Below are 275,125 nucleotides of genomic sequence, written 5' to 3' on the forward strand. Positions count from 1 at the left end.
CATTCATGGATGAATACACTAGAGATGTGGATTATTCCGATGGTCCGACCCTTGGAGCGGGTCAACGGGCGTGAAAACAAACTACCGAGACTACAGACCTACATTTAGATATTTATTGTCGCCTGTTTGTTTGATTATGGGCTTGTATTTGACGTCAGATGCACCGATAAATTGATTTTTTTTTTTATTTATGACGGATTCGTTATTTTTTTTTTTTTTTTTCACTATCAATTTTTCGCATTTTTTTAATGATGGAAATAAATGAGTTTTTATTTTTTTTATAATTTATATTTTTTGCTTCATTAGATTTTTTTTTTTTTTATATTCGCACTTTAATTAATGGGAGATTTTTTTTTAATTCGGGAGAATTTGAAAGAAGTAAATAAATTTTTTTTAATTAGAAAAAAAAATGAAATTACTGTGAAAAATTTGAATTGGAGTTAAAAAAAAAATTATGCTTAATTATTTCTTATTTTTTTAATGTTATTGTGTGTAATTAAGGGGTTGTAATGTTGAAATTTGTGGCGGGTAAATTTGAATATTAGGCGCTGCGGTAAACTTTTTGAAATTGAAATGTTAAGATGGATAATTTTTTTTGGAAAGTTAGAATTAAATTTGAGTATTGCAGGAAAAGTACATGAGAATTTTGAGATATTTTTAGAAAAGTTTAAATTGAAATAAAGAGTAAAGATTTTGAAAATAATTGAATATTTATATAAAATATAAGGGTATTAATAAAAAATGCCGTAGAAATTTATAATTGATTATCAGAAAGGTGGAATATATTATTCAGTATACGGGGAAATTTCGAGGATTATTGTCATGAAAATTTAATATAATTAATTAATTTTAAATGACTATCGATTAGTTCATAATTAAAAAAATTAAAGCATAATTTTAAATGAAAATACAATGTGAGTATTTAAAAATATATGATCTATGTGATTAATCAAGATGTTGAGTTGGATTTAAATTCAAAAAATTTTACAAATGCAGTACTAACTTTTTTTTAAAAAACCTTAATTAGTTTTTGATAATTGCGAGTTTATTAAAGTCTTGCTATAAAATTTCGCGAATTTAAAAACTAATTACACAGGAAAAAAAATAATTTTAAATTAAAATTCAGGTTTTTAAAATAACTATCAGCTTTAAAATTAATATTATTTAAAATTAATTGACTTATGGACAATAAAAAAAAATTAATTTAAATGAAATAAAATAAAATTCATTGTGATTTTAATTTTCATGACTTTTATCACTTGGAAATTTAAAGTTATGTAAAAATAAAGTATATAAATAAGTTAATTCATAATGATATTTATATTTTATATTTATGACTGATTGAACTTGTCAATAACTTCAAGTAATTTCCTTTAAATTTCAAGGAAAATCTTTGACAGTCTATATATTTTTATTATTAACGAGTCCAGAAGACCCTAGAATATTTTAAACTCCAAATATCTCAATAACTATCGAGTTTAAAAAAAAACTACAAGACACCTTTTTTGTAGATAATTCAAAGCCCTACAAAAAAGGTCTCTTGCAATTTTTCCGATAACTCAATATTTACAAAGATATTCCTGATTCAAAAATTCAAAATCCCATAAAAATAAAGTATATAAATATTTTAATTTATAATGATATTCATATTTTATATTTATGACTGATTTTAACTCATTAATAATTTCCTCTAAATTTCTCGTAAAATTTTCCAGTCCATGTAACTATAATTTGAATTACACATAAATACAAACATCAAAAATTGAATTAAATAAGTAACTAAATATTAATATTTTACCTTAAAAAATTCCCATACTGAATTTAGCTGACGTCTAATAATCTTCGGATTTTTATTCACAACAATAAATTTCAAAAAAAAAAATATTTGAAAAAATTGCACCTATAGCTTTTTGAATTCCCTACGTGTGCATAGCATTTTAGTTTGTTTTTTGTTTTTCTGTAATTGATTTGTTAAAAAAAAAAAATCCGAAAATTGTTGATAGTCTGTCAATTTACGATCCTAAAGTTAGCAGACAGTCACAAATTTTCGGATTTTTTCTAACAAATAAATTACAAAAAAAAAAACTAAAAATATACACATGTAGAAAATTTAATAAACTGCAGGTGCAATTTTTCAAAATGTTTTTTTTTATTGTTAATCATTTTTTAAAAAATTCAAAAACTGTCAGACGTCTGCTAACTCTTCAGTGTCATGTCAATTTCAAATTAATTATTTAGTATTTAAAATTATTTTTAAAAACTCAGAATTGATTTAATGATTTCCCTACTTGTCAATTATTTATCAACGATAACTGTAGACATTGAAGTTAATTGAAGTAAAGTTTTACTATCAACAAAATCGACAATTTTAAACTACACTTCTATTCACGCATGCGCACATTTTCTTTCCTAAAATATTAAGGCGCATACTCGTAATGACTCGACAATTACCTTCGGTTTTCTTTTCAACCAACGAAAATTTTCCATCTCCAACCCCAACTCGTCGAAGTTCGAACTTCGAACTCCGAATCCGAAGTCGATCATTACCTCAGTTGTCTCTTGTCCATCAATACAAACATTCATATTATTGCCTATTTATTAAAATTACAGACAGTGTCTTATATATTTATTGTTATAAATCAAAATTCATAATTCAAAATGCCATCACGGGCAGAGGACATTTTGAAAGGATTTCAAGTGTAAGTTTTTTAAAATTATCATTTTTTTCAAATTTTTTCTCATTCATTTTGAGGTTAAATTATTTTTAAATAATTTTAAGTATCATCAAAAATACATAAATATATGTATATATATATATATATATATATATATATATATATATATATATATATATATATATATATATATATATATATATTGTATATTATAAATAAATAATAAAAACATATTTATATTTATATATATTAAAAATAATTTAATTAATAAAATTAATTAATGCAGAAATTGGATGAATTTACGAGACGAGGATACGGGAAAAATTCTATGGCAAGGAAATGAGGATTTGTAAGTAAAAATTTATGATCATATGATTTTCTGATATATATTTAACTGATTAATTATGTATTTATGTTGTGTTGATTTTTTAGATCGGTTCCTGATGTGGAACACGAGGCGCGCGTACCTAAAAGAATATTAAAATGTCGCGCGGTTTCAAGGGAAATAAATTTCAGTTCGATTGAGCCGCTGGAGAGGTTCAGGTTGGAACAGAAAGTTTTATTTAAAGGACGTTGTCTGGAGGAATGGCTCTTCGAATTCGGTTTTGTTATACCGCAGAGTACCAACACGTGGCAGAGTTTAATTCAAGCGGCTCCTGAAAGTCAGATGATGCCGGCAAATGTTCTTAAGTATGAATTTTTTTATTTTTATTTTTATTTGAAATTTTGAGATCTGTAGAATTTTATGATAACTGTGAGATGCTTGACCCGGAATGGTCACTCTGCCGGAAGTGATCTGGAGATTTTTTAAAAATAGTTGAAAAAAAAAAGGGATGGTATAAAAATATGACGTAGTTTTGAAATTTTTTGTTGGGTCTTGTGGAAAGATGTTGGGAATTGAATGTACTTTGATACAGAGTGGATGAAGAAAGTTGTAAATTGCCGGAAGTATATTTAGTTTAGAAAATCAAGTGATAAATTTTACCGCGGAAATTTAAAAGTTATTGGGAAGGAAGTGGGAGTATACTGTAAATATCGGAGTAAATATTGAGTTATAGGAAAAATTGCAAGAGACCTTTTTTGTAGAGCTTTGAATTATCTACAAAAAAGGTGCCTAGTAGTTTTTTTTTTAAACTTGATAGTTATTGAGATATTTGGAGTTTAAAATATTCTAGGGTCTTCTGGACTCGTTAATAATAAAAATATATGGACTGCCAAAGATTTTCCTTGAAATTTAAAGGAAAATTACATGAAGTTATTGATGAGTTTAAATCATTCAGGGTAAAATATAAATGTAATTGGAAATTAAATGATTTATATGCTTTAGCAGGACTTTAATAAACTCGCAATTATCAAAAACTAATTAAGGTTTTTTAAAAAAAAGTTAGTACCGTATTTAAAAAATTTTTTGAATTTAAATCCAACTCAATATCTTGATTAATTACATAGATCATATATTTTTAAATACTCACATTGTATTTTCATTTAAAATTACGCTTTAATTTTTTTAATTATCAACAAATCGACATTCATTTAAAATTCATGAATTTTATTAAATTTCCACGACAATTATCTCCGAAAATCGTTAAAATTTTTAACAGCAACTTTCATATATCAAACAAATTAAATTCATTGACATATAGTTCGTGTCTCCAGACAACCTAATTTTCCTCTTCGTACTTATTCTTCATTTAAATAAATTAGCAATAAAAATTATTGATTTTCTATTTAAAAATATTAATCAACACGAAGTGTAGAAAAAATCTGAATGATATGAACTCTTATCATAAAAGAAATTAAAATCTCAATCCTGTTTCATGCCAACAATTCGTGATTTCCCTCAATAGACAACCGAGGATCAGATTTTCTTCATCTAAATTTTAAACCAGCGTTTTTTTTTACAGTGGGAACATCGTAATCGAGACGAAATTCTTCGATGACAATTTGCTGGTATCGACAAGCCGAGTGCGCCTTTTTTACGTTTAAAGTACAAAGAAAAAAAAAATTAATATATTAAATTATTCCATTAATTTCTTAATAAAATTTAATAATCGATATTAAAAATAATTTCTAAGTAGTTAATCGAGGTGAGTTAATTAATTATTCTTTTTTGTGTATGTGCGATACAATTACGTACTGCACACTCATTAAAAAAGTATGATATCTATTCACGTATCTCAATTATGTGATTGCATTTACGTATAATTTTTTTCTATTTATTTATTAACTGATAATTAATCTTACATTTAATTAATAAGTAAACAAACAAACAGAATAATGGTATTATAATTATATATAATAATTACTTTGAACCGAGGACCAGTTTATAATATTATATATATATTTACGAGTGATGTAATATTAGTTTTGTACATATCAACATTATTTTTACGTTTGTTCTATTTTAAACAATTATAATTATAATTATAATGCAGATGTTAAATAAATAAATTTTCAATTATTTATTCCTGTATATTATTGTTCTCATATATTTTTATGATTTTTTTAAACCTAAATCGATGCTCTATAAAAAAATTTGGTTCATATATTTTCCTAAGTCCCGTGTGCTGTATTAATTTTTAGTTATGATGTCAATCGTTGGTAATTTGGAGCAACAAATTGCAAGTTTGCAAATTGATAATGGAAATAATTCAAATGATATTAGTACGAGTAATAGTGGAAATATTGTCAAACAAGTCAAAAAAATAGGCCCTGCTGTGCCGCCGAAACCGAAAAAATCACAACCGCAGGTCAGTAAAGTCTTGTACTAACTCTGGCTAAATGGTTATTGGAAATGGTCTAGAAGTGGGACTGCACACATTTTTAAAAGCTCCGTGTGCTTACATTTGAAATGTCTATAAATAAACTTTTTCTACGTGTTCAGTTACACGGCGGATTTAATTTTCTGGCCTTAGTTTTGTCTATAACACATGATATCTATCCAAGCCTTGCACCTAAAGGCCAAGAAGTTGATTAATATATCATGGAATCTTAAAAATTTTCAAAAATAAATTTTTAAATATATAATAATAATTTTTATATAAAGCCGTAAGATGGACGGTGGAGTTTTAGAGGCTGATCTAAGAGCTACAATAATTTCGAGCTCTTGAGTACTTGAAAATTGACGTATTTCTGTTATTTCATTAATTTTTCGGGGTGCAAAAGCTCATCTGGCACTAAGACGCAAGTAATTTGGCCGGTATCAGCTTCCCTTTACTAGTATAGTGCACAGCGAAGTCCGCTACAGGGTTTTGGCTCAGTTCGTACCAGTATAAGTTGCAGTCCAAGGCAAGAGTACGTCAGCTCAGCCTCGCTGACGAGTCCGTTAACGCACTCGGGACGAAACTACTGCCTATTATGGCACATAAACATATTACTTAAATTTTTGGTGGCTGATTCAAGAGTCAATACAGAGAAAAATAAGAAAATTATGTCAAAATCTACACGCGGAAAAAAATAATTTCTTGGTGCAAAAAATATTTTGCATTCTGAAATGAAAACAAAAATTTTCTTAGGACTAGAAAAACTCAAGAAAATTTTTGTTTTCAACTTATAATGCGAAAAATTTCCTGAGACCAGTAAAAATTTTTTTGGGTCGAGTAAAATTTTTTGCATCAAGAAATCATTTTTTTTCTGTGTACGGTTGCACGGGACTTGAAATTTTCAAAGATAATATTGAAGTTAAAGAAATTTTTACTTTATTACTTTACATTAATTTTAATTTTTGTAGGACAGACAGATAATAATTCAACAATCATTGAAATATTTACTGATAAAATTTATTATCAAATTATAAATACAAAGCCATACATAAAGATAATAATAATCAACAAATCTCAATAAAGATTCATTGCATAAAAACAAATCTTATAGTCATATATATATATTTTTTTTTATCGATTACAAATATCCATTAACTATTTATTATTTATCACAATAGATATTTTAATAACAATCCTAATTTACTGGAATAATTATACGGATGTATGTGTGCGTTTTAACAGCCAAGTAATTTAATATAAATGTCAATGTAAATGTATTCAATTATTACTACGTAATAAAATGTTCATAAGTAAGCAATAGCCCACTTTTGATAATCGTCTTAGTCTTGATTTTTATCAGTCACTATTATTGTAGCCAAATAATTGTATTCAAAATTTATCTAAATCTCTTACATATTATAGTAACAAATGTTATCATTATGATTAATTTTGTAAATGTTTGGAATAAGTAGGGCTTGTTGGTACTCTTTCTAGAGGAAATTCAATTTCCAACAATTTTCAACTGATTAAATTTTTTCGTAGGAGTGATAGTTTACGAGATAAATGTACTGGGTACTTACAAAGGTTAATAATATAATTAATTTGGTAAATTTTAAGAATAAGTAGGGCTTGTTGGTACTCTTTCCAGAGGAAATTTAATTTCCAACAATTTTTAACTGATTAAATTTTTTCGAAGGAGTGATAGTTTGAGAGATAAATGTACTGGGTACTCATAAATGTTATTAATATGATTAATTTGGTAAAAATTAGGAATAAGTAGGGCTTGTTGGTACTCGTTCCAGAGGAAATTTAATTTTAAACAATTTTCAACTGATTAAATTTTTTCGTAGGAGTGTTAGTTTAAGAGATAAATATACTGGGTACTTACAAATGTTGTCAATATGATTAATTTTGTAAATGTTGGGAATAAGTAGGGCTTGTTGGTACTCTTTCCAGAGGAAATTTAATTTCCAACAATTTTTAACTGATTAAATTTTTCCGTAGGAGTAATAGTTTGGCAGATAAATATGACAAGTAATTTTTGATACTTAAATTTTGTTTTGATTATAATTAAATCTAATACTTTATTTAATTTAAAATAATAATAATAAAATATATCATAAAAAATACAAATACTAAAAAAAAATATTCAGCACTTTCTCTCAAAAATACTGAAAAAATAAACTATTGGAATGTTTATAAACTTATAAACTAATAATATAAACGAATAAAAATATGGCACCTTGATTTAATTTTATAATTCAGTAGTCATATGAGAAGTGAGTGCCTGTACACGTTTTGCGTTGCAGCTCTTGCAGAGAACATGATCATCAAGCGGATAGCAGCCACTGCCTTCGGCGTCTGATGACAAACGCAGCCCGCAGTCCTCGCACTTGTAACACTGAATATGAAAGCTGCGGTCGAGAGCCACGACTCTGACGGTCTCATCCTGTCCAGGCTCCGGCATAATCGGAAGCTTGCAGACGCAGCAACGGGGAGCAAATTTTTTGTGGAAGCACTGGATGCAGTGGATCTGATTGGTCGCGTCGACAGTGAAGGGAATCCCGTCCAAACTTTGCCCGCAGACGACGCAAGTAAAACAAGATGGATGATAGGGTTTGCCAGTCGCGCGCAAAATGCGATCGAGAATTGGCCGGGTGCAGACGCAACATTTTTCTAAAGTATTCAAATAGTCTTCCTCACAGTAGGGCTTGCCCTCGAGTGAATAAAAAGGCTTCCCCTGTAAATTAACGCGGCAGACAAAGCAGCAGAAACAGTCGATATGAAAAACTTTGTCCATTGCCGAGCATCCGGTGCCTTCACCTTCGACTTTTTTCCCGCAGTGAGCGCAAATCCCGTAAATGTCACTGTCGTCTTGGTTGTCTTCCATTCCCTGGACTAGTAAATCTGTAAGAGTGTCAACTTCTTTTACGGGAGAGACTTTACCTGGAGGCTGAGTACTCGCTGACCCGTACCCGGAGTACATGGAGTAGTTGCAGGACAGCTGGGAAGGCGGCCGCGGGTTTATTGGCTCGTAGATCGACTCGTAAGTTGAGCTGGACTGGGAACTGGGTCCGTAGATGTCATTTGGGTAGTCGTGGTGGTGGTGGTGATGGTGGTCTGGGGGGTAATCTGTCTGATGATGGGGGTCGTAGGTAGCGCGGCGAAGTTCGCTGTAGCTCGATGACACGGGACTTGGTGGCGGTGGTAATTCTTCCGGGGGCGGTGGAAATGACCCGGGAACGCAGGAAATGTATTCTGTGGGCTCTGGTGGTGGTGGCAGATCATCTAGAAGTTTTATTGTGAGTAATTAGACAGAGGCAATGTCTGGGTTTTTTTTTTTTTTTTTAATTACTGTGTAAATTAGGGCGCGAATGATTTGAACTTACGATCATTTTGAAATTTTGAATTATTCGCGGGCTTTTGAACTGGTTGAGAAATTAGAAATGTTTTTTTGGAAGTGGGAGTTAAATTTTGAGTTTCTTGAAAAATTCGGAATTAATAACAAATTTTTGAAATAATTTTTTTTAATTAACGCAAGTTTGATAAAAATTACAGGTTGGAAGTTCGAATAAAATATGTGGGATTTAATCGAATAATGTGGAAATTTAAGAATAATTTTAAAATTTACGAATAATGGAATAATTCGAATAATTCTATCAGTTAAAATAGTTCGAAAATTGACGTATAATTTGAATTTTTCTAATAATTCGAAAACTACCGGATGCTTTGAATTCGAATAATTTTTAAATAATTTTAAAATTGATGAATAATTCTATCAGTTCGAATACTTAATAAATGTACGAATAATTTTAAAACTGGCGGCAATTTCGAATAATCCGAAAATTTAAAAATAATTCGAAAATCGACGAATACTTTGAATTCGAATAATTCCGTCAGTTCAAATAATTCGAAAATTTACGAATGATTGGAACTTTTCGAATCATTTGAAAGCTAATGGATACTTCGAATTCGAATAATTCTGCCAATTCGAATACTTCGAAAATTTACAAAGAATTCAAAAACTGATGAATACTTCGATCTCAAATAATTCCATCAATTCGAAAACTGACAAATACTTCGAATTCGAATAATTCCGTGAGCTCAAGATTCGAAAAATTACGAATAATTGGAATTTTTCGAATAATTCGAAAGCTGATGATACTTCGAATTCGAATAATTTTTAAATAATTCAAAAATTAATGAATTCTTCGAATACTATCTAATTCGAAAATTGACAAATACTTCGAATAATTCAAAAACTAACGGATAATTCTATAAATTTCAAAACCTACAAATACTTCGAACTGAATAATTTGAAAAATTTACAAATAATTCGAATAAATTTTAACTATTCTCCCACTCTCAGTACAAATGAATTTGTCAGAAGTTATTTTATTTGTTTCTAAACTTACCTCGAGCATTTGTTATATTCGAATAAGTATTTTCCGGTTTATTCCACTGGATGTTACTGTAAATAATATCTTTCTCCTTTATCGAATTTATCGGCGTTGGTACGGGTATCGGTACAGCTGGTTCAACATTACTGTAAACAACATTGCGTGTTGCACGTGTTGATCTATCGTCAACTAAAACTGGCGCCTGAGGTGCCGGAATGTTGCCACCGATATTCAAATAATAATTTTTGTCTTCGTATCGAGGATTTACTGTTATATTGCTGTTGATTTTGTTTACCTCAGCGCGTTTGCCATTGAAATTTTCCAGTTCGTTGCTGTACAAATGGTCGTTTTGATAGAAGTTTTCATTATTGTAATAATTCCGAGCATCCGGTCTTGTTGAATTCGTTGTTATCAATGACTGCGACGAAGACGGAGGCTGCGATCCCGGTAATCCGGAAGTGTATGAATTCTTTTCAGTATTAGGCGGCACGAATGGCAACGGCGTGTTGGCGTAATAATTATTTATTTTTTCATTCAATTGCGTATTGTTTAAGACGGTACTGTATGACGGCGTTGACGGCGATTTTATTGTGTAACTTTGCGGTACCTGGAAATGTAAAATTAATTTTTTTTTACTCAACAGTCATCATTTTTTTTTATAATTGAAACCTGCTCCGGTAGAAAATAATCAGGCAATTAAATATAAGTGGGACTGCCTGTACTTTTAATAAGCAAAAATCAAATTTTGTTTTTAAATTTTCCCGCATTTTTTAGAGGACGCGTACTGGTCTCCGCGTAGAAGTTTTTGGTCGTGGTGTAGAAAAATTCAATTATATATATATTGCTTTGAACTAAAATTTTTTAGAGTATGTGTCGGCGAATTGAAAATATTTTTGCTTAATGAGTTCTTTCTTAAGCATCAATTATTTATAAAGTATGAAAGTATTATACATAAAGTAAAAATTTCTTTAACTTCAATATTATCTTCGAAATTTTCAAGTCCCGTGCAACCGTACACAGAAAAAAAATAATTTCTTGATACAAAAAATTTTACTCGCCCCAAGAAAATTTTTACTTGTCCCAGGAAATTTTTTGCATTATAAGTTGAAAGCAAAAATTTTCTTGAGTTTTTCTAGTCCTAAGAAAATTTTTGTTGTCATTTCAGAATGCAAAATATTTCTTGCACCAAGAAATTATTTTTTTCCGCGTGTACATTTTGACATAATTTTCTTATTTTTCTCTGTATTGACTCTGGAATCAGCCACCAAAAATTTAAGTAATATGTATATGTGCCATAATAGGTAGTAGTTTCGTCCCGAGTGCGTTAACGGACGCGTCAGCGAGGCTGCGCTGACGTACTCTTGCCTTGAACTGCACCTTATACTGGTACGAACTGAGCCAAAACCCTGTAGCGGACTTCGCTGTGCACTATACTAGTAAAGGGAAGCGGATACCGTCCAAATTATTTGCGTCTTAGTGCCAGATGAGCTTTTGCACCCCGAAAAATTAATGAAATAACAGAAATACGTCAATTTTCAAGTACTCAAAAGCTCCAAATTATTGTAGCTGTTAGATCAGCCTCTAAAACTCCACCGTCCATCTTACGGCTTTGTATAAAAATTATTATTATATATTTAAAATTTTATTTTTGAAAATTTTTAAGATTCCATGATATTTTAATCAACTTCTTGGCCTTTAGGTGCAAGGCTTGGATAGATATCATGTGTTATAGACAAAACTAAGGCCAGAAAATTAAATCCGCCGTGTAACTGAACACGTGGAAAAAGTTTATTTATAGACATTTCAAATGTAAGCACACGGAGCTTTTAAAAATGTGTGCAGTCCCACTTCTAGACCATTCCCAATAACCATTTAGCCAGAGTTAATACAAGACTTTACTGACCTGCGGTTGTGATTTTTTCGGTTTCGGCGGCACAGCAGGGCCTATTTTTTTGACTTGTTTGACAATATTTCCACTATTACTCGTACTAATATCATTTGAATTATTTCCATTATCAATTTGCAAACTTGCAATTTGTTGCTCCAAATTACCAACGTTTGACATCATAACTAAAAATTAATAAACTAAATATAAAAATATATCGACAATTTTTATTCTAAAATAAAAAATACTCACCAATGAAATGTAAAACAATAAACAAAATATATAATTATTTAAATAAACAATGGGGCAATTCGCGCGTAATGAGAGCGATAAAACAAATGAGTCATTAAATAGACTTAACACTCATATATAAACTTTTTTATAAATTTATTAACGTCACAAGTAAATTCCTGAGTGATGATTCCTTCGATTTGTCATTACACGATTTACGTAAAAGAAATAAATAATTATAATAATTATCATATAAAAAAACCCCGCCCTTTTATTATTAATTTTCTAAAATACTTATTATTGATTAGTGTAAAATATTATTTGAAATTTGTATTAATTATCAACTATGAGATCACTGATTAAGAAATTGTACATTAATATTTATAATCACTAAATTATTGACCATGAATCACTGGAACTGTCTGTGGATGGATGAATTTTTTTACCAATAAAATTCAACCGCTGCCATATTGATGAATTTTTACCGCGCATGCGTATGTGAATTTTGATTATTGGCGCCAATATTTAAAAAAGTTATAAAAGTTTCAGAAATTTATTATTCAAAGTACGTGGCCTAGTTTCTAACAAATATAATAAATTTTAAACATCTATATGCTGATATATACAAATATTTTTTATTGGCATACAAACTCAAGTAAAGTTGTGCAAACAAACACATTGTTTTTTAATAATCATTTATACACGGAGAAAATTTTATGGTAACAATTGCAATATATTATGGGAATGATTCCCATAAAGTTTGGTCTGGTTTTTTTAAATATCGGGTGTAGAAATGGCACTTATAATACAAATTATGGTAACAATTGCTATCTATATACAGTAACCGTTCCTTATTCAAAAATTCCCATAAAATCCACTCAACTGCGACAAAAACCGCATAGAATCCTATAGACTGTACTGGTTTCTATGCGGTATTTGTCGCATTTGATTGGATTCTATGATAATTTTTGAATAGGGTTGCCATACTACTATCCCTGATTAAAAAAGAGAATCAAAAAACATTAAAAAGAATTAATTTTTCAATATTTTTAATTCTTTTTAATACTGCCAATCCTATTCTAAAAGGCCCCGTTACATGGCTCAATCCTTTTTAATTCTCTTTTTTAACCACGGATGGTTATCGTCCCCATACTATTATAGTAACTGTTACCATGTAATATGGTAAACATCACCATAATAGTATATAGCAACCATTACCCTGGTGGATCCGATTTACGGTAAATTACAGCAATTACCGGTAATTTACGCCAGTTGGAAAAATTACGGTAAAATGCGTAAGTTTATGATAAACTTACGGTACTTTACGGTAAGCGTACGGCATTTCACGGCAAAAGTGCAGTATTTTTACCGTAAATTTGACGTAAAAGTACGGTAATTTACCGTCAAATTGCGTCAAGCCTACGGTATTTTACTGTAAAGTAAAAGATTGCACTATAAAAACCCTAAAGTTAAACAAGCATACGGTGCTTACGGTTAAAATGCCGCAAATTACAGTATATTGCCGTTATTTATCGCGATTGCTGTAAAAAGACCGAAAATTACGGTACATTCCTGGAAAATGGCCGTAAATTACCATAAATCGCGGCAAATTTTCCGCAGAATGCCGCATTCACGGTAAATTACAGCAGAATGCGGTAAATTGCCGTAAATTTGCCGTAATTCGGATTTGTCAGGGTATACTATCTATTATGGTAATGATCACCATAATATCATAGTAATTATTCTAACGAGTACGGTAATCATTACCATAACTCCAGTGGATCCGAATTACGGTAAATTTACGGCAATTTACCGCCATATGGTATTTTGTCGTAATTTGCGGTAATTTAAGGCATTTGCCGTAAATAACAGCAATTCTGCTGGATACCGTAATTCAGATCCGCTAGGGAATTCAGTTACCATACGATATAGAATCTGTTACCATAACTATAGAAATTGTTTCTATAGCTATGGAAACTTTTCCCAGGAATAATGGCCCTGGTGGAAATTTTTCGGAATTTTCTCTGAATAACTCAGTTCTAAAATTCTAACGAATTTTTCTGAGCTTTTGAGAAAAAAGTCCGAAAAATTTCCACCAGGGAGGCGTATATCCCATAATTCCTAGTAATTGTTACCATACACTGTGAAAAATTCCCAACAAATTTTACTATGGGTGCATAGTAACACCGGACGATAAGAAAACCGATTCAAAATTTAGAATTGTCCCATAGTAAACGTATGCGCATAGGCCACAATCGTGTAGTCTACGCATACGTTTACTATTGGACACTTGTAAATTTTGTACCAGTTTTCTTATAGTCCGGTGTTACTATGCACCCATAGTAAAATTTGTTGGGAATTTTTCACAGTGTAACGTTATGGGTTTATATTTTACAAACAGGGTAGAAAAGGTTACCATAATTTTTTCTCCGTGTAATAATACATAGAAAGTGATAAGTAATAAACAATGAACTATTGACCACTGAGTAATCTTGAAATTTTCAGATTATTTCTCAAAATATTAGCCTTAGTCTGATAAATTTTATCCATTTGTAATTTAATATTATTCTCAACATCACTCAATGAATCTTCAAGCGGCTTCAATAAATTCGATGTTTTACTTTTTTCAACAATTAATTGCTCTCTTATCCCATTGAACTGATTCCGCCAATCGCGTAATTCGCGCTGCATTATTTCGACATCTTCTTGCAGAAAATCAAACAATTTACCCAACGGATTGGTAGTTCGCGTCAATGTCTGTATTGTCCCTCGTAATTTATCTATTTCTTTGATAACAAAATCGCGATCTTTCTTGACACCCGACTCCCACTCGATTTCCACTTTATTTGGTATCAATTCGACGTTATCTTCATTGACTAACTCACGCTGTGTTTCAAGTATTTGTGCTACTAAATAACCGTGTTCTTGCGTCACTTGTTTATCATTCAAATCATTACTTATGTTATTATTATTAATATTATTGAGTAATGAATTATTATCATCATTGATACTCGACTCAACAACTACCATATCTTCGGCATCGTCTTCTTTCATATCGAAGTTCTGTACAATGACATTTATATCCGCAATCTGATTGACCGCATTGTTGTTGATTATAAAATCTGTTTTACCACGCAATCGTGGCGCTGCTGGACGTGCACTAGGCGGCCTTGCGGTCGGAGGTCTAAGAAATCCTGAAGAAGTCTTGACTATTCCCGAATTTTTTATTCCATCAGCTCTACTGTCTACTATTTCAACAGATTTGCTTTGTTTTTTCAAACCATCCGGCTTTACTTCTTTTTCTTCCTCTGTTTTATCGGCCGTTTTACTCGAAACTGTTTTATCATTAACCGGTTCACTAGATTCCAGATGAGAATCATCGATTACTTCTTTTTGCTCACTTTTAACTGTCGCTGCTTCTTCTACGCCTTCAGAATCTTGTACTTCATTGACTTCTTCTTTGTTATCGACCTTCGGCAAATCTGTTTTATCTTCCAAGTCAGCAGACTTCTCAACCTTTGCCGGCAAAACAGTTTCTTTATGCGAACTCGAACTTTCTTTACTTCTGACCCGTTTTTCCGACGGTTTTTTATCATCTTTTTTTTTCCCGCTCGTATCTTTTCTTTTTAAATTATCTTTTGTCAATTTAGAATTATCGCTAACTTTTCTATCGATGCTGCTATCGCGTTTTTTTAACTCTCCCGATTGTTTTGTTGAACTTCTCTTCTTATCACTTTCTTTTCCCACTTTATCTAATTTATCAGTAGACTTTCTCACTGTCTTTTTAACTCCACTCTTTTCATTGCTCGCCAAATTGACTTCAGGTGATCTACTTTTCTTCTTCAAACTTTTTTCTTTGCTTTTCTTGTTGATATTATTCTTAAAATACTCGATAGCTTCATCGCTCGATACTTTTTTGTCCAAAGCGCGTCCTATCGCGTGAAATAATTCATTCGTTTTGATCGGCTCTTGGCCGGAAATTATTTTTGACGGTCTTACATTCAAATCGTTATTGCCGGTTATCAATTTAACCGCGTCAATTAATTTTGTTAAATATTCAATCTTAGCTTCTTTATCACTGATATTTGTACTTATTAATTCGTCGTCAGTAAATAAATTTTTTAAAAATCCTGTTTCTTTTATTATTGACGTTATTATGTCATGTATAAAACGAAATGGTGGTTTTTTTAATAATTTATCAGTCAGTGGAGGTTTTTTTATATATTTACCAAGCAAATCTTGTGTTTTCTTCACAGCTTCTTGTAGTTTTATATCTTCTGACATTTTTGAATAATCACTTATATTTTTTTTTTTTTTTTATATATAAATATTTAACTTTGAAGGTTAATATAAATTGTAAAAATATATCTTTGTGACAACATGCTTTTATATATTTTATATATTGGGTTTGTTGTTGTTTTTGTTTACATGGCAACCGAACTGTAGTATCGACTGTATATAAATCGATATAAAAATTTAATACTTTTTTTTTAAAGTTCATTTTTCTTGGGATTGGATTTTTATTTAAAAAATTAAGGATATATGGGGTAATATGGTTACGAGGTAAGACGGTCAGTTGTGAATTTTTTTTTTTTCAAATTTAGTTAATTACAGAAATTTAATGTTTTTGTATCAATAGAAATTTTTTTATAATTTTGTGGAGTAAAATGGGCAATTGAAAATGTTCGGTAAGAAGAGGGGGAAATAGCGAAGGATAAAAAAATATTTTTTTTTATAATTTAGATCGTTTAGAAAAATTTTTAATTTTGATTTTTAAGTAAACAAATTTTGAAATTTTAGAAAATAAGAAAATTATTTTTTGAACGCGAGTGTATTAAAATTTGGACGAATTTACTTCATTAATTTTTATAATAAAAATATATTATATTTAATTTTCACTCGGAAAAAGAAAATTAGCAAAAATTTTACTTGACTGAATTTATTTAATTTTAGTTCATTAGTCGAAAAAGTTTTTTGTAAAATTTTTTCGTACAATTCTCTGCATTAAATTCCATTAATTAAATTTTATAAAAACACTAGCCCGCGAAAATTTTTTGAAATCTCATTGGTCCTAACATGAAAAGTTTATAAATTCCATAAAATTTCAAAAATTTCATAAAATTATTTTTTCCCCCCTAATTTCATTTTTCTTTTTCTTTCAATCCAAACAAGACCCAAAAATTACACTGTCCATTTTACCCCACTAAATTATAAAAATACTCTCGATAAAAAAAAATTCAAACTAAAAATAAATAAAATAATCAACTTAAACAAAATGAGGCCGTTTTGCCTCATATGCAAAAAAATATCATCCTGAAGTTTGCAGACAGTTTACAATTTTCGAATTTATTTTTCAACAGTATAATTAAAAAAAAATAAAAAAATGCATATGTAGAAAATTTTGAAAACCATAAGTGCAATTTTTCAAAATATTTTTCTATTCAAATTTATCGTTTTTTAAAATGAACAAAAATTATTAGACGTCAGCTAACTTCAGTATCATAAAAAAATTCAATGCGTATTTTCATTACTGAAAATAAAACCAGGAAAATTCTTCAACGATTACGTAATTTTAACGTTAAATAAAGGAAATAAATATCATATATCTATTTATGAAAACTGATACATAAATCACGACAGAATTCATTAAAAAAAAATCAAATAAAATCCAAATAATTTTTTTCAATAATCAAATATTTAAATTTGAAAATTTTCCATCATTAATTAGTATAAATATTAATAATAATTTTTTTATTATTATTGCGTTATTTATTTAACAACAATAAAGATACAATGTACTAGTTAAATAGAGTTACTATCAATATTGATATTATATATATATCCATATATATTTATTTAATCAGTAAATGTCAAAATGTAGTAGATATAATCAAAAAATGATTAGATATCAACAAAAATACGTGACTATTTTTGTTTTCTTCTTATATTTATTTTGTCTCCATAAAAATTTTATTAAAAATATCAAATTTTAAAAATAATCTGACAAAAAGTTACTTGAGAAAAAAATTTACAATCGAAAAAAAAATGATTACTATAATTGGTTTTTATAGTCATTAGTATAAATAATTGTAAAAATACTTTGACGTGAGAAGTCACACGTAAAAAAAAATTAATTGTAAAAATTTTTATAATTGTAATTAAGTTTAATGAGATAATCTGTAAAGATAAGTCATTTACACGGCAATGAAACAAAGAAAACATAAAAGATAATGATTAAACTTTACTACCACGAATTACGATTTTAAAATAATTTATTATCGTAAAAAATATTTTTTTCAATTACTTTTGAGACGATAAAATTATATATGTTGTATATAAAATTTACATACATTTACATACTAGAAAAATTTTTAATATTTATTTGAATTTTAATATTTTAAACTTTGCAGGCTTGTAACTTCTTAAAAATTAATTTTATAATAATTTTTGTAAGAAATAAAGTCGTAGAGAATTTAATGGAGAACAAAAAAGTACTGAGGGTAATTAGTGATATTTTTGATATTTAACGAGATATTTAAAATTTAAAAATATAAAATTTCAGTAACTGAATTATATGATTTTTTTTTAAATTTTAAATGCCGGTTTCTCGCTAAGGATTGAAGCGAGAGTAATTTTTACTAGGGGCAACTTTGTAGATTATTTTATGAGGAATAAAAAAGTATTCTTAGTAATTAGTGATATTTTTTATATTTAACGAGATATTTTAAATTTAAAAATATAAAATATCAATAACTGAATTATATGATTTTCTTTTAATTTTAAATGCCGGTAATTCGCTAAGGATTGAAGCGAGAGTAATTTTTATAAGGGGCAAATTTGTAGATTATTTTATGAGGAATAAAAAAGTATTCTTAGTAATTAGTGATATTTTTAATATTTAAAGAGATAATTTGATATTTTCTTGAGAATAATTTAAATGTTTTTTTTGCTGACCTTGAGCATCCGTAACTTTGTAATAATTAATAGTAATTAATAATTAAATAATTAAAATTTTTAATCATAATAATTATTAATTAGAGTTTTAATTATGTGATAAAAATTAAGAATTTATTGAATAATTGATCCTTCATTATTTTTATTTAAGCAGTCAAATATTGACAGTTGATTATTTTGATGATTTAGAAAAATATATCATTAAATTATATATAGTTGTTTATAAATTTCATTTGATAATGTATATGTAAGATGTTAACTTTATATATTTATTATTAGCGCGATAATTCTTGAATCAAGAAGGATTAAACCGGCTTACGTTTAGTTTTCACTCTTAATTAATTAATTCTAATTAATCAGAGATTTATCTTATAGTCTAAATATTAATCTGTCTACGTGCTCAAATTTTAACCTCTGCCTTTTATTAAAGTTAAATAATTTTACTAATACCCTGGTTGTGTAACCACAGGAATTTGAACGCTGATATTATTAAGTACCAAATCGAGCTCTTTCAAATTATTAATAAAATTAACAATTTTATTAATTTATTTTTGAAAACGACTACAATTTTTTAAAGGACAATAATTGCATGTCATTGAATTAATGAATGCCTTGTTTAAATAATCCAATAAATTCGTTTTGGAATCAATTGTAAAATTGAATCAGAAATTTGTCACATCCTAGAAGAATTCCTAGAACTTTTCAAGTTGAATCTCATCGGAGCTTATAAGAATTAATTTTAAAAAATGCAATTCAAATTTTAATCTAATTCTGATACCTTTCGATATATGAATATTAATTGTGATAACAAAATAAAAATATTGTTTTATTATTTATATATGAGTTCTGATGAATTATTTTATAGATGGTTTTAAATAAGCGTAATTTTAGACAGTCCACTGTTCCTTACAAGAAAATCTGTAGAAAATTAGGGCTCGTCACCCGACGAGATCTACAGAAAATCAGGAATCGTGACCTTACAAAAAAATCCATTGGAAATCGAAACTCGTCATCTTACAAGAAAATCTATGATGGAAAATCAGGACTTGACAAAAAGATCTATAAAAAAAATCAAGATTTGTTACTTTAAAAGAAAATGTATTGAAAATCGAGACTCGTCATCTTACAAGAAAATCTATTATAGAAAATCTGTAGAAAATTGTGACTTTACAAGTAAATCTATAGAAAGTCAGGACTTGTGACTACAAGAAGATCCATAAAAAAAAAACAGGATTTGTTACCTTACAAAAAAATCTATCGAAAATCGGGACTCGTCATCTTACAAGAAAATCGATTACAGAAAATCTGTAGAAAATTGTGACTTTAAAAGAAGATCTATAGAAAATCAGGACCTGTGACTACAAGAAAATCCATAAAAAAAAAATCAGGACTTTACCTTACAAGAAAATCTGTAGAAAATCAGAACTTGTGATTTTACAAGATCTATAAAAAAAAAATCAAGACTTGTCACCTTACAAGAAAATCTGTAGAAAATCTATTGAAAATCGTCACTACAAAAAAATTTATAAAAAATCAGGACTTGTGATCTTACATGAAAATCCCCCACTTTTTAAAACAGACCAATGGCCTCTAATTGTCATTACCATATTTAAATTTTATCAATCAATTAAAAAAAAATTAAAGGCTTAATATAAAAAAAGACATTGTTCTTATAATTTCCTCAGGACATGGATTAAAAAAAATTACCTACAGTGATTTTAAATCATCTCTTTAACAAAATTCGCTAAATAAAATTTAAAATCCAAAATTTTAAACTCCTAATAGTCATCTCGATATGAAAATTTCATTTATAAAATTTCGTAAAACAAATAATTTAAAACTAAGTAATTTTTTAAAAATCTACATCCTGAGGAAATTGTAATCACGTCGATTTTTTTTTTTCATTAATGTTTTCATTCTTTTAAAATTAAATAATAAAATTTTCATACGGTTGTTACAGTTCAAGGTCATTGGATAAATTAAAAAAGTGGGGGTCTCAGAATACTCGATAAATAAATTAATAATTTTTTAAACCGCGAACTTAAATTTCAAACTGAATTTTTTTTCCTTTTCAAATAAAAAAAATATCAACAAATAAATTAAAAAAAAATATTTTTCCTAAATCTCTGTACATATTTTTATTATTTTATAATTTGTTTATAAAAACAAAAAAATGTGTTATTTTCGGTATCATAAAAAAAATTACAGTATTAATATTTATAGTCGTCTAATCTTTTTAAAAAAAAAATTTTAAATGTTTGATATTAAATTACACATAAGTACACGTGTTTGTAATCAAACTGCTGTATATCGTGTATATAGTAGCAATAAAATATATAAAATTTTATCACAACACGAAATCACAGATATGTATATATATTATGTTTAATAATATCGTCATAGTTGGTCAGTAGTAGCCAGTAGGAGCGCAGTCGCCTACCAACCTTCCGACTAGTAGCATCCGTCACTATTTTTATACTGTTCTATGTAATTATTTTACTTTATTTTTATGTACATATGTATATCTATATACACGTATATATATTTACAAATACATTGTTAAAGTATGTGAACAATAAGATTCAATAAACAATAACAAATAAAATTTATTTTCGCGCCAAAAATAATTTAAAAGTTTAAACAATTGAGTGTTGAAAAAAAGTCTGGTTCAATTTTTAAAAGTTGAGGTTATGAAAAAAAAAATAATTTATTGTTAATTTATTACGAATTGTAAATTTTTTTGTTGTGTTATTGTTTAAATTACGTCATATTTGTAATTACTGAGGTACGTTTTCTTTGTTAATTAATAAATTAATTTTATTTTTTTACTAAGTAAATTTTTTTACGATTCTGAAGTTAGCAGACAATTCAAAATTTTTGGATTTTTTTTTGAACAATTAAATTTGAAGAAAAAAATAACTAAAAATATGCACATGTTGAAAATTTAAAAGACTACGAGTGCAATTTTTTTTTTTTCATAATTTATCGTTTTTTAAAAAATCCAAAAATTATTAACGATCTTGAGGTTAGCAGACAGTTACAAATTTTCGGATTTTTCTTTTCAACAAATAAATTACAAAAAAAAAAAAAATTAAACTAAAAATATACTTAATACTGAAGTCAGCTGATGCCTAATAATTTTTGAATTTTTTTTTTAGAATAAATTATGAAAAAAAAAATATTTGTAAAAAATGCACTTGTAGTTTTTTAAACTTTCTACAAGTGAATAATTTCATTTTTCATTTTCTTGTAATCGATTTGTTGAAATTAAAATTAAAAATTTTTTAATTATCTGATAACTTCAAGATCATAAATGTACACATGTAGAAAATTTAATAAACTATAGGTACAATTTTTCAAAATATTTTTTTTTTATAGTTAATCGTTTTTAAAAAATTCAAAAACTGACAGACGTCTGCTAATTTCAGTATCATAAATTATTAGACGTCGCCTAATTTCAGTATCATATTTTTTTTTATTTTTTTTTCATGATACCGAAGTTAGCTGACGTCCAAAAACTCTTTGATTATTTTTCAAAACCATAAATTATTAAAAAAAAATATTTGAAAAAAATGCACCTGTAGTTTTTTTAATTTTCTAAAGGTGCATACTTTTTTTTTGTAATTTATGTTGAAAAAAAAATCCGAAAGTTGCTGATTGTTTGTCAATTTATGATCCTGAAGTTATCAAACAAAAGTTTTTGAAATTTTTTTTTCAACAATTCAATTTAAAAAAAAACTAAAAATTTGCACACGTGGGAAATAAAAAAAACTATGAGTGCAATTTTTTCAAATATTTTTTTTTTAACTTTTAAAATTTTTTAAAATAATTCAAAAATTATTGGCTGATGATTTTTTTTTTTTCAGAAATAAAATTTTTTTAAAGTTGAATTTAAAAATACAAGTAGTAAAATGACTGATGATTACGATGTCGGAAATGGTGGCGGATCTAATGAAGATTCAAAGTCGCAGTCAACAAAAGCTGATAAAAAATTACAGGAATTTGAAAGAAATAAAAATTATAGTGAAAATTCAATTTTAACACCAGCCGCTGATCAGACGTATTTTGCTGATACTAAAATTCATATACCGGAAATTGAAAATGTGAGAATTAATATTAATATATCCTTTGTTTTTTTCATTGTTTTTGATATTTTATTGATTGTTTGATTGATTATTTATAATAATTTTTAAATATTTCAGACCATATTTAGCTTCAGAAAATTATGGGCTTTTACGGGACCGGGATTTTTGATGTCAATCGCATATTTAGATCCTGGAAATATTGAGTCCGATTTACAATCTGGTGTTAAAGCCAAATATAAGGTAAACTAATTGGTAATATATGTAGATAAATATGAATAATAGTAAAGTAGTATAATAAAAATCCTAGAGAATTTTATTCCTGGATTACTTTAGTGACCTTACGAATTTTTCCTGAGTTGTTCACTGGTATGAACTTTTTTGGAACGATCTTTTTTTACATAGGGTATTTTGAAGACTAGAACAGTATTAAATTCTTTACCCACTTTACTGTCAAAAAAATCCATGTAAGATTATATGGAGTCTGTTGAAATCCATATAGGAAACTATGGATTTACATAACGATCTATGGGAACCAACATAGGAAAGTACGGATTTATATGGAAAACTATGGATACCTGGATTCCTACGTAGGGATTTGGGTACCTGAGTTCCCATAGAAAAAATCCATACAGGAACCTGGATATCTGGATTTCCATGTTAGGAATTTATACAGGAAAAGTATCCTGCCAAAAAATATTAATCTGTTCTATCATTCATGTGCGCGTATAGAAATCCAAATACCCCAGATTCTATAGAATTTTCTCATTGTCACAAAGACAATGATACTGAAGTCAGCCGACGTCTAATAATTTTTAGATTTTTTTTCAAAACGATGAATTATAAAAAAAAAATATTTGAAAAAATTGCACTTATATTTTTTTAAATTCTCTACATGTGCATATTTTTGATTTTTTTTTTCTTGTAAGCGATTTGTTGAAAAAAAATTCGAAAATTTTTAATTGTCTGCTAACTTCAGGATCATAGTTTCCTATGTGGATTTCCCATATGGAAATCCAGATACCCATGGGTTCTTATATAAATCCATACACTCCTGTATTAATTCCTATGGATTTTTATATAAATCCATACTTTCCTACATGGATTCCTATGAATTCCCATGCAATCCCACATGGATTGTTTTATAGGAAATAAATAACGTAAACTTTAAACCGAGGGTGCCGCGACTATTAAACCGAAGACAGTTCAACCGAACGACAGTTCAACCTAGTGACATTTCAACTGACAAAAAATCCCTGATAAGAAGGCACCTAAATAAGAGGGTCCAGCTTATTTTCAGTTGAAATGTCGCTAGGTTGAACAGTAGACTGTGTCAAAATAAGTTTTTATTTTTTTTTTCGATTAAACGTATCTTAAAAGTTTCTTCAATATAGAAAAAAAAATTCTCCTAAAGTTTGAGCTCAATACCTCAAAAATTGAGCTGGCGCAAAGGGGGGTCTCCTTTCCCATTTAAATAACATTGTGAAATTTTTTTTTTTTAATTTTTAAAATAACTACAAAAAGAAAATTTTTTTTTCAATTTTGCTTCCAACTATCTTATAGAAAATTTAATTCTCTACAAAATTTTCTATGTCCATTTTTTTTTAAACTCAACAGAAACAAAGTTACAGAGGGCCGAATAGGAGGAAAAAAATAATTAATGAATTAATAACAGAAAAAAAATTATTAGTTCAACTTATCAATTAATTAACTCAATATACTTCATTATTCATCAAAAATTTTTGAATTCAACATTATTTCGAATTAATAACAAAACAAAATTTACAATATAACAGAAATTAATTATAATTAGAATTAATTTCTGTTTTATTTATAATTAATTTTTGTTTTATTGTAAATTTTGTTTTGTTATTAATTCCAAATAATGTTAAATTCAAAAATTTTTGATGAATAATGAAGTATATTGAGTTAATTAATTGATAAGTTAAACTAATAATTTTTTTCCGTTATTAATTCATTAATTATTTTTTTCCTCCTACTCGGCCCTCTGTAACTTTGTTTCTGTTGAGTTTAAAAAAAAAATGGACATGGAAAATTTTGTAGAGAATTAAATTTTCTATAAGATAGTCGGAAGCAAAATTGAAAAAAAAAATTTCATTTTGTAGTTATTTTAAAAATAAAAAAAAAAAATTTTTACAATGTTATTTAAATGGGAAAGGAGACCCCCCTTTGCGCCAGCTCAATTTTTGAGATATTGAGCTCAAACTTTAGGAAAATTTTTTTTTCTGTACTGAAGAAACTTTTAAGATACATTTAATCGAAAAAAATAAAAACTTATTTTGACACAGTCTATTGAACAGTCGTTCGGTTGAAGTGTCGTCGGTTTAATTGTTACAGAATAGAACCAAACTGAGATACTTATTGATGATAAATAAATAATATTTCATATTTATTAAATAGCTACTATGGGTATTGTTAAGTGCAACAATACTCGGATTAATAATGCAGCGTCTAAGTGCACGTCTAGGTGTTGTAACAGGATTACATTTAGCTGAGATGTGCTATCGGCAGTACAAAAAATTACCGCGTATTTTGCTATGGATCATGACTGAAATAGCAATTATTGGCAGTGATATGCAAGAGGTCATTGGTACTGCCACTGCACTGTATCTACTATCCAATAAAGGGTAAATTAATTTTTAAAAAATATAATACTAATTTATAACTGAAATAAATAATAAATAATTTTTGTTTAGTCTTCCATTGTGGTCAGGAGTATTGATAACAGTAATAGACACATTTACATTTTTATTACTTGATAAATATGGCCTCAGAAAGCTGGAATTATTTTTCGGATTATTGATAAGTGTTATGGCTGTTACATTTGGATACGAATATGTCGTATCAGGACCCCCGCAACTGGAAGTTATCAAGGGTATGTTTACTCCGATGTGTGTAAACTGTGATAGTACTGTATTATTACAGGCTGTGGGTATTGTCGGCGCTGTTATTATGCCCCATAATTTATATTTGCACAGCGCGTTAGTTAAAGTGAGTACTGTCTTACTTATTTTTTAAAAATTAAACTGAAAGGTTGATGTATAAAATAATTTTTAAAATTATTCATTGTTGATTAACAGTCGAGAGATATTGACAGACGACAGCCGACGAAAGTAAAGGAAGCGAATAAATATTTTTTTATTGAATCGTGTATTGCTTTGTTGGTATCATTTATTATAAATGTATTCGTTGTGGCTGTATTTGCTCATGGGTTATTTGGAAAAACGAACGCGGATGTGGTAAGTTGTTACCTGTTTAAAATTTTGAAGAAATTTTTTGATTATTGAGGAGTTAAAATTAGTCATAAATTAAATTATTTATATACTTTATTTTTATGGGATTTTGAATTTTTGAATCAGGAATATCTTTGTAAATATTGAGTTATCGGAAAAATTGCAAGAGACATTTTTTGTAGAGCTTTGAATTATCTACAAAAAAGGTATCTTGTAGTTTTTTTTTAAACTTGATAGTCATTGAGATATTTGGAGTTTGAAATATTCTAGGGTCTTCTGGACTCGTTAATAATAAAAATATATGGACTGTCAAAGATTTTCCTTGAAATTTAAAGGAAATTACTTGAAGTTATTGACAAGTTCAATCAGTCATAAATATAAAATATAAATATCATTATAAATTAACTTATTTATATACTTTATTTTTACATAACTTTAAATTTCCAAGTGATAAAAGTCATGAAAATTAAAATCACAATGTATTTTATTTTATTTCATTTAAATTATTTTTTTTTTATTGTCCATAAGTCAATTAATTTCAAATAATATTAATTTTAAAGCTGATAGTTATTTTAAAAACCTGAATTTTAATTTAAAATTATTTTTTTTCCCGTGTAATTAGTTTTTAAATTCGCGAAATTTCATAGCAAGACTTTAATAAACTCGCAATTATCAAAAACTAATTAAGGTTTTTTAAAAAAAAGTTAGTACTGTATTTTTAAAATTTTTTGAATTTAAATCCAACTCAATATCTTGATTAATTACATAGATCATATATTTTTAAATACTCACATTGTATTTTCATTTAAAATTATGCTCTAATTTTTTTAATTATCAACAAATCGATATTCATTTAAAATACATCAATTTTATTAAATTTCCATGACAATTATCCTCGAAACAGAGGACTTACTATCACCATTGTTTAGTTAATAATTATACTATTAATTCGTTAATTTTTTTTTTTAGCATGCAGTGTGTGTCAGTGCGAATAATACTTTAGGAACAGATACTTTTCCGGTAAGTAGTTTAATTATTTAACTACAGTAATTGTATTAAATTAGAGTACTTATGAATAAATCTCATAGACTAAAAAAATATGATACTGAAGTTAGCCGACCACTAATAATTTTTGGATTCTCCTCGAAACGATAAATTATAAAAAAAATAGTATTTTAAAAAATTGCATCCATAGTTTTTAAATTTTCTACATGTGCATTTTTTTAGTTTTATTTAATTTTTTTTTTTTTGTTATTTTGTTGAAAAAAAATCCGAAAATTATTGATTGTCTACTAACTAGGATCATAAAATTCTCCTGTAAAATTCTAGTTGATTACATACGCGTACATGTAATTCAATATCAACCATTAATTAGTTGAAGTTCTCATATTTCATAATATTTATTACCAGTAGTGAGTAGTAATGTGGGACAAAATTGACTTACAAGATTATAAAGAAGGCTAAAAGAAGGATAAATAAAAAATTTTTATAGATACAACTACCGAACTTTGTAATCTTATACTATCAGTTTAGTCTAAAAATATTTAGTAGTTTGTAAAAGAAGTAGATGTAAAGATTTTAAAAAACTTATCATTTATTAGTACAGATAGCAGATAACTGTTCAGTTATTACATCTTCAAATGCGTGCTCTTGCGATTGGGACACGGTGTTAAAATATACTAATCGTTGAATTTAATCTTCCGTCTATTATCGCGACTCAAACAGATAAAGAAAATCCAATAAAAATATTTTATTCTTCTCAAATAATTCGTGTAGCTCTCATTACTTTAAAGATTTATTTTAAATAAATTTGCAAACATATTTATTTTAAATTTTATGTGCTCTATTTTAATGATTATTTTTTTTTGTCATTGGCATCTAAATAATTTTTTTTTTTTAGTTATTTTGTATAGATAAATAAATTTCGTATAAAAAATCAAATTATACTCGATTATTTAAAAAAAGAGCAAAACAAATGGTATCTTTTTTTTTTATCGTAAATAAATATCTAAAAGGAAATTTAAAAAAAAAATAACAACCAAAAAATTTCCTCCCAAAGCTGGAAAAAATTTTCACTATCTTTTTTTCTATAAGAACTGTTTAAAAAGTAGCGCGGTTGAATGCGATTTCAATACCGTCTTGAAAAAAAATTAGTAAAAAGTGATTCCTATAACGAAAAAACGAAGCAGTCAGAATTAAAAAGGTTGTAAAAATTAAAAAGTCAGTAGAAAGCAATCGTCAGGATCTTCAAGCTATTAATATCCATATTGACAAGTTAAAAAACCAAAAACATTAAAAGTACACATAAGTATTGAACTAATAAGTTTCACTATATTTATTAATTCGCGTACTTGATTAATATTCTGACAAATAATAAAATAAAGTTTCATTTAACGACAATGATTGATTATTTATCGAATTCACTTATACCATTTTATTTTGAATTGAATGAATACTTCCAATGATTTAATATTTCAACATATGCACGGAAAAAAGAGCAGTAGAAAAATTACAGTTTCGTATAGTAGTAAAGCGCTCCGAGTCTGAAACTGTAAAAATTACATTTTTTATCAGTAAATGTTACAGAAATAACAAATATTACAGTTTCAAACTCGATATTGTCGATTTAAACTGTAAAATTTGCTGCTTAAAATTGTATTAATTTTATTACTATAACAAATTTCTAAAATTACAGTTTAAGCTTTAATGTTTAAAGATTTTTGCCCCGAAAGCCTTTTTTACTGTAGAAACTGTAATTTTTCAACTGCTCTTTTTTCCGTGTGGTCAGGGAATTTTTTAATTATTTTATTGGAATACCTGGAAAAGTCAGGATATTTAAGTTTCAAAAATATGTGGTCACCGTGACTATGGATTTACATAAAGATCCATGGGAATCAACATGGGAAAGTATAGATTTATATAGGAATCCATGTAGGAAAATATGGATAACTAAATTATTATACAGGGATTCCACATAGAAAACTGTAGGTACCAGGATTTCCTTACAATAAATATTTATTTATTTATTTACTTCTTTAACGCCAATCGGCAATATACAATAACAATTTACATATAATATGAAAAGGGAATAACAGGCGAAATAATGCTTTAAGCGATGGATTGTAATATAGCTACACTAAGATAATAAAGACAAAAAGATAAAAAAGATTGCACGTGGAGGGGTTTGTGGTTAGTCGTTGTATTCCAGTACCAGCTTTTTGACAGACGTCCTGAAGGATGGGTAGGGACAACCAAAGAAGTTCACATCCGAGCAGATAGCATTGACCGAGTTAGATATTCTGTTGATAGGCCCAAAACGTACATAGTTTTTGGAGGATTTTGTAGTATTTAGTAGCCGGCTATGTCGTAGGCCCGTTTTGGGGCAGATAAATTTAAACTGTTCAAGTATTTCTGGGGAGTCAATGTACCCGTTGATTACCTTGTAAAAGAACGAAATGTCGTTAATTTGCCTTAAATTTGCTAGGTAATTGATGTGAAGGTACTCATATACTGCGTCGGTGTCCAATTAATGGCCTGTCTGTCGCAAGAAATACGATAAGAACTTGCAGAATCTGCGTTGAATTTTTTCAAGCCTAGAAACCAGAATTTCGGTGTGGGGTGCCCAGATAACTAAGTTGTACTCTATAATATGTCTCACCAATGAGGAGTAAAGACTGAGCAATGTAGTTGCATTTCTGAACTCTTTGCCTTCTCTAATGATAAAACCGAGAGTACGATAGGCCTGATTAGTGATGTTGTCTACATGTTGTGTAAATGATAACTTGCTGTCGATGGTAATCCCGAGGTCTTTGATAGCTATAATATGTACAGGAACTTTGATATCTGAATTTCTATGTTATAAATCCATACAGGAACTTGGGTATCTGGATTTCTATGTAAAAATTTAATATACATGGAAGATCATTGTAAAAATCCATATACAAATTCATACTAGACTCCCATAGAGTTCTTCGCATGGCTTAGATTCCTATGGGAAATCATTATGAAAATCCACATAAGAATCTATACGAGATTTCCATATAGATTTAGGATGATGTAGATTCTCATAGGAAACCACCTACGAATTTTCGTAGGAATCTAAGCTTGATTCCTATGTAAATTTTCTGATAGGGACACAAACGTGCTTGAGTAAAATCTAATGTTGCCTAAACCTTCTCTGTGAAATTCATCGAATAGTAAAAATTTCATGTCAAAACCCTATAATTTTTAAGTGAATAGCGATTCAAAACAACTTAATTTTATTAGTAACCATAAAAAATAAAACTTATTTTTATTTAAAGGATGATACAAACTACGTAGATGCTGATTTATATAAAGGAGGAATATTTCTCGGATGTACATTCGGAGTAGCTGCGATGTACATTTGGGCAGTTGGTATCCTCGCGGCTGGACAGTCGTCAACGATGACCGGGACATATGCCGGTCAATTTGCCATGGAAGGATTTTTGAATTTGCAATGGTCTAGGTGGAAACGTGTACTACTTACTCGTACAATTGCCATCGTTCCGACATTTTTTGTAGCCTTCTACGCTAACATCGAGGATCTTACAGGAATGAATGATGTCCTTAATGCCGTTATGAGTCTCCAACTGCCTTTCGCAACTCTCCCGACCATCGCTTTCACCAGCAGTGTTCATGTCATGGGTCAATTTAGAAATGGAAAGTAAGTTATCACTTCTCAGTCCTTCATTCATTCACTCATTTACTATTTTTTATTTTTACTATTAAAAAAAAAAGTTACTAGAGTTACTGCGACGGGTGGGCTGCCGCCCAATTTTACAAGAAGGCCTGAAATCGACGAGCAAATGACTTTTCGTAGTCAGCAGTTTTGAACTGTGGGAACAAAAATTTTTAGATTTTATATTTATTTAAAAAAACTTAAATAATTTAATTATTGTTTTAGGTTTAATAAAATTGTCGCAACAGCATTGTCAGCAGTTGTAATAGGAATTAATATTTATTTCGTTAAAGACACCGTTGAAACAGTATTACCGGATCACTGGGCAGTATATTTAGGAATAACTATCTATGCAATATTTTATCTTGGATTCTGTTTATATTTAGTTATTCATATGGCTATTGCAATGGGCGCTGACTTTTTAACAAATTACAGAGTAAGTTATTTAAATACAGTCGAATTTCATTAAGTCGAATTCCATTAACTCGGAACTTCTCAATCTTGACCCCCACTATGAGCTACGTCGTTTCCCACTCGATGCTATACATTTTTATGTGTCTATTATTAGGGTGATCCAAAAAATAACAAATTTTTTTTTTCTCGGAAACAGGTTTAAAAGTTTCATTTGGATAAAAAAAAGACGCCTGTGAAAATTAGAGCTCTTAATATTAACATTAAGAGGTTCCTCATCGCACTTTTCTATTTTCCATAAGAATAACATGGAAAAAATTTTTTTTACGTCTTCTGATTTTTAGAAGTAGCTAACGATGCGTCATAGGAATAATTGGCAGGCATATTTTTGTAGGGAATTGAATGCTCTACAAAAAAAGATTCTTATCATTTTTTGCGGAATCTATTTGTTCAAAAGTTATTTGAGGTTGAAGTCGAATTTATGTTAAATTTTGAGATTTTCTTACTTTTCCGGCGGAACTATCAGACCTATTACAAAACATCATTGGACCTTTCTTGTAGACAATTTTATTCCCTAGAAGTTATTTCTCGTAAAGTTTTTTCGAATTCCGCCTGGTTTTCTAGTTACTTTTATTTTAATGTCAAGCTCTTAAAATCGATCAGAAGACTATTTTTTTTATGAGCATGACATTAAAATAAAAATAACTAGAAAACAATGCGGAATTCGAAAAAACTTTACTGAGAATAACTTCTAAGGAATAAAATTGTCTACAAAAAAGGTCCTATGGTATTTTGTTATAGGTCTGATAGTTTCGCCGGAAAAGTAAAAAGATCTCAAAATTTAATATTAATTCAACTTCAACCTTAGATAACTTTTGAACAATTAGATTTATCAAAAAATGATAAGAAACTTTTTTTGTAGAGCATTCAATTACCTACAAAAATATGCCTGCCAATTATTCCTATGACGCATCGTTAGCTACTTATAAAAATCAGAAGACGTAAAAAAAATTTTTTCCATGTTATTCTTATGGAAAATAGAAAAGTGCAATGCGGAACCTCTTGATGTTAATATTAAGAGCTCTAATTTTCACAGGCGTCTTCTTTTATTTTAATGAAACTTTTAAACCTGTTTCCGAGAAAAAAAAAAATTTGTTATTTTTTGGATCACCCTAGTGTATATTTATTAGAGGTATGCGAATAATTGGAACTTTCAAATAATTTGAATTTTTGAAACGAATAATTTGAACTTTCGAATAATTCGAAGCTTTCCGAATTATTCGAAAATTTGCGTATAAGTAAAAAATTTTCTTTTGCTCACATGAAATTTTCATATTTTTTCCAATAATTCAAAATTTGGTCAGAGGTAAAATAGAGCTCAGATACGAATCTACAAAATAATTATTTTTGGTTACTGTAAAAACTGAACTCTTCATTAAGGAGGGTCTATAATAATTTTCGTCCAAGCTTTTCTCTCAAACTAAACCTCAAAACGCAAAACTAAGAACGAGGCTCGATGCATTACTCTATAAACGAGCAGTCTACGTTTTGATTTTTGAAAAATATTCATTTGTTTAAGAGAAAAACGTGGACAAAGTTTCCATTTAATGCTTAAGTGCAACAAGGATATTTTCGTTTGTTGACTTGAGTGTGATAAAGAAAAAAGTTCAGACCCCTCTTAAATAAAAACTTAATTTTTGAAACTTATCAAAATTTTATCGATTTGAATCGAGTAATTTTAAAAGTTACTAATCAGTCGAAAACTTTTCGATAGTTCGACAAGTTACGAATTATTCGAATACGATTCGCATATTCCTAATATTTTTATGCATCATTCATGTAGAAGTAGGAGCGCATGCGTGTAGTTTACTCTTTAAAAGAGAAGGGGCATTCGATAAGTCGTAATTTCCGGGAAGTTTTTGCTCCTCCGCAGACTAACTCCGAGTTAATGGAATTTGAATTTACTATCAATTAATTACTTGCAGCTATTAATAATAAACATCTTTTTTTATTTTTAATGTTAAAGATCATTGCTAAATTTATCGGTGGGCCGACAGAAATGAATTTTTCACTGACTAGTCCTTCCGATTATTCCAGGTAAGGATTACAGCAGAGTTAAAATTAAATAAATATTATTGATTAACATGTAATTTATCCTTTTGATTAATTAATCATGACTGGTATGTAATTGATGAATAATTAATGACTAATTATAATAATAGACTTACAAAAAATTATAGTTAAGTATGCTTTGCTTTACCTGGTGATTGTTTTACCCCTCATTTGTCCGTTTATTTACTTCAAAATGGTATCAGTTACCCGGCGCTTTATTACCGATAGATCACTTTCTTATATTTTTGTTGCAAACATTTTTTAATGTCTACTGTAAAATTTATTACCGTTTATTACAAAAACAAATGCCTACTAAGTGGTAGAGAAATAAAATTTTGAATTGTTTAGTTATAAAGAATTTTTTTTCTCATAAATAAAAATTTTTTAAAAAATATTTTTTTTAAATAAAATAAATTTGGTTTTCGTAAAGTAGATGAAATTCCCTTAAAAATGAATACCAACAACAATATATTTAGATACAGTCATTTATTTATTAACTGGGCGCGAGTCATCTGCGAATTAACCGCGAGATGATCGTTTGCGATCAATTTATTAAAACATATTGATGTGGGTACTCAAATAACAGGAAATTTCATCACAGATTCAACTGTACTAATCATTTTTTTTTTTTAATCCAAAAAAAAAAACTTGTAATTTTTTAGTAAGGGAAATTTAAAATTATCTAGTAGATCACAATTAAATTTTGACTGACATGAATTTCTTTAATTAATATTAAGATAATTAATTTCACTCGATTACTGAACAGTAATAAATTTTACAGTAAAAATTAAAAAATAATTTACGCAATTAATTAATCGGTAATAAAACGCATCACCTGATACCTTCTCTTCGTTTCTATAAATTATTTATTCGTTATTTCTGTTTTTATTTATCATCAAATTTATCATCGTCGTTTTGTAATAAAAATAATTTTAATTTACACTAGTTTTTTTTCTGTAATAATTTACATTTTATAGAAAAACTTATTTTTATATTTATTATTTAATAAAATTTATCTTTGTTCTTTTATAACTTTTTTTGCCTTCTACTCCTCGGATCCTTTCGTAATATTTAATTTTTTTTTTATTTATCATTGAAAGTCTTAGATTTTTAATCTTAAATTTATATTTTCATTCTATAGATAAGTTCCGAGTCAATATCTTACGAAAATACTCCGTATCGAGATAAATAAATTGAGTCATTTTATTGTAAATAAAATATTTTCATCAGTATGTAGGCGTTTAATGTAAACAATCGATAGAAACGAGGAAAACGGAATATAATTTATCGGTGATATTTAACCCGGAAAAAATATAACCAGAAGTTTTAGATTAATTTTTACCGGGAAATAATAACAACATTTTTATGCAATTACATTTTTTTTTAAATTTCAAAGGGAAAAAATTACAATACATGCATTTTTAAATCGTGTTTAATTGAAACTTTGAAAGTTAACGACGTTCGTTACTTGTTTTGTAAACGTGTGTTAAAGCGAATTCATTTTTTAGTCATGCGTAAAAGTAATTGATATTTGTAAAACTGTGCGCAAAGTAAATTCTATAGTATAGTCAACTCTACAATGAAGTAATATCGTATGCGCGCCACATGACGTTCGGAAATTGAACTTTGGATGCATGATAAAAAAAGTAACGTTTTAAATAACAAGAGCATAAAAAAAATTAATATGAGAACATATATATATATATAACCCACGTACACATAAAAAAACTCGTTTAAAAAAAATTCAAAATAGTGAACTTCCAAATCCAGCGCAACTCTGTACTTGGAACTGATTATTTTTGAAAATTCAAAGAAAAAAAAAAAAAAATTATTAACTGAAGATTCTTTTCAACAAATTTTTCAAAATTTTCAATGTAAAAATAATAAAATTTGAAAATTTTCGACCGACTATGAACAGTCATGACTTATAGGAATTTTTAAAAAACGAGAGCGGGAAGTTCAAAATTTTTTTAATCGAATTTTTTTTTAAGTTCCAAAATCATCTCAAAATTTAGAATTGATCCGAATTTGGAAGTTTACTATTAGTGACTTCTTAGGAACGAATTTTTTTTACATATGGAGTATATGTCTATATTTATTTTTGTTTAATAATAAACTCCCAAATAAAAAATTTTGAAACACTAAAATTTAAAAAAAAAAACATTTTTCCGTAGAATTTTATTGTTGTGTTATTTTAGTCCAGCATTTTCCTGTCTGCGATATTTTAACAGGAAACAATTTATCATATATTTGATAACATACTTATATTAATCTACACTCCTACTTTATCTTGAAAAATAAAATTGATTTATATTCCTCATATATTTAATTTCTCCATTTTTCTTGAATTTTTCCTACTAAGTACCGAAAATTTATAAAAATATTAATTAAATACTTAACTATTGAAAATATTTTATACACTAGATATTTTTATAGGAGTATTGACTCTGCTAAAAATAACAGTAATTCATTCAAATAAAAATAATCAATATAAGTGAAATTATTAATTAATTAAAAGGAAAAAACTTTTTATTTCAAATATTTATTAATGAATATAGAATTAATTAAAATTACTTATAAGCCATTAATAAGAGAAAAATTTAATTCTTCATCATTAATTACCGATCTCGTAAATAATATATAAAAGAATAACAATTATTTATAATTAGTAGCTCTGATACATCAGTGGTGTCTCGAGAGTCTACAGAAAGATTACTTCCACATGAGACGTAATAATTAACTAATTAATTATAGTAAAAAAATAAAAAAAAAAATTTCATTTGATATCGTATCGAAGTAAATGAAAACAGTATATTTAAATTTAAATAAAATCATTCATACTGCATATGATGTCAGCATGCAACTCATGGTACGTAATCATTTATAAACCTCACAAGTTTTTCATTTGAATTTTTTTTTTTAAATTTTTTTATTATTTGAAAAACTATTCATTCATTTTAATAGAAAAAAAATTTTTTGCTTCTAACAACCCGTGAAAATGAATCATATATGAATATATGTTACATACAGGGTGATTCAGAATTACCTTCACAGCGGGAAAATTTGAATAGAGGAGACGATTCTGAGCATAAAGTTCCTTAGCCATTTTTCAAAATTCTCAATAGTTTTTGAGTTATTTAAAATCTAAATTGACCAATCAAAGACATGCTTTGAGATTTAAAAAAAATTAAAAAGAATAATAAAAAAGTTTGGCAACGCCGCAACAGTAAACTTCAAGTTATACACTATTTATTTAATTTAAAAAGTTCGATTTGTCACAAAAGAGAAACAAAACACACAATTACAACATAGAATATATTCGTATATTTTGTTTTATCTTTTCTCTTTTTATAGAAAGAATTATTAATGGAAAATAATGCTTTTATTAAAAATAAAGCTTTTGGAAATTCGACAAAACAAAAATTACAGATTTTTAATTATATGATGAGCAACCCAGATTAAAAAAAGAAATTTGAAAACTAATTGAATTATGTTTTACCAGAATAGAAGCAATTTCAAATAGACAAATATATAGATACACATTATTTTAGAATCTTTTATTCCGCTTGCTCTGTCTCGCTCAAGACTTTGCTAAGCGCTCATTGTACGTCATACAAAACATATTTGTAAAGATCTCGCGGATTGTCTTGTTAAACATCATCCAAGTGATCTTTCTCGGCGATTAGCTATCTGACTATCTCGCTAACGATCTTGCTGGTGATCTTTCTTAGAATTTTGCTGGTGATCTTGCTGATGGTCTTGCTGAGGGTCTTGGTGGTGGTCTTGCTGATGGTCTTGCTGGTGGTCTTGCTGATGGTCTCGCTGGTGGTGTGGTCTTGCTGGTGGTCTTGCTGGTGGTCTTGCTGGTGGTCTTGCTGGTGGTCTTGGTGGTGGTCTTGCTGGTGGTCTTGCTGATGGTCTTGCTGGTGATCTTGCTGACCATCTGGCTGATCACCAGCAGGACCACCAGAAAGATCACTAGCAGGACCTTCAGCAAGACCATCAGAAAGATCACCAGCGAGACCATCAGCAAGATCTTCAGCAAGACCACCAGCAAGGCCTCCAGCAAGACCTCCAGCAAGACCGCCAGCAAGACCACCAGCAAGACCACCAGCAAGACCACCAGCAAGACCACCAGCAAGACCACCAGCAAGACCACCAGCAAGACCACCAGCAAGACCACCAGCAAGACCACCAGCAAGACCACACCACCAGCGAGACCATCAGCAAGACCACCACCTAGACCCTCAGCAAGACCATCAGCAAGATCACCAGCAAAATTCTAAGAAAGATCACCAGCAAGATCGTTAGCGAGATAGTCAGATAGCTAATCGCCGAGAAAGATCACTTGGATGATGTTTAACAAGACAATCCGCGAGATCTTTACAAATATGTTTTGTATGACGTACAATGAGCGCTTAGCAAAGTCTTGAGCGAGACAGAGCAAGCGGAATAAAAGATTTTAAAATAATGTGTATCTATATATTTGTCTATTTGAAATTGCTTCTATTCTGGTAAAACATAATTCAATTAGTTTTCAAATTTCTTTTTTTAATCTGGGTTGCTCATCATATAATTAAAAATCTGTAATTTTTGTTTTGTCGAATTTCCAAAAGCTTTATTTTTAATAAAAGCATTATTTTCCATTAATAATTCTTTCTATAAAAAGAGAAAAGATAAAACAAAATATACGAATATATTTTATGTTGTAATTGTGTGTTTTGTTTCTCTTTTGTGACAAATCGAACTTTTTAAATTAAATAAATAGTGTATAACTTGAAGTTTACTGTTGCGGCGTTGCCAAACTTTTTTATTATTCTTTTTATTTTTTTTTAAATCTCAAAGCATGTCTTTGATTGGTCAATTTAGATTTTAAATAACTCAAAAACTATTGAGAATTTTGAAAAATGGCTAAGGAACTTTATGCTCAGAATCGTCTCCTCTATTCAAATTTTTCCGCTGTGAAGGTAATTCTGAATCACCCTGTATATAATCCATTTTTATACGTCATATATGCATATATAGAAAATATATGATTCGGGAATGTCCACATATGAATCATATATGTTCCATAAATGGAGCAATCATATACGACTCATATATGGAGCATATATGTTCATATGAGAAATATTTAAGGATCATATATGATAATACATGATTTATAAGTTGAGCATATATGAACCCCATATGACGCCTATATGATTTATATATATTTCTTATACGAATCATATATGATCCGCATATAAAGCCTATATGGTTCATATATATATTTTTTATATGAATCACATACGATCCATATGTCTCGTCCATATATGGAGCATATGAGTCATATATGTCATATCTGCAGCATATAAGACATATATTTTCATATGAGAAATATTTAAGAATCATATATGATAATACATAATCCATAAATGGAGCATATATGATCCTCATATGACGCCTATATGATTCATAGTTATTTCTTATACGTATTATATATGATCCATATATCTCGTCCATATATGAAGTATATGAGTCATATATCAATCATATGTAAGTCATAAATGAAGTACATATAATCCGCATATAACGCCTATATGGTTCATATATATTTCTTATATGAATCATATACGATCGGAATGTCTCATCCATATATGGAGCATATGAGTCATATATGTCATATCTGCAGCATATAAGACATATATTTTCATATGAGCAATATTTAAGAATCATATATGAAGCATATATGATAATATATAATCCATAAATGGAGCATATATGATCTTCATATGACGCCTATATGATTCATATTTATTTCTTATACGTATCATATATGAATCATATGTAAGTCATATCTGCAGCATATAAGTTAATATGAGAAATATTTAAGAATCACATATGAAGCATATATGATAATACATGATCCATAAATGGGACATATATGACCCCCATATGAAATCTACATGATTCATATATTTTTCTTACATGAACATGAATGAATCATGTATGATCCATATATCTCATCCATATATGGATCATATATGTCATATATGGATCATATATGTCATATATGGAGCATATATGATCTATTTATGAAGCCCATATGATTCATATATATTTCTGACATGTGAGCATATATGAGTCATACATGTTTATATAAGAAATATATGTGAATCAAATATGTTCATATAGGAACATATATGTTCATATAGGAACATATATGTTCATATAGGAAGATTTATGAATCATATATGGTGCATATATTACGAATTATTATATGTCTTTCATATAAGGGCATATATGGTTAATTTTGCACAGAAAAAAGACGCTTACTGTTGCTTAAAAATGCTTTTTTTGTTTTAATATTTAATTAATTGATTTTTAATTTTATGTGTTTTATTAATATACTAATTAATCGTATTCTAACATGCTTTTTTTTTAATTTACTAATTATAGTATGTCACTAAGAAGAATTTCTATGACTAAAAATAATAAATAACACTTAACGATATCAATTTAATGCAATAACACAAGGTAATTAATCACTAATTAATTGTATCTAATAGAATTAATTAAAGACGTGCAAATTATTTGAACTTAACGAATTACTTAATCCAAATCTGATATTTATATTCGATTCGAATGACTAAAATTTCAAATTATTTTAAAAATTCAAATTATGCGAATAGTTCCGATACTTTTTAAGCTTACGAAAAATTCGAAAACTTACTTAGTACTTTGAATTTTTCAAATAATTTTGAAATTTACGATTAATTTGATAGTTCGAATTATTCTATTCGAATTTCAAAATCTTTATTAATAATTTCGACTGATTCCGATTGAAAGTTGAGTGGACCGATCGAAGCACTTATCCCTGATTAAAAATAATCATTGAAAAGTATTGAAAATTATTTCAATTCTTTTCAATCCATATGGAAATTTTGAAAAATATTAAATGAAATTTAAATTTCGATCATTTGAATACTTTCTAATTCTTATAATGGAATTTAAAAGTATTGAAAAGAATTCAATTTTTTATCATTTTAGAAAAAGATTCAGAAAGATTCGAAAATGTCAATTCATTTTAATTTATTTTAAAGGGAAAGGGAAAGGGATCGAATATCAATATTCGATTTGAATAAAAAATCAATGCTAGCTTTGAAAATACTAATTAATGGGTATTTTGAATAATTTTTTTAGTAGAACCAAGATTTCGAACGTAAAAATGCAACAAAAACTGCATGCTAACATAAAAATTTATATTTTTAGAACAAATTATGGATTCGCAATTCAAGAAAATATAAATGGGAGTTTCTCATCACTTGGCGTAATGTAAAATAAATTAAAGTTAATTAATTATTAATTGTAAAAAAAAAAAATATAATCAAAATTTTTTTGTTATGCTTAAAATCTTTATTTTAAAACTCCTTTTGCATATTAAATTTTACATAATAAAATAAAGTACATGTATATTTTAATAATTAATTAGCCCACCAATAATGTAAATATAAATTGAGGTAGATATATATTTCAGGTTATCTTATACAATTGTTATATATTTTAATAATTATTATAGTTCATATATATGTATATAACTATATATTTATATCAAATAATCACAAAATACATGATTACTTTTATTACGATAAATAAATAAATAAACAAAAAAAATATTTGTTTTTTCTCTTTTTTAATATTAATTTTAAATATATTTAAATTCGTTAATTACAAATATTTCGTAACATGCCTTTGAATAAGATTTAAAAACATTTTTTTTCTGATGATCATAAAATACTATTCAAATATTTTAAACTGACGCAGTAATTACTGGTCAGGTACCCGTCGATTGGGTGATAAGTTTTACAATAGTCAAGTGTCCGAATGGTCAACACATCCAGAGATATAGAAATTTGTTTCTTTAGAAACCCGACCAATCAGGTGTCTACCCTGGCGGACCCGATATTACGGTAATTTACCGCATGTTCCGGTACTGGGACAATATACCATAACCGTCCGTAATCTTACCGTAGTACTACAGTAGCATGACTGATAGAATACGGTAAATTTATAGTAAAAAACTACCGTAATCCTACAGTAGTATGACTGTATAGATACGGTAAATTTACTGTAATCCTACCGTAACATGACTGTAATACTATGGTAAAGTTATAGCCAAAACTACCGTAATCCTACAGTAGCATGACTATTAATACGGCAACTTTACAGTAGAATTCACTGTAATCCTACCGTAACATGACTGTAAGACTACGATAAATTTATAGCAAAAACTACCGTAGTCCTACAGTAGCATGACTATTAATACGGTAAATTTACAGTGTCAATTACTGTAATTCTACCGTAACATTACTGTACGAAAACGGTAAATTTACGGCAAAAAATTACTTTAATCCTGCCGTAGCATGACTGTAAGACTACCTAATCCTACACTAGCATGACTACTAAGCAAAAAATTACCGTAGCATGACTGTAAGAATACGGTAAATTTACAGTAAAAATACAGTAACTATTTGTGCGATCATAAGTAACCGTAAGTTACTGTAAAAACCACTGCAATATTAGAACCCCAGGAGAAAGTTAACGTAACCTTACGGTATATCTACTTTGAAATACACTACAACTATTAATTACCCTTAGGATGTCGGAATTTACAGTCTAACAAAATGTTTACAGTTTATCGTAAATGCCCAGTGCAGCTGTACCTGATTTTTTTACGGCAAATTTACCGTAGAATTACGGCATATTGACACTGTTGCCGTAAGTATACCGCCGCATTACGATACATTACCGTAATATGAAATCCGCCAGGGGACACTCGGCTTAATACCTGCCAGCCATATCGTAGTTTCCTCCGGCCGGGCATCTAGGGGTCATATAACCAGGGTATGTTATTACCCTGACCAGGTATTGTTTTGTAATCGGACACGCCCGGAAAAATTTCTACCAGGGAATTCAATAATTTAGTTAACAATTTTTTGTGATGTATCGTAGATAATTTAATAACTTTCTATGCATCTTAAAGGAGATAATATTAAAAATATATTTAATTTTAATACATAGGCATCGAACCGGAATCGAACCGTCGACCTTCCGGTAGCGCAGTGTTTCAGAAAAATATTCTGTATTATAATTACAATATTATGCACAAATTAAAATTAAAACAAACATATCATACTATAAAAATTAATTGATAATAAATATTGAGCTTTTGCAATTGAAAAATAAAAGTCTTCTAAAGTGGTTCTGTTGAAAGACGCAAGTAATACTGATGGTAATTACGCTTGTAATGCCAATAAAAAAATAGTATCAGTGCGATCATTATAGTAATCATTATTATTGTCGATATCAATATTCCTGAAAAAATAAAATAATTAAGAACACAACATATTAGTAAAAAAATAGACATTTCGTATTTAACTTACCAACTACCATAGGAATATTAACCCGATTGTCAAAATTGTGGTAACCATTTTGATTAGAGCTTAAAATATTTTGATTATCTAATGAACCAATCAGACATTCTCTCTCAAGATCAGTCGGCACGACGTCTTTAGTTAATCTTACAAAGTCATCAAGTGGACAAGATGGCGTACAACCTGGTAAGGTTAGCAGACTTGGCTCTCCGCTAGTGTTTTTATAAGAAATCGTTACGAAAAATTCATTAACTGAATTAGTTCGTAATTCAATGAGAATTGTCGCCGTGTAAGGTGGGAAGTGGGGATAAAATAAATTCAATCCCATCAATAAATTAGCAACAGTATCATCATGAGCGCTATACATCCATATTTTTCTATCAGGTGATAATTTGCCGCGGGATTTTGAGACCATGTGATCAGTCATTTCTCCTATCAGCGAACCTATTTTTAGTCGCTGCATTATTTTATTGTAGGCTGCTATTTTAAAACTAAATTCTGCAAGCGGTTTCATTTTCTCTGGATACACTGATTTTGTCCAGGCGGGTAACGTTTTATTATATAAGGTCTGAAAAAAAGTATTAAACACTAATTTTAGTATTTTTTGTACCAAGTTGTGGACACAAGCCTTTGGCAAGTGGTACCAACACACTAGAGTATTGTCTGTACAATAGTTCATATAATACATGCTCAAAATAAACGCCGTTAAATGCCTAACATCGGGCTCATAACCTTTTCTATTAAACACTGATCATTTCTGATTGGTCGGGTGCAGTGTCTAATATATTTTATGCACGGGTGCACGATAAAACGTCATTTTATACCAACAAGCAGTATCGTGTTCGAGTGTACTGCGCATGCTCAATCGATCTGCGCATGCGTAGACTAAAGTGGTTGCTTTCTTTGGAAAAATTTTTTCTTTCCACAAGTCAGTGAGTCCTGATTTTCTATGGATTTTCTTAGCCGGTGTAAAAATCTTGAGAAATTCTATAGAAATTCTTGAATTCAACATTTTCTTTTTGTATCTTGCTTAAAATAAATGTGCGCAAAAGCAGTGCGCATTGCCATCTGCGCACGCGCGAAAAAACATTTTTTCCGAAGGAAGCGACCAGTAATTTAGCAATCAGCTTTGAATTTGTATCAGGTGGGGATAAGACTCCGCCCATTTATAAATTTCATATCTTTTATTCATATTTAGTGGTTTTAAATATTTAAAATCATCATCGCGACCAATCAGAGACGATTAGCCTTTAAAATAAAAATACATAAAACCGAGTAGGCATTTAACGTCATATTTTTCGTGCATGAACCACATGAACTATTGTGAATAACAACTTAAGCTTTGTGAATTAATAATTTATGAAAATCACCTCAATATATAATGTGTTGTAAAGATACTCAAGTTCTCTCAGCGAATCAATTTTGTTTCCCGCATGAATTGTTAAATAATCATACAGCTTTGAATTCTGGCGGTTTATTTTTTTGAATGTCTCTGATTCCATAAGTAATTTTTTTTCGTAATCGTAACGTGGACATCTTTTTTTACCAGCTAGCACACTGTCCAGTTCCTCAGGTACCGTATGCACTGGTATCGGCATCCATTTCATGTTATCAAATCTCTGATTGCCTTTAGGTGGATACAATCCAGCTAAATTTGATTCCGCTGACATTAACGTACGATCAACATCTGTACTACGTACGTAAATATCATTAACCGAATAGTGATCTGGTATCAGGTTACGGTACCGTGATCTTAGCCATTGACCTAATAATAAATGTTGATGCATTCCCGTCTAAAAAATATTATTATATAAAATTGTACATTGAACTTTGCCGTTTATTTAATCTATGATTCATTTCTTTTTAAATGTGTAATATTGTTATCATTTATACACTCATTTTTTAATGATAAATCATTTTTTTTTCAAATTAATTTTATTTTGGCGCCTTGAATAAATTGCTTCTGATATTTAAATAAAATTAATAATTATTCTGAATGTTCTTTTAATAGGAAATTTATTTTAATTAAGGGGGAAAAGGGTCTGAGATACAAAAAAAAGAGGACATTTTTTTTTTCAGAATACGTTCTTTAGAAAATTCTTAAAATTTGTGACATTATCAAGCATCATTTCAAGAATATTCTGCTGAATTTTCATTAAAAAATATTGAAAAATAAGCCAGTGGTAGTGGGGAGAGACGAGTCACTTAAAAAAAAAAATCTCCATGCCGTAGGCAGGATAACTCATGACTGCTTTATTTGAAATCAAAAAACCAAAAAAATTTCTTTAGTACATAAGTTTATTTTAGTTTTGAACGAAGGATTTATTTTTTTCAATAACCACTTATTTTTTAATTAAACAAAAGGAGCAATTTTTGGTAAAAATCAGAGTTTTTTATTGCACCTTTACTAAAAATTCAAAAATAAATATTTTGTTTATTCCTTCGCTCAAATCCAAGATAAACTTATGTACTAAAGACATTTTTTTGGTTTTTTCATTTCAGATGAGGCAGTCATGAGTTATCCTGCCTACGGCATGGAGACTTTTTTTAAGTGACTCGTCTCTCCCCACTACCACAGGCTTGTTTTTCAATATTTTTTTATGAAAATTTAACAGAATATTCTTGAAATGATGCTTAATAATGACACAAATTTTAAGAATTTTAATAACAAAGGTACTCTGAAAAAAAAATTCACAAAAATATCCTCTTTTTTTGTATCTCAAACACCCTGGTTAAGAATTACGATTGAAGTCCGATTGGGATCCGATTGAGTATAATCGGAATGAATCGTTTTCAATCGAAAAAAGTGCATAAAAATAAAAATATTATTTTCCGATTGAATCGGTTCCAATCGGAAAATAATATATTTTTCAGAAATTTCCGATCAAATCTTATTGAAGTGAATCGGATGTCTCAACCAGGCAGAAAAATTTTTTATTTTTCATAGTTCAATTCTCATATGTCAAGTTCGTTATTCTCTATATATTTATAAATAAAAAAAAAATGATAACCGCTTATATTTTTATCGTATGTATTTTTTATAGTAGATAACAATACACTATAAGTCATAGATTATTGTTACTTATTTATTTATTTTTTAAGTTCTAAATGTATGTGTGTATTATCAGTTTTTTTTTGTATAAATTATCATAAAATAGGGTAAGAGCATCAGTACCCAGCCCCTAACCAGTACCCAGCCGGTCATATACTTTAACATTGGCTCAAAATATATATAGATATAGTTTAACATGAGGTGGCTGACTACTGGTTTGGGGCTGGGTACTGGTGCTCTTACCCTATGTGCAAAAAGTTTTCCTCCATATAATTAATGATAAAATAATAACTAATTGTAGTTACGTTTTATGAAATGTTAAGAATTAAGTAATAATTTTTAAGTCTTGATAAATTGTCAATTTAATTCTTATAAAAAATTTATATAGAAACTTAGAATAAATCTTTGTATGAATTGAAAAAAATTTCCCGTGGCACAAAAAAAAAAATTGCTGACTTTTTGTTGAATTCGTCGACAATTTGCTATCACTAATCAGTTGGTAATTTTTATCAGCAAAAAGTCAGCAATTTTTTTTGCTGCATGGACGTATGGTAGAAAAGCGACTCTGTGAAAATATCAACTTTTATGACGCACAGTTAAAACATTTTAATTAGTCATATAACAGTCAACAATAAAACAATATTTGAAATTAATTTCCCAAAAAAGCGCGAATTTTAAATAAAAAAAAAAAATTGATTTCTGTAAAACTAAAACTGCATATGATTATTGGAGTCATTGACTTATGGGGTTTCTCAATTAAATGAAATAGCTGTCAACCCGTTAATTTTTTTTTAAACGCTGATTTGATGCATATTTTGATTGGTTTCTATGAAGGGACATCCAAAGAACCCAAAAATCCAAAAAACCCAATTTCGTAAAAAACATGACTTATGGGGTTTCTCAAATAAACGATTCATCTGTTGTTTATTGTAGTTTCTTTTTGTTTATTCGCACTGGATAATGCAAATGTAATGAAAATTTGAAAAATTTCTGAAAGCGTAAATAAATAAACATTTTAAAAATCTAGTCATCCAATAGATTTTTTACTTGCCATTTTTTTTTTCTTTCGCGAAAAACGTTCTGATCTTCCGGTAAATAAATTTTCAAAAATTTATTCTACAAATATTTTATTTCTTTATTTAAAAAATACTTTTTTAAATACCCGCCTTCAGTATCATATTTAAATAATTCATTTAAAAATTTGAATTTAAATAAAGATCCTGAAGTTAGCAGACAAAAATTTTCGGATTTTATTTTGAACAGTTAAATTTGAAGAAAAAAATAAACTGAAAAAATGCACATGTAGAAAATTAAAAAGACTATGAGTGAAATTTTTTTAAATATTTTTTTTTTTTATAATTTATCGTTTTTTAAAAAATCAAATTGTTAGACTCCGCTAACTTCAGTGTCATATTTAAATATCGGTTTTAATAATAAATATAAATATGTGTATAAATAAATTAATAAATATGTAATAAGGTATCAAGATATATAATTAAAATATATCAAATGGTAGCTTACAGTTGTCAATTGACCAAATGGTACAGGCCATTCTGATTCATTACGATGAGGATCATTCGGATAAGGTTCCACAGGTGTTCTGTCCCCATGTCTAAACAGCTGTAATAATATTTATATGTATACATATATATAAACAAGGTATATAATTAACAACATATATATTTCATACATATATAATAATGATAATAAATTATTTAAATTACACACTTGTAATAAATTTGTATTTCACTAAATAAAAATAAAAAACAAAACTTTCAATTTCAAATTTGAAAGTAAAAGTTCTATATATAAAATGTAGGTTAGTAATTATTTTTAGAGGCCAACTGATAAAAGTCAATGAATAATAATATATAAGTAAATATATTTCCATTAAAAAAAATATAATAATCAATTAAGCTTGTAATTTTTTAAATTTAAAAAAGAAAATTACTTACTATGTTTGTAAATACAATAGTTCCCAAGTCAGATGAATTATCATGAGTAGAAAATACCGAAACAATAAAACAACAGTTTAAAATAATATTTATAATTAATTTCATATTTATTTATGTATATAGTAACACTTATTTTAATATTTTAGATTCAAATTTTTATCCAATGAAAACTTTCACCATTTTTTTTTGTTCACTTTTATTTAAATTTAGTATCGATTTTATTTGAATGTAAATAGAAAAAAAAAGTCGATTTCTTTTTCTTAAGTTTATTATTAATTATAGAAGAATTTAATTTAATTGTTGTTTAGATTTAAAAATTTTAATTGTATTTTTTTGATGTCATTGTAAAAAATTTACTTGAATAGAATACGCGCTTGTGTCAAGATGCCATATTTTAATTGGCTGACAATACGTCAATATATATATATATATATATATATATATACATGTATGTATATTATATGCAAAACCGAACATTAACGAAGTTTTATCATAATTTATTTGAAATAAATAAATAATAATAATAATAATTTTGCTTACCCGAGAAATTAACACTGCGATAAAAAAATAATTGACAGTTACAAGTATATATTAATTGATACAAGTAAATATGTTTTTTTTTTAATGGCAAAATAACATATTTTTTGAGTGTCAATGTAGCAGACATGAGACAGTTTATAAATTTTAAATAAATAAATTAATTCAAATAATGAAATTTAAAAAATGCGCGCACTGATTATTTAAAATCCTGAAGTTAACAGACACTTAACAATCTTTGGAATTTTTTAAAAATGATAAATTATTAAAAAAAAAATAAACTAAAAATATGCACATATAGAGAATTAAAAAAACTATAAGTGCAATTTTTTTAAATAATTTTTTTTTATAATTTATCCTTTAAAAAAAAATCAAAAAATTATTAGACGTCGGCTGACTTCAGTATCATAACAAAAATTATTGGACGTTGGCTAACTACAGTATCAAGATTTTTAAATTATCTAAGTACGCAGTTTTAAATTTTTATTTGGTTTTTCAAAAATTTAAAAAATTGACAGCTGTCAGTTACATTCACTCTCATTATTTTTTTGAATCAAGTAAATAATTATTCCGGCTTAAATAAATTTACTTGAATTCAATGAGAGTAAAGTTGCCAGACATCAGACAATTTTTAAAATTTTTAAATAATAAAATAAAATTTTTTAAACAAGAAAATTAAAAAATGGGCTTGTAGAAAATTATAAAATCAGTACATGCATTTTTTTTTATCATATCAATTTAATTGTTTAATTTTTTTACATGTAATTCGAAAATCGTCTTATGTCTGCTACATTTACACTCATTGAATTAAATAAATATTTTTGGCGCAAAAAAATTTTTACCCGCCCCAAGAAAATTTTGTGCATTATAAATTAAAAACGAAAATTTACTCAAGAAAATAAATCATTTTTTTAAATCAAATCAATTATTCATTTAATTTCTTGAAATTTTTTTCTTTCCTAAAATTTTTCATAAATTAAAATTACAAGGGTTAAATTGGATTGCTTACAATCATAATCAAACACTACACACATGATTAAAAACTCCGATTGATTCCAATTGAAAATTATTGATCAGAATAAATCAGAAAAATTTTATTTTCAAATTAAAACCGATAGAATTCAATTGAATCTCAATCGTAAACTTGAGTCACCTCAAAAACTTTCTACTTAAATTCCAATCGACTTTATTGGAGTTTTTAATCCTGAACTTATTGATCATTTCCCATAGGAGTTATAAACTTTTTTTTTGTTTATTAAATAAAATTTACAAAAGAACAAGTCGATTACTATTTAAAAATTTATTATCAATATACATAAAATATTTATTATAAACGAAATAATTAATAAAATTATAACCAACAGAATCAAAATAAATCCCATAGAACAAAAATTGACAAAAAAAAAAAATTAAACAATAATAAAAATTTTTCTTTACATTACATAATTAAACTTATACTTGAAAAAAAAATAAGAGCGTGAGATAATATTTATTTATATATATAATTAAAGAACTAATAATGAAAAATATATATGTGAATGTAATAGTATTTTTTTTGTACAATTTATCAAATTATTAGTAAACATTTAACGTCTTATAGACAATTTATTATTAAACATTAATTTTCTTTTAAAATTTATATTAATATATAATTTATAATTAAATATATTGGCTACCGTGTAAATTTACATTCCTCATTAGAGCTTTATCGGTAACAATTTGAGCAATTTGAGGAACAATAATAATATTTATTTGTTTTATAATTTATCTTTCATTATATACAAATAATTATTGTTATATATAAATTTAACTTATAAAAGAAAAAAATTTTTTTACATAATTATTGATTTATATTTTTCATTTGTGTAAACAATTAATAACTTTATTATTTAAATGTCTTTTATTTTAAAATTTATAATAAACTATTTTTATCTATTTTTAATTTTATCGAGAAATAGTTTTATATAGTAGACATAAAAATATTTATCGATTATAAATTTGATCAAATTCTTTGTTGGCGATAACGTCGGATTATGTTTGTTAAAAATTGAGCTGCAAACGGCCACAATATTATTATTGCTAAAATTCTTGGTGAGCAATCGGATAGGGGCCACCATCTTGGGTAAATATTTGATCGTTCCTTAATAAATAAAATGAAATATTAATTAAAAATTTTGTAAAATTGAGTCATTTATATTTAAAATCGGACATTAAAAAGAAGTAAATAATTACTTTATGTTGAGTACTCTATGGATGAAATTTTTTACGATTTTCGAGGATAATTGTCGTGGAAATTAAATAAAATTTATAAATTTTAAATGAATATCGATTTGTTGATAATTAAAAAAATGAAAGCGTAATTTTAAATGAAAATACAATGTGAGTATTTAAAAATATATGATCTATGTAATCAATCAAGATATTGAGTTGGATTTAAATTCAAAAAATTTAAAAAATACAGTACTAACTTTTTTTTAAAAAACCTTAATTAGTTTTTGATAATTGCGAGTTTGTTAAAGTCTTGCTATGAAATTTCGCGAATTTAAAAACTAATTACACAGAAAAAAAATAATTTTAAATTAAAATTGAGGTTTTTAAAATAACTATCAGCTTTAAAATTAATATTATTTAAAATTAATTGACTTATGGACAATAAAAAAAAAAATAACTTAAATGAAATAAAATAAAATACATTGTGATTTTAATTTTCATGACTTTTATCATTTGGAAATTTAAAGTTATGTAAAAATAAAGTATATAAATAAGTTAATTTATAATGATATTTATATTTTATATTTATGACTGATTGAACTTGTCAATAATTTCAAGTAATTTCCTTTAAATTTCAAGGAAAATCTTTGACAGTCCATATATTTTTATTATTAACGAGTCCAGAAGACCCTAGAATATTTTAAACTCAAAATATCTCAATAACTATCAAGTTTAAAAAAAAACTACAAGATACCTTTTTTGTAGATAATTCAAATCCCTACAAAAAAGGTCTCTTGCAATTTTTCCGATAACTCAATATTTACAAAGATATTCCTGACTCGAAAACATAAAATCCCGTTGAAATAAAGTATATGAATAAGTTAATTTATATTTCATATTTATGACTGATTTAAACTTCACAAAGACTTCATTATTTATTCCAAAAATAATAATTTTTTTTTGTCCGATTCTAAAAACTTAATATCCCAAGTATATAAATAAATATATTTACCGATTGTGGAGCGAGTAATTGTAAATTTTGTCCTTCTAGACTCCTAACACGGCCATTTATCCTGTCTAAATCATTCTGTAAAGTTTGCAGTGTCTCGGCCATTTGATTTATAAGTTCATTTTTAATATCATCACTTAGATCTCTATCGGTTTTCTTTTCTCTTGCTCTGCTGCGATCTTGATTATTGTGTTTTTCATTACTCATTAAATTATGTTTATCTTCTTTTTTATTATGAACGTGGCCGTTTGTTAAATTTGATGGTAATGTTGCTGACTTAACTTGGTCCTGTGTAATTTTTTTTGATTGTACATGTCCTGTGGAAGACTTTGATTCTTTGATTGATTTTTCTACTGGTGCTGACTGTAAACAATTTTATTCAATTAACTATTTATTAAAAATTTTAATTTCATTTTGAATTTGTCACCGCAGTGGTTTCGGGTGACGTAAAATTTAAATCAAATTTCAAAAATAATTTTTTCGTAAAAAATTAAATTTTCTGCACAAAAAAAAAATCCCGGGTTAGTCAGCGAAATTATTAGAAAACTTCGTATCATAAATTGAAAGTTGAATAAATATTGAAGTAGACGAAGTAAGTTATTCTAAAAAGACTTCAATTTCTCTTTTAACTTTCAAGTTAAGTGTTTTCCATTAATTTTGCTGACATAACGCACGAGATGTTATTCGTAAATAATTGGATTCTTTATAAAAATATTTTCTTTTAATTTTTTAGATTTTATTTTATTAAAAAAAAATTCTTGTTCTTTACTAAATTTTTTGCTTTGTCATTTTTTTTTATAGACTTAAGAACTAAAAAAAAAAGAAATGAAAAATTTTTCACATGCTTTTTAAATAGGAACGGGCATCTCTTTAGGAGTTCGCTCAATTTTTGAGTTATCAGGCTGATATTTTAGAATCTTTTTCAAGCCCAAAAGAACTTCATAAATATTGATCTCTAGACAAAATATTTCCGAAGATTGCTACCAGGTTTTATTTTTAGTTTTGTCATGAGAAGTTTCCATAGCAACCGTCACCATTAACAACAGTCCCCATAGCAGCCGTCGCCATTGACACCAGTCCCCATAGCAACCGTTACCATGACAACAATTTCCATAGCAACCGTTGCCACGACAGCAATCTTCATAACAACCGTTACTACGACAATAGCTTCCATGACAGCAGTTTCCATAGCAACTGTTGCCATTTACACCACTCTCCACAGCAACCGTTGTCACGACAACAGTTTTCATAGCAACTGTTACTATGACAATTTCCATAGTAACCGTTGCCATGACAACAGTTTCCATAGCAACCGTTGCTATGACGACTATAAGCTGCATCATAACACCAACTTTTTTAGGATAGACACATATAACTAAAAATAATAATTAAAAATTAACCTCTAAAGTATCTTTAAATTCTTCTTCTTCATCACCATCACTATCAGGTGGTAACGGACTAGCACTATGACTACTAGCTGGGCTTGTTTCCAAGCTACTAGTAATATGACGTGATGAATTGCGTACTCTTTGTGGTGATGTTTCTCTAGATCCTTAATTTTATAAAACAAAATAAAATAAAACAATGAATTGATAATTAAATTAAATTTACTACTCAATACTTGAAGCAGATTTACCTAATGGCGATCCAGATAATGGTGAACCGGGTTGTGAACGTATACGTTCAATAACTGGGCCGACGAGCAATTCTAAATCTTCAGCGGGTACACTTTCATAAAATGAATCTAAGCTTCCTAAAAAATTGGCCACATTATCAGTGTAAGACATCGTTTCAACAATTTTTTTCAGTTCATCGACGTAATTATTCATGGCCTCCTGGCGACTCATGTTTCCTAGTTTCATCCAAGCATCCCATTTAGCTTTTTTTACGACTTCCCAAAATGCTGGTTTTGGCTGCTGGCATGCGCCTTTTGTTGCTTGTTTGTAGTAAGCATAAAAACGTAATTGTAATTCATGACTCGGCTGGTAAGCACCTAAAAATATATTATATATTTTTATTTATTTTAATATTTCAATAAATTAAATTATTTTTACTTTTACAATTTATTCAAGGTTACATTTTTTTTAATAATTTATGCAAATTATTTATGTATTTAATTGATAGGTTTACCTAAAAAAAAAAAAACTAGACAACGATCGTGATAAATAATTGCATAAATTAAATATTTTAATTATCACTATGACGTAAATAGTTCAATAGTTAATTATAGTTTACTTATTACTAAAAACTAATTAATATTTTAACTAAATAAAGTGTAAAATAATTAATTAATTGTAAGTATATCTGGTGATCGAGGACATTAACTTTTAAAATTTGAATTTTTTGTATTTTAAACTGTAAAATTTTATTTTTGAAATTAACACCTTTTCAAATTTTTTTATTTTTCTTTGTATAGAATTTCGGGCAGTGTTTGATTGTCTGATGTAAAGTATAAAAATATTCTTAGACACCCCCCCCCCTCCTATTTTTTAAAATTAATTCAACGACCTCGAGCTGTAATAATCTCATTAAAATTTTATTAATTAATTGAAAAAAAATTTGAAGTATTGGTTAAAAAAGGGACAATGTAGACATAAATTATTCCTATACAAAAATCCCGCTTAGATTCCCATGAAGATTCCATGGCGTTTTCGGATGGATGCCCATATGGTTTCCTGTAGGAATCCAGCATAGATTTTCACATGGATTTCCATAGGAATCCACACCATCCCGAATCTATATGGGAATCCAAACCATGCAAAATTCCTTATGAGAATTTAGTATGGATTTCTATGTGAATTTTAATATTGATTTCCCATAGGAATCCGAGCCATGCAAGAGTCCATATGGGAATCCTAGATGAAATTTTATGTGGATTTTTATAATAATTTTCCATAGGAATCCAAACCATACAAAAATTCATATGGAAATCTAGTATGGATTCCTATGAGGATTTCTATAATGATTTCCCATAGAAATCTAAGCTAGGTAAAAGTCCGCATGAGAATCTAGTATGGATTCCTATGAGGATTTCTGTTATAATTTCCCTTAGAAATACCAGCCAGGCAAAAGTCTATGAGAATCTAGTATGGATTTCTATGAGGATTTTCACAATGATTTCCCATAGGAATCCGAACCATGCAATAATCCACAAGGGAAACTACTATGGATTAATATGTGGATTTTCACAAAGGGAAACTAGTTAAGATTTCTATGTCGACTTATACATGATTTACTATGTGTATAAAATTTTTGTACAGAAATCCAGATATCCAATTTTCTATTTGTATTTTTTGTATGGGAATCCCGGTACCCACAGGAAACTGTGTAGAATCCCTGTATAGGAATTAGGGTATCTATATTTTCCTATATGGATTTTCTCTATGGGAATCCAGTTACCCATACTACCCGACATGGGTTCCTATATAAATTCGTACTTTCTAATGTTGATCCCCATGGATCCTTATGTACAACTATAGTTTCCCACATGAATTTTTATGGATTTCCATTGAATCCTACATGGATTATTTTGATTGGGATATTTATGAATTTCTTTTTTTTATAAAATTGATTTAGTTTCAGTTTTAAAATCAAATGAAAATTATTGATAATTATAATAACAATAAAAATTGACTTAATGTTTATGTTATAAATCTCGGAAATCCTAGACAAATTACACTCTAGGCCTTGAATAATTTATTTATAAATTACAAAATATTATAATTTAAAATTTGTATGACGTACAAATTAGGAACGATCCAATCTACTGTTTTTTTGCTTTCTTGGGAGTAAAATTACCTAGAGTTATTACGCGGATAATAATTCTTACTCATGTTCGATTATAAAAAATAAAAAAATGTAAATATTTGTTTATAAATAAAAATATACATAAATTTATCTTTACTTTTTATTAAAATTATCATTAATTTTTTTTTTGCGACTATCAAAATATTTATCACAAATGAAGATATTTATTTTAAAAAACCTTGCATACTTTATATTGCATAAAATCTTTTATTTATAAGTTTGAAAAAATAATTTTATGATATGACACACAATTTTTTTTTAGAGGATAAAGTTTTATTTTTTTATTTAAAAATTAGAGAATTAATGTTTTTTTAATTAGCTCTTGTTTTATTCATAAATAAAATCAAAGAACAAAAAAATAAATAAATACCAAAATAAAAAATATTAAAAATTTTAAATATATAAAAAATTAAAATTTAATATTCATATTTTTAAACATCAATAATATGTTATGTAAATAGACATATTTTTGCGTTATCATAAACAGATAAAATAAATAAATACATATTTTTTTTTTATCTGCTGAAATAAAATTTGTGAAAAAATTTAATTGATATCTCAAAATTTTTTAATTTTTTGTTTTTCAAACCATAAATTAATGAGACTAAAATAATCAAATTAACTAATTATTTTAAATAATAAAATTTGATCGACATTTAACTAAATGAAAGAAAAGAAAAAAACAAAACCATGGAATTAAAGTTTCCTAAAATAAATAGTAATAATATTCCTATCAAAAAAATCCATGTGGGATTGCGAGGGAACCCATACACAGAAAAAAAAAATTCTTGACTGAAGGTAAATATTCTTGATTCAAGAAAATTTTTTTGGAGACTTAAATTTTCTCAGATAAAGTAAAAATCTTCTCCGACCAAGACGAATTTTTTTTAACCCAGACAAATTCTCTTGGCTCAAGAAAATCTTGACTTGGTTCCCGAAAACGTTTGTCTTCAAAAATATTTTCTTGACTCAAGATAACTTTTTTTTCTGTGTAGGAATCTACAAAAGAAAGTATGGATTTATGTAAGAATCCATGGGAATTAATTTACACGGAGAAAAATGTTGGCCCGAAACCTATACCAATTTTTTTTATGCTATCAACTAAACTTGAAACAGGAAGGGAAGCATCCAAAAAATTATTGTGCCTATACAAAAAATGATTACACTCATACGAAAAATTATTATGCTGTATCACAACACTTACTACATGCGAGAAACTTATCGATAAGCTTTAATAACAATTACTTTCATACATTATAATAATTGTGAAGCGGCATAATAATTTTTTATAAGAGTATAATAAATTTTTGGATGCTTCACTTCCTGTTTCAAGTTTGGTCAACAGCATAATAAAAATTGTTACGTTTTGAGCCGACGTTTTTCTCCGTGTAGGATTGTATGGATTCATATAAAAATCCATGGGTATCTGGATTTCCATATGGGAAATCCACATAGAAAACTGTGAGTATCTAGATTCCCGTCTAGGAACTTGGATATATGGATTTTTTGTGGGAAATTTATGTAGGAATCTGAGTTTCTATATAAGTAATTTCTATAGAATCCGGGGTATCTGGATTTTTTATGTCTACTGTCTTGATAACGCGTATATGAAAAAAGAACAGATTTATTTTCTTTGGCAGGAAAATTTTTAACAAAAAATTTATTCATTAATGATTTTTATATCAGTATTTGTAATAAATTATTAATTAATTAATTAATTTAAGAAGTATTACATCTTTATAGAAATTACAAATAATTTTAATAAAACACTAAATTAGGAATCGTACAAAGGTATTGTACTTCAAAAAAGTTTATAAAAAACATACACTTCTTATGGCATTTGTATCAATAACGTGACGCTTTTTGTTAATTTTCCTAATCCATACATTCCCATATGGATTTTGAAATGGTGCAGATTCCTATGGAAAATCATCGTAAAAATCCACATAGGAATCTATATTAGATTCTCACATGGATTCGGCAGTGTGGATTCCCATAGGAACCCATGTGAGAATCTATATCGGGATCTATGCTAGATTCCTACAGGAAACCATATGGGAATTCATCCGAAAACCCCACGATGGAACTCACATAAAAATCTAGGCTAGATTCCCATATGGATTTTTTTTTACAGGAAGTTCTCCATCTTATCGCATCCAGAATGTAAATATATATTTTTATTTCACGGGTATTATGGACAGTTTGATCAATTAATGAAACAATTTTTCAAAGGTCATTTCGTCTCTTTATTCTCGTGACTTTTTCTAGTTCTCAATTTTTGTTGATCATTAGTCAAATTAAAGTAAAAATTTACGGACCTCTTACAAGAAATTTGTTGCAGCATTCCGATTTTTTTTACCAGTAGTCAATTATTCAAATTAATTTACAAAATTAAGCAATTAACTGAGTTTAGAAAATTAAGTCTATAAAATTATACGTAAATAATAATAATAATAATGAAATATCGATACCTAAAAAAGATTTTTTTTGAAAGATGTGAAAGTGATAATTTATAAATAAGAAAGTTTAAGAGCGCGTTATTTTCCCTTTCAAATTCTCAATAAATTTTGTTTAATGTATTGGAACTTTTTATACAGTTTTTAATGAATGCACTATACATACATACATTCATATATATACATACACATTCATATATTCTTACATTGACACATATAGACCGTAATAAAATATTAAATAGAATATTCTAGTTTTTCTAAATAAATAAATTAATCAATTAATGATTAATATTTTTTAAAATTTAAATAAAAAAAATCCAATTGAAAATAAATACAAAAATTAAATAAAATATTTAAAAAATAATTAATGATGTCATTAAAATAAAATGGACTTTGGATCATTAAAATTTTAATAAAAAAAAAAAATGAATAATAATAAAAATAATTTACCATTTTTCGGTAGATTTCTAATAACATTGACAGCCGCATCGAATTTTTCCTCAGTAGTCATTATTAATTAATTATTAACAAATATATCAACGTATATATATATACACAATGACTTAACAGAAATAAAATATATGTGGATAACAATAGACAATTAAAACATGAGAAACTAAAAAACAATTAAGTCCTTTCACCACTCCTATATTTCTAACATTAAAACTGGGATAAAATAATAATGAATAAACAAAGTAAAAAAATATATATATATGTATATATATATATATTAATAAGTGAGAGTAAGCACTAAACCAAATAAAACACACATTTAACTTTCAGACTTATACTTAGTATGTTGATAGCAATAATGACACGATAACTCGACGTACGTTTAAAGTTTAAAGATAAAAAAAAACTTCTTTATTATTTATTTTAATTTTTTTTTATTTTCTTGCAATTTCAATGCATCGATGCTATGATTGCTGATGTCTGTGTAGAATTCTCATATTTAACCAATCATATATATATAAAATATATCAACCAATCGCATGAAATTTCCCCTCAACTTGCGCTGGCCATTGGTTCAAATTTTCTGTCACTGCGCAGACTGCGTTCTAGTTTCTGCGTTTTTAAATTGTTTATATATTTTTCATATAAAAATATGAATTGATATTTATATATTTATATATATCAATGATGTCTATATATAAATATTAGTATTTTATTACTAATTATGTATTTAAAATATACGATTTATATTTTATTGTAAATGTCAGGTAGTTTTTGAAGTTTGAATTTCCCGCGGTTTCTAAAATCAGAAATGGCGGATTGTAATCCAGTTTTTTGAGGTTATGAAGCATAGATATGCAATGAAATAAATTTACTGAGGTTCTAACGTGGGTTTGTTGTAAAAAATTTGAAAGAAAAATATTATTATTAAAAATAAACAAAAATAAGTGAGTTACAATTTTGAATTTTTAAATATTTATCATACGTTTTATTTATAAATAAGTGTTTTGACGTTTAAAAAACATTGTTTTGAATAATTGCAATATTGGTACTGTGATGATTGAGTTGAATAATTAGATATGATGAATAAAAAATTATTATTTTTGTTTTTATTTTCAGTTTGACAAAAATGACGTCAATTGGAAGAGGTAGAGGTTGGGGTAAAAACCCGCAGGACAATGGACGACGACCTGGTAAACAGTTGGATCCAGTACAGAACGTAAATGACAATGACAATGAGAATGATGAGAATGATGACTGGATAGAGCGAATCAATACACTTGACATCAATGATGTTGCCGGTATCAAGAGTCCCCAGAGTCCGGTTGCTAATTTAATAACAGTCAATACATCACCAGATGATATGCAGTAAGATTCTGATTATTTTACTTCATTCCAAAAATAATATCTATGAACTATCCTATAAAAAAAATCCATATGGAAATCCAGCCTAGATTCCTATGATCCCCCATGGGGTTTTTGTATTAATCCCCATGTGTTTTCCTATAAGAACATTAATCTGTTCTTTTATTCATGTACGTGTATCAATAGACGATAGACATAGAAATTTAGATACCCCGGATTCTATAGAAATTACTTATATACAAACCCAGATTCCTGTATAAATTTCCGACAAAGAAATTCATATGTCAAGTTCTTATATAGGAATCCAGGTACTCACAGTTTCCTATGTGGATTTCCTGTATGGGAAAGATACCCATGGATTCTTATATAAATCCATACACTCCTATATTAATTCCTATAGATTCTTAAATAAATCCATACTTCTATTTATGGATTCCTATGAATTCCCATGCAATCCTACATGGATTTTTTTCGATAGGGATCGAAAAGATATGCCGGATTCCTATATGAATTTCCGACAAAGAAATCCATAAGTCCAACTTCCTATATGGGAATCCAAGTACCCACAGTTTCATATGTGAAGCTCCTACATGGGAATCCGAGTACTCAAAGTTTCCTATGTGGATTTTTATCTAAATCTATACACTCCCATATTAATTCCTATGGATCCCCATGCAATCCTACATGAATTCTTTTGGTAGAGTACACGCTAAAAATTTTATGGTAATGATTATCGTCAGATCGTGGTGAAATTCGTATTTTTTATGCTACGCACATAAATCATACAATTACTGTAATTTTAAATGTATATGTTAATATGGAAAACACACGATGGTAAAAGTTGTCATTCCGAATGCTAGATCAATATATTAATAATTGCTACAAAAACACTAGCTATTAATATATCGTATGATAATAATTGCAAGTATCGATAATATCTTTCACTATACATCAGTAGTAATAATTATTATCTTGCAGTCGTTATCATTTAAATTTTTCTGAGTGTAACTCAGAACGAAATACAATTTCAGACTGCGGGTGATGTCAGCCCTCACCAACGGTTCTAGCAGCCAACTTCACCCTGGTCTGAAATCGTTTTGTTTCATCCCCTGTCACAAGATACTATATAATCATTTATTATTTAACTAGATTGTAATAATAAATAATTTTTTTCAGGCATTTAGAAAAGGCGTGTAAGAAAGCCATCAAAGATCGAGTTTTCGCAATGAAATTGGTATTAGCGTTTTCGAATTCATCAAATGTTACCGCGCCGTTTTTGGGATGTCTTCAACCTTATTATGAAGGTAAATAGAAATATTCATTAATTTTGGAAAAATAATTGAATCGTTTATTTGAGAAACCCCTAAGTCATGTTTTTTACGAAATTGGGTTTTTTGCATTTTTGGGTTCTTTGGATGTCCCTCCATAGAAATCAATCAAAATATGCATCAAATCAGCGTTTAAAAAGAAATTAACGGGGTGATAGCAATTTTATTTAATTGAGAAACTCCATAAGTCAATGACTCAAATAAACATGCAGTTTTAGTTTTACAGAAATAATTTTTTTTTTTTTTATTTAAAATTCGCGCTTTTTTGGGAAATTAATTTCAAATGTTGTTTTATTGTTGACTGTTATATGAATAATTAAAATGTTTAAATTAATTATAATTTTTTGTAATTTCTGAGTTTCAGAGTTCAAATACATATTTAATACTTTATTTTATCCGTGTAATAGATGATTTAAGTGGAAACATTTGAAAAAACAATGATTTTATAATTTTTTTTTCCGTTTGGTTGAGAAACCCCATAAGTCAATCAACTTTAAATAATTTTTTCAAGTAGTTTCAGTTAAAAAATTAAATTTTTCTTGTTGGAATCTTTTTCAGAGGCGCCAACATTATTGTATTCAATTATTTATTTATTATTTTAATGTCAAGTTTTTCCAAAAAAATGTTTTTTGTGTTTCCTGAAAAATTTTTTTTTCTTGACTTATGGGGTTTCTCAAATAAACGATTCAATTTTACTATTTATTTTTTTACTTTAGAGTTAAAAGCGACTGGAGTCTGAAACTTTCAGAATCTTTATTTCTTGACAATATTAAAATTGTAATTTTTTTTTAGATCGTATGGAAATGTTGAAAAAAAATCGCCAGCATTTTTTAAATCTTGTATTTATTCTCGGCGAAGCATATCATCGGATAAGATACGGCAATGCAGTACCACCAAAAGTATTAGAATTACCTCTAATAGTCTGTTTAAAAATGTTATTAGAAATAGCCGGTGAAGAGGAAATCGAATTAGCAGCGACCGAGGTAATAAATCTAAATCTTAAACAATACCCTCCATATTTTTAAAAATATTCAATGACCTTTAGCTGTAATAAACTCATTGAAATTTTATTAAATAATTGAAAAAAAAAATTAAAGCTTTAATTGAAAAAAAAAACCAAGTAGTTAAAATTCCACTGAGATATAAATTTGATACAAAATTACTTACAGTTGTTATCAATTAGAAGCTTAACGAAATTTGATAAATAAATTTCAGTAAAATCTTAATGTCAAAATTATAATTCGAACTTTCAAATTTTGGTGACTAAAATTCATTCAAAAAATTTCGTTCAAATCCTAATTGACAACGACTGTAATTTTTTATGATACTGAAATTAACTGACGTCTAATAATTTTTGGATTTTTTTAAAAACGATAAATTAAAAAAAAAAAATTATATTTCAAAAAATTGCACCCATAGTTTTTTAAATTTTCTACATGTGAATATTTTTAGTTTTTCTTTTTGTTAAATTCAAATTAAATTAAATTATTTATTTATTTATTTATTTATTTATTTAAGATATCAATGAACGGACGAATGTTACAACTGAGAGCAGTGAGCGGTCTGTCAGAATTATTTATTTACGCACGAGAAGTTCTGGTAACCCGTAACATAAGCTCACGATCACGAGCGTTATTGTTATTAATAACAGACTTGACAAATCAAAATTTTATGCCGCTGTCTGGCGACTTGCAGAAGTTTTACGCTCAACAATTGGGACAGCAACTGCTTCTTGAAATGCAAGAAAATTTAAAAGGTCTTCGGATAATAACTGATTTTCGTAATAAAATTGGTAAAATATATAATTTATATCTGATTGATTATTTAATTTCAAATATATCTTTTTTAATATTTTAGACAATGATAACGATAACAAACAAAAAAATGATGATTTACATGGAATATTGATACAAGTACCGGGTAATCAACTCCAACAACCTCAACAATTACAGCCGCTACCATCACAAAATCAACGGCAAGAAATAAACTCACGTAATTATAAACCGCGTGATAATAATAGCGGAGGACCTGGAGCTGGACTGTTATTAAATTCGGTACCGCGAGCTATTCGTGGGTCTGGTGCTGCGACTGACTCAAGATTATCGTAATTTATAATTATAATAATTATTACTTACTTATAATTATTATTAATATTATAAGAAAATTTATTTCTGTCTGTGGTTAATTTAATTGAATTAATCGTTATTATCATTGTTCATTAATCATCACTATTTAAATTTTATTTAATAGCTTAAGTAATTGTACATTATTTACATCTTTTATAATTTTTACAAAATGTAATTGACGATTTTAATTACTGACTTTTTTTTTTATGTTTTACTTTTGTTTTCAAAATAATGGTGAATTATTTTTATGTACGATGACAATTGTCAATTTTTACACTTTAAATAAATAATTATTAAAAATAATTAAATAAATTATTGTCTATATTATCAAGAGAACAAGAAAATTTTTTTTTAAACTGTTAAATTTTGAGAATTTATAATTTTGATTAAACTGATTCCGATTTCTCCAGCTCTTTAGTCTTCAACGATGAGGATGATCCTCTTTTAGTCTCCAAGGTCAGTGCCCAGGAGTGAAAAAATTATTAGACAGCCGGTATCAGGGCCCAAAATAACCTGAAGGTTGTTTAGTATTAAGGTGCCTGTTTTTAAATAAATTTTAGAATTTATGGATAATTGATGAATTACAAAAGAACCAGGCGACTCTGATTAAAAATACTCATTGAAACGTATTGATAATTATTTAAATTCTGTTCAATCCATACTGAGATTTTGAAAAATATTAAATGGAATTGAAATTTCGACCATTTGAATACTTTCTAATTCTTATAATGGAATATAAAAGTATTGAAAAGAATTCGATCTTTCAGCATTTCAGAAAAAGATTCAGAAAATTCGAAAATGTGAATTCATTTTAATTTATTTAAATTTAAGTCATTACTCGAAATATGGAACTATTTTAGTATTGAGAAAGATTCAGAAAAATTAAAAATTCTCAATTTCTTTCAATTCTTTTCAATCCTACACTCGATCCAAAATATGGAACTATTTTGGTATTGAGAAGGATTCAGAAAGATTGGAAAATGTCAATTCATTTTAATTTATTTCAATTCAATTCATAATTGGAAATATGGAACTATTTTGGTATTGAGGGAAATTCAGAAAGATTAAAAACTGTCAATTCATTTGAATTTTTTTCAATCCCACACGTGACCTCAGATGACCTCGAGCTCCAACGTTCAATAACTAATGCTACCAGATCCATTTTTAACCTGAGAAAGACGACCATATTCCTCCGTATCGCCGCAATCTTGGATGGTTATCAGTCAAACTCTGAAGAGTTTACTACCTAGCTTGTTATTTTTATAAGCTCCTTAAAGTAGGGAAGCCTCATTATTTGCGTGAACTGTTTATTGAAGATGTAGACGGTCGGAGATCCGAAAGATTAGCCGCAAAGAAAAACCAGATTTCGTTTAAGATCCTAAATTTTGCCACAGTATGTTATGAAAACTCATAATATGTTGTTGTCTCAGCTATTCGTCTTTGGCAAGAACTACCACTAGAAATAATTCAATCCAGTATTATTGAGGTGTTCAGAAATAGAATATATGATTATTTATTAAATCTACACGGAAAAAAAAATAGGTGCTGCAACAAACAAAATCCTGTGGTAGTAACAGGACAAAATCCTGTTGTAGCAACAGGATTTTTTCTGTGGAAGCAGAATGTGTCCTGTTGCTGCAACAGAATTTTGTCCTGTTGCTACCACAGGATGTTTCCTGTCGCTACAACATGAAAATCCTGTTGCTGCAACAGGATTGTGTCCTGTTACTACCACAGGATTTTGTTTGTTGTAGCACCTATTTTTTTTTTCCGTGTAGATATAAGGAAAATTTCATTTGAGTAAACTTCTAAAAGCGCTCTTCTCTCGTTAGTTTAAGTTGAATCTTGGCATGATTAATAAAGAATAATCATAATAATTATATATCGAATTTGAATACAATGTTGTATCTCAGAATTCGAAATATGGAGTTTGGAATGTCATTTGAAATTTTAAATCGTCATAAATCGTCTTTAATCGTAAAATAATATTGCAATTTCTGGTCCTACATGAACATCCCTAATTAAAAAAAACGATTTGAAACAATTTGCAATGTTAAATGCCCACAAGAAGACCGATTCAAAAGTATTCAAAAGCATTAAAAAGTATTTAAAAATTCTCTTTCTTAATTGTTTTAGGAGAGGAGAGGGCAAACTAGGCCCCTTAAAAATTTCTATACGCCAATATATTCGGACGGATAATAAGCTTACCGAAATTTCTTATATAATGAGGGCTAAAATAGACCACTAGAACTGTTCATTAAATATAATTTATTAAGAAATTTAAAGACAATAAAATTACGTTTTAAAGTTATATCGCAGCAGACTATTAAAATGACTTTTATATTATTAAAATACAATTGTTTTATAGTTATTTGCAAATATGACACGTGTAAAGAATAAAAAATATCAAATCCGAAATTTTTTGAAGGGCCCACTTTGCCCCTAATTTTAATGGACGCAGCATAATGAAGTGAAATAAGTATCAAGGGTCTAAAAACAAGTAAACGCGTAAAAAAATTAATGATATTGTAGTGGTTGGTATTTTAAATTAATATCACTTATACACTACAATGATAACACACTTATATTAGAAATAATAACACCACAATTAACAGCAGTAAAAGAAAGCAAGAGCAATATATAGTTTATTGAGATACAATGTTTGCTGTTAAACTGTCAAAATAAGACTGACTTTAATCGCGCATCTATAAAACAAGAGAAGAAGGCATTTGTTTTCTAGCTATTCAAATATTTAAAAGATCAGTTTCACATTCGTTACACTACCCCCTTCTCAATAAAATTATCGTCCCGATAAAATTTGTGTTGGAAGAATCGAACTTAATTGAAATTAAAACTATTTACAATCTTCGTTCGATTCCGCTATGGTCCCAACACACCCTATCTATCACCCTACAGGGAAAAAAACACCATAACCCAAAAACAACCCTGTAGGCTAACGCAAAGATAATAAAAAAATAAAAAAATAGTCTATAGTTTAATTGAGCTAAGAATTATTAATAATAAAAAAAATAAAATATTCTGCTAAGAAGTTAATCAGTGCACGTGACTCTATTTTCCTATTCAACGAATCAAAATAAATAAAATCAAAAATGTAACCCTCCTCTTGATCGAATTGACCTTCAATGGGAATGGGATCAGGTATGGGATGGGAACAGGAACTCCTTCCTCTCCTCCTTGAAGGACTAGGAATGGACTCCTTCTCTCCTTCCCCAATGAAATTGGAAATATTATCTGCACATAATAGAAAAAAAAAAAAAACAAAACGAGTATCTCCAACATTTTATTAAATTTCATATTTAAACATATTTCATCATTACATTCTATTATTTATCAGTTGTTCATTATAAACTTTTAGTGTGATCAATTTGTTACTTTTTCGATCTTAAATGCTCAATGTTCTACCGCTCGGTCCATTCAGCTCATATGCCGATATGTTATCTCGAGCTAACACATCAATGATTACTGAATAATACACGTTGCAACGAATTTCAATTTTCCCCCTAAAAGTTCCTCGGAAACTCTCCAGGGTATCCACCTATCTCCCAGAAGTCGTGCACTACTTAAGAGAAATGTTGACTATGCCAACTCCGGATGGATCCCAAAGCTCCAGTCAGGATACTGTTGACCAGTGATAAGTCCTAAGAATTCAAACTTTTGATTTGAGCTGAGCTCACTTAAACCAAAAGAAATATCCAGTCTCTCATCAAAGGCCCAAGAATCCCGAGAACCCCTTACAACGACTAATCGTTCAGGGTCCTCAGACGGACTTCCCTCAAGCTAATAACCGAACTTAGAACATTCCAGTCCTTATAGAATCCCGGGAATCCCTCGAACAACGTTACCACCGAGATCGTTCGGAGCCCTCAGCCAGACTTCTTTCAGAATCTCGGGAACTCTTCAACAACGTCTACAGTGTGGTTATTCAGGGTCCACTGTCAGACTTCTCCTAAGGACTATACCAGTCTTTAGTAGTCGTTCAGACATCTCCAATTCTATCAGTTTGCAAGATATCCTAGACTTACTAATTGACTACAGAATCCCGGGAACCCTTTACAACGTCTACACTGAGATCGTTCAGGGTCTCAGCCGGACTTCTCTTTTATTTTTTCTTATTGATCACAAAATACGGCGCAAGACGATTTACATGCACGATTTTATATTTCCCGTTGGGAATTTTCCCGATTCTATAAACTACATTATTTAGCCTATTTTCAATTTCATAAGGACCCTCCCAATCGCATTGAAGTAAATAAATAAAATTATTTCCGTTAATATCGACTTTTCTTTTTTTTTTTTTTAATTTAACTCATGATAATAATCTCAGCAGTTTCACAAAATTTTCCTATTTATCCCTATAAAACTTATTTATTGACTTGATAAAATACTTGAGGTATTATATAGTCCAGATAAAAATTTAATTTTAATTTAATTCATCACTAAATTTATTTAAATTCACACGCGCACTTTATCACAAATTTAAAAAAAATATGTTTTCACTAAACTCATTTAATTAATCACTGAATTCACGTCTTTTTTTTTTAATATCAAAAACACGGTCGTTTTAAATCTTTGCCATTCCCGTCACGTCGCAATACAGCTATTTTTATTTTATATTTGTAAATACACACGAAGGTTACGCGCACTTCTGACACCAAATTGTAATGGTTGGTATCTTAAATTAATATCACTTATACACTACAATGATAACACACTTATATTAGAAATAATAACACCACAATTAACAGCAGTAAAAGAAAGCAAGAGCAATATATAGTTTATTGAGATACAATGTTTGCTGTTAAACTGTCAAAATAAGACTGACTTTAATCGCGCATCTATAAAACAAGAGAAGAAGGCATTTGTTTTTTAGCTATTCAAATATTTAAAAGATCAGTTTCACATTCGTTACAATATTATAATTATTTTCCTTAAGGGGCCCACTCTACCCCCTCTCCCCTAAATCATTTCTTTTAATAAGGGATTAAAAACAATTCATGACGATTTGAAATTTTCAATCCTAGACTTTTATCGTCAAATTATACTGCAATTTCTGGTCCCACATGAAAATTAAAAATGATTCATGACGATTTGAACGATTAAAAATTTCAATCCTCTTTATTCATCAATTTATGATTTAAAACGATTAAAACATTTGTAATCGTCATTAATCATACAATTAGGAAGTATTAAAATCCCATAAGTAGGGTGATTCAAAAGTATTCAAAGTATTTGAAAGCATTAGAAAGTAATTAAAATTTTTTTTTTCTAATCGTTTTAAGTCGTTTCTTTTAATAAGGGACAGAAACCGCATCATCCTGGCTCATCAATAAAAATTAGTTAAGATGTAGTTTAACTTTCATGTCATTAAACAGTTACCTGACATCCCTGAGTAGGTATCATCATACCTAATTACATGTAATCATATCTAATTACCCTGTACCAGAGTCCCTTGGAGCGGCTTAGGCATACTCTGATATTTAGTGAAGGTTAATAATGATCTCTCGTTCAATAATAATAAAAGAGAATCCGATAATTTATGACTAGACACGCCGGGGGTCTGTTGACTCTCCACTGAAGTTAATTTGGGTCATTATTAGGCTTAGTAAGCCTCTTAGTAGTAGACATTTTCAAATTTAATGACTAAAATAACGAATTTTGAAAACTTATTACATACGTTCATAAATTTATTTATTGCCGCCTTTAAAATTTAAAAAAATTTTTAGCTGATGAAAATTTGAATATGCAAACTGAGGGCAATATTAAAATTTCTTAGTTAATTTTACAATACATTGAAGTAATTCATTAAGTACAAGTCTATTCGAATCTAGATATATGAGATCATGAAATGTATGACGCGTACTGGGTCTGAATAGAATTTTTTTCTAAAAAAAAAATTATTCGCGTTAAGTTGTAAAATTATTTAATTTTCATTTAGTCTGAAATAAAATTTTATAGGGATGAAATATCACTCGGATTGTTTAATAGAGACTCTTTGCAATCCGACGTTAAGTTTGCTCGGAACACTCGGGTATAAAAATTAATATTTTATCCATAAAAATTTTAATTAACGGATTTCAAAGTTTCTATGGCTTCAATAAACATTTAAGTATCTTTTTAAAATATTTTTACAATAATTGCACATTTGGATTATTGTTAATTTAGGTAATTAGTGCAACATACATGAGGCTTAGAGGCATATTGCCTGGGTTAAATATCGAATATTTTTATCATCTTGTAAATTTATGAGGAATATGAGTTTTTAAAAACAATTATTAAACATTTTGTTAAAAGGAAAAATGAATTAAAATAATAAATATATATGGCTTTAATTTAAAAAGTTTAAATAAATATGAGGACTGGACACTGTTGCGTAAAAACTTGTGGCACGATTTTGGTGATAAATGCCGCAGTCTTTCTCCATGGTCCGCGCGAAAGTGGGGGATTAATGTGAGTTGGTCGGCAGCGCCACTATCAGTAACGTCAGTTTATTGAAACTCTTTATCCGTTTTCGTAAAAAGTAATACACGATTAATTTTGTCACGATGACTGAAACATCTGTGTCTCCCGCTCCCGTTGAAGAGAAGACCGTTGCCAAGGTCGACGCTCCTAAAAAAGCAGCAGCGAAAGCTAGAAAACCATCGGCTAAGCCAACCCATCCAAGCACTGCTGATATGGTTAAAGCTGCCATCAAAACTCTTGGTGAACGTGGAGGATCATCTCTTCAGGCCATCAAGAAGTACATCGCTGCAACCTACAAGGTCGACGTTGAAAAACAAGCGCCGTTCATCAAGAAATTCTTGAAGGGAGCCGTCACCAAGGGAACCCTGGTCCAAACCAAAGGAAAAGGTGCTTCTGGATCATTCAAACTTGCAGTCGAAAAAGCTGCATCTAAACCAAAGGCAACTAGTGTGAAAAAAGCTGCACCGAAGAAACCTGCAGCGGCCAAGAAACCAGCAGCCAAGAAAACTCCTGGTGAAGCCAAATCTTCAGCCAAAAAAGCTGCTGCTCCTAAAAAAGCTGCAGTTAAGAAACCAGCTGCAGCAAAAAAACCAGTAGCTGCTAAAGCACCAGCTAAACCTAAATCCACTGCACCAAAGGCCAAGAAAGCGGTCAAAGGTCCAACGGCTAAGCCTAAATCACCTAAACCTAAAAAAGTTGCTGCACCAAAAGCACCTAAAGCTGCAGCTAGGAAAGCACCTGCAGTCAGAAAATAAATTTTTAATCCATCTACATAAATATTTAAAAAAAAACGGCCCTTTTCAGGGCCAAACAAATTTTTCAAAACGTAAAATACTCTTCGAGTTTATTTCAACGTAGTTTAAGATATCGATAACCCATAATAGAGGTGGGTAGTTCCGGACCTGTATAGTTCCATGAACTATGTCTTTTGTCGGATACGTATCCGATCGTTCCTAAAAATTCACTTTAGTATACTCACTAGTTCTTTTTTGTCCATCACTGCCGTCATCACCAACAAACAGTAAAGCAGCAGAATAATTTTTGGTTGATGATTTCTTATGAAACTTTGAGTTGAATACCATCATAATTCATTCTCTATTTAGTATAAAATAATGTAGTTCGCCCTGAATGCGCCTTAAACACATGAGTCGCATAGCATAATGTTGTGTATAATAGAATATTTTGTATGTCTACGTTCTAAATACTGAACCTTCATGAGAATTAAAATCGTTAAATAGTTCCACGGATATGATTCCAGGAACTAGTTCCTTTTCGCTCCGGAAACGTTCCAGGTTCAATCCGGAATGTTCCCGGAACTACCCACCTCTAACCCATAATATTCCTTTGTTGAATCCTTAACAATTACAATTAGTACATAAGCTCATTGAACATTACAATGCCCGCTATGTAAAGTTTAACTGAGTTACTAATCTCCTTAGACTCATTACCTGAATTCGGAATTTTGATTTGTCATAATTTTTATTTATATGAGAATTACAATTTTATTCCTGCCATGAAATCCTATTTCACTTCATATTTAAGATATGCCATTGACTCTCTTTTCACTTGCATGAGCAAATGAAAATTTCAAATGAGCCGCTCAGATATAAATTAAAATTTCTGGACGGGAAACAATTTATTAAATGATTGAGGTCTTTATCGATGAAAACGGTTCATTTGAAATTCACTTACATGACTTTCTAACACTAAATATTTTACGACAGATAAATTCATGCCCAGAGAAAAATAAATCTGCTCCAGTAAATTTGAAAGTAGTGAGAAAATAAGACACCAGTAATTGTTATCATCAAAGAATTAGTAGAGTATAGAAGTTGGAGTACTTGCATATGTTAGAATTGATAAGTCAGATAACGTAATTATATTCGGTTATTTTTTAATAGTTGGTAACACCAATATTTATCAGGGCTCTGACGTAGATATTACATATTTACGCTGTAGGGAGTCACAGGTATTAATAACATGCTAAAGGTCAATCAATTTTTCTAACAAAGGACAACGTAATGTTCGATTTATCAATAAGAACTTAAATTGTTGGCTACTAGGGACCATTACTGAAAGTCGAAATGAGAGAAGATATATTTTAATACGGGGCACCAGCTGGTTAATGTATCATAAGCGTTAGGACCGAGTAGTTGGATTGTGATGATGAAATTAAGAGGATGTGCCATCTATTCTTTTCTCACACACATGTGAACGAACGGAACTGTCCTTGTTGCACTTACAGTAGCAACTGGAAATTTCAAATGAGCCGTTCTCAGATATAAACTGCAATTTCCGAACGAGAACTATTTCATTCGATAAATAATAAGTTTACGCATCGAATGACATATTTTGTTTAATAACTTGGGTCTTTACCTGTGAAAACGGTTCATTTGAAAATCACCTGGTACAGTCTCTTAAGGAAATTTAGGAACTGATAAATTTTCATTAAATTAAATTTATAGGAAACTTAGATTGCAACTTGAATTATTTTTTACGTGTGAAAAATTTGGTGGCCCTGAAAAGGGCCGTTTGGTTTGATTGATTTTGCTGAGTCGAATGATGAAATTAACCTCCAAAACCGTAAAGAGTACGGCCTTGACGTTTTAGAGCGTAGACAACGTCCATGGCAGTGACGGTCTTGCGCTTGGCGTGCTCGGTGTAGGTGACTGCGTCACGAATCACATTTTCAAGGAAGACTTTGAGAACTCCACGGGTCTCTTCGTAGATAAGACCGGAGATACGTTTAACTCCACCACGACGAGCCAGACGACGGATCGCTGGTTTAGTGATACCTTGGATGTTATCACGAAGAACCTTACGATGGCGCTTGGCTCCTCCTTTTCCTAATCCTTTTCCTCCTTTACCACGACCAGTCATTTTCGGAAATTTAAGAGTACGGATACGTTCACTCGACGAGAGTCGTTAAAATAATGACTCTGCAACCCAAAATGGCCGTATTTAACCACTTTCTTACGATTTCCCTCTCTGCTCGATTGCAACGAAACGGTGAATTTTTCTCCCACCTTTGAATTTGGACCAATCACAGAAACGTTCGTTAAATTATCCCCCTCTACCAAAAATAAACGAATCAGAACGCGCCACGCGGCGAGAAAGTTGACAAAAAGGCAAAAACGGGCGCCATTTTTTTAATTCGCCTGAATCTCTTGAACGTATCGCTACATTAAGTCTCTCGCTACCTTGCAATGGCTCGTACCAAGCAAACTGCTCGTAAGTCGACTGGTGGAAAGGCTCCACGCAAACAACTGGCTACCAAAGCCGCTCGTAAGAGTGCGCCAGCCACCGGAGGAGTCAAGAAACCTCATCGTTACCGTCCCGGCACAGTAGCTCTCCGTGAAATTCGTCGCTACCAGAAGAGCACGGAACTTCTCATCCGTAAACTTCCATTCCAACGTCTGGTTCGTGAAATCGCCCAAGATTTCAAGACTGACCTCCGATTCCAGAGCTCAGCTGTGATGGCTCTCCAGGAAGCCAGCGAAGCCTACTTAGTTGGTCTCTTCGAAGACACCAACCTCTGCGCCATCCACGCCAAGCGTGTCACCATCATGCCAAAGGACATCCAATTGGCTCGTCGTATTCGAGGAGAACGTGCTTAAGTTATCTCAACATCCAAAACTTACAAACCAAACGGCCCTTTTCAGGGCCATCAAATTTTTCAAATTAAGAAAATTTAACTCGTTTCTGATTTATATTGCTAATTACAATTTAGAATTTAATTACTATATTTAACCTAATTTCCCAAAAATATGATACACGTTTTTTTTCAATTGAACACTCCATAATTGTACCAGTGCAATTGTTTCAAGAGCTCAGGTAACTTAATTGTTATACTCCCCCTTATCCCGTATTCTCAATGACATTGAAAATTACTTGACCAAAGGAATCAGAATCCACGGCTAACTGTTGTAGGAAACATTCCTTATTAATTATTAATAATTATTTTTATAGATTAGTCTACTGAAAAATTTTATTAGTCTCAATACTCTAGTACTTGAACGACATAAACATGAATTTGAATTTCAGAATTGTTATTTATTTATCATTCCAGGTGTAACATGTACATTTGACAGGTTTCGTGTTTCTCAAATTTTATGAGCCTGTTTCATCACTAACTTCACCAAATTCGTTATTATCCGGGTAAAAAATAACTATATATAGAAAATGGCTCATAATCAATTATATGAAATAATGAATAAATACCTATGACGGTTTTTCGTGCATAATTATGTAAATAACATATGTTTGCACGTAATTTAATAAAATCATGAAAAATAGAAATACGGTATACAATAGATGAATTAATAAAGGCAGCGAGCTATGAACCATATAATTATATGCTTAATTATGAACAATGTATTTAATAACAAATTTCGAATATAAAAATTTGTTGTAAAATACCTGTGGGCAAAATAGAACATTACTATGGGATGGTTGGTCTTGAAGTTAAAGGTTCCACTAACTTCTTAATAAAATTGCAATATTTAAAGAACTATAAGGTAAAAGACCTACCCGATCACGTATTTGGACATCTATATTTACTAAATATTTATGTATGGGGCATTCCATGCCAAATCGATCACTTTTGACACCGACCCTTTTCGATTGTTCTGAAATTTATGTATCTTTCTCTGCAGTATTGGAAACAATTTTCAGAATTTTTTCAAATATATGTAGCCAACCAAAAAAAAGTTACGAGTTGTTTAAAAGAAATAGTTTTTTTTTGTTAAACAGCAAATTTCCTGAAATTGTCAGTGGCATTTTTTTCTTTCTATTTTTTTTTAAATGTTTGTTTTTCGTTATACCTTTCTAAAAATTTTTCAACAGATTTAGAAAACTTCAAAATTCGAGTAAGAAAAATAAAAACAATAATTACAAGTGACAATCATTGAAAAGATTTCATTATTTTTCCATAAAGTTAAATCAAAAATTAAAAGAAGCATTGAATAATTTTTTTGTATTTTTTTTTCCAAAACTACATAATTAATAATAATATCAAGGGCTCTCATTCCAACAGGCATCTCATTTTACCTTCCTTTAAGTATCGAAGCTGTTATTGCGGTGAAAAAAAAAAGTTGCTCAAAAATGACACACCCTACTCTATATATTTCTTACCAAGAAATTTGTAGTATTCTTCATGGTCTCCAAGCTGGCGAATCATGTGAATACGGAAATTCTCTGAGATGTTGACCGCATAAGCGGCTTCGTCAAGAAACGAAGTACCCAGGAATGGTAGGCAATTTTTTTTCAAATATCTAACGAACGTTAGTATGCTTTCGCTGTGGTGCTTATCATGCTCAGCGGTATAAGTCATTACAGCTATTGCGCTGTTCCACCGGTTGCTCGGGAGCAATGGAACAGTCCAGCTCCAAAAAATCCTTTCTTTCTGTGTTATTTGAGAGCTTATTCTATCGATGCAGTAAAATTCATCCTATCACTGCAATAGGGGTAGTTTTGAAGGTGTGATTTAATAATTTTAATCTTACTTTCATGAAATGAAACCATGAGCCTCGAATTTCCACCTGCTTTATTGATTTTCGAGTCGCGTTCACCAGAGCTTCGTTGAAATCGCAGACAACAGTTTTCAACGAAGCTCGAATACTGGGCATTTTTTGTATGATACAATCCCGGACTGCAGCATACATTTCTTCGGTGTTTGCACTGCACATAACGAAGAATTCCGGAACTCCCTAAAAGTGAATAATTTTGTGTAAAAAAAATGCAGGGAAAGGTGGGGCAAAACAAAATGGTCCTTTGTCATCTGCACAACAGGAAATTTGAAAAAAAAAAAATATATTATATTAAAATACACTATTCTATTAAAATATACACTGGAAAAAAGGATTTCAATTTAAAGGATCTTGAGTCAATTATCAAAAAAGTTATGGTTATTTAACAAAGAAAAAGCTATTTTTTTTAAATAACTCGTAACTTTTTTTTGGTTGAGTGAAAAAATTCTGAAAATTGTTTCCAATAGTGCAGAGAAAGATACATAAATTTCAGAAAATTCGAAAAGGGTTGATGTCAAGTGTGGTCGATTTGGTTCCATGCGTTTTGAGCACCTGACAAAATATCCCCAGTTTTGTGTCAGTTTTTTTCACTATGTTTGCTTTCTTTTCATGGGGATATTTTGTCAGGTGCTCAAAACGCCTGATACGGTTGATTTGACATGGAATGCCCCATTAATAGTGTATAGTTGGAATAATTTATAAATAAATCAAAAGTTAATGTATTTATAAATAATTCCATGATGTCAATAATATATTAGCGTAGTTAATATTTTTGACCAGATATCGATTCTAAACTGAAGAGGAATATACGTTTTGAGAAATTTGGTGGCCCTGAAAAGGGCCGTTTGGTTTAATGATTTAGATAAGGTAATTTATTTGGAGCTGGTGTATTTGGTGACAGCTTTGGTTCCTTCAGAGACGGCGTGCTTGGCCAATTCACCAGGAAGCAGAAGACGAACAGCAGTTTGAATCTCCCGGGAGGTGATAGTTGACCTCTTGTTGTAGTGCGCAAGTCTTGAAGCTTCGGCAGCGATACGCTCGAAGATGTCGTTGACGAAACTGTTCATGATGCTCATGGCTTTACTGGAGACTCCAGTGTCTGGATGAACTTGTTTCAATACTTTGTAGATGTAGATAGCGTAACTTTCCTTACGCTTCTTCTTGCGTCCTTTCTTGTCACTCTTGGTGATGTTTTTCTGGGCTTTACCAGACTTCTTGACGGCTTTACCACTTGCTTTCGGAGGCATGATGAAGGAGCGATAGATTGACTATTAGAGAGTAGTCGGACTGTGCCAAAAATTTCTTTTTCGAGGTGATAGCATAACTTTTGAATCGGTAACTGCGAAGCCAATGGAATTGCGTAAAAGTAAGTAGAGGGGATGAACGTAATCTTATTGGCGCGCTGGTACCGACGGTTTAAAAATAATAACAATAGTAATAAAATCGGGACCTGCGAGCCAATGAAAGCGCAGAGGTGGTGGAAGGGATAGAAACTCGTTCCGGATTGGGTCGCAGATCCCGATGAAAAGTTGATAACCCTCGTTTTTTCGGCGCCATCTTGTATTACATACCTAGAGTTCGCTCTGCTCACTTGTTTCTCGTTTTTTAACCTAAAAACTTATTATCATGTCTGGTCGCGGTAAAGGAGGCAAAGTAAAGGGAAAGTCAAAGACCCGTTCAAGCCGTGCTGGACTCCAGTTCCCAGTCGGTCGTATCCATCGTATGTTGCGTAAAGGAAATTACGCAGAACGTGTTGGTGCTGGTGCTCCAGTCTACCTCGCAGCTGTCATGGAATACTTGGCCGCTGAAGTTCTCGAGTTGGCAGGCAACGCTGCTCGTGACAACAAGAAGACTCGTATCATCCCACGTCATCTCCAATTGGCCATCCGTAACGACGAGGAGTTAAACAAACTTCTCTCAGGAGTCACCATCGCTCAAGGTGGAGTCTTACCCAACATCCAAGCTGTCTTGTTGCCCAAGAAAACCGAAAAAAGCAGCTCTTAAATTGAACATCAATTCAAATAAAAAAACAAAACGGCCCTTTTCAGGGCCACCAAATTTTTTAAAACGAAAGAATCTTATTTAAGTTTTATTATCAATCAAATTGATCTCTCATTACATTGACCTGTGACATCAATAAAGTTTTTATCAACTAAGTCATGAATTATCTTTGACTTGGGATTCAACATAATCTATTGTAAATGCATTGTAGTGGATCATTAGTGGATTCAAATTAAATTCAAAATCCTGTCTCCAGTCACTTTTACTTTTCCCCAAACTCAACCCATCACTATTATACAATTATTCTTAACAGGGTCATCAGATATTTTCAGCTGATTTTTTTTTGGAAACAAAACCTCTGAATATATATTACAGACTACACATTGATACACTACTGTCTAATCTAGCGAAGTGCGCTCAAATATCCTAATAAAATTCGTTTATTTAAGAAAAAAACTCTGCCTGAACTTCTATCCACTACTGGTAGGGAAAAATGGACAAACCCCTCTTGAATATATAACTTTTCATCGCTCGTAATGTTCAATATTTATGTACAAAAATTATAGTATATCAAATTCATCGGATTTACTACCGTTAGAGATTAATTTGTTTACACTGTCAATAGGAGTTCTCAATCGGGAATGAGTCTGTTGAATATGATTTCATAAATTCATGTAGATGGAATAGAGCGTTATTGAGAGGGGTTCGCCCATTTTTCTCTATTGAACAAATTAACGAACGGTACTATTTTCGTTGCCTTTAGGTAGTGAATGGAAGTTCAGGCCGAGTTTTTCTCGTAAATAAACGAATATTATTAAAATCTTAAAGCGCACTCCGCTAGATTAGACAATAGTGCATCAATGTAAGGTCTGTAGTTTATATTTAGAGGTTTTGTTTCTGAAAAAAAAAATTCAGCCGAAAACATCTGATGACCCCTGTTAAGCCAGCAATTGTTATTTACTGATGTCGGTAAGAGGGGGGAGACTACCAAAGCAACAGAAATCTGCAATACCACCGTTGATATACATGAGCTCCGGTACCTTCCATACCGACCGTCTAGAGGTGGCGCTAGTTGTATTGTCTGTGGCCGGGAACTTTATGAGACAGTGGGGGCATCTTGGTGGGGGTGGGGAGTAGATAATGTAGATTTGGGGCCTGCATCATGGAGTAGGGGATATTAAGTGGGGAATATCGGATTAAGTCTGTAAGTTCAGTTGCCTGTACAATGAGTGGAAGACATGGAATTTCTATTGAAAGTTTAGAAGCCTGTATAATTAGTGGGGGACATGGGATTGATTGAGTAGGTTTCGGAAGGCTGCATTGAAGTATAATGATGAAGGTTTCAGGATAGTAATATAAATATAGGTGAATATGAGGTTTATAATGTAGACATAGAGGTCCTTGCTTAAAGAAAGGATATTTTTTTACATTTCAGGCGACAAGCTGATGCTAGTTCATCTTTTGTCTATAGTATTGCTAAACTTATATTAAGGGTAATAAATAATATAAAACATAATTTTAAATCGCTCATAGGTTATAAGTTCTGATAACCTAAGGTAAAATATTTTGTGTAGTCTACCCTGCTTAATAAATCCGATAGATTCTTATAGCTGTATATACAAGGCCCTATACTTAACTATAGCACTTCTCATAGAACTCATTCATTCTTATAAAATCTCTATAGGAATGGATGAGAACCTATTGGATTCTATGAGATTTTCTAAACAGGGTATACACTTAAGGGCTCTCTCTCAATTACATTAGCTTGGTATGAGAATCGTAAATTTATCAAGTTTGCACCATTAAAAACCTTGTAAAGGTCGGACAAATATCAATAACAAAGGTTTATTTATCATTGTTAGTCTGCAATTGACATTTAATTAATGATTACAGTGTAAATTGTAATGAATAATTCTTTTAATGAAAAAAACATGACCTATTTTTTGTTAGTTCGGTTATCAATTGTAATTTTTTAACTCATTACTAAAGAAAGATAGAGGATAATTTTTTGTAGTTAAAGTTAATTTAAAAAATTTTAGTATAAAAAATTAGTTATTGGGTAATTTTTAATTACAGATCATATGATCGGGGAACGTATAAATTTTAAGCGAATAACATCTTCTGCTGTGTAAAATAACAATAACTCCATGTTAAAAGTACATGGCTCGATGTTTCACACCGAGGTCACCATGTAAAACCCTCGGGAACCAATGTCACAGCAGAAATTTTTTACAGGAAATAAATGCACCAGGACTCCAGAGTTACTAGACAAGCAACGGATAGTCAACGTAAAAGCATGATAATGATTATCAGATTGAGATGGTAATCATTCTCCATTGCGAGATAGACATAGTTACTATTTTTTAACTCGACCTAAAGTTATCAATTTCACTCAATTATAATCCGTAATAATTTTTTTTTGCAATTAGTTCGTACAAAAATTTTTAAACAGTATAACATTTATGGTTTATTAATAAATTTTGTTACGGAAATGAAAATTTAAAGAGTAAAAAATAAGAACCGATTGAACGTGATGTTTGTTCGTAAGACCCGAGTGTATATATTTAAATTATATGTAATAATATATGTTCTGATTGGTATGAAATTTTTTTTAACTTCAATAAACATCGAGGTATCTTGTATAATTATTTATATGATGATTATGTTTATATATTATTATTAATTTAAGTTATTAGAGCGGCATTCATAGTTTCCGAACCCATAGTGTTCTGGCAAAATGCCAATTACACTAGATATATATTAATTTTTCAGTGAAATACATTTTTGGAAATTATTATCAAACATTTTGTTAGCAGAAAAAAAAATTACTTGTCATAAATTCCAAGAGATATATTTTTAAAAATGTAAATAAATGTGAGGCTTGAACACCGCTGAGTAAAATTTATTGACATGATTCTGGTGAGTCACAGAGCAGTCTCTCTCCATGGTCCGCGTGACAGGGTTGGGTCTGCGTTCAGTGGAGGTGGCGCCACAATCTACTAACGTCAGTTTTTAGAAGCTATTCTTGGGTTTATTCAAAGTTTTACTCAAACTATTATTCGTAAAGATGACTGAGACATCTGTATCTCCAGCTCCAGTTGAAGAGAAAGCTCCGGCAAAGGTCGACTCGCCTAAAAAAGCTGCTGCCAAGAAACCAGCAACGAAGGCAACTCATCCAAGTGCTGCAGACATGGTCATTGCTGCCATCAAATCTCTTGGTGAACGTGGGGGATCATCTCTTCAGGCCATCAAGAAGTATATCGCTGCAACCTACAAGGTTGACGTTGAAAGGCAAGCACCGTTCATCAAGAAGTTCCTCAAGGCCGCCGTCATCAAGGGAACTCTGGTTCAAACCAAAGGAAAAGGCGCTTCTGGATCATTCAAACTTCCAGTTGAAAAAGCTGCACCTAAACCTAAAGCTGCCGCGAAGAAACCCGCTGCTGCAAAGAAACCTGCAGCTGCCAAAAAACCAGCAGCCAAGAAAGCAACCGGTGAAGCCAAAGCTGTCAAGAAGCCTGCATCGCCCAAAAAAGCACCAGCTAAAAAATCTGAGCCCAAGAAACCAGCCGCCAAAGCACCAGCCAAAACTAAAGCTGCTGCTTCTCCAAAAGCCAAGAAAGCTGCCAAGGCTCCAACAGCTAAACCTAAGTCACCTAAGCCCAAGAAAGTTGCAGCTCTAAAAGCACCTAAACCTGCAGCTAGGAAAGCACCTGCAGTCAGAAATTAAATACTCAATCCACTTATATAAACATTTAAAAACAAACGGCCCTTTTCAGGGCCAACCAAATTTTTCAAAACGTAAAGAACTCTTTGGGATTTCAAAATAGTTCAAGATATTGATCACCCACGATCTTCCTCTGTTGACCCTTAATAATTACAATTCCTAAATAATCTTCCGACCATTACGTGGGTGTCCATGTAAATTTTGATAATTTTACTCGTCTCCTTAGACAAGTTACCAATTTTTCTAATTACTTCGATTCAGACTTTTAGTTTTTTATTATTTATACTTTTAGGTCTGTTACAATTCAATTCCTTGCCATAAATTTCCACCTCGATCGCTTCATACTTCCACCGAAATTATTTATACTAATTATATTCAAAACGGTAAATAATTGTTAAAGAAAAATGAATCTGCTTCAGTAATTTAAAATTAATAAATTAAAAACCAGTAATTAGTAGAATGTAGATTTGGAATATAAGATAGAAGTTTCATTTGTGGCCACTGCTTCATTATTGGAGATATAATACTTTATTAAAAAAATTTATATATTGTTGCGTATTTTCCAAATTATTTTATTCAAAATTTCTAAGTGGTTAAAACTGCCTCTAAAGTGGCCAGAAACGATACTTTTCCTCACAAGCGGAAAAACCACCGGCTGAGAGCTTCTTCCTAGTAACGTCAGAGAGATTGACCAATGCGAAAATTGGTAGAAGTCGCAGATAATTTTTCAGCCAATGAGAAAATTCCAGTAGCAACTGAAATCTTCAGCCAATGAATGCGTTTCATGTCGCAGCTCTTTTAAGTAATTTTGGAACTAATCAATTTGAATTATGGATTTTATTATTGGCTGAAATTTCGCGCGCAGCGGTCGACATCGGCAAGTGCTGCCGACCTACTGGTGAGGCGCGGCGTTCTCAGGTGGTGGCGAGAGTGAATGCTTTGACTGAACAGAATGTAATTTTCGATTTATTTATAAATCAATGAAATTAATAGATACCAGGAGTTATTAAAAGATCGAGTCAGGATTTTTTTCATTGCCTTGGAACAGATCATAGGTGTTAAGATTAGGTAGTCAGGTCGAGATGCAAGTATTGGAGAAATCGAAAAATTATTGTTTAATTATTGTTAAATTACAATTACAATGGGATTAAAAATCTGATAACTTGATTAATTTTTTACGTGTGAAAAATTTGGTGGCCCTGAAAAGGGCCGTTTGGTTCAATTGATATTTGCTGAGTCGAATGATGAAATTAACCTCCGAAACCGTAAAGAGTACGGCCTTGACGTTTCAGAGCGTAGACAACGTCCATGGCAGTGACGGTCTTGCGCTTGGCGTGCTCGGTGTAGGTGACTGCGTCACGGATCACATTTTCAAGGAAGACTTTGAGAACTCCACGGGTCTCCTCGTAGATAAGACCGCTGATACGTTTGACTCCACCACGACGAGCCAGACGACGGATCGCTGGTTTGGTAATACCTTGGATGTTATCACGAAGAACTTTACGATGACGCTTGGCTCCTCCTTTTCCCAATCCTTTTCCTCCTTTACCACGGCCAGTCATTTTCGGAAATTTAAGAGTACGGATACGTTCACTCGACGAGAGTCGTTAAAATAATGACTTAGCAACCCAAAATGGCCGTATTTAAGCACTTTCTTACGATTTCCCTCTCTGCCCGATTGCAACGAATCGGTGAAATTTTCTCCCACCTTTGAATTTGGACCAATCACAGAAACGTTCGTTAAATTATCCCCCTCTACCAAAAATAAACGAATCAGAACGTGCCACGCGGCGAGAAAGTTGACAAAAAGGCAAAAACGGGCGCCATTTTATGAATTCGCCTGAATCTCTTGAACGTATCGCTACGTTAAGTCTCTCGCTACCTTGCAATGGCTCGTACCAAGCAAACTGCTCGTAAGTCGACTGGTGGAAAGGCTCCACGCAAACAACTGGCTACCAAAGCCGCTCGTAAAAGTGCGCCAGCAACCGGAGGAGTCAAGAAGCCTCATCGTTACCGTCCCGGCACAGTAGCTCTCCGTGAAATTCGTCGCTACCAGAAGAGCACGGAACTTCTCATCCGTAAACTACCATTCCAACGTCTGGTTCGTGAAATCGCCCAAGATTTCAAAACTGATCTCCGATTCCAGAGCTCAGCTGTGATGGCTCTCCAGGAAGCCAGCGAGGCCTACTTAGTTGGTCTCTTCGAAGACACCAACCTCTGCGCCATCCACGCCAAGCGTGTCACCATCATGCCCAAGGACATCCAGTTGGCTCGTCGTATCCGAGGAGAACGTGCCTAAGTTATCCCAACTTCAAAAACTTACAAACCAAACGGCCCTTTTCAGGGCCATCAAATTTTTCAAACTAAGAAAATCAAACTCGTTTCTAATTTATTTTATTAACTTGAATTAAATATATAATTAATTAATTAATTATGAATTAATTCACCATATCCATTGTCATCTACCCAACTATACTAAATACAATTGAATTCAACCGAATGAAAATGACTAATTACGAGGCTCCTTTTTTATGAGAATTTTTTCTTTTTTCACCCTTATTTCTATTTCTATAGATTAAGGTTCAATGTCTTCATATTAAATTGAAAACCCGATTGCCGATCACTACATATAGTCATTTATACGACTTCATAATTACCTCCATTAAAAATCCATGGACTGGTTAACTACCAAATTGTTTTATTTGAACCAATAATTGTGTTATTTGTTCTCGGATTAATTTCAGCATAAAAGCATGCGATCTATTAGCTGACTATCGCAATAATTAAAAATTTTTGAGGATTTAATTAATAATTAAATTTCAGTAATAAATTGATTATTTTCTGAATCCCAAAAATTATAGGATGACAATTAACGGTAACAATAATTATAATTTTTTATTAGCAAAGTGGATCCATTTTGTAACCGAAAAAATTCATTTCCGTTATTTGTAATTGACCCTCATTACGGCCACGCATCTGAAATAATAAGACATAAATAATTATCTAGTGCCAGAATTGACAGGTAGAAAAAGCTGTGCCAAATTTGGTTTATTGATTGAAAATTTTGCAGAGGAACCCCGGTAATCTGAAAAAAATAGACCCGGAGAAAAACGATCCATTAAAAATTGATTTCGGAAAAAATAATATTTTTAGAAGGTGATTTATCTTTTTTTTTGGATTAATCTTCCAATTTATAGAAAATGTGTGAAGTTGACCCAAAATGTTAAATTGATCCAAATGTGTCCAGTTTAAATCCGCAGAAACTGTGTTTCTTCCACAATAGTATAGTGTACAACAAGTGCGAGAAGTTGTCGATTGCGAATTTGAACGCACGAGCGAAAGGAGTAATCGATAACGTTGCACATACTATTTTGTATTATAAATGTGGCGATATACGTGGGCACAAAATCGAGGTCCAGGGGCGGAGCCCCCTCCCTCTCCCAGTCCTTAAAAACAAGTAAAAAGTTAGAAACAAAGAAACAAATTTATATCACACAATAAATGCAGAGTAATTAATATTCATTAAATATAACTTCTATAGATAATGAACTTGAATAAGATTCTTTCGTTTTAAAAAATTTGGTGGCCCTGAAAAGGGCCGTTTTGTTTTTTTATTTCAATTCATGTGCAATTTATGAGCTGCTTTTTTCGGTTTTCTTGGGCAACAAGACAGCTTGGATGTTGGGTAAGACTCCACCTTGAGCGATGGTGACTCCTGAGAGAAGTTTGTTCAACTCTTCGTCGTTACGGATGGCCAATTGGAGATGACGTGGGATGATACGAGTCTTCTTGTTGTCACGAGCAGCGTTGCCTGCCAACTCGAGAACTTCAGCGGCCAAGTATTCCATGACAGCTGCGAGGTAGACTGGAGCACCAGCACCAACACGTTCTGCGTAATTTCCTTTACGCAACATACGATGGATACGACCGACTGGGAACTGGAGTCCAGCACGGCTTGAACGGGTCTTTGACTTTCCCTTTACTTTGCCTCCTTTACCGCGACCAGACATGATGATAAGTTTTGAGGTTAAAAAACGTGACACAAGTGAGCAGAGCGAACTCTAGGTTTGTAATACAAGATGGCGCCGAAAAAACGAGGGTTATCAACTTTTCATCGGGATCTGCGGCCCAATCTGGAACGAGTTTCTATCCCCTCCACCACCTCTGCGCTTTCATTGGCTCGCAGGTCCCGATTTTATTACTATTGTTATTATTTTTAAGCCGTCGGTACCAGCGCACCAATAAGATTACGTCCATCCCCTCCACTTGCTTTTACGCAATTTTATTGGCCTCGCAGTTACCGATTCAAAAGTTATGCTATCACCTCGAAAAAAAATTTTTGGCACAGTCCGACTACTCTCTAATAGTCAATCTATCGCTCCGTCATCATGCCTCCGAAAGCAAGTGGTAAAGCCGTCAAGAAGTCTGGTAAAGCCCAGAAAAACATCACCAAGAGTGACAAGAAAGGACGCAAGAAGAAGCGTAAGGAAAGTTACGCTATCTACATCTACAAAGTATTGAAACAAGTTCATCCAGACACTGGAGTCTCAAGTAAAGCCATGAGCATCATGAACAGTTTCGTCAACGACATCTTCGAGCGTATCGCTGCCGAAGCTTCAAGACTTGCGCACTACAACAAGAGGTCAACCATCACCTCCCGGGAGATCCAAACTGCAGTTCGTCTTCTGCTTCCTGGTGAATTGGCCAAGCACGCAGTCAGTGAAGGAACCAAAGCTGTCACCAAATACACCAGCTCCAAATAAATTTCCTGATCCAAATCATTAAATCATTAACCAAACGGCCCTTTTCAGGGCCACCAAATTTTTTAAAACGTATATTTTTCTCAAGTTTAATTAAAAATATCATTAGTTATTAAAATATCATTAAAAATAACATATATAATTCAAAATCCATACAGTCGAATTCTAATAAGTTCAACGTTTTTTATTAGAAATGTCTGCTAGGAATTTTTTTCGTTTCTGGGAACTCAGGTACCCGCAGTTTCCGATGTGGAATCCCTATATAAAAATCCTGGTATCCATAGTTTGCTATATGGAATTCCTATATAGGAATCCAGGTGTCCATACTTTTCGATATGAATTCTTACGTAAATCCGTACTTTCCTATGTTGATGCCCATGTATCCTTATGCCAATCCATAGTTTCCAAAAAAGAACTGTTACTGCAACAGGACCTTGTCCTGTGGCAGCCACAGGAATACTCCTGTTGCAGTCACAGGAATATTTCTGTTGCAGCCACAGGAGTATTCCTGTTGCAGCCGCGAGTCTACTTCTCTTGTAGCCGCGAGTCTACTTCTCTTGCAGCCATAGGAATATTCCTGTTGCATCCACAGGAATAGTCTTGAATTCATAATGAGTATAATATATAAATTTAACTATATATATTAATAGGGAAAGGGGGGGCGGCAAAATGGGTCCCCCAAAATTTTTAACATTAAAAGTGTTGGGGCGGGGGTAAAATGGGCTGCCTAGACTTCGAAAACCTAAGAATATTTTTTAACCAAACGGGTCCCTAAAATTTTTTTAACAAAAATGATTAAAGAATTATGATAATAGGCAAACTGGGTCACGACTTCAACAGCATTACTAACTAAAATTCAATTTTTTCGAATTAATCGAATAGTAATCCAACAGAAAACTTTGAATCTAGTTATTTTAAGGTCCAAGTCGTCACTATCAACTCTTTTCTCTATTAAATACATAGTAAAAATTTTCAAAACATAAAACAAGCGAGAAAAATACATTGAGTTTTGTTGGGGGCCCGTTTTACCCAACTATTCAGGATTTTTTTATTTTGATAGACACAGTAAGATAACACCAAAATCTCAGCAGAACGAAAAAAAAAGTGAACCAAACTGAAAAACTTACATTATAAAAATTTTAGGGGAACCATTTTGCCTCAGTGGCCCATTTTGCTCTTCCTCCCTTCCCCTATTTATATATCTATTTAAATTTATATATTATACTCATTATGAATTCAAGACTATTCCTGTGGCTGCAACAGGAATAATCTTGTGGCTGCAACAGGACTTTTCTGTTGTAGCAACAGTTCTTTTTTTTCCGTGTACGTATATGAACAATCATATAATCGACATTGTTCTTTTTTTGTAATAATAATTCCTCATAGAATGTCTGGAGATAAGTAAACAAATCAATTAAGCTTAATAGTTGAAAGGTCAATTATTAATCGAAAATATATATGTATATATAAATTTAATATATATGAGTATTAGGGTGATCCAAAAAATAACAAATTTTTTTTTTTTTCTTGCAAACAGGTTCAAAAGTTTCATTTAGATAAAAAATGACGCCTGTGAAAATTAGAGCTCTTAATATTAACATTAAGAGGTTCCTCATCGCACTTTTCTATTTCCCATAAGAATAACATGGGAAAAATTTTTTTTACGTCTTCTAATTTTTATAAGTAGCTAACGATGCGTCATGGGAATAAATGGCAGGCATATTTTTGTAGGGAATTGAATGCTCTACAAAAAAAGATTCTTATCATTTTTTGAGGAATCTATTTGTTCAAAAGTTATTTGAGGTTGAAGTCGAATTCATATTAAATTTTGAGATTTTCTACTTTTCCGGCGAAACTATCAGACTTATTACAAAATGTCATTAGACCTTTTTTGTAGACAATTTTATTCCCTAAAAGTTATTTCAAATAAAGTTTTTTCGAATTCCGCATTGTTTTCTAGTTATTTTTATTTTAATGTCATGCTCATAAAAAAATAGTCTTCTGATCGATTTTAAGAGCTTGACATTAAAATAAAAATAATTAGAAAACAATGCGGAATTCGAAAAAACTTTATTCAAAATAACTTTTAGGAAATAAAATTGTCTACAAAAAAGGTCTGATGATATTTTGTAATAAGTCTGATAGTTTCGCCGGAAAAGTAGAAAATCTTAAAATTTAATATGAATTCGACTTCAACCTCAAATAACTTTTGAACAAATAGATTCCTCAAAAAATGATAAGAATCTTTTTTTGTAGAGCATTCAATTCCCTACAAAAATATGCCTGCCATTTATTCCTATGACGCATCGTTAGCTACTTATAAAAATCAGAAGACGTAAAAAAAATTTTTCCCATGTTATTCTTATGGGAAATAGAAAAGTGCGATGAGGAACCTCTTAATGTTAATATTAAGAGCTCTAATTTTCACAGGCGTCTTTTTTTATCTAAATGAAACGTTTGAACCTGTTTGGAAGAAAAAAAAAAAAATTTGTTATTTTTTGGATCACCCTAATGAGTATATACTATATAGGTAAATAAAGTTTTTTCCCTTCATTTTTTAACGAAGTCGTACATCGACGTTTAACCCTGAAACTGATCGATCGCTTCCATATTGAACTGACGACCACCTAAGTGATAGTAATTAATTTTATTATAGCAGTAAACATTAATAATATTATTGTCTTATATTAATAATCGGACAGTCAATAAAACAAGACAAAAAATGAACGTAATGGCTAAAAATATTATGAATCAATTAGTTGTTGGCTAGAAATTTACGATAAAGTTTCATGCTGACAAAGTAATAAACTCTAATTATTATAATAATTCGTTGTTTTTGACATTTCCCTTTCCAAAAAAACAATTGTCTTTCGAGAATAATATAAATACTCGGGATTTCTTGTCATCAAGTAACTTCTTGACAAACTCTCGTTCTGTACACATCGTCAGTTGTAATATTTATTTAATTATCGATAACCTAAAGATAATCATTGCTAAGCATAATTAAAAATTTTGTTATTCATTGTTATATATTTTAAAAATAAAAATTTATTACTAACGTAATTAACAATAAAAGTTCATCAGGCAAATTTGTTACGACGTATTTCATCAGCTTTTAAGGAAATCCTGGTAAGTTTTAAATTATTTTTTATTATTAACACATACGAATACATATTTAGGAGTGGGAGGGGCCAAATGGGGTACACAGTAAAAAATTTTGTGTATCTGTGTTAAAAACCGTCCGTGTTAAATTTTTTGTGTTGATTATTTTGTGTCAAATCAATACGATTCTCTGTGTTACTCTAAAATTTCTAATCGATCTACTATTCAACACTTTATAAGTGTTACCTAGTTAAAAATAGTAGTTTATCTATCGAGTGCGATCGTGTTTAAGACGCGAGTGTGAAGATTGGTGCCGGAGCCGAAGGCGAGGGTACCAACACACGAGCGTCTTAGACTCGATTGTACTAGATAAATTCATTAGTTTTTGTGACAGATATTTGAAATTTACTATATTTAGTGCCTATAAATGGCAGATTATAAATCCGCGTTTATTTATTTGGTAAGATTGTTTTGAGTATTTGTTGAAAATTAGAGAGAAGTCGGTGAGTGGACGAATTAAAATGATGATAAATTTTGTCACAAGATGGCTCGTTAAGTTACTTCGATATTTTTTGGTCGTTTGCTATCGCCCATGTAACCAAAAAATATTTTTTGATCCGATAATGACGTCACTATTAGAACGATTAGGTATCTTTTTTACCAGCTGTATCTTATCTAATATTTTTAGCTGCCGGCTATAGGCGCTAAATGTCGTAGATTTCAAGTGTCTGTCGCAAAAAAAAAATAATTAAAAAATTGCATCAGTAGCTTTTGTACTTTTCCACATGCGCATAGTTTTTTTTTTTTATTTTTTTTCCGTAATTGATTTGTTTATAAAAAAATTCAAAAATTGTTACACTGAATGTATTCTCACGGTTTTACCTTAGAAATTTTAATAAATTAATTTTTAATTGGGTGCGTAGCGTAGTAGTTAAAGCGTTAGTCTTTTGTGCCAAGGGTCCCGGGTTCTAGTCCCACTTAAAGCGGTCATTGATAAATCTGTCATTTTTCTCGAGGTAAAAATTTCTGATTCGATTAAAAATTTAAAATGATAAAAATTAGTATTTCTATTATTCAACAAATAATTAATTTTATTGCTAAGACTTGAAAACTTGTTCTAACAGTGATTATCAACATGATAAAAATTTTTGCTTTTTATTTACAGGTTCAAAAAAATTAATATCGTCAACAAATAGACAATTTGGCTAATTAATAATTAAAAATAATAAAATTAATCAAAGAAATTATTTAATAAATATCAATAGAAATGATTAATGAATTGCCATCAATAGACAATTCTCTGATTGATGTACACGATAGTATACTAGAACTTCGTGCTGAACTGGAACGTGTTAAATTAGAGACCAAACAGGAAGCTATGAATTTAAGAAAAAAAAATCAATCACGATTTATTCCAAACGTTGATTTTAATACGGAAGTATTAAAACCAACTTGCGATAATTTTATTGATGACAATGATGGAAATAACAATAATCTTGATACTAATAAACTGGATTACAAAATTTTTTTTAGTACAATACCAGATTTTGACGGTTCTATTAATGGCTATCCCATAAATTATTTTATAAAATCATGTGAAGACACTAAAAAATATTTGTCGCCATCAATTGATGAGAAATTTATAATAAGAGTTTTAAAATCTAAACTCAAAGGTAAACCATTGGAACGTATGAGCTGTTTTGATATTGGGACAATTGATGAGTTTATAAAATTAATAAAATTACATTTTCGTCCGAGTAAAAATTTTTCAAAGTGGCTGAGTGAGTTCAATGATTTTGAACAGAAACCAGATGAGCGTGTTGTGGATTACGGTTATCGTATTCGTAAACATTTAGAAGATACATTAGCGGAAGTTGAAGAAAATGGAGGTGACAACAAACGTGAAAAAGAATTATTGGCTAAAGAATTTGCTACTCGATCATTTATTTCAGGGTTACATCCGGCTTTTTTATTATTTTTGAAAGATGATAAATTGACTGATTTTGCAACGGCCCATCAGTTAGCATTGAAAATTGAACGACAGTTGGGACAGTCTAAAAATGCCCAAAAAATATTTAAAGTCTTTGATCATAATAATTATTCTTTTAATACTTACAAAAATAAATGTTTCGATAATACTCAAAACCAAACATCTCAAGATGTTCAAGGTAACAATCCATATCGAATAAATACTATTAATAAGAAGGTAACTTTTGGTGGAAATGATTCCCAGATGACGGCTAATGGTTTAAGATTTGCGAAACATTGCAATTTTTGTAAGAGAAATAATCATAAGGTTGACAATGGTAAGAGTGTGGAAAAAACGCAAGAAGAAGATTTAAAAAAAAAAAGATATATGCATAATAATACAAGCACAATTATATGTAAATATTGTAAAATGAAAGGTCATTTGATTACAAACTGTTTCAAGAAAATTAACGATGAAACTAAACAGGACGGATTAAGCTTGAGTAAATCGAGCAGTTCCAATTCGGAAAACATATTGTTTGAGTAAATATCTGCTGTAATTTGTCAAACTTAATGTTAATGATATTATGATCAGTTAAATTTTTTTATTATTGAATATTACATTACTATTTAAATAATTTTTAATAAAATTTATTAAGATAATCCTCATTTTATTGCAGTTGACATGGCAAAAGTCCCCACTCTATTGCAGTTGCTATGGCAATTAGTTCCCACTCTATCGCAGTTACTATAGCAACCAATGGAGTGGGGAGCGTTGCTATACTTACTGTGATAGAGTAGGGACTGTTGCCGTAGCAACTGCAATAGGGTAGGGAGCGTTGCTATAGCAACTGCGATAGAGTAGGAAATATCCTAACAAATTCTATTCTTTAGATAGTAATGCGATCAATGACAGAAAAATTGAATTTATCATAATTTCGTAGACGTCAGAATCTTAGTGCTCATAGTCTTGACTATTAAAGGCTATTAGCGATATATTTATGGTTTTCCTAAAAATTTATTCAATACATTTAATTATTGTCATATTTATATTGTAAGTTACATATTGTGATATAATATAACAAATTGAGAAGAGGGCAGAAACAGCCGAGCGGTTCTCGTGTGGCTCGGGCGATCACCCAAGTTAAGCAGCATCGCGCATGATCGTTGCTTGGCTGGGTGACCGCTTAGCCACGCGTTGAGCTCGATCGGAAGTCTTTGACCGTTAGGCGCGGAATGAGGATCTAGTGATCGGTAAAATGGGATTTTAATCGATTACTAGAGCCTCACCCAAACCGAACTGTACTGGGAATGGTTTTTTCTGTGGTTTCCCTTGCCTCTATACTCCCACAGCCAAGGTGGGGGGTAGGGTATCACCGTAATGGTACAGTACAGTATAAGCACAAGTCGGGCCACAGCCGCACAATGAACGCAGAAAAAGTAAGCAGTTGCGATATAAAGGCAAAAAGTGCAAAAAGCCGTAATTGCGGCTATACACTAGAACAATTAAAAAAAAATATAATAAATTGAGATATCAAAAACAATATATGTATGAAAATTGTATGCTAATAAAAGCATTTACTATATAATGGAAAATAAAATTAACCGAACAGCAAATTTGTTTAACTTTCATTTTATTTAGTATAATAATTAAAAATTGCATTGATTTTTCAGCATAAAATTTTACGTTGTAAATTTTAATTCTATTTTTTATAGAATTATTTTTAGACAAACTCGTAAATATTTATTTTAAATGGATTATTATTATTGTTTTCTTGTTTAAATTCAAAAATGGGTGAACCGGTAAGGGTTAGTTCAAATGGCGGCAATTTTAAATTTCAAAACCGAAAAAAAAAAATCACTACATCTAAAATAACTTTTGAATGGGAAGACCGGTAGCTATTTTTTTCAAAAATCTTAAATTATATTTATTTTTTTGACTTTTTCTAAACGAAAAAATTTTAATTCTTATTTATACGAATTTGAATTTGAAAATTTTCTAAAATAATTAAATTTTCTACTTTGACGAAATTTTAGCGACCGATTTTTATACGAAATAAATTTTTAATATTTTTGTAATTAAAATTTTATTTTTAAACATTTTTTTTTTCTTATTTATTAACACGATATATAATTATAAAATCTATCTGATTATCATCATTTTGACATGACCGAATATGAATCATCAAATTCGTCATTCATTTTTAATAAACCCGTCACCCAATCAATTAACTTGTCAATTATTAAAATAATTATCTTATTAAAATTTCACATCACATAAAATATTCATATTCTCTTCTATACATAAAAATAAATGAAATCCTCTTAATATCAGTCACCAAAAAAAAGCTTCACAAAAAAAAAACCGCTCAAGTTAATTTAAAAAAAAAAATAAGATGGAAATAAACAAAAAAGTTTCCTCACTCACGATTAATTTATTATGTACAATAATAAAAATATTCAAATTATTTGGTCTCGCGCCATTTTCGACAAATATATTTTTTACTGACAATAATAATAAAATTAAAATAATTATTAAAAAATCATTTATCGGCTCTCTGTACAATTTATTACTATCACTATCTTTTGTAATAATTATCTACACATCGCAAAGTACAAAATCACATAAAATTGGTTATGTAAATTATTTAGTACAATTTTTTCTATCAATTATCGAAGCACTAATTTCGACAATAATAACAATTTATTACTGCGTACAGCAGCGTAAAATAATAAAATTAATAATAAATTTATTGGAGTGGGAAAAAAAATTAATTGACATAAAAAATATAAATGAAATAAAAATAAATAAATATAATAACTATATTATTGTCATATTTATTTATTTAATAATAACATTAACTGTTTTAGTAATGAGTTATATTAAAAGAGGTAAATTTGAATTATCAATTGTCAGTTCACTACCGACGATAATTATCGGCTGTACAGTAATACAATATATGTTGATAGTAATTCATTTACAGAGACGCTTTAAGTACACTAATGATTTATTTAAACAGTTTAAATTAATTAATGACGATTATTGTGATTTTGAAGATGAAAATTATGTTCAAGTTATTTCTTTACTGAGCATTAATCGAAATTTGTATGATTTATTACGTGATTCAATTGAATTTTATTCGCTGCCAATTCTGTTTATCATCGGGCATTTTTGTTTGACTTTGTCATATACTTTTTATTTATGGATAATTTGTGTTTTTAATTATGGACACGAAGATTTTATGATGCAATTTATTCTACAGACAATTTGGATTATCAGAATTATTTATCCGATTATATGTTTTATTTCATGTGTCACTAAAATAAGTACTGAGGTAATTTAACATATATATAAATTTCGTTTTTTTAATTTACCAGCGGTGAATATGAGGTTTTATGCCCATTTACGTATTCGCTTTACGTATTTATTTCCCTTTGTTGTTTTTTATGCACACACACGGAGAATAAAATATAGGAAACATTATTCAAAAATATGAGTCAAAATTAAATTTTTATTAGTTTTTCAACTTTTGATTACTATTAATATTATTATTAGGGGAGTGGTGGGGGGGGGGGCAAAACGGGGTACTTGAGAAAATACTAAGTTTTCAAGGACTAAAATACGCTAAATCTTTTTCTTTTTAATGGCATTCAAGGTAAATAGACAATTTTTTTAGCTGCCGTTGGAAAATTAAATTTTTATTTTTGGCGGGCAAAATGGAGTACCCTCAAAAAAAGTTGAAAAAAAAAATTTCTGAAAGTTGATTAAATTTCATTAAATTAAATTTTTTATATGTTATATACATAAAGAAAAATTACATTTCACATTATTGGTGGATATGAAGACAAAAAAAAATTTATTTGTGGAGCAGAGAGGCTCCCCTTCAAAAAATTATAATTTTTTTTTTTTTTTTTTTATATTGTTTTCATCATTAAGAATGTATTTCTTTCTCTTGACAACTATTTTTGGTTTCATATAACTCAAAAAAAATTTTTTAAGATGTAATAAATCGTTCACCCTCGATTAGCTTAATCATTAATTGTTATTTAATAAAAAAATAACAATTCTATAATTCTTATTTTTCATTATTTTGAACCCAAAAAACGTGATTATTGATTTTTTAGATTACAGATTATTTTGCATTATTTAAAAAATTCTATCAATTAAAAAATAAAATATTATTTTCGAATATTTTTAATGGCTAAATTTGCCCCAGCTGTAAAAAATCAGCCGAAAAATGGATTAATATATTAAATTTTTTTTAATTTGACGATAACAATATGAAAGAATCGTTTTTTCATAATTTTCGGCTGGTCCATTTTGCCCCAGGTGTCATGCGTAGGGCTAAAAATGCGCAAATATATCGGATTCATAGTAATTAGACGGAAAAAAAAAAAATTTTTTACTGCATTGTACATTGTAGTGGTGTCAATTTTTATCGTTAAAAATCACTTTGACTTGGGCCGAGATTCGAACCCTGATCTCCCGCGTGCGAATCCTACCCTCAGTCTGCAAGTCTGATGTCTCCTTTGAACGAGAGTCCCTGAACTTGTCATACATATTTGTATACGTAAATCGATCTGCTATGGAAAAATTAGGCTCGTTTTCTCTGTGTGCTTTCCTGCTTTACAGCGTGGTTTAATATAATTTCTACAGAATATAGTTGAATAGGTCTAGCTATACTAGGGGGCAATTCTATTTATGCATGTCCACTAGTGTCATTGGATTAAGACGTCTTATTCTTCCGTGAAGAGAATCGCTCAGTATCCTTATGAAGTCTTATTAAATTTATTTGAATTATTTTTGTTCCTATGGATCATATAAAATTCTATTCTGATTCACTTAAAATTTCTTGTTTTTTTTTTTTCATTTTTTACTAAATTTAAATTACAGTAAATATATGATTTTTTTAATTTTTTCAGATGAAAAAAACAAGAAATATAATATCTGAATTGTTGATGAATAATTCATTACGTTTTGATATTTCAAAAGCAGTAAATATATAAATATATAAATATAAATTTTCAAACATTCATAACAAAAATACTTTGTTGTATAAAATAATGTTTTTTTTTTAGTTTCAAGATTTCTCCATAGAATTATTGCATCGAGATGATGAAATCACAGTATTTGGATTGTATAAAATCGACAAAACTTTTTTAACATCTGTGAGTTTTTATACTCTTTTTATACTTTTTTATGAAAATAAATATTTTTTCTAACACATACTCAAAATGCACGATATCTAGCGTCTATAGCAGCTAAAAATAGTAGATACGACAGCTGGCTATAAAGATACCTGATCATTCAAATCGTGACGTCATCAACTGTGAAAAAAATATTTTTTAGTTGCATAAATTATAGCTAGCGTGCAAAAATATCGAAGTAACTCATCGAGTCATCTTGTGGCAAAATTTTTCATCATATATTTGTAAGCGCCCTTTATTACCTGCCGTCTATCGGCCCTCATTGACTTTTCGAGTCTTTTTTTAAAAAATGTATATATCTAGTATAATTCCATAATAAAACGCTCATTGTGTCGCCAAATCCTTTACGGATCCGTAGTCAATCGTCGCAACTCTCGTCTTGTACACAATCGCACTTGATATATAATCTGCTATTATAAGTAACTTTCTAATATTATAATTACTGTATAATAGACTGGGCCAAAAAAATTGACAATTTTTTTTTTTTAACGATACTGTGAAAATATTATTTGGGATGACAAAAAAAAATTATTGTGAAAATTTGAGCCCTTAATATTGATATTAACAGGTGTATCATCGCAATTTTTGATTTTTTTTGAATGAGCGGGTTTTTGTCTCATAACTCTCAAACCATCGAGATGGACGAAGTTTACTAAGATACATTTCTTAAAGGAAATTTGATGTTCTACAAAAAAGGTTTGATTGAAATTTTTCGTCAGATGAACCGTTTCCTTAAAATTATCCTTTGAACATTGGTATGATTTTAAAATTTAATTGTTCAACTTTGGAATTGTGTAATTCATCTAATAATCAGTTTCCAAAAAAAAACCCAATAGATATTCTGAACGGAAATTAAATGCTCTACAAAAAAAGTCTCTTAACAATTTTTGCTAAATTCACTCCTTCAAAAGTTATTCAAGATTATTGAAGTCGTTTTACTTAACTTCAACCTTGAATAACTTTTAAAGGAGTGAATTTAGCAAAAATTGTTAAGAGACTTTTTTTATAGAGCATTTAATTTCCTTTCAGAATATCTATTGGCTTTTTCCGGAAATTTATTTTTACATGAATTACAAAATTCCAAAGTTGAACAATTAAATTTTAAAATCATACCAATGTTCAAAGGATAATTATGAGGAAACGGTTCATCTGACGAAAAATTTCAATTGGACCTTTTTTGTAGAACATCAAATTTCCTTTAAGAAATGTATCTTAGTCAATTTCGTTTATCTCGATGGTTTGAGAGTTATGAGACAAAAACCCGCTCATTCAGAAAAAATCAAAAATTGCGATGATACACCTGTTAATATCAATATTAAGGGCTCAAATTTTCACAATAATTTTTTTTTGTCATCCCAAATAATATTTTCACAGTATCGTTAAATAAAAAAAATTGTCGATTTTTTTGGCCCCGTCTACTATATAATATATATTTAATGTTTCAGACAGTAAATATAGTGATAACTTACATGATGATTATCATGCAATTGGAATCGAATGATCGACAAAAAACTTAAATGTGTGTTTTTCATGGCGAAATGAAATATTACGAGGGCTACAAAGGCACCAACGCGTTATTGCAGCCAATTGTACACAATGGCGCGAACCCGGTAAAAATTCAAATTTTTAATTTATGCATAACTCAAAATCGTGATACTGAGGTTGTAATTTAAAGAACGAGATAGAATTCTTTACTGAAATAATTTTAGAATTGAGAAAAAAAAAATTTTTTAATTAAAAATAATTCATATAATTAATAAAAGGTTTACTAATGTTAATTTATGAAGAATTTTGAAATAAATAAATTTAACAATCAATATAGACAAATTTTGAGTTTTTTATTTGTCAAATTAATTTTATTACAGGTAAGATGCCAATTATTAATCTAAGCTAAAATAATTGAATACATCTTCTAAAATTTCAGATATGAATGTAAAACTAAAATCATCATCACTCGGTGGGGGAACAAAAGTGATGCGTGACTCAATCTGATGATTCACTGGACTATTTCTCTTGACATATTCAAACACAGTACTATTCAACAGAGCAGCTAAATAAATTAAATAAATAATATTAAAAAAAATTCATTGAAAAAAAAGGGATCAAAGCAGTGTAACATTACCATGAACCAATTTTGAATCCTTTTTAAACATGGTATATTCGTCCCCACCAGCAGCTAACCAACTGTCAACAAGAACGCCATAAATTTTATTTTCATCAATTTTTTCATAATGAGCATCGTCGCATCTTGCGCAGCGAACAAATAATTTGTCTTCAACAACTTTATGTCCTGGTTCTTTGCTCAAATCAAATTCCACCTAAATAGCCAACAAATTTATTAAATCATTAGTGCTATAATAGATCTACGGTAGAAACCAAAATCACTCCCTGATAGAAATTAACCTAGGTGTGCTCAAATACAAATTAGCATCCGATTTGAGCATAACTGATACTTCAATCACATGATTCTGAAGAGTACCCAATCCAGGTAACATCTGTAGTAGGGTGCTTCGTTTCCAGCGAAAGTATTTTTTTCGTTGCTCATCAAGCAAAATATTGTTTTTTATGCTGAAACAACAATTCCTGCCAAGTTTGAGCTCTTAATTCCAATCTTAAGTACATTCCATTTGATTTCAAAGATTTCCCATTTAAAATACACGTAAATTAAATTTTTTTTTTTTTAACTTTCTAATACTCAGCTGCGTTTCATGATATCGACGCGGTTTTGGTCGCAAATTGTAGGGCATTTGGTGTTCTTCAAAAGTTCCCGTGGTTACTTAGCTGTGATTCCAGCTGTTTTGCTTGTGTCCGTTGCGGAAGTTATTTTTCCTATGGAATTGACCTTAATTGGCTTGCAGAACGTAAACCAATGAAAGTACACTAAAAATGCTGATGGCAATTTTATAGGAAATTTTATTCCCTTCAAAAAAAGTCCTATGAGTCAAGTCGCTAAAGTCCATAGTTTCCGAGTTATAGTAATTTTAATAATTTGAAAAATAAAATATAAAAAAAACCAATTACAATTGATATTTTATTTTTCAAATTATTAAAATTACTATAACTCGGAAACTATGGACTTTAGCGACTTGACTCATAGGACTTTTTTTGAAGGAAATAAAATTTCCTATAAAATTTCCATTAGCATTTTTAGTGTACTTTCATTGGTTTACGTTCTGCAAGCCAATAAAGGTCAATTCCATAGAAAAAATAACTTCCGCAACGGACACAAGTAAAACAGCTGGAGTCATAGCTAAGTAACTATGGGCACTTTTGAAGAACACCAAATGCCCTACAATTTGCGACCAAAACCGCGTCGATATCATAAAACGCAGCTGAGTATTAGAAAGTTAAAAAAAAAAAGTAATTTAATTTACGTGTATTTTAAATGAGAAATTTTTGAAATCAAATGGAATGTACTTAAGATTGGAATTAAGAGCTCAAACTTGGCAGGAATTTTTGTTTCAGCATAAAAAACAATATTTTGCTTGATGAGCAACGAAAAAAATACTTTCGCCGGAAACGAAGCACCCTAATCTGTAGCCTGGTCTCGATACTTAGCCAGGAGCCCAAACGAGCAAATTCTGTCTGATCAGACACCCGACGAGCACGGAACCATTGGAACCCGACTGATTATTGTTCTTCACCTGACTCAATACGGTGCTAGAAGAAAATGCTCGGTTGTGGTGCAGCACCACACTGATTACTGTGTGGAACCTGAGTGATGCACCCACGACTCAATCAAGTCTCGCATAGTAATCAGTGTGGTGCTGCACCACAATGTCCACAACTGAGCATTTTCTTCCAGCACTGTACTGAGTCGGGTGCAGAACAATCACCAGTCGGGTTCCAATCTTTCCGTGAGTATTAAAAATATCTAGCAGAACCAAATCAGCGTTACATTCCAACCAGGTATCAGACTAAGTGTCCGGATTCAATTTCTACCGGGAGTATTATAACATCGTTGAGACCTTGATGCCAGAAACTTGTAAAAAGTGTCCCTTCAAATCACCAATATCATTGTTAACAATACGGTAGACACTGTTTTCTAACGCTTTGATTAATTCTGCCCCAGTTACGTCAACTTTTGTAACATGACTTTCAAATGATAGAACCAAGTCAATTTCACCTTGCACTATCTGTAATTAAAATAATGAAACTAGTTCACTGATACAGTGTCTGTTTTATGGATAAGTAGCAGTTAATATTAATATAAATAGTAACTTTATGACCGATCGGTGTTTCAATAGAACTCCTAATGGTACCAGCTTCAAGAACAGCGATCGCAGCATCAGTCCATCCGTCAGAACCCGTGTATTGTAATTTGTGCTAAATGATCAATCAGAAAGAACGAATAGATCAATAACCATCTAGGGTATTTAAGATGAAATCATTGATAAATTCAGTAGTTTTTTAATAACTCACGTGTTCGACCATTGCGTCAGTGATAAGGTTACCAAGGTTGCATTCAGACTTTCGACAAACGAAATCTCTGCCGTCTAGAAAAACGTTTGTAACGCCAGCTTCTGTGTTGTTAAAATAAGGATATCCATAATTATCGAGTTCCTTGAGCACTTCTGGGTCCTGAGGAACGCTACTGTCTACTAGAATAGGATTGCCTTCAATGTGTGTTATTTCCCCGTCATTATCAAAGATAATTGAAACGTTGCCAAGGTATTTAGTGTAAGCACCCGCTTGAACAACGTAAACTTTTTTAATTTTTCCGTCATTCGTCCTCTGTTCGACGACGGTGGGATAAGAACCGTTTTTCTTTTCAACATCTGGTTCTGTTCCATGGTACAAAAATGTGTTAGTATGACCACCGATAAGTAGATCCAAGCCGTCAACAGCCTCAGCTATTTCTAAATCACGCGCATACCCGGAATGACCAACGGCTATTATTATGTTGACGCCTTCTTGTTTCAGTTCATCAACTTGGCGCTTTATAGACTCAATTTCGTCTAAAAATTCAACTTTACGGGTTTTTTTGGATTTCGTTTCGGTGGTTACGTAACCAATAACACCAACTTTGTGGCCGTCGACATCAAAAACAGTCTTGCCTTTGAGTCCTGATTGAGCCAATTCTGGTTCCCCGGTAAGATCTAAATTGCACGCCAGCACAGGAAATGGTACGCTTTTGACAAAGGGAATAAGACCTTCAGGTTTTTCGTCGAATTCATGATTCCCTAGAGACTAAATAATTATTTATGATATTTACTGATAGATTTGAGTTCTTAATAACATTATTTTTGATTCTCGAATACGTACCATTGCATCAAGAGACAATAGTTTGAGAAAATGAGCAACAACTTTCCATTTGTAATCATCGAACCATTTGGAACCTGAATAACTGTCACCGGCATTAAGAAATATTGTCGGTGTGCTAGATGATTTTGCGCGTTTTACAAGAGTCGCGATTCGTGGAAATCCACCGTAACATTGGTTCATTTCTTCTAAGCTCGCCGAACAATGGGGTGCTGATAATTGAGTTGTTTGCTCAAATCTGTAAGCAATCGGACTTTTATTCTAAATTTGTGTCGAATAAATTCATTTTAGACCTACGAGTGTTTAATCAGAATTAATATTCGAGTTAATGAGTTAATAAAAAGAAGTTGATCCAGTCATCATGGCCGAGAGGTTAGTAGGCTTACTACTCGAATTTGGTAATTGGCCAGATGTGGGTTCGAATCTCAGTGTTAGCCGGAAAAATCGGTTCTCTGAGATTCGCCCTAATGTCGACCTTACAAAAACCCCTAAAGTCTCAAGAGATCACTTACAATAGTTTGTAGTCGCTAATGACCCCGGAAATTTAAAAGCGACTTTAAGATGAGGTAAATTACGGTAATTACCATAATTTGCGGTTTTCGGAAGAATTACGGTATTTTAGGTAAAATACCAAATTTTACGGTAAACGTATGGTATTTCACGGCAATGGTACAGTATTTTCACCGTGAATTTGCAGTACGAAGACGGAAATTTACCGCAATATTACGATAAACTGCCGGATTTTCACCGCAACTTTCCTCAAATACCGAAAATTGCCGTATATTACTGTAAATTACCGTAAATTGCGGCAAATTTGCTGTAAGGATCCCATATTTAACGGTAAAATACCACAAAATGCAGTCGATTACAGTAATTCAGATCCGCTATGGTATATTTAAATAAATTATTAAAATTACCTTGAGTGCATGTCATTGGTATGAATGATATTGAGTTGCCATCCTCCATTGTCATTTCGTGAGGAATCGATTGGTCCTGCATCAATTGAACTAATGATAAAAGAAATAACAACTGAAACTTTTATGACCCCGCGAAATATCATCTTAGATAATTAATATTGCTTTGATTGGAAATAAATTTTGTCTAGTAGTTGATTTTTTGGAGATTAAATCTGGAAAATGATTGACTTTGTAAACTTGGCCGAAAACTTTCCGTTGATTCCGAGCTTGAAAATAAATTTTGCAAGTTAACACAAAAATCTAGTGAGGTTTTTATTATTTATACACTGTAAAAAATTTTTGGTGCGAAAACGGTCCGCTAACTTAGTGTCGAAGTGATCGAGAGTTTTAAATAAAGAACTTTTATACTTGACACCATCGGTGGTGTGAACGTTCTAATTCACGCGGTCCAAAATTTAACACCGTAAGTCGTATTACTTTCACACCGGCAGTATTGAAAATTTTAACACTAAATCGTTCACGCCACACCGCGATCTAAAAATTTTCTACAATGTTGTAAAAAAAAAAGTAAATAAAATTTTTATTGTTACCTCGTGAGTTTAAGCTCCTGAAATGAGTAAATATTATCTTATAATTATAAACAATTTATGAGTATTAAAGATATTTAGTTCTCAAGGATACTCATTAATTGTAAAACAATACAATAATTTATGACTGCGCGAGGATACAAAACGAACAGTTCGCAAGTATTTAAAACGATTTTAATATTTAATTCTCACTAATTATATTTTCTAATCAGGATTGATCAAGTCTGAGGCGAGTCTTGATCAAGCCAAGCGAAACACAACAATATATATATTTATATACTTTTTTCCCAAGATTTTGACGAAGATTGCTACTAGGGTTCGTATCCGTGGAAACAAAACGATCCTAATGTATTAAATACTTAATATTTACGTAATTAGTGGCATTGATATGTTGATAATTATTTATATATATTATAGAAATTTTTATTAGTGATTCATTGATAACATCTAACTTAGCATTGAACTAATAGTTCAGTACAAACTTCATTTCCGAGTAAAAATGTAGTCGTATAAAAGAATCCGGGGCAAAATAAGACACCTTTTTTCAGAGAATCGAGAATTTTTTTTTTTAAATGATTTATTACAGATTGTAGTCAATAATGAGATCCCTAGCAGATCAGAATAATAAGAAAATTGCGGCAATTACCGTAAAATACGGTAATTGGGAAAATTTATAGTATAGTGCAGCATTTTACGGCAAATTTCCGGAAATTCGCCGCAAATTTGCGGTAGCATTGAGACATTTTACCGTAAAACGCCGTACTTTACGCCCAAATATCGTATTTTACCGCAAATTACCGTAAAACGTGGAAAATTTGTAGTAATTCCCGTATGAAAATAACATATATGTAAAAATATATGATAAACATCAGAAAATATATGTGGCGAATATAACTATATTTTCTGATATATATTTTTTTATATTAAAAAGTATAATACTCATCATATACGAGTCCGTATATATTTAGCACATATAAAATATATATGTCAATCATATACATAAAATATATTTTCATCATATATGAAAATATATATTCTTGTCATATACGAAAACTATATTTTTATCATAGATAAAAATATATATTTCTATCATATACGAAAAATATATTCTGATCATATATAAAAACATATATTTATATTGTGTATGTAAAAAAAACTTTCTTATTCGTATGACCAACTCCAATTTAATTAGATCTAAATTTTAATATCCTCTTTAAATTTTCAAAATTAGTTAATTTGATGCGAATATGCATACTCATATATATTAAAAAAACACCGAATAAAATATATGCTTAAATAGAACAAAGAAAATATATGGTGCCATACATAATATAAATTATATGCTACCATATATTTCATTTCATATAAAAATTTTATATTTTTTGAATATAAAATGAAATATATCATAAGATAAATGTAAATGTATATATAGCTTAATATAAAAAACATATAAGTTACATATATGGAATACATATATTTACTACTGTATATAATTTTATATTAAATCAGCCAAAATCTCTATAGGATTTTTTATAATATACAATATAATATATCATATATTGTTTTGTTACAAACATATATGATTTTATATATTTTAACCATATATTGTTTTTTCATACGGGAACCCATACAAAAAAAAAGAATCGGCCCATTACTGGGTCGCAAATGGCTGCCAATTTTGAAGCATCGGCCGAATATCGGCTAAATATCGGATAATAACGGTATGCCAAGCATGGCATTCGCAAGCATTGGCCAATCGTGGCAATCAATCATCGGCCAAAGCTTGGTATCAAGAGCACTCGATCAAACCGTTGGCCAACGAACGGCGGTTAACTGTGCACCGTTTTTATAAGCAAAAAGACGGCTGCCAATGATTCACCATGCACGGGCCAGTATAGTTAGCCATTTATTGGTCAATCATTGCAAACCAGGCATCGGCCGATCTATTGAAAAATTTCGCAGCTCGGCGACTTTGTATGGAAAATTGCGGTATTCTGCGTTAAAATAGATTTGTCTATAACATTTTCTCATTTTGTTCTGAGTTTCCTTATAATATAAAATATTTTTATATAACAATAGTTGAATATACATATAAAGTCAAAGTTTATCAGTTGTTATAAAACAGATTTTATCTGCTAAGCAATAATCATAGATTTTTTTTTTTTAAACGATCTTTATACAATATTATTTATTTTCCTATGAAAACACAGTTTTATTAAAATAAACTTTATTAAATCTTAATAAAATAGACAAAGGTGTTAGTTATTAACGTGTTATCAGTTTCTAATAAATCTATTGTAGTTTTAGAGAAGACGGCAATTAGTTTCTTTAATTTCCTGGTAAGAAAACTTAAAATTTTCAAAAAATTGGAAGTCATTGTTTTCAGTCTAATTTTCAAAAATCGAGTTTTAATTAAATGTATGTATGTACATAGATATGTATATATGTATGTATGTGTGCGAGTGCGTGTGTGTCAATTATTTGCCTTCGAAGCCTCTTTCAATTGCCGTATAAATTATTATAACAAAAAATAGCAGCAAATTTTGGGGGTGATCCGCAGAATCGACTGCTTTTCAATTTAGGGTCTTTTGGACCTCTAAGTTGGTAAATTCATATACATTCATATATAAATTCATATACATATTTCATATTTTATAAAAATTTTATTGCAACAAAAATTGTCATGAATGCACATAAAGTAATACAATATAAAAGTATAAAAACATGGAATACATTATTTGTAAATTAATAATATAAAATAATTAATACTGATAAAGTTATGAGTGTAAAATTATACATGTTCTTAGAAATACTGTTATTATGGTCATTAACGAAAAACATTATTTTATTGTCTATTATTGGATAAATAGGACTTTTATTTATCAAATAATTTGCTAAAATTTGATCCGTTGTTACTCCTAATTAAAAAAAAAATTTATCAATAGTTATTTTAAGTATATAAGGTTACTATGGTAACGGTTGCTAAGGACGCGTTGCTACGGAGGCGTTGCTATAGTAAGCGTAGCAACCAGGGCTGTTGCTATGGTGACGCTAGATAGCAACATCCCCTCCCCGTAGCAACGGCGTAACTCCAGAAACTGTTTTCCCATACCAACTGATAATTATTCTAACAAAATAGACTAAATAATTTCTACCTGTATTCGTCCATGTTAAATTTTTCAACATTTTATAACCATCGCCTCCATTTAGCAAATAATCAGTCGTAAGAATAGTATATGTTTTATTTGGATCAATCACTTCATAAATTGGCGTACGACAATTTGAGCACAGCACAAATACCGAGTCGCGGACAACTCTATGACCGTATGGCTGTGATATATTATAAATTACCTAATGAATAGTGAAACAACGAACATTAATTCACTGGGTAAGGATTGATGTGAATTTATTATGAAAAATAAAATACGTACAGTAAGACCAGAAAACTGTAAAAATCTTCCAGTAATGGGACAAATTTTTTTACAGACTAATGCATTGACGCTGTGTTCCAACATTTCGAAAATATCATTTCCGGTCATTTTTACTTTGACTATGGCATTATAAAATGGTAAGGACTCTAGTACGTCTTTCATTGTGATCTGAAATAAAAGTATTCATATTGTTCATTTATTTTTTTAAAATGAATTTATGGAAACAAGAAATAATTACGGGAGTGTCAAGTGCTTTATTGATGGATTTTCTAATGATTCCGCTGTTTACGATAGCAATTGAAGCGTCAGTCCACCCGAATCCGGTTAAATACTGCTTTGCATTCTGTAATTGATTGAGAATGGTAATTAACTGGCTATTCGAATAGGAATCATAAATAGATTGAGTCACTGAATCTTACGTAATCAACCATGGCTTCAGTAATGAGATTACCGAAGTTACATTCTCGGCTACGGCAACGTTTTTTATCGCCGTCGAGAAAGACTTTGGTGAAGCCTAATGGTGTTTTGGTCAGGAGTTCGTCAGTAGGTCGCCATGCTTCGAGTTCGTGAAGAATGTCGGGAGCTTGTTCGATGTCGCTGGTTACGAGAATAGGATTTCCATTGATGCTGCGAATTTCTCCGGCAGCGTCGAAAGTAACCGAAAGATTCCCGAGATACTTTGTGTAAGCGTAAGCCTGGACAACGTACACCTTGCGCCCGTTTTTTTGAATAACTTCGGTGGGATACAGTCCCTCAGGTACTTCCAAATCGGGCTTGCGTCCGCTGTAGAGGAAAGTGTTTGTATGACCGCCGATAACCAAGTCCACGCCGTCGACCTCAGCGGCTATTTTTTTGTCAGCACCAAAACCCGAGTGACCGAGTGCTATTATTATTGTCACGTTATCAGCTTGGAGTTTATTAACTTCCCGTCTGACGGTCTCAACCTCGTCGAGAAAGACAACTTTCCCAGGGCTCGAGATTACTTTTGTCTCGGGCGTCAAGTATCCTATAATACCGACTCTTCTGCCGTCAACTGTGATTACAGTGCTGTTGCTTAGCTTCGTCGCGGCTGCCAGCTCTGGCTCCCCAGTGAGGTCCAAATTGCTCGTGACAATGGGAAACTCAGCTGCGTTGATAAACGGCACCAATCCCTCGGGTCCGTCATCAAACTCATGGTTTCCTAATGACTGGCAAAATAAATAATTATTACTATCATCGCACACTCGTCTTATATTATTAATTCATCAATCACACGTGCGCAAATAACGTACACTTGTTTATATACATACTTACATTTAATTGAGTTATTAATAAAAAAATTATAAATAACACTATTAAAGAATATTTGTTTGATTACTCACAATCGCATCTGGCTTCAAAAGATTGAGAAATTTTGAAACTATTCTCCATTTATGTACGGTATAATATACCGTCCCCTGGTATGTATCACCGGCGTTCAAAAATAACGTCGGTATCGTTGAATTTTTCGCTTTACGCACTAGTGTCGCAATTCGCGCGAATCCTCCGTAACATTTACCTTGTTTAGAAGTATAATAAGGAAAGCACTTTGATGACGTTGACCTTGTCTGTTCAAATCTAATTCATACAAAAAAGAAGTAACTAAATAAGCAAAAAAATTAATAGTTCATGAATAATTATTATCGCACAATACATTCTATTTCCAATCACCTCGAATGCATGTCACTATTATGCAGTATCTGCAAATTCCATTCATCATTCGTTTTTCCGTGTACATAAGCACAAGTTATGAGGATTACTTGAATAATTACTGAGTTCCTCATTCTGATTTATTGTATTTTTAATTTACAATTAACGAAACAGGCAGTTATTCATATATTCATTTATTCAGTTACTTTATTTGAATATATGAATATAGTTATTTTTATAATTTATTATCTAAGAAAAAAATTTAGTAGGCACAAATCACAAGTGACACGTAAGAAAAATAAGTATTAACTGATATTGTCACCGTCCACTTAGTCTCCAAAACTTTCAAAAATTTTAAATTACATCGACATCAATAAATCACATTAGGCTTATCTATACTCGATGATAGTGCTACAAAATAAATAAATTATTATACATTCAATAGCGTAAAAAAATTGATAACTTTATCAGTTTATGTTAATAATGTATATTACACTGAGAGAAAAAATCGGTCTATCGGTTGGCCCTGCGGGGCAGTCACAAAACTTACCGCTATTTCCGAGCTCCTTGAACTCGAAAATATTGTCGTGAACACTAGACTGGGCCGAAAAAATCGACTATTTTTTTTTTTTTCGATACTGTGAAAATATTATTCCTGATGACCAAAAAAAATTTTTGTGCAAGTTTGAGCCCTTAATATTGATATTAAGAGGTGTATCGTTACGACTTTTAGTTTTTTGACAGAAATTTCATTTTTTACCCAAAACTCGTAAATTATTTATCTAAAAAATTTGAGCAATGTATATTCTTAAAGGAAATTGAATTCCCTACAAAAAATCTCTCTTAGTAAATTGACGTAAAACGAGCCGTTTCCTTGTAACCGTGCCTTAAACATTGATTTGTTTTTTAAATTCTTTGTTTCTATTTCGGATTTTTGTAACTATTAAAAATATTAAAATTTTTTATACTCAAGATACATGTTCTTGAAGGAAATTTAATGCTCTACAAAAAAGGTCTCTTAACATTTTTCGCTAAATTCACTCCTTCGAAAGTTATTCAGGTTATTAAAGTCGTTTCGACTCAACTTCAACCTTGAATAATATTCGAAGGGGTGAATTTAGCAAAAAATGTTAAGAGACCTTTTTTGTAGAGCATTAAATTTCTTTCAAGAATATGTATCTTGACTAAAAACAATTTTAATATTTCCAGTAATTACAAAAATCCGAAATAGAAACAAAGAATTTAAAAAACAAATCAATGTTTAAGGCACGGTTACAAGGAAACGGCTCGTTTTACGTCAATTTACTAAGAGATTTTTTGTAGGGAATTCAATTTCCTTTAAGAATATATATTGCTCAAATTTTTTAGATAAATAATTTACGAGTTTTGGGTAAAAAATGAAATTTCTGTCAAAAAACTAAAAGTCGTAACGATACACCTCTTAATATCAATATTAAGGGCTCAAACTTACACGATAATTTTTTTTGGTCATCAGGAATAATATTTTCACAGTATCGAAAAAAAAAAAAAAAAAAAATAATCGATTTCTTTAGCCCAGCCTAGTGAATACATTTCCGAGCTCTTCGAGCTCGAAAAGACTTTTATATGCCGTTGTTCTCGAAAAAAAATCGGTGCTTATCATTTTTTCTCCAACGATATCTCTCTAACGAATTGACCAATTGAGACGGTTAAGGTGGCAATCGACGCGTTCTATGCAGTTCTACACTAAAAAAAAGATTTATTTGAGCCAAAGATATCGTATATTTGGATATGGCCAAATAAATATTTAATTGCGTGAAATAAGTGATTTATTTGGGTTAAAGAAATGATCCAATTGCTGCGAATAAGGGTTAATTGGGCCATGTGTTTAAATATCGCGAAATTTTCTGTTATTCGTCACTAATTCAATATCTTTACCATAAATGTATCATTTACTTACGACAAATAAATTATATATTTCAATGAAATTATAAAATTATTTGAATCAACTATTATATTTAGTTGTACCAAGTATATTTATTTGTCATTAAGAAATATTTTTAAAAAAGCCACACATACACTGTAAAAAATTCACGGAGTGAATGCGGATTAAATCCGGAGTGAATGCGGAGTGAATGAATTTTTAATTATTCACTCCCCTCGGAGTGAATTTCACTCCGGAGGGGAGTTTTAAAAATATTGTTAATAAAATATAACTCCACTAAGTAAAATCTAAATAAAAATTCGCGTATTACAGTACTGATCAACCGATACGCACACACACCCACAAATTCGCACACACCCGAACACACGCACGTACACACGCGCACACACCCGAACACACACGCACATATTCGCACAAACGCACACACCAGATCAGACACACGCACACACCCGAAAACACACACGAACACATTCGCATAAACGCACACACCCGAACACACACACGCACACATTTGCACACTCGCACGTGCACTCACGCACGCACACACATCCACAGACACTCGCACTTGCACACACACGCTGTTTAACAATTTAATATAAATTAATTTAAATGTTAAAACTCCGGACTGGAGTGAATTCGGAGTGAAATAAAATCCGCATCACTCCGAGATCACTCCGCTAAAAAAAAAACTCCCAATTCACTCTGCATGCGGAGTGATTTTTTTTAAAACTCCGGAACTCCGAGTGGCGGAGTGAATCCGGATTGAAATTAAATCCGAATTCACTCCGGATTTTTTACAGTGTAAATTGATTTATTTTGGATAAATCTTTATTTTTTTCAGTGTAATTCAGAGATATTTCAAAAAAACTAAAAAAAAACATTTTTTTATAATTCTTTCGACAAATTTGACAACAATATTAATTCTACATAAATAAAAAGCCATAAATAAAAATAAAGACAAAATTCTTTTATTTTCTAGAAATTCTTAAGAAAAGTTGAATTCAACATTTAATATAATAACAATTATAATCATAGTAATAATTATTATTATTTATCTTACATATTTATTTGAATATTATACATTATTTTATTTACCGCAAAAATATCAGAATTGATAATAATGGAAGAACGAAAATTTTTTGCAAATAAATATTGTTTGCGCTATTTTTATGGTTGTCATTTGATTCGAGAAAACTTATTCTCCATTCAACTCCTGCATGAAGTGGACTTCGTCTTTTAATATAATCAGTTAATATTTGATCCGTCGTTACTCCTAATTAATAAAAAAATAAAGAATTATTTAATAATCGTAATTTTTAAGATATAAGGTTGCTATGGCAATGGTTACTAAGGACGCGTTGCTATAGAGTCGTTGCTATGTTGAGCATAGCAACCGCAACCGTTGCTATGACAAGCATATCAACCGAAACTGTAACCATGGTAACGCTAAAGAGTCGCGCGAAGTTTCCTAACGTAGCAACGATCGCTTCAGACGTAGCGTAGCAACCGTCAGCATGAAGACGCTCTGCTACCTTGTAACTACAGCAACTGTTACCATAGCAACCGATCATAGCAACCAATAACATTTCTTCTATTTACCCTGATAGCCAAGTTGGCAGCAGACTGGCGACAGCTTTCTACAGTAGTTTGTCGCCAAGTTGGCCGCAAAAAATGGCATTTCCATAAGTTGATGGCAACTTTCTGAGAAAGTTGGTGGCAAAAGTTGGCATTCCATTAGTTGATGGAAAGTTGCCTTCAATTTTCTCAGAAACCTGCCTTCAGCTTGCGGCAGCTCGCTGGCCCCAACTTTCTCAGAAAGCTGGCGGTAACCTGTAGCCAACAGTTACAAAAGCTGAAAGTTGTCGACAACTTGTCATCAAGTTCGTCGCAACTACCCAGGAAACCAGAGTTTCAGCTCAGAAATTGAAATGATTTTTCGACATCTCAATGACCTATCGTATATATCAAAAATTTCAGTTCAACTTTTAGCTCTCTTACATGCAAAATAACATAAATTTGACGTAAAAGTAAAGCTGATATTTTACATCAAGTAATTTTACGTGTGGGAGAGAGCGAAAAATTGAACGAAATTTTTTTTGTGCACTAGACGTCATCGAGATGTCAAATGTTTCATATCAATTTTTGAGTTAAAATGATCTAGAGAGTTCTCATCGGTCAATTTTTGAACGTATACGTGAAATATCTGCTTTAATTTGACTATTGGTTGAACTCAACTGGCTATTCGGGTAACGAACACCGACTTTCTGATCAGAAAGTCTGGCTATCAGGGTAAATTGGTAATATTTTATGAATTAAAAAAAAAAAATTATTACCAAATGGTGCATAGGTCAAATTTTGTAACATATCATAACCATCACCACCTTGAGCAATGAAGTCAGGTACTATCAATGTATATGTACTATTTTCTTCTAATTTATTGTACTGCGGAATACGACATTTCGAACAACGTATTAATACTGAATCATGTACTACTCTGTTACCACTTGGTTTAAATAAATCGTAGACGACCTAAACAATTAAATTGTAAATGAATTGTCAATCGTGATGAATAAGGTGATGAAAAAAAATCAATTTAATTACCTGGAGACCAGAGAAATGTAAAAATCCTCCGTTAAGATTGCTCGTGTCGTTAAATTCTAAAGAATGAACACTGTGTTCAAGCATTGTAATTATTTGTTTCCCTGTCATATTTATTTTTCCAATGGCATTATTGAACGGCAGCACTGCTAATATATCACTCACTGTTATCTATAATGAATAAAATGATTAGGAATAATTATTTTTGTTGTTTGTCAAGAATTGCGATACAGTAAAAAAATAGTATATGTTAATACCGGAGTGTTTGGTGATTTATTTATTGAAGTTCTGACTGAGCCACTGTTGTGAATAGCAACTGCTGCATCTGTCCATCCATCGATACTCGGGAATTCTCTGGTATTCTGTGGAAGGTATGTTTTTTTTAAAATACAGAAGATGCAATATATAAAGTTTTAAATACTATTGGAAAATGTGAACATACATAGTCGATCATGGCGTCGACGATAACATTGCCAAGGTTGCATTCGCGACGTCGGCAATTTTTTTCATTGCCATCGAGTAAGACTTTAGAGTAACCGACTTCGATGCGAGTGAAATTGTCTGTTGCTTTTTTCCAAACTTCGAGTTCTTGGAGAATGTCAGGAGCTTGTTCAATGTCGCTGGTTACGAGAATAGGATTTCCAAGGATGCTGCGAATTTCTCCGGCAGCGTCGAAAGTAATCGAGAGATTCCCGAGATACTTTGTGTAAGCGTAAGCCTGGACAACGTACACCTTGCGCCCGTTTTTTTGAATAACTTCGGTGGGATACAGTCCCTCAGGTACTTCCAAATCGGGCTTGCGTCCGCTGTAGAGGAAAGTGTTTGTATGACCGCCGATAACCAAGTCCACGCCGTCGACCTCAGCGGCTATTTTTTTGTCAGCACCAAAACCCGAGTGACCCAGTGCTATTATTATTGTCACGTTATCGGCTTGGAGTTTATTAACTTCCCGTCTGACGGTCTCAACCTCGTCGAGAAAGACAACTTTCCCAGGGCTCGAGATTACTTTTGTCTCTGGCGTCAAGTATCCTATAATACCGACTCTTCTGCCGTCAACTGTGATTACAGTGCTGTTGCTTAGCTTCGTCGCGGCTGCCAGCTCTGGCTCCCCAGTGAGGTCCAAATTGCTCGTGACAATGGGAAACTCAGCTGCGTTGATAAACGGCACCAATCCCTCGGGTCCGTCATCAAACTCATGGTTTCCTAATGACTGGCAAAATAAATAATTATTACTATCATCGCACACTCGTCTTATATTATTAATTCATCAATCACACGTGCGCAAATAACGTACACTTGTTTATATACATACTTACATTTAATTGAGTTATTAATAAAAAAAATTCTAAATAACACTATTAAAGAATATTTGTTTGATTACTCACAATCGCATCTGGCTTCAAAAGATTGAGAAATTTTGAAACTATTCTCCATTTATGTACGGTATAATATACCGTCCCCTGGTATGTATCACCGGCGTTCAAAAATAACGTCGGTATCGTTGAATTTTTCGCTTTACGCACTAGTGTCGCAATTCGCGCGAATCCTCCATAACATTTACCACTTTCTGCATAACTAGGCAAACATCTCGTCGATAGAGCCGACACCTCTTCGAACCTAAACACAAATTTATCAATAAATCAGTCTATTAACAGAAAAAAAAATAAACAATTAAATAGTTACCTCGAGTGCATGTCATTAGTATGCACGATATGCAATTGCCACTCATCACTAATGGGATTGGCATTAATATATAAAAATATATTTAATAAAATGAACCAAAAAATCATTGTTAAAATTTTTTTTTGCTAAATCACTTTTACAAATAAATAATTTTTGAAAATTATTAATTATATGTTATCTTGACTAAAAATAGGTGGCAATTAAACGTTAACTCAAAATCATATTTGATGATCCATGTAAATTAATAAACTATATAAAATAATTTTATCTGTTAAAGTAAAACAATATGCAATAAATCGTTATCTTGTTCAAACACTAGTTAAATTTTATAATCACGTATCTCTGTTTACTTTTTTCATGTAATTATATTTAATACTAAGATAATAAAATTGTCAAGTATGCACGCTATTCAAGCGACGTGGATCGACTGGCGTTTGGATGAATTTAAACCGACCGAACATACTTTACCCGAGCTACTACTACTACTACTACTACTTACGTATAAATATATATGTATATATATATTTAACACGTGTAGTGTTCCCTCATGAACCGAAGTTGAATAAAATATTTTTCAAAACCTCTTCAATTATTATAAATGATTTTTAATGAGTCTGGAAAGATGATCCTAAATCTTGTATCCCTCTCTTTAAATAAACTGAGATCTTATTATAAGATTACTTGGAAATTTCAATGAATTACGCCCTTTTTTTTTCTATAACAATTATTTCAGGTCGAAAGTCATTATAATCAGGTGGAAAAACATAACAATGAAATTTTGAAATAAATTTTTCTTGGGATGAAGTAATTAAGAAAAATAAAATATTTCAAATTTTTTTTCTTTGAGTATGAGTTCTATTGTCGAAAGTAATTATGAGTAAAATATGAAAAAAATATTTTGACTTTTTTTTGAGGCTTTGAATTATCTGTAGAAAATAAGAATTTTTTTTGGATTAAATTTTAGTTTTTAAAAAAATAGGAATTTTTTTGCGAAAAAATAGAAATTTTCAAAAATAAATTTCTAATAATTTTTAAAAAAGTTCTCAATTTCCAATATACAAAAAACAAATTATTTATTTTTCCTCTCAAAGAATTCGGTCTAAAAATAAAAAAAATAATTTTTCCTTGATCTAAAAATTACTGAAAATTCCATAAACTAGTTTCCTAATAAACTTATTTATATACTTCATATACAAAAATAATCATATTTATGACTTTTATCTAAAACATTATTTCTTATCATTAAATATGTATACAAAAAGTATATCTGATTATTTAATTGGTGATTTAAAAATTCACTATCGTTTAAATACAAATAAATTATCTTCGGAAAGTTATGATTTAATCATATCTACATATAAGTAAATATAAACATAAAAATATATATATACACATACATATATATTTCATAGTGGGAGTTAAGACCTCAAGTTGCATTGAACGATAAATTGAAATGAACTGCAGTAATATAGACTGCAATTTTTATAATTAGTTGATACATTTACGCGATCATATCAGGTATTAATTATTCTTTATATATCATCTTATATATCTATATTATTTTATTTTTTTTTATCACTTTCGAATTTTATTTATAATATAATGCGACGAATTTGTGGAAAAACCATTTTTGAGTCATTTTTATTTTTATTTTTTTTTAACGACATATTTATTAAAAGTTAATAAAAATAATTGGTGTTATTAAATTAATTATATAAATTATTTCGTCGTAAGTATATATCACATCACGTGGTACGATTTATTGTTATTTCCTATTGCATGAAGAGTTTGTTTTTGATAGGTATTTATTTTTATTTTATTTTTTTTTGATCAGTATAAAGATTGGACTCCGGTGACTTAAGTCAGCAAAATTAAAAGACTGATATTTAATAGTTGTATTGTGATAAAAAAAAATTTTTTTTTTAAAGGTAAGTGATAGATTTATATTATTTATAAATGTAATTATTAGAGTATTTTCTAATTACGACGAATTGATTGGTATTATGGAATTTTTGGATTAATTAATATCTATATAAAGTGGAAATGTTTGAATAGACTACTAACAAATGTTGCCATTATCGGAAAATAAAACTAAATAATTGTGTCACTAGTCAATAGAGATTGGTTTCAATTTTTTCTACGGATTAAATGATCGCAATTTTTTAATTAATAAATAAATTAATTAGTGGAATTTAAATCGCGTTAGAATGTGCTCAAAGTAATTGGAGGAATTTTTAGTACCATTTGTAATTTATAATTTGTAATTGATGATAAGTAATTTTTTTAAACTAGTTGATTAGTTAATTAGTTGGTAAAAGAAAATAAATATATTTAATTGTAATTTGAATGTGCAAATTTATGTAAACAAATAAGTAATTAAATGTAAAGTTGAATAAAAATTTTCATCTAGTCAGAGTAAAAAATTATTTATTCATGTAAAATATTATTATTATTATTATTTTGTCGTAGATCATGGAAAGTTTGGAATCAGGGTTATTTATATAGACAGGGAGTGATTATTATAAAAGTGGAGCGGTAAATAAATAAAAAGATGGACGGATATGATCAACGGAATATTGAGTGAAAATTAAATAAACGGAACAGATCGGTTGAATCGAATTAATCCTAGACAATTAACTAAAGTTATTTTCATCATTATTATTTATTTATATTTAAGATTATGGATATGAGCGAGTGATTTATAAATAATCTGAGAAGGTGAAGTGGGTGTGATCCTGTCGAGGTTCTCAAAACCGACAGCTCGGGTCGTTATCCAGAACAACCTTCTGGGTGTTTCGTGTCTCGTTGATTACTACAGCCGTTTACTTAATTAAATAAAGCATCAACCAGCCAAAGTCTCTGTTCGTGTCATTTGTTCGTTACTGAGATCGAGACCAGGGCACTGATTGTTAAAAAGAACTCGGCGGGTCTTTTTAAACCTCCCAATATCTCCAGCCACTAATTTTAATTCCAACAAACTAGACTGACCAGACGCTTTTTTAAAATTTCCGTATCAGTGTATAGTGACATTTGCTACTTTTAGAATCCCTATGTAGGTTTTATATAAAAAAATAAAGGGTCAACCGGGTCACGACTGCCCCCCAAAAAAATTGTGAATTATTTTTTCCAGATTGATATTTTACACGTGAAATAAAAGTCATTCAAAAAAATTTTTAAGGCAACTGATAATTTCCATCAATATTTCATTAATATTTTGAAAAAAAATTCATATCTAATCCTTTTACAATAATCTAATCTATTTAATAAAATATCTAATCTTCTGATATTAAAATGATGAATTTGTTTAATTTATGTTTCAGGTCAGCCCACTAATTATTCGCAGTAATTAAAAAATGCTTAGAAAAATACTGATTTTAATTTTAGTTAATTCTATAAGTGGATTAACAGGTCGAGGATCATCGTATCCAGGAAGGACAGATCTATTTGAACTTTCTATTGTTCATATCAATGATTTTCATGCTAGGTAACTTTTAAAATAATAAATAAACACAAGCTTCTACATAAGTCTGAGTCATTTTCCAGCAAATTTTTTTTCTACTTACCATTAAAAGTCCTTTAGTATCTACTAAAGAAAATCCTCCAAGTGCGGCCTTTACTTATAATTTTAAAACGCCGTTAGAAATTTAACGACAGTTGTAATTCAAAATACAGAGATAAATATTCTTTTTATCGTTTATTGGTATTTTTTATGATCAAATAATTATCCTATGGCTTTATCAACCATACAGGGCTGAAGGGCATTCAATTATCTACAAGAAAAGCATTATGAGTAAAATTATTACATCAGTTTTTTGGTTACGGAAAGTGAAAGTTTATTTTTATAAAAATTTCTTAAAAAATCACTCACGACAGTTCACATTTTCATGTTACAAAAAAAAATAAAACTACAATTTTCTTGATAATTACATGGGCTACAAAAACGCTCTGAAGGAACAAATTGATAAATTATAAATTATTAAAGTTACAGGGAATAAAAAAAAAATTACGATAGTTAAGTAATTTAAATATTTTTGAAAACGTTTTGAATTCAATGATCTATAAAAATATACAGCACAGGGTAGAGATACCGTTTTTGGTCACTCTAGGGCCATTTTTGGCCACTTAAAAAATTTTAATAAAATAATTTGCAGTGTACGCAATGACAATTAATTTCTTTTTCAATTTTTCACGGAGATATTTTAGTTTTTTAAAACTTCCCGCATGAAAAAACTTTATATGTGAAAAAATATACTCTAAAATATATGAATATTATAATGTAATATATTGCACAATATATAAAATAATATTTATATTTTTGCTGTATTAATATATGATAATATATTGAAAAAAAATATATTGCTACAATATATTAATTATATATTTATCAATATAACTTTTTTTATATATGTTTAGCATATATATCTTGGTATATTTTATTATATATTGATATATTGTATTGAAAGTAGTATATTTATTAATATACAGTATGATGTATATTTTGAATATAAGTTTTCCAGTATATTGCAAAATATATGGTACTCCATATATTTTGCAATATATAACGTCCAATATATTGCAAAATATATAGTACTATACATATTTTTCGTACTACGGTATGTTGCATAATAAAAACCATGCATTTTAGTTTGTAATTTTAATTTCTATGCTATCGGGCAGCTTCTCAAAAATATCGGTATATAAAGACTATAATTTTAAATATATCGAGAAAAATATAATTTTTAATATATTGGAAAAATATAACTTCAATATACCGCAAACCATAGATTTAAACATATAAGTTCTTCCATGTATGATCAATTATATAAGACAATATATCACTAATTATATGAGTCAAAATATATATAAATTTTATTATATTATACTTTATAAATTACATATATACCATCCATATATGACAAAAATATATTGATCATTATATGAGATAATATATATAGAGAAATATAAAACATTATATAAAATGAAATACATTACTAAAAATATATAAATCAATATATGTAAAAAACATATATTCATAAGTATATATATTTTTGCCGCCATATATTTATCACATATTCACCATATATATTTTTAACAATATATAGCTTTTCCACGCGAGTTTTACTGGTATTATTTTAACACCGGTTTTTTTTTTTACAGTCTAAAAAAATTTTTTTTGATTGATCCGTTCTTCCCACCCATTTTTACGGACTGTAATTAAGAATTTAAAAAAAAAAATAATTTTTTTTTTACTAAACTTGTTCTATTTTCCTCGTGTTCTTTTATATTGGATTACTTTAAATAATCATAACAAAAAAAACATATGATTAAAAATGATATTTTGATTATCATTGAATGTTATATCAATTATCTGTTACATCATATATTTGCGTGACTAAGACACTTGAGTATATCTATAATTAGTGTCAATGTATGATACTTAAACGATTTATTGTTCTCTGTAGCTACTAATATATTACAATAATCAATTAAAATTTTTTTTTCATCATCAATTTTATTAAAAACATTAAGAAACTTTTATGACAGTCATATCTTAATTATACATTATTTTAGATTGAGACATTTGAATAATAAATTTGTTATCATTCAAAAAGGTTTGACTTTAATTCGTGTCTCTTCATGATTCCAGATGTTTTTTAACGATTGATAACTATATAGTCGACGTTGAGTTTACTTTAGTCTTTAATTTACTTTAGAGCTTCATATCAGTTTGAACTGAGGGTATTCATACAAATTATCCATTATTGTTTTTCTTTTTTATTTACTGATGTTTGCTGTAAATTACAAATTTATTTATTCTTCATATTCCAGATTCACAAAAATTTGAGTTAAAATTTTCGTTTTAGTTTTTTTACAAATAACGGAATTTTTTTTAATTGGAATTTTTTAAAAATAAATCCTAGAATTTTTAATATTTTTTCGCGGGATTCCCGATTACCAATAAAATGAAAAAAAAAATGACAGAAAAAATTATTACAAAAAAAAAAAAAATAATCACTAAAAAAAAAATGAATAGAAAAATAAAAATTATGTAATAAATAATGAGATTTAAAATGTGTATTTTATAAATTGAATATATTTATACTCAAAGTGTTAGATAGTGACAGCAGATTTCTAGTTAACATTATGATTAATAGATTTGAAGAAGTGAGTCCAACTGCAAGTGCATGCCAACGAAAAGAAGGTGCAATTTGTATTGGCGGATTGCCACGAGTCTTTACAGCCGCTAAACAATTACTAAGAGAACGACCGAATGCTATTCTTTTGAATGCCGGTGATCATTATCAAGGCACTCTTTGGTACAATTTACATCGTTGGAATGCCACTGTCACTTTTTTTAACATGATACCATGGGATGTGCTGGTGAATGTTTCCAAATTTTTTAATTAATTTTATTATTTTTTTTTCTTCTCTCCTAAAGTCATACTGTCGCTTTTAGAATTATTGCTCATATCAGAATTCAATGAAATTCTACAGATTAGTAAATGATGATAAGAAAAAGATCCAATGAAATTTTTGAAAAAACAGGAATTAGTAAAATTTGGGTTTTCATATAATCAACAATAAATTGCATGAGAAATCGCAAGTTTTTTAAAATTGATTATTCGTCTGTAGCTCTTAAAAATTTAATTGAATTTTTTTTATCATTATCTACTAATATGTCAAATTTTATGAAATTCTGAACGGTAATTTTAGAACTGACAGCACTACCCCACTAGAAATTTTTAGTTGAGACCTAAAAGGCCCTTATTGGGTTGCCCTATAGGGACCCCGCATAGGGATGTCACGCAAAGACCTATGGGGCCCTTATTGGGCAGCCCCAGCTGGGCCCCAATAAGGAAATCCTCAAGAGATCTCACAACAATTTTTTTTTTATTTCCACGTTAGGATTTCCTACTTAGGGTCCACTTAGGACCCAGTTGGGAAATACTGACCATGAATTATATTATTTTTGTTTGGGATTTCCCGATTGGGTTCTGTTTGGGCCCTCATAAGGATTTCCCTATTGGGAATGCCACATTGGGACTCAATGAGGTCCAGATACATACGTATGTATACTGAGCGATCCCAAAGTAATTTCTAGTCGGGTACCGTAGGTTCAAAAACAATGAATATTATAATCATTGATTCATTTTTCTTTTTTCAAGACAATAGGAAATCATGAATTTGATGACGGTATAGCTGGCTTAGTACCGTTTTTAAAAAATATTAAATCACCGGTTGTTATCACTAATATTGATATGAGTAAAGAGCCAACGATGCAGGTAATAATTTTTGAAAAAAATCTAAGAAAAAAATAGAATTTTTTAAGCCAATAAAAATCCGTTCTGAAATTTTTAATTTCTAGTTTAAATTGAAAATTTAAAAAACAATTTCAGTGAAGACTTGCGCGCGCTAAAAAAATTTTGAAATTTTAAGCTAAAATTAAAATAAAAAAATTTGTAATATTTCTATTGATTTCCTTTGAGTTAATTTCAAAATTTAAAAAATTTGAAGTTTTTCATAAATTAAGTTTTCAAAAAAAAAAATTTTAATTATCAATATAATTATTAGTTAAAATAAATTGTTGATAAAAATTTTTTACGTTTAAATTTGAAATATAAAAATACGAAAATAAATTTTTTAATAAAATTTTTTTTACAGAATTTGACAACAAATAGTACAATTATTTATCGTGATGGTAAAAGAATTGGTGTAATTGGAGCCATTATCAAAACCGCAACCGTAAAAAAACTAATTATTTAATTTAAATGAATAAAAAAAAAAATTTTATGTAATAAATGACTAAATTACAGGAATTATCAAAAACAGAAAAATTAAAATTTTTAGACGAAATCGAAACAATAAATTTAGAAGCTGAAAAATTAAAAAACAACGAAAATGTTGACATAATAATAGTACTGAGTCATTGTGGGCTGCCTGTTGATAGAAAAATCGCAGCTAATTGTCCCCTTGTTGATGTAATTGTCGGTGGACATTCTCATACATTTTTATATTCAGGTTTGTACAAAAAATAAATAAATAAATAAAAATAAAAAATAGTTACTTATATATTTTATCAAGTCATACAAAGTGTGTAGTAAGATTAATAGGTAAATATATATTTAATAATTCAGATTTTGCGGTCATAGAATTAGTACAAGCAAGTCATTGATACTGAGTAAATAAATTTAAACTACATGAATTACTACACTATTTATAACTAAATTCCACTTTAAATAAATGATATATATTTTTTGATAAATATATTTATATACATATTTTGTATATTTATATAAGAGAATCTGGGAAAAAGTAAAATACAAATTTTTAGCAAATAAATTCATATAGAAGGGAGTCTTCAAAAATAATTTCAAAAACTAACTACTCCGGAAAAAAAATTGTGTCAAAAAAAAAATTTTTTTCGAAAAAAAATCTGGGGACACTCAAAATTACGCACGAATAATAAGAGTCATAAATGACATTTAACTTCAATTCTGAAAACAAAAGTTTCTGTCTTAACAATTTTTTGAGGTGGTCCATTTTGCCCACTCGTCCGCTTTATAGAATTTGTTATCAAAATTATTTTAGTGAGAACTGGCGAAATTTGAACCTGAAGGAAAATGAGTCTCTATTTAAAAAAAACTGGTAGTCAAAATTTTTTAAAGATTCTTTATGTATACTTCGTTTAAATAAACATTCTAACGTTTAAAATAAGCGGTCTTACTTCATTATACGATCAATAGAACCTTTCTTTCAAAATTTGAAGGCCGAAATCTAAATTTCCAATCGTGACCAAACAAACCTTCGATTTTTCAATTGGACGATTATGAAAAAAATTTTCATTTGAATTTTCAAATTTTCCGTCAAAATAGGCATCACAATGTTCAAAATAAGCGGTCTAGATTCATCCTACGATCAATAGAACTCGCGAAACGTCTCTTTCAAAATTTGAAGGCCGAAATCAAATTTTTCAATCGCGACTAACCAAATTTCGAATTTTCAATTGGGTTACTATGAAAAAAATTTTCGTTTGAATTTTCAAATTTTCCGTCAAAATAGGCATCACAATGTTCAAAATAAGCAGCCTAGGTTCATCATACGATCAATAGAACCCGAGAAACATGTCTTCCAAGATTAACAATCATAATTTGTGCAATAAAACTTTTTGACAAAATGAATCTAATTATCAATAATATAAATATATGACTAATAATAAGAGTTTATTTCAGGTAAACCACCATTCATAGACAAGCCAGAAGATGAATACCCAGTAGTAGTAAAACAGAAATCAAATCGTACCGTTCTTATCGTTCAAGCAGCAGCATTTACCAAGTGAGTAAGATATTTATCATCGGCCATCAGCTAAAAGCTAGACTACCTTTGTATGAATGATAACAAAACCTTATCGTCATCAGATACTTGGGGAATTTGACCGTCTGGTTCAATGAACAAGGTGAAGTAGAAGCCTGGGAAGGGAACCCCATCTTACTGGACGAAACAATTGAACAGGATCCCGAAATGTTGAGAGCATTGGAACCCTGGAAGAAGCAAGTGGACGCACTGGGTGTTAAAGTAATTGGCAGCACTCGAGTTAAAATGCCCAAAAGCTGTCGTGTAGGTGAATGCAACATGGGCAATATGATAACTGACGCCATGATTGAGTCATTTGTTGATCAAGCTGAAGACGAAAGCTACTGGACCTACGCATCAATTGCCGTAACCAATGGCGGTGGCATTCGTAGTCCCATTGATTCAGCATCTGGAGACATCACATTCGCTGATCTAGTAATGGCCCAACCATTTGAAAACAATTGGGACATAGTTGAGATGCTTGGTAGCGATATTAGGCAGACTCTGGAAGTTTGCGTTGCGAGGAGCAAACCAGGACACTGGGAGGGTTATTCATTTCTAGTTTGGTCAGGGCTACGGGTGTTTTACAACATGTCCAAACCAGCTTACTCGCGGGTCGCTAAGGTGACCGTTCAATGCCGCCAATGCGACATTCCCGTCTACGAAAATCTTGTTGACCATCAGTGGTACCGAATAGTTGTGCCGACATTCCTTCTAAGAGGTGGAGATGGACACGCAATTATCGCGAATCGGCATCGTAATCACGTTGTAGGAGGACGCGATATTGATTATCTTGTCAACTATGTCCAGAAAATGAGCCCTCTGATTCATGGACTCGAAGGAAGGATTATTTTTTTGTGACTGCCGCTATTACTGTTAATTATAATAGAAATTTTACGTTTAAATGTTGATGGCTTTGTTAAATTATTTTTCGATTAATAAATTATATTTTTAGTAGCAAGTTTTTTCATTCATTAGTTGATTATACCTTTGCTCTAGAGAAATGGAGATTATTTTGGCTCTTCTTGACGATTTTTTAATTATTGCAGATGGGATTTTTCAGCTCGGGTGGGCAATTACAATCGCGGGTTGGAATTTCCTATTTTCTTTCTTAGTGTGTAATATACTATTTAATTTTTTTCTCGTATGAGAAGACTACGACTTTCTTTTTTGCTAAACGGGGCAGAAATTTGAACTTTCGGTACAGGTATGGTGAAAAATTTTAGTTCAATGACTGGGTCACGTTAATATAAGAAAATTATTTGGGGACTAAGAAGTAGAAATAGAGGCAAAAAAAAGTAGAACTTTAATTTTTGTAAATTTTTAAAAACTATTGAGAGTACAAGAAAAAAAAAATTGTATGATAAGTTATGACGCATCGGAATGTTTAATATTTTCCTTAATTTAAACACCGACCCTAATAAAGCATATTTTCTACTGTGGACGTAAAATATTTGAAAAAAAAGTAAATTTCGAAATAAAAGGTGTACATTCTTTAATATTAAGCAGGTGCATTAAAAACAGGTGCTTAAGCAGCTGTTACTCGTAAAAAACAAATTTTTTTTTCAAATTTTCCAATTTTCCCGCGTTTTTTTTAATTACCATTCATTGGTTCCTTAAAAATCGAACGCATGCGCAGTAGATCGAAAATCGTAGCGATCTCAACTTATGCGCAACAAAGGTACAGGTATGCGCTGTAAAATTCTACCCATGCGCAGTAGGTCAAAGACATGCGCAGTAGATTGTAAGCATGCGCAGTAGATTAGAGTAAGCAAATATTTCATAAAAACAAGTAAATATATATTTTTCTAGGGTAAATACCTAATTTTGGTGATGGAAATTTAACCATTTTAATTTAGAAGTCGACTAGATTTGAATGGAAATTTATTTAATGACTAAAATTTGGGAATAAGGAGCAAGTGAGAAAAAACAACCGTAAAAAAATGGATTGATGGTAAAGATGTATACTGCGCACTGCAATATCGGTTGCATCTGGCTCTTTACTGTTACTATAGGTATACTTTCTAGGGCTGTATATGTTACTTCATACTTACAGAGAATCCCTTCAGCATTTATACAGAATACAATACTGACTGTTCCGATTCGATCCGAGTCAGTAGTCAGTACATCCAGAGCCACGCGGCTCGATGGGTCTATTTATCAACTAAATTTTGTTTATTTTATTTTTAATTTTGTAAATTTTATTTTATTTTAAGTGTTTAAGTAAATATTATAATTAACAAAAAAAGTATGTTTTAATAATTTTTCTAAAAAAAACATTAAAAAAAAAAGGTGTTTTTTTGTGATGTCAAATTTATCAAGTGTAGTTACATTAATTGTTACTAGTTTACTTAAATGAATTAATTAAATTTTTATAGTAATTAAAAAAAAATAAATAAAAGTGAGAGTAAATATGAAGTGATTAATTTACTTGGAGGACAATTAGGAGCGGAAATTACGAGGATAAAATTTTTATTAAAAGGATAAAAAAAGGATCATGCGAGACACTAGTGACATGATGGAAGACGCCATGTCAGAGGTAAGATTTGATTTATTTAAGAATTTTTTTTTTTATTTTATTATTCAATTTATTTATGAGTAATTACTGAGGAAATAAAATTTAATTAATGAAATTAAATAAATAATTATTTAATTTATGATTATAATTTAATTAAATGTCAGTGAGGTCACTATTAATTTGCGATATTAGATAATTGATTATTTACTACAATTAATTAGTCATTAATTTTTTAATTTATTATTTATTTTCATTTGAATAAAATTAATTAATTAATTTTAATTCAATAATAAAAATGCAGAAACTTGACATATTTGTTGCTGATAAAAAATTTTCTGGAGGTGATTTATCAAATTATTTTTTTTATATTTTATGCACGCGTGGTAATTGATAAAAAAAATTATTAGATAGTGCAGTCGCAATTTTATGATAAAGAGAGGTCTTATGGGCGAAATAAGCTCTTGGGAAAATAGTAAGCAATTTTTAGATAATTTTTTTCAGTTTATTTATTTTATTTTCTTCACGATTGATTTTATGGAGAATAAAAATAAATTAAATAATTTGGATTAATTAACACCGAAATCACCGACTCCGTGATAATTTTTAGCTGGAGAATATAATAAATGTACCGGGACTCAACTGGACGGCTTTCAATGCACATTCCCTTCAATCTCAAATACTGTTCGCGCCAGAAAATCCATCCAGTCTTTTTATTTATTATAATTACCTGACTAACATTATTCAGATTATTGTTCCGAGCAAAGATTCATTAAAGTATTCGATTTAAATTATCACTCGACAGTATCATCATTTTTTATTTTCCTTCCCGTTCCACCTGCTCATTCAACTCCATTTCCCACGGTCATAATATTTATTAAATTATTTAAATAAAAATATAAATAAACAATAAAGTAAAAAAAAATATATTTAATCTCAGTAAGATATTTTATATTTCGTTACTTAAACGCAACTGATTAAATAACCAACTAACATATATTTAATTTTAAAAATATCAATCACACGATTCGTTATTTATTTCAATTTTTAATTACTCCATTTTTACGAATTTAATTAAATAAAATCACACAGAAAAAAGTCGTAACTTTTACTCAAAATATGAAGTATAATCTTTACATTGCTAACGATTAATGTCTTTATTAATTAATACAGTAAAAATTAATTTATTAATAATAATTATTAAATTAAATTTTAAAAATTTATTATTTAAAGTCTGTAAATAAAATGAAATAAAACAACAGTAGATTTAAACCGGGTGGTATTAAAATCAATACTCAGTACTTTTAAAACTGATTAAAGCACCGCGAGAACAAAACATTTAAATTCTAATAATAAATTCATTTGTTTTTATTAAATGAATATCCGCTTAGTAACCATAGTTAAATAAATCAATTCTTGACTATTCTGCAGTTGACGTTGGTTTCATTGGAAAATATTACTATTATTATTATTATTATTATCTTTCTCTCTTTCTCTTTTATTATACGGTATTAATACTCGAATAACTGTCTTATCTCATTTCCCTTCATTCTCAATTTCTTTATACCGTCCATTCTATTTTATCCCATCCCATTTAATTCCATTCTATTACATTCCATTTATTTTTACTAATCAATCTGGCATTACTGTATTTAACATAAATGCCGTCATTATTCCTTATTAACTTTTTTTTATATTTTTTAATTGTAAATTGAAATATTACGCATCTTATATATTATGTCAATTGTCGTAATTTATGACTCATAGCTAATAATTTTATTGACTTTCTTTTGCAGAAGATTAAATTACTTAAAATACTTTCTCTTCATTTAATTAAGAATGACAACGTTCTTTTTTAAATTCAAAATTCGCCCATATAAAGTTCTAAAGTTAAATTGTGCGGTACCAAGTTTACTTGTCATCAATATCAGCTGAATCAGATACAGAAATTTTTAAATATTATGAGTACTGAGCCCGTGTAAAAAAGATTACAAAAAATTTCGACATGTGAAACTTTTAAACTGGAGACAGATTAGAACTTCGACTGGAACTTCTGTAATTTTTATGGTAAAAAAGTTTATCTAAGACTTCATATGAGCGAATTTCGAGTGAAAAAAGAACGATTTTATTACATTGTAGCCTCGTTCCGAAAAAGTTTTCATTAGAAACCATAATAATCACATAAAAATAAAAAAAGGTTCCAAGTGGTTTTTGAACTTTTTCGAAACGTCCTGTTTTGAAGACATCCTTTTCTTAATTCAAAATTCGTTCATATAAAGTTCTAGATAAACTTTTTTTTTACTATCAAAATTATGAAAGTTCAAAAAAAGTTCCACTGGAAGTTCTAATTCGTCTCAAGTTTAGAAGTTCCACATGTCGAACTTTTTTGTAATCTTTTTGGAACGAAATTTTTTTACACAAGCGACTGCACATGTGGACTTTTGTAAAGGATATGTTGGTTTTTTTTTATGAATAATATTGTAAAAATAAATAACAGTTGGGAGGGTAGATAGTGGCGGGTTAAAGGGTTCAAAAATACTTGGGCCGTATAATTAAACGACTGTCCAGTGGTTAAATAGACAACTATATTTATCTGTATACGCGTATTTTATTTATTTATTTACAACAATTATATTTTAGTATAAATGTATATATGTCTGTTACGATGTGAGATATCGTTTATTAATAGCGCGGTAATTAAATAAATAATTATTAAATATTATTAAGAATGTGTGACGTTAAAGAGGTTTAGGACATAACTAAACAGTCAAATGTGTGATAATGTTTGAAGACCAGCTAAAATAATGCCCCCGAGTGTTTAATAACTGGTTAAATTTTAAATTATCGGTACTAGAAAATAAACACTTTGTTTATTATATTTAAATATATTTGTATGACAAAATAAATAGTTTTATTAGTATGGATATTTGATAAATAAATAAATTATTTTATTTTATCGGAATAAATCAACAAAGATTACAAACACGCGGTCAGCAAGTTTGTTGCCTTGTATCTAAACGTTTGTCAACCGATCGGATACGCTCACAATTTGTCCCGTTAATATTTTAATACTTATTATATTATAAACAATTTTAATCCTTAAGCTTAATCTTAAAGATTCAGATTTATAAATTACATTGACAATTTAAAATATTATTTTATTTTCAATCATCGCTGCCTTCTGATCGAATATTTAGGGGGTAGGGACTAGGGGTAAAATAGGCAATCGGGTTAAGATCGGTCGCTTGAAATTTTTTTTTAAATTACGCAGCACAACGAACATGGGGCAAATTGGGTTATCTGCAATTTTTAATGAATTTTGAACTTCAAAATCATCTCGATTGTCATGTAATTATTTAATTATAATTTTTGGTCAAATAAGTGACAGTAATTTTTTATTAATAAATTAAATTTTTTGTAAAAAATTAATTTATGTCTCCTCTACATATATCTAATATATATCGAAAGTAATAAAAAATTTTTTGAGCTTTTCTCAACGGTTTCTTGTATTTTTGCTCAACAAATCAAAATTTTAAGTAAATTTGATTTTTTCTTCCTACGATCCATTTTACCTCTCATAAATTTTTTAATTAATTAATAGTTTATATTAGTATTCAACAGAATATTTACGGCTAAAAACTTGAATAGTGAAAAAAAGGGTAGCTTGGGCCACTTAAAAATTTACCGAACTTAAGAATCTAAAATCGGCAATAAAATTAATGATAAAAAAAAAATAATTTACTGCTTGGTATTGTCGATAAAAATCATAAATATTTAAGACTACCTACTGCTTAAAACTTACTACCAAACAGTAGGCAACTAGAGAACCCGAAAATTTTATTATTGTCCTTGACTGAGTAGGTCAGTAGGAAAAAAAAACTAATAAACCAGTCATAGAAAAATTTTTACTCTTTAAAATTTTCTTTTACTCAACTGTTAAGTGTGTAGACATAAATATATTAAATTGCAAGGTTTAAATTATTGCTACTGCTGCAACTGCTGCCGTTACCGGTCCAAGTCGGCATTATTGTGTATTGTATACTTCTACAGTTGTTCAGTTGAGTATACGCATTTAGACGTTGAGAAATGTGAGTTGTAAATTTAAAAAGAAATTTTATGGACCAAGGACACTAGTTTTAGTTTAAATCTTGAATAACTTTGTTACGGTCTTTTTACTCCTTCGCCGCAGTAATTTTTATGCGACATTTAATTTCAGTAAACGGTTTCCTCGAGATAAATTTCATTTTCTTTTTTTTTAAATTTAATTAAAATGATGTTAATAGTCGGTCATAATAATAATTTATTGTTATCATCAATACAAATTAATTCAAAAAAATTTAATAAACTTTTTTTCTATTTATTGTTGCAGGATACGATGATGGATTGTGGTGGGGATGGAGGTGTCAGTGATCTCAGTGATCTATCGACTGATATTGCCGATACTTCAGCATCGATACGTGGTAATTATACTTTTTTTTTATTAATTAATATTTTAGGGTGGCGCAAAAAAACCAACTATTTAATTTTTTGAGTCTCGTAAGAAATTTTCCGGGGAAAAAAATAACAAATTTGACTTTTTTGACTTAAGTGGATATTGAGTTGGACAGTTTAGCCAAAAGTGGATGGAAAATCCGTTTGATTTTGATTTTTGATTAAATTGACCTGCCCAGTATCCACTCAAATCAAAGATTGATGCTGTCAAATTTTTTATATTACGGTGGAAATATTGGTCGTATAAAAAAATTTTTTCAATAAAAGTCGTAGGAAATTTAATTTTATGAAAAAAATGTCTCTTATAATTTTTTCATAGCACTGATAAGAAAGCCGTAATTTGAAAATTAAGATTTTCATAATTATCAAAAATTTGAACCGTTCATTATGAATCTTAATTTTAGAATTGCGGTGAAAATATTGGTCGTATAAAAAAATTTTTTAAATAAAAGTTGTTCAAAATTTAATTTTGTAAAAAAATGTCTCACATAACTTTTTCTTAGGAGCAATATTTTCACCGTAATTTCCAAATTAAGATTTTCATAATCATCAAAAATTTGAATCATTCATTATGAAACTTAATTTTAGAATTGCGGTGAAAATATTGGTCGTATAAAAAAATCATAAGAGACATTTTTTTTCGAAAATTAAATATTCTACAACTTTTGGTTTGAAACTTTTTTTATAAGACCAATATTTTCGCCGTAATACCAAACATTCTAACCATTCATTCGAAATTAAGGCAAAAATCTTGTCCTTAGTTATTTCTTTGACCCGGGTTGTTAATTTGAAATTTTAGCAAGAACCCTCTTCAAAAATCTGGTCAAAATAATTTCTTGAGAGGTCGTATACGAATTTTTGAATTTCGAAAAATAATCGGAATTCGGATTTTTTTTTCTAAATTTTTTCTTTCTCACAGCAATAATTCTTAACTATGAATGAATACTTTGCTAAAAATTTCAGCTTGAAATGTAAATTTCAAAACGTCGCTCGAGAATTTTGAATGTTTTCGAGTCCAGCCTTTTAATATTAAGACTTCTTGTTTTCTTTTACCGTCAATTTGTCACATAAACAATAAAAATAGAATTTAAGACATAGAAAAATTTTGTGATCTACATACGTTTTATTTTTTGATTCAATTTTTAGGTTTTTTGGATATCGAAATTTTGTCCAATTTTTTTTTTTAATTTATGAAATTTAGTTTAAAATAAAAAAATATCAAATGCAATCGGTTCTCATGAACAGGTATATCAAATATAAAAAAATAGTAATATCAATAATAGAAGTAACGAGAGTAAAAATAAGACAAGTATTTAAAACCCCTGTATTGTATTGTATTCGACTTATATTATTTGAGATTCGTCGAGTTATTTTTATATATTTTACCTGCTAAGGGTGGTCATCTACTTTCTTTCCTCTCTTTCCATACATACACATACATACACATACACACTCACACATATGCTTATGATCAGACACAAAAAAAAGTCGCACCGCTATATATTTAATATAAAAAGACGTGATCTAGACTCGTGCGAAATTAAGGGCTGAGAAATAAAGTTTTAACGGGTAACAGGTAGTTCCCATGAGACATTTCCAGTTCATGATTCCCATGCTATCAAAAAAAAAAAAATAAAGAATATTAAAATTTTTATCCCATTCTTCTAGACTCGCAATCTTTTTATCGAAATTTTGAGAAATAATTTTTTTCAAGTCCGTAAATTTTTTTAATGGAACTAAAAATTTTAATTATTAATTTTTTCTATATATATCTTCTAAAGAGTCGTCATAAAAAAATGGTTCCGACAAAAATAGAACTCACCCAGATGTCAATAAAAAATCCGAGCGCGTTTACTTGACAGCTTCAAGAATTCAAAAACTTTCATTCAAATTTAAAGGAAATTACTTGAAGCTATTAACGATTTAAAATTAGCCGTAGATATGAAATATAAATATCATTATAAATTAACTTATTTATATACTTTACTTCTACGGGATTTTAAATTTTCGAGTCAGGAATATCTTTGTAAATATTAAGTTATCGGAAAAATTGCAAGGGACCTTTTTTGTAGTTCTTTGAATTCTCTACAAAAAAGGTATCTTGTAGTTTTTTTTTAAACTTGATAGCTATTGAGATATTTAGAGTTTAAAATATTCTAGGGTCTTCTGGACTCGTTAATAATAAAAATATATGCGCTGTCAAAGATTTTCCTTGAAATTTAAAGGAAATTACTTGAAGTTATTGACAAGTTCAATCAGTCATAAATATAAAATATAAATATCATTATAAATTAACGTATTTATATACTTTATTTTTACATAACTTTGAATTTCCAAGTGATAAAAGTCATGAAAATTAAAATCACAATGTATTTTATTTTATTTCATTTAAATTATTTTTTTTTTATTGTCCATAAGTCAATTAATTTTAAATAATATTAATTTTAAAGCTGATAGTTATTTTAAAAACCTGAATTTTAATTTAAAATTATTTTTTTTCCTGTGTAATTAGTTTTTAAATTCGCGAAATTTCATAGCAAGACTTTAATAAACTCGCAATTATCAAAAACTAATCAAGGTTTTTTAAAAAAAAGTTAGTACTGTATTTTTAAAATTTTTTGAATTTAAATCCGACTCAATATCTTGATTAATTACATAGATCATATATTTTTCAATAGTCACCTTGTATTTTCATTAAAAATTATGTTTTAATTTTTTCAATTATGAACAAATCGATATTCATTTAAAATTTATAAATTTTATTAAATTTCCATGACAATTATCATTCAAAATCGAAAAAATTTCGAATAATGTACAGGTAAAAAAAAATTTTTCACTTAAATTTAAATTGTCGTCTGATTTTGATTTCCATTAAAATCAAATTAAATTTCGTATACTTTCAAAAGACATATATATATATATTTATTACCTGCCCGCATTACAAGAGTATAATAAAAAATTTCTTAATTCATCAAAAATAAATTTCCAGCTGATACTTTTATAAAAAAAAAAAAATTCCTTTTTTTTTTCTTACAGAAGCAGCTGAACGTCTGCTTACTCTATTAGGAGTCGACGATGCAGACGAAGATTTTTTATCATCCGAAGACGAAGGGGTCGAGGTGGATATTGACGTAGATCTCGATGATGACGTCCTATTTCCTGATGACGAGAACAATAGACTACTTCACCAATTAGCTAATTCCCTTGCCGAAGAATTGAAGCAGACTTCGAACCGCGTGCGCATGGATGTACATGATAATTTTAATAACCAATCATCTTCTTCATCTTCTTCTTCTTCTTCTTCATCTTCACCTTCATCTTCAAACCCCCCACACTCTGGGACTCGTAAATATCAAACTTACCATGCAGATTACAAGTCAGACGTCGACTTGGAGCTAGATTATCGATCTCATAAACGTCTAAAGGTAGACAATGTCCAAGATTCGAGTTATATAAACGTTGGCTCGACATGTTCGTGGAACGCCGGCTGGGACGCCTGTGCTACCGAAGCTGTGAGATATTTAATGGAAGAAGAGGGTCTTGCTGGTCATCATCCAACTGTCTTGGCGTTAAAAAATCACCTGGCGTTACAACGGAATTTTTCTCTGTACAAAACTTAGTAACATTTTTTTTTAATTCAATTTTTTTTTTTAAATAATTATTAATTATTAATTACTTAATACTTGATAATAATTAAAATAATTAATAAGTAATGAGTGAAATTAATGGACTCGTGATGATAGTGATCAATAATGGTGATTGTGGTGTTATGATTATTGGGGTAAAATGGACACTCAAAAAATGGTACTAAATTATTATTATTATTTTTTTTTATTTTTATTTATTGTCAGTTAATTTATTTTTTATTTTTCTAAGACTGAGTTTAGTTTCGGGAGGAGGTAAAATGGGCAGGGCAGATTTTTTTTTTATAAAAAAAAATTTTAGGAGCTGAGTAAAATAGGAAGTTGAGAAAATGTGAGCTTATAAATTGTGATTGGACAAAATGGGTCGGGCATAAATATAAAGCAATATGTAGATAATATATGTAAGATATATATGGCAGTTATGTTAAATATTGCGGATAAATTATTTTTCATTATTAATTTAAATCCGTGAAAAAAAAAATTCAACGGCGGAATGTGGTCAGATTTAGTCAGATAAGATTATATCTGATCAAAAATTTAATTTGAACGTGAACGTATCTGTACATGAATTGTCGGATCAAAAATATGTCGGCTAAATTTTTGTATTGAAAATTGTTCAGATTTTTTCATATATGTTCTGGTTTCCTAAATATGGTCATCTGTTTATAAACAGATCTGAGCATATATGAAAAGATTTGAAAAGAAATTTGGCATATATAATTAGATATGTTCAGATATGATAATATTCAAATCATTATCTGATTAGAAGTAGTTTTATCTGATAAGATCTGACCATATATGACGAGATTTGAAAAAAAATTATGCATACATTTAGATTTGACAAGATATGTTCAGATATGATAATTTTCAAATCATTATCTGATCGGATGTAGTTTTATTTGATGAAATCTGATCATATATGAAGAGGTTTGAAAAAAATTTTGCATGTACAATTAAATATGATCAGGTTAAAATTGAATATCTGATCAGATATTGTTGTATCTGATCAGATCTGAACAAATGTGAAGAGATCGGAAAAAAAATTTAGCATACATATTTAGATCTTATGAGATATGCTCAGATATAATAAGATCCAAGTCACTATCAGATCAGATATAGTTTTATCTGATATCTGATCATTCATGAAAAGATTTGAAAAAGAAAATTAGCACATACCATTAGATTGATCAGGTTCAAATTAAATATCTGATCGGATATTGTTGTATCTGATCAGATCTGAACATATGTGAAGAGATTGGAAAAAAAATTTAGCATACATATTTAGATCTTATGAGATATGCTCAGATATGATAAGATCCAAGTCACTATCAGATCAGATATAGTTTTATCTGATAAGATCTGATCATTTATGAAAAGATTTGAAAAAGAAAATTAGCATATTCCATTAGATTGATCAGGTTCAAATGGAACATCTGATCAGACATTGTTGTATCTGATTAGATCTGAACATATGTGAAGAGATTTGAAAAAAAATTTAGCATATATATTAAGATCTGATGAGATATGTTTAGATATGATCAAATCTTAATCAATATCTGTCCAGATAAAATGATATTTGGTCATATCTGGCCAAATCTCGTCAGATTACATTTATTTCACGAGAATCTAAATTTTTAAAATTAAAATTTTTTCATAAATATGACTAAGACAAAACTATTTGAAAAAATTCAGATCTAAGATCTACAGATCCAAATCTATCATTATAAAATTATATCCGCGTTGATTTGATCAGATTTCTATAGATCTAAATTCTTTTAACCATAGTACTTAATTTTTTTTAGTAAATAAATTTTTAAAAATTAAAATAAATAATTTGATGTCGCCCATTATGTCTTTTGCTCTTTTAAAATATTTTTTACGCACTGCATTTAATAATTTTTTATTCATAACAACTGATCAAAAATTTTTTATACTCATAATTATAATCATAGTCATAACATTATGGTCATCATAACAACTATCATAATGTACTGATTATTATTACGTCTATTATTATATAACGTATTTAATTATTTGAAAATTAAAAATAAATTTCAAAATGTACATTTTTAAGACACGTGTCTTGCACATTAATAATTATAACCTGCTTAAACTTTAACACTACTAGGTATTTAAAAAATTTGTACTTGAATTTCAAGCAGGTCTTGTTAGTCTCACAATTACAATTACACAAAAAAAAAATGGTACAGAAATACATAATAAGCGTTCAACCAAGTGATTAATTTTAAGTGACTACAATAATTTTAATTTAACTTTTTTAGTACTCATAAACTATTTATATGTAATTTGATAAATATTAATCTAGTAATATTAAAATTAATAATTTTTTTAAATTAACGCACTTGTAAATATGTAAAATAATTATTTAATTTATATATACTTATAAATAATAACGTATTATTGTTACTTTTACAACTAATTGTAGATAGTAGTAACACATTTTAAATGCACTATTAAAATTAAATAAAAGCTGTGAAATCATAAAAGAATCATTTTATTCAATTTTCATGATGTCCATAATTGGTACCTCTATCTCGTACATTTGGTATAAATTTTACATCAATATATTTTTATTTAACAAGGCCCAACAGCAGATGCCAATGATAGGGTTATAAGATCTATCTTATGTATATATACAAAGATTCTGAATAACGAAAAAAATATAACATTTATTACCTACGATGTACTTAAACTAAGTTGCCTTAGAGGCGTTAGATATAATACGTGCTAGAATATTGGCAGTTATTGGAGAGCTCGTACATAGAAAGTCAATTGATTCCGTAGCTGCTTTTTAATAGATTTCCGAAGCATAATATGTTAATATATAATCAAAACTCACCTATTTATGGCTTTTACCCGTGAAAAATGAATCATATCTGTACATATATATGGAAATTAGATGAAAATTGGTCGTATATAGATTGATATGATTCATATATGCTTCATGTATGATTCATTTATGAAGCACATATGGATATATATGTATCATATATGGCCAATTTTCAAATATGGTCGTATAGAGTTCATATATGATGCCGATATACTCCTCATGTGCTTCATATATAGATCATATATAAAGCACTATAGGCATATGTAATCAATTATATGATCAATTTTCAGATACATATGGTCATATCTGATTCTCGAATGCTCCATATATGAATTATATATGGAGCACATTCGACCAATTTTCAAATATGGTCATATATAGTTCATATATGATGCCGATATACTCCTTATATGAATATATAGATCATATATAAAGTACGTATTGGCATATATAATCAATTCTATGATCAATTTTCATATACATATGGTCATATCTGATTCTTGTATGCTCCATATATGAATTATATATGAAGCACATTCGACCAATTTTCAAATATGGTCATATTTAGTTCATATATGATGCCGATATCTCCTTATATGCACATATAGTTCATATATGATGCCGATATCTCCTTATATGCATATATAGATCATATAGAAAGTACGTATTGGCATATATAATCAATTATATGATCAATTTTTATATACATATGGTCATATCTAATTCTCGTATGCTCCATATATGAAGCACATTTGACCAATATTCAAATAAGGTCATATATAGTTCATATATGATGACGATATACTCCCTATATGCATATATAGATCATATATAAAGTTCGTATAAGCATATATAATCAACTATTTGATCAATTTTTATATATGGTCATATATGATTCCTATGTGATCCATACATGAATCATATGCTTAATTTATGGATCATATATGAAGCACATATGTCCAATTTTCATATATGTCCATGTGTTATTTATATATGGTCATATAGAAAACATATATAGGCATAAATGAAGCATATTCGACCGATTTTTATGCATATACATATATGATTCTTATATTCTCCATATGTGCTTCATATATGGAAAAAATATGATTCGATTTTACGGGTAAATTTATCTCTCTCGTAACTCTAAACTCTGAACTCTAGAAAAGACAAGCAGTGTCACTATTATGTTAGTTTAAATTAATTTATTTAGTCTACTACATAAGTATGTATAAAAAATTTTTATTTTTCGAAAACTGATAAATTTTTCAGCTATAAGATTAAAATCAAAAAACGACTGTCGATTTTTCTAAATATGCCCTCATAGTTTCCGAGACAGATATAAGAAATTATAGGGGCGTATAAGTTTCTTTCTTTCTATGATTCCGAATGAAAAATACATCAATTATCATAGACAAAAATTTTTTTATGTCCTTATAACTCCTGGCATAGGTACCGGAAACCATAAGAACATATAAAAAATTTCAAATTTGTAATTCTTGGTTTTATACTTCTAGATAAAAAATACACCCATCAACAAAAAAATATTTTTTTTCTATCCGCCTTTGTCTTCTGAGCTGTATCTTTTCCTAGGATACGCATTTCAATGCGATATGTATATGTATAATATATACTTTTAATTTCAATTCATATTTTTATTACGATACTATTTAACGTGTACAGAATTTAAAAAAACATCTTAAAAATGGTGAGCAAAAATGAAAGTTTCCTGGCACGCGACAGACTTTTCGTGTATAATAAAAAGGTGCTGATGTTTTATTATATTTATAAAAGGGAAAACGAGTTATAAGTATAAGGTACGGAATATTAAGGACATGACAGCCGATACGGTCCGTAAACGCCGTGAATGAAAATAAAGAGGAAGATGAAAATATAGATATGGAACATGTGTTTTTTTTTATTTTATTTAAATCGTTTTCGTTTTTACTTAAAAGCTGCACAAAATTCTACGCCAATGGGGCATCTGGTGTCGGTTCGTAGCACATGCCATACATCTGCTCGCTATACTTTACTCTCTTCTTTTCTTACTTCTTTATAAATATATATACATATATACATATATACAAAGTACAGCCGTATAGTAGTAGTACATATATACGTATATAGATATATATGGGGATAAAGAGTGATCTTAGGGATACGTACTTTTGTTGTCTTCAAAAAATTGTCCATCCAAAGGCTGTTGCCATGCGAAACTATCGCCATCTACTGATAATTATTTCAGTACTTACCAAAAATATTTGAATTTAAATAAATTAGTGAAGATTTTTATTAAAAATCTCAAAATTATTCACAACAGATAACAATCGCTATGATACTGAAGTCAGCGGACGTCTAATAATTTTTGCATTTTTCTAAAGACGTTAAATTAAAAAAAAAAAAATATTTGAAAAAATGCACTTGTAGTCTTTAAAATTTTGTACATGTGCATATTTTTAGTTTTTTTTTTTTTAATTAAATTATTTTTAAAAAAATTCAAAAATTTTAAATTCTCTGCTAACTTCAGGATTATCAATCGCTGGTGATAAAAATTATCTCGAGATAAAAAATTGACAATTTCCCTGAGCTTGATAACGGGAAATTTTGGGGTTGGCCTAAAAGATCATGATACTAAAGTAAGCCGACGTCTAATAATTTTTGGATTTATTTTTTAAATGAAAAATTATAAAAAAAAAATGATTTCAAAAATTGCACTTAAAGTTTTTTTAATTTTCTACATGTGCATATTTTAAAATTTTTTTTTTTTTAACTGATCTATTGTAAAAAAATCTGAAAATTGTCAATTGTTCGCAACTTCAGGGTCATAAGAGATCAAACGTCAAAAAATTTTTTTATTCAACATCGACTCATCTCTCAACTAATTAATTAACAATCGATAACGATAATCGGATGGAAAAATTTAATCGTCGATTTTTTTTTTTTAGTATCGATTTATTATTTGTTTGAGACAGCAAATTATATTTTTCTTAAATTCATTAAGTAAAAGTAAAATATGTGGTAAGAAAGAGGATAGAATGAGAATTAAAAGAAAGAGAAAAGGAAATTCGAGAGAGTCTGCTCGACATCCTGCAACACTCTAGTCTAGAATAAAAGATCATTGGCCGCTTTATAATAAGAAACGAGACGTTTTACCATTTTTTATTTTTTCTAAATTTTTTTTAACATACACATATATATGAATATATATATATATATATATATATATATATATATACGTAGAAAAGAGGGTTTTTTTTTATTGAGAATAATCTCCGTTTTTTGGACTTGAAGATGTAAAGAAGATTTTAAAAATAGTGGGGAGAACAGCTGGTTGATTCAACGTCAGATGGTTAATTCTTTTGCGTCAGCTGCGGGGGTGAGAAAGGGTTCATTACTGTTATTATTATTATTATTTATAATTTCAAAGTATGGGCTATTTTCAATATATACGAATTTCATAGACAGTAATTATTAGAAAAAAAAAAAAATAATAGATCGCGAGCAAAAAAATAATTTCTAGACTTTAGTCATTGAGATAAATGGATGAGGATATTATTGAGACGAATCAAATATGTTTTTTATTGATGAAAAAATCCTGGCAACTGCTGGGCTCGAACCTGGATCGTTCCGGTTCTAAGTCTGCGCTCTCTATCGCGCTGACCCATGCACGCAATCGCGTACGTATAAATAGATAATTTATAATTAAATTTCCCCGTATGAAAAAACAATATATGGTTAAAATATATAAAATCATATATGTTTGTAACAAAAAAATATATGATATATTATATTGTATATTATAAAAAATCATATAGAAACTTTTGCCAATTTAATATAAAATTAAACACAGTAGTAAATATATGTAACTTATATGTTTTTTATATTAAGCTATATATACATTTACATTTACCTTATAATATATTGTATTGATATATTTCCTTTTATATTAAAAAAATATAAAATTTTTATATGAAATGAACTATATGGTAGCATATAATTTATATTATATATGGCACCATATATCTTTTTTGTTATATTTAAGAGTATATTTTATTCGGTGTATGTATATGTATATGGGTATACATTCGCATCAAATTAACTAATTTTGAAAATTTTAATTGCAATTTAAAGAATAAATTAAAATTTAGATCTAATCTAATTGGAGTTGGTCATACGAATAAGAAACTTTTTTTTCCATACACAATACAAAATATATGTTTTATATATGATCAGAATATATTTTTCGTATATGATAGAAATACATATTTTTATGTATGATAAAAATATAGTTTTCGTATATGAAAAGAATATATATTTTCATATATGATAAAAATATATTTTTTGTATATGACTGACATATATATATTATATATGCTAAATGTATACGGACTCGTATATGATGAGTATTATATTTTTTAATATAAAAAAAAATATATCAGAAAATATAGTTAAATTCACCACATATATTTTCTGATATTTATCATATATTTTGACCATATATGTTATTTTTATACGGGTTGCGCCGTTTTTTCTAGACCTAGGAAAATTTTCGTCTTCAATACACGATAAAAAAAATAAACAAAAAAAAAAAAGAAAATATTGATTGTTTGAATTTTTCATGAGTAATCTTGCTAACGTAGTGACGTTACATAGTAAAAATTTGACATAAACGTGCGAAAAAAAATTTTTTCATTGTAAAGACATATTTTCTATGGAATAAAAAACGAAGATATGCAATAAGTTTTATCAATTTTTAGCGAATTATTTAAAATATAACAGATGGATTTAAACTTCCGGCAGCTGCTGGACTGAACACCCTGCTTCGACGTGTGCTTTGACGTCTGTTAAGGTGCACGTGTCCTTTGTATGTTTTTCAAAAAATATATTTTGGTTATCTAAGTTACTGAGTAATTAATTTAAAAAAATTATATTTTGGTTTTCATATTTATTTTCACAATGGATGACTATGATGAACAGAATATTTTAAAGCTAAATAAATAAGGTAAGCAAATTAATTATATGAATATAATATTGGAGAATTATTTTTGGAGGGTCGGTTGGCGGTAATTTATTTTAATATTGATGATGACGAAAATAGATATTTATTGATGACGAAAAAAAGAAATATGAAAGAGCTTAAATTTATCTGATCATTGTTGAACGTTATAATCACCGGATATATTTTATTTTAGATAGAAGCTAAACGAGGATTCTAAAAATAGCAAATGTCGGTGAGCACTGATAAATAAATTTTTAAAAAAGCGCCTGGTGAGTCTGGTTTGTTGGAATTAAAATTAGTGGTTAGAGATATTGGGCGGTTTAAAAAGACCCGCTGAGTTGTTTTTAAAAATCAGTGCCCTGGTCTCGAACTCAGTAACGAACAAATGACACAAACAGAGACTTTGGCTGGTTGATGCTTTATTTAATAAAGTAAACGGCTGTAGTTATCAACGAGACACGAAACACCCAAAAGGTTGTTCTGGATAACGATCCGAGCTGTCGGTTTTGAGAACCTCGACAGGATCACACCCACTCCACCTTCCCAGATTATTTATAAATCACTCGCTCATATCCATAATCTTAAATATAAATAAATAATAATGATAAAAATAACTTTATTTAATTGTCTAGGATTAATTCGATTCAATCGATCTGTTCCGTTTATTTAATTATCACTCAATATTCCATTGATCATATCCGTCCATCTTTTTATTTATTTACCGCTCCACTTTTATAATAATCACTCCCTGTCTATATAAATAACCCTGATTCCAAACTTTCCATGATCTACGACAAAATAATAATAATAATAATATTTTCCATGAATAAATAATTTTTTATTCTGACTAGATGAAAATTTTTATTCAACTTTACATTTAATTACTTATTTGTTTACATAAATTTGCACATTCAAATTACAATTAAATATATTTATTTTCTTTTACCAACTAATTAACTAATCAACTAGTTTAAAAAAATTACTTATCATCAATTACAAATTATAAATTACAAATGGTACTAAAAATTCCTCCAATTACTTTGAGCACATTCTAACGCAATTTAAATTCCTCTAATTAATTTATATATTAATTAAAAAATTGCGATCATTTAATCCGTAGAAAAAATTGAAACCAATCTCTATTGACTAGTGACACAATTATTTGGTTTTATTTTCCGACAATGGCAACATTTGTTAGTAGTCTATTTATCCATTAACTCCAGTAGGTAAATATTATACTTGAATAAATCGTCTATCAGTTTTCTACCGATATGCCCGATGGTCATGATAGCGTAAATCATTACCACGGAACATGGCTTCAAGTAAAAGTTTTCTATTCATACATACATTATATCAGACAGGCTATAAAATCTACCATCAAATATAATTACAATATTTTTCTCTTTCAATAGTATTCACTCAATCAATATCTATATAGACAAATTTGTAATTTAAAATACTAATTTATTAATAATAATATTTAATTTATAGACTCGAGCTATTAATTTTAATGAAAATGTATATAAGTTTTATATAAAATTAACAGTGCCCTCAATTGCTTCATAAATATTATGAAACTTGGGCGGCCATCATGAAAATTCAATTTCAACGACCCTGGTTAGATATATATATATATATATATATATATATATATATATATATATATATATATATATATATATATATATATATATAATATATATATATATAATATATATATATTTGAAATTATGAATCCCAACTCAAGTAGTAAAAGTTTTTTCTTGTAATAAAATTAATTAAAAAAATTAATAAAAAAAAAAAACTTCATTTCTTATAATTATTATTTTTTAAACAAATAAATTAATTAATATAAATCATATAAATTATAATTTATACTATAGTACTTCTGTCACGAAACTCGGACGTGGTAATTGAGCCAATTTATTTCATATTTTATTATTTAGTACTCACAATAGATATATACGTGATATATATGTTTGTCGTACATGTATATGTATATGTACATGTATAGATCTATATATATGAAAGCCCTCATATATAACATACATAAAGTAGGTTTTATTCGATCAAATGCTTCGGGGTATAGGATTAAATATACAAAAGACACTTTAATATTATTCCGTCATAAGCTTTTTTTTATGAAAAAAAAAATTTTTTAAATCAATTTTTATTAATATGAAATTTATTTTGTCACTCATAATTTATGAGAATAGATGGAGGAAATAAATTTTTTTTATTTTTAGTTAAATAAAAAAAATTACTGTTCTATTTATTGAATTTTTGTAATTTATTTTTAATCAAAATTTTTTCGTCCCGAACTTTGAAAAAATTTTTAATTTATAGAGAAGACTATAATATTTATTTTTCATATAATACAATATATGTAGTTGGTAAATTACCGGAAAAAAATTTGTGATCTCAGCAAAATTTTGTATGACAAAATTTTTTTTGACAGAAAAAAATTATAAATTTATATATCGAGCACTTAAAATTAAAATTTCAGCTCAAATATCGAAGATACGGTAAAAATATATCAATACTAATTTTTAGATAATAAAATTTCCTATAAAAAAGATTCCCGCATATTTTTACGTAAACTCAATAGTTCAAGAGTTATAATTAAAACCAACTAAAATTTAATTAAAACAAACATTCAGAGACCAAATTTTTAATCCTTTACTCCAAATCATAATATCTTACAAACCGTCAAACTTACGTTAAAAATCATCATGACTTTTTTTGTAGAAAATTAAATTATCTACAAAATATTATCTTATCATTTTTGTCTTATCTACAACCGTTTAGCCGTAATTTAAATTCGAAGATAAAAAATTACTATGGGATTTATTTTAACCAATTTATTACAGCGGATGCTTTAAATAAAAATTAAAGCTGATCTATCAAAGATACAAAAAAAACATATGACTACAAATTTATTGAGAATTAAATTTCCTAAAAAAAATTATTCTTTACATTTTTACCTCAACTTGATAGTTTGCGAGCTATCGGAATACTTGCAGTTAAATTTTTAAAAAATATATACTCATAAAACAAAATTTAGAAAAAGCAAATGTCCGTTAGAAAATAAAATAAAAAAAATTACAAGGGGGTAAAAGGGAACAATATGGGCCCCATATGTAGCAAAGTTTTTTTTATTGTCAAAGAGAGGGGGAGTAACGACCCCCAGATGCCAGAATAATATTACCAACTCCAGCTTAGTCCAGTCCCCTGGTCTGCTCTCCAGCAGTCTGTTATTGTCAGCCACTCAGTTACGTCTACTCCGTTGCTGGTTTATTTTATTATTTAATTGTTTTAGTTGTGTTACAGAATTAAATTTTATATAATCAACGTACGTAACTACCAAACTATCGATCGCTGTAATTTCGTTCAAAATTGTCTATCGCTCCGAATTACATCACTACAGTAATTATCGATACCAAAATTTCACGGATTGATTACCAAGGTAATAAATTTATTTTTAATTAAATTTTCTTTTTGTTTTTTCTTCCCGGCAACGATAAAATAGAAGATTTTATTGAGTAGTAATCAAATATCGTTTGAGGGATTCAAATCACAAGGGAAGTTTTGATTCTTTTCAAGCTTCTACTTATTGATTTAAAAAGGGGTTGGGTAGAATTACATATCTATGATACATCCTACAAACATTAAACAATAATAATGATAATAATATATTATTTTAATATCAAATACTATTTGAGTACAAAAAAATTTCAAAAAATATTCAAAATAAAAATTTATACAAATAGCTTCATATACACGTATATATAAATATATGTGGGCGGGAAAAATGGATCACCCCAAAAGTTTGATAAAAAAAACTTTTTTTGCAACGATTTTTCTTAAGAATTTTTTCTTTAGAAATTTTTCAGTTGACTCAAAGTATTTTTGACCACAAAAAATATATACGGTTTCTTCGCTATATTTAAATTTTATATAAGTTATTATTAATCTTCAATAATTTTTTTTCACCATCTTTATTTACTAACAGAATTATAAAATTTTTTTCTCACTTAGATAAGATGCGAATAATTTTTTGAGTTTTTTAAAATAAAAGAACAAAAAAATTTTTACTTTTTTTTGGGGCTCGTCCATTTTTCCCGCCCGGAAAAAAATTTTTTTTATGGTAACTAGAAATTTGGTTTAATTTCTAGAAGGGGAAGTCAAAAAAAAATTTTACTGTATTCAAGTTCATAAAAATTCATTATTTTTTTAAGCGACCAAAATTTGCGCGCCTGTTTCCTATATAAATGTTAGGGCGCCATATTTTGGACGAACAATTTTTTTTCTCATTTCGAAATTTTATCGGAACAAAAAAATTAGTTGAATTTAATGCGATCTAATAAAATCAGACAGAAATGAGGATCAAATTTTTTTGAATTTTTTTTTCACTACTGATACCATTGAGAATAAAAATGAATAAAAAAAATTTTTTTTGCTATAAGTAGAGAGTCGAAAAAGAATGTAAAGATACATAATTGATACTTTTGAATTGCAGATGATACCGGAGTTGAAAAATGTATGCCAAGCAACGGAGTCGACATTAACTGGTGAGGAAGTTAATGGTAGTAGAGATAAGATGAAAAAATATCAAACGGAAGAGGAAGTTAACAATGTGGAAGTGGACGTGGCTTCTGTTACCGCATGGAAAAGATACCAAAACTTTATTACTCTAGTTAATTCACACGGTGTCCAGTATAACAATAAACTTTTACTTGAAGCCATGTTCCGTGGTAATGATTTACGCTATCATGACCATCGGACAAATCGGTAGGAAACTGATAGACGATTTATTCAAGTATAATATTTACCTACTGGAGTTAATGGATAAATAGACTACTAACAAATGTTGCCATTGTCGGAAAATAAAACCAAATAATTGTGTCACTAGTCAATAGAGATTGGTTTCAATTTTTTCTACGGATTAAATGATCGCAATTTTTTAATTAATAAATAAATTAATTAGTGGAATTTAAATTGCGTTAGAATGTGCTCAAAGTAATTGGAGGAATTTTTAGTACCATTTGTAATTTATAATTTTTAATTGATGATAAGTAATTTTTTTAAACTAGTTGATTAGTTAATTAGTTAGTAAAAGAAAATAAATATATTTAATTGTAATTTGAATGTGCAAATTTATGTAAACAAATAAGTAATTAAATGTAAAGTTGAATAAAAATTTACATCTAGTCAGAATAAAAAATTATTTATTCATGGAAAATATTATTATTATTATTATTTTTTCGTAGATCATGGAAAGTTTGGAATCAGGGTTATTTATAAAGACAGGGAATGATTATTATAAAAGTGGAGCAGTAAATAAATAAAAAGATGGACGGATATCATCAATGGAATATTGAGTGAATATTAAATAAACGGAGCAGATCGATCGAATCGAATTAATCCTAGACAATTAACTAAAGTTATTATTATCATTATTATTTATTTATATTTAAGATTATGGATATGAGCGAGTGATTTATAAAGAATCTGGGAAGGTGGAGTGGGTGTGATCCTGTCGAGGTTCCCAAGACCGACAGCTCGGATCGTTTTCCAGAACAACCTTTTGGGTGTTTCGTGTCTCGTTGATAACTACAGCCGCTTAATTTATTAAATAAAGCATTAATTAGCCAAAGTCCCCGTTCGTATCATTTGTTCGTTACTGAGATTAAGACCAAGGCACTGATTGTTAAAAACAATCCGAAACCATTCAACCACTAATTTTAATTCCAACAAACCATCAGACTCTTCAGACGTTTTTTTTTTTTAATTTATTTATCAGTGCTCACTGACATTTGCTATTTTTAGAATCCTCGTTTAGTTTCTCTCTAAAATAAAATATGTCCGGTGATAATAAAGTTACACATTGAACAGATACATTTTCATATTTATTTCCGTCACTAATTAATACAAATTGACTTCAATTCAATAAAAATTCCGTTATTCCAACTTCAGCCTGTCCCATTAGACTATGAATCTCAATCAATCGCCCATTTTTTTAAACACTTTAAACTAGCGACATCTGCCATGGCACTAATTTTTCTATTTTTTCACTTTCTCATAAATCTCTTATTAATTATCTCATTACTTTAAATTCACAACCAGCATTAAAATAAATTATCATCACTTCACAAGATCTTACACAGATTGAACTGGTACATCAATAACACAGTGAGTTTCGTATGTTTGTTTATTTGTTACTGTAATCGAAACCATGGAATCGATTTTTTATGTTATTCTTGACTATCTAATGATCAAATTCATCGACGTTATTTTCTTATACCAAAGTAACGTCTTGTTCATTTATTTATCACGCCATCTGGCGTCGACGGTTCTTGTGTCAAAGGCGGCCATTTCGTGTTCTTCGACAGGTCACGTTCTATCGCCAAAAACTTACGCCTTGATTTGTCGTTATCGTGCCGGCCACAGCACAATTTGCTCGCAGCCAAGTAATCAACCATATAATATTCAACGAGTAATGAAACAATAAAATGAGCAGCACAATATAAGACCAATCTGATCCTAAATGACATTTCTGGTGGCATTTCTAGTTCCAATCGGTTACGCAGCCACTCAAATGGACTAATAGCCAAGTAAGCAGTGAACAATGTTATGATAATGGTGTAGATTCCCAATCCGCGAATGCTGAAAATACTTTTCCGATACGGGTGACCCTTAGAAAAAGCCAACGCGATTATGATTGACTGCATTGAACTCATGACGAACATGGTATAGTTTTCATAACAACCATAGTCAGTTTTTCCTTCTTTCACTCTGATATTGTACGGTTTGTACCAATCGTATTGTTGTAGGTTGAAGTAACTTAAGCACAGGAAACTGATGACAACAACTACTTGCAAAGAAAGACTCAACAATGACGTTGTCCCGATTAGACTCCTTACAGGCGGCTTCTTTGCCAATGGTCCATCGTAAGCCGGAGTGTATGGCGAAACAAATAAGAAAACTGATATAATAAAGAAGTCGGTGTATAGATATTCGAAGTCAGTAAGACTAGAATCGATTTCTATTAACATCATGGTTACGACTAATTGTCCCAAAGAAAAAGCAGCCATGTACTTGAAGATACTGAAAGAAGTGATCAACGCAGCACGACCTTCCCGGATAACAGATTGCGAGCAAGAGATATTCGTTTCCTGGCTGGTGAACGGTGACGCTACTGATGACTCTGTATCGGAGAGTGAGATTCCAGTGTGAGCAGCCTTCAAGGCCCCACAGTCGTTGGCTCCATCTCCGACCATGGCGACATAATAGCCGAGACACTGTAACTCTTGGACCAACTGCTGCTTCTGATCTGGTAACATTCGTGCGAAAATCACACCACGCGTTGCAATTTTAGGAAGAATCTCTGGGTAATGTTGTTTGATTATTGCCCAGGTTTTTCCGTCAACCGCAAATACATATTTGTTAATATTGGGCTTGTGGAAGTCATCTGTGCGAACAAATGGATCACTTTCGATTTTTTTTAGGGAAACGATACTATTCGAATCGGTCATTTCGCTTGAGGGAATTGGTGATGAATCGAGATGATCACTACGGGTGTAATTTAATTGGGGCTTTTGTTGGCCAGTTTGTACCGCAGTTACAACAATAACTGGCATGTCTGATTGTATCATTTCGCAATCACGTGCTACAGATAACGCCGTAAGTATGTTATCACCAGTAACCATAACTGTTCTTATTGATGCCTGATTAAGTGCTTTTATAGTTGGAGTTGTTTCTTGCTTAAGTCGATTATCTAGGATAATGAAACCCAGAAAGTAGAGATCGGTTTCGGCAGACTCACGGCTAATGCATTGAACTTCAGCATGAGTTAATTTGTTAAGTTGCTTTTGTCCCATCGCAATTACACGGTAGCCTTCGGAGGTGTAATGCTGGAGAACTGAAGCAAAATCTGCAGGGATTGATTCTGGACGTGACAAACTTTGGATCATTTCCGGACTTCCTTTGCAGTAGAGATCATAGTGCGTAGCACCCAACGTTTGGGTGATGACACTCATACGCTGTAAGCTTGATGTGAAAGGAAACTGTCTTACAATTCCAATTCCCGATCTTTGCTCAGCCAATTCTGCATCCGAAGCAGCCAAATTGTCTACGTCCGAATTGGCGATTGAGTTCTGGCGAGCTGGGGACATACCCAGCAGCTGTTTTTGAGTTTGTAACAGTCTTGAATTTTCGGGAGGGCGTACGATTATACAAAACATCATTGAGAGTTTAGTGTTATCCGAATCTTCAGGCGCTTCGAGTGTCCATCCGGTTGAGTCGAACATCTTTAGATCCAGTGGGTCTCCAACCAATGATCCATTAATGATTGATATTTCATGACAAGTCACCATGCCAAATAGTAATTCTGCTGTCGTTAATGAGCTAATCGACTTAACAGGTACGGAAAACTTTCGTTCTGCTGCTGGAACAACTCCCCACATATCTAGATCATCTTCAGTAAGGGTTCCAGTTTTATCAAAGCAAATGCAGTCAATAGAACCTGATACAGTAATGACTCGAGGCTCTGTACAGTAGATTCGATTCTTCTCAAGCCGGTTTTGAGCCACCAATCGCCCTATCGTTATAGCAGCAGGCAGTCCTGGTGGAACTACGACAGTAAAGAGATTTAACGCTTCTTGGACGATTTCACCAGCGCGTATTCCGCGCTGTGCTTTAGTCACTGCTGTATAAATAGCGCTAACGGTTGCAATACACATCATAAGTTTTATAAATTTATATGAGTCTTGCTCGAATTCGATGTCCATAGGCGGCGGGTACAATATTGTTCGCACAAGTCCTCCTTTGATAGTCATAAATCCTGTACGGATTACAACGGCAAGAACTTTTTCATTCCCGAACGTACGAGTTTGGATAATTTTCGTTCCGCAGAATAGCGTAGAGCGAGAGTGTTTTTTGGTATCGTATATCACATCCGCGCACGATGGGATCGCGGTTTTAGTGACTGGTACAGATTCTCCGGTTAACATCGACTCATTGACGATGCATGTTCCAGAAAGGAGAACAGCATCGCAGGACATCAGATAACCTTGCGGAGGTATCACTAGGATGTCACCAGGAACCAATTTGTCAGATGTTATGGAGTCTGTTTTGTCAATCTTTCGGTTCCGCATCACTGTGGCTTTGTCTAACAAATGGACTGTTGAATTTAGTTTATGCTGATTCTGCAATCATTCAGAGTTATTGTTTGTAACAGTCGCAGTTTGTTCATAGAAGTGACTGGAATTTAAATCAAAATTGCTTCCACTTACCCGGCGCGTCTGGATGACAGACATTACAAGACTTATAGAAGCTGTTATCAGGATTACTGAACAGTAGAAGTAGTATAATTCGGACAGCCACAGACAAAAACTGAATAATTGAATAATGTAAAAAGGATGCAGAAATTCGAGCCACAGTAAATGTAAAAAGCTTTTCAGAGGGACTTTTATTTCGTTTTTCCCATAGACGCTGCGTCTGTAATTGAATTCGTTCATAGAAAAGCTTATGGTTTACCGAAATAAGTTTGTCTACACGGAAAGAAAATTATGGGAAGTTTTGCTATGCATTATGGGAATAGTTCCCATATAGTATAGGAATTGTACCCATACCATTTTAGGGATGCTTCCTATATATTATGGGATCCATTCCTATAATAGTATGGGTAAAATTTCTATACCATTATGGGAACCATTCCCATAATATGGGAGTAGTTCCTATACCAATATGGGAACCATTCCCATAATCTTATGGGAACTGTTCCCATATCATTATTGGAACCATTCCCAGAATGGTTTGGGAACTATTCCCACAAGGGTATGGGAACTATTCCTATAATATTATGGGAACTATTCCTATAATGTTATGGGAACCATTCCCATAATATGGTAAAAATTTTTTTTTGCAAAATAGTGTAGAAATTTCCCTCATGATATGGAGAGATTCAAATAATGTGTCTTCGACGCTACATTTGTTAAAAAAAATAAAAATTTTGTTAAAAATTTTAATGTTTATGTCAAATGCAAATTTTTTTTTCAATGTTTGAATTTTTGTTTTTATATTTGATAATATTTCTGTGTATCGTAGAAGTGGGTTCAACACTTTTCTATAAATTAATTTTTTCATGATAGTATGGGAACCATTCCCATAATATTATAGGAATGGTTCCTATAATGGTATAGAAACTATTCCCATAATATTATGGGAATGATTCCCATAATGGTAAAGAAATAGTTCTTATAATGTTATGGGAATGATTCCCATAATATTATAGAAAGTATTCCTATAAATTATAGGAACCATTCCTATAACTAGAGGAACCATTCCCATAACGTTATGGGTATCATTCTCATAATTATAGGAACTGCTCCGATAATTTATGGTCGTAATTCCTATGATGGTATAGGAAAAAATTTCACAAAATTATGGGAACAGTTTCCATAATTTTCTTTCCGTGTATCAGAAAATTATAGAATCAACCTTAGAAATTGTTCTTGAGAAGTCAAGCCCTGCATTTCGTGCAACGTTGACGTAGAAACACCAGTATCTAAGCCAGCTAGCTTAAGAAATTCGCCGCGGTCATTATCCCAAATGTATACAAATTTTTTGCATGTGAACGTTAAAATGGAGGACACTCGTTTAAAATGTCCGCTGTGGAAGTGAACTGACAGCTTTAAAGTATCATCTACAGTTGTCACGCCAGCCAGATCCGTAGAATTGACACCAGTTGCATCATTCCCAGATTCGCCAATTCGTGTGTGGCTGGCCGATGCATTTTTACTGGAATTCATTTGAACAAATCAATTTAAGAAATAAGTTAGCTTAAGTAATAATTATGAAGACTTACTATACATCGGCAGCACTCAGGGTCGTTAGTTTTTCAACATAATAGCAAACATGATCGCCTTGAAATCTTTCGATCAACAGCACAATACTAGCCTTCTTGACTGAACATTTTGAGTGGGTGGCTCGAACCATAAAATGAGGTAGCCAATGGAATACAAGGCGTAGGAGACCACCGGTTGCTATTATAAAGAACCATGTGATCATCGTGAATACAATATTCCTACGGTATCTGGAAAACAGATGAATCATTTTAGTTTTCCATTTGCCCGAAAAAATTCAAGGCAATTCACGACCTTAAGCTTGCGGCTCAAGAAGTAAGACCTATTTCACCCTAGTTTCAACAAAGACGATTTATAAATGTTGTTTATGAGAATGTGTGTCCTAATAATTACCATTTCCCTTTTTGTGTTCATCGTTAACTATTTTGAATTAATTTCACGAATATTTATATTAATAAAAGCGTTCAAAGTCGAAAAATTAAAATAATTTACATGACTCGTTATATCACGTACTTGTTTGTATAATTAATTGTTTCTCACAGAAAATTATGACCAAGGACTGATTATTTATTAGTTGTATTTTAAATAACTATTAAATTCAAGGTTTTATTTTCATACGTGTAAAAACTTCGAAAAATCACAAATAAAAATAAATTACCCGTAAACTTCCATCTGATCTTCTTCGCCAGGATTAATATAATCCACTCCATTTTTGAGCTGCAAAACTTCATTGCCCCTCGTACCTAAAGCAGTAAAAAATTTTCCATCATCATCTTCAAAGCAAAACCTTCTTTTATCCCTTGGCGGTAAATTTAAAAAATTCTTACCCTCCAACAATTCAGTTTCTTGTTCAACTTGTGGGTCAACGTTATCCGTTGGCGTTCGATTATCAAAAGCATTGTATGCATTTCTAGCAAAGCTCGAATTGAGCTCGCTCGGAGTCGCGGGCATTATTACTATCAATAAATTAAACTATATATATTTATTTATATTTATATTTATATATTTATCCTAATAATAAATCCAAGTAAATTGGTAAGCACTTAAGCACAAATATTGTCCGGTTGACACAACCGACTAAATTCAAAGCTTGTCTCTTAACAGCTACTATGGCACATCCAAGGCTCACTCACATAAATACCCATTTAAATAAACAAATATACCAAAACTATATAAATAAATAAACAAAAGGTCTAGGAAGCGCGAACTCCGTCTGCTACCGATGACAGTGTCCTGTTATCTTTGGTTGTCTCTTCAGAATTATTCGAATCAAAGCTCACTTTCGTATGACATCAAGAACTTGATAACAATTATTACTCTATTTGAAAATACCCGCATGAAAAAAACATATATGGTCAAAATATATGATAAATATCAGAAAATATATGTGGCGAATTTAATTATATTTTCTGATATATTTTTTTTTATATTAAAAAATATAATACTCATCATATACGAGTCCGTATATATTTAGCATATATAATATATATATGTCAGTCATATACAAAAAATATATTTTTATCAGATATGAAAATATATATTCTTTTCATATACGAAAACTATATTTTTATCATACATAAAAATATGTATTTCTATCATATACGAAGAATATATTCTGATTATATATAAAACATATATTTTGTATTGTGTATGGAAAAAAAAAGTTTGATGCGAATATATATACCCATATACATATATATACACCGAATAAAATATATGCTTAAATATAACAAAAAAAATATATGATGCCATATATAATATAAATTATATGCTACCATATACTTCATTTCATATAAAAATTTTATATTTTTTGAATATAAAAGGAAATATATCACTACAATATATTATAAGATAAATGTAAATGAATATATATATATATAGCTTAATATAAAAAATATATAAGTAACATATATGAATACATATATTTACTACTGTATATAATTTTATATTAAATCGACGAAAATCTCCATCTGATTTTTTATAATACACAATATAATATATCATATATTTTTTTGTAGCAAACTTATATGATTTTATATATTTTAACCATATATTGTTTTTTCATACGGGTATCTTTTACGACTCACGTTCACTGTCACGTTGCTGAAGAGATACTGCGGACTGTAGCTAAATGAACGAGTTCAAACTGACAGATAAAGAGACATATATTTTATGTAATCAACTCTGAAAGGAAAACAAATCTGAGTATCTTGAAGATACTGATTGAACAATTTTTGCAAATCTATACACATAAATAGATATACATATCGAGGTTACTGAAAAATATTCAATTGGCTAAGCACGGCATTAATTGATAATAATTATCTGATAATAATTAAATAATATCACTTACACTAGAAGTGTTTACTTTATTTTATTTTTTCCGTAAGTGATTATTGTTGACTAAGTTTATAAATAACATCTATCCTTAGATAATGGTTACAAATTAATATTATATTTACATATATATGTCCTTTTTTACACGCGATCACATAAAGTTCGATTAAACTCTACAAGATTGCATATGACCATTATTTCATTTGTTTAACAACTCCCGCATTTGCTTCCCACTTTGAGTCTTGTCAATGCATCATATGCTGCCAGCTAATGCTGTAATTATCAGGGGTCGTGACAATTTTATCTGTCCCAAGGCTGTTTGCATTATCAGAAACATGCTTCTCTATTTTTATTTCCGTAACAGTGTTCCGTCTTATCAAATCAGGAATTGCGACATCTGGAGTCGGAGGCTCTCGTGTCAAGGGCGGCCATGTCACGTTCTTCGACATTTCACGCTCGATTGCCAAAAATTTTCGTTTTGACTTGTCAGAATTCTGCCACCGGTATTGCAGTTTACCGGAAATCAAGTAATCAACGATGAAGTACTCGACGAGTAATGAAATAATCAAATTGGCTGCACCATATAAGACCAATCTCATCCTAAATGACACATCTGGCGGCATTTCTAGTTCCAATAGGTTACGTAACCACTCAAATGGACCCATAGCCAAGTAAATAGACATCAGCGACATTAAAATGAAGTACGCCATCAATCCGTGGTTGGTAAAAAAGCTTTTGCGGTATGGGTATCCCTTGGAAAAGGTTGCGACGAGTATTATATGCTGCATTGAACTGATGATAAAGAGGGTATAGTTCTCTAAACAGGAGACGTCGTCTTTGTATTCTTTGATGTCAGCATCGAATGGTTCGTACCAATCATGCTGCCTGAGGTTAATGTAACTCAGGCATTGAAAACCGGTGATAATGATCATTTGCGTCGCGAGGCTCAATAGTGACGATGTGCTGATCAAACTATTAACTGGAGGTTTTTTGAACAGTGGACCATCATACGCCTCAGTACGGGGTAAAAAGAATGCAAACACTGATATAATCAGTAGATCGATGTACAAGAACTCAAAATCCGTTAAGTTTGAATCTATTTCGTATAAGAACATAACGGCGACGAACTGGGTCAGTGAATAGGCTGCCATATATTTGAAGATACCGAACGAGGTGACCAAAGCAGCACGTCCTTCTCGGATAACGGCTTGCAAACAAGAGATGTTGGTAACCTGGCTTGTGAATGGTGATGCTATTGATGACTCCGTATCGGAAAGTGAAATTCCAGTGTGTGCAGCCCGCAGGGCACTGCAGTCATTGGCTCCATCTCCGATCATGGCAACATAATAGCCGAGACTCTGTAACTCTTGGACCAGTTGCTGTTTCTGATCTGGTGACATTCGTGCGAAAATCGCACCACGCGTAGCTATTTTAGGAAGAAGTTCTGGGTAGTAATGTTTGATTATTGCCCAGGTTTTACCATCAACCGCAAAGACATATTTGTTAGTACTGTGCTTGTGGCAGTCTTCTGCGAAGTAGATCTCATCTGCGCAAACGAAAGCACCATTTTCAACTATTTCTAACCAAGCGATGCTATCCGGATTGGCCATTACGCTAAAGCTTGATGGCATTGGTGATGAACCGGTATGATTACTACGGGTGTAATATAATTGTGGCTTTTGTTGACCAGTTTGTACCGCAGTTACAACAATAACTGGCATGTCTGATTGTATCATTTTACAATCACGTGCTACAGATAACGCCGTCAGGATGTTATCACCAGTAACCATAACTGTCTTTATTGATGCCCGATTAAGTGCTTCGATAACTGGAGTAGTTTCTTGCTTGAGTCGATTTTCTAGAATAACGAAACCCAGGAAATGGAGATCACTTTCCGCGGACTCGCGGCTCATACGCTGAACTTTGGCGTAAGTTAATTTATTGAGTGGTTTGTGTCCCATTGCAATCACACGGTAGCCTTCGGAGGTGTATTCCTGGAGAACTGAAGCAAAATCAGCAGGGATTGATTCTGGGCGTGATAGACTTTGGATCATTTCCGGACTTCCTTTGCAGTAAAGATCATAGTGCGTAGCACCCAACGTTCGGGTGATGACACTCATACGCTGTAAGCTTGATGTGAAAGGAAACTGTCTTACAATTCCTATTTCTAATCCTTGCTCAGCCAATTCTGCATCAGAAGCAGTCAAATTGTTTAGAGAAATGTTCTCTATTTCCGAGTTAATGATCGAATTTTCTTGGTTTGGAGACCTATCTGGTTGTAAGTCTTGGTAAGTTTGCAGAAATTTCGAATTTTTAGAAGGGCGTACGATTATAGGGAACATCATTGAGAATTTAGTGTTATCCGATACGTCAGGCTCTTCGAAGGACCATCCGGTTGATTCGAACATCTTTAGATCCAGTGGATCTCCAACCAATGACCCATCAATGATTGTTATTTCATGGCAAGTTACCATGCCGAACAACAGTTCCGTCGGGGGCAACGTATCGATTGCCTTGATCGGTACGAAAAATTGTTTGTCTATCGCTGGAACTGCTCCCCACATATCTAGTCCATCTTCGGTAAGGGTTCCAGTTTTATCAAAGCAAATACAATCAATAGATCCAGAAACAATGACAGCACGAGGCATCGTGCAATAAATCCGTCTCTTCTCAAGCCGGTTTTGGGCTACCAAACGGCCTATTGTCATGGCAGCAGGCAGCGCTGGTGGAACTACTACAGTAAAGAGATTCAAAGCCTCTAGAACAATGTCACCAGTAGGTACGCCTCGCATTGATTTGGTTATTGATGTATAAATGGCACCGATGGCTGCAACGCACGCTAGGCATTCGACGAATTTGTATGAATCTTGTTCAAATTTGAAGTCAACAGGTGGTGGGTACATAATTGATCGCACGAGTTCTCCTTTGCTGGTATTGAATCCCGTGCGGATAATCACAGCAAGGACTTTTTCACCTCCAAAGTATCGAGTTTGAATGACTTTCGTGCCGCAGAAGAGGGTATGACGTGCGTGTTCTTTGGTATTGTATATCATATCCGTAGACGATGGAACTGAGGTCTTGGTGACGGGTACGGATTCTCCGGTTAACATCGACTCGTTGAGGATGCACGTTCCTGTAAGAAGAACTGCGTCACAGGGCATTAGACAACCATGCGGAGGTATCACTAGGATGTCACCAGGAACCAACTGGTCAGATATTATTGAGTCGGTTTTGCCGGTCTTTCGGCTCCTCATCACTGTGGCTACATCTGATGAATGGACTGTCGAACTTAGCTTATGCTGATTCTGCAATTGTTCGAGTTGATTTACTTGTGTAAGTCAGGGTTAATCAGAACTAGTTGGAAATCAAAATTAGGAGGACTTACACGGCGAGTTTGGATGACAGCCATTGTCATACTGAAACAAGCCATCGATATAATTGCTGCGCTGTAATAGTAGTAAACATCAGCCATCCACAAACAGAAACTGAATAACTGAAAGACGTAAAATGGGTTCAGTGCTTCGAGACACAGTAAATGGAAAAAACTTTTCAGAGGGATTTTGATTTCGTTTTTGCCATAGACGCTGCGCCTGTAATCGAGTTCGTTTATTAAAAAGCTTATGGTTTACCGAAATAAGTTTATCCATCACAAATTTATAAACTTCACCTCAGAAATTGTTCTTGAGAAGTCAAACCCGGCATTTGGTGTAACGTTGACGTAGAAACACCAGTATCTAGACCAGCTAGCTTAAGAAATTCGCTGCGTTCATTATCCCAGATGTAAACAAGTTTTTTGCATGTGAACATCAAAATGGAGGACACGCGTTTAAAATGTCCGCTGTGCAAGTGAACTGACAGCTTTAGAGTATCATCGATAGTTGTCACGCCAGCCAGATCCGTTGAATTGACACTAGCTGCGTCATTCCAGGATTCATCAATCAGTGTCTCGCTGTCCAATGCGTTTTTACTGAAATTTATTTGAACAAATAAATTTAAGAAATCAATTGGCTTAAAAAATAATTATAAATACTTACGATACATCAGCAGCAGTCAGTGTCTTTAGTTTTTTCACGTAATAGTACGCATGTTTGCCTTGAAATCTTTCGATCAGCAGCACAGTATCAGCCTCGTCGAGTGAACATTTTGAATGAGTTGCTCGTACCATCAAATGCGGCACCCAATGGAATATAAGACGCAAGAGACCACCAGTTGCTACTATCAGGACCCAAGTGATTATTGTAAAGATTTTACTCCTACGATATCTGGAAAATAAATAAATTATTTTAGTCTTTAACTTCTTTTAAATTTTTTTTAGTAATTTACAGCTTAGAGTTTCTAATTTACGAAATGTCGCCTATTTCACTCAAGTTGCAATCAGTCTTAATCAACAGTCAGCGATAAAAACTGATGCATGTTAATAATTATTTATTAATTCCTCATCCACGTGGGGTAAAATGGGCTGACAAAAATTCCGTCTCATATTTTTCTCCATTTTTATAAAATATTAATCGAGCGTTAGTAGAAATAAATATGTACTCTTCATTATCAATGAACTTTAAAAATATTTTTAATATTTCCAGCAACATTAAAGTATGAAAATTAAAATGATTTAAGAAATAATAATATTATATCAATGAAGAATAATATATCCTCACAATTGTCTAAAAACAAGTGCGTCATGCTCAAAATTACATCGACTTTAATTGTGACTAAATTATCAATCTCAAATTATTTCCACTCAAGGCGCTTTTTTTTTTGAGGACAGATTTTAATTACCGTGTTAATTAACGTTCTTGTTTTTACAATAATTTGTCATTTAAATAATTGTTAAATTTTTTCTTTTCAGTTAAATTTTATGTAATCATGTATATCAAGGTTTTATTTTCATTCAAAAAAATTTCTTAGTTCTGTCCTTGTGATGCATTTAATTATTTTTGAGTTTCTTTGTTTTTTATTCATTATTAATTTTTTAAAAATATGTCTAGACATTTTCAATGAGAACGAAAAAATAGATAACAATTTCGAAAACAAAAATTGATCATAATTGCATATTTTTTTTTTTTTTTTAAATGTCTGTACGATTTTGACCATGAAAAAATTAAAAGTAACTATTTTTTTTCACAAATTGACCAGCAATTAAAAAAAAATTGTAATACCGTAAAAAGTAACTGATTTTTTAAATTTATCATATTACTGACTTTAGGATATCGACCAAAATTTTATCAAAAAAAATTTTAAACTACAAAAACAGTACTTCTCAATATTCAATAAAAAAAACCTAATGAACGGTTGACCCTAAAACTTCCTGGTATTTCCGAGTTTAGAAGGCTCGAAAACTTGATCATTTATAAATTTTCTAGCTCTCTGAGTTAAAAAACGCTTGGAAAAAGTAATTTTTGTCGGCCGATATCTCTGGAACAAATTGACAAGTTTGCAAATACTTCGCAACAATCGAAAGTACTTTTTGAGTGAATTTCGAAGCAAATCAGTCGAGCGGTTTACGAGTTATACAAAAAAGACAGTTTTTTAATTTTCGTTTTTCGTATAGGGGAGGGTGGGGCAGAGCGACCCTCCTAAGCCAATTATTATTTTTTGTGGCTTTCAACCATAAGATCACTTTACTTTTGTCCTATTTCGAACAAATTTATGGACATTTTGCCAAAATTCTGAAAAAAAAAATTTTTTTTGTGGGGCAGAGTGGCCCCCTTCCAAAAAGTGATAAAAAATTTTTTTTTCGTTTTTTTTTTTTTTTTTTTTTATTGTTTTCATCATTGAGAATGTATTTCTTTCTCTTGACAATTATTTTTGGTTTTATATTACGCGAAAAAAATTTTTTAAAGTGTAATAAATCGTTCATTCTCGATTACCTTAATTACTAATTGTTATTTAATAAAAAAAAAAATCAATTCTATAGTTTTACTTTATTTCAAAAATTTAATAACTAAAAAAAAAAAATTTATTTTTATAAATTTTTAGTGACCAAATTTGCCTCTTACATAGAGAAACGGCCGAAAAATATGAAAAAAAAATTTTTTCGGAAGTTTCGGCTGGTCCATTTTGCCCCAGGTGTTATGCGTAGGGCTAGAAATGTGCACGGAAAAAAATTAATCGTGAATGCAACATGATGCAGTCTTGGTAAATAAACATGATGAAATCATGTTGCATTCACATGATTTGTCATGTTTCGGCTGCATGATAATCATGTTGCGGTAACATGAGAAAATCATGTGGCATTCACATGATAATCATGTTTCGGCTACATGATAATCATGTTGCATTCACGTGATCTGTCATGTTTCGGCTACATGATAATCATGTTGCTGCCACATATTGTCATGTAGCCGAAACATGACAAATCATGTTGCATTCACATGATTTTCTCATGTTACCGCAACATGATTATCATGTAGCCGAAACATGATTATCATGTGAATGCCACATGATTTTCTCATGTTACCGCAACATGATTATCATGTAGCCGAAACATGACAAATCATGTGAATGCAACATGATTTTCTCATGTTACTGCAACATGACTATCATGTAACCGAAACATGACAAATCATGTGAATGCAACATGATTTCATCATGTTTATTTACCAAGACTGCATCATGTTGCATTCACGATTAATTTTTTTCCGTGTGGAATTATACTAATTTTTTTTTAATTTGACGATAAAAATAAGAAAAAATCACTTTTTCAAAATTTTGGGCTTGTTCATTTTGCCTCAAATGTCATGCGTAGGGGTAAAAATCTGTAATCATATCGGATTTATAGTAATGAGTCGAAAAAAAAAAAATTTTTTTTTTTGATCAAAATTTCAGGGGGGCCGCTCTGCCCCAGGGGGACCGCTCTGCCCCACCCTCCCCTACATCGTCAACTACTCAACTGATCGACTTAGAAATCTAATCAGATGTTTCTTGATGAACCCTTTTGTTTGCCGCCATGTTCTTTCAAATCAATTTATTTGTTCCAAAGATATCGTATGACAAAAACTAGCTTACACACACACACTCACACGCACACGCGGACGGACGCACGGAAATAGAATAGATTCCTGGGACCTTAAAATCTCGAGATCTGATGAAAACTCGATTTTCGAAAATTGACCCGAAACCAATAACTTCCCTTTTTTGAAAATTTTCAATTTTCATAGCGGGAAGTTTGAAAAGAAATTTCACAGTAGCGTTTGTAGATGTGTCAAGTTAATTAAAATTTTATTGACGTTCGTTAATTTTCAAGCAAATTCCAGGCTGAGATAAAAATAATTTAGAATAAATTACCCATAAATTTCCATCTGATCTTCTTCACCAGGATTAATATAATCCACTCCGTTTTTAATCTGCAAAAGTTCATTGCCCCTCGTACCTAAAGCAGTAAAAAATTTTCCATCATCATCTTCAAAGCAAAACCTTTTTTTACCCCTTTGGCAGTAAATTTAAAAAATTCTTACCCTCCAACAATTCAGTTTTTTGTTCAACTTGTGGGTCAACGTTATCCGTTGGCGATCGATTATCAAAAGCATTGTATGCATTTCTAGCAAAGCTCGAATTGAGCTCGCTCGGAGTCGCGGGCATTATTACTATCAATAAATTAAACTATATATATTTATTTATATTTATATTTATATATTTATCCTAATAATAAATCCAAGTAAATTGGTAAGCACTTAAGCACAAATATTGTCCGGTTGACACAACCGACTAAACTCAAAGCTTGTCTCTTAACAGCTACTATGGCACATCCGAGGCTCACTCACATAAATACCCATTTAAATAAACAAAAGGTCTAGAAGCGCGAACCCCGTCTGCTACCGACGCCAGTGTCCTGTAACGCTGGGGTACGTTATCCTGCACTTAGTGATGGAAGGGTGCAGTTCGTGGGTCAAAGTTTGCCCCGCTAGCTCTTATGAAACTCTGACTTATTGAATTTAATTTAATAATGCCTTCGCAATAAATTAATTTACCCAAACTGGCCTTACAATTCTAAACTAATACTAGTACTCAGCCTAAAATTAAGTTCGGCGATGAATATTGTCCTCGATGTCCTTGGACTGGCAACTGGTTGATCCTTGGAAATCGCCTCCTTGGATCGTGATACTGGTACCCAATGTAGTAGCTGAGAAGACCCTTAATTGTCTAATGTGGACTTGGGAAAGCACAGGTGAATTCACTCAAACACTGGTTTCAGTTAATAGAATAATTATTTATTTAACTAATAATTATCTATTATGCCACGTCGCACACACACACTGGCCTATCAGTATCGTTACTGTACTTAACGGTACAGGGCTTTTTACTAATCTATTCAAATAACTATCTCCGGTATAACAACAGATATGAGTTATTATTTATCACAAACAGATATGATGTAATAAATACTGGATAATTTATTTAACTAATTATTACTGACACTAGACAAGTTACCAACAAATATGAGTTAAGAATAAATTAATAATCAGTAATGACGATCAGCGAACAGGTCAATTACTGCACTTATAGTAAACGTAAAAGTGGACATGCTAAAAGCGATAAAGCCAGAAGTTAAAAAGCACCGGTAACAAGTTAACGCGCTCTTTTATGGATAGAACTGCCGCACTAGTCATGTGACAGTTCTATCCCGATGACAACCGGAGGCGTACGATGCCAACGTCGTAACAGTCCTGTCATCTTTGGTTGTCTCTTCAGAATTGTTCGTATCAAAGCTCACTTTCGTATGACATCAAGAACTTGATAACAATTATTACTCTATTTGAAAATATTTTTTACGTCTGACGTTCACTGTAACGTTGATAAAAAGATGCTGTGTACTGAAGTTCAAAAAACGAGTGTACGATTTCAAGTAAAGAGACGTATGCATTAATCCATTCTGTCAGGAAAACAAGCCGGAGTATCTCGAAGATACTAATTCAATAATTTATGCAAATCTATACCTATTCATAAAATCCAATCAGCTATGCATGTAATTATCTCATTGTAATGGAAGAACACACCTTACTTATGCATTATTATTACTATTATAATTTTCCTTCTCACAACAAGTATTCTCAAGTACGTTCATCAATAGCATTCAGTTAAAAAGAATCTCTCTTCTTTGCAAATACCAAAAATCTTTTGTAGCTTCACTGAAAAAAGTTTCACCCAGGACCTCTAAAATTTATTTTTTAAATGCAATTTCATTTATTTTGGGATTTATTTTCTAGCAATTAATTTTCCTACAATAATTTACATGATTAAATTTAATGATTAAATGATAAAATTATCAATTCACCTGAAAAAAACGCTCAGATATGATCATATATGAGATCATGTATGATCATATCTGTTCACGAATGATCATGCATATGAGCTTATACATGATCATGCAGAACCATTTTTCGGATCTGATCAGATCTACTGAATTTTTATACATGATCACATAAGGGAGGAGGGGGCGAAGTGGGTCCCTCAAAATTTTCTGTACGCCAATAAATTCGGACGGATAATAAGCTCATCGAAATTTCTTATATAATGAGGGCTAAAATAGACCATCAAAACTGTTCATTAAATATAGGGGAGGGTGGGGCAGAGCGGCCCCCTAAGCCAATTATTATTTTTTGTGGCTTTCAACCATAAGATCACTTTACTTTTGTCCTATTTCGAATAAATTTATGGACATGTTGCCAAAATTCTGAAAAATTTTTTTTTTTTGTGGGGCAGAGCGGCCCCCCTTCAAAAAGTGATAAAAACATTTTTTTTTTTTTAAATTGTTTTCATCATTAAGAATGTATTTCTTTCTCTTGACAACTATTTTTGGTTTTATATTACTCGAAAAAATTTTTTAAAGCGTAAAAAATCGTTCACTCTCGATTACCTTAATTACTAATTGTTATTTAATAAAAAAAAAAATCAATTCTATAATTTTACTTTATTTCAAAAATTTATTAACTAAAAAAAAAAAATTTAATTTTTATAAATTTTTAGTGACCAAATTTGCCTCTTACATAGAGAAACGGCCGAAAAATATGAAAAAATAATTTTTTCGGAAGTTTCGGCTGGTCCATTTTGCCCCAGGTGTTATGCGTAGGGCTAGAAATGTGGAATTGTAATAATTTTTTTTTAATTTGACGATAAAATTATGAAAAAATCACTTTTTCAAAATTTTGGGCTTGTCCATTTTGCCCCAAATGTCATGCGTAGGGGTAAAAATGCGCAAACATATCGGATTTATAGTAATTAGTCGAAAAAAAAAAAATTTTTTTTTTGGTCAAAATTTTAGGGGGGCCGCTCTGCCCCACCCTCCCCTTATTTATTACACGGAAAGAAAAGAATGGGAATTTTTCGAATTTTACTTGGGGAAAATGCCTTTGTTGGCATTGTAAATTTTACCATGTCAACATGTGAATTGTAACAATGTCACATGGTAAATTTTGCTTTGTTACATTGGAATTATTCCTATATTGACAAGGTAAATTTTCCTATGTCAACATTGGAAAAATAACTATGTAATATAGGAACAATTCCAATGTAACATGGGAATTTTTACCATGTTTAGATGGGAAAAATTCCCATATCAACATTGAAAAAATTCCTATATTAACATTGTTGGAATTCCTCTAATGCCATGGGAAATTCTCCAATGTCAACATGGGAAAATTTCCCATGTTAAGATGGGAAAAATTCCCATGTTAACTTGGGAAAACTTCCCATGTTGAGATGGGAAAAATTCCCATGTTAACAAAGTAGAAATTCCCATGTATATAAAAGAGAAATATTTGTAAACTGATGTTTTTTTAACGTAATTTATGAAGTAAATCAAAATAATTCAATTGAATTGATGATTATATACTGTCGGAAACACGATGTAGGGGAGCCTGGGGCACAAAGGTCCCCCTGGGGTACGAAGGCCCCCCTCAAAAATTAGGTAAAAATTTTTTTTTTCGTTTTCCGTCAAGTTATGACCGCTACAATGTTTTTATTATATTTCAGGTCAATATGTAATATGTGGGGCAAAATGGACCACTCAAAAAAAAAAATTGTGACGAAAAAATTTTTTTTTTTCCGTCAAGTTAATTTTTTCGTTACAATTTTTTTTTTTTAGTGGTCTATTTTACCCCACATATCACATATTGGCCTAAAATATGATGAAATCATTATAGAGGTCATAACTTGACGAAAATTAAAAAAAAAATTTCCTATAATTTTTGGGGGGGAGGGGGGGACCTTCGTGCCTCAGAAAAAAAAAAAATTTCTTTTCGATTTTTTACAAAATTTTAAATGATTCTTCCGAAATAGACGAAAAATACATGAATTTGATGGTTAAAAGCCACAAAAAGAAAAAACCGGCTTAAGGAGGCCTTCGTGCCTCAGGCTCCCCTAATTGATTTTTACGTACTCGTTTATATTAATCGAATTTATAAAAACATTTGTTCATTCGTAGGTGCTACAAAAAAATTTTATTTAAATTACACAAAATTTTTTCGGAAACTTTGAAATTCTATTTTCGTAAATCTAAAAACCTTCACACATCCCTATTTTATCGCTTTAAAGCCTAAATGATACAAATGACCAAAATATTTGGTATTTTAGTGATTTTAGCTTCTTGTAGATTTTTTCCATGCAACATAGCAATTTTTCCTATGTTGACATGGAAATTTTTCCCATGCCAACATGGATATTTATACTATGTTTCCATGGGAATATTTACTATGTTAACAACGGAATTTTTTCCTTGTCAACATGGGGAAAATTCCCATGTCAATATAGAAGAAATTACTCCGTAAACATGGTAAAAATACCCATGTCAATTAAGGAATTTTAGCAATGTTAACAGAGGAATTTTTCCATGTCTACATGGAAATTTTTCCAATAGCAACATGGAAGATATTCCTATAATATATTGGTAAAATTCCTATAAAATATGGTTATATTCCCATTTTTCCCTAGTAAAATTTCCCATGTTGATAAAGTAAAATTTGCCATGTCAACAAGGGAATTTCTCCTAAGTAAAATTGGAAAAATTCCCATGTTTTTCTTTCCGTGTAGGAAAGTTAAAGATAATAAAATTACGTTTTAAAGTTGAATCGTTTATTTGGGAAACCCCATAAGTCATGTTTTTTACGAAATTGGGTTTTTTGCATTTTTGGGTTCTTTGGATGTCCCTCCATAAAAATCAATCAAAATATGCATCAAATCAGCGTTTAAAAAGAAATTAACGGGGTGACAGCAATTTCATTTAATTGAGAAACCCCATAAGTCAGTGACTCAAATAAACATATGCAGTTTTAGTTTTGCAGAAATAATTTTTTTTTTTTTTATTTAAAATTCGCGCTTTTTTGGGAAATTAATTTCAAATGTTGTTTTGTTGTTGACTGTTATATGACTAATTAAAATGTTTAAATTAATTATAATTTTTTGTAATTTTTGAGTTTCAGAATTCAAATACATATTTAATACTTCATTTTATCAGTGTAATAAATGATTTCAGTGGAAACGTTTAAAAAAACAATGATTTTATAACTTTTTTTTCCGTTTGGTTGAGAAACCCCGTAAGTCAATCAACTTTAAATAATGTTTTTAAGTAGTTTCAGTTAAAAAATTAAATTTTTCTTGTTGGATTTTTTTTCAGAGACGCTGTCATTATTGTATTTAATTATTTATTTATTATTTTAATGTCAAGTTTTTCCAAAAAAATGTTTTTTGTGTTTCCTGAAAAATTTTTTTTTCTTGACTTATGGGGTTTCTCAAATAAACAATTCAGTTATAGGGGAAGGGGGGGGGCAAAAGGGGGTAGGGTAGGCAAAACGGGGTACCCCCAAAATTTGATAAAAAAAATTTTATATTTTAAATGGTTTTTAAACATTCCAAAATCACATCTGTGAATATAATTAAGCGTTACTTTGAATTTTTTTTTGGTAAACTTTTTCAAAAATCAATTGTCAGTTGAAAAATATTAATGACGTTTGTGTTTTGATAAAAACTATTAAAAATTTTTTTTCTTCTTTCGTATCCAATAAACATGTAAAATATAATTTTTCTTCATGTAAATTACTTTCAAAAAAATTCAACTTAATCAAATTCGTTTAAAATCCAGAAATATTTTTTTTTACTTTTTTTAGGGAGTACCCCACTTTGCCCGCAGAAATGAAAAATTTTTTTTTCAACAGTAACTGAAAATTTTTTCTATTTACTTTGAATATCATTAAAAAAATCGGTCTGTCAGTTGACCCTGCGGGCCAGCCCCAAAACTTCCCGCTGTTACTATTGTAAATACATTTTCGAGCTCTTCGAGCTCGAAAATACTTTTGTATGCCATTGTTTTGTAAAAAACCATTTTTTTGCATTTCTTTCTCCCACGATATCTCGCGAACGAATTAACCGATTTTGATGGTTAAGGCGGCAATTGACGCGTTTTGTCAAGTTCTAAAGCTGATCAAATTTTGGATTCGATTTATCGAGTCGTTTTCGAGATATTTCAGGAAAAATAAAAAAATTTTTTTTTTTTAATTCTTTCGACAACGGTTTCTCTTGAACGAATGAACCGATTTTGATGGTTGAGGTGGCATTCGACGCGGCTTATAAAGCTCTAGAGCCCAGTCCTTTTTGGAATTAATCCATCGAGCACATTAAAGGTTATCAAAAAAAAACATTTTTGAAAAAACTTTATTTTTGGAATATCTCTGAACGAGCCCTACCGATCAAGCTCAATTTCCTCACGGCTTCAAGATATTGACAATCCGCGTCGAATGACACCTTAAAGTTCAAAATCGGTTCATCCGTTCAAAAGATACAGGTATTTACATACGTACCTACGTACATACATACATACACTCGGACATCATCTTGAAATTAGTCAGAATAGCTTTCTAGGACCTCAAAACGTCGACATCTGATGGAAATTCGATTTTCGTAAATCGGACCGAAACCAATAACTTCCCGAATTTTTGAAAATTTACAATTTTCTTAGCGGGAAGTTAAAAAAAGATTTAGGGTATTTGAGTCCTCGAAAACTTGGTATTTCCTTAAGTACCCCCATTTGTCCCTTCCTCCCCTATCACAGCAGACTATTAAAATGACTTTTATATTATTAAAATACGATTGTTTCATAGTTATTTGTAAATATCACACGAGTAAAGAATAAAAAATATCAAATCCGAAATTTTTTTGAGGGCCCACTTTGCTCCTAATTTTCGATTTTTTAATATCAATGGACGTATCAAGGGTCTAAAAAAAAGTAAACGCGTAAAAAAAATTAATCATATTATAATTATTTTTCTTAAGCGACCCACTCTGCCCCCCTCTCCCTGATGGTCGGACCTCATTATAAAATTATCATGCTGTCTTTTTTATAAACCAGATATCGCGATAGCTTGAGAGAAACTAACAGGCTTATAACGAGGTCCTACAGAATAATATCTGAGCATTTTTTCGCGGGTTACGAATCGCCTTAAAATATAAGCATCAAAAAAAAAAATATGCAATATTTATATATATATTTATTTATTAATTTTTTTTTATTTATTCATAAATTTCATTGTCAAAATGAATAATATTATTACAATTAATTACATTTATTCAAAACAAATTTATGAAAAAAAATAATTAATACGAATCAAAATTTGTGTTTTATATATATTTTTATATTATTATTTGTATTATTTTAAGTAATTAATTTTCCATACATATATATCATTAAAATAATATTTACGTATACTCTTTTAACAATTTTCTATATATATATTTATTTTCTACATTGATATATTTTATTTATTTATTTATAAGTACACTATTACACAAAAAAATTATCTAACAAAAAATCTATCTATTTTTTTATTTATTTACTTATTTTTTTTTTTTTTTTTATTAGTCAATAGATATAAAAATGAGTTGTAAAGTACTCATTAGAATCGTAATTAACAAAAAAAAAAAAAAAAACTATGATAACTTCAATTACTTGAATCACGTATTAAATTTCCTAAATTATTTGATTTTTTTTTAACTTATTTGTATAATTATTATTTATTTATTTATTTATTTTTAAATATTTTTGAAGCATAGAATTGTCCGTTAATTTACATTTTTTTATACAATATTGTGTAAATAATATTGACAATAAAATAATTAATTAACTCTATAAAAGCCGGATATTAAATAATAAAACCGAAAAAAATGATGCAGTTGGTAAAATTATATAGCCAAGTACTCGGTAATTAAGTAATCAATTAATCGATTAATAAGTAACGAACCCTAAAATGCAAAGACTATAAATTATAAAATATGAACAAAGATATTAAGATCTAAAAAAAACGGTACAGATTTATTAATACTTTGTTTTGCTTGTAATTTGGGTAATGAATACTAACTCTGTGAAAGAATTGACAATTTTGAGTCAAAAGGGACTCAAATATAAATAATATATAATAAATCAATAGTTTAAATTAGTAGAGTGGTTCTGTCTCAGATAATCTTTTTTTATTCTCATAAGTTTCATTTCTAAATCGGTTCTGTATGCTGATGAAAAAGAATTTTACTCAAAATTTGAATTTTTGTGAAGCAGAAAATAGACAAAATTCAGTTTTTATCGTATATTGACGATATATAAACAATATCTGATTCATATAAACTTTTTTAAGTCATATTAGTTCATAATTTATCTATATATGGTCATATATGATGTACATATGGTCATATATGATGTATCTGATTCTATGTTGCTTATGTTCAATACATATGATCACTTTTGGTATCAACATGAACATATACGATATTATATGGCGTGGATATAACCATACATGATCTTATATGACATGTATATGACACATATAGTCTTATATGATATCATTATGAGCGTATATAATTTTATCTGATGTGTAAATGATTTTATTCTGTGAATAAATTATTTATATGAGTATTAATTATTTTATATGATTTTGACCCGTTCCGAATTAAATATGACTCATATCTGATTCATATATCAATATTATTCTATATTTGAAGCATTTATGATAAATATTTTAACTATTCATTATTTATATTTACTCTGTACATGATTTTGGCAAGTGAAAGTTCTAAATTAACTGTATCTGATTCATATAAAATCTATAAATACGAATTATTACTCAATGAGACGATATATAATGAATATTAAACCATATATCGACGTATGTGAAGACTGAATAATTTATATATATTGAGTATTCATTTCTTAAAAAATTTTGGCTTGTTTTTGTTGGTGTATGTGATTCATATAATTTAAAAATTTTTATTTTTCTATATTTTGGTAATATTAATGTATAAGACCATATATAATACTGAATTTATTATATTTTATAAATATATACTCTAAATATGATTTTGGCAATTTGTGAGCCCTATCTGATGAACATCAATATCATACTCGAATCATATATAGTATGATATTGTTCTACATCCATGTCATATATGTTTTCTAACAGTCATATTTAAATTTTACATAATCTAGTCCATATATGATTCATATCTGATAATATATAATCAATATCTGATCATACATGACTCATATCTGATCATATATGCTTCATATCTGTTCATATATGACTACTTACACATATATGATGTCTACGTTATCCAAAATGGATTTTTTTTATCATATACAAATCAGATATGGATTATGTTTGACCAATAATGAGTATAAAGTATTGAATTATATGATCGACTTCATATATGATTCATATTTGATCATATATAATCAATATCTGATCATACATGACTCATTTCTGATCACATATAATGCATAGCTAATCATACATGACTCATATCTGATCACATATAATGCACAGCTGATCATACATAACTGATATCTGATCATACATAACTGATATCTGACCATATATGACAAATCTGATTCATATCTGTTCATATATGACTATTTACACATATATGATGTCTACCTGATCCAAAATGGACTTTTTTAGTCATATACAAATCAGATATAGATCATATTTGACCAATCATGAATATAGTATTGAATTATATGATCGAGTTCATATATGATTCATATTTGATCATATATAATCTATATCTGATCATACATGACTCATATCTGATCACATATAATGCATAGCTGATCATACATAACTGATATCTGATCATACATGAATGATATCTGACCATATATGACAAATCTGATTCATATCTGTTCATATATGACTATTTACACATATATGATGATTACCTGATCCAAAATGGATTTTTTTAATCATATACAAATCATATATACATCATATTTGACCAATAATGAATATAGAGCATTGAATTATATGATCGAGTTCATATATGATTCATATAAGAGTGAAAATCGTCAGAAAAATTTTCTTTGTACATTTAGAACTGATTTAAGCATCGAAACTTTGAAAATACAAAAATGACATAATAATTAAGAACCCAACTCTAATAAATAGGCAGCATTGAATTTTCAAGTTAAATAAAATTAAATGCTCATAGTCCCGTGTCATACTATTAGCACAATAAATCGTAATAAAAAAACCTTTGTTTTAACAAAGGATGTAACCGCGTTTCAAGAAGGCAAAATATCCATTTCTAAAACACTTTGTCCTCGTCTCAAATCTTCGCTTTTATTTATTTTATCCATATTGATATCCCTAATTTTTTGATTTTGCATTGATTGGTTTCTTGGTAAAGTCGCAATCGGATTTATCGACGTCAATCTGTTTGAAGGGTTCCCATGATTGATAGCACGGTGCTGGTCGATTCCATTTTCTGACTCTGAATTGTGACGTCTTTTAATATGACTGTCGCCATTACCATTCATCAGTTTACGTGAAGGCGTTGTTACATCTGTTAGCTCACGATCTTCATAACAAGGTGACACTATTTGCATCGATACAGTATTGCGTCGGTCATTAACCAAACTGGTTGGGTTGAGTGTAACCTCTCGTGCAGAGCCAAATTTATTAGCCATCGTCAATGATCTTGGAGAACTTTTGTTGAAAAATATTCCCGATTTCACAGGCGTTACAATATTAGCTACCCCATGGTTACTTGCGTTGTCAGGAATATGCTTTTCTATTTTTATTTCCGTAACAGTATTCCGTCTTATCAAGTCAGGTACTGCGACATCTGGAGTCGGGGGTTCTTGTGTCAATGGCGGCCATTTCGTGTTCTTCAACATGTCACGTTCTATTGCCAAAAATTTACGTTTTGATTTGTCGACATTGTGCCAGCGGTAGCGCAATTTGCCGGAAATCAGGTAATCAACGATGAAACATTCAACGATTAATGCAATGATCAAATTAGCTGCACCATATAGAACTAGTCTGACCCTGAATGAAGTCTCCGGTGGCATTACCAGTTCGAATTGATGAGCCAGCCAGTCGAAGGGACAGATAGCCAAGTATGAAGAGAACATTGACATCAAAATGAAGGACGCAAGCAATCCGTGATTAGTGAAAATACTTTTGCGATATGGATGACCTTTAGAAAATGTTGCGGCTAGTATAATATATTGCATTGAACTGATAATAAACAGGGTATAGTTTTCTAAACAGGAAACGTCATCTTTGTCTTCAGTCTCTTCAACATTAAACTGTTTGTACCAGTCATACTGCTTGAGGTTCCAGTAGCTCAAGCATTGGAAACCGGTGACGAGAATCATTTGCAAAGCGATGCTCAGTATTGATGAGGTGCTGACCAAACTAGTCGGCGGAGGATCTTTGACCAGTGGGCCATCATATGCCTGGGTCCGGGGTAGAAAGAATGCAAACACTGATATGATCAGTAAGTCGATGTACAAGAACTCGAAATCGGTCAAGTTTGAATCTATTTCGTACAAAATCATCACTGAGACGAATTGCGTCAGTGAATAAGCTGCCATGTACTTGAAGATGCCGAATGAGGTGACCAATGCAGCACGACCTTCCCGGATAACAGACTGCAAGCAGGAGATATTTGTTTCCCGGCTAGTAAACGGTGACGCTACTGATGACTCTGTATCGGATAGTGAGATTCCAGTGTGAGCAGCCTTCAGGGCCCCACAGTCGTTGGCTCCGTCTCCGACCATGGCGACATAATAGCCGAGACCCTGTAACTCTTGGACCAGTTGCTGCTTCTGATCTGGTGACATCCGTGCGAAAATCGCACCACGTGTTGCTATTCTAGGAAGAAGTTCTGGGTAGTATTGTTTAATGATTGCCCAGGTTTTACCGTCAACAGCGAATACATATTTGTTAGTACTGTGCTTGTGGCAGTCGTCTGAAAGATAGACCCCGTCTGTGCGAACGAATGAACCACTTTCGATTGTTTCTAGCGAAATGATGCTATTCAAATCGGTCATTTCGCTAATGCTTGAGGGTATTGGTGATGAAACGGTATGATCACTACGGGTGTAATATAGTTGTGGCTTTTGTTGACCAGTTTGTACCGCAGTTACAGCAATAACTGGCATGTCTGATTGTATCATTTCGCAATCACGTGCTACAGATAACGCCGTCAGGATGTTATCACCAGTAACCATAACTGTTTTTATTGATGCCCGATTGAGTTCTTCTATAACTGGAGTAGTTTCTTGCTTGAGTCGATTTTCTAGGATAACGAAACCCAGGAAATGAAGATCACTTTCCGCGGACTCGCGGCTCAGACGCTGAACTTTGGCGTAAGTTAATTTATTGAGTGGTTTGTGTCCCATTGCAATCACACGGTAGCCTTCGGAGGTGTATTCCTGGAGAACTGAAGCAAAATCAGCAGGGATTGATTCTGGGCGTGATAGACTTTGGATCATTTCCGGACTTCCTTTGCAGTAGAGATCATAGTGCGTAGCACCCAACGTCCGGGTGATGACACTCATACGCTGTAAGCTTGATGTGAAAGGAAACTGTCTTATGATACCTATTTCTAATCCTTGCTCAGCCAATTCTGCATCCGAAGCAGCCAAATTGTGTAGCGACATGTTCTCTATTTCCGAATTGGCGATTGAGTTCTGGCGAGCTGGGGACATACCCGGCAGCGGCTCTTGAGTTTGTAACAGCCTTGAATTCTTTGGCGGGCGAACAATTGTCGGAAACATCATCGAGAACTTGGTGTTATCCGATACGTCAGGCTCTTCGAGGGTCCATCCGGTTGACTCGAACATTTTTAGATCCAGTGGATCTCCGACCAATGATCCATCAATGATTGTTATTTCATGGCAACTTACCATGCCGAATAGTAGTTCTGCGGCCGGTAATGAGCTAATTGACTTAACAGGGACGAAAAATTTCCTTTCTGTTGCTGGAACTACTCCCCACATATCTAGACCATCTTCCGTAAGGGTTCCAGTTTTATCAAAGCAAATGCAGTCAATAGAACCCGACACATTGATGGCTCGAGGGCTTGTGCAGTAAATTCGTTTCTTCTCGAGTCGGTTTTGAGCAACCAGGCGCCCTACTGTCATAGCAGCAGGCAGCGCTGGTGGAACAACAATTGTGATGAGATCAAGTGCTTCTAGAATAATATCACGAGCAGGTATTCCGCGCATCGATTTGGTTATCGCTGTGTAAATAGCGCCGATGGCCGCGATACACGCCAGGATTTCAACGAATTTGTATGAATCTTGTTCGAATTTGAAGTCCACTGGTGGCGGGTACATTATTGATCGCACGAGTCCTCCTTTGCTGGTATTGAATCCCGTGCGGATAATCACAGCAAGGACTTTTTCACCTCCAAAGTATCGAGTTTGAATGACTTTCGTGCCGCAGAAGAGGGTATGACGTGCGTGTTCTTTGGTATCGTATATCATATCCGCGGACGATGGGACCGGGGTTTTAGTGACGGGTACGGATTCTCCGGTTAACATCGACTCGTTGAGGATGCACGTTCCTGTAAGAAGAACTGCGTCACAGGGCATAAGGCAACCGTGCGGGGGTATCACTAGGATGTCACCAGGAACCAGACGATCGGACGTGATGGAATCTGTTTTACCAGTCGTGCGGTCTCGCATAACTGTAGCTACATCTGATGAATGGACCGTTGAACTTAGTTTCTGCTGGTTCTGCAATTATTAAAGCGCGTGGTTAGTTTTGGCTTAATTAATTGTGGCAATTGAAGGTTTATTAATAGATCGAATATAAATTGAAATTAAAATTAGATTGACTTACGCGGCGGGTTTGGATGACGGCCATCGTGATGCCGAAGCCAGACATTGTCATAATTGCCAGACCGTAGTAGTAGTAATCATCAGCTATCCACAGCCCGAAACTGAATAATTGGAAGACGTAAAATGGATTCAGTGCCTCGAGACACAATAAATGGATGAAACTTTTCAGCGGAATCTTTATTTCATTGTTCCCGTAAACGCTGCGTCTGTAATTCAAATTTTATTGTATTAGACATAGGATTTTTTTTCAGGATAAAGACATAACTTTGAGGATTTTGTAGTTTCTGTGAATACGAATGAAAATTAATTTATCACTACTAATATGGTCGCCATGTTCATCTTTTTATCGATCAAACAACTAAAGAACTCTATGAAAAATTCGCAAAGTGCTGAAATAAATATTTTTAATACAAATTTATGAATTTTACCTCAGAAATTGTTCTTGAGAAGTCAAACCCGGCATTTGATGTAACGTTGACGTAGAAACACCAGTATCTAGACCAGCTAGCTTAAGAAATTCGCTGCGTTCATTATCCCAGATGTAAACAAGTTTTTTGCATGTGAACATCAAAATGGAGGACACGCGTTTAAAATGTCCGCTGTGCAAGTGAACTGACAGCTTTAGAGTATCATCAATAGTTGTTACGCCAGCCAGATCCGTTGAATTGACACTAGCCGCGTCATTCCAGGATTCATCAATCAGTGTCTCGCTGTCCAATGCGTTTTTACTGAAATTTATTTGAACAAATAAATTTAAGAAATCAATTGGCTTAAAAAATAATTATAAATACTTACGATACATCAGCAGCAGTCAGTGTCTTTAGTTTTTTCACGTAATAGTACGCATGTTTGCCTTGAAATCTTTCGATCAGCAGCACAGTATCAGCCTCGTCGAGTGAACATTTTGAATGAGTTGCTCGTACCATCAAATGCGGCACCCAATGGAATATAAGACGCAAGAGACCACCAGTTGCTACTATCAGGACCCAAGTGATTATTGTAAAGATTTTACTCCTACGGTATCTGGAAAATAAATAAATTATTTTAGTCTTTAACTTCTTTTAAATTTTTTTTAGTAATTTACAGCTTAGAGTTTCTAATTTACGAAATGTCGCTTATTTCACTCAAGTTGCAATCAGTCTTAATCAACAGTCATCGATAAAAACTGATGCATGTTAATAATTATTTATTAATTCCTCATCCACGTGGGGTAAAATGGGCTGACAAAAATTCCGTCCCATATTTTTCTCCATTTTTATAAAATATTAATCGAGCGTTAGTAGAAATAAATATGTACTCTTCATTATCAATGGACTTTAAAAATATTTTTAATATTTTCAAAAACATTAAAGTATGAAAATTAAAATGATTTAAGAAATAAAAATATTATATCTATGAAGAATAATATATCCTCACAATTGTCTAAAAACAAGTGCGTCACTATGCTCAAAATTTTTACAAACTGATGCACATAAATAAGAATTTATTAATTCCTTGTCCAACTGGGGTAAAATGAGCCGCAAAAAAATGTAATGATTCATAGAATCGAATGATGACCAAATGTAATAAAATCTTTTCAATAAAGTATCAGTATTATTAAAAAATGATACTTTTTATGTATTAGATAACAAACGTGTCTTTACACTTTACTGTAATTTGAATAATTGTGGATAGTCTTGTGTAATTTACACAGTGATTATCAGTTTTTTTTTTCCACAAATATATTTAATTCTTTGTATCAATAATGAAATTAAATCTTTATTTATTACTTCTATTGTTTATGACGCAGTTTCTTATTTTTTTTAATATTATCAAACAATTCTAGCGATAAAAAAAAACCAAAAAAAATTGCTAAGCACATTTTATTAACAGCTGTCTTATGACGTATTTGAAATTTTTAAATTTATTTCCCAATCAAATATTTATTCTTTCAAACTTTTGCTTAAATAACAATTTTTTTTGATTAATTAAATAAAATAATAAATTAGAAGTGATGAACTAATGAATTAATTATATCTCGGTATTATCGAACTCAAGGAAAAAATTTTTTTGACGTCAATCGACGTAATTTTAGCCCAGTCAGAGTAATTTGAACTCATAATAAAAATAAATGCAGCTTTTTTTCCATCTCGGATATCTTTTGATTATAAACCGTCTTTTGATTACGCTCATAAAAAAAATATCTAAGATCTTAATATCCTTTTTTTTTTTGGTCGGTAATACGCGAGTTTGAATTTTCCCAGATTAAATAAAACTATTTTACACCTTTTTTTATTCCCAGAAATTTTGAATCCTGAACCCTAGCGATTAAAGAAATGAGTGATCATGGGAATCAATGAAAATTTCCTGATTCTAGTCTAGGGAAATTTAAGGAAACGTCACGTGGATTTCATAAATGAATTTTCAATTAATATCCTAATTAATCAGGCATTTAAAATTAGCTGTTATCTAATGAAAGTAATTATTGTATTGAATTTTCCTGATCGAACTCCAAGTAGTTCTACGTCAGTAGATCCCACGACAATTGATTCTCTGCAACTGAGCACTATGACAATTGATCTTAATAATAATTAATTTCCACTTTCATTGTTATATACAATATCGGGAACCATGGGATCAATTAACTAAGACCACTTGTGATAATAAAATCGCTGGTATCAAGTGTTGAACTCACACGGAAAAAAGAATAGTTTCAAAACTCGGCCAAGTTCCTCTCTTTCAAAACTGTAAAAATTACATTTTTTCTAAGACGTTACAGTTTTCTACAAAACTTTTTTCAGTCCTCAATAGCAAACAGGTTTTCGACATTCAAATTAATGGTAGAAACTGTAAAATTTGATATCTACCCGAGTCAAAATATTAGACGTAAATTGAACTTTTTTAACGTTTTAAACGTAAATTGAACATTTTGGACATTAAAAACTCAATTTGACAGCTTTCAACTTATTCAAAACGTAGATAGGAGTATCATAAATCGAAAACGTAACTAAAACCTATTTAGACTGACAATAAGAAAACATAAGCATACCAAAAAATTTTTTTCATCGATTTTGTACTCCTGGATTATAATCACGTCAATTCCCTAAAATTTTTTCGTCCGCCTTTCTGGCTCTTAAATAAAAAATTCGTATTTTGAAAAAAAATTTTTTTCAGTTTCATACTTCTATCTTTAACACTATTATATCTTTTCATATATTATGATATCAAGGTTATGAAAATTGTGATTACAAATATGAAATAAATGAATTAATGCTATCATTAAACTAAAATCATAACTCATGAAATTACCAATTTTTTACGAACTAAAATACAAAAAAATCGTTCAATTTACTTTCAAAACGTTAAAAACGTTCAATTCACGTTCAAAACGTTAAGAACGTTCAACTTACGTCTAATATTTCGACTCGGGTATGATCTTAAAGACTTCATTGTAAGAAGTAGTCTTAATTATTGCAGTGCGAACTACAGTACTGTTTTTTTATACAAGGGTCCAGTTTTCGGACTGAAAACTGTAATTTTTTTCGTGCTGTACATTTTTTGTATATTTCAAGTTAATGAAAATTCATTGACATAGAGATCTAATGAAAACTCGATTGTCAAAAATTGGACCAAACCCAATAACTTTCCTTTTTTTTAAATTTCAAATTTTCATAGCGGGAAGTTTGAAAAGAAATTTCACGGTAGCGTTTGTAGATGTGTCAAGTAAATTAAAATTTTATTGACGTTTGTTGAGTTTCAAAAAAATTTCAGGCTAGAATAAAAATAATTAAAAATAAATTACCCATAGATTTCCATTTGATCTTCTTCACCAGGATTAATATAATCCACTCCATTTTTGAGCTGCGAAAGCCCATTGCCCCTCGTACCTAAAACAGAAAAAAATTTTCCATCATCATCTTGAAAGCAAAACCTTCTTTTATCTCTTGGCGGTAAATTTGAAAAATTCTTACCCTCCAACAATTCAGTTTTTTGTTCAACTTGTGGGTCAACGTTATCCGTTGGCGTTCGATTATTAAAAGCATTGTATGCATTTCTAGCAAAGCTCAAATTGAGCTTGCTCGGAGTCGCGGGCATTATTACTATCAATAAATTAAACTATATATATTTATTTATATTTATATTTATATATTTATCCTAATAATAAATCCAAGTAAATTGGTAAGCACTTAAGCACAAATATTGTCCGGTTGACACAACCGACTAAACTCAAAGCTTGTCTCTTAACAGCTACTATGGCACATCCAAGGCTCACTCACATAAATACCCATTTAAATAAACAAATATACCAAAAATATATAAATAAATAAACAAAAGGTCTAGGAAGCGTGAACCCCGTCTGCTACCGACACCGGTGTCCTGCCATCTTTGGTTGTCTCTTCAGAATAATTCGTATCAAAGCTCGGTTTCGTACGACATCAGGAACTTTATAAAAATGATTATTATTTTTTTTAGTATTGTTATTATCAATATTATTACCACTACCAATAACAAACAAAGGACTAGGTTTATACGGCAAATGCTATCGTATTGATGCCGTCCAAATTTTCAAATTCTCGTGTCAGTCTCCAGGGTCTGTCAATTTGCGCCATCCAATTCGTGGCGTTATTACTGCACGTTCTTCCTCGCTCATACCTCGTGACAATCCAAATTTATATAGTCCACAGACACCGTCAATATCTATATCTATGTCTGCGTCGAAATAATTTCCAAATCCAAACTCAATTTCTTCACCTTCGCCTTCACTCGTTCCAGCGGTTTCGTAAACTGGCTCACAGCTTGCCAATAATTTTGCTGATTTAGATCCGCCGACTTTGACTTTACCACCAGACCCTGATCCAGACTCTGATCCCGATCCTGATCCCAAACCAGATTCAAATGCTGATGCTCTCAATCTTTTATGCTCGCTCCCTTTTTCGTCCTTGTAAAGTCGCAAATACATTACGGGTTATATAAATACCGCACTATTACCGCACTTATTAGCGGATATATATATATATATATATTTTTTTATTGTTTGATTATCTGGACACGTCGATTCCGATAAGACATCACCTGACACGTTCGCAAATTAATTGATCGATTAATTAATTAATTAATAAAATAATTATTAAAAGGTCATCCACAGTTCAGTTTTTTTTCTTTTAAATCAGATAAAAAAAATAATGTTACGTCACAAAATTTAATAAAAAATATAATATATATATATATATTTATTTATTGTTTAAACTTTACGATTAAGTTCACCCTCATCGGGACTTCTAAGTACAGAAAATACTTTGCAATTATTCATACCCAATATTTTATGCATGATTATTATTAATAATTAAACAAATTATGTATATATATATTTTAATAATCACTTATTTTTAAAATTATTTATTATTTATTAAATTTATTGATTTTTATTAAATGAATTTTTTTTTTTAAATATTTAAATGTTCACTCCTACGCTGATTTTTCGATACTGAGTAATGAATCAACGATAACTGATTTAAAAGTATCAGGTAATCTCTCAGGTATATATTTATATATATTTAAATAATACTCCGAAATGAAAATAAGTATGAGTATCTTTAAAACGCTGATTCAACTAATTCTGCAAATATGTATATATAGATATATATAATAAGTTTACTCCGAAGAATTAAAGATGGCGGTTACCATGCGCGCGACTGTATTTTTTATATTTTTAAATAAATAATATATTTGGCAATAATTTAAATTTAATTTATAACAAAGATAATTTATATTTTTATCTTTTATTTAATTGCCCAGTAATTTATCACAAATTTTTAATAACAATAAATATTTATATTTTTAATACTTTGGCAACTCGGGACTTGCGCAGTTGCTACCAGGGACGTAATGATGAAATGAAATATCCTGAGAGGGGAATACATTTTTTTTTTCATGGTAAAAAAATATCCGAGGGCTGGAATGATTTATTTTGGGCATGAGAAGGCTGGAGAAATTTTGGTCAAGGGCGCGTAATTTAAATAAAGGGGGAAAGGAATTTTGAAAATTTAAATAGTATTCAAATTCGCGGGGTTCGGAGATCGCGAGTGCCAGTAGTGTGACGGAAGTCGCGCACGCGGTCGATGATTGACGAGTGTTGACGTAGTTTTACGATTATTATTATATATATAAATCTATATATATATGTGTATATATTGAGGGAGTAGTTGTGATATTTTTATGAATGTATTTACGAGTGAGAGCACGAGGAGAGGGCCACGAGGAATTATATTGTATAGATGGTGACTCATTTTCGTTAAATACATTAATATATATGTATGAATGCATATATTTATGTATTCATATATTTATTGCTATGCTTACATTTACATTATTGGATGTTGATTTGAATGCGTGCGCTTAATTACATGTTAGTTTTTTTTCGCGCCTAAATTAAATTTTTTGCGGACAATTTAAATTAATTGCTACTATTGTCAATATATATTTAAAAAATAATTGACTGGTAATATAACGATAGCTCGCAAACTATCAAGTTGACGTAAAAATGTAATGAATGATTTTCTTTAGGAAATTTAATTCTCTATAAATTTGTATTCATACATTTTTATTGTATCTTTGATAGATCAGCTTTAATTTTCATTTAAAGCATCCGCTGTAATAAATTGGATAAAATAAATCCCATAAAAAATTTTTATCTTTGAATTTAAATTATGGCTAAACGGTTGCAGATAAGACAAAAATGACAATGAATTATCTTGTAGATAATTTAATTTTCTATAAAAAAAGTCATGATGACATTTAACGTAAGTTTGACGGTTTGTAAGATATTATGATTTGGAGTAAAGAATTAAAAATTTAGTCTCTGAATGTTTGTTTTAATTCAATTTTAGTTGGTTTTAATTATAACTCTTGAACTATTGAGTTAACGGAAAAATATGCAGGAATCTTTTTTCTAGGAAATTTTATTATCTAAAAATTAGTATTGATATATTTTTACCGTATCTTCGATATTTGAGCGGAAATTTTAATTTTAAGTACTCGATTTATAAATTAAAAATTTTTTTGTCAAAAAAATTTTTGTCGAAAAATTTTCAGAGATCACAAATTTTTTTCCAGTAATTTACTAACTACATATATTGTATTATGTGATAAATAAATATTATTACCTTCTGTAAAAATTGACATTTTTTTTTCAAGATTCAAAGTTTGGTACAAAAAAAATTTTAGGCATGAATTTAACATACTTTTAAATGACGCGAATTTTAAATTTACTAAAAGCTATACGTACTTAGAAAGTATGTAATTACCTTAAAGGTAAGAGGGTTTAAATCTTTACAAATTACATTTACCATTTATGGTTAATAGTGTCAATGCGAAAGTATTTATAGTTCCTTGCAAAGATGTTAGTACTAAACTTTAAATACCTAAAGGAAATACAAAGCTAAGAATTTTAAAAGAAAAAAGACCTGTGAATAATTTAATAAGTACTTTTAATTATAAAATAAAATTACGATAACTAAAGTTTCCACAGATTCAGTAATTAGATTTAATTAATTACCATTATTTTTTAATTTTTTATTAAAATTATTATTGTCATGTAAGTAAAATATAAATCATTTATTATATAGAATAAATATTTTTTATTTAAATAAAAATAAATAATAAATTATAATTTAATAACAAAAATGCAGAAACTTGACATATTTGTTGCTGATAAAAAATTTTCTGGAGGTGATTTATTAAATTATTTTTTTATATTTTATGCACGCGCGGTAATTGATAAAAAAAATTATTAGATGGTGCGGTCGCGATTTTATGATAAAGAGAGGTCTTATGGGCGAATAAAGCTCTTGGGAAAATAGTAAGCAATTTTTAGATAATTTTTTTCAGTTTATTTATTTTATTTTCTTCACGATTGATTTTATGGAGAATAAAAATAAATTAAATAATTTGGATTAATTAACACCGAAATCACCGACACCGTGATAATTTTTAGCTGGAGAATATAATAAATGTACCGAGACTCAACTGGACGGCTTTCAATGCACATTCCCTTCAATCTCAAATACTGTTCGCGCCAGAAAATCCATCCAGTCTTTTTATTTATTATAATTACCTGACTAACATTATTCAGATTTTTGTTCCGAGCAAAGATTCATTAAAGTATTCGATTTAAATTATCACTCGACAGTATCATCATTTTTTATTTTCCTTCCCGTCCCACCTGCTCATTCAACTCCATTTCCCATGGTCATAATATTTATTAAATTATTTAAATAAAAATATAAATAAACAATAAAGTAAAAAAAAATATATTTAATCTCAGTAAGATATTTAATATTTCGTTAGTTAAACGCAACTGATTAAATAACCAACTAACATATATTTAATTTTAAATATATCAATCACACGATTCGTTATTTATTTCAATTTTTAGTTACTCCATTTTTTACGAATTTAATATCATTATATTTTATAAATAATTTAATACGTAATCTATAATTAAGAGCAGTCAAGTCATCGCATCACTTATATTAATCCCTTAATTTTTATTTCAGCTTCATTTTGTATGTCAACTCTAATATATAAATATACTTAAAAAAAAAAAATTTTTTTTCAATGGTGATAAATTTATATTTAAAATAAAATTTTTTTATCAGAAAATTATAATTAGATAATGATTACAATTTATCACTACGATAATCGTGATCAATTAATTTTTATCAGTTATGTAGTATACTTATGAGTCATATAAGTAGTTATTTGAAATTGCTTATCCATTGCGTTAAATATATATCACAAATATATTTTCGCCATTGAAAAATTAAAATTCTTAAAAAAAAATTAATTAAGAAATTGACATCGCATTAAAATGTTATCGTTTAATAAATAATGACTTGTTTATTGATCAGAGATAAAAATTACAAAATATTTCTTCATTAGTCGTTATAAATTTTTTTTTTCATTGTTCAACTGAATTTTAAAAAAAAATTTTTTTTGTCCCTGACTATCTTATCTTGGTATTTTTTAATGAGCTGAGAATTTATTGAACTCAATTAACTCCTAAAGTGTCTATTAAAATATATGTTCATAGGAATAGACAATTATCTTATATTTAAGTCCATACATAAATATATAATGTATTATATATTTGTGTTTGTTCAGAAGATAAATATCTTTATCATTCTTCAATTAAATAAATAATATAAATTTTTTTAATTAAAAAAAAAAACTACTTTATTTTCTGTCCGAACTACTTTGAGCTGTAATTCAAAAACTGATCGACTTATGATAATTTTACATAGGAACTTTTTTGTAGGGAATAAAATTTCCTACAAAAAATTACTAGAAATTTTTTCTGTAGGGTCAATAGGTTAGACGCTAGACGGTAAATTACAAATTTAAAAAATTTTCGACTATGAGCCAGGGAATTTTTCTTACATAAAAATGGTTGTAACTCTCAAAAAAATGATTTTACGACAATTTTATAAGAAACCTTTTTTGTAGAGAATTAAATTTTATATAAATTGTCATTTATAAATTTTTTTGTAAAACTAATATTTCAGCTGTACCATTAAAAAGAAAGTTCCAAACTAATAACTATAGTTTCATAATAGCAGTTTTAATTTTCATAAAATAATTAAAATAATAACTCGTTAATAAATAAAATAAAAATTGAACTCACCATCCATAATATCCATAGTCAAGTCATTAAAATTAATAAACAAAAAAATTTCACTAATACACTGTCAAAAATTAACACCTGGCAAAAGTTTAAATCAAGATTCAAAATTCACTACAAGTCTTAGTAAATAACACATATAAATTATTTATTAAATATAATAAACAATTAGTCGCTCAAAACAGATAAAATATTTATTTCCCTGGCGTTACGGCATCGGCATATTATAAAAATATTATTGCCGAAAATCCGTTCGCCATAGAGGAAATCACATGCTAAGTAAAATAACTTTAAACGTGCTACACGAGAATACATCAAGTGTCAGCACGCAACTGATTGAAATTTTACGGAGACCCTATACTTGTAAATAAAATGTATACTTACAAAACTACTAAAGTTTACTTATAATATATATATACTACAATTAGTGGAGTTTTTAAGTGAGTGTCGGTAAGTGTTGTAATTTATGATACAATGTATGATACATATATATATATACTACAATTAGTAGAATTTCAAGAATTTATCTATATGTAAATATACATGAACTTTTTTTCTATTATATTTGGAAATTTTATAATTTTAGTAATTATACATATATATATATATATATATATATATATATATATATATATATATATATATATATATATATATATGTATGTATGTATGTTTCAATATCACTGTCTTATCTTTATTAAAATTCTTCAAGACCTTTAATATCTTAATCAATTTTAATTTTTAGAAGAAAGAGTAAGAAATGATATATATATATATATATATATGTATATATATATATAGAGAGAATTTAATGAGCTAGAGGCAAAATCCAGTTATGTACTTTGGTGAAAGTTGATAAAACTGCATATTATTATTATTTTGATGTTTTTTTTTGTAAATTTATTTTACAAATTTCATTTATCAATTTATGAGAAGAATTACGTTGGATTCTCTGTACAAAAATCAATCTTTATTCTGATATATATTTTATTTAATATTTCTCTTTACTAAATATTCTGTTCGAAATATTATTTCGAACAGTGTTGCATTTAAGTCGTAGTATATATATTTAAGTTGAGTTCAAAATATGTATATGATTACTTAATAAGGAAAAGAAAGCTAGCATGGATTTAATTTTATGACCTTAGGTACTTGGGTTGACGAGAGATTGAGGCCCATGAAAAAAAACAATAATTTTCATTTGTTTAATAAATTGATTTGTTTCATTCACGATTAACATACACCCGCACGAAAAAATATATATCCCGGCAAAATAGTATATATCTGTCTTATATCTTTAGTATTGTCGTATGTATGCTATTTTGCCGGCATATATTCCCGGATATATCTTTTTCCGTGTGGGTAAATTCCAAAAAAATAAATATAAAAATATAAATATACAAGGAATAGTGGAGCAAAATGAGATATGATATTTTTGATAAAATAAATTAAATATTAATATCCAAGTTATAGTTGATAGTTACAAAATATTTATTTAAAAAATTGAATGAAAAGAAAGAAATTTTTTTTAGTAACGAGGGTCTAGAGCAACTTTTGTCTAAGATTTTTTTTTAAACAAAACTTTTAAATGGAAAATTAAACGCGGCTCGATGACTTAATCTTTGATCTAACAATCAATTTTTTTTTTTAATTTAGATTCATTTAGAAGAAAAACCTGGACACCCGAGTCGAAATATTAAAACCCCATCTGAGCCTTGTAGCGCCTGAACCTTTTGATGTGCCCGGGTCAAAAATAAAACTTGATTTAGACTTGGTTTACCAAGTCGAAATTTGGAGCCGTTTTTCACAAGACAAACTCGACTTTTTTTACGGAGGTATGAAATATATTAAGTTTTTGCCTTGGTTTAGACTTAACTGGCTTACTTAGTCACGATTTAAGACGAAAAAGTTGAAATCAAGTCGAAATTGACTTGGTTTAGACTTATGCGACTTAAATTTTAAGATGAAAAAGTCAAGATCAAGTCGAAATTTACTTGGTTTAGACTTATTCGAATTAAAATGTAAGGCGAAAAAGTCTAAATCAAGTCGAAACTGAATTGATGTAGACTTATTCGACTTAAATTATAAGTCGAAAAAGTCAGAACTAAGGTGAAATAATTTTTATATATGTCAAAAGTAATGTGAATGACTATCGTGCTCGAAGTAAAGACAAATAAGTTGAAACTAAGATGAAAAAAGTTCAAAAAGTTGAAAAAAATCGTCGGCCAATCGATAACTTCAAAAGAAAATAAGGCGAAGCGAGCCTGAATCAAGTTTTATTTTTGACCCGGGTGAGTATTTGCCGCCTCGATTTTAAAACCTTTTTCAATCTAACTCGCCTGAAATTCGGGTAAGGAGGAGTGAACTTAGGGTTTAGTTTGAAGTTTAAAACTCTGTTTCATCCTAGTACGCCTTAAACAAGTTTGAAAAAGTATGAACCAGGGTTTAATTTGAAATTTAAGACTCTGTTTCAACCTATACTAGTCGAACCTGTAAATTTTTGTTTAGGATGGCCATAGGGAGTTTAAATTTGAAACCTTTCTCAACCTAACTCATCTGAAAACGAACGTATGTACACGGAGAAAATTTAATGGTACTATTTACAATACAAAATTTGTAATTTTAACCATCTAAAATGGTAATAACATTTTATCACCGGTAAAATGATTAGTTTTACTATTAAAAATGATAACAGTTACAATTGATGATGGTAACGGTTACTATTGAAAATGCTAATTATAATTATTAAAGATTGTAATGATAACAATTGATGATGGTAACGGTTACTATCGAAAATGCTAATTTTAATTATTGAAAATTATAATTTTTACAATAGAAGATGGTAACACTTACCATTCCAAGTTGTAAAAATTCTTAACTAAGAATGTGTGTGTGCTCGCGTGAGTGTGTGCATGTGTACGTGTGGGGTATATGTGTGCACGTGTGTGTACATGTGGTCGTGCGGGTGTGTGCGCAACCGTGTGCATGTGTGTGCGCCATGTGTGCGGGTAAGTGTGCGCATGGATGCGCGTGTGTGGGGGTAAGTGTGCGCACGTGTGGGGTAAGTGTGCGCATGTGTGGAGGTAAGTGTGCGCAACCGTGTGCATGTGTGCGGGTAAGTGTGCGCATGTGTGCGGGTAAGTGTGCGCATGTGTAGGGTAAGTGTGCGCATGTGTGGGGTAAGTGTGCGCAGGTGTGGGGTAAGTGTGCGCATGTGTGGGGTAAGTGTGCGCATATGTGGGGTAAGTGTGCGCATGTGTGGGGTGTTTGCGCATGTGTGCGCGTGCATGGGGGTAATGTGCGCATGTGTGCGGGTAAGTGTGCGACCCCGTATTTATGTACATGTGTGCGTGCATGTGCACAAGCGTAGATATATGTATGCATGTGCGTGCGTGTGTGTGTGTGTGTGTGTGTGTGTGTGTGTGTGTGTGTGTGTGTGTGTGTGTGTGTGTGTGTGTGTGTGTGTGAAATTAATCACTTCCCCAGTGAATAAAATTACACATAGTCAAGCGTCAGACTATAACGTTTATATTTTAATTTTTTATTAGCTTAGATGGTCATCATTATTTTGGCTGATAGTAACCATTACCATCAGGTTATTAAGAATTACGATTTTTTATAATAGTAGAAATTATTTTAGATATTAACAGTTATAATTTCTGATTATCATATATAATTGTAAACTTTACCATACAGATGGTAGACACTACCATTCAGATCGTTTATTTAATAATTTAAATGATATTATCAATCATATAATTCAGTTTAAAAATTGTACTATAACTTGATGGTAACTTTTACCATAAAATTTTCTCCGTGTAGGCGCTACTGGAGTGAAATAGGGTTTAATTTTAATGGAGCTCTATTTTCTAAAACCCATTATACCCTGGCGTTCAGACTAGAAACTATACTAGGTTGTAACAGAGTTTAAGTTAAAAAAAATTTTGACTCGGGGCAGTTTCCATTTACTGCGCAAGTACAACAAGGGATGTGTCGTTTGTTGACTTGAGTGTGAGAGAAAAAAGTTCAGACCCTTCTTATGATCATTTTACCCTCAAGTTAGCAGATTTTCTGATTCATAATAAAATTTCTTGGATCATTAATACGAAAAAAAATTTTTTTGGTCAAAATTTTGAAATTATCGCAGTATTTAGGGACCAACTCACCCCAGTTTTTTTCAGACTGTAGTCTGTACTCCCATATTACGACACAGAAAAAAAAAATTTTGGCACAAGAAATTTAACTCACCCCAAAAAATTTAAGATCTGATTTTTACCAAAATCTTTTTTTTTTAAATCTGGAAATTTCTTATAAAATCGAACATTAAAAATTTTTTAAATCTGATAATTTATCTTTTGGTTACGATCTATACAGAGTAATTTTTGGAAACACGAGTATATAAAAAAAAAATTAACGACATTTTTCAAAATTATTTTGTTATTTTATTGATAAAAATATAACCATACAATTTTTAATTGTAAGTAGCATAAAAAAGAATATTAATAAAATAAATAGATATAATATTTTAGTTAAATAAATTTTTTTTTGTATTAAATTATAAATTATTTTTTAAAAAATTTATAATTATTAAAACAATTATTATTTTTTATAATTATTCTTATCTACAAATTTTATTTATTTTGTTAGTTTATTTTGCAGATAAATTAACTTATATAAAACTAAAAAAAAAACTAATTGCTTAATATTTTTGCTAATTATTTTACATACATAATTTCTAATTAAAAATAATAAAAAAAAAAATTTATTACTCTAAAAAATTTTATTTTCAATTTTTGATTTAAATTTAAAAAAAAATTATTTTCTCTTTCATCCTTCAAAATGACAACTAAGTGTTCAATAAAATAAAATCTATAAAAACGTAATTTAAAAAATAAACCTTAATATTTTTCCCGCCTAAAATTGGCACATATTTTCCCCATACTTAAATTCGAATTTCTGCCTAAAATATTGAATTTACTCAAAAACTCAAAGAGGCCTTTTTTGTAGACAATTAAATTTCCTAAAAAAAAGTGTTCATTAATTTTTGTCTCATCTCTAATATTTTAGCTGCAACAACATAAATCTTAAAATAAAAATTATAAATTTTTTACGCGCCAAAAAAATTCTAAATTTTAAATTAAAAATCTTTTTTTTTAGTTTTGTCAACTAGAACATTGTCATGATAACTAATCTCTTGACCAGCAACTGCTGGATGTAAATAATGAGGCTCGACATCTATTTTTTCTTTAACATCTGAATCAAGAACTATCGAATGATGGGGACCAATATGATGATTATTGTGATGATGATCCTCAGTATCAGCATCGGAATCGGTGTCGGGGTCATGAGTCGCTTCAGTTTCTTCAGATTCCGTATGATTTTCTTCAACGTCTATTTTCTGATGATGATGCTTGTGATGTTCATCTTGCCCGTATTTTTTAATTAATTCGCGCAATGTTTCCAAGTTCATGTTATCTTCTAATTTCGAAAATAATTCTTTAGCATTCGTCTCATCGAGTTTTTTAGATTCTTTAAGATGTTTAAAGTACTGAATAAATCTTTCGTTGGCTTCGATCCCATCTTTAGTGACATTTTTAGACGAATTTAAGTTCGGGTTTAATAATAAATCTGGTGTCTCATGGACGTGATTGACGTTATCGTCAATACTGTCGTCTGTTAACGTGTGCAGGAGTGTATTATAATCGGGTTTTATTTTCGACGTTTCCATGCATGAACTACATGAACAATTTGTTATTATTTGGACTTTTTTTAACATCGTCGTTGGATTGTTATCCTCGTCTTTGCAGTCTAGTGTTACCTATCAACAATAAATTTTTTTATTTCTAAATTTGTGAGGTAATTTCCTCTTATTTGAGTACCCACATCACCATGTTTGAAAAAAAAAATTTTTTAATTAAAATTTATACTATTAATTATAAATTAATTGCCTCGACATATTTGGTGGCACAGTTGAATTTTTGAGACGATTTCCGAATGTTTGAATACCCACATCAATATATTTGTAAGCCAAAAAAAATTAGTCAAAATTATTAATTAAAAACAATTATTTTTATTTTTTGCTTATTTTTTCGAAATGATAAAAGGGTCTCATAGTAGACATTGGGAGGAGTAAAATGAGTACCCACATCAATATATTCAAACCGGAAGTAAACAAGTCACAAATAATTAATTTTATTAATAATTAAATTAATTAATGAACATATTTTTATAATGTGTTGTTGTGGGTACTCATTTTACGTGTAATCGCACCCAGAAGTCACAAATTGGAATCCCATTGGTCAAAAACATTTTCGCTGAGTGAAAAATAAAAATTAATGATTTATAATGAATTAATTAATAAAAAAAAATGAGTGATAACAACTTCATCTCAATATATCGTTGTGGGTACTCATTTTACGCGGAATCGCATCAGCTTGAAAGATATCAAGGTCGTTTTTTTGTTAGAAATTATCGAGTCATAAAAAATAATTAAATATATGTAATAATTATCTATAGATGAGTTTTGTTCGAACTTACAGTATGCCAAACACTGTCGAGTGGTTGACATGAGTCACAATAAGGTCTGATCAAGTCCCCAGGAGCCGAGGGTTCACTGTGAGGTACCATATAAGAAAAACAAGCTCCAACACAAACATTGTTGTCCAATTCCTGTGACGAGCACTGTGGCCACGTGACAACTTGTTTTATCGGCGTTGTCTTGCACCAACTATGTTTATCCGGGTATAATACAATATTATGTACCTTTAAAGATATTTATTAAATTAATTAATTTAAAAAATCATTTTTAATATAAAAAAAAAATTACAAAAAAAAAAAATTCACCTTATGTTCACGATGAGCTTGCAGTAGTGTCAAATTTAACACAAAAATTGCTACAATTGCTCTAATACTTGGTATCGATGTCATCTCTGCAAAAAAAAAATTTTTTTTCTCTAATTTTTGTAAAAAAATAAATTAATAAATGATTGAATATTTTATTTAATTGATAATTTAAATAATTCTGTTGTGAAAGTCTTTATGTAATTCATATGCATAAGTATCTTTATAAAAAATAATTATGATTATTATATATTTTAATTTTTTTTTTTATGAATGAAATGGAGCCGGTTCGAGTACCGGGACTTCCATTCGTGGTTCCAGTTCGACGACCGGTTGCAATTACGTCATCAGGACTTGAATGTACGTATAGAGAAAGGCGGGGCAATATGGCACGCAGGGAGTAGAATGCTACCAACTAAATAAATAATATTTTCTTAAATTTTTAAGATGACGTCAAAATAAAATATTTTTTTTTTTTTTAAGTTAAAATCCGTGATATCGTTAATTTTAATTGAATGTTCAAAATATTTATTTTGAAACACTAATTAAGTTTTTTTAAACTTTAATACCCGAAATTACATACATTAAATTTTAATGAATTTCTTGACTTGATTTTTGAAAAAATTCATCAAAATTCTGGATAAATTTTCAAAAAGAAAATTTTTTAGCACGAATATTTACAAAAAATTATTTTTTTTGAAAAAAGTTGAAATTTTCATCACAAACGAGGATTAGAATTTAAAAAAATTAACTACGATTAGTTTATATTTTTATTTTGATCACGAATTTAATCAAGTTGATACAGAACACAAAACAATAGAGAAAAAAAAAGGGAATTATTTTCACGAAGGAATGACAATTTTTAAGTTTTTCGTTTCTGGATGCTGAAATAAACAAGTTTGTTCAAACAAACCGCGGCAATTCCTGTCCACTCATGTGAAACTTGCTCGAATAAAAATAAGAAAAAAAATATTAAATCACTCGTTAGTTTGATTTCTCAGCATTTTGTTATTTCCAAGATTCGTTATTAAAAACAATTTATTGGAATTCCTCGTACATAAATACTATATATATTTTTTTAGTCACATTGTTTGTAAATACAAAAATTCAGAATTTATATTTTTTTTTTTTTATTAATTTATTGAGTTATTTTTTGTTATTTTGAAAAAAAAATTCTTAGAAATGACTACCACTGTTTGGGACATCCGAGTTAATTTTGTATTCAACCACAAAATTATTTGCAGGTAGTAACTCACACGTTTTAACAGGGTGTTAAGATCACTATTTAAGATATAAAAAAAAATAAGGATTTAAGGATGGATTTTTTTTTATGAATTTATATTCATAGATTCTTTCGCTATCCGTATGAATGTAAATTATTGGCTAATAAATATTATTGAATTTTATGTGCCAAAAGTTTAAACAGAGTATATAAAAAATCGCTGTGTTCAGAAATATATCAGGAACTTGACATATTTGTTGCTTATAAAAAATTTTCTGGAGGTGATTTATCAAATTATTTTTTTATATTTTATGCACGCGCGGTAATTGATAAAAAAAATTATTAGATGGTGCGGTCGCGATTTTATGATAAAGAGAGGTCTTATGGGCGAATTAAGCTCTTGGGAAAATAGTAAGCAATTTTTAGATAATTTTTTTCAGTTTATTTATTTTATTTTCTTCACGATTGATTTTATGGAGAATAAAAATAAATTAAATAATTTGGATTAATTAACATTGAAATCACCGACACCGTGATAATTTTTAGCTGGAGAATATAATAAATGTATCGGGACTCAACTGGACGGCTTTCAATGCACATTCCCTTCAATCTCAAATACTGTTCGCGCCAAAAAATCCATCCAGTCTTTTTATTTATTATAATTACCTGACTAACATTATTCAGATTATTGTTCCGAGCAAAGATTCATTAAAGTATTCGATTTAAATTATCACTCGACAGTATCATCATTTTTTATTTTCCCTCCCGTTCCACCTGCTCATTCAACTCCATTTCCCACGGTCATAATATTTATTAAATTATTTAAATAAAAATATAAATAAACAATAAAGTAAAAAAAATATATTTAATCTCAGTAAGATATTTTATATTTCGTTAGTTAAACGCAACTGAATAAATAACCAACAAACATATATTTAATTTTAAAAATATCAATCACACGATTCGTTATTTATTTCAATTTTTAATTACTCCATTTTTTACGAATTTAATAACTAAATTAATACGTAATCTATAGTCAAAAGCAATCAAGACCTCATATAGTGCCTCAATTTTGATTTAAATCTTATTTCATATCAGTCCCGAATTAATAATTTGATCCATAAATAATATATATAAGTATACACACAGAAAAAAAAAATTTCTTGGCGCAATAAACGTTTTCTTGCCTAAAAAAAATTTTCAATTGCTTTAAGAAAATTTTTGTTTTAATTCCTACTGCGAAAAATTTCTTGGGTCAAGTAAACATTTTCTTAGGGCGCGTAAAAATTTTTTTTGCGCCAAGAAATCCTTTTTTTTATGTATATATATTTATATCTAATTATTCCTGAACTATGATTTTCCTGGATAAAAAAGTGATTCAATAAAAACCAGCTATAACTATAAAAGGGTGCATACAAAAGTTGTCGACGTGTTAATGAGTTAAAATTTGCAGATGATCCAACGTCAAACATTTGAAAGATCTCTACACCCATAAAGGCTTCCTCGTGCTCGGTGTACTTTTCACAGTGGTGCTGACGAAAAAACAGTAAAAAACGAAGTGAAAATAAAAAAGGGATAAGATGTAGAGGCAGAGGTAGAAGAAGAGCAAGAGAATAATGAAAATAAAAAGAATGAGAATAAATATCAGGTGTCTGGCCGTCCCTGAAACCACTGGTCAGAAGTCCAAAGCTCTTTGTTGCTGCGCCACCTTCTCTTCTCGCCTCTGGGCACTATGCATACCCGGACCTCCTCAGCATCAGTCCCGTTTTCTTTCATTTACTCATGTCGCCTTTTTAAATTCTAAGCTCAACAAAAAAAAACTAATACATACCTACTAATCGGTTTTTTAAATTACCTCATATGCTTTTTATTTTTATCAAAAATTAAGTCTGAATTTCTATAAATTGTTTATTTATTTTTTCTTCTGCTTGACCAATTGTCAATTTTTTTTTTTTTCAATCCTAAAACTGCCATCTGTCGTAAGCGTCATTAATCACAACCTCAAATTCCGAGCCCTCTATCGTTAGCGTCACTGTACTATCACAAAATATTCGGTCTCATATTTATAATAATCATATTGCAGGTATAAATTTAAAATTCAAAATTGCATATTTGCATTTTGTGAATTCCTTTACTGATTATTTAAAAATAATTACTAATTATTAAAATAATTGCAACCAATAGAGGCCGTGATAGGAAGCGAATATTGGTTATGAAAATGAATATACCCAAATATATGTTGTGATACATCTAAAAAATGGTACAGTATCAGATTATGAATGAATTAAAAACCATCAAAGCTGACAATTGACGTTTAATATTTGAGGTTGGTTTTAATTATAAATTTGAAATTATTTTTGCATCTTTATATCAAGTAATTCACAGTTGAAAAACGTAACTACCATTTTTTAATTCAACTAAATCTTTTTTGTGTTTAAAAAGTAAGAACGAGAAAAAAAGTAGACTATGATTACCTCAATATATTTAAATTATATTTTTTTCACGCCCTCTAGTGTAAGCGTCTCTATGTAACCAAATGTTTGAATTATTTTTTTCACGCCCTCTAACATAAGCGTCATGAACTAAAACGATATAAGCATTTTTTTAGCGCTTTTTGATGTAAACTTCAATAAATAAGTAAATATTCAAATCAAATTAATTTTCAAAATTACGACCTCTAGTGTACGCGTCCCTAAGTAAAAAATATTCAAATTAAATATTCTCATAAATCGCGCCCTCTATCGTAAGCGTCCTTAACTACCCTTTAGAAAATTTCGACCTTAAAAAATTTTTTTCTAATATCAAATAAAAATTCAAAAAATTTGTTCTTGAGACAGTAAAAATTTGTTTAAAAAAATAGAAAAATGCACAGTATGTTGATTTATAATGCGCAATAACTTGAAATATGTGGTTAACTTTACATATATACATATATACATATATCGTAAGAGAAGTCTTGTAGCCTGGATCACCTTCGTTCAAGTCTTTTTCCCACTTTATAAGTCTACTCTTACTACATTTGTGTAACACGTTTAAACATTGCGGCTTCCTTTATATATCCACTGTCACTTCTATGCCTCCATCTTCTTCTTAAACCAATACGCGTATCATAATCCATGTGTACATATATTTACTATATAAAGATATTTTATTATAATTAGTATTCTTGTTTTTTTTTCTATGCTAGTTAAGTGAAGGGAAAGACATAAATATGTTACTTAGTACTGTGTAAACAATTTTTTATAAATAAAATATACATTTATTTGTTGAATTAACGTTAAATTTTAAATAAAGTAATAAAATAATAATATACAATTAAATATCATAATTAAATAAAAAAAAAAAAATTTAATTCTAAGGTATCAGAAACTTAAATTTCGTGGGTAAACTAGTAGTAGCCTTGATACGGAAGACATCGAAAAAAAAATATAAAAATACTGCCGACGGGTCTTACAAGAGATGACCGAAAACAGGCTGGACGTGTGGCGCCATTTCACCTTTTTTTTTTATTCTCATTATTTTTTTATCCCTTTTTTTATCCTTACACTCTACTCCCTCAACCTTATATTACCTCGTATTACTTATCTTCAAAAAAAAAAAATATGTATGTATATATATACATACATATAAATTTATAAAAGGTTTGAACCTGAGATACTTTTGATGACACTAATTTTCTACTTCCTCAACATTTGAATTCAAAAAAAATGTAACGCTTAAAAAAATTTTAAAGACTTGGGATACGTCTAAAACACGTTAAACGTGCGGCGCCATACATTTTTACTTTTTTTTATAACCTTACAAACTCTTTCTTACTCACTCCACTCTCTTGTAACTCAGCACTATATTCTTTTGGTTTAGCTTACCGACAACGCCCCCACGTTATTTATTTTTTATATTTTTTATTTGCTTTTGTTTCTCCACCTTACTAATTTCTCGAGCGCGTATAAAAAGACACTGGGATACCTGGATAACATTTTTTTTTACCGGAAAAAGAGACAAAATTTTTTTTTATCATAATTATTTTTTTTTTTTTAAATAATTTAAATTAGTCAAAAATATATTAAAACACGTCGTTAATTTTTTAAAGGACTATTATCATAAATCTTATTTTTTTTCATGTTTTTTAACGTTCGTACATATTTTTATGTAAGAACCACATGCGCGCATTTAAACACTAATTGGTCTGTTAATTAAAAAAAAAAAAAAAAAAATTATTGAACCCCGAAACGGGAGTTTCTGTATCTTTTTCAACCGAAATGTACATTCATTTATTTATTTTTCGCCTCTACTATCATAAAAACCTGATTTTTACACTGCATTGATTAAACGAGTCAATGCAGATAAAAATTGCAATTTTTAAGCTGTGACGTTGTTTGTTTTCATTATTAAATTACAGGTTGACTGTACGGATTATTCTCGTGCCTCGTATGCATTTTAATTAATTTATTAATAATTCGGGGAAGGGGGGGGGGGTAGAAGTGGGTAAAAAGCAAATGTGAAGCCTGTAATTTTACAAAGATCTACCGAGACACCAATCTCCAGGTTTCCATCACCCTTCGGGCATCGATAACGATCTAGATCGTGCGGCGCAACAAAAAACCATTTGGCTGGTGCTCAGGAGATAGAATCAAGTCGCTGGACAGCATCCTCACACTTTGAGCCTCATAATTAACCCCAAGTATTGGATGCATTCGATTCAGATATGTGTTATTATATAGTTTTAGTTTTGTTGTTCCGTTAATGGAAATTTAAATTTTATATGCAAAGATGGTTTAATTTTTTTAAAAATTAATTAAAAATTTAATTGAAATTTATGAGCTCTTTGATGGACTGCTGGGTCATATTAATGGAAATAATAATTTTAGGAATGGAATTTTAATTTTGATAAATCTTTTGTTACTTGAATAAGAATTGGAGAATTCTATTAATGGAATGTCATTCCGATATTAAAATTTCTATTAATGAAAAAAATCTTTAACGCGGGATAAAAATATTTATAATCTTATTGACGAAATCCGAATTTTTGTCTAAGCAAAATCTTTATTCTATTGGGTGTGAATATAATTTTTATTAATGGATGTTATATTAATTTAACTAATGGAATATCTATTCCATTAATAGTAGTTCATAATCTATTAATCGAAATCATAGTTCGACAATAGGTCATTATTCTATTAATGAAATTCTTGTGTTATTAGAAAATTTTTGTTTTCATTAATGGAAATCTTCTATTAAGGGAAACTTCCTATTAATGGAAACTTCATTCCTCTAATAGAAATGTATAATAAATTAATGTTTAATCTTGTAATAAAACTTTTAATTCTATTGATAATATTGTTTTAGTACAAATGGAATCTATTAGTCCATTGTTTATAAATATGATTTAATAGTTGGATACCATTGTTCAACTTAAAAGTTATTATTCTATTGTAAAAGTCTATTTTCTATTAATGAAAATCTTATTTTGCTAATAGAATTTTTTTTACTTTTATTGATGAATACTTTTTCTTCCTTTAATAGAAATAGTTTTCTATTATAGAATTCCGAATTCCATTAATGAAATTTCTATTAATGGAAATTCTAACTCCATTAATGAAAATTCTTATTCCAATAATGAAAATCTTAATTCCATTTATGGAAATTTTTATTCCAATAACTGAATTCTTAATTCCATTCATGAAATTTATTATTCCAAAAAGAAATTCCCAATTCCATTAATGGAATTTCTGATTTCAAAAAGAAATTCCCACTTCCGTTAATGAAAATTTTTATTTAAATAATGGAATTCTTATTTCCATTAATGGAAATTCTAACACCGTTAATGAAAATTCTCATTCTAATAATGAAAATCTTAATTCCATTTATGGAAATTTTTATTTCATTAACGGAATTCTTAATTCCATTAATGAAATTTCTTATTCCAAAAAGAAATTCCCAATTCCATTAAAGAAATTTTTATTTAAATAATGGAATTCTTATTTCCATTAATGGAAATTCTAACTCCGTTAATGAAAACTCTCATTCCACTAATGAAATTTTTAATTCCATTTATGGAAACTTTTACTTATTCCAACAAGAAATTCCCAATTCCAGTAATGAAATTTTTATTTAAATAATGTAATTCTTATTTCCATTAATGGAAATTCTCATTCCAATAATGAAATTTTTAATTCCATTTATGGAAACTTTTACTCCATCGACGGAATTCTTAATTTTATTAATAGAAATTCATATTCCTACAATGAAATTCTTCCATCCTCTAATGGAAACTTTTAATCTATTAATGGAATCCTTTTTTCTATCCATGGGAATTCTTATCTCATATTGAAAGTCTTAATTCCACTAATGAGAATCTTATTTCCATTAACGGCAAATCTTATTTCAATAACGGAATTCTTGATTCCATTACTGAACATTCTTTTTCCATAATAGAGATTATAATTCCATTAACAAAAACTTCAATCTAATAATGCGATTTTCAATTCCATTAATGGAATTTATTCAAGATTTGAACTTTAATTTTACAATCAAATTTTTTACTCCTCGAAAAAAAAATTCCATTTCATTAATTGGAGTCCAATCTCCAGAAACTATTATTCAACTAATGGAATCCATATTCCACCAAAGTCCATCCTCTATTCCCCAAAATCATCAATCCTTCAAACAAAATCCTCAATCCTCCCATAAAAATTCTCATTCCATCAAAAAATTTCATTTCCCAAAGAAAACCCAAATCATTTAAAATCGCATCCACACAAAAAATCCCAACTAACCCATAAAAATACTTTCCAAACTCCGCTAATCAACACCATGAGTCCTCTCCCATATCTTTCTATCCACTTATAATTAACATACTCCCTCATTCAAAAGCAAAATAAAATTCCCATAAAAATAAAAAAAAGTCCATTAATATAAAAAAAAAAATTTTATATCCCACAGTATTATTTCCTCTTAAAATCTCCATGAACTCACCGTTTGCCATATTGTTACGCAAACAAATGATGATCAATATAAAACATGAGCACTTACTTGCACTTGAACACCAACGTAAAAAAAAAAAAAATAAATAAAATGAACTTTTACAAATTAATGACGAGTAATCAGTCCACTGTCATATCACTCAGGTAATCATCAAGACACAGTACCGAAAACGAGGTAAATATTCGAAATAAAAAGTGTAACTTTTGATAAACAAAAATCGTATACGGGGAATATTGACGCCTGGGTGATAACGTAAGTGTGTAAGTGTCGTTTGAGATGGTAAAAGCAAATGGTTGTATAGAGAGTGTGTGATCGGCGAACCTGTGGCACGAAACTGTGCTGCCGATCTCTCTTTTCTGCCTGTTTCCACCTCCTCCTCTTGGAACCCACCACCTCCTTTTAGTTACTCGTTTACTTGCTGGTGTAGTGGGTATACGTTGGTTGGCTTACTCGGTTTGCTGACTGGATATGCTACTCCTTCTTCATCATCTTCTTCATCTTCCTCTTCCTTCTCCTCCTCTTCCAGCACCTTGTTTTCCTCCTCTTATTTTCTTATGTTTATTCTTATTCTTATTCTTAGTTAAAGTATCAGGCTTAGCCTTTTGTACCTCAGTACCGATAGCTTTTTAGTATCCTCAGCTCTCGGCTCGGTCTGTTTGCGCTCTACTCGTATCCAATACAAGAGAAACCGAGAGGAGCAAGATATTTTATTTCCTCTTACTCTATACTACTCCTCTCGTTTACTCATTTCTTACTGTACAGCATCCTCACTATGTAACACCAGGCATCACTTGGAAAAGAGAGAGAGAAAGAGAGAGATGGAGATCGAGAAGAAGGTTAAGAGAAAGAGTGAGTGTATATGGTATAAACGAGAAGCTTTGGACTACCATCTACATCGTGCAATGTAAAAAACGTAACATCGCTTCGGGCCTTACACCTCGAACCAGTAAAACTTGTCGTGTTACTGCATCAAGTTAAATTGTGCGGTACCAAGTTTACTTGTCATCAATATCAACTGAATCAGATACAGAAATTTTTAAATATTATGAGTACTGAGCCCGTGTAAAAAAGATTACAAAAAATTTCGACATGTGAAACTTTTAAACTGGAGACAGATTAGAACTTCGACTGGAACTTCTGTAATTTTTATGGTAAAAACAAGTTTATCTAAGACTTCATATGAGCAAATTTCGAGTGAAATAAAAACGATTTTATTACATTGTAGCCTCGTTCCGAAAAAGTTTTCATTAGAAACTATAATAACCACATAAAAATAAAAAAAGGTTCCAAGTAGGTTTTAAACTTTTTCGAAACGTCCTGTTTTGAAGACATCCTTTTCTTAATTCAAAATTCGCCCATATAAAGTTCTAGATAAACTTTTTTTTTTACTATCAAAATTATGAAAGTTCAAAAAAAGTTCCACTGGAAGTTCTAATCTGTCTCAAGTTTAGAAGTTCCACATGTCGAACTTTTTGTAATCTTTTTGGAACGAAATTTTTTTACACAAGTGACTGCACATGTGGACTTTTGTAAAGGATATGTTGGTTTTTTTTTATAAATAATATTGTAAAAATAAATAACAGTTGGGAGGGTAGATAGTGGCGGGTTAAAGGGTTCAAAAATACTTGGGCCGTATAATTAAACGACTGTCCCAGTGGTTAAATAGACAACTATATTTATCTGTATACGCGTATTTTATTTATTTATTTACAACAATTATATTTTAGTATAAATGTATATATGTCTGTTACGATGTGAGATATCGTTTATTAATAGCGCGGTAATTAAATAAATAATTATTAAATATTATTAAGAATGTGTGACGTTAAAGAGGTTTAGGACATAACTAAACAGTCAAATGTGTGATAATGTTTGAAGACCAGCTAAAATAATGCCCCCGAGTGTTTAATAACTGGTTAAATTTTAAATTATCGGTACTAGAAAATAAACACTTTGTTTATTATATTTAAATATATTTGTATGACAAAATAAATAGTTTTATTAGTATGGATATTTGATAAATAAATAAATTATTTTATTTTATCGGAATAAATCAACAAAGATTACAAACACGCGGTCAGCAAGTTTGTTGCCTTGTATCTAAACGTTTGTCAACCGATCGGATACGCTCACAATTTGTTTTGTTAATATTTTAATACTTATTATATTATAAACCATTTAAATCCTTAAGCTTAATCTTAAAGATTCAGATTTATAAATTACATTGACAATTTAAAATATTATTTTATTTTCAATCATCGCTGCCTTCTGATCGAATATTTAGGGGGTAGGGACCAGGGGTAAAATAGGCAATCGGGTTAAGATCGGTCGCTTGAATTTTTTTTTAAATTACGAAGCACAACGAACATGGGGCAAATTGGGTTATCTGCAATTTTTAATAAATTTTGAACTTCGAAATCATCTCGATTGTCATGTAATTATTTAATTATAATTTTTGGTCAAATAAGTGACAGTAATTTTTTATCAATAAATTAAATTTTTAGTAAAAAATTAATTTATATCTCCTCTCCATATATCTAATATATATTGAAATTAATAAAAATTTTTTTTAGATTTTCTCTCGATTTTTGCTTTTTGCCCACAGAATAAGAATTTTAAAATCATTTTTTTTTTCACGACCCATTTTACCTCATAAATTTTTCCATCAATCCCTCGATTATTTTGATATTAAAAAAAAATCTACCATGCCCATTTTGCCCCTTTTATCTCAGTTCAAATTACATAAAAAAAAAAATTGATTAATCTGCTCCCCGCATAATATGATAAAAAATATCAAAATATCGAACATTATATACTTTGATCAATAACTAGATCAAATTATTCACCAATAACCATTCCACTAAAAAATAGGTTTCGGTTATAATTTAATTATACACTTCTATGCGCCATAGTGTAACCGAAAACTACTTAAACTATTACGAGCAAAAAAAAGGCAATTGCCGGTTTGCCGTATAAATGAAGGTCGAATAGCTTTAGGCAATCTCGCAAACTCGGTAGCAAAATGAATTTTCTCGTCGATTGGGAAACGTTCCCAGAAGCGTATGGAACCTGGCGCCCAATGCGGAGCTGCTCAAACTTTTTTTTGCTTCTCCATAATAAATATATAAAGGTATTGAGGTAACACACATGTAAATATACGCGTGGCAACGTATTTGTATACATAACTTATTATCTTTTCGGTTTCTTTCTTAACGTGCGAGCTGCCTAGTCATCTATATATATATACATTTTTTTTTTAATATTATCCCTCTCACTTGCTACCGATTGTTGGCTCTTATACCTCGTGCTCACTCTTTAAAAAAGACCCTCGACTCCTTTAATTGCTACTTAGTAAATTATATTTCTTTACCTGTAACCCGTGGATAGAAAGAAAGAAGAAGAGAAAATAAAAAAAAAAGTATAATAAATAAAACAAAGGATTGTTATGCGGCGTGTAATCAAAATGTATAATTTTCATTAAATGCAAGAGAGGAATAAAAAAAAAATTGTATATATTTTGTACATTCAGGTGATTTAAAGTCTGTTATTATTTTTATTAAATTGCTGTGGGTTGGATTTAATAATTTGAATTAAGAAATATCGATGTCATTGTCGTCGGTGGTTGAGGATCCACGTGACGCAATGGCTTTAATTTCTTTGACAGCTGGTCCGAGAATGTCATTTAAATATTTTTCAAATTTTAGACACTTTTCTTTGCTGTCAAAATCTTGGGAGCTGCCCCAAATTATATGACCGTCGGCGCCATTTTTTAACATCGTTTTGAAACTGCTTCGAATGTCTTCCTGTAATTATTTTTCTTTTATGAATTTTGAGAAAAATTGAAATTTGAAAAGGAAATTATAAATGAAAAATCGATTAATCGATTGTAAGAAACTGAGCGTCTGTTTAATAGGAATTTGATTTATGGATTAGAATTTTGGAAAATCTAGAAAATTGTTTATTGTTTTTTACCTTAGTTAGATAAATATCGCGTTCGTCTTGAAATTTGAACCAAAAATACGGAATTATTGGTCGATTTGAAAATTTTTTATTTAATCTTACGGCTTCGTGTAATCGGCCAGCGATCAATCCTAATCGTTCATCGGTTGATAATGAATAGCGCAAATAAAATGAAGGCAATAACACATTTTCTAATTTCCATAGCCATGATAATCTATGAAAATATTGTTAAATAAGTAAAAAGGAAAAAGTTGTTTTTAACAAGAATTTTTTTACTTATGGAATAAATTACTTGTCATTTTCTTTGAGCACTTGGGAATCGCACGAAGCGCTGGGTTGATTTGGCGTTAAATTGAAACAGTAAGGATACGCATAGTAACTCCAGTGTGCGTCCGGACGTAATTTTTTGGCCAATTTAATTGTTTCCTCCATGAATAATTGCCCAGCACTTTCGAATGACTTAACAGCCCGTTGTTTTATTGTACTCTTACTCCAAGATGGGTGTCGCTCATTTTCCAGTTTTATTGACAAGTCGCGATAGGGCGCGAGTGACGCCCAATTTTGACGGAATATCGGTCTCCAACTTTCAAAATCGATTACACCCAGTCCAGAAAAGTTTTCATCAACTTGCTCTTCAAGGTGGGTCGTAAATAAATCCAAGTGACTCTGTAAATTACCTTCTTGTGGTACTCCACCATTTCTTCGAGTTATTGTACCTTGAAAGAAAAATATTTTTGACCCCTATAATAATTGCGTAACATTCCAAACGCCGAAACGTTGCTTGCTATTTTCATATCGAAATCAAAATTAGATTCAAAGCTTTAATCCTCTAGTTTAAATAGATTTTGAAAATTTTTATGTCGAATGATATCCTGAAATACTGCAGGTTAAAAAATAAAATAGTGAAAAAATTCTTAGATTTAATTTTTTGTTTCATCTTTTAAAATAAATTTTTGAAACCTATCGCAGACACTTAATCAAATTGTTTTTTGAATTTATATCCGAAAGTTTGACTGAAATTTCTAGGACCGGTAAAAAGTGTACATTTGGAACAGGTCCGCAGAAAATTCGTAAATTTATAAATTCTAATTTCGTTCGTGAAAAAAATTTGGATTTTTCACTTCACCTCCAAAAATTAATTTGTAAGAAAGTACTCTAGTCATTTGATCATTTTTTTTTTAAATTATAACCAGGTCTAAATAAAATTTTACCCGCCCGCATTACTCTTCCTTGAAAAACTCTCCATATATTAATTTCAAGTTTCCACAACTTGTTAAAAAAAAAATATCCGCACATTTAATTGTACAAATAGACTAAAATTAAATCATTACTCTCAGCCAAAATAGTAACTTACCATTACGATTTTTAATCAACGCCGGAAACATTCCAGGGTCATAGAGTATGACAATTTTTTCCCCCCGAAATTCATCGTTTTCATTTTGATAAATTCCAAATTTATGTAAATCATTCATATGTATTCCATACTTCTGACACATAAAAGTCGGTACATTCCAGTAAACTTGATAATTACGCGTTCTGTAGAGACAAAAATTATAAAAATTTCACTTTCAAATCCACTTAAATTAAAACTCTCCTATTTTATCTCCTCTCCAAAATTATCAAATACTTAAATTGCAAAAAATGAATTAATAAATAAATTTTAGGTCAGCAATCTCTCAGCAAATTTTTTTTTTTCCAAATTTATCAACATCAATATCAATTATCATTATTATCAATAAAATGAATCTATAAAAATTATCTTACTTGAAACAGTCAGCATTAGCATTAATAATAATAATAAAAATAAATAAAATATAAAACATATTAGTAAATAAATAAATATCTATTAGATTTAATTTTAATGAATTTTCCAGCTCAACTGAAGTTAATGTCTTGCATACCAGGGTATTTATTATACTCGCTATTTTTCCCCACCTCACTAATGTCCTCGCTTGCCTACACTCGTACACTATAATAATAATTATATATAAACATCAACAACAATAATAATATTCAAATATTTTCATTTCATCTCAATCGAAAAATTACAAATTCTCGTTTCCGCACCCGGGCGTTAACTGAATTAGTTTTAATATTTTTTTTTATGTGTATTTATACACATATATAACTACATATATGGTATTTGAATATATACATTCAGCGACAGGATATAGATACGGGCTCATTGACGCGGTAAATGAAGTCACGGAAAAAGTATTATAGTAATGATGAGGTCGAGTCAAGGATTATTATTATATATTTTTTTTTTTTTTTTTTTTTGTAATAACAATAGTAATCTGTGAATCTGCAGGTGTTTAATTTTCCCACTTTTTGTTAGATTTTATTATCCGGTTGTACACACGCGTGATAAATTATTCATCATAATGTGTTGACATTACAGGCTATAAATTTTAAATAAGTCATGTTTATTTTTATTGTCTCTAATTTACAATGTAATTTTTCAGATTACGATTTTTATTTTATTTTTGTTATTTTTTTCCAAAAAAAATTTTTTCTTTTTTTTAATTGAATTTTTCTTTTGACAGAAAATTTTTATCAATTTTTTATATCAATAATTTATTGCAACTCCGTAATTATGAAATTATTCAGAAAAAAAAAAAATTGAATTGATAATAAAATTCTTATAAATATAAAATATGAGTAAAAAAAAATCATAATAATTAATGAAAAATTTAATTAATGGATAAATAAAAAATTTCTTTGATTAAATAAAATTTTGAAAATTTTTCAAGACTGACTAAAAAAAATATAAAAAAAAACAAAAAGGATAATATATTTAACTAGAGCAATTGTCATGATTATCAAATGTATTTAAAATTGAGAAAATAGTAGCGAAAAAAAAATTTGTTTTTTTTAGAACCAGTTTTATTCTTATCATAAGAATGACATTAAAAAATAAATTAAAATAATAATAAGGAGACCTTGCAAGTTGGTATTACAAACTTACGAAGGTCTTGAGTACCTTTGCAACAATAATATATAAAGCAAACGATAAGGTTTTTAAATATATGACCTCAAACATGAACGTTAAATGTATCTAATAAAATTTATCCACGAGCTTTTGCATTGTTATGCTAATTATTACTTGTTAATTGATTATTATTCAGTATAACAATTATAATTTATGTAAAAAAATTTTTATATGGACTTTTATATTTATTACTTATATAAGTAATTATCAAACATATCACCACTAAAATATTTAAAATTTTTTTTTTAAGGTATGAAAATTATTATTTTTATATAAAAATTAATGGATTAGAAAATTTTACCCACGAATAATTTAATGAAAAAAATCATCCAAAAATTTAAAGTAACTGTAGAACTATTCAATTATTTTTGAAATTATACTACACGGAGAGAAAATTATGGAAACGGTTTCCATAATTCTGTAAAAATTTTTCCCATGCCAATATAGGAACTATGACCATAAATTATGGCAGCAGTTCCTATAATTATAGGAAAGTTTCCCATAATTATAGAAACAGTTCCTATAATTATGGGAATGCTACCAATGACATTTTCTATAGAAAATCTAGACCAAGGGCTCGGTACCCTTATAGGAAAAAACAATAGGCCCAAGCTTGGCTGAGGCTTGGCACAAGACTTATTAACTCTGGGGGAAGCTTGAAATCCAAGCTTGGCCCAAGTTTGTCTAAGCATCGAAATGATAACACCGAGCCTAGCTTGAGTGACAGTGTTGTGCCAAGACTGCTGCTAAATAAGCACCTGTACTTATTAAAAATAAATAAAAAAAAAAATTATAGTAGACATGTACGTGATGGTAACATATAGAGATAAATTTGTACATAGAGAAATCAGGTAGATCGATAAAACTAATTTTTTGTGCATTTGCTGGGTCTCGAACCTGGTCCTTCATGGCTGCTAGGCAAGTGTCTTATCCACTAGGCTGTTACGCTATTCATAGAAGCCAGGGGTTTTTAGGTACCATTTGTTATTTAGACTGGTAAACTAGGGCTTGTTACTTGAGTAATGGCTAAAGCTTGCCCCAAGACTGGCAAGCCAAGGCTTGACAATTAAATGTCTGTTAAATCTTGGCCCAAGACTGGCAAACCAAGGCTTGTCACTTGAGTAATGGCTGAATCTTGCCCCAAGACTGGCAAGCCAAGGCTTGACAATTAAATGTCTGTTAAATCTTGGCCCAAGACTGGCAAACCAAGGCTTGTCACTTGAGTAGTGGCTGAATCTTGGCCCAAGAATGGCGAACCGAGGCTCGTCACTTAAACGTTGGCCGGATCTCGAACCAACTTTGGAAGCCGAGCCTGGGTAGCCTAGTGTTGTGCCAAGACCGGCCCCATTGTCGATATTTTTTTCCTATAAGGGTAGTACCGATTTACGCCAACTAAGTCAAATTAAAGTCACGTTGTCTTGGATTTGACTTCGTTGACTTAATTTTAAGTCATTCAAGTCAAACTGAGTTTGTTTTAGTTGACTTATCTTTTTAAGTTAAAAAAGTCATATTGAAGTTTAGAAAGGAGGTGAAGCCAAAGTCAAGTTAACTGATTCAAATGCAAGTCAAAAAAATTATTGCAGTCAAAATCAAGATAATTAAGTCGAAAGCAAGTCAAATTAGTTAAAATCGCTATTTATTTTACTCAGTATCTAGTGGAAGAAACCCAACAAAGTCGATAAACAATTTTGTTGTTAACTATGGGTCCCAATGATTGGACTCAAATTTATTGGATCATACAACGTCGTTCACATCAACAAAGTCTTGGAACAAAAATATACTTATAATTCCTGATAAATATCGATAATGTATGATACTTTTATTACAATAATTATTTCTTAGCAATAATATTTTTTTCGCTGGGTTCATTTATTGTTATTACAAGAAAATAAATTTTGAAATATCTTTCTTCATTGCACTAAAAAGAATGAAGATTTAAAATTATTGGAGCTGTGGTTTTTAAACGTGACCCATCAGGTGATACGCTTGTTTTACTTCCTCTACAGCTGGTCCGAGAATATCGTTTATATATTTTTTAACTTCAAGACACTTGTCTCTGCTATTAACATCGAGGTAGCTAGCCCAAATCATGTGACTATCGGCACCATTTTTAATCATTGTATCGAAACTACTCCTAACGTCTTCCTGTAACGATTTTGGAAATTTTATTTATTTATTTGATGTATTTCGAAAAAGAATTCGAATCAATTGAAATATAGTTGATTTGACGATTTTTCGAATAATTGTAGTGCGATTTACTAACTAAAAATTCAATACATCGAATAAAATTGAAATTAATAATTCGATAAATCGATTATAAATTTAATAAATTGTATCGACTATTTTATTCTTACCCTAGTTAGATAAATATCGGGTTTATCTATAAATTTGAACCAAAAAACCGGAATTATTGGTCGATTTGGAAATGCTGTCTTTATTCTTACGGCTTCGTGTAATCGGCCAGCGACCAATCCTATTCGTTGATCGGTTGATAATGGATAGCGTAAATACATTGATGGCGATATCACATCTTCTAATTCCCATAACCATGATAATCTATGAAAATATTGTAAAATAAGTACACGGAAAGAAAATTATGGCAGCGGTTCCCATAATTTTGTAAAATTTTTTCCTATACCATCATAGGAATTACGACCATAAATTATGAGAGCGGTTCCTATAATTATAGGAATATTTCCCATAATTATAGGAATAGTTCCTATAATTATGGGAATGATACCCATAACACTATAGGAATGGTTCCTATAATTATAGGAATGTTTCCCATAATTATAGGAATAGTTCCTATAATTATGGGAATGACACCCATAACACTATAGGAATGGTTCCTATAATTTATAGGAATACTTTCTATAATATTATAGGAACCATTCCCATAATATTATGGAAATGGTTCCTATAATAGTATGGAAACTATTCCCATAATATTATGGGAATGATTCCCATAATGGTATACGAACCATTCCAATTGCATTATGGGAATCATTCCCACAATATTATGGGAATAGTTCCCATACTATTATAGGAACCATTCCCATAATATTATGGGAATTGTTCCCATATTATGATGAAAAAATTAATTTAAAGAAGTGTGGTCATCACTTCTACAATACACAGAAATATTATTAAACATAAAAATAAAAATTCAAACATGGAAAAAAAATCTCGTATTTGGCAAAAAAACATTAAAATTTTTAACAAAAAATTTTTGTCAGCACAAAACATTCAAGAAAATTCAAATTTTGGTAAATTTCTACACTATTGTGCAAAAAAAATTTTATGATATTATAGGGATGATTCCCATAACATTATGGGAATAGTTCCCATAATATTATAGGAATAGTTCCTATACCAATATGGGAACCATTCCCATAATACATAGCAAAACTTCCCATAATTTTCTTTCCGTGTAAAAAAAAAAAAAAGTTGTGTTTAACAAGAATTTTTTGATTATGGAAAAATTACCTGTCATTTTCTCTGAGTGTTTGGGGTTCGCACGAAGCCCATGGTGCACCTGGCGTGTAATTGTAGCAGTAAGGATACCCATAGTAGGTCCAGTGTGCGCGCGGACGTAATCTTTTGGCCAATTTAATTGTTTCCTCCATGAATAATTTCGCAGCACTTTCGAATGACTGAATAACCCGTCGGTTTATTGATCTCGTTTTCCCAGATGGGTTTCGCTGTCTTTCCAGTCGTACTGACAAGTATCGATAGGGCAAGAGTGCCGCCCAATTTTGACGGAATATCGGTCTCCAACTTTCAAAATCTATTACAGCCAGTCCAGAAAAATTTTCCTCAACTTCCTCTTCTACTTGGGTCGTAAATGCATCCAAGTGACTCTGTAAATTACCTTCTTGTGGGACTCCACCATTTCTTCGAGTCATTGTACCTTGAAATAAAAATATTTTTGACCCTTATAATAATTGCGTAACATCCCAAACGCCGATACGTTGCTTGCTATTTTCATATCGAAATCAAAATTAGATTCAAAGCTTAAATTCTCTGGTTTAAATAGATTTTGAAAATTTTTATGTCGAATGATATCCTGAGATACTGCAGGTTAAAAAATAAAATAGTGAAAAAATTCTTAGATTTAATTTTTTGTTTCATCTTTTGAAATAAATTTTTGAAACCTATCGCAGACACTTAATCAAATTGTTTTTTGAATTTATATCCGAAAGTTTGACTGAAATTTCTAGGACCGGTAAAAAGTGTACATTTGGAACAGGTCCGCAGAAAATTCGTAAATTTATAAATTCTAATTTCGTTCGTGAAAAAAATTTGGATTTTTCACTTCACCTCCAAAAATTAATTTGTAAGAAAGTACTCTAGTCATTTGATCATTTTTTTTTTAAATTATAACCAGGTCTAAATAAAATTTTACCCGCCCGCATTACTCTTCCTTGAAAAATTCCATATATTAATTTCAAGTTTCCACAACTTGTTAAAAAAAAATTTCCGCACATTTAATTGTACAAATAGACTAAAATTAAATCATTACTTTCAGCCAAAATAGTAACTTACCATTATCATTTTGAATCAATTTCGGAAACCTTCCAGGGTCATAGAGTATGACAATTTTTTCTCCTAGAAATTTATCATTTTCATTCTGACAAATTCCAAATTTATTTAAATCATTTATATTTATCCCATACTGCTGACACATAAAAGTCGGTACATTCCAGTAAACTTGATAACTACGCGCTCTGTGGGATCAAAATTATTAAAAATTTCTCTTTTGAATCCATAATTATAAAAATATATCAATAAAACAAATTCTCAATTATTTTTAGTCCAAAAATAATTACTTACAAAACTACTCAGAGTACACAATATTAATTTAAGAAAAATTCAAAAAAAATATAAGATAATAAAAGTTAAAGAAACTCGGATCATTAAATTGTTTTTTTTTCAAATTTATTTATAGCATCCATAATGATTGACAAAATATTAAATACACTGTGGAAAATTTCCAACAAATTTTACTTTGGGTTCATAGTAACACCGAACTATAAGAAAACTGGTACAAAATTTACAAGTGTCCCATAGTAAACGTATGCGCATAGGCCACAATCGTGTAGTCTGCGCATACGTTTACTATGGGACACTTGTAAATTTTGTACCAGTTTTTTTATAGTTCGGTGTTACCACACTGTAAAAAGAGCGGTGTTAAAAATGGACTCATTTTAACTCCGCCCGATGTTCAAATGAAATTACATCGGTGTAGAAGGCGAAATTTGGTGGTGTGAAAATTGCATCCGCTCGGAGTATTAACTTTAAAGATTATAAAACACAAAAAATGTCAGTTCTTTATGAAAATTAATAAAAAATATCATTTATTAACAAGTAAGTAAAAATATTCACAAAGTAAAATATTTTAACACCGGTAAAGAATAGCTACACCGGCGGCGGCGTTATTTTAACACCGGTCTAGAATATTTACACCGGCGGCGTTATTTTCACACCGCTTTCGGTGTTGAAATTTAACACCGCCGATTTTAACACCTACACCGCTTGGACTTACCCCGGTGATTTTTTACAGTATATGTAACATAATATTTTTGCCTATAGTTCCAAAGGGAAAAATTCTTATGTCCACATAGTTATAGTTACTATGTCAACATAAGAAAAATTACTGTTTTTTTTTCTCCTTGTATATCTTAGAGTCCATTTGATTGATCGATTTGAAATTTTCAGAAAATTTGACGGCCAACAAACTCTTTCGAATACTACTTCAACCATCTGCATCGGTCAATTCATTAAAAAGATATAAACACTTTACATTCATCCATACACACACACACACATACAGATACTCGGACATCCTTCTGAGAATAGTCAGAATAGCTTCCTAGGACCTCAAAACGCCGACATCTGATGAAAACTTGATTTTCGAAAATCGGGGTGAAACCAATAACTTCCCGAATTTTTGAAAATTAACAATTTTCTTAGCGGGAAGTTAAAAATAATTATTTTTAAAATGTACTCTGATGCCTTAGAAGCGCTTTATAAATTAAAATTGTTTAATTTATCATTAAGTAATTAAACGCAACTCACGTTCCATGATTAAAACAAAGGTTATCGTTTCCATCTCCATCCAATGATGTTGCCTGCATAGATGCGCTTACATGAGAAACTCCAGCAAAATTGACTGAAAAAATTAATCAATATTTTAAGGAGTTTCACTCCCTAGCAGACCTGAGTTACCGTAAATTCACGGTATTTTTACCGTAAAACTACCGTAGAATACCGTAAAATTCGAGTAGATTTACCGTAAATTACGGTAAATCCACCGTAAATTGTGGTAAATCTACCGTAATTTACGGTAAATCGGTACTTTACGGTAAATAACCGTAAATTACGGCAGGTATACCGTAAATTTACCGTCGAATACGATAAATCTACCGTAAAAAAATTCGGGTGGATTACCGAATTACCGTAATTTACGGTGGATTACCGTATTTCCGTATTTTACGGTAAATCCACTGTAAATTACGGTAAATCCACCATAAATTACGGTAAAACCACCGTAAATTACGGTAAAACCATCGTAAATTACGGTAAATCGATATTTTACGGTGGATTACCGTAATTTACGGTGGGTTTACCGTAATTTACCGTAATTTGGGTCCGTTAGGGCTTGTTTGTGATGTAAAAATCGCCATTAATTACCCGGGTCAAAAATAAAACTTGGTTTAGACTTGGTCGTCTTAAATCGTGACTAAGTAAGACCAGTTAAGTTGAAACCAAGGCGAGTTGCGTGAGTTCGCCTTGGTTTCGACTTAACTGGTCTTACTTAGTCACGATTTAAGACGACCAAGTCTAAACCAAGTTTTATTTTTGACCAGGGTAATTTTGAATTTTACTATTAAAAATAAAAAATTTTTGAAATTAAAAGCTGAAATTCTGACTGAATTTTTATTTATTTGGTACCAAATCAACCCCCGAAGAGCCGATAGAAAACTCCGCGGGGAAAATTCAGCATGTTTATCCGGCTATGGCCTTTGTCAAATTTAAATTTTGAAAAGTGGAATTATTCAATAACAATGTATGTTCTATTTATACCTTTATTTCTGTTGTCTTCCAATCTACTTGGACTGCCTTTTTTAATTTTACCTGATGCCCCTGACGACAGATTCAATTTAAGAATAATTAACAATAAAAAAATTGTAATATTTGATAAATTAAAAAAGCCCATTATTATTTTTTTAATAATGGAATAAAATTATTTAGAAACAAAATTTATTGTAGCATAGCAAAAAAATTAAACGAATAAAGTGAAGTAGATTTGAATAAGTTTATAACAATATTGAGCAATTGTCTTTTATGGCTTGAAAAGTTAACTCTTTTATACTGATATAATGTATAAGTTTGAGTATGCAGAAGTATAGGAATTGTGGTTTACGTCAAAAGCTAGAAATATCGTTGTTAAAAAATGAACAACTAACCCAATAATATTTAGTGATAGATCACGATTCCTATTATTTAGTGATTTTATCGCTATTTTTATTTTTCTTACAAACGAAAACTTAGTCATTCTTGATATAACTCACGAATCATGATAATAAAAAAAAAAATATGTAGATAAATTTGCTTCGAAATAATGACCATAAAAATTATGCACGATATTTTAATCATTTTAGCGACCACGCGTGGATTTTTTTTATGCTGAAATTTTCCACAGATAACAGCTCGACGCGTTTAAATTTTTATGTGTCGCCTACTTTTAAAATTTATATTTTTTATAAAAATGAAAGCAATAAATTTTTTAAAAAATCTGAGAAACGGTTGATTATGCGGGCCAGCCCGAAGACTTTCCGCTGTGTACGAACTGAAGAAGCTTGAAAACATTATCGTTAATAAATTTTCGAGCTCGAAAATACTTTTGTTTGTTGTTTTTATCTAAAAAAATCGGTCTGTCAGTTGACCCTGCGGGCCAGCCCCAGAACTTCCCACTGTTTTCGAGCTCGTTGAGCTCGAAAACATTATTGTAAATACATTTTCGAGCTCTCCGAGCTCGCAAATACTTTTGTATGCCATTGTTTTCTAAAAAACCATTTTTTAGCATTTCTTTCTCCCACGATATCTCGCGAACGAATTAACCGATTTTGATGGTTGAGGCGGCAATCGACGTGTTTTATCAAGTTCTAAAGCTGATCAAATTTTGAAATCGATTTATCGACTCGTTTTTGAGAAATTTCGAAAAAACCAAAAAAAAATTTTTTTTTGAATTCTTTCGTCAACGGTTTCTCTTGAACGAATGAACCGATTTTGATGGTTGAGGTCGCATTCGACGTGGCTTATAGAGTTTTAGAGCTGATTAGATTTTGGAATCAATCCATCGAGCAAATTAAAAGTTATCCAACTAAAACATTTTCGAAAAAATTTTATTTTTGAAATATCTCTGAACGCACCCTACCGATTAAGTCCAAATTTTTACGGCTTCAAGACATTAACAAGCCGCGTCGAATGACACCTCAACGATCAAAATCGGTTCATCCGTTCAAGAGTTATGAATATTTACATACATACATACACTCGGACATCATCGTGAAATTAGTCAGGATAGCTTCCTAGGACCTCGAAACGTCGACATCTGATGGAAATTCGATTTTCGTAAATCGGACCGAAACCAATAACTTCCCGAATTTTTGAAAATTTACAATTTTCTTAGCGGGAAGTTAAAAAACGATTTTTACTATTTTTTCTCCAACGATATCTCTCAAACGAATCGACTGATTGAGACGATTGAGGTGGCAATCGACGCATTTTATCAAGTTCTAAAGCTGATCAAATTTTGAAATCGATTTTTCGAGTTGTTTTTGAGGAATTTCAAAAAAACTAGAAAAAAAATTTTTTTTTTAATTCTTTCGACAACGGTTTCTCTTGAACGAATGAACCGATTTTGATGGTTGAGGTGGCATTCGACGCGGCTTATAAAGCTTTAGAGCCCAGTCTATTTTGGAATTAATCCATCGAGCACATTAAAAGTTATCCAAAAAACACATTTTTGAAAAAATTTTATTTTTGGAATGTCTCTGAACGAGCCCTACCGATCAAGCTCAATTTCCTCACGGCTTCAAGATATTGACAATCCGCGTCGAATGACACCTTAAAGTTCAAAATCGGTTCATTCGTTCAAAAGATACACTGTAAAAAGAGCGGTGTTAAAAATGGACTCATTTTAAGTCCGCCCGGTGTTAAAATAAAATTACACCGGTGTTAAAAATACCGGTGTTAAATCGGGGTAACCGGTGTAAAAGCGGAGTAAAATCGGTGTAAAGGCGGAGTAAAATCGGTGTAAAGGCGGGGTAACAGGTGTAAAAGCGGAGTAAACTGCGTCCGCTTGGAGTATTAACTTTAAAGATTATAAAAACACAAAAAATGTCAGTTCTTTATGAAAATTAATAAAGAATATCATTTATTAACAAGTATAGTGATCGAGTAAGTAAAAATATTCACAAAATGAAATATTTTAACAATGGTAAAGGATATCTACACCGGTGACGGCGTTATTTTAACACCGGTCTAGAATATTTACACCGGCGGCGGCGTTATTTTCACACCGGTCTAGAATATTTACACCGGCGGCGGCGTTATTTTCACACCGCTTTCAGGGATAAATTTAACACCGATAATTTTAACACCTACACCGTTTGGACTTACCCCGGTGATTTTTTACAGTGTACAGGTATTTACATACGTACGTACGTACGTACGTACATACATACATACATACATACACTCGGACATCATCTTGAAATTAGTCAGAATAGCTTCTTAGGACCTCAAAACGTCGACATCTGATGGAAATTTGATTTTCGTAAATCGGACCGAAACCAATAACTTCCCGAATTTTCGAAAATTTACAATTTTCTTAGCGGGAAGTTAAAAAAAAGAGTTTTGGAAACATTTGCAAGTTTTTTATTTTTGAAATATATTTCCAAACGTACTGAACGTACAGAATTCATGAACCGCTTTAAACGCCACCTCAAAAAACCAAATCGGTTCACCCGTTCAAAAGCTACAGAATATTTACATCTATACGCACGTACAAACACATACATACTAGAACTTCAAAATATCAAGATCCGTTAGAAATTCGATTTTCAAAAATCAGACCGAAACCAATCACTTCCCTTTTTTTTGAAAATTTTCAATTTTTTTAGCGGGAAAAAAAATATTCCCGCTTGAAAAAAAATTCCAAGTGATTTAGGGGCTTAGCGCATCAAAAAATTGAATCTCTCATTTAACCTGTTGCGGTCACACCTCCAAATAATAACGTAACAGTCCCATAGGGTCCAGCAGACCTCACGCGGAAAAACAGTTTCCATTTTCGTCCTATTTGAGTTATTGATTGAGAAACTTGTTATGTTGTATTAGGTTCAAGGAACAACATAGGGGAGGGTGGGGCAGAGCGGCCCCCCTAAGCCAATTATTATTTTTTGTGGCTTTTAACCATAAGATCACTTTACTTTTGTCCTATTTCGAACAAATTTATGGACATTTTGCCAAAATTCTGAAAAAAAAATTTTTTTTTTTGTGGGGCAGAGCGGCCCCCCTCCAAAAAGTGATAAAAAATTTTTTTTTTTCGTTTTTTTTTCTTTAAATTGTTTTCATCATTAAGAATGTATTTCTTTCTCTTGACAACTATTTTCGGTTTTATATTACTCGAAAAAAATTTTTTAAAGCGTAAAAAATCGTTCACTCTCGATTACCTTAATTACTAATTGTTATTTAATAAAAAAAAAAATCAATTCTATAATTTTACTTTATTTCAAAAATTTATCAACTAAAAAAAAAATTTAATTTTTATGAATTTTTAGTGACCAAATTTGCCTCTTACATAGAGAAACGGCCGAAAAATATGAAAAATAATTTTTTCGGAAGTTTCGGCTGGTACATTTTGCCCCAGGTGTTATGCGTAGGGCTAGAAATGTGGAATTATAATAATTTTTTTTTTAATTTGACGATAAAAATATGAAAAAATCACTTTTTCAAAATTTTGGGCTTGTCCATTTAGCCCCAAATGTCATGCGTAGGGGTAAAAATGCGCAAACATATCGGATTTATAGTAATTAGTCGAAAAAAAAAAAATTTTTTTTTTGGTCAAAATTTCAGGGGGGCCGCTCTGCCCCACCCTCCCCTATATCACAAAAAGTCTAATTTTAAAGGGAAGTTTTAAGCGCAAAACAGCCCTAAAGTTTCGCTGGGGTCCATTGGAACCCGTGCGACCGCAATGGGTTAATAACATGGGAAATTTTTTTTTCGGTTTCGACTTGATTTTTTGGTGTTGTAAAAATTTTTTTGAAAAGAATGAGTGTGAAGTTTTTATAGGGCATAAAATTTGCTACAAAAAAGTTTATGAGAGCCAAGTGTGTATCGTAGAAAAAACCCAAAAAAGTCGATAAAAAATTTTGTTGCTAAGTATGGGAATGATTGAACTTAAATTTATTGGATCATAAAACGTCGTTGACATCGATAAAGTCTTGGAACAAAAATGTACTTATAATTCCTGATAAATATCGATAATGTATGATATCCTTATCACAATAATTATTTCTTAGCAACAATATTTTTTTCGCTGGGTTCATTTATTGTTATTACAAGATAATAAATTTTGAAATATCTTTCTTCATTGCACTAAAAAGAATGAAGATTTAAAATTATTGGAGCGGTGGTTTTTCAACGTGGCTCAGGTGATACGATAGTTTTATTTTCTCAGTTGCTGGTCCGAGAGTATCGTTTAAATATTTTTTAAATTTAAGACACTTTTCTCTGCTATCAAAATCTTGGGAGCTGCCCCAAATTATGTGACCATCGGCGCCGTTTTTTATCATTGAGTTGAAACTACTCTGAAGGTCTTTCTGTAATGATTTTAGCGATTTTATTTATTTTTTTTATGTATTTTGGAAAAGAATTTGAATTTATTAAAATATATTTGATTCGACGATTTTTCGAATTATTAAATTGTATACTGACTAAAAATTCATCACATTCAATAGAATTGAAATTGATAATTCGATACATCGATTATGAATTGATGAATCGTATCAGCCATTTTTTTCTTACCTTTTTTAAATAAACGTCTTTTTGATCATGAAATTTAAATGAAAAATAAGGTAATAATGGACGCTTTGGAAATTTTTTATTCAATCTCGCGGCTTCAGTCAATCGTTTAGTGATTAATTCTAATCGTTTGGTACTCGATAATGAATTACGTAAATAAATTGATGGTAATAAGACATCTTCCAATTCCCACAGCCATGATAATCTAAGAAAATATTATTCAATAAATGAATTCTTTCGATTTTGTATTTTGAAATTAATTACTTGTTATTTTCGTTGAGTAATTGGGGATCGCACGAAGCGCTTGGTTGATTTAGCGTTAAATTGAAACAGTAAGGATACGCATAGTAACTCCAGTGTGCGTGCGGACGTAATTTTTTGGCTAATTTAATTGTTTCCTCCATGAATAATTGCCCAGCACTTTCGAATGATTTAACAGCCCGTTGTTTTATTGTACTCTTACTCCAAGATGGGTGTCGCTCATTTTCCAGTTTTATTGACAAGTCGCGATAGGGCGCGAGTGACGCCCAATTTTGACGGAATATCGGTCTCCAACTTTCAAAATCGATTACACCCAGTCCAGAAAAATTTTCGTCAACTTGCTCTTCAAGGTGGGTCGTAAATAAATCCAAGTGACTCTGTAAATTACCTTCTTGTGGTACTCCACCATTTCTTCGAGTTATTGTACCTTGAAAGAAAAATATTTTTGACCCCTATAATAATTGCGTAACATTCCAAACGCCGAAACGTTGCTTGCTATTTTCATATCGAAATCAAAATTAGATTCAAAGCTTTAATCCTCTAGTTTAAATAGATTTTGAAAATTTTTATGTCGAATGATATCCTGAAATACTGCAGGTTAAAAAATAAAATAGTGAAAAAATTCTTAGATTTAATTTTTTGTTTCATCTTTTAAAATAAATTTTTGAAACCTATCGCAGACACTCAATCAAATTGTTTTTTGAATTTATATCCGAAAGTTTAACTGAAATTTCTAGGACAGGTAAAAAGTGTACATTTGGAACAGGTCCGCAGAAAAATCGTAAATTTATAAATTCTAATTTCGTTCGTGAAAAAAAATTTTGATTTTTCGTTTTACCTCCAAAAATTAATTTGTAAAAACGTACTCTAGTCATTTTATCATTTTTTTTTTAAATTATAACCGGGTCCAAATAAAATTTTACACACCCGCATTACTCTTCCTTGAAAAATTCCATATATTAATTTCAAGTTTCCACAACTTGTTAAAAAAAAATTTCCGCACATTTAATTGTACAAATAGACTAAAATTAAATCATTACTCTCAGCCAAAATAGTAACTTACCATTATGATTTTTAATCAACGCCGGAAACATTCCAGGGTCATAGAGTATGACAATTTTTTCCCCCCGAAATTTATCATTTTCATTCTGATAAATTCCAAATTTATGTAAATCATTCATATGTATCCCATACTTCTGACACATAAAAGTCGGTACATTCCAGTAAACTTGATAATTACGCACTCTGTAGTGACAAAAATTACAAAAATTTCTCTTTTGAATCCATAATTATAAAAATATTTCATTAAAACAAATAAATATTTATTTTTAGCCTAAAAGTAATTACTTACAAAACTACTCAGAGTACACAATATAAATTTAAGAAAAAAACAAAAAAATACAAGATAAAAAAAGTTCAAAAAACTCGGATCATTAAATTGTTTTTTTCAAATTTATTAATAGCATTCATAATGATAGACAAAATATTAAATATGGTTTAATAACTTACTTTATATGGAATATGTCTTTGCTGTTTTTCGCATTTAACTCTTAATGGATCCATATTGAATCAAGTGCCTCATCTGAAAATTCTTGGAATGATATTTGACAAATCGTTAAACTGGAGCAAACATCTGGATATCTTGAGAGGTCAATGCTATCGTAGAATTGGTATTCTTAAAGCCATTGGCTCTAACCAATGGGGTGCAGACACTCAGATCTTAATTAACACATACAAAGCAATCATAAGATCTAAACTAGATTATGGTTCGGTAATATATAATATGTCATCTAACAGTCAACTAAAAAAGCTGGACGGTATCCAAACTACAGCGCTCAGAATAGCCATTGGTGCCTTTAGAACCAGTCCAAGGTTAAGTTTATTAGCGGAAGCGCAGGAGATTCCACTTAACTTAAGAAGGACCGAACTTTCTCTCAATTTTATCACAAAAATTAAACTAATTGGACATAACATACCAGGAAAAAATACTAATGAATCTGACCTGAACTACCTTTCTCTACCAATTCCATTGTTTAAATTCATTGATAACTACATTACAAATTCTGAATTTAGAGATATCTCCGTATATACACCTCAACTCATCCCCAACCCGCCATGGAGTCCGATTTTTAACAAGATAGACATCTCCATCTTTGAGCAAACTGACAGCAAGGAAAATACACCTAACTTAGTATATAAAAACCTTTATGCAGAAATGATTAATAAATATACATCACATACTAAGGTATTCACAGACGGATCAGCGAGCAATAACCTAAGAGGATGTGCGATTGTCATCAATAATGAAATATTCCGCTTTAAACTACCTAGATATTTCACAATATTCTCCTGTGAAGCCTTCGCTATCTTGCAAAGCCTAACTCTAATTGAGAGACTACCATCTCAAAAATTTATAATTTGCACCGACTCTAAAGCTACGATAGACGCGATAAACTCGATACATAATGTATGTGAAATCACCAATGAGATCCAACACAAGCTTTTAACACTATCAAATACAAAAGATATCACCATTGCGTGGATCCCCTCTCATGAAGGAATAACTGGAAACGAAACTGCTGACCTCAATGCTAAAAAAGCATCTCTGGATGGAGAAGACTTCAGAGCTCTTCCTATCCCAGTAAAAGACATAAAAAAAGCATTTAAAAAACACATTAGAGATATATGGAATAAGGTCTGGATTGACCAACCGTCTAAGCTACACAAAATCCGCGATAGTGTATGGGACTCAGTCCCTCAATTAAATAAAAGACGCGACCAATGTATCCTCGCCAGACTCAGAATTGGGCACACCAAATTTTCCCATGGTCACCTTATAAGTAAAACAGAACCCACTCTGTGCCCAAAATGCCACTCTCCGGCTACGGTGGAACATATTATTGTCGAATGTTCGAAGTTAAACGCCATAAGAAGAAATGCCAAATGGCCAACGATCCCCTGGAATATTCTAAGAGACAATAAATTTATTAATGAGTTAATTGAGGTGTGCAATAATTTAAAATTAATAGTATAAATTCACAATTACATAAAGTTATGTTATAAATTATTATAATGAAAGATATATAATTGTTTAAAGTTTTTTAATTTAATAGCAAAATAAATGTAAAATATAATGTAAAAATATTTTGTATATTATTAGGAGTCGTTAAGAACCTATATGGTTGACACGACTTAAAATAAACATAATAAAAAAAAAAAAATAAAACTTACTTTAAATATGTAGCGTCGTTATCAACAACACTCAATAATATAATTAAAATATATAACATATTTAATAAACGAAGAAATAATTGATTATTTATATTAGTTTTATTTATTTGAATTTTTCAAATTATAACTGGAGTTGTAATAAATACTTGGGTATTTATTATACTCATTTTTCCCCACTTTTATTATTTTTCTAAATTATAGTCGTTCTTTAATAACTAATAATATAAAAATAATAATAATAATAATAATAATAATAATAATAATAATAAAAATAGTAATCAAAACCTCGGTTACATTTAAAAATTATCTCACTACGCTCTAATTTTTGAAAACTTGTACATATATCTAAAGGAAATCCGATGAAATTTATAAAAATAATATGATCCTGAAGTTAGCAGACATTTTAAAATTTTTGAATTTTTGTTTTTCAATAAATCAATTGCAAAAAAATAATATAAAAATATGCACATGTAGAAAATTTAAAAAACTACAGGTGCAATTTTTTAAAATATTTTTTTTTTTAATGTTTTATCTTCTAAAACAAAATCTAAAAATTATTAGACGTCTGCTAACTTCAGTATCATAAAATAATGCCTATATTTAAAATTATTGATTTTATTATTAAAATAAAGAGGAATTTTATTATAACAATACAATGGAAGTAATGAAATCCTTATACTATTAATATATGTAATGTAATTACATTACAAGAGATATGAAAAAGTAATAAAAAATTTTAATAAGTGATTTATGTTAATTGTCTTCGTGACGTTAACGTTAGTACATTGCGTGGGGAGGAATGAAACAATACGATTTCAGACCAGGGTGAAATTGACCGAATCAAAAGCGAGGGCTAAAATCACCCGGTGTAAAATCTTGTCTTATTCTGTCCTACGCACTATATTTTTCATGATCACCTGAATGGTTACTGGCAGTTTGAGTATCTGGAATCAGAGACAGACTCATTTGGTATTATGTTATTGCGCAGTAAGTTTACCGTATATAGCAGCAATACCCTATCAAAAGAATCCACATAAAGATACAGTGTAGATTCCTATGTCAGTTTCCACATAACGTTTCCGGATGGATTCTCATATGGTTTCCTATAGGAATATTAATCTGTTCTTTTATTCATATATGTGTATAAATAGATGATGAATTCCTATATCCAAGTTCTTATGTCAAGTTCCCATATGGAAATCCAGATACCCATGGTTTCCTACATGGATTCTTATATAAATTATTAACTCCTCCCAGACGGCATTCAAGTCGGAATGACTGCTTTATGACGTCTTTTTGAAGGCGTCCTCAAGAAGTCTTATAATGAATTCTTAAAGGCGTTATTTTTAAGAACTCTTGATCAAGAGTTCTTGAAGACTCCATAAATAAGACGTCAGTTTTGTGACGATTAAATGTATTCTTTTTTAAACTTTTTTATGAAGTCAAAATTAGGAGCTCCTTAAAGACGTCATGGTAAATTCATACTGAAGTCTTATTTGCGAAGTCAGAAAAAAAAACTCTTTTTAAAGACGTCTTACTGAGTTTGCTAGGTGGCTTATTCGACATCTTGAGAACTTCTTAAAGACTTCTTCAAGATGTTGATGAGACGTCCAAATCATAAATAGGAATTAATTCAGAACTCATTAAGACGTCATTTTGCCATCTGGCCTACATTAATTTCTATGGATTCTTGCATAAATTCATAGGATTCTACATGGATCTCTAGGGCTTCCTATGCAATTCCACATGGATTTTTAACTTCCCGCTATGAAAATTGAAAAAATTTAAAAAAAAAAGGAAGTTATTGGTTTCGGTCCGATTTTCGAAAATTGAATTCTCAACAGATCTTGATATTTTGAGGTTAAAACCTCCTACAGGAAGCTATTCCAATTTCGAGATGATATCCGAGTGTACGTACGTACCTATCTACGTACTATGTAAGTAAATATTCTGTAACTTTTGAACCGGTGAACCAATTTGGCTTTATGAGGCGGCGTTCGAAGCTTAAGAGCTCGAAAGTAGCGGTAAGTTTTGGGGCTGACCCCCAGGGCATACTATTAAAAAACCATATTTTACGGTAGCAAACAGAAAACTTACGGTAAAAATTTTTCATTACGCAATTATACGATAAGTTTACTGTAAAAATTTTTACAGTTAATACCGTGATCTTTTTTAAATTGATGGGTATTTCACCGCATCTTACGGCGAATTGCCGTAAAATATGATAACCAAAACGAAATAATATGGAAACAGTCGAAAAAACTACACGGAAAGAAAATTATGGCAGTGGTTCCCATAATTTTGTAAAATTTTTTCCTATACCATCATAGGAATTACGACCATAAATTATGGGAGCGGTTCCTATAATTATAGGAATGTTTCCCATAATTATAGGAATAGTTCCTATAATTATGGGAATGACACCCATAACACTATAGGAATGGTTCCTATAATTATAGGAATGGTTCCTATAATTTATAGGAATACTTTCTATAATATTATGGGAATCATTCCTATAATTTATGGGAATGGTTCCTATAATTTATAGGAACCATTCCCATAATATTATGGGAATGGTTCCCATAATATTATGGGAATGGTTCCCATAATAGTATGGGAACTATTCCCATAATATTATAGGAATGATTCCCATAATGCAATTGGAATGGTTCGTATTCCCATAATATTATGGGAATAGTTGCCATAGTATTACAGGAACCATTCCTATAATATTATGAGAATGATTCCCATATTATCATGAAAAAATTAATTTAAAGAAGTGTGGTAATCACTTCTACAGTACACAGAAATATTATCAAACATGAAAACAAAAATTCAAACATTGAAAAAAAAAATCGTATTTGGCAAAAAAACATTAAAATTTTTAACAAGAATTTTTTGTCACCACAAAACATTTAAGAAAATCCAAATTTTGGGAAATTTCTACACTATTGTGCAAAAAAAAAATTTTATGATATTATAGGGATGGTTCCCATAACATTATGGGAATAGTTCCCATAATATTATAGGAATAGTTCCTATACCAATATGGGAACTATTTCCATAATAGTATGGGAATGATTCCCATACCATTATGGGAATGGTTCCCATAATGATATGGGAATGGTTCCCATAATAGTATGAGAATAGTTCCCATACCATTATGGGAACCATTCCCATATCATTATGGGAACCATTCCTATAGTAGTATAGGTACTATTCCCATACCATTATGGGAACCATTCCCATAATGCATAGCAAAACTTCCCATAATTTTCTTTCCGTGTATGGTAGTTTAGTTTTTTATATCATTTTTATCCCATAATAAAATTAAATCCCTAGCGGATTCAAATTACGGCAAAATACAGTAATTTGCGGGTAATTTAGGTAAAATTCCGCATTTTCACGACAAATTTACGGTACAGTTGCTACAATATTGCGATATTTTACGGCAACTCTTCGGAGTACCGCAAATTACGGTATTATACCGTAAATTACCGTATTTTAGCTCAAATTACCGTGAAATGCGGTAAATTTGCTCAAAATTACATCAATTTGCGATCAAATACGGTAACTTATCGTTATTCGGATTCGTTAGGAATTGATGTTACAGTCGAACTCCATTAACTCGTACGGTTAGCTTATAGAGGAGCGGAAATTTCTTTGAATTTCCGAGTTAACGGATGCCCCTTCTTCTTTAAAAGGAAACTATAACGCATGCGCTCTTACATCTACATGAATGAGATATAGATAAATATAGACAGAACATACAAATGTATAGTATTGGGTGGGAGACAGCGTAGCTCGGAGTGGGAGTCAAGATTGAGGGGAAGTTTCGAGATAATGGAATCCGAGTGGATGGAGTTCGACTGTATTTTACAATCATAAAACTATTACACTATAAAAATCTGATACTTTGGTTTTTCATGCCGTAACTTATATAAAATTACTCACAAGAATAAACTAAATAGTTTATTAACTAATGGGAAAAAAAAATCACATTCAAATAATTAAAGTTTATGAAAGTGATAAAAATTTATTTGATGACTTATTAACAATATCGTAAATGCACTTATTATTAATAAATATTAAACTCAGTAAATACTAATAGCAGTACAAAATAATTATTTCTATTAAAAATATTAAATCGGGGACTGAGATTTTTCACAGGATTCAGTCGATTTGTGCGGAAGTACGAATGTACGACTTGTTGATATTTTGTAAATTACTAAACTAATTGTGTTAATTATGGCAGGAATCAAAAAGATCTATTAAAATTAACGGTCTATTTAATTCTAAAATTAATAGGTAAAATATTTTAAAAATTATAAAAAAAATGAAATTATTTTTTTAGGTTAACATGCAGTTAAAAATAATAAAATTTACTAATTACATTTATCTAGTAATTACTTGAAATAAATTATGCCTAAAAATTTTTTCTAACGATTTGTAATAATAAAAACAAAGTTCGACATTAATTATAATTATTCATTTAATTACTAAAAAAAAAATTTTCAAGATACATAAACTTTTTTTATTACAAAAAAAATTTTTTATCTACATCATAAAAAAAAAAAATCCCATAGGTCTAAACCCTAGAAAGTAAAATGAAATGAGCAACAAAAAAAATATTTATTTTCACTGGAATAAATTTCCATTACTGTCTAATGAAGCAACAGTTTTATTAACTTTAAAAATTTTAATTAATTTATTTTTATTTTCTTTTATTAAATTAAAAATAAAATAAACACGTGAGTCGGGACTTGTGAGTTTGAAAAAGAAAATTTATTTTTAATTATTTTTTTGTGTGAATTTATTTTATTTCTGGTGTCAATTAGTCTACTGCAAGACTAATCCAATTTTGTTGGGTGTCATACTAGGACAGCGCCAATTGTAGAGGTAGTACTGAAGATTGCCGTCGCCAATACCGAATTTAAGATTTTCTAAAAATTCTTTATTATCCATTAGATCTAACGCATTGAACACATCAAAGTCCAGCTGTAATTTATAAACAAATAATTATTATCAATGCTGTCAATAGTTTTTATTTAACAGAAATTTATATACGAGGCCGTTCATTAAATACGTCTCGCAAAATTTTACCTTCTTAGACCCCCCTTCTTAAAAAGGACTTATATATCGAGAAAAAAATTCTTCCATGGGGCAAAATTTTTAGCTCAATTTTAAAAGGTGTCGGTAGCCATTTGAAATTTCCCATTTAAATAACATGCAAAAAAATTTTTCTTAATTAAAAATATTATAACTCTTGAACCATGGGAGACAAAAATTCGGTTCTAGAATATTCTTGTAGGGCATTAAATTTCTTAAAAAAAAGTCCTGGGAGTCGAATTTGTAAACTTGATATTTCGTATACTAACAGGCTATCAAAGTCTAGAGTAAACAGAATCATACAAATAAAAGAAAAGTATTTGGATTTTCCAAATACTTTTCTTTTATTGTGATCGATAACAAAATATTATTTGTTACAACGTGGATATTGTTGGTGATTTCATTGCACTACATGTAGAACAAATTTTCTCGTAGTATTGATATTTTTAATAATAAAGCCTTAAATTTGTATGATTCTGTTTACTCTAGACTTTGATGGCCTGTTAGTATACGAAATATCAAGTTTACAAATTCGACTCCCAGGACTTTTTTTTTAAGAAATTTAATGCCACACAAGAATATTCTAGAGCCGAATTTTTGTCTCACACGGTTCAAAAGTTGTAATATTTTTAATAAAAAAAAAATTTTTTGCATGTCATTTAAATGGGAAATTTCAAATGACACCTTTTAAAATTAAGCTAAAAATTTTGCCCAATGGAAGAATTTTTTTCTCGATATATAAGTCCTTTTTAAGACGTAAATTCGATAGGTTGGTTTTTTTGGCTCACCCTAATATACATAGAAATATTTATATATTTACAAGTATGAAACGAATGACTTTTTATCGTAACAAAAATAAAATTTAAAAGAAACCGGGAAAAATTTTCAAAATTGTTTGATGAGCTGCGAACGTCACGTTTCCTTAGACCCCCGACCCCTTTATCCAGAACTCCGAGTGATGGAGTAAATTCAGATTTAAAACCCACATTCACTTCAAATTGACTCCCCGCCTTTTTTTATCCGCGATAATTTCTCGCGTCAAAAATTTCTTACGACAAAAACTTTCGTAACTTAATTTACTCGAACAAAAATTAATTATGCGATACATCTTGACACCTATATACCCAAACTTTACTGATAATCATTTGTAGAGAATAAAATTGTCAACAAAAAAGACCCGATAACATTTTGCGATAAGTCTGATAGTTTCGCCGGAAAAGTAAAGAGATCTCCAACTTTACTTCACGCTCTAATAACTTCTGAACAGATGGATTTATCAAAAAACGATAAGAGATCTTTTTTGTAGAGCGTTCAATTTCCTACAAAATTATGTATTAGTCTATTCGATCTATTAATTTGTTAACGAGTTAAAAATACTCAAAGTTAAAAAAAAAATTTCCCGTGTTATTTAAATGGGAAAATCGAATTTTTCAATGGATTAGGTCCGCAATCGACATAGAATTTTTGTTTTTGCGCGAAAATTTTTTTTTTGTGTTGAACTATGGTTTTTTCCACATGCACGTGAAAAAAAAAAATGTTGTCTCCCGTATTTCTATTAAGAGAGTGAAATATATCTGAAGATATCTTTACCGTAAGAAATTATGGCCGGGATGAAATATTGCACGAGAAAATATTACTAAGAAATTGCGTGATAAAAAAGAGACATTGACCCTTCGAATTCACGCTCGATTTTTTACAGTGTACGTAATTTTTTTAGTCGCTTATGGTTAATAATTAAACTTACGTTTCTGGCTGAAATTAATGCGTCAGTCATGAGTTCAACCCATGGGGTTTTAGTAGAAACATTGTAAAAACTATAGGCAGCACGCAATGTTTTGTGCACTTGGTGATGCATTACTGAGCTTGGTAATGTATAATAACTCACTAAGTCTGTTATTTTACCATCATTTTCAACAATGAAAGTGTTTATTATACCGTCCTGCGGTAAAAACCAGTGTCGAAATTCGTCTTTTGTAAAAACTGGCGCCAAGTCAAATTTCTCGAGGTACTTGAACAATAAAAAAAATTTTATCAGTATTTGTGATAATAAAAACAGTAATAATAATATTAGGAAAGTGAATTACCTCGTTGAGTAACTTATGGGCTCGATTGACGTCACGTTCTTCCAATTTTCTGTATCCTGGAGTTCGCGGGTGTTCGGGTAGTTTATAAAATTTAAGAGTTCTTTGCATTGTCATATTACGCGACAAGTGAGAAAATTTAATCTCAATCAGCTTCTTTGGGTTCAATGAGCGATGCCAGTAACGACAAGTCGCGATTGGTTTTGGCAGTACGACACCAGCCGTATAAACGGCTTGAAATATACCCTGTAAATTAACTCGCCTTGTTATTTCACGAATCAGCACTGGCGCGACCCGCTTTGATCGTAATTTTTTGTGCACACACAAAAAATTTATTTCCACCATTTTTTGTGTACTGAAAAAAAAAATTAATTATTTATACTTTTAAAAAATATCGATAAATGTCAATTAAAAAATTTCGATCTAACGAAATTTAAAAGAATGTTAGAAAATCCAGAAGTGCACACCTCAATCGCTCACTTTATTTTTAGTCATTACTTTTATTTTATAATATTAATTTATTTTTTTTTAGTCAACTTACAAATTATCAATTTGATTTTTTTTTTTCTTATTTTCAGTTTAATATTTTTTTATTAGCATTCTTTTTTAAATATCCCGCGTTTTTGTCTTAAATGTCGCTCTTTTTTTTTTCAAACCTATACTGTTACGCTAGTGCTGCTGCCAGTAGTTGATGGAGAGAAAAAATGAAAGAAATAATAATAACAGTAAAAATAAAAATGGCAGCTAAATTTTTCGTTAATAATCAGTTTTACGTTTTCAATTAATTACAATTAAACTAAAAGGATTTAGATAGTGATTTTCCATAGAGTTCTTGTGATAAGAAATACAAAGATAATTAAAAAAGAAGTTGGGCTGATTAATTGTGTCTATCGAGAGTTATCGTGTCTACGAAGTTTCATGCGTAACAATTGGGTAATCGGAAAAAATAGACTTGGAAAAAATAGATCCGGAAAAAATAGGCTCGGAAAATCAATTTTTCAACTGATTACCGATCTCATGTGGAACTTCATTTTCTGCTTTACTATTCCATCGTATCATGTCTTACATTGTCTTTCAATTTCTTGTTAATTTTTTCCGTGGAAAAAAGGTATTCCAAGGGGGTCCAGGGGCGAAGCCTCACAGATGAAAATAAAACTTTTTATTATTTTGCAAACGTAACAGCATGACTTACCCTATATTTTCCGGAGCTATTTTTCCGATTACCTGATCTACCATTATCTAACTCTTACTATGTTAAAGAAATATTATTGTTATTATTGTTATTATTATTATTATTATTATGACTAAAATTTTCCTGGGTAAATGTTTATTGGACTGATTCAAAAAAATCGACTAATTTTTTTTTTCTTCATTATATCGAAAATATTGTAGGAAATGACGAAAAAAAAATACTGTGAAAGTTTGAGCTCTTGATATTAATATTAACAACTGCCGCATCGCGATTTTCTATTTCCCGTTTAAATAACATGGGAAAATTTATTTTTTAAGCTTTGGAATTTTGTAGCTCATGGTGGGACCAATACTTTTGAATGTTCAAGACATAATCTTATGGAAAATTTGACGCTCTACAAAAAAGGTCTCTTATAATTTTTCGATATTTTTATTTCTTCAAAAGTAATTCGAAGTTAAAATTAGATTGACGATAAATTTTTACATTTTTTAAATTTTTTGACGCAACCATCAACTTTATCCGAAAATTTTAGAGGACATTTTTTGTAGAGCATTTTATTTCCTACAACTTATCTCAGAGACAATTTTCGATATTTCTGATAAGTCGTATGTTATTTGCAATTAACTGAAAATTTTCTTAAATAATCTAAATTTTGTTGATTAAAATTAATTATATTAAATTTTCAGTTAATTGCGCATAACTTACGACCTATGAGAAATATCGAAAATTTTCTCTAAGATAAGTTGCAGGAAATAAAATGCTCTACAAAAAATGTCCTCTAAAATTTTCGGATTAAGTTGATGGTTGTCTTTTTTACTTTTATTTTTTACGGGCTATTTTTTCCGGGATCCTAACAATTGACAGCACTGGTTTCGTGAGTTAAAATAATTTATTTGAAACTAATAAAATAACGAATCGACTTAAGATCGGGTTCAAATTGTTCCTTAATAAATTATCTGTATGCTAGTATACAATTAGACCTATTTCGGTGTAATTAAAAGAGTGTATAAATATTTTTGTGTGAGTAAAATAGTCGAAAAAAACCGTTCATAAATTACACTCAGCGCTTCGCGCTTAAGGTGTGCAATGAATTTATCGACTCTGATTAAAGATATCAATTAAAAGTTAAATTTATTGTTGAACTTAGAAAAATAAAATGAAATAATTACTGATCATAAACTCGTAATGTTGCTGGTATTGCTGATATAAAACCAACCAAACGTCCACTTTTAGATACACGGACACCACAGTGCCATTCTTTACACCAGCCAGGTGGTTGCAATGCCCTTTAATAAAATATAAATGAATAGTATATCAAACATTTTCATTATGAAAATTTGTATAAAAAATAATAAATATAAATTACCATTTTAAAAAGGTTTGAGGATAATCAAATCGGAACATGGCGTCATCATCCTCGACATAGTTTTCTGATAGTAGAGTATAGAGTTCAGCAAGAACAAGTGGGTCGTCAAGATTTAAAGTATCCCATTGAAAATCAGCTGGCAATGAATAAGGCTCTGGCCTTATTGATGTTTTGTTCGGTTCAATCGGTTCGTTTATTGATATTTTTTCATCTATAATTTATAATTATTAATGTTTTTATTTTTTAAATACATTATTATTTTTTTCCCCGCGCGAGTCAGACATCAGTCAGAAATTAACTTGTTTCAACTGATTCCAGATTAGAGTTGCAAAAAAAAAATCGGCTATTTAATTATTTTAAGTCTCATATGAAAATTTGTGTAGTCGCTCAAAATTTTAAAAAATTCCCGAAATTATTTAAATTCGGATTTTTTTTTTTTTTCTCGTGGCAGCAATAGTTTATATTTGTAAAATGATGACTATGCTGAAAATTTCAGCGCAAAATTTAAATATTTAAACGTCGCTCAAGAAATTTGAATGTTTTCGAGTCCTGTCTTTTCGACTCTTTCGAGCGACCCTTAGATATGAATAATAAAACATCGATTTTTCCACCAACAATTTGTGTCATAACGAATAAAATATAACCCGAGACATACTTTTTATTTTTTAATTACATTTTTAGGTTTTTTTTTATTCAAATCATTTTTTGAATTTTTAAAATTTGAGAGCGACCTTTTAAAAATTTTTCATGAAACTCAAAAAAAAGTCTATTTTTCGGGCCTAATCCAGATATTAAAACTCAGTATCAATGCAGGTGGTAAAAAAAATACAGTGCGTAGTATAGAATAAAATATGATTTCAGACTTCACGTGATGTCTATTAGTCAAAATTAAAAAATATTTCTCATATTAAAATACCATCACATAAATAGTAAGAAAGACTTTATAAAATTTCAAAACTTTGACATTCAACAAAAACTCTTTTCGAAATTCAGAGTAAAAAATTTTTTATTTATTTTAAATTATCTTACACGGAAATAAATAGACAGTACTGGTTACTGTTCTGCGCAGTAATCGACGAAAAATATAGAGAAAAATACATTTTAATATGACAGATTCATATTCGAACAGGAGTACGTCATTGCTTAAAACGTTCTATTACTTTTTAAACAGTAACTTGTGTTGTGCTACACAGTAAATAAAACATATGACCGGTTTATGTTAAAATTGTCGTCGTTTATAGTTCAAAACTCTTAGCACAGCTTTTGTTGCTCTATAGAATACGAGAGCTTACTATTTAGTGACAGGAATGGTTGCTTAGATTTTTTCTCATTAACTTCCAGAGCAGCCCTGATAGCTAGAGTTTCTGATCAGAAAGTTGGGGTAAATGAGTTGCGACCAACTTGACGACAAGTTGGCTGTCAGGGAGTACTCAGTCTTGTTCTGACATGAACGATTACTAACTTCATATGTGTCTGAAGTGTCAATCAAGAATAGTAAAGACATGAATTTAGTAATAGTTCATGTCAAAACAGGACTGAGTACTCTGGAGGTTAATGAAAACTTCGAGATCTAAGTAACCATTCCTGTCACTAAATAGTCAGCTCTCGTATTCTATACTGCTACAAGAGCTTAGTCCAATGACTTTACTCTTACCCGTTGTAGAAACTAATTTGCTAGTGTAATTTTATTGTTCTATCTTATGTAAAAAAATACATAGATTACGAAAATAATAATAAAAAAGCTCAACTCCCCCGCGTTTTTTAAATAAATAATAAAATTACACTAGGGTCGCTGAGACACCGTGTATTTTAATAAAATAACTTATATATATTACTGTAAAGCCCTATTAAAATTAGTATTGTATTAAAGGGCGGAAAATTCTGAAATTTTTCTGAAAATAATTAATACATTAAAAAAAAAAATGATAATAATAAAATTACCCATTTTAGGTACCGGCTGTGTACTCCAGAACTGATAAGTTTTCTGCATAGCCTCTTCTTGCGTTTTAGCCGGTTTGTGCTGCATCTTAAAGACCTCCATGGCCAACTGTATTTCTTTTATTGAAAAACAAGCACCAGGTACCTCACCCGACGCATTTGTCGTCGTCGTGGTCTCCGAACTTGTCATTGTCGGACTTATCAATTGATTGTTATCATTTGAATTGACCGTCTGATTTTTTTTCTTCCGGTCACGTTTTTTCGAACTAAATAACCAATTAATGATTAACCATCAATATTAATCATAAATAATTAATAATTATACTCGTTAGTTAATTTTTAATTTTAATAAAAAAATTCAATCAATTTTAAAATTCAAATAATTTTTAGTTCCCGCCAGTGGATTCAAAATTACCAACACAGAAATAATTAACTAATTACTCGAAAATAAGCAAAAAAAAAGGTTAATAATAATTTTCATGAATCATAAATATATAAATTTATCAGCAAGTGATGAAAATTTCTATTTTTTTATTCAGTTAAATGACAAAATAATTTTTAGAAGCCGGGCAAAGGGCGTGAGTGAAAATATTTATAACAATATGAATTATTGCATACAAAAAATTAAAATTAATATTATTTATACATAATATATATCTATATATGTTTATTATAAGTTATATGACAATAAATACCTTTTACTTTTAGCGTTTTTATCATGATTGTCTTCTTTTTTAATTTCACGATCCACAACTCGACTTTTATCCTCCATCTTTATTATAGATTTTGACTATTATATATTATACATATATGTATATATAAATATATGTATAGTGAGATAGTGGAGAAAATGATGTGAGGCTGCGCAAAGGGCATATTTCCGGTCACATCGCACAGTCATACACAAATTACTAGGTTAAGTTATTATTATTATTATTGTATATTGTTTGTTTGTTTGGTTGGCACCAACAATCGATAGTTAAAAAAACCAGGGAATTTTAAAATTTGTAAAAATAATTTTAGAGTTGCGCAGCAAAAATTTCCGTGAATTTTTCTTTAAATGTCAGTCAACTTTGGGCTTTTTCATTTTTGACGACAATTTGTATACAATTTGCAATACAATTTGACGTAAATTTACTACCCGAATTAGAATGCGAGTTCACTTCATAAGTTGTATACAAATTGTCGTCAAAAACAGAAAAGCCCAAAATTGACGGAAATTTAACGAAAATTTAAGGAAACATATTAGGGTTTTTTTTCTAGTAATAAAAGTGACCTCTAAATTGAGAAAAAGTTAACTGCAAATTTTTCTTTCCAACTTTTGCTGTCAAATTGCGGGTAAATTTCGGTGATTTCAATTGTCAAATTACTGTCAATTTCAAGCTAAAATGGCATTTAGGGTCCAATTTACTGTCTAATTGCGGGGGTGAATTTTGGGTAAATTGATTCAGTTTCATGGGCAGATGCTAATTTAATATGACAGCAAAGATGTCAACTTTTGTCAGGTCGGAAAACTTGCACTTCAACTTTTAGCTGTCAATTTGCTATCCGATTCCAGCCGCAGATTTTAGAGGTCAAGTTGACGGCAATTAGCAGCCAAAAGTGAATATCAGGTGAGGAAATATAATATAGTTGATAATGTTGATGACAGATGGCGTACTATGAAAATTTTATTGAACATTTTCGCGCTTGATTAGATCTTTAAATTTATTCCACCCCGAGGGGTCCGACGTGCCTCGGTCATCCCTACATCTATGGTTTTATCAATCAATAATTTATTACATGCTATGATACATTATTTCACTATATTTAAAAATCGATAAAATATCGATTTCTTAAAGTTTTCACTAGTGTTTCTACCCTACGTTTTCGCGAGAAACCGAAACATGAAAATTAAATAGGCGATTTTGGCAAAAAGCCGAAAAAAAAGGTAACAGATCAGTGATTTCTATGATTTTAGAATTCATGCCTAGAATATCGGGCTTGAATTTGGTTCAATTCAAATTTAAATATAACCTCAACTCTTTCGACCCATAAGTAGTTCTTAAAAGTTCAAACTTGAAAATAACTTTGCTACAAAATTTTTAATAAATAAATCTTAGTTTATTTCAGACATAAAAGAATAGTCAGATAGTTTTTATTGTACTTAAGTTTTACAATTACTAACTTTACAATTAACTTTGAGTCAAAGCTTCGATGTTTCTATTACACGGAGAAAAAAATTGAATTTCTTGGAACAAAAGATTTTCACTCGTCCCAAGAAAATTTTTACTTGTGAGAAAAAATTCCTGCGCCAAAAAATTTTTCCAGTCCTAAGAAAATTTTTGTCTACACTTCATAGTGCAAAATATTTTCTGCACCAAGAAATCTTTTTCTGTGCAGTGGTAAGAAAATAACATGATTTAAAAAGTTTGTTTTTCTCTCAGTGTAATCAGATTGGTCAGTAACTTCCATATTATACCCCGAGGAAAAATAATCAGATATAAACAAGCATGAGTCTTCAGGTCTGATCAGATATGTTCATGTCTGTTCATACCCATCCGGGTACAAAAATAAAAAATAAAAAATGGCCTTATATAATTATATGTAATTATGTATAACTATATACACCCTGTTTAAAAATATTGATTGAAAAGAATTAAAAGTGATGAAATTCGAATTCTTTTCAATAATTTCAATTGATTTCAATTTTTTTGTGTGTATATATAGATTAGGATGATCCAAAAAATAGCAAACTTTTTTTTTTCTTCCAAACAGGTTCAAAAGTTTCATTCAGATAAAAAAAGACGCCTGTAAAAATTAGAGCTCTTAATATTAACATTAAGAGGTTCCTCATCGCACTTTTCTATTTTCCATAAGAATAACATGGGAAAAATTTTTTTTACGTCTTCTGATTTTTATAAGTAGCTAACGATGCGTCATAGGAATAATTGGCAGGCATATTTTTGTAGGAAATTGAATGCTCTACAAAAAAAGATTCTTATCATTTTTTGAGGAATCTATTTATTCAAAAGTTATTTGAGGTTGAAGTCGAATTCATATTAAATTTTGAGATTTTCTACTTTTCCGGCGAAACTATCAGACTTATTACAAAATATCATCAGACCTTTTTTGTAGATAATTTTATTCCCTAAAAGTTATTTCTAATAAAGTTTTTTTGAATTCCGCATTGTTTTCTAGTTATTTTTATTTTAATGTCAAGCTCTTAAAATCGATCAGAAGACTATTTTTTTATGAGCATGACATTAAAATAAAAATAACTAGAAAACAATGCGGAATTTGAAAAAACTTTATTAGAAATAACTTTTAGGGAATAAAATTATCTACAAGAAAGGTCTGATGATATTTTGTAATAAGTCTGATAGTTTCGCCGGAAAAGTAGAAAATCTCAAAATTTAATATGAATTCGACTTCAACCTCAAATAACTTTTGAACAAATAGATTCCTCAAAAAATGATAAGAATCTTTTTTTGTAGAGCATTCAACCCCCTACAAAAATATGCCTGCCATTTATTCCTATGACGCATCGTTAGCTACTTATAAAAATCAGAAGACGTAGAAAAAATTTTTCCCATGTTATTCTTATGGAAAATAGAAAAGTGCGATGAGGAACCTCTTAATGTTAATATTAAGAGCTCTAATTTTTACAGGCGTCTTTTTTTATCTAAATGAAACTTTTGAACCTGTTTGGAAGAAAAAAAAAAAAATTTGTTATTTTTTGGATCACCCTAATATAGATATACAGTTTGCATAGAGTGACCGCTTCTCAATCCTTTTCAATCAATATTTTTAACCAGGGCAATCATATATAAGTATTTCTATAAAATAAAAAAAAAAAAAAAATCGGGCGTGTTCAGCATTTGAACCACGGGCCTCACTGATGAAAGTTTAACCCGCTACCCGTTGACCTAAGAGATTGATTTAATAAGAAAGTTTCGTAAGAACTTCAAGTAATAAAAATCTTAAAAGTGATAGATTCTTGGTCAACAAAATTTTATATCTTATACATAATAGATTTTTAGTCAACAAAATTTTATATCTAATTTATTAGTTATTGATTTTAGTTATATGAAATTATATATAATTATAACTACGTTAGCTATATATAATTATAACTAAGTTAGTTATATTTAATTATAACTAAGATTTTAAATGTAATCCCATATATCAGGCTGGATCAGGCATGGACAGGTATGATCAGGCCTGAGCGTATTTAACCCTTCAGACATGAAAAAATATGAACAGAAATGATCAGGCATGAACAGTCATGGACAGGTATGATCAGGCCTGAGTGTATCTAACGCTTCAGACATGAACAGATATGAACAGACATGAACAGGTCTAATTTCAGGCCTGATCATACATGAACATGCATGGTCAGGTCTGATCATTTTTTCCCGGGACATCAATTTTTCCTTCTATAGAATCATTCTTCTTTACAATATTTTTTTTCGACCATTCATATTTATCAGAATTCTTAACTTTTTTCAACAATCCTTCCTCATTCTTCACATACTTATAAAAATCAGTACAACTCATATTATAATTAAAAACACACTGTACGATGCTCTCAATAGTCTCAATTGACAAACAATTTCGTTCCTTAGTCCACTGAGCGGTAATTAACGAAAATACACGTTCAACATTAGCGTTATGTCCTGGAATTGCAAACAAATACTGGCATATTTTCAATAAATTTTTTTTCTTTTCAACGTTATCAGTAGATTTAAAAAAATCTATCCATTTATCGTGAACATTTTTTTCCTTCCACTCGGCGTCATCCATTTTATTCTCAAAAAATTCTTCCAAGCACATAACCTCGTCCAAACAATCATCAATTTTAATACCGCGTTCTCTCAAATAAAGAATAGTCTTTTCCACCTCTTGCCATTTAGGCGCGTAATTCAAATTCATCCACATAAAAATTTCAAATTTTTCCAACGGTTTTAGCCAATCGTCCAAATACTTAATGGCAGTTGCGAAAAAATTATCAACCTCTTCATCAAATAAATGAATCTCATCTTTGAAAAAATTTTTCAATTTATTATAAATTTGTTTCGTACGTTTTCCATAAGATTTATTTATCTTACGGTTGTCCAAAGACATTCTAACGTCATTTAGCTGTTTTTTAACCTCAACAATTGTCATTTTACACTGCTCAATTTTGCCAATTTTTTTTTGCATCATCATCAACTGCGTTGACAAAAAAACGACATACAATTCAGCCAGAGGATTTGAAAAAAAATTTCGTAAATAATTAACTTCAGAAGTCGATTGAGTGTCTCGAAAAAAATCACTCAATGGCGTCCATAGTTTTATGATGCGCTCGATAGCGGGCACTAGTGTCAACCATCTACTCCTTGAATGGGACAGTATCGTCATATAATTAACATCAGACGCAATACAAAATAATTTTAGACGTTCAATTCTACTGTTTTTAATTGAAAAATATTTAAATAATTTAATAACTATTATTTCAATGTCTATTGACAATACATCAGCAGCTGTTGATGCTGTATTGTGTAAAATATGTGCCGGGCAACCTATGCCTTCAATTTCACGCCCTAAATCTGTCTTCAAATGACTGAATACATTATTTTTAGTCTGTCGTAATTTATTGCCGAAATTAGTATTTGTATTGTCAGCGCCAAATGCAACAACTTTATTTAGTGGTATTTTACAATAATCTAGTGTCGTAATACAAAATTTTGTTATCGAATCTGATGATTCATTAACCAGTTTTTTAATCCCAAGTAATTTTATTTTCAATCCACTTGTCTCAGTAAAATATTGCATCAACAATGGAAATAATTTAATTGATTTATAATTACTTGAATCAGTCATAATACCACAGAACTCAACGTCATTTTCAAAATCCCGCTGAATTTGATTTATTGAATGTGGAGCTAAAATACGTTTTATTATTGCGGTCGCTTTAGTACGGGCTGTTGATTGTCTGGCTGCTATATTTGAATCTGGATACATCAGAATATTTAATTTAGTATCACAGTCAAGTGATTTGAATGACTGATGATGACGTACTATTTTGTAGGCAGTTGTCAATTCGACGGCACTTATTAATTTGTTTTCATTATTTATCAAATAATTATCTTTTACCGTTTTTATTTCAGCTATTGTTTTATTATCAGATAATAATGAGCAGGATTGATGCTTACGTGTTTTAACATGGTCACGGACACTCGATTTGCCGGCATGACTTACAGTGATATAGCTATCACACAGACAACAGTATGCCTCGTAATCATTGCGGCCTTTTTTAACAAATGGCCATTGTCTTGAATAGTCATTATTAAAGTGACACTTTCGTTTAGGCATTTAAATTATTTTTTCAACTTGTCCTGATTAAAACTGGACTGATGGCAAGCTTACATTAAATAATATGTTCAAGCAAATTTTATTTTATGCATTTTATTGATGTGGACAAAATGTTAATCAGCTTGATGATAAATTAATTAATGTTGTTGTAGATTTCAAAATGACAGTCCGGGTGAAAAAAATTATATATAATGCTTTTATAGTTTCGGTACGATTTTCAAAAATCGAGTTTTCATCAGATGTCAACGTATTGAGGTCCTAGGAAGCTATTCTGACTATTCCCGGATCCCTGATTACAAAAAGCGATTTAAAACGATCTGCAATGTTAAATGCCCATAAGAAGAGGGATTCAAAAGTATTCAAGGTATTCAAAAGAATTGAAAAGTATTTAAAATTTTTTATTTCGAATCGTTTTAAATCGCTTTTTTTAATCAGGGATGGACGTCCGTGTGTATGTGTGTGTGTAAATTTTTTTTGTCCGACGATATCTTTGGAACGAATCAACCGATGTGAACCTTCTTGGTGGCAATCGATAGGGCTCACCAAAACTTAGAATCGATTAGATTCTGGGGTAGATCGGTCATGTAGTTTACGAGTTATACGAAGAATAAAAATTAAAATTTGTTTTTGTTTTTGGTTTTTTGCGTATAACTTATAAACCACTTGACCGATTCACCTCAAAATGTGATCAGTTTTAAGTCTTGTTGAGCCCTTTCGATTACCACCAAGAAAGTTCAAATCGGTTCATTCCATCCAAAGATATCGTCGGACAAAAATTATAATTTTTCAGTGAAGGTATGTTTTACCGGCCTAACAAATTTTTGAGCTCGAAGAACTCAAAAATTTACAAGTAATAATGTTTCCGAGCTCCCTGAGCTCGAAAACAGCGGGAAGTTTTGGGGCTGGCCCGCAGGATCAAGCGGTTTTCAGATTTTTATGCACGGAGAAATTATTCTCGTTTGAAATACTATGGGGCCATAGTAATGCCGGACCATGTTGACCACTTGACAGAAATTGAAGTAAACATACAAAAATTACTATGACCATAGTAAAATTTTCAATTGTTGTATCACGATTTACTGTAAACACTGTAAATTTTACTATGGCCATAGTAATTTTTGCATGTGTTTACTTCAATTTCCGTCAGGTGGTCAACATGGTCCGGCATTACTATGACACCGTAGAATTTCAAACGAGAATAATTTCTCCGTGTATATGCTCATATAATTGTATGTAATCAGTAGTAATTACATATAACGACCATACACTTATATATAATCATGTCAATTTATAGAAATTAGCTTTAAAATAGACGCATTCTAAAAGGTAAATATATTTTACACGGGTAGTCTTTTTGATTTCTTTTTAATCCTTGAAAACTGCAAAATGTAAATATAAGAAATCATATATATAATCATGTGTAATTATATTAGGATATTTTTCACATGGAATTATATATAATTCCATGTATTTTTTTTTACCCGGGAGAAAAAAGCTAGAAGATTTTGAAAGTTGGTTATGATTTGTTTAGACGTAATACGACAGTAGTTCATCATTAAATTGCTATTGTTGTTCATTTGAAGTTTAAGATGCGAGGAAGTAATCACTCTGGCGATTGGCAAGTGAAGTATTTTATCGATTTCAAGTTAAAAAGAATTAGGGGAGGGTGAGGCAGAGCGGCCCCCCTAAGCCAGTTATTATTTTTTGTGGCTTTCAACTATAAGATCACGTTACTTTTGTCCTATTTCGAACAAATTTATGGACATTTTGCCAAAATTCTGAAAAAACATTTTTTTTTTGTGGGGCAGAGCGGCCCCCCTTCAAAAAGTAATAAAAAAAAATTTTTTTTCGTTTTTTTTTTTTTTTTAAATTGTTTTCATCATTAAGAATGTATTTCTTTCTCTTGACAACTATTTTTGGTTTTATATTACTCGAAAAAAATTTTTTAAAGCGTAAAAAATCGTTCACTATCGATTACCTTAATTACTAATTGTTATTTAATAAAAAAAAACATCAATTCTATAATTTTACTTTATTTCAAAAATTTATCAACTAAAAAAAAAAATTTAATTTTTATAAATTTTTAGTGATCAAATTTGCCTCTTACATAGAGAAACGGCCGAAAAATATGAAAAAATAATTTTTTCGGAAGTTTCGGCTGGTCCATTTTGCCCCAGGTGTTATGCGTAGGGCTAGAAATGTGGAATTATAATAATTTTTTTTTAATTTGACGATAAAAATATGAAAAAATCACTTTTTCAAAATTTTGGCTTTGTTCATTTTGCCCCAAATGTCATGCGTAGGGGTAAAAATGCGCAAACATATCGGATTTATAGTAATTAGTCGAAAAAAAAAAAATTTTTTTTTGGTCAAAATTTCAGGGGGGCCGATCTGCCCCACCCTCCCCTATATCAATATTGGATAAGCTTCTTTTGTATATAAACCCAATATTTTGAGTTCAATTCGTAATGTTTAATGGTGAATAGTTTGATGACAAATTTATTTAAAAAAACAAATATTCAAAAACTTTTGTACACAGAGAGAAAAAAATACATGAGTCTTTATAATAGTTATTGGCGTAACTAGTAGGGTAAGTGAGTCATAATCCGTCACCCGCGATGTGCTCGTGCCTGCGCACCTGTGACTCGTGCTAAACACATCGCGGGTGACGGATTATGACTTATCCTACATGTTGCGCCCATAATTTTATTCAACTCATATGCGCTATTCACGTTTTATTAATCGCCTAAAAAGCGAAGTCTCAATAGCTGTTTAGTGACATGGTGAAAAAAAACATTCGGCATCACAATCTTGGCTACTCAATGGGTAACAACAGGGATTTGTAATTACCCCATATTCAGTAAGAGCTTGAAAGATAGTTACGTTTATTTTCATTACTTCACAATGGCCGGGATAGTAGACATCTTTATTGCGTTTTGACAAATAATTTTTCACCAGTCGGTAAACGGCCATTTAGGGTTCGCATTTTAGGCACGATAAAACGTGAATAGCGCGCATGAGTTGAATAAATAAATTAATATAATTAATATTCTCGTCGAGAAGCTAATTATGTACATAGCAATGTAAGAATATATTTTATTGCACAACGCAATTGCGAAGCAATAAGATGTGTTCTGCTAACGCTTACTTGGTCTCAGCTAATTCACTTACGTTAAAAACGTGTTTACACTTATTCTAGATTTTACATATTTACATATAATTTTTTTTTTTACGAATTCTTATGTATCATTATTTTATAACTGTTCACAAATGATCAAGCAATGGCTGAAGTAACCTTCATTTATTTGTAGCGAGCTACACCGTAGACTTAAATTGAAAGCACTCGTTATGAGAGGTTATGGCGCATCGTCTATAAGAACGTTCTCGTAGCGAGTGCGTTCTAACCTTGGACTTTCGTCGTTAATTCAAGTCTAAAGTCCTCCCAGAAAGTAAGTCACCGTCGGGAATTGTCGGAAAATTTCCGTTTATCATGTTAATGTGTGGTAACGGCGTGATCGTCGAGAATAGAGACGGTCTCTAGTCTCCATGGATGTGAGATTAGACTTGTTTTATAATAGTGGGGGTGAAAACCGATGGCGACTTACCCTCTGGGAGGACTTTATTGACCCTTCAGCACTTCTGTGTTTTTTAGTGTCTCGCTTGCACCATAGCGACATTCGATAATTTGAATAGCGTCCTGTGGGCGAAATGACAATAACAGGAGTGTTGACGGGTTAGGAGTTTTAAATGATTTTATTTCACTCAATCACAATTTCGTAATAAACATGTCACTGATTTTTATTGGCAATTGTCATTATAATAATAATAATAATAGTTCAGTATAAATTGTCTAGTGACAGGTATTGACATCGGAGCATGTTTGTAACATTAGGGTTGAACGCAAAATGCGATCACAATTTTAGATGTCATTTTAAATAATATTATCAGCCATGGATGTGTGTACTGATGGTATAGTATAAGCTTCGACTCCACTAATTTTTTGCATACTTCGAACGCGAAGCGCAAAGGTAGTGCCCTATTGTCACCAAACTTAAAAGCCAGGTTGTCGTCAACTTTAATTATCCCCTACAATGAGATTACAGAATTGATGTTACGGTAAAAATTTGATGAAATTTACAAAATGGTCGATGTAAAAAATATTACGATCATGAGAAAAGCTCGTAGTTGCCAGCCCTTACTCGACAGTTAATCGAAGTCAATGATTGATTATTGAACAATCTAAGATCTTTGTCGCAACAAAGTATATAAGCATGTTGGACCATAATAACTTCAATACAATCTTGAATCTGTTGATACTACACAGACGTCCGAAGTTTTTCATCTATCGCTTGACTACAGTAGCAGCTTTTGTCGAAGAAGTGGCAGTAAGTCAGTCAACTAAATAATTAACTAATTATTAAAAGTACATCATGTCTTCATCACAATCGTCTTCATCGTCATCTTCGTCGCATAAGGATAAATCAATATGCATAGTGCCTAAGGAGTGGAAAGACTACCCAACGGAGGCAGTAAAATATGCATTATGTAGTAAAATCAATAACCACTGGAATGATTATAAGAAAGTAGAGGGCACTGTTGTGAAAATTGGTGATGTAGCAGCGAAATTAGAGAACCACAACGATCGCTTTTGGATGCGCAGGTACGGAGATCCACGAAGCAAACCACATCCTTGCGAATATTCTTTGACTTACTTAGAACATTGCAAGTGTCCGCGGAAATAGGTACATTGTGTCAAATAACCTGCCGTTAATGTCTTTGTTTCTAGATCTTGTATTAGGATTTGTGCTTTTTGGCAAAACGATGTACACACGGAAAAAAAATTCTATGAAAATCTACTATAAAAGTATCGTAATCCTGGACCTGACTCGTTTTACCGTAAACTGTTAAATATTCTATGTGAAAACTTACTGTCTACAAAAGAATTTTCACAATTTACGTGTAAGTACAAAATTTTACGATACTCAAATAGAAGTATTTCTAAATTGATGTTAGTAGTATTTGTCGTGCATAGCGCTAGTGTACATATGAGTGACCAGTGTATGAGTTACCTGCACTATGATAAGATGTTTGTAGGGATATATATAAATGTATATTAAGATTCGGCTTTTCCGTACGAGATGGCACTACCATCTACTCTTCTCACAAGTGTTTATATTCATGCCTGTTTCAATATATAACAATTCCACCTCATACTCATTTGACAATCTGGTCAAGAGCCATGACATGAAATCCTCAGATGATGAAATAACGTCACGTGTCCTCAACAATCTTCCTTCAATTCTTCTCTTTCTCTATTTGCTCTCTGACTGCATCAGTCAGAAGCCTTCTCTTTTTCGTTCTCAGGGGTGGAAATTCTACATTATGGACTGTTCAATTTTACGATACTCGTACTGTAAACTTTATGAACCAGGCTTGTATAATTTGCTCTATAATATTGGCCATCATAATGTTTCCGATAGTAATATTTATCAAATAGAATTTACAATAGTATATAGTAAAAACTATTATTTTGAGAGTCTGGTCCAGCGTTACAATTTTATACAATAAAAAGTACGATAAAAATATCGTGAAAATTGCGAGAATTTTTTTTTCCGTGCAGTCATTGAAGTTATTGGATGGCAAGATCTATTGTAAGAATTGTTCTGTATAATTTTCTGTTAGTACTTTTTCCGCAATTTAGTGGTGTATTGTTAACTATTAATAAATAGATTATTGTTTTGCAAGTTTTGTTCCTTATTATTACTACAACTCCCTTAAAGTACTAGCTTGTTGATTATTGAGAATTTCCTGATGCCATTATATCAAACAAAATGGTGCGCAAAGCCATATAGACCCTAAAAATGAGTAAAATATGACAGATTCAGTAAAAATGTAAAGTTGAATGCATCAGAATTTGTTTTTGATTAATTAAAATACATTTTGTTTTCTAAAATTGCTCACTTCGATATACCAAGATCAACAAGACATGTAATTAATTAATGTAATGGGACCTAAGTCCACCTCCGCCGACTGGAAGCCGATACCTCACCCTTTTGGGCATACTCACGCTGCGAAGTCCCATCTCTTCTACTCAGACTATACACTTAGTCGAAACTAAGGTGGACATTAACCGGAGGTATAATCAAAAATCCTCATTCCATGTGGTATCTAACCACAGCCACTACGAGTCTAACCTCACGTGGGCCCAAACACTCTTCCCATCTCAAGAAATAGAGAGATTCTGGTCGAAGTGGGGCTTGGAATGGGCCCCCCATAGTACCAATTCTATGTATTGGTCGACATACAAGACATGTATGATAGTAAATCTTCCACTCATCGTAATTGACAGCTGAGTATACTTCCGGAACATCTGAGGTGAATGACATTTATTGGGAGCATATCTGTTTAAAATTTTCTGAACTTGACCTCTAATAATAAATCTAGTGGCACTTGAAATTGTCAACAACTCAATTCTATTGATCGGGTTGGACTTGACAATAAAATGGGTGTCAAGTGGATTCTTCTACACGCGTTGCCTCTTCAATTAATCATTATTAAATATGTGGAACATGATTTTAAAGAGCACTTTCAATCAATTGATAGTTCTAAATATAAATACATAAACTCATATAAGAAAATGGTTCATTTATTGCAAGTATTTCGAGTTTCTTCCGACAGTGGTTAAAATCAAGTAGGCATTATTTGGGTCTTACAATGCAGATATAGTGATGCTAATCTGATGATGATTCCGAGAAACTAGTAGTATCTGTTGCCTCAGACTCTGGTGATGAACCACGTCGATTACCTTGTGACTTGGGGACTAAGTAATTTGAACGTTTGGATTGCAACAACTTGACATACGACTTTATCGATTCCTCGTCTGCGACTTTACTGAAAGTTTTCAGACGACGAGAAGCTATTGAAGTCGCTTTGATTTTAAGGCCATCAGTTCGATCGCACAACTTTTTTTCCGAATAACTGCACGTTGGTTGGTTCGATTTTCCCTCTGGTTTTTTCTTAGTATCCTTAGTTTCTTTTTCATTCTTAGATGTCCCAACATTCTTTACACTTTTGGTTCTATCATCAGTTTCGTTCCGTTTTAAGTTCAGACGATTCATGTTAATAATCTACAACAATTTATTGAATAATTAATATGATACTTAATAAAAATCAGTTTGCTACAGTCATAGAATATCTGACATCAATAGTAATGATAAAGAAAAATGATTTGAATTTATTTAAATTACATTAAATAATTACCCGCTCAGCATGGATGTCAAAAAGATATCTTTACGATATCAGAATAACATAATTTCTATAGATAACTTTATGATACTAATAAGATGTCTGTCTGCCATCCATGCCGAGTGGGTTACAAATACTCTAGTAACTTTTGTAAAGTATTTAAAACCCTATGTCTAAATTAGAGACTGCACACTATTCTGGTGCCGAATTTTGTTCCATGGACATCGACCCTAGTAGCATTCTTAAGATACTTTAATAGAGATCTGTAGCTCAGGGTTTACACAGGCTCAGGTTTTTAGTCTTAGGGAAATCTGAGGCAAAATTATTTCATATACGATATCTGAATTAATCCTGTTGTAATATTTAGCCAAGAAACTTACGTAAGACGCATGAAGTCAAACTAGCTGCAGAACTGTTTAAAATCTCTGCAGATTGCAACCCTTCCCCCGTAAGTCGTAGATACTGCGTCAAAACTTAGAGCAATTCGGGGAAAGCAATCTTATGGCTTAAACATTTCTGCAGCAACACTTATCTGACATTATTATCGTTACTAGCTTAAGAATTCCTGCAGACTGCATGCACAGATTTACATAAGTCTTTCAAAAATAATCTTTAGCAAAACTTGATGAAGTCTTTGTAAAAAATACTTATTAATTACATCTTACGAAAGTCTTATTTAAATCTTTCGTCAGAAATTTAGCAAATTTGCTAAAGAATTTTTGTCTAGTAATTTGTTTGAGATAATGCTACTAGGGAACACAATTAAAACAATGAACCATAAATCTAATTTAGACAATTATAAAATACAACTTACATTGTTCGTCGTAATCACCAAAAACAAAATGCTGTTTACACGATTCCACGCAATTCTACACAATTAACGATGCATTAAGCACCAGCGGTATAAATACCCAAAATTTAATCTCTATTTAATTGCTTTGTTGTGATATTATGTAAATTACGATACTTTAGTAAATGCTCTTGATACTTGAAGCTCACTTTAATTTTAAATTGAATGATATGACTGTCCTAGAAACTGAGAATTATAACTTTAACAAAATAATTTATCAACCCTAACGGTTTTGAATCACCCTGGAAACACCCTGGAAATACCCGGGAATCGCGGTAGATCCACGGTGGTTACACAGTGGGTTTTTTTTCATTTTATCACCGTGATTCCACGGTAATTACACGGTGTACTCACCCTGGTTCCATGGTGGTTACACGGTGTACCCACCGTGATTCCACGTACACCGCGTAATCACCGTGGATACACCGTGGAATCATGGTGGGTACACCGTGTACACTGAGAGAAAAAAAAATTAAATTCAAGTAACCATGTTTACTTAACTCATAATACTGAAAACAAGAAAAAATTTACTACATCGAAGTATAATATTTCTTATCTTTATAACAATTGTTTGAATCTACTCATAAATTTCTACAGACAATGCATTTTTACTAAAATTAAGAAAATATTTACTTGGCACTATTTAAGTAAATTAATACTTAAATCAAGAAATTTTACTCGGAAATATACACTTTTTTCTCTCAGTGTAACTATTGTGGGAACATCGTGTAACCACCGTGGAATCAGGGTGATAAAATGGCACAAACCCACCGTGTAAACACCGTGATTCCACCGTGTTTCCACTCCCAGGGTGTTTCCAGGGTGAGTCAAAACCGCCAGGGAAGTGCTAGATAATATATCACGTATCAAGAGATGAAACAATATGGTTTCAGACGAGGGTAGAATTGACCGTCTAACGCATTATTTTTTTCCGTGTATAAAGGAACAACATTTGGACTAGTGCACGGAGAGAATTTAATAATACTATTTACAATACAAAATTTTTAATTTTAACCATCGAAAATGGTAGTAACATTTTTCAGTCGTTTTAATAATTAGTTTTACTATTGAAAATGATAACAGTAACAAGTGACGGTGGTGACAATTACTATCGAAAATGGTAATTCTAACTATTAAAGATTATATTTGTTACAACCGAAGATGATAACTGTTACCATTCAAAATTGTAAAACTTCTTAATTAAGAATGTGTGTGTGTGCATGAGTGCGCTCTTTTGTGTGTGTGCACGTGTGCGGGTGTGTTTATGCGCATGTGTGGGGGCGAATGTGTGGGGGTGTATTTGTATGTGTGCATGAGTGCGCTCGCGTGTGTGTGTGTGAAATTAATCGCTTCCACAGTTAAACAAATTACACATAGACAAGCGTCAGACTATAACGCTGATATTAAAATTCGTTATTAGCTTAGATGGTAATCATTATTGAGGCTTATAGTAACTATTACCATCAGGTTATTAAGAATTACGATGTTGATAATAGTCGTAATTACTTAATATAATAAAAGTTATAATTTCTGATTATGATAAATGATTGTAAATTTTACCATATACTTGGTAGATACTACAATTCAGATTGTTTATTTAATAATTTAAATAATATTTTCTATCATAAAATTCAGTTTAAAAATAGTACTATAACTCGATGATAACTTTTACCATAAAATTCTCTCCGTGTGCCATTACATTTTATCATCTTGTTTTCTAATGGAAAAGTAATGATCAGTACTAGAATCTCGAATTGAAATAAAACAAAAAATTAGAGACGACTCTTTATTGTTTTATAGTTGTTAATAATAAACTTAAATATAATAAACTATCAAGATTGTATGATGCTCATGCGTAAAACAAGAATTGAGAATAACAATATTTATCTTTTTTGCGAGACAGATAGGTCACTGTGACCTCTCCGCAAAACGGTTAAATTATCTGGAATGTTCACAGACCTAAAGAACTTAGCATGCAATGTGAGAGACGCTTCTTGCTCATAAACTCCTTTGTTTTTTTGACCCGGTGCAACTGATGTCCAGGATTGGGCACGATTCATTGACAACAAATCTCTCTCGTTCCCGTATTTTTGCGATGTAGCGTAGGAGCAATGAACTTCCTTGTAGGTAATTGACTTGCCGTTAATGGTTAAGAAGGCTCCCTTGGAATTTCCCGATGTTTCCTTAGCGAAGTAGTGACTCATCTTTCTGCTTTTCAAGCACGGGAGTCAATACTCAAAAATATTGGATGGTTGTTGCTGCTTATAAATCTAGAAAAATGGAGATTTCATTTGTAAATGTCCTGTGTTTAGCATAAATGAAATAGTATATTACGACACTAGGCCAGAAAGTTAAATTTCCTGGCGGATGTGATATGAAAGCCGAGGCGAAGCCGAGGCTTTGATACCACATACGTCAGGGCATTCAGCTTTCTGGCCGGGGGTCGTATACTATTTTTCTTGTTCCCCAGTCGAAAATACGTTGAATTAATTGACATTGCGAGGCGAAGCCGAGCGGTAAAGGGGGGCGGGCCCGCCCGACTTTTGCAAAACTGAGGCGAAGCCGAAGTTTTTGCTGGTCGGGGCGGGCATCAAAAACATTAAATAATTGAAAAAGAAAATTATAGATTTAATTTTAGTTGAAACTAGGTATTTTATTTCTCTATTTAGCAATATACTATAGACTTCTTTATAAGCTCAAACATTAACTACAATAATACACAATAGTAAGAATATATTATCATCTCTCGTATATTTTCTTACTTTATGCGTTATTTTCTTAACTGATAACAAATTTTTAGCCACAAGACTTTTCAATTTTCATTAAAATTTATGGTTATGATATGATAAATAAATAGACAGGTGCATCCGTGACTATTTTGACACATGCGCTGTCGTGTATTTGTCAGATATTTTTTCATTTTAATAATTGAAAAATATAAAATAAAATGTCGTATGAATAAAGAATAAAAAGATGCACATGTAAAGAATTAAAAAATCTGTATGTGCATTTGTTTTAATTTTGACTTTTTTAATTCTTAAATAATTTATTTGTTATTGAAAAATTTTTGTATATTTGCTACATAACCGAGTCATACTAAATAAGCGCACTTTAGTGACAGCTCTCTGCATTGCGAGCCGGCCACAAAAGAGGCTCTTTCTGGAGTGTAATGCGACCAGGAAGACCGTACTTTCGGCTTGGGGAGCAAGAAATAGTATATTACATACCTAGGCCAGTAAAACAAGAAAAGTCTCAGAGCACATGTAATTGTTGGCCGAGGCGAAGCCGAGGCTGACAAACATGTGGTCTGAGGCTTTCTTTTTTACTGGCCAAGGTGCGTATACTATTTTTCTGCTCGACGAAGCCGGAAAGTTGCAACTTCGTTTAGGGCAGCGGCCCGAAAGTTGCCACTTTCCGGCCGGAGGGCAGAAAAAATTTTTGATGACTAGAAACGATGATGCGGCGATCTGATGGAAAAACAGGCGTATGACTAAATAAGTTCTATTCGCTTTGCTTTTTCCAAGGGTTGAAAATGTGATATTGCTGACGATAGTATTGAATTACTCACTTTATGCTTTGTATCCCGTACCACTAGTTTGTGCACCTGAACAAATCTGGAAGAAGTAACACCTTATCCTTTCCAATCAAAACTAACTTTCTGTTAACTAAAAAATATCTGGCCGTGAATTGAAGTCCTCACCGTCGAAACACGAATTAACGAATGTTACCGTTTTTTGGTAGACGTCCTATTTATAGTTCATTAACAAGTGCCAAACAAATAAAATCACATCAATTTGCTAATGAAGAATCAAATACCCATGTATGCATATCTACCGAACCCAGACGTTGTTCGACCTATTGATAAGAGATCTAAAACATTCCTATGCTAAATAAAGTTTTACGACTTTTTGGATCAATTATTTCCCATAGAAAACAATAAAAATTTAACGAACCGATTTCTGCGCAGTGTTAAAACTCATTTTTAGACAGTTTAACGACCATCAATTATTACATTTATGGGATGCGTTATATTGAAATAGATTAATATTATATATTTTTTCCCATATGGCTAATAAGACAATTTGTATGTAGCAGTAAAACGTAGACTGTTCATTTGCATAAGTAGATTAAGTCGTAAAATCGGAGGTAATAAAATGAATACGTGATATATCTTTTACGATGTTTTTATGACCTGTTGACTTAGAGTATTTAATTAAATAGATACAATTATTCGAATTAAAAACTTGTTCCATTTAGAATAGCAAATTATTTTAAAATTGTGTAGTCGAACAATTGTGATGACAATATTGACTTAAAGATTTGGCTTGAATTGACAGGTGATAGATTTCAAACTGATGATAGGTATAACGCATGATAAAATTAGCTTACTACCGAAGAAAACTATGCAGGTATCCAGCATAGATATTAATAGAGTTCTCTCCAATAGCATGACTGGGTCGATATCCAGTTTGATAATGTAGACTACCATAATTTCTTCGACGTGTTTTTATTTATGAATTCAGATACACATTGTACCTAATATGAGTATTTAACAAGGGAAACAATAAGCCCACACCAATATGTGATTCCTATATGTTCCCTGTATAGAAATGTAGATGTTCATAATATCTTGCATGATTCCTTTATGGAAAAGTCTTTTTTTTGGGAGTAATTCATGAAATTCTTAGAAAAAGCTGTCAAGATTTCTTAATGACAAATAGGTAAAGAGACAATTAAAAGCGTTAATATCTACTAAAAAAATGTGTTTCCGCAAAAAAAGTAAGTGTTAATAGATGAGTCTCATGTAAATAGTTTTCGATTTTGAACATTCGTTGAAATAGAAAATTTCGATTTCAAGACCTTTCCTGGTACCCATAGATAGCATTTGTGTGGAGATTTCTTCCTAATGATCACAATTCGCACTAGGGGTGATTGTCAGAGAGAAATTTTCAATTAGACCTGCTACAGACTATCAGAAAAGTTTATGATGTCAACTTCAATTCTATCCTTTTGCCGAATAGTTAAGTCATAATTTTCAGTACATTATCTAAATGTTTTGTTCAGTATTTTTGTTCATAATCACGAAAGCTATAAGATTTTCTAACTAGTAAAGTATGCAGATGAGTCTAAAAGTGTTTTAATGATGAATCATTAGTAGGATGTAAAAATTAACTGTATTGAAAAATGAGATATTTTTTGTGAATTGAATACAAGCTCGAATTAATCAGGATTCTGGATAGTTATTTGAAAAGCTTTTATATTTTGTCATCAATAAACTATATAATCAGTAATTACATAAAATTAATGAACGATTAAAACTTTATTTCAATTCGTTAGAAGTAGGTCATGCTAGATCGATAAATCAATGCAGGTCGCTCAAAAAAAGTGGTAACAACTTCCGTCCACTATTTTCATCTTAACATCCCAAAGATTATCATTCGTTTCTATTATCTTGCCCTATCGGAGATGACATTCTTTTTTCCGAATTGACAACCATTACTATTTCCGATGGCAAAATTGAATACTTCTTCAATATTGGAAATATTACTATCAAAAATGGTAGCTATTACCATCGGCATAATGGATATTACTGTATGACATAAGAACGGTTAACATACTAACATACAATAGAATCAATGCCATTGCAACATGGTAATAGTTATAAATATTTTTGGTTATACAACTGTCGCAAACATCGTAGACAGGATGCAAATATTTGACCTTAATCCAAACCTCGGTTGAATTAACATTTATTGTTAAGCGATCAACAATAGTTAGGGTTGCTTGTGAAGCTTTTAGGTCATCGAATGCTAAGTGGTTATAATGTATAAAGACAAATAATTGTAGGTAAGTGATTAATAACAGACACTGTTTGATTGGCAACATGAATGCATCTGTTATGTTCCCAAAGAATAGGTCACTTTTTCCACGTTTAGTAAAAATACTCGTCTACGCAAGTGTTAGAAATATAAACGAGTACGGCCCGATGATAGGTGCAGCTGTGGAAAGTTATTACGACATTGAATCGTTACTATTTGCGGTTATGGTTAACCCGTTAGCGTTTGGGAGTTCAAAACATTTCAATGCATGAGTAGTAGTGTTACTGTGTATCCTTCTCCACTAATTTTAACCCTACTTTGTGTATAGCAACAGTCCTGTAGTTAGGAATGTTTACATGACTGCTGAACGTTGAAAGAAAAAGATCCTTTTTCTTTATATAATATACCCCTACTGCGGGATCTGTATACTCACTTTAGTTCCACAACGACTCGCAGAACATGTCGTGGGGTTTTAAGGCCAAGCACTAAAGGGTTAAAAAATAAGAAGATAGAATTCTTCATCCCGACCCCAAAGTGTATTTCAGGATACTGATGGATTTGTGACATCTTCGGAAGGGAAGATATACCTGAAGGTTCATATCAAAGCATTTTGAAAATTTGTGTGATTAATAACCCTATATTGTCCCTATTAATGCTCTCATGAGTTATTCAATACCTTGAAATATATTCAAACATTCTTACTACCTAGATTTATTAGCATTTAGTTCAATGAAACTTCGTTGCGACGGTAGGCATTCTAAATTTCTCAACTTTTGCTCCACTTCGGTGTTCTACTGTGTTATTTTATAAAAATGCTGTCAAAGTATACGTGTTATGTGCCTATAGAATGGAATTTTCATAGTAAAAGCTTTCTTGTCGACGTAGTGAGGTATAAAGCAGCAATCAAACAATGGAGAACAACTAAACGAATTGAAGGAACAACAATACGCTTAGTAGACGTAACAGCAGTATTAATTTATGCGGGAAACTATGGCTGGATGCGTAAATCTAGAGACCAAACAAGTTATCCCGATGATACGGAATACTTCGGAATCAGTATGAGTTGCATTCTCTGCACGGAATTGTAAGTAACTTATTTATTTTCGGTCTTGATGTCCCGTAAAAGTATCTTCGAAATTTTGAACCGGGAAAATGAAATTTTTCAACTGTTTCAGATGTTTAAAGTCATCTTTTTGCTTATATTACGATCGATAGCTGATACAATAGTAATGTTTTTGGCTAAAACGAAGTAGAATCATTGAAGTGACTGGATGGCTAGGTCTATCTCAAAGTTAGTTTTTTACAATTTTTTCACAATTGAGTGGTGTATTGTTAACTATTAATAAATAGGTTATTGTTTTTGAAGTTTTGTGTCTTACTACAACTACCTTCCTGCAGCATCAGGGAAGTATATCGATATACCGATGGACTTAACATCTAAACTAAGAACGGTCAACTTTTCGATGAATAACCCTCGATTCTGTCCCCATTGATTCTATTAATCACTATTCAACATCTACTCAAATGTATTTAAACATTCTACTGTCCAGATTTATTGTCATTCAATTCAATAGTCTTCGTTGCGACGTTAGTCATTTTGAATTTCCTAATTTTCATTCCACTTTCTTTGTTCTTCTGTGTTATTTTATAAAAATGTCGTCACAGTATGTGTGTTATGTGCCTATTGAATGGAATATTCACACTGACAAATTTCTTATCAACCTAGTAAGAAATGAAGTGATTAAACATTGGAGAGAATGCAAGCGGTTCGGGGGAACAACAATATGCTTAGTAGACGTAACAGCGAAATTAACTTATGTGGGTAACAATTTATGGCTGCGTATATCTTGTGACCAAGCGAGTTATCCTAATAAAAATAAATACTTTGGAATCAGTTTGGATCGCATTCTCTGCGAACAATTGTAAGTAACTTATTTATTTTCGGTCTTAATGTTCCGTGGAAATCTAATCTCTACATCGCCTTGAAACGGAAAAATACAATGTAACTTGAATTCACTGTTACAAGATTTTTTCCTGTTCTAGATGTCCAGAGCCGCCCAAACGCGAGCATTACGCTCGATATTTGATCTAGAAGTGATGCAGAACTTAATAAGAAGGATGAAAATCTTTCAAGTCTAATAGTAGACAGCAGGTCAATTAAAAAGACTTTACCTTACTGTAAAATAACTGCACATTGATTGAATTAGAGTTTAAAATCTATGGGGCTAAGAAGTCGAAAGCCTACCGAAAAAGGCTGTACGTTATGTTTTATGTAGTAACATCAATCACCACTGGAATAATTATAGGAAAGTGGAGGGCACTGTAGTGAAAATTGGTGATGTAGCAGCGAAATTAGAGTACCACAACGATCGATTCTGGATGTGCAGGTACGGGGATCCACGTAGCCAACCACATCCCTGCGAATATTCTTTGACTTACTCAGAGCATTGTGAGTGTCCACGTAAATAGGTACATTCTGTTACATAACCTGCTGTTGATGTCTTCGTTTCTAGGTCTTTTATTAAGAATTATGCTTTCCGGCTAGAACGTTAAGGTCTATTTTAAGAGTTGTTTTATATAATTTTCTATTGGTACTTTTTTCACAATTTAGTGATGGACTGTTAACTATTAATAAATAAATTATTGTTTTGGAAGTTTTATTCCTTATTATTACTGTAACTTCCCTAAAGCACCAGCTTGTTGATTATTGAGAACTTCCTGAAGTCACTATAGCAAACAAAATGATGCGCAAAGTCATATGGCCCCTAAAAATTAGTAAAATATGACATATTCAGTAAAAGTTCCAAGTAGGATTTACCAGATGTTTTTGGTTACTTCAAATACATTATTTTTCTTACGTTGTTTGCTGTAATTCGGTATGCCGAGTACACAACACATGTTTGATAGTACATTTACTGCTAATTATAATTGACAACCAAGTACACTTCCGAAACATCTGAGGTGAACGACATTCATTGGGAGAATAATTGTTGAAAATTATCTGAACTTGACCTCTAATTATAAATCTGGTGGCGCTTGAAATTGTCAACAGTTCAATTCTATTTATTAGGTTGCATTGAACGATAATATTGGTGTCAAGTGAGTTCTCTGACACGCGTAGACTTTTCAATTATTATCAATAAATAAAAAAGACATGATTTTAAGAAGCACTTTTAATCAACCGAAAGACCCAAACCTTGTCCCATAACCCTAGTGTTAAATTGAATGAATTATTCATTTAAAGTAATTCAATTAACTTTTGGTGACCATTAAAGTCAAATACACATTATTTGATATAACGTTTCGAGTTTAGAGATTATCTCCTAATCCCCAGCTACAAGCTACATCATACAAATCCACTTCCTTGACTTTGGATGAGGAACCACGTCGACCATCGTTCGGTTGGGAAAATGAGTATTTCGTCGATTCTCGTTGAAACATCTTCTTCCACACCGACTTGTTCGGTTTTTCAACTAGTGTTTTCTTTGTATCCTTAGTATTATTATTATTTACGTCAATTTTGAAGGCTGCAAGGTTCTTCAACAAGTTTGTTTTGTCATCAGTTTCTTTACGAATTAAATTCAGACAATTCATGTTTGGAATCTATAACAATTAATAAAATTATTAATATAATACTAAATACAATTAGATATGATTTAATAAGAATTGATTCAAATCATATTTAATAATTAGAAATACTCAAATAATTTTTAAATCATAGTTCTTCTGGACATTCAACATTGTAAACTATTTAAAATAACATGTCTAAATTAGAGACTGCACACTATTCTGGTGCCTAATTTTGTTCCATGGACATCAACCCTAGTAGCAATCTTAGGATACGTTAATAGAGATCTGTAGCTTAGGTTTTACACAGGCTCAGGTTTTCAGTCTTAGGGAAATTTGAGGCAAAATTATTCCATACGATAACTGAAGTAATCCTGTTGTAATATTTAGCCAAGAAACTTAAGTAAGACGCGTGAAGTCAGACTAGCTGCAGAACTGTTTAAAATCTCTGCAGATTGCAACCCTTCCTTCGTAAGTCGTAGATACTGCGTCAAAACTTAGAGCAATTCGGGGAAAGCAATCTTATGGCTTAAACATTTCTGCAGCAACACTTATCTGACATTATTATCGTTACTAGCTTAAGAATTCCTGCAGACTGCATGCAAAGATTTCCATAAGTCTTTCAAAAATAATCTGTAGCAAAACTTGATGAAGTCTTTGTAAAAAATACTTATTAATTATATCTTACGAAAGTCTTCTTTAAATCTTTCGTAAGAAATTTGCTAAAGAATTTTTGTCTAGTAATTTGCTTGAAATAATGCTACTAGGGAACACAGTTAAAATAATGAACCATAAATCAAATATAGACAATTATAAAATACAACTTACATTGTTCGCAGTAACTACCAGAAACAAAATGCTGTTTACACGATTCCGCGCAATTCTACACAATTCACGATGCATCAAGTACCAGCGGTATAAATACCCCACATTTAATCTCTATTTAATTGTTTTGTTCTGATATTATGGAAATTACGATACTTTAGTCAATGTTCTTGATACTTGAAGCTCACTTTACAAAAAAGTTTATCTACTGTTAATAGTATATTGCGTGGCAGAGGATAAAGTAAGACGATTTTAGATGGAGATGAAGCTGACTGGCTGAGCCGAATGCGGGGGTGCCAGGCAATATGTTCTATTACTTATTCAATTACAACTGTTAGTTTGACTGGTTATTAAAATGACACAAATATTTGAAGGTTTACAAGAAACAAAAGCGATATTAATAGGGATGCGATCCAGCCACAAACTACTTTAGCAACAGTTGTATCAGTGCCATGACAGCTTATCCTCGCGTCTTTTAACGAATAAGACTTAGTCAATAATAGAATGTCGAAGCGAAGCTAAAAATAAAATAAAATATTAATTCTTATTGTTTCATAGCTTGCAATAATAAACTATCAAAACTGCATGATGTTAAAGCGTATAACAAGGATTAAAAATATACTGTTTATTTTTTGCGAGACAGACAGGTCACCTTGCTGCAAATCATTTTAATTACCTGGAATATCCACATCTCTGAGAAACTTAATATGTTAACAAAGACAACCTAATTGTTCATAGATTCCTTTATTTTTCAGACTTGGTGCAATTAATGTCCTTAATTGCGCACGATTTATTGATGAATAAAAAAGTAACTTTATAAAGTAAGAAAGTATCTTGACGCGTTATCATGCGTAAATTATTTTTACGACTAATTTCTAAACTACGAAATGAAAGTCAAATAATATAAATACACGTAAAAACTTTTATTCAGTACATTTTATGTCATTAGTACATTATAACTTATAACCTACGACAGAGATCTAGAAAAAATAACATAACCTATTTGTTAGAGGTAATTTTAGTGTTTAGTTGACAGCATCAAGTTAAATGTAGCAGATGCTATGATGGCTGCCAGAAGAAGGATGGAACCGACGACTCACTTGCCTGTAACAGAAAATATATATCATTATATAAAAAACATCAGATGACAGGGTTGTCAAATTTCACCGATCGTTGGGACTCGGTCAATCGCCGCCTGTACTGACATGAGTTTTCTCCGTGATTTCTCCATGTCACTGTGCCAGGTCAGCCACCGTCCGGTGGGGCACAGAATACGATATGGAACAGTAAGCAAGTCAGTTCACTGCCGATAGGTAGGGGATGAGATGCAAAAAGTAAAAGAAAATAGAAGGTTTTTTGCTTTTAGGCCACATAAAGAACAATGCAGCTGACGCGGACAAATATTAAAATAATTCCATAGTAACGTGGATACAAGTCACGAGATTGGCGATGTAGAACTGAGTATGTTTAAAGGTGTGCCTGAAATCCCCCCAAGAGATTCTTTGACATGGTTAACTTACGTAATTATTTCATGTGGTTGGGATCTACCAGCTCCACTGTTTACACTGGTCACCACAACCATTGCATTCATTGTTTTGTTGAGTCATCCTGTTGAACAGTTTAACATTACTAATGATATACATGCTCCCGAATTCGTGAATACGGTCCTATTAATTATTCAGTACACCCATTAATTAACTTACTGCTTAATGTTTCGCGTCAAGCGTCGGCGCAATGCGTGCGTGTTAGTATCCATACTGCGTAACATTTCCCCACTGTAAGCATAATATTTATTTAGCTCCAAAGACTTATAGACAAACATGGGCAAGGTGGTTTACAAAGTAATATATTAAGGATAGCAACTTACTGAAGTTGTGGAGGCGTTAAGTAATAGGACGTTTTATTAGATCTCGGAAAGACACTCGTAGCGTAATTTGGCCATGATCCTTTATCAGAGCTACTTCCGCCGGACATGTCCACTTGAATACTGTCTTCTTCCTTAGGCAATACTATTTCATAAACATAACAGCCAACCGTTTCTCTGGAATAAAAAATAATCTTAATTACCTTATCTCTAATCACATATTTTGGTGACTTAACACTGTAAAAATACTAACTCTGTCGGCACTTTTTCAAAAACGTATGTAAAACCACTACTGTCAATGTGTCGGATTAATTTCGCTGGTATGTTCTTCACTTGTAGAATAGATTTCACAGAGTCATCCTGTGCGATGATTTCTTCCGCTAAAGTCAACACGAGACTCTCTAGGCCCCGAATAGGCCATTCGTAAGGCACTAAAATACTTGGAGCTAATTCCACGTACACAATGGTCGCGAACATTTCCTCCATGCTAGTCAATTATTTATTCGATTTAATATGACCAATAGTGAGGAACGCGATTGTTCAAAACAAGTTGACTTCCTCGAATGCGGTTCGGGACACATTGAGGATTTCCAACGAGAGCGTGAGTTTTATATACCTTTTACGTCATAGGTAGATATAAAAAGTAAAACTATTAAAATTTCACCCAGCCAAAGTCAAAATGTTTACTCAATGAAGGAGAGCAAAGAATCACCTTCCAATATTTGAATTACTAATAATAGACTTTGCTCGATAAAGTTCTTCAGATATAATATAAATATTGTTATCCTCTATGCAAATATTTTTTTCGAATACATTATGTTGTTATGAATACGGAAACTGTGATGCTTTCTTATACGCTTGAGGCGAGGTTGTGTGCGATGTCACAATTTACACACCTAATATCTAATACAATGAAAATCATAGAAATAAGTATTTTGTCTGGGTGTTGTTTATTTAATTAAGCGTTCATTGTGAAAACAGAAACGAAAATAGTTTGATCGCTTCAATCATTAGAAACTAACAAAATGTGATTAAGAACAAACATCAAATCGTAATAATTCATCTTATGACCGAATTTTTATTGCATCAACAAGAATACGTCGCTTTTTATGACCCCTTGTTTATCATGATTTATAGTTGACTTGAAATAATATAAAACACTTATACGATAGTAAAATAGCTATTAAGCTTATAATTTATGCAAACATCTGCTCATAATATTAAATTTCAAAACATCAAAAAAACTGTTTGCTCGCGCTTCTTAAACATTTGATGACTGTCACGAGTTAAGTGAATGATCCATAAAATAAATTCTTTATCGTTGGTCATGTTGATCGACACATAAAAAAAGTATGCCATAACCTTGGCTCTGCTTCAAAGTCAGTGGGTTTATTGACCGCATGATAATGAGTACCTCAACAAAGTTTGTTTATCTATCTAACGCGTTCATAAAAGTAAAGAACGCAATTTAATTTAAGATTGACCTTCTGCCGGTTATTCCACTCTTGTTTGTCCTCATTGATTTTTACGACTTTGCTTTTTGTGTCATCATTCACACGCCAAGTCATTGCCTGACATGCCTGACCTATCACAAATTTCAATTGTTACTTTTTGTAAACAAATGAAACTATGACTAAAAACCAATTGCGTTTCAATAATAATGTGTTGTGTAGGGTAAACAAACTGCAGAAGGAATACTCATACCTACTTTTGACTTTCATTGAACCCTTGTTCATGATCCGTTATTGGTCCACTGGAATAAAACTGTCTTATGGGTGCTCAGAAAGCCAATGCACTGCACTTCTAACCTCAAATATGCCAGTAAAACAGTATACCATCTAGAAATAAAAATATTAGTAGCCTTTGATTGACAACCCCTTGGGAATCCGAAATCCCAAAATGGATCAACATTCCAACTATGGGATAGGTCATAGCAGTTCATTACTGTGGTATCAACTTTTAGTGTTGGCCTTCAGTTTGTTCGAAATTCGGCAAGACGCATATTCTTCTGGAACCTACAACGCAGGATAGTTTCCTTGACCTTTATCATACTTTGACCAACAACTGATGGCATGTTTAAACACGTGAAGACATTTTATTGTTTTTGGTTCTTTGTCTTTACAAGAGCAAGCTTCTAAAAAGTTTTTAAATTTATTCAACCTCGATTTATTCAACTTCAATAGAGTTTTTACGATGCATTATATTTATTGGCAACTGTCCGTTCTAATAATTGAGAAAACAGAACTAATTGTTGAAATATAAATATTTAAATCGGAGCTTGTCTGGCATTAGGGTTGAGAGCAAAGTTATTTTACAACTTCAGTAATTTCCCGGATCGAAAAATTAAATCTGATTTTAGTGTAACTGGACTGCATTTGGACTAATTGGTCAGTATTTGAACTAGTTGATCTATTTTAGAATTTTAATGAAAATTCCAAGCGGTTTTTGACCTAAAGACAATCGAAAACTGACTAAAAAAAATAATACGCAGAAAAAGTCTAATTTTGGTCTGAATAAAAGCAAAAGAAGGCAAAATATTTTGAGAAAAAATCTGATTTTGATCTACAGGTGACCTAAACTAGACTAAAAATTATTGAAAACAAGTCTGGAAACAGTCTAAATAAGGAATAGTACAGACAAAATTCGATTAAATTTTCCATGTTAATTAAATAAAAATAAAAAGTAAAATTTAATAGAAATAACTTAAATTTTCATTTCATTTAAAACCGATAAAATATTTCGACCCGGGTTTATCATATGAGCGTTTTCTTTTGAATAAATAAAATCAAGTTGAAAATAGTGTCCTTGATGTAGGCCCTTGGTTTGAGTCCTTGTTAAATTTTGTGAAAACACAAAAAAAAAAATGTAGTGTACAAGACGGTTATAAAATTTACGAAATTATTCCATAGTAAATATTTGAAAACTTTTTAGAGATTAATAGCATGAAAATAGTTATTGTAGGAAGTGCTCTCACGTGCAGACCCTCACTTAGCAGCTAATAAAAGAGTGTTTATTATTCTAAAAGTGGTCGCTGCCAGGATATATAAAAGCTCATTCAATTCGTAACTAGTGTCGCTTCGGTAGAACTGAGTAGACGTCAGATAATTATTTTGATAAAATATTTATACAGTCAGTGTTAGTTCAGTCAACTATTATATACTTGATACAAACAATATGTCTTCACCATCTTCTAAGTGTCCTAAGGGTGTATCAGTTTGCTTCATACCCAAGGAGTGGAATGAGTATCCAGCAGCAACTCTAGATTGTGTACTGACGACTGACATTAAGGAGCATTTGAAATATTCCAAAAGAGTGGAGGGTGCTCCTATTTCTGTTGGTGGTGTGCCAGCAAAACTCGAGTACTTTGGCCCCAGCATTTGGATGCGCAAAGACGGAGATACGGAATGCAAACCTTCCAAAGATTATGCTATGCGTCACATACAAGACGACTCGAAAAAATAATAATGGTGATATCGTTTTATATTTAATCTGTTAATTTACTGGTTTAAATTCTGCTAAAGACAGTGTGTTGTGAGAAAATTTTTTGTTCTTATCACAAGTGATTACCTGATTTCACATGACAGTGACGTCTGAAACCAAGTGGAACGTGCCTTGCTTCAGAGAAACAACCAGATGGGTCACGGAATATTGATAACCCAGTTTTAATCTAAATATGGTATTGATCTATTGTATTCGTTATCTGTTATCAGTAAATGAAGTTTTTTTATTTTCAAGGCCTTACTTATTTGATACCTCTATTACTATCCAAAGCGAATACCCCTTGTTATTTTGAATTTCCGAATTCTACATCGCAAATGAAATGATACGCAAATAAACACGGACTTAGCAAAAATAGGTAAAATAATAAGAAATCTTGGAAGATTGTTATCGTCCATCTATATAATAGATGCTTAGTATTTATAAAAACAAAATTTAAATAGTATTCCTATTAATGCAAATGTGACTTTTTTTTCAAGTTGTTAATTTTGCTGCAATGCGAAATACTAATATGCATGAAGAGGTTACGTGATTAAACTACATCAACTTTTTAGCGCTTGACCTTTAAAACCTCACCCCAACTTAGTCATTCACACACTCTAACTATGGCACTGTTAAAATACACAAAGTAGGGTTAAAATTAATGGGAAGTGATACTCAGTATCACTACTACTGTCACATTCCCCCACTTGACACGCACCGAGAAGTTTTGAGGATCACAAACGCTAAAGGGTTGACTTACGGCCAAACTTCTCCATAACTTTCTAAGTAAATTAGGCATACAAGATGTCCGTCACATAAAGCAAATGAACGGTTTGTACTTCAAAGTCCGACTATCACTGTTACGACATGGTAATAATTTACTCTCTTGCAGTATACTTTTTTTAGGAATAACATCCTCAATAAATTATATAACAAATAACTCGACTGAATTTTATTACCAATAAACACCTACACATTAGATACAGAAATAACTCGTAAAAGCGTATTAATACCTCACCACCTTGTATTACTCATCCACCAGATTAACTTAACCTTGGTCAATAAAACTAGTTTCTGTCTTGCTCACATGTCCGCAACGCGCAGACTCAGTGGAGCCGCGCCGTGAATTCTCGCGCAGTATCACTTTCGCGGGGTTTTTTAAAACAGTCGATAATAACTATTGAGTAATTTGTATATTCAGTACATAAACTCGGTGTAAAAGTAATAATTTATTTAATTGTAACATTAAATAGTCTTCTGTGGTCTTTCAAATATCGACACATTATTAGACAACAATTAGTGCTCGTTATAAATTTAGTCCGATAATGATCCCGAGATACTAGTAGTTTCTGTAACCTCGGAACCTGATGATGAACTAGATCGATCCTCTTTTGATTTAGATTCATAGTAGAATGGAGACTTCGTTTCTGACATCTTCAGGTGCAACTCTGTCGGTCTAGATGCCGGCAATTCATCAATAGCTCCAGTATGGTGAGAAGAAGTTGAAGCCACTGCAATGTTAGACTCATCTAATTGTTCACGGGATTTTTCTGCGCTTTTCCGCTCCAAATGGTTAATTTGTTCATTTGTTTTTTTTCTGATACCCATAATGTCCTTTAGTTTCTGAATATTTTCAGAGGCTACTAACTTTATTTCTTCTCCTGTTTCTTTACATTTTTGGATGGAACGTTTCATCATTTAGATCTACAAAATTAATTTCATTCGTAATACTAATTTAGATGAATGTGAATTCTTTGTTAAACCTGCACGGAAAGTTTGAATTCCTGCTGCAATCATAGGGAAAAAGTTCCTACTTTTCTCTTACCTAAATAGCCCGGTTCGCTCGGCAAAAATTTCTTTATTTTGAAGACCACCCGATATTCTAACTTTTGACTACATTTTGAGAACAATTTAAACCACAAGTTGGTGTAAATCTACTGCCACTTTTTGCGGGAAAATTGACAGAAAGTTGCGGGAGAGTAGCAATAAAGAAAAAGGTGCTTTGAATTGGACGAAAAGTTGTTGGAAAGTTGGTGTCCATAAATTGAGCATGAAATCTTTGCCTTAAAATTTTGGACAGTAACTGTCAGTCAATTTGCAGTCAAAGGGGCTATCAGAGTATAAAAAAGGCAACAGAAAGAGGTCGAAATTTAAACTTTCAGGTGCAGATCTATTAGAAAATACCATGCACATCAGGAAGGGAGGACGTCCCAATCCGCGTGTACGCCACCCTTCCCTTTAGCTCGGGTTTGCAATTACGGACACCGATTGCAACGTCCTGTTGTCCTTTCTTGGTGTGTTACAGCCTATAAAAAAAACTTACTCCGTTTGATGAATTACAGCTAAAAATAGTATACTTTCTATGGAAGCAAGCTTACACTACTGGCGATATGTGAAGTACCACCATCTTAAATACCCAGTATTTTATAGCATTTTTATCGCCTTGTTTTCATATTGTCACTTCAGTAATTGGACAAGTGTTCATAACCTTTTAACATTATGATGACTGAAAATAAAGTGTTTTTCTGTAGCAAACGCTTGTAGGAATTTTCCCTCTCATTAAGACTGCAATTTTCGTGATAGTTTATGGCATCGAGGCTAATTCTAAGAAACTTTTGCTCAAAAAAATCAAGAAAACATGAATGCTTGTGATGTTTTGACATTCTAATAGTTTGACACATGACATCTAGTAATTCTAAATCCGTTCAATTTGCTGCAGCTTCTAAGTCTTTTGAACAGAAATAGCTGATGCTCCATTTACATAAGGAGGGATTTTGTCTAGGGAGAGATCCTTTGCATCTAACTTTTGGTCAATAAGAATTTATATTACCAGTTACTGTGTCTTGAATTGAAACCAAACTCAGAACGAATTACGGTCCTTTATTGTTCCATAATTGGTAGCAATGAAGTTGATTGCAACGAAATGAATATGACCATATAAAGTAATTGTAAACAAAATATAAATTATGGGATGAAGTTATACATTCCATAGGAGTAGAAAGTAATCATAATACTTATTTTTTCTTCTTAGAAATTTCACTGTAACGCCTTTTCAATGGATTCGATTCACCCGGCTTGCTAAACGCTTCAATAATCTTCGCTTGTATCATTTTGGAAACTTGTTGTTCCGCAGCATTCTTGCTATTCTGAAGTGGGGCGAATGATCCCCACGTTTGGGAACGACTTAATGATGACGAACTTGCTGGTTCGTTCTTCTGAAAAGTCAAATTTTAGAAATAGAGTTCCTTCGACTATCGGTTATCAGTCAACATATAATACCGTGGATGCCGGAAGATAAAATTATTGGAACTTTTTTTTTGTGAGTATAGTAGTGGATGCCCTATTAATATAGAAATCATTTCCATAGAAAAGTCCGAGGCATAACACGACATTACTTTTTGAAATATTTCTATAATTTCAGAGATGTTTTAAATAATCATAAGAATAGTTGCTATTATGTACAGAAATTATGACATTGATTTTTTGGAACCGTTCCATTAGTTTTTTCCGTCTACTTACTGATGATTGATCGCTCATCTTCTCGCTTTTCAAAAGCAGGAATCAAAATATTCAATTTCCTAGCCGTATGCACGACGTCTGCTCTTTCATAAATCTGAAATCACATAAACTCTGATTAATTGTCAAGCGTATTTTCGTCACGGGATCAATGACAATATTTTTTGACGACTAAAAAAGGAACGGGTGTCTCAATAAAGAATATGATGTCATAATTTGAATAATTTTTCGCGCCGACCCTCCCAAGGTTTAAACAGTGAATCCTAGATGTTGGTGACATTTTAGCCGGGAAGAAAAGTTCTTGTATGATCATACATAAATCATATAAAAGTGACTCATATAAAATTATATAAAGTCATATAATGATATAAAGTTATATATACCCGGGAAAAAATGATTTTGTCTAATCATATATATAATAACCTATATATGATTAGATCTAAAAATTTTCAGGATCTAAAAAGATATAATTATATATAATCATGCATGAACGAATTTAAATTTTTGAAAAACATCTAATCTATCGATTAACTACTATTTTGCTAAGGGGTCACCCATCAAACTAATGTGCTACCTCAATGCTGCTCAACTTTGAATATCGCTGGATTGTCGTCTGCTTTACACATAAGCATTTACAATCCATAGGATTACTTGAATCACATGATCAAATTGATACATCCTACATCAATAATGCACCAAATATGATTAAAATTCATCACATTTGTATTTTATATAAAATTATAAGTTTCTTTAAGATAACCAGCTTATAAGACCATAAAAATTTACATATAAGAATCATAAAACTATACAAACTTTTATATAATCATATATGATTTTATATAACCTTATTCAACTCTTTTGTCATTATACAAATTTATTTATAACTCCATTGGTACACTGGTATAACCCAACATCCAAAAGTTTTCCATTAGTCCATATACCTACGATTCAAACTACTTAATTCATTATAAATATGGACACGATACCGATTAACGGTTTATTTATAACTAAATATAAAACCACATACATTTTTATAAATTATCTGAATTCTTATAAGAATTTTATAAGGTCATATAAGATTTCATATGATAATATATGATCATACATAGTTATGCATAATCATATAAAACATGTTCTTGTAATTTTATAATGTTATAACTTTATATAAAGTTACATGGAATTTTATAAGATCATATGACTTTTCATATAATCATATATGACTGTATATAACTTATAAAATTTTATCTGGTAATGTTATAAACTCATATATAACTTTATAAAAAATCACATCAACTTTTAAAAAACCCCTATAAAATTATAAAAATTCTTACAAGTATTCTATAAGATCATATAAGCTTTTATGTAATCATATATGATTTCCATATATTTCTTATGTGATCATATATAAATTATATATGAATATATGTTTATATACGAGCATTAAAAATCTTTTTTTCCCAGGTATAGCTTGAAAAAAATTAAATCGACTAACAAATTGTTTGAAATACTTCTCATACAGTAACAACTTACCAACTTGTAGCTCAGCAATATTTTACTTGGAGTCGAAGCCTTTTTCGTTGAAGGAACAAAGAACGATTGTCATATCTTCTACTGAGACGACTTATTTATATCATCTTGATATTGGCCAAAGAAATAAAATAATAACCCGTTGTTCGGTTCCAAAAAACCCACAAGTGCAAACAAATTAAAAAAATATGAATCGCAAAATGTCAATCAAAAAAATTTCAAACGTTAATTCCAATGCAAAAATATTCATGGAGTTTTATAGCTTAACCACCAATCAAAACAGAGCAATTATGATTTGATAAGTGACATTTATCTTTTAATCTGAAAGTTCTGATTTTTATAGTTTGATAGTATCATTTATTGCAAGCTTTATTGAGGAGTGTTGTTTTTGTTCAATGCAAAACATAAATAATCATTCAATTTGTATGCAGCAATAGAATATGACACACTATTTTTGGCATTTGGTTAAAGTTATAAATCGAGACAATAAAATTATTGCACTGAACATAGGTTTGTTTTGTTTAAATCAATTGTTGCAACAAAATATTCGATTAAGCGAAGGTAATTATCTAAATTACTAAGTTATAGCAGCTGGAGTAGTAAACAAAATTGATCAATTAGTTTGTAAATGGCATCGCATTGATAATTAAAATATCTACTAATTAGTGAAGTTGGAAGTTTAGATTTATCGAACAAAAGTAATACTTTGGTAGCTTTTGGTTTTTTTATAAATTTATGTTAATTTTAGATAATAAATTAGTAACTATGTCCTATTATTGTAATACAGTTGCAGTATTATTTCTTAAATTCATTTTTTAACTTTTTAGTACTTGACCTTAAAATTGAATTTCCATGCGCTCTCCCCACTCAAAATTTCCGGGAATGTTTCAAGACTCCCCAATGCTAATGGAATAAAAATCGAAATTTGTCTATACTTATCGGTATTGTAAAAAAATTTTGTTAGTAAAACGAAATCTGTCCGAAATGATACTTTTATTTGTCAATAATTTTTAATGACAAATAGATATGGCGATGCAGATTCAAAACGTTAAAGTCTCTTAAAAAAACGGGTCTCCGCGAAAAATGAAAGCGTTGGTAGATGAGTCTCATGTAAATAGTTTTCGATTTTGAACTTTTGTTGAAATAGAAAATTTCGATTTCAAGACTCCTCCTGGTACCGATAAGTAGCATTTGTATGAAGATTTCTTCCCGATGATCATAAATCGCACTAGGGGCGATTGTCAGCGAGAAATTTTCAATTAGACCTGCTACAGACTATCAGAAAAGTTTATGATGTCAACTTGAATTCTATCATTTTGCCGAATAGTTAAGTCATAATTTTCAGTACATTATCTAAATATTTTGTTCAGTATTTTTGTTCATAATCACGAAAGCTATAAGATTTTCTAACTAGTAAAGTATGCAGATGAGTCTAAAAGTGTTTTAATGATGAATCATTAGTAGGATGTAAAAATTAACTGTATTGAAAAATGAGATATTTTTTGTGAATTGAATACAAGCTCGATTTAATCAGGATTCCGGATAGTCATTTAAAAAGCTTTTATATTTTGTCATCAATAAATTATATAATCAGTAATTATATATAATTAATGAACGATTAAAACTTTATTTCAATTCGTTAAAAGTAGGTCATGCTAGATCGATAAATCAATGCAGGTCGCTCAAAAAAAGTGGTAACAACTTCCGTCCACTATTTTTATCTTAACATCCCAAAAATTATCATTCGTTTCTATTATCTTGCCCTATCGGAGATGACATTCTTTTTTCCGAGTTGACAATCATTACAATTTCCGATGGCAAAATTGAATACTTTTTCAATATTGGAAATATTACTGTCCAATATGGTAGCTATTACCATCGGCAATAATGAATCTTACAATATAAGAATAGTTAACCTATTGACATATAATCTGATAATCATTGTCGCTGCAACAACGAAATCGTTATCATTATTTCGCTGCGTGTGAAACTATCGTAAACATCGTACACCGAATGCAAATATTTGGCCTTAGTCCAAGCCCCTGTGGAATTGGTTGAATAAATGTTTATTTTGAAGCGATCAACAGTAGTTAGGGTTGCTCCAGAAGCGTTTAGTTAATCAACTTTTATGTTTTCATAATATTTGAAGACAGTTAATTGTAAGTGAACTATAAATATTAGACAATCTGTGATGGCCAACATTGATACATCTTTCGTACTTTTTTATTTGTAAAGAATAGTTCATTTTTCCACGTCATGTGTTGAAAATACTTGTTTACACGAGTGTTAACAATATAAACAAGCGAACGGCATGATGATGTGTGCAGCTGTGGAAAGTGATTACGACAGAAATCCGCTAGAATTTGCGATCATGGTCAACCCTTTAGCTTTTGGGAGTTTTGAATTATTTCGAAGGTCATCGAGTAAAAAAACGCGAATCAAAAAGAGTCATGGATTCGTATTCGTACAATGAAAGTGGAGTACTTGTCCCTTACGCTCATTTTAACACTACGCTGCGTATAGAAACAGTGCCGTAGTTAGGAATGTTTACATGACTGCTAAACGTTGAAAAAAAAAGATCCTTTTTTTTTAATATAACATGCCCCTGTTGCCGAAGCTGTGCGCTAACATTAGCTCCAAAACGGCGCAAGTGAACCTGTAGGGAGGCGGTTTAAGGTCAAGCGCTAAAAGGTTGTAAGGTTGTAATATAAGAAGATAAAATTCATCATCCAGACCCCTAAAAGTGTTTCGGGATCCTGGTGGACTCGGAACATCTCTGGTGGAGAAGGTAAACCGGTCGATTAATATCTAAGCAATTCGAAAACTTGTGTGATTAATAACCCTAGGTCTTTTCCTCGTCGATTCTATTATTACTAATTCAAAACCTACGCAAGTGTATTTAAACACTCTTACTTCCTAGACCTATTCAGTGCACTAGTCTCTTTCGCAAAACTAGTCATTCTAAATCTTATAACTTTTGCTCTACTTTCTTTGTTCTTTTGTGTTATTTCATTAAAATGCAGTCAAAATATACGTGTTATGTGCCTATTGAATGGAATAACTATGGTGAAAAATTTCTTATCAACGAAGTAAGAAATAAAGCAATAAATCAGTGGAGAGAACACCAACGGCTCGAGGGAACAACAGTACGGTTAGGAGACGTAACAGCGATATTAAGTCATGCGGGGTACTATGTATGGATGCGTAAATCTTGTGACCGAAGAAATTATCCTATTACGAATGAATACTTTGGAATCACTTTGGATTGCATTCTCTGCTCACACTTGTAAGTAATTTATTCATTTTCGGTCTTAATATTCCGTGTGAAATATCTCGATGATTTTCAACTGGAACAATAAAATGTGATTGAAATTCGTAGTTAACACAAAGATTTTTCTGCTGTTTCAGATGTTTTGCGTCGTGCCATCACAAAAAATACATTCGATAGTCCCGGCAGTGATGTAGAACTTAATCAAAAAAATGAAATTCGTTCTATTAGACTGAAGGTCAGTTACAAAAAATTAATCTTGTTAATTATCGTAAAATTACTAATGTGTACTTCAACTTAATCAGAGTTGGGCAGAGTAGCTTAATAATAGTATTACAGAATTTATCTATTTAAAATCTATGGGGCGAAAAAGTGGAAGCCTACCCAACAAAGGCAGTAAGTTATGTCTTATGCACTAGCATCAATAACCACTGGAATAATTACAAAAAAGTGGAGGGCACTGTTGTGAAAATTGGTGATGTGGCAGCGAAATCAAAGTACCGAAACTAACGCTTTCGGATGCACAGGTATGGAAACTATGATGCAAATCATATCCCTGCGAATATTCTTTGACTTACTCAGAGCATTGTGAGTGTCCACGTAAATAAGTACATTCTGTTACATAACCTGCTGTTAATGTCTTCGTTTCTAGGTCTTTTATTAAGAATTATGCTTTCCGGCTAGAACGTTAAGGTCCATTTTAAGAGTTGTTTTATATAATTTTCTATTGGTACTTTTTTCACAATTTAATGATGGACTGTTAACTATTAATAAATAAATTATTGTTTTGGAAGTTTTATTCCTTATTATTACTATAACTTCCCTAAAGCACCAGCTTGTTGATTATTGAGAACTTCCTGAAGTCACTATAGCAAACAAAATGATGCGCAAAGTCATATGGCCCCTAAAAATTAGTAAAATATGACATATTCAGTAAAAGTTCCAAGTAGGATTTACCAGATGTTTTTGGTTACTTCAAATACATTATTTTTCTTACGTTGTTTACTGTAATTCGGTATGCCGAGTACACAACACATGTTTGATAGTACATTTACTACTAATTATAATTGACAACCAAGTACACTTCCGAAACATCTGAGGTGAACGACATTCATTGGGAGAATAATTGTTGAAAATTATCTGAACTTGACCTCTGATTATAAATCTGGTGGCGCTTGAAATTGTCAACAGTTCAATTCTATTTATTAGGTTGCATTGAACGATAATATAGGTGTCAAGTGAGTTCTCTGACACGCGTAGACCTTTCAATTATTATCAATAAATAAAAAAGACATGATTTTAAGAAGCACTTTTAATCAACCGAAAGACCCAAACCTTGTCCCATAACCCTAGTGTTAAATTGAATGAATTATTCATTTAAAGTAATTCGAGTAACTTTTGGTGACCATTAAAGTCAAATACACATTATTTGATATAACGTTTCGAGTTTAAAGATTATCTCCTAATCCCCAGCTACAAGCTACATCATACGAATCCACTCTCTTGAAGTCGGACGAGGAACCACGTTGACCATTGTTCGGTTGGGAAAATGAGTATTTCGTCGATTTTAGTTGAAACATCTTCATCTCCACCGATTGGTTCGGTTTCTTCTTTGTATCCTTAGCATGCTTTTCATTTTCTTCAATTTTAGAGGCTGCAAGGTTCTTCAACATTTTTGATTTTTCATCGGTTTCTTTACGAAGTGAATACATACGATTCATATTTTG

General features: G+C 30.5%; 32 protein-coding genes and 1 pseudogene across 50 annotated transcripts; 14 read left to right on the plus strand and 19 right to left on the minus strand.

Annotated features, from left to right (window-relative positions):
- Positions 1-2,539: 2,539 nt before the first annotated feature.
- LOC130664702 (retinal rod rhodopsin-sensitive cGMP 3',5'-cyclic phosphodiesterase subunit delta) lies at positions 2,540-4,718 on the plus strand. Its single transcript, XM_057464761.1, has 4 exons — positions 2,540-2,699; positions 2,962-3,024; positions 3,108-3,365; positions 4,580-4,718. The coding sequence occupies exons 1-4, from the start codon at positions 2,659-2,661 to the stop codon at positions 4,659-4,661; spliced, it is 444 nt and encodes a 147-aa protein (XP_057320744.1). The 5' UTR covers positions 2,540-2,658; the 3' UTR covers positions 4,662-4,718.
- A 1,740-nt stretch (positions 4,719-6,458) lies between these two features.
- LOC130664944 (thyroid receptor-interacting protein 6) lies at positions 6,459-12,203 on the minus strand. The gene is made up of 4 exons (XM_057465144.1): positions 11,975-12,203; positions 11,741-11,907; positions 9,853-10,444; positions 6,459-8,725 (listed from the first exon to the last, which is right to left on the minus strand). Exons 2-4 carry the CDS (start codon positions 11,903-11,905, stop codon positions 7,692-7,694), a joined length of 1,791 nt encoding a protein of 596 aa, XP_057321127.1. The 5' UTR covers positions 11,906-11,907; positions 11,975-12,203; the 3' UTR covers positions 6,459-7,691.
- A 328-nt stretch (positions 12,204-12,531) lies between these two features.
- On the minus strand, positions 12,532-16,308 carry LOC130664943 (TRAF3-interacting protein 1). Its single transcript, XM_057465143.1, has one exon. It carries the CDS (start codon positions 16,235-16,237, stop codon positions 14,426-14,428), a length of 1,812 nt encoding a protein of 603 aa, XP_057321126.1. The 5' UTR covers positions 16,238-16,308; the 3' UTR covers positions 12,532-14,425.
- Positions 16,309-21,319: 5,011 nt separating this feature from the next.
- On the plus strand, positions 21,320-40,808 carry LOC130665241 (protein Malvolio). 5 transcript variants are annotated; one of them, XR_008989523.1, is made up of 13 exons: positions 21,320-21,692; positions 22,774-23,010; positions 23,110-23,232; positions 25,411-25,637; positions 25,707-26,001; positions 26,091-26,249; positions 27,213-27,263; positions 30,545-30,927; positions 31,168-31,378; positions 33,380-33,450; positions 36,135-36,334; positions 39,904-39,981; positions 40,717-40,808. XR_008989523.1 is itself a non-coding variant. In XM_057465565.1 (12 exons), the coding sequence occupies exons 2-11, from the start codon at positions 22,819-22,821 to the stop codon at positions 39,944-39,946; spliced, it is 1,755 nt and encodes a 584-aa protein (XP_057321548.1). In that variant the 5' UTR covers positions 21,320-21,692; positions 22,774-22,818; the 3' UTR covers positions 39,947-39,981; positions 40,717-40,808. The 5 variants fall into 5 exon arrangements, 2 of the variants coding, with proteins under 2 accessions (XP_057321548.1, XP_057321546.1); XR_008989522.1 differs by lacking the exon at positions 39,904-39,981; XR_008989524.1 differs by lacking the exon at positions 39,904-39,981 and having other exon boundaries at positions 36,138-36,334.
- A 96-nt stretch (positions 40,809-40,904) lies between these two features.
- On the minus strand, positions 40,905-48,214 carry LOC130665242 (prostatic acid phosphatase-like). Its single transcript, XM_057465566.1, has 5 exons — positions 47,886-48,214; positions 47,452-47,550; positions 44,249-44,671; positions 42,888-43,446; positions 40,905-42,819 (listed from the first exon to the last, which is right to left on the minus strand). Exons 1-5 carry the CDS (start codon positions 47,988-47,990, stop codon positions 42,698-42,700), a joined length of 1,308 nt encoding a protein of 435 aa, XP_057321549.1. The 5' UTR covers positions 47,991-48,214; the 3' UTR covers positions 40,905-42,697.
- A 1,594-nt stretch (positions 48,215-49,808) lies between these two features.
- Positions 49,809-58,835, minus strand: LOC130665243 (acyl-CoA-binding domain-containing protein 4). Its single transcript, XM_057465567.1, has 5 exons — positions 58,356-58,835; positions 53,279-53,635; positions 53,043-53,194; positions 51,646-52,005; positions 49,809-50,562 (listed from the first exon to the last, which is right to left on the minus strand). Exons 1-5 carry the CDS (start codon positions 58,414-58,416, stop codon positions 50,425-50,427), a joined length of 1,068 nt encoding a protein of 355 aa, XP_057321550.1. The 5' UTR covers positions 58,417-58,835; the 3' UTR covers positions 49,809-50,424.
- A 351-nt stretch (positions 58,836-59,186) lies between these two features.
- On the plus strand, positions 59,187-63,426 carry LOC130665244 (uncharacterized). Of its 3 annotated transcripts, none has more exons than XM_057465569.1 (6): positions 59,187-59,305; positions 59,478-59,726; positions 60,900-61,027; positions 61,844-62,034; positions 62,570-62,843; positions 62,909-63,425. In XM_057465569.1, exons 2-6 carry the CDS (start codon positions 59,488-59,490, stop codon positions 63,157-63,159), a joined length of 1,083 nt encoding a protein of 360 aa, XP_057321552.1. In that variant the 5' UTR covers positions 59,187-59,305; positions 59,478-59,487; the 3' UTR covers positions 63,160-63,425. The 3 variants fall into 3 exon arrangements, with proteins under 3 accessions (XP_057321552.1, XP_057321551.1, XP_057321553.1); XM_057465568.1 differs by having other exon boundaries at positions 59,254-59,406; positions 62,909-63,426; XM_057465570.1 differs by having other exon boundaries at positions 59,255-59,406; positions 62,570-62,807; positions 62,909-63,424.
- A 6,256-nt stretch (positions 63,427-69,682) lies between these two features.
- Positions 69,683-70,769, plus strand: LOC130665246 (histone H1-like). Its single transcript, XM_057465571.1, has one exon. The coding sequence runs from the start codon at positions 69,741-69,743 to the stop codon at positions 70,410-70,412; it is 672 nt and encodes a 223-aa protein (XP_057321554.1). The 5' UTR covers positions 69,683-69,740; the 3' UTR covers positions 70,413-70,769.
- A 1,298-nt stretch (positions 70,770-72,067) lies between these two features.
- Positions 72,068-72,569, minus strand: LOC130665255 (histone H4). Its single transcript, XM_057465580.1, has one exon. It carries the CDS (start codon positions 72,535-72,537, stop codon positions 72,226-72,228), a length of 312 nt encoding a protein of 103 aa, XP_057321563.1. The 5' UTR covers positions 72,538-72,569; the 3' UTR covers positions 72,068-72,225.
- A 260-nt stretch (positions 72,570-72,829) lies between these two features.
- Positions 72,830-74,343, plus strand: LOC130665249 (histone H3). Its single transcript, XM_057465573.1, has one exon. It carries the CDS (start codon positions 72,864-72,866, stop codon positions 73,272-73,274), a length of 411 nt encoding a protein of 136 aa, XP_057321556.1. The 5' UTR covers positions 72,830-72,863; the 3' UTR covers positions 73,275-74,343.
- Positions 74,344-75,831: 1,488 nt separating this feature from the next.
- LOC130665253 (histone H2B-like) lies at positions 75,832-76,461 on the minus strand. Its single transcript, XM_057465578.1, has one exon. The coding sequence runs from the start codon at positions 76,430-76,432 to the stop codon at positions 76,058-76,060; it is 375 nt and encodes a 124-aa protein (XP_057321561.1). The 5' UTR covers positions 76,433-76,461; the 3' UTR covers positions 75,832-76,057.
- A 311-nt stretch (positions 76,462-76,772) lies between these two features.
- LOC130665252 (histone H2A) lies at positions 76,773-77,274 on the plus strand. Its single transcript, XM_057465577.1, has one exon. The coding sequence runs from the start codon at positions 76,812-76,814 to the stop codon at positions 77,187-77,189; it is 378 nt and encodes a 125-aa protein (XP_057321560.1). The 5' UTR covers positions 76,773-76,811; the 3' UTR covers positions 77,190-77,274.
- A 2,926-nt stretch (positions 77,275-80,200) lies between these two features.
- On the plus strand, positions 80,201-81,770 carry LOC130665247 (histone H1-III-like). The gene has a single exon (XM_057465572.1). The coding sequence runs from the start codon at positions 80,254-80,256 to the stop codon at positions 80,911-80,913; it is 660 nt and encodes a 219-aa protein (XP_057321555.1). The 5' UTR covers positions 80,201-80,253; the 3' UTR covers positions 80,914-81,770.
- A 221-nt stretch (positions 81,771-81,991) lies between these two features.
- Positions 81,992-82,797, minus strand: LOC130665256 (histone H4). The gene has a single exon (XM_057465581.1). The coding sequence runs from the start codon at positions 82,470-82,472 to the stop codon at positions 82,161-82,163; it is 312 nt and encodes a 103-aa protein (XP_057321564.1). The 5' UTR covers positions 82,473-82,797; the 3' UTR covers positions 81,992-82,160.
- Positions 82,753-83,270, plus strand: LOC130665250 (histone H3). Its single transcript, XM_057465574.1, has one exon. The coding sequence runs from the start codon at positions 82,799-82,801 to the stop codon at positions 83,207-83,209; it is 411 nt and encodes a 136-aa protein (XP_057321557.1). The 5' UTR covers positions 82,753-82,798; the 3' UTR covers positions 83,210-83,270.
- A 1,243-nt stretch (positions 83,271-84,513) lies between these two features.
- Positions 84,514-84,965, minus strand: LOC130665251 (histone H2A). Its single transcript, XM_057465575.1, has one exon. It carries the CDS (start codon positions 84,918-84,920, stop codon positions 84,543-84,545), a length of 378 nt encoding a protein of 125 aa, XP_057321558.1. The 5' UTR covers positions 84,921-84,965; the 3' UTR covers positions 84,514-84,542.
- A 304-nt stretch (positions 84,966-85,269) lies between these two features.
- Positions 85,270-85,706, plus strand: LOC130665254 (histone H2B-like). Its single transcript, XM_057465579.1, has one exon. The coding sequence runs from the start codon at positions 85,299-85,301 to the stop codon at positions 85,671-85,673; it is 375 nt and encodes a 124-aa protein (XP_057321562.1). The 5' UTR covers positions 85,270-85,298; the 3' UTR covers positions 85,674-85,706.
- Positions 85,707-88,667: 2,961 nt separating this feature from the next.
- Positions 88,668-92,341, plus strand: LOC130665131 (uncharacterized). Its single transcript, XM_057465413.1, has 2 exons — positions 88,668-88,799; positions 89,938-92,341. Exon 2 carries the CDS (start codon positions 90,040-90,042, stop codon positions 91,285-91,287), a length of 1,248 nt encoding a protein of 415 aa, XP_057321396.1. The 5' UTR covers positions 88,668-88,799; positions 89,938-90,039; the 3' UTR covers positions 91,288-92,341.
- Positions 92,342-97,769: 5,428 nt separating this feature from the next.
- On the minus strand, positions 97,770-103,123 carry LOC130665423 (snake venom 5'-nucleotidase-like). Of its 2 annotated transcripts, XM_057465791.1 has the most exons (9): positions 102,995-103,123; positions 102,718-102,734; positions 102,128-102,393; positions 101,214-101,448; positions 100,371-101,138; positions 100,170-100,274; positions 99,917-100,084; positions 98,071-98,266; positions 97,770-97,998 (listed from the first exon to the last, which is right to left on the minus strand). In XM_057465791.1, the coding sequence occupies exons 3-9, from the start codon at positions 102,268-102,270 to the stop codon at positions 97,829-97,831; spliced, it is 1,785 nt and encodes a 594-aa protein (XP_057321774.1). In that variant the 5' UTR covers positions 102,271-102,393; positions 102,718-102,734; positions 102,995-103,123; the 3' UTR covers positions 97,770-97,828. The 2 variants fall into 2 exon arrangements, with proteins under 2 accessions (XP_057321774.1, XP_057321773.1); XM_057465790.1 differs by having other exon boundaries at positions 102,718-103,061.
- Positions 103,124-104,920: 1,797 nt separating this feature from the next.
- Positions 104,921-124,326, plus strand: LOC130664728 (apyrase-like). Of its 4 annotated transcripts, none has more exons than XM_057464802.1 (9): positions 115,428-115,536; positions 115,853-115,946; positions 117,339-117,502; positions 120,174-120,399; positions 121,185-121,301; positions 121,681-121,761; positions 121,833-122,037; positions 123,249-123,351; positions 123,435-124,326. In XM_057464802.1, the coding sequence occupies exons 3-9, from the start codon at positions 117,372-117,374 to the stop codon at positions 124,228-124,230; spliced, it is 1,659 nt and encodes a 552-aa protein (XP_057320785.1). In that variant the 5' UTR covers positions 115,428-115,536; positions 115,853-115,946; positions 117,339-117,371; the 3' UTR covers positions 124,231-124,326. The 4 variants fall into 4 exon arrangements, with proteins under 4 accessions (XP_057320787.1, XP_057320784.1, XP_057320785.1 ...); XM_057464803.1 differs by lacking the exon at positions 115,428-115,536 and adding an exon at positions 115,729-115,747; XM_057464804.1 differs by lacking the exons at positions 115,428-115,536; positions 115,853-115,946 and adding an exon at positions 104,921-105,053.
- Positions 105,445-107,970, minus strand: LOC130664727 (protein 5NUC-like). Its single transcript, XM_057464800.1, has 7 exons — positions 107,835-107,970; positions 107,507-107,741; positions 106,565-107,332; positions 106,384-106,488; positions 106,146-106,313; positions 105,870-106,065; positions 105,445-105,632 (listed from the first exon to the last, which is right to left on the minus strand). The coding sequence occupies exons 1-7, from the start codon at positions 107,945-107,947 to the stop codon at positions 105,460-105,462; spliced, it is 1,758 nt and encodes a 585-aa protein (XP_057320783.1). The 5' UTR covers positions 107,948-107,970; the 3' UTR covers positions 105,445-105,459.
- LOC130664726 (protein 5NUC-like) lies at positions 110,780-114,467 on the minus strand. The gene is made up of 7 exons (XM_057464798.1): positions 114,019-114,467; positions 113,721-113,952; positions 112,778-113,545; positions 112,593-112,697; positions 112,339-112,506; positions 112,071-112,266; positions 110,780-111,010 (listed from the first exon to the last, which is right to left on the minus strand). The coding sequence occupies exons 1-7, from the start codon at positions 114,123-114,125 to the stop codon at positions 110,829-110,831; spliced, it is 1,758 nt and encodes a 585-aa protein (XP_057320781.1). The 5' UTR covers positions 114,126-114,467; the 3' UTR covers positions 110,780-110,828.
- Positions 124,327-125,438: 1,112 nt separating the features above from the next.
- Positions 125,439-136,533, plus strand: LOC130665108 (uncharacterized). Its single transcript, XM_057465387.1, has 3 exons — positions 125,439-125,908; positions 130,254-130,344; positions 133,412-136,533. Exons 1-3 carry the CDS (start codon positions 125,867-125,869, stop codon positions 133,993-133,995), a joined length of 717 nt encoding a protein of 238 aa, XP_057321370.1. The 5' UTR covers positions 125,439-125,866; the 3' UTR covers positions 133,996-136,533.
- Positions 136,534-143,572: 7,039 nt separating this feature from the next.
- On the minus strand, positions 143,573-163,636 carry LOC130664579 (polyamine-transporting ATPase 13A3-like). Of its 5 annotated transcripts, none has more exons than XM_057464553.1 (8): positions 162,526-163,636; positions 162,356-162,440; positions 159,106-159,333; positions 158,739-159,038; positions 158,457-158,661; positions 155,088-158,376; positions 154,822-154,918; positions 153,695-154,033 (listed from the first exon to the last, which is right to left on the minus strand). In XM_057464553.1, the coding sequence occupies exons 1-6, from the start codon at positions 162,647-162,649 to the stop codon at positions 155,317-155,319; spliced, it is 4,002 nt and encodes a 1,333-aa protein (XP_057320536.1). In that variant the 5' UTR covers positions 162,650-163,636; the 3' UTR covers positions 153,695-154,033; positions 154,822-154,918; positions 155,088-155,316. The 5 variants fall into 5 exon arrangements, with proteins under 5 accessions (XP_057320538.1, XP_057320537.1, XP_057320536.1 ...); XM_057464552.1 differs by having other exon boundaries at positions 153,695-154,052; XM_057464551.1 differs by having other exon boundaries at positions 153,695-154,052; positions 154,802-154,918.
- A 6,369-nt stretch (positions 163,637-170,005) lies between these two features.
- On the minus strand, positions 170,006-186,151 carry LOC130664535 (polyamine-transporting ATPase 13A3-like). Of its 2 annotated transcripts, none has more exons than XM_057464479.1 (6): positions 185,839-186,151; positions 179,959-180,043; positions 176,973-177,200; positions 176,606-176,905; positions 176,179-176,383; positions 170,006-176,072 (listed from the first exon to the last, which is right to left on the minus strand). In XM_057464479.1, exons 1-6 carry the CDS (start codon positions 185,852-185,854, stop codon positions 172,605-172,607), a joined length of 4,302 nt encoding a protein of 1,433 aa, XP_057320462.1. In that variant the 5' UTR covers positions 185,855-186,151; the 3' UTR covers positions 170,006-172,604. The 2 variants fall into 2 exon arrangements, with proteins under 2 accessions (XP_057320462.1, XP_057320461.1); XM_057464478.1 differs by lacking the exon at positions 185,839-186,151 and adding an exon at positions 180,128-180,260.
- Positions 186,152-190,515: 4,364 nt separating this feature from the next.
- On the minus strand, positions 190,516-201,332 carry LOC130664898 (uncharacterized). 3 transcript variants are annotated; one of them, XM_057465079.1, is made up of 4 exons: positions 201,203-201,226; positions 192,679-192,764; positions 192,373-192,597; positions 190,516-191,653 (listed from the first exon to the last, which is right to left on the minus strand). In XM_057465079.1, exons 2-4 carry the CDS (start codon positions 192,760-192,762, stop codon positions 190,973-190,975), a joined length of 990 nt encoding a protein of 329 aa, XP_057321062.1. In that variant the 5' UTR covers positions 192,763-192,764; positions 201,203-201,226; the 3' UTR covers positions 190,516-190,972. The 3 variants fall into 3 exon arrangements, with proteins under 3 accessions (XP_057321062.1, XP_057321060.1, XP_057321061.1); XM_057465077.1 differs by having other exon boundaries at positions 190,517-191,653; positions 200,873-201,332; XM_057465078.1 differs by having other exon boundaries at positions 190,518-191,653; positions 200,930-201,326.
- Positions 201,333-204,321: 2,989 nt separating this feature from the next.
- On the minus strand, positions 204,322-206,916 carry LOC130664897 (hyaluronidase-like). Of its 2 annotated transcripts, none has more exons than XM_057465076.1 (5): positions 206,743-206,916; positions 206,196-206,377; positions 205,134-205,557; positions 204,854-205,055; positions 204,322-204,684 (listed from the first exon to the last, which is right to left on the minus strand). In XM_057465076.1, the coding sequence occupies exons 2-5, from the start codon at positions 206,335-206,337 to the stop codon at positions 204,472-204,474; spliced, it is 981 nt and encodes a 326-aa protein (XP_057321059.1). In that variant the 5' UTR covers positions 206,338-206,377; positions 206,743-206,916; the 3' UTR covers positions 204,322-204,471. The 2 variants fall into 2 exon arrangements, with proteins under 2 accessions (XP_057321059.1, XP_057321058.1); XM_057465075.1 differs by lacking the exon at positions 206,743-206,916 and adding an exon at positions 206,606-206,734.
- A 2,549-nt stretch (positions 206,917-209,465) lies between these two features.
- LOC130665577 (hyaluronidase-like) lies at positions 209,466-215,237 on the minus strand. Its single transcript, XM_057466027.1, has 6 exons — positions 214,920-215,237; positions 213,912-214,005; positions 212,379-212,560; positions 211,320-211,743; positions 210,188-210,389; positions 209,466-209,978 (listed from the first exon to the last, which is right to left on the minus strand). The coding sequence occupies exons 1-6, from the start codon at positions 215,050-215,052 to the stop codon at positions 209,793-209,795; spliced, it is 1,221 nt and encodes a 406-aa protein (XP_057322010.1). The 5' UTR covers positions 215,053-215,237; the 3' UTR covers positions 209,466-209,792.
- A 3,851-nt stretch (positions 215,238-219,088) lies between these two features.
- On the minus strand, positions 219,089-222,431 carry LOC130665558 (hyaluronidase-like). The gene is made up of 5 exons (XM_057466007.1): positions 221,694-222,431; positions 221,248-221,429; positions 220,188-220,611; positions 219,927-220,128; positions 219,089-219,721 (listed from the first exon to the last, which is right to left on the minus strand). Exons 2-5 carry the CDS (start codon positions 221,387-221,389, stop codon positions 219,521-219,523), a joined length of 969 nt encoding a protein of 322 aa, XP_057321990.1. The 5' UTR covers positions 221,390-221,429; positions 221,694-222,431; the 3' UTR covers positions 219,089-219,520.
- Positions 222,432-227,981: 5,550 nt separating this feature from the next.
- LOC130665360 (glycylpeptide N-tetradecanoyltransferase) lies at positions 227,982-235,953 on the minus strand. The gene is made up of 7 exons (XM_057465695.1): positions 235,797-235,953; positions 235,105-235,367; positions 233,164-233,374; positions 232,967-233,083; positions 230,609-230,960; positions 230,269-230,532; positions 227,982-228,413 (listed from the first exon to the last, which is right to left on the minus strand). The coding sequence occupies exons 1-7, from the start codon at positions 235,871-235,873 to the stop codon at positions 228,255-228,257; spliced, it is 1,443 nt and encodes a 480-aa protein (XP_057321678.1). The 5' UTR covers positions 235,874-235,953; the 3' UTR covers positions 227,982-228,254.
- A 21,051-nt stretch (positions 235,954-257,004) lies between these two features.
- On the plus strand, positions 257,005-257,964 carry LOC130664891 (uncharacterized; annotated as a pseudogene).
- Positions 257,965-260,709: 2,745 nt separating this feature from the next.
- Positions 260,710-263,992, minus strand: LOC130665546 (uncharacterized). The gene is made up of 5 exons (XM_057465991.1): positions 261,861-263,992; positions 261,611-261,784; positions 261,447-261,518; positions 261,264-261,351; positions 260,710-260,847 (listed from the first exon to the last, which is right to left on the minus strand). The coding sequence occupies exons 1-4, from the start codon at positions 262,091-262,093 to the stop codon at positions 261,288-261,290; spliced, it is 543 nt and encodes a 180-aa protein (XP_057321974.1). The 5' UTR covers positions 262,094-263,992; the 3' UTR covers positions 260,710-260,847; positions 261,264-261,287.
- Positions 263,993-272,986: 8,994 nt separating this feature from the next.
- LOC130665986 (uncharacterized) lies at positions 272,987-274,295 on the plus strand. The gene is made up of 3 exons (XM_057466620.1): positions 272,987-273,416; positions 273,704-273,714; positions 273,772-274,295. The coding sequence occupies exons 1-3, from the start codon at positions 273,148-273,150 to the stop codon at positions 273,906-273,908; spliced, it is 417 nt and encodes a 138-aa protein (XP_057322603.1). The 5' UTR covers positions 272,987-273,147; the 3' UTR covers positions 273,909-274,295.
- Positions 274,296-275,125: the final 830 nt, after the last annotated feature.

This window comes from Microplitis mediator, chromosome 3, assembly GCF_029852145.1.
Source record: "Microplitis mediator isolate UGA2020A chromosome 3, iyMicMedi2.1, whole genome shotgun sequence".
Taxonomy (NCBI): domain Eukaryota; kingdom Metazoa; phylum Arthropoda; class Insecta; order Hymenoptera; family Braconidae; genus Microplitis; species Microplitis mediator.

Excerpts from the sequence above, each read along its gene's own strand:
- LOC130664702 (XM_057464761.1), top strand. The coding sequence starts at position 2,659 with ATGCCATCACGGGCAGAGGACATTTTGAAAGGATTTCAAGT. Across the intron at positions 3,025-3,107 it reads TGGCAAGGAAATGAGGATTT|ATCGGTTCCTGATGTGGAAC; the intron begins GTAAGTAAAAAT and ends TTGATTTTTTAG. Across the intron at positions 3,366-4,579 it reads ATGCCGGCAAATGTTCTTAA|TGGGAACATCGTAATCGAGA; the intron begins GTATGAATTTTT and ends TTTTTTTTACAG.
- LOC130664944 (XM_057465144.1), bottom strand. The coding sequence starts at position 11,905 with ATGATGTCAAACGTTGGTAATTTGGAGCAACAAATTGCAAGTTTGCAA. Across the intron at positions 10,445-11,740 it reads CGAAAAAATCACAACCGCAG|GTACCGCAAAGTTACACAAT; the intron begins GTCAGTAAAGTC and ends TTACATTTCCAG. Across the intron at positions 8,726-9,852 it reads GAATATAACAAATGCTCGAG|ATGATCTGCCACCACCACCA; the intron begins GTAAGTTTAGAA and ends TAAAACTTCTAG.
- LOC130664943 (XM_057465143.1), bottom strand. The coding sequence starts at position 16,237 with ATGTCAGAAGATATAAAACTACAAGAAGCTGTGAAGAAAACACAAGAT.
- LOC130665241 (XM_057465563.1), top strand. The coding sequence starts at position 22,819 with ATGACTGATGATTACGATGTCGGAAATGGTGGCGGATCTAATGAAGAT. Across the intron at positions 30,928-31,167 it reads GGTCAATTTAGAAATGGAAA|GTTTAATAAAATTGTCGCAA; the intron begins GTAAGTTATCAC and ends TTATTGTTTTAG. Across the intron at positions 31,379-33,379 it reads ACTTTTTAACAAATTACAGA|ATCATTGCTAAATTTATCGG; the intron begins GTAAGTTATTTA and ends TTAATGTTAAAG.
- LOC130665242 (XM_057465566.1), bottom strand. The coding sequence starts at position 47,990 with ATGAAATTAATTATAAATATTATTTTAAACTGTTGTTTTATTGTTTCG. Across the intron at positions 47,551-47,885 it reads CTATTGTATTTACAAACATA|CTGTTTAGACATGGGGACAG; the intron begins GTAAGTAATTTT and ends ATATTATTACAG. Across the intron at positions 42,820-42,887 it reads TAATATTCCTATGGTAGTTG|GAATATTGATATCGACAATA; the intron begins GTAAGTTAAATA and ends TTATTTTTTCAG.
- LOC130665243 (XM_057465567.1), bottom strand. The coding sequence starts at position 58,416 with ATGACTACTGAGGAAAAATTCGATGCGGCTGTCAATGTTATTAGAAAT. Across the intron at positions 53,636-58,355 it reads TAGAAATCTACCGAAAAATG|GTGCTTACCAGCCGAGTCAT; the intron begins GTAAATTATTTT and ends ATATATTTTTAG. Across the intron at positions 53,195-53,278 it reads ATTATCTGGATCGCCATTAG|GATCTAGAGAAACATCACCA; the intron begins GTAAATCTGCTT and ends TATAAAATTAAG.
- LOC130665244 (XM_057465569.1), top strand. The coding sequence starts at position 59,488 with ATGACGTCAATTGGAAGAGGTAGAGGTTGGGGTAAAAACCCGCAGGAC. Across the intron at positions 61,028-61,843 it reads TCTTCAACCTTATTATGAAG|ATCGTATGGAAATGTTGAAA; the intron begins GTAAATAGAAAT and ends ATTTTTTTTTAG. Across the intron at positions 62,844-62,908 it reads TGATTTTCGTAATAAAATTG|ACAATGATAACGATAACAAA; the intron begins GTAAAATATATA and ends TTAATATTTTAG.
- LOC130665246 (XM_057465571.1), top strand. The coding sequence starts at position 69,741 with ATGACTGAAACATCTGTGTCTCCCGCTCCCGTTGAAGAGAAGACCGTT.
- LOC130665255 (XM_057465580.1), bottom strand. The coding sequence starts at position 72,537 with ATGACTGGTCGTGGTAAAGGAGGAAAAGGATTAGGAAAAGGAGGAGCC.
- LOC130665249 (XM_057465573.1), top strand. The coding sequence starts at position 72,864 with ATGGCTCGTACCAAGCAAACTGCTCGTAAGTCGACTGGTGGAAAGGCT.
- LOC130665253 (XM_057465578.1), bottom strand. The coding sequence starts at position 76,432 with ATGCCTCCGAAAGCAAGTGGTAAAGCCGTCAAGAAGTCTGGTAAAGCC.
- LOC130665252 (XM_057465577.1), top strand. The coding sequence starts at position 76,812 with ATGTCTGGTCGCGGTAAAGGAGGCAAAGTAAAGGGAAAGTCAAAGACC.
- LOC130665247 (XM_057465572.1), top strand. The coding sequence starts at position 80,254 with ATGACTGAGACATCTGTATCTCCAGCTCCAGTTGAAGAGAAAGCTCCG.
- LOC130665256 (XM_057465581.1), bottom strand. The coding sequence starts at position 82,472 with ATGACTGGCCGTGGTAAAGGAGGAAAAGGATTGGGAAAAGGAGGAGCC.
- LOC130665250 (XM_057465574.1), top strand. The coding sequence starts at position 82,799 with ATGGCTCGTACCAAGCAAACTGCTCGTAAGTCGACTGGTGGAAAGGCT.
- LOC130665251 (XM_057465575.1), bottom strand. The coding sequence starts at position 84,920 with ATGTCTGGTCGCGGTAAAGGAGGCAAAGTAAAGGGAAAGTCAAAGACC.
- LOC130665254 (XM_057465579.1), top strand. The coding sequence starts at position 85,299 with ATGCCTCCGAAAGCAAGTGGTAAAGCCGTCAAGAAGTCTGGTAAAGCC.
- LOC130665131 (XM_057465413.1), top strand. The coding sequence starts at position 90,040 with ATGATTAATGAATTGCCATCAATAGACAATTCTCTGATTGATGTACAC.
- LOC130665423 (XM_057465791.1), bottom strand. The coding sequence starts at position 102,270 with ATGATATTTCGCGGGGTCATAAAAGTTTCAGTTGTTATTTCTTTTATC. Across the intron at positions 101,139-101,213 it reads TATTGTCTCTTGATGCAATG|TCTCTAGGGAATCATGAATT; the intron begins GTACGTATTCGA and ends ATAATTATTTAG. Across the intron at positions 97,999-98,070 it reads GGATTCAAAATTGGTTCATG|CTGCTCTGTTGAATAGTACT; the intron begins GTAATGTTACAC and ends TAATTTATTTAG.
- LOC130664727 (XM_057464800.1), bottom strand. The coding sequence starts at position 107,947 with ATGAGGAACTCAGTAATTATTCAAGTAATCCTCATAACTTGTGCTTAT. Across the intron at positions 107,742-107,834 it reads AATAGTGACATGCATTCGAG|ATTTGAACAGACAAGGTCAA; the intron begins GTGATTGGAAAT and ends TGTATGAATTAG. Across the intron at positions 106,066-106,145 it reads TACAGTTTTCTGGTCTTACT|GTAATTTATAATATATCACA; the intron begins GTACGTATTTTA and ends ACTATTCATTAG.
- LOC130664726 (XM_057464798.1), bottom strand. The coding sequence starts at position 114,125 with ATGATTTTTTGGTTCATTTTATTAAATATATTTTTATATATTAATGCC. Across the intron at positions 113,546-113,720 it reads TTTTGAAGCCAGATGCGATT|TCATTAGGAAACCATGAGTT; the intron begins GTGAGTAATCAA and ends TTATTTTGCCAG. Across the intron at positions 112,507-112,592 it reads ATAAATCACCAAACACTCCG|ATAACAGTGAGTGATATATT; the intron begins GTATTAACATAT and ends TATTCATTATAG.
- LOC130664728 (XM_057464804.1), top strand. The coding sequence starts at position 117,372 with ATGCTTAGAAAAATACTGATTTTAATTTTAGTTAATTCTATAAGTGGA. Across the intron at positions 117,503-120,173 it reads ATCAATGATTTTCATGCTAG|ATTTGAAGAAGTGAGTCCAA; the intron begins GTAACTTTTAAA and ends TATGATTAATAG. Across the intron at positions 123,352-123,434 it reads CAAGCAGCAGCATTTACCAA|ATACTTGGGGAATTTGACCG; the intron begins GTGAGTAAGATA and ends TATCGTCATCAG.
- LOC130665108 (XM_057465387.1), top strand. The coding sequence starts at position 125,867 with ATGCGAGACACTAGTGACATGATGGAAGACGCCATGTCAGAG. Across the intron at positions 125,909-130,253 it reads TGGAAGACGCCATGTCAGAG|GATACGATGATGGATTGTGG; the intron begins GTAAGATTTGAT and ends TTATTGTTGCAG. Across the intron at positions 130,345-133,411 it reads TACTTCAGCATCGATACGTG|AAGCAGCTGAACGTCTGCTT; the intron begins GTAATTATACTT and ends TTTTTCTTACAG.
- LOC130664579 (XM_057464554.1), bottom strand. The coding sequence starts at position 162,649 with ATGCCCGCGACTCCGAGCGAGCTCAATTCGAGCTTTGCTAGAAATGCA. Across the intron at positions 162,441-162,525 it reads AAAAACTGAATTGTTGGAGG|GTACGAGGGGCAATGAACTT; the intron begins GTAAGAATTTTT and ends TTACTGCTTTAG. Across the intron at positions 159,334-162,355 it reads GATCAGATGGAAATTTATGG|ATATCGTAGGAGTAAAATCT; the intron begins GTAATTTATTCT and ends TTTATTTTCCAG.
- LOC130664535 (XM_057464478.1), bottom strand. The coding sequence starts at position 180,251 with ATGCCCGCGACTCCGAGCAAGCTCAATTTGAGCTTTGCTAGAAATGCA. Across the intron at positions 180,044-180,127 it reads AAAAACTGAATTGTTGGAGG|GTACGAGGGGCAATGGGCTT; the intron begins GTAAGAATTTTT and ends TTTCTGTTTTAG. Across the intron at positions 176,906-176,972 it reads CTGACTGCTGCTGATGTATC|TAAAAACGCATTGGACAGCG; the intron begins GTAAGTATTTAT and ends AATAAATTTCAG.
- LOC130664898 (XM_057465077.1), bottom strand. Across the intron at positions 192,598-192,678 it reads AAGCTCATCGTGAACATAAG|GTACATAATATTGTATTATA; the intron begins GTGAATTTTTTT and ends ATATCTTTAAAG. Across the intron at positions 191,654-192,372 it reads TCGACAGTGTTTGGCATACT|GTAACACTAGACTGCAAAGA; the intron begins GTAAGTTCGAAC and ends TATTGTTGATAG.
- LOC130664897 (XM_057465075.1), bottom strand. The coding sequence starts at position 206,664 with ATGTTTTATATTTTATTTATTTTTATTATTATTATTAATGCTAATGCT. Across the intron at positions 205,056-205,133 it reads GTGCTCAAAGAAAATGACAA|ATTATCATGGCTATGGAAAT; the intron begins GTAATTTATTCC and ends ATATTTTCATAG. Across the intron at positions 204,685-204,853 it reads GCGATATTTATCTAACTAAG|GAAGACATTCGAAGCAGTTT; the intron begins GTAAAAAACAAT and ends AAATAATTACAG.
- LOC130665577 (XM_057466027.1), bottom strand. The coding sequence starts at position 215,052 with ATGGGCTTTTTTAATTTATCAAATATTACAATTTTTTTATTGTTAATT. Across the intron at positions 211,744-212,378 it reads ATTGATTCAAAATGATAATG|GTACAATGACTCGAAGAAAT; the intron begins GTAAGTTACTAT and ends TTTTATTTCAAG. Across the intron at positions 209,979-210,187 it reads CCGATATTTATCTAACTAGG|GAAGACGTTAGGAGTAGTTT; the intron begins GTAAGAATAAAA and ends AAATCGTTACAG.
- LOC130665558 (XM_057466007.1), bottom strand. The coding sequence starts at position 221,389 with ATGTGTCAGAAGTATGGGATACATATGAATGATTTACATAAATTTGGA. Across the intron at positions 220,612-221,247 it reads GTTGATTAAAAATCATAATG|GTACAATAACTCGAAGAAAT; the intron begins GTAAGTTACTAT and ends TTTTCTTTCAAG. Across the intron at positions 219,722-219,926 it reads AAGACGTTTATTTAAAAAAG|AAAGACCTTCAGAGTAGTTT; the intron begins GTAAGAAAAAAA and ends AAATCATTACAG.
- LOC130665360 (XM_057465695.1), bottom strand. The coding sequence starts at position 235,873 with ATGGAGGATAAAAGTCGAGTTGTGGATCGTGAAATTAAAAAAGAAGAC. Across the intron at positions 235,368-235,796 it reads AAAAACGCTAAAAGTAAAAG|TTCGAAAAAACGTGACCGGA; the intron begins GTATTTATTGTC and ends TTGGTTATTTAG. Across the intron at positions 230,533-230,608 it reads CCCATAAGTTACTCAACGAG|TACCTCGAGAAATTTGACTT; the intron begins GTAATTCACTTT and ends TTATTGTTCAAG.
- LOC130665546 (XM_057465991.1), bottom strand. The coding sequence starts at position 262,093 with ATGGAGGAAATGTTCGCGACCATTGTGTACGTGGAATTAGCTCCAAGT. Across the intron at positions 261,785-261,860 it reads TTTGAAAAAGTGCCGACAGA|AGAAACGGTTGGCTGTTATG; the intron begins GTTAGTATTTTT and ends TTTTTATTCCAG. Across the intron at positions 261,519-261,610 it reads TTAACGCCTCCACAACTTCA|TGGGGAAATGTTACGCAGTA; the intron begins GTAAGTTGCTAT and ends TTATGCTTACAG.
- LOC130665986 (XM_057466620.1), top strand. The coding sequence starts at position 273,148 with ATGCAGTCAAAATATACGTGTTATGTGCCTATTGAATGGAATAACTAT.